Genomic DNA, 288,358 nt, shown 5'->3' with positions numbered 1-288,358 from the left:
GAAAGGCCGCTCAGCAAGGAAGAAGCCACTGCTCCAAAACCACCATAAAAAAGCCAGACTACGGTTTGCAACTGCACATGTGGACAAAGATCGTACTTTTTGGAGAAATGTCCTCTGGTCTGATGAAACTATTTGGCCATAATGACCATCGTTATGTTTGGATGAGAAAGAGGGAGGCCTGCAAGCTGAAGAACACCATCCCAACCGTGAAGCACAGGGGTGGCAGCATCATTTTGTGGGGCTGCTTTGCTGCAGGAGGGGCTAGTGCACTTCACAAAATAGATGGCAGCATGAGGAAGTAAAATTAAGTGGATATATTGAAGCAACATCTCAAGACATCAGTCAGGAAGTTAAAGATTGTTCGCAAATGGGTCTTCCAAATGGACAGTGACCCCAAGCATACTTCCAAAATTGTGGTAAAATGGCTTAAGGACAACAACGTCAAGGTATTGGAGTGGCCATCACAAAGCCCTGACCTCAATCGCATAGAAAATTTGTGGGCAGAACTGAAAAAGTGTGCGAGCAAGGAGGCCTACAAACCTAACTCAGTTACACCAGCTCTGTCAGGAGGAATGGGCCAAAATTCACCCAACTTATTGTGGGAAGCTTGTGGACGGATACCTGAAACATTTGACCCAAGTTAAATCATTTAAAGGCAATGCCACCAAATACTAATTGAGTGTATGTAAACTTCTGACCCACTGGGAATGTGATGAAAGAAATAAAAGCTCAAATAAATCACTCTACTATTATTTTGACATTTCACATTATTAAAATAAAGTGGTGATCCTAACTGACCTAAAACAGGGAATTTGTACTACGATTAAATGTCAGAAATAGTGAAAAACTGAGTTTAAATGTAAACTTCCAACTTCAACAGTATATACACACACACACACACACAACATACATAACCAGTCAAAAGTTTGGACACCTACTCATTTCAGGGTTTCTTTAGTTTTACTATTTTCCACATTGTAGAATAATAGTGAAGACATCAAACTATTAAATAACCTATGAAATCATGTATTTTCTTCTTAAATGCATTAAGAATTAAAGAAATTCCACAAATGAACTTTAAAACAAGGCACACCGGTTAATTGAAATGCATTCCAGGTGACTACCTCATGAAGCCAGTTGAGAGAATGCCAAGAGTCTGCTAAGCTGTCATCAAGGAAAAGGGTGGCTACTTTGAGATTCTTTAAACACTTTTGTTTACTACATGATTCCATATGTGTAATTTCATAGTTGATGTCTACACTATTATTATACAATGTGCAAAATAGTCAAAAGAAAAGAAAAACCCTTGAATGAGTAGGTGTGTCCAAACTTGACTGGTACTGTATTTTGATATTAAGCACAATTATTAAAATCAGCAAGGGATTCCTGCATAGCTATAAAATCTGACTGAAGTTTTGACAGCCAGATTAACAGTCAGGGTAATAGCATACGTAATATTATCATCCACATATAGATGAAGTTTACAATTTAACACCAATATGTTTATATAAATAGTGAAGAGAACATGTCCCAAAATCTACCTTTATGTATGTCAAGACATTCTGACTTAACCCCATCAATCACAATGGCCTGAGTTCTGTCACTAAGATGATTATGAAATCAAGAAGGGCCTCCAGAGCTCAGGCTTATCGAGGACAACTTATTCAATAAAATAGCATTATCAACAGTATCAAAAACTTTTGAAAGGCCCACAAACATTTTATTTTAGTGTCTAATGCATTGACAAGATCATTAACCACTAAAGTGGTTGCTCTAATAGTGCTATGCCCAGGCCGAAACCCTGATGGAATGCCCAGGCCGAAACCCTGATGGAATACCCAGGCCGAAACCCTGATGGGGAATACCCAGGCCGAAACCCTGATGGGGAATACCCAGGCCGAAACCCTGATGGGGAATACCCAGGCCGAAACCCTGATGGGGAATACCCAGGCCGAAACCCTGATGGGGAATACCCAGGCCGAAGCCCTGATGGGGAATACCCAGGCCGAAGCCCTGATGGGGAATACCCAGGCCGAAACCCTGATGGGGAATACCCAGGCCGAAACCCTGATGGGGAATACCCAGGCCGAAACCCTGATGGGGAATACCCAGGCCGAAACCCTGATGGGGAATACCCAGGCCGAAACCCTGATGGGGAATACCCAGGCCGAAACCCTGATGGGGAATACCCAGGCCGAAGCCCTGATGGGGAATACCCAGGCCGAAGCCCTGATGGGAATACCCAGGTCGAAACTCTGACTGTTGAACATTCAACATACATCTCAGATTTTTTTTAAAAGAACAAAGTTGTACATTTACCAAGAATCTTAACTAGAAAAGAAAGCCCGGAAATAACATCACTTCTATCCCACCCTTATGGAGGCAGCACATACTTTTGAAATATTTACTGATAAAGTTAAATAAAATAAAAAATGGTGGGTTTTTTGAGCCAACAATGATGGGCACTGCACACTTAGACTAGGAGCCAATTGGCCAATCCTTGTGGATTTCTTGTTGTCAACCTCTTCCCTTTCTCTGTAAATATCTATACTTTCATCCTTCAGCAAGTTTTCCCCTGTCAGCATCCAGCCCAATTTCATTGTAAATAGAATTAGTTCTTTCAAAGAGATAAATAAAATGGTAATTAAACTCATCAACGATGCATTTTTTCCCATAATGAGGCCAGTGTTTGAATTAATTTGTTGTTGCAGATAGTAGGAAGTAGAACCATTCAGGGATTTGACAGTTTTCCAGAATTTAGCCAGGTTTCCATTGCAAGCAGTTACATAATCAGATTCAGGCCTTTCTGATTTGTCTTACACAATGTTTTTGATATCACCTTTATTTAAGCAGGTAGGCCAGTTGAGAATAAGTTCTCATTTACAACTGCAACCTAGCCAAGATAAAGCAAAGCTGTGTGACAAACAACCACAGAGTTACACATGGAATAAACAAACAGTCAATAACACAAAATAAAAATCTATATACAGTGTGTGCAAATGTAGTAAGATTAGGGAGGTGGCAATAGTGCTGAAATAATTACAATTTAGCATTAACACTGGGGTGATAGACGTGCAGAAGATGAATGTGCAAGTAGAGATACTGGTGTGCAAAGGAGCAAGAGGAGAGTTTACAGTCTAACCAGACACCTAGGTATTTGTAGTTGTCCACATATTCTAAGTCAGAACCGTCCAGAGTAGTGACGCAAGACGGGCAGGCGGGCAGCGACCGGTTGAAGAGCATGCATTTAGTTTTACTTCCATTCAAGAGCAGTTGGAGGCCACAGAAGGAGTGTTGTATGGCATTGAAACTCATTTGGAGGCTTGTTAGCACAGTCTCCAAAGAAGGGCCAGACGTATACAGAATGGTGTCGTCTGCGTAGAGGTGGATCAGAGAATTAGCAGCAGCAAGAGCGACACCATTGATGTTTACAGAGAAAATAGTCGGCCCGAGGATTGAACCCTGTGGCACCCCATAGAGACTGCCAGAGGTCCGGACAACAGGCCCTCCGATTTGATACACTGAACTCTATTTGAGAAGTAGTTAGTGAACCAGCGAGGCAGTCATTTGAGAAACCAAGGCTGTTGAGTCTGCCGATAAGAATGCGGTGATTGACAGAGTCGAAAGCCTTGGCCAGGTCGATGAAGACGGCTGCACAGTATTGTCTTTTATCGATGGTGGTTATGATGTCTTTTAGGACCTTGAGCGTGGCTGAGGTGCACCCATGACCAGCTCGGAAACCAGATTGCATAGCAGAGATGGTAAGGTGGGATTCGAAATGGCTTTCGAAGACTTTAGAAAGGCAGGGTAGGATAGATTTAGGTCTGTAGTAGTTTGGGTCTAGAGTGTCTCCCCCTTTGAAGAGGGGGATGACCGCGGCAGCTTCCCAATCTTTAGGGATCTCAGACGATACGAAAGAGAGGTTGAACAGGCTGGTAATAGGGGTTGCAACAATTGGGGCGGATAATTTTAGAGAGGGTCCAGATTGTCTGGCGCAGCTGATTTGTAGGGGTCCAGATTAGAGGTCGACCGATTATGATTTTTCAACACCAATACCGATTATTAGAGGACCAAAAAAAACGATACCGATTAAAATCGGCTGATTTTTTTTTATTTGTAATAATGACAATTACAACAATACTGAATTAACACTTACTTTAACTTAATATAATACATCAATAAAATCAATTTAGCCTCAAATAAATAATGAAACATGTTCAATTTGGTTTAAATAATGCAAAAACAAAGTGTTGGAGAAGAAAGTAATATGTGCCATGTAAAATATGCGCCATGTAAGAAAGCTAATGTTTCAGCTCCTTGCTCAGAACATATGAAAGTTGGTGGTTCCTTTTAACATGAGACTTCAATATTCCAAGGTAAGAGGTTTTAGGTTGTAGTTAATATAGTATTTATAGGTATATTTCTGTCTATACCATTTGTATTTCATTAACCTTTGACTATTGGATGTTCTTATAGGCACTTTAGTATTGCCAGTGTAACAGTATAGCTTCCATCCCCCTCCTTGCCCCTACCTGGGCTCGAACCAGGAACACATAGACAACAGCCACACTCGAAGCATCGTTACCCATCGCTCCACAAAAGCCGTGGCCCTTGCAGCGCAAGGGGAATAACTACTCCAAATCTAAAAGCGAGTGACGTTTGAAACAGTATTAGCGCACACCCAGCTAACTAGCTAGCCATTTCACATTGGTTACACCAGCCATTAGGCTGATAGGCTTGAAGTCATAAACAGCGCTGTGCTTGCGAAGAGCTGCTGGCAAAACGCACTAAAGTGCTGTTTGAATGAATGATTACGGGCCTGCTGCTGCTCAGTCAAATCAGCTCTATCAAATCAGACTTAATTATAACATAACAACACACAGAAATACGAGCCTTTGGTCATTAACATTATCAAATCCGGAAACTATCATTTCGAAAACGTTTATTATTTCAGTGAAATGCGGAACCGTTCTGTATTTTATCTAATGGGTGGCATCCCTAAGTCTAACTATTCTTGTTACATTGCAACCTTCAATGTATGTCATAATTACGTAAAATTCTGGCAAATTCGTCCGCAATGAGCCAGGCAGCCCAAACCGTTGCATATACCCTGACTCTGCGTGCAATGAACGCAAGAGAAATGACACAATTTCACCTGGTTAATATTGCCTGCTTAACTGGATTAGTAGTTATAACTAGTGATTATGATTGATTGTTTTTTGTAAGATAAGTTTAATGCTAGCTAGCAATTTAACATGGCTTCTACTGCATTCGCGTAACAGGCAGGCTACTCGTGGAGTGCAATGGTTAGAGCGTTGGACTAGTTAACTGTGCGCTTGCAAGATTGGAACCCCTGAGCTGACAAGGTGAAAATCCGTCGTTCTGCCCCTGAACAAGGCAGTTAACCGACAGTTCCTAGGCAGTCATTGAAAATAAGAGTGTGTTCTTAACTGACTTGCCTAGTTAAATAAAAGGTATACAATTATTATTATTTTAAATAATCAGAGGCCAAAAATGTAATCGGCCATTCTGATTAATCGGTCGACCTCTAGTCCAGATTTTGCAGCTCTTTCAGAACATCAGCTATCTGGATTTGGGTGAAGGAGAAATGGGGAGGCTTGGGCAAGTTGCTGTGGGGTTTGCAGAGCTGTTCACCGGGTTAGGGGTAGCCAGGTGGAAAGAATGGCCAGCAGTAGAAAAATGCTTATTGAAATCTCCGATTATCGTAGATTTATTGGTGGCGAGTGTTTCCTAGCCTCAGTGCAGTGGGCAGCTGGGAGGAGGTGCTCTTATTCTCCATGGACTTTACAGTGTCCCAGAACTTTTTGAAGTTTGTGCTACAGGATGCCAATTTCTGTTTGAAAAAGCTAGCCTTTGCTTTCTTAACTGCCTGTGTATATTGGTTACTAACTTCACTAAAAAGTTGCATATCGCGGGGTCTATTCGATGCTAATGCAGTATGCCACAGGATTTTTTTGTGCTGGTCAAAGGCAGTCAAGTCTGGAGTGAACCAAGGGTTATATCTGTTCTTAGTTCTACATTTTTTGAATGGGGTATACTTATTTAAGATGGTGAGGAAAGCACTTGCTTTTTAAAATCAATGATTCCTTTTTTTTTTTTTTTATTCCTCAGTTGCTTAAAAAGCTTGACAGTCCGGGCCTAAGCCTGTGTTCCTGGCTTTGACCCAAGCATCATATTTTTTATGAAAGAGTTCTTATAATTCCAGAGTATACCAGACATTCAATCTACCCTTAACCCTTAGTTTTTTGAAGGGAGCATGATTATTCACAATAGTATTGAAGATGTCTGCAGAGGCTGAAAGCTAAATCAGCTTCAGGGATAGCTGAAATGCAATCAAGAGCACTAAAATAAAGATCATGTAAAAAAAAAAAAAAAGCCTGCTCACTGAAGTTTTTAAAGGTCCTCTTAGTGACAACACAAGATGTATTCTCACTTCTCTTACACAAGCAACTGGGCAAGGGTCACTAATGTTTTGGGCAAAGACATCAGTAGAAACATTTCTGTGTTGTGTTCGTTAAAATAAGATCAGAGTTTAGTTTGAAGAATCTCTAGAGTTGGGCCGTGTAGGCTTAGTCACCAGCTGGGTTAGGGTTAGATCATTACACATTTTTTCGAGTGGCTTCATATAGGCTTCAGACAATCATAATGTAGGTCACCCAGGATAATAACTTTTGATTTAGTAAAAGAAAAACAACTAGTTAATTCCTTGAGTTAGCCGAAGGGACGACGGTAGACCCCTCTAACAGTTAGGGATACATTGCTCCCCAGACAAATGCTTAAAGATAGCAACTCAAATGTGGATTTCAGTAAAGATAAATCTTTTTTTTTTTTAAATGGCCACTCCACTACCCTGTCTGTCAGGTCTGAACACATTATAACCCTCAATATTAAATATCTGAGTCCAGAATGTCCCGAGATCCAAGTTTCAGTCAATACCAGATTCGTCTGCATAGCCCAGACCTTGATGTAATCAAGTTTAGGAAGTAAGCTCCTAATGTTCAGATGAATCAAGTCCTTTACGAAATCACATGGTGAGTCACATGGCGTCTCCAACTCAAACAAGCTATGTTCAATAAGCGGTTGCAGGCCCTGTCTGATGGTTGATATTGATATAGCTGGTATGTCTATAAGATTGCATAGAACTGCACCATTTGGTCTGTCCCTATTAGTAAAAGAAGGAGTAGAAATTGGAATTACTTTTCCAAGCTTAGCACCATAGGGTCTGAGGGTGCTGCCGATGTCAATATGGGAAACTCAGAGTAAACAGTGCTGGAATGTTATAAACTGACTTATATGAGCTTTGGTTGCCATCGTGCAACAGCCCTCAATGCGTTTTGAAAACCGAGGGGGTATTTAAGTTTATGGAATTCAAATTTGAACTAATAGTATTGGGTGAGCAGACCACAGAGGCTTTCCCTTTTGAGCTAACAATAGCAGATCTAAGAGTGGAGTTCAAACGAATGGGTAGAAGATCACAACTGACAACAACCCCGGTAGTATAGACAACAGTACGACAATAACGCAGCCTTGAAATGTGAAGAGAAGGTCCAGGCTCCTAGATGGTTTGGGTGGACTCCATCATCTCTGTAGAGCACTGCACTCTGCATACTGATCTGAGAGCTGTTACCCTGAGTGGAGCAGTGTAATATTCCATTATCCTACCCGTCAACGACCAGGTAAACAACGTAGATATACAGAACATCAACAACACCAAGAAAGATTTAACAATATATATATTTTTCTCCCCAATTTTTTTTAGATCCAATTGGTAGTTACAGTCTTGTCCCAACTCCCATACAGACTCGGGAGAGGCGAAGATCGAGAGCCATGCGTCCTCCAAAACACGACCCTGCCAAACCACACTGCTTCTTGACACTGCTCGCTTAACCCGGAAGCCAGCCGCACTAACGTGTCATAGGAAACACTGTACAACTGGCGACCCAAGTCAGCCTGGCCCTCCAAAAAGGAGTCGCTAGAGCGCGATGGGACAAGAACATCTCGGCCGGCCAAACCCTCCCCTAACTCGGACGACGCTGGGCCAATTGTGCGCTGCCTCATGGGTCTCCTGGTTGCGGCCAGCTGCGACAGCCTGGGATCGAACCCGGGTCTGTAGTGATGCCTCACCTTAGACTGCTGTAGTGTTGCAGTACCTTACTCTGCTGTGCTACTAGGGAGGCCCGAATGCACAGAGATACAATGATGAGGTCCTGAGGCCCATTGTCATGGTTTTCACTTGCGACATCACATGTTTCAGCATGATAATGCATGGCCCCATGTCACAAGGATCTGCACACAATTCCTGGAAGCTGAAAATGTCACAGTTATCGCCAACTTCACACAGCCATCGAAGATGAGTGGGACAACATTCCACAGGCCACAATCAACAGCCTGATCAACTCTACTGTCACACCCTGATCTGTTTCACTCATCCTCGTTATTGTCTCCACCCCCTCCAGGTGTCGCTTGTTTTCCCCAGTGTATTTATCCCTGTGTTTCCTGTCTCTCTGTGCCAGTGTGTCTTGTATGTTCCAAGTCAACCAGCTCCTGCCTTTTTCGATTCTCTTTTACTAGTCCTCTCGGTTTTGACTGTTTTCTGGACACTGGTTAGGCAGGCGGGTACATTCTGCCTGCCCTGACCTTGAGCCTGCCTGCCACTCTGTACCTCCTGGACTTTTGCCTGTCAACGACCATTCTCTTGCCTACCCCTTTTGAATGTAATAAATATCAAAGACTCAAACCATCTTCCTCCCATGTCTGCATCTGGGTCTCGCCATGTGCCTTATACTCTACAGTTTGTGAAGGAGATGTGCCGCACTGCATGAGGCAAATGGTGGTCACAACAGATACCGACTGGTTTTCTGATCCACACCACTATACATTTTTTTAAGGTATCTGTGACCAACAGATGCATATCTGTATTCCCAGTAATGTGAAATCCATAGATGACGGCCTAATGAATTTATTCAAATGGACTGATTCCTTATATGAACTACAACTCAGTTAAATCTTTGAAGTTGTTGCATGTTGCGTTTATATTTTTGGCCAGTCTAGGTACTCCACAATAACAACCTAATTGACAGAGTGAAAAGGAAGCCTGTATAGAATAAAATTGTGGCAAAGCAATTACATTTTTGTCCTGTGTCGTGTTTGGGGCAAATCCAATACATCACATTACTGAGTACCGCTACATATCTTCAAGCATAGTGGTCGCTGCATCATGTTATGGGTATGCTTGTCATCGGCAAGGGCTAGGGAGTGTTTTTAGGATAAAAATAAATGGAAGAGAGATAAGCACAGGCAATATCCTAGAGGAAAACCTGGTTCAGTCTGCTTTCCACCAAATACTGGGAGATGAAGTCACCCTTCAATAGGACAATAACTTAAAACATAAGGCCAAATATACACAAGTTGCTTACCAAGATGACATTGAATGCTCCTGAGAGGCGTAGTCACAGTTTTATTTTTTACCCCTTTTTTCTCCCCAATTTCATGGTATCCAATTGTTAATAGCTACTATCTTGTCTCATCGCTACAACTCCCATACGGGCTCGGGAGACACAAAGGTTGAAAGTCACCAATTTGACAGAGCTTGAAGAGTTTCAAGAATAAATGGGTAAATATGATACAATCCAGGTTTGCAAAGCTCTTAGAGACTTTCTTAGAAAGACTGTAATCGCTGCCAAAAGTGATTATAACATGTATTGACCTAGGGGTGTGAATATTTATGTACGTTTTTCAATAAAATGTGCAAATTTTCTGAAACCGTGTTTATACTGTCATGAAGGGGTATTGTGTGTAGAAATTAAACCCATTTTGAATTCAGGCTGTAACAACAGAATAAGTCCAGGGGTCTGAATACTGTCTGAAGGCTCTGTATATTTACCTCTCATCTAAATGATGCCTAGAAAGACTGGATGATAGGACTCTGCATGCCTTACAAAACTATCCCAGATTAATACTCTATCTCTGCACTTAATCTCCTTAAAAGCCTTTATCCACCAAGGCAATTGATACATCCCAAATGGCAGGATATTCCCTATGTAGAGCACTACATTAGACCAGAGGTATATTGGACTATATAGGGACTAGGGTGCCAGAGCTCTATGGGACTATATAGGGAATAGGGTGCTATTTGAGAAACAAACAATGCTATGAACCCAGCCTAATACAATCAGAGGATAACTAACGTTGGGTATTAGAGCAACATCTGGATGGCATTGCATGTCAGGTAGTAGAACGATGTCCTGTTGGCATTGCATGTTAGGTAGTAGAGAAACATCTGGATGGCATTGCATGTCAGGTAGTAGAACGATGTCCTGTTGGCATTGCATGTCAGGTAGTAGAGAAACATCCGGTTGGCATTGCATGTCAGATAGTAGAGAAACATCCGGTTGGCATTGCATGTCAGATAGTAGAGAAACATCCGGTTGGCATTGCATGTCAGGTAGTAGAACAATGTCCTGTTGGCATTGCATTTCAGGTAGTAGAACGATGTCCTGTTGGCATTGCATGTCAGGTAGTAGAGAAACATCCGGTTGGCATTGCATGTCAGGTAGTAGAGAAACATCCGGTTGGCATTGCATGTCAGGTAGTAGAGAAACATCTGGTTGGCATTGCATGTCAGGTAGTAGAACGATGTCCTGTTGGCATTGCATGTCAGGTAGTAGAACGATGTCCTGTTGGCATTGCATTTCAGGTAGTAGAGAAACATCCGGTTGGCATTGCATGTCAGGTAGTAGAACGATGTTGTGTTGGCATTGCATTTCAGGTAGTAGAACAATGTCCTGTTGGCATTGCATGTCAGGTAGTAGAGAAACATCCGGTTGGCATTGCATGTCAGGTAGTAGAGAAACATCCGGTTGGCATTGCATGTCAGGTAGTAGAGAAACATCTGGTTGGCATTGCATGTCAGGTAGTAGAACGATGTCCTGTTGGCATTGCATGTCAGGTAGTAGAACGATGTCCTGTTGGCATTGCATTTCAGGTAGTAGAGAAACATCCGGTTGGCATTGCATGTCAGGTAGTAGAACGATGTCCTGTTGGCATTGCATTTCAGGTAGTAGAACAATGTCCTGTTGGCATTGCATGTCAGGTAGTAGGGAAACATCCGGTTGGCATTGCATGTCAGGTAGTAGAACGATGTCCTGTTGGCATTGCATTTCAGGTAGTAGAGAAACATCCGGTTGGCATTGCATGTCAGGTAGTAGAACGATGTCCTGTTGGCATTGCATGTCAGGTAGTAGAACAATGTCCTGTTGGCATTACATGTCAGGTAGTAGAGAAACATCCGGTTGGCATTGCATGTCAGGTAGTAGAACGATGTCCTGTTGGCATTGCATGTCAGGTAGTAGAGAAACATCCGGTTGGCATTGCATGTCAGGTAGTAGAACGATGTCCTGTTGGCATTGCATGTCAGGTAGTAGAGAAACATCTGGTTGGCATTGCATGTCAGGTAGTAGAGAAACATCCGGTTGGCATTGCATGTCAGGTAGTAGAACAATGTCCTGTTGGCATTGCATTTCAGGTAGTAGAACGATGTCAGGTAGTAGAGAAACATCCGGTTGGCATTGCATGTCAGGTAGTAGAGAAACATCCGGTTGGCATTGCATGTCAGGTAGTAGAGAAACATCTGGTTGGCATTGCATGTCAGGTAGTAGAACGATGTCCTGTTGGCATTGCATGTCAGGTAGTAGAACGATGTCCTGTTGGCATTGCATTTCAGGTAGTAGAGAAACATCCGGTTGGCATTGCATGTCAGGTAGTAGAACGATGTCCTGTTGGCATTGCATGTCAGGTAGTAGAGAAACATCCGGTTGGCATTGCATGTCAGGTAGTAGAACGATGTCCTGTTGGCATTGCATGTCAGGTAGTAGAACGATGTCCTGTTGGCATTGCATTTCAGGTAGTAGAGAAACATCCGGTTGGCATTGCATGTCAGGTAGTAGAACGATGTCCTGTTGGCATTGCATGTCAGGTAGTAGAACAATGTCCTGTTGGCATTACATGTCAGGTAGTAGAGAAACATCCGGTTGGCATTGCATGTCAGGTAGTAGAACGATGTCCTGTTGGCATTGCATGTCAGGTAGTAGAGAAACATCCGGTTGGCATTGCATGTCAGGTAGTAGAACGATGTCCTGTTGGCATTGCATGTCAGGTAGTAGAGAAACATCCGGTTGGCATTGCATGTCAGGTAGTAGAACGATGTCCTGTTGGCATTCTATGCACCATTAACAACTTCAACTAAATCAAAACAGATTAAATGTATTTAGAATTAGCAGGTCAAATGCTGAGCTTTGCCATCTAACCTAGTCATTTGTGAATGTGGTTGTGAACAGGATTCAGGAACTACAGTTATTCCAGAGGAACAGGGTAATAGAGACTGTGTGCAAGATGTCCGACCGTTGTTTAAGGTACTCTACTCACGTTGCCCTATTCGTCTAGAGCCGTGTTGCAGCTGGTTTATACGGACCAACGTCACATGCACACTAGCAGTCACAACGTTATCAGGTCATACAAAAACACGTCAGACAGTGGATTCATATAAAATTGTAATATCTTTGGCTCTGAGTGCAAAAGAATATATATATAATTTGCCTCAACTATTTGAATATTTCTATGGATGTTTTGTGCTCAAAGGTGATGACTAAAGTGTTTTATTAGGAATTTTCAAATCTGACATCTATATGGCCATCATGGAAAACATATTTATTTGCCAATGGTTACTTAAACTGCATTACCGAAGCAAAACTGCAGGAGCAGTGAAAACCGTGCTTCTAGACCAGAACCCTGGCCCTCTGGGTTTAATAGCTGGAATACAGTTAAAAACCATCTAAGGTTTGTGGAGGAACATTTCTGATCTGGTTGTCATGATCTGATGTTTAATATACTATGAATAATACAAATAAACAAGGCAAGTCAGTTAAGAACAAATTCTTATTTACAAAGACGGCCTACACCGGTCAAACTCGGACGACGCTGGGCCAATTGTGCGCCACCCTATGGCCTCCCAATCACGGCCGGATGTGATACAGCCTGGGTGCATTAATTCAGGGGTTTTAAAACTGGGGTAGGCGGACCACTAGAAAACCCCTGAATTAATGCACCTAATTTCACGAGGTACTGCAGGGGGTCCAGAATGTTGAGGGTGAAAAAGTATTATGAAAATAGCTAGCTGCAACAGCATACCATAATGCTTACCATTTGTATGTCTCCTCGTCCAGTATGAAGGAAGTTGAGGTAGTTTCATGAGCCAATGCTAACTAGCATTAGAGCAATGACTGGAAGTCTACAGGAATAGTAGGCTTGCCAGCTGTTCCTGTTCATCTAACTCTAGGGAAGTAGATGAATGGCTTCAATGCCAACATCTCAAACTATTCCTTTAATACGGAGGAAATTCATCATCGGCACTAATTACAGTTTTTTTCCTGTATAGAAAACTGTTCAGCAGCTGTCTAAGTGGTAATTTTCAGATGAAAAACTAACAATCAAATAGAACGCTAGACAGTCAGGGAGAATCAAATAGAACGCTAGACAGTCAGGGAGAATCAAATAGAACGCTAGACAGTCAGGGAGAATCAAATAGAACGCTAGACAGTCAGGGAGAATCAAATAGAACGCTAGACAGTCAGGGAGAATCAAATAGAACGCTAGACAGTCAGGGAGAATCAAATAGAATCAAATAGATATATATATAAATATATAAATATATTCACACAGTCAACAGATATTTGCCGAAAGCCATTTAAAATTGCAAAAATCAATAACTAATTCATTGATTGTCAAAGAAACATAAAAATAGATATGATTTGTTCTATAAATGTCTAGCATACTTTTACAACCTTTGTTTTGAACAAAAATTCCAGTTCTGAAAACATGGAAATACATAAAATCTTTAAAATGCTATTTAAATCTGTACAAATCAATAACTAATTCACTGTTTGTCACAGAAACAGCAAACTAGATATGGTTTATTCTATAAATGTCTAGCATACTTTAAAACTTTTGTTTTGAGTAAAAATTCCAGTGTTGATTTGATAGAGGGCATGTAGTCCGTCTAGAGGGTGTGTGGTCAAAGTTCAAACGAGTCTGTTATACCCTATTAGAAGGCATACAATTCTGCATCTTCAGTCATATTAAATTAGTCAGGCCTGACTAACAAAGCACCCCGGAGTCGCCTCTTCACGGTTGACGTTGAGACTGGTGTTTTGCATGGTACTATTTAATGAAGCTGCCAGTTGAGGACAGTTGAGGACTCAAACTAGACACTCAAATGTACTTGTCCTCTTGCTCAGTTGTGGAACGGGGCCTCCCACTCCTCTTTCTATTCTGGTTAGAGCCAGTTTGCTCTGTTCTGTGAAGGGAGAAGTACACTGCGTTATACGAGATCTTCAGTTTCTTGGAAATTTCTAACATGGAATAGCCTTCATTTCTCAGAACAAGGATAGACTGACGAGTTTCAGAAGAAATGTCTTTGTTTCGGGCCATTTTGAGTCTGTAAATCGAACCCACAAATGCTGATGCTCCAGATACTCAACTAGTCTAAAGAAGGCAGATTTTATTGCTTCTTTAAAATCAGCACAACAGTTTTCAGCTGTGCTAATATAATTGCCAAAGGGTTTTCTAATGATCCATTAGCCTTTTAAAATGCTAAACTTGGATTAGTTTACACAACGTGCCATTGGAACACAGGAGTGATGGTTGCTGATAATGGGCCTCTGTATGCCTATGTAGATATTCCATTTAAAAAATCTGCCGCTTCCAGCTACAATAGTCATTTACAACATTAACAATGTCTACACTGTATTTCTGATCAATTTGATGTTATTTTAAATGGACAAAAAATGTATATACACATTTCAAAAACATGAACATTTCTAAGTGACCCCAAACTTTTGAATATATTATATTAGCATGGAAAGATCCAGAGGGGGGATAAAAAAAAAAATCACTAATATAAAGAAGTGGACGGTACATGTTTGGTTTTGGGCTGAATGTTTACATTATGATTTGCCTCTGAACTGTATGTGAACCCCTCAGGAATTAAGTTGTTTTATTTAACTAGGCAAGTCAGTTAAGAACAAATTCGTATTCACAATGACGGCCTAGGAACAGTGCCTTGTTCATGGGCAGAACGACCTTGTCAGCTCTGAGATTCGATCTAGAAACCTTTCGGTTACCACGCTCGAACCACTAGGCTGCCTGCCGCCGCAATCTACTGGCACTAACCATTAAAACTAGGACTTCAACCAGGCTGTCCCTATGCTATTTACCCTCTTTCACTCTTAAACTGCTAGCACAAAGCATAGATGAAAATGTGGTTATTCACAAAAGACCATGAAAAAAATAATAAACTGGCCCAAATCAGCTCTACATAATTCAGCAAGGAGGTGTGCAACTATCACACATTATACCCATTATATCAGTGGAGAAAATATGTCACCTACATAGGAATTACCATATCCCTTTCAATTCACAATCTTTCCAGAAAGAACTATTCGCAAACCTTTTAAAACATCCAGAAAGACAGTGGTCTTAGAAGGGTATTTATACTTTAAGACATATTTTATGTGAATGGATGTGGATGAAATAATTCTGCCAGTGTTTTAATGTCCTAGTTCCATATTTTCTCCTTTACCTCCAACTCTATATATCCAAGTGAGCCTATGAGGACCTCGGGGATCAGATTTACCATTATACCCATTGAGCAAACGCATAACAGACACAGCTCAAAATGAGTTGTTTGTCATATCTACACTGTCAGTTGCCACTTTATGTCCTCAACTAACTGGTGCCCCCCCACACATTGACTCTATACCGGCACCCCCCTGTATATATTGTTATTTTACTGCTCCTCTTTAAAATTACTTGTTACTTTTATTTTTTATTCTTATCCATATATTTTTTTAACTGCATGGTTGGATAGGGGCTCATAAGTAAGCATTTCACTGTAAGGTCTACTACACCTGTTGTATTCAGCATTTCACTGTAAGGTCTACTACACCTGTTGTATTAAGCATTTCACTGTAAGGTCTACTACACCTGTTGTATTCAGCATTTCACTGTGAGGTCTACTACACCTGTTGTATTCAGCATTTCACTGTAAGGTCTACTACACCTGTTGTATTCAGCATTTCACTGTAAGGTCTACTACACCTGTTGTATTCAGCATTTCACTGTAAGGTCTACTACACCTGTTGTATTCAGCATTTCACTGTAAGGTCTACTACAACTGTTGTATTCAGCATTTCACTGTGAGGTCTACTACACCTGTTGTATTCAGCATTTCACTGTGAGGTCTACTACACCTGTTGTATTCAGCATTTCACTGTAAGGTCTACTACACCTGTTGTATTAAGCATTTCACTGTAAGGTCTACTACACCTGTTGTATTCAGCATTTCACTGTGAGGTCTACTACACCTGTTGTATTCAGCATTTCACTGTAAGGTCTACTACACCTGTTGTATTCAGCATTTCACTGTAAGGTCTACTACACCTGTTGTATTCAGCATTTCACTGTAAGGTCTACTACACCTGTTGTATTCAGCATTACACTGTAAGGTCTACTACACCTGTTGTATTCAGCATTTCACTGTAAGGTCTACTACACCTGTTGTATTCAGCATTTCACTGTAAGGTCTACTACACCTGTTGTATTCAGCATTTCACTGTGAGGTCTACTACACCTGTTGTATTCAGCATTTCACTGGAAGGTCTACTACACCTGTTGTATTCAGCATTTCACTGGAAGGTCTACTACACCTGTTGTATTCAGCATTTCACTGTAAGGTCTACTACACCTGTTGTATTCAGCATTTCACTGTGAGGTCTACTACACCTGTTGTATTCAGCATGTCACTGTGAGGTCTACTACACCTGTTGTATTCAGCATTTCACTGGAAGGTCTACTACACCTGTTGTATTCAGCATTTCACTGGAAGGTCTACTACACCTGTTGTATTCAGCATTTCACTGTGAAGTCTACTACACCTGTTGTATTCAGCATTTCACTGTAAGGTCTACTACACCTGTTGTATTCAGCATTTCACTGTAAGGTCTACTACACCTGTTGTATTCAGCATTTCACTGTAAGGTCTACTACACCTGTTGTATTCAGCATTTCACTGTAAGGTCTACTACACCTGTTGTATTCAGCATTTCACTGTAAGGTCTACTACACCTGTTGTATTCAGCATTTCACTGTGAGATCTACTACACCTGTTGTATTCAACATTTCACTGTAAGGTCTACTACACCTGTTGTATTCAGCATTTCACTGTGAGGTCTACTACACCTGTTGTATTCAGCATTTCACTGTGAGGTCTACTACACCTGTTGTATTCAGCATTTCACTGTAAGGTCTACTACACCTGTTGTATTCAGCATTTCACTGTAAGGTCTACTACACCTGTTCTATTCAGCGCATGTGACTAAGAAGATTTGATTCGGTTCACCACCCTATTCTTGAAAATAAATTGCTCCTACATACACCAAGTCCATAGAGGGTATGTATTTTATCAAATCAGACATTACTTTTTGTTTTTGCTAACATAAATGAGGGTCCCTGGATCGGGGTCCCTGTGCATGAAGTTTGAAAACCCCTGCATTCATTTACTACAACGACCTTATGCCCAATCACCATTACCCAAACAATGGATAGAAGAATGTATGAACATTGGTTCTAAAAAAAAAAAGCAACAGGGATTAAATTCAATAATCTAACAGATGGACACTGAGCAAGATATGGCCGAAGGCTCTTTCATGTTTCCTCGGAAAGTATATTTGCTTCATCAACTGAAACTGGATTTGGCGCGCGCCAGGGGTCCTTCTGTCATTACGCAAAGCGGTATATCCAAATCCACACCATTTCTAAATGTGAAACTGTCTTAACAAATACTATGTGAAACTATCCATACAAATCCTTAATAAGGATTGGATGGGGGTATAGACTCGCTATATTCAAACCGACCCGGCAGCGGATTATGACGGAGTTTCCATCTGGGGTTTATTCCCCCACAGCCCTGTGAGAAAATAACACGGTTAGGCGCTACACTTTCCCATGTCTAACACGGCGACTGTCTTGTTGTGTAGCCTACATGCAGAAATATTCTCTAGATACAAACTTTAACCCAAAGTGGTAGAATGGTCCTTACCACCAATTACATTATTTCACCGCCTAAATCAGCATACAACTATACAGTGCTATGACTGGAAAGGAAACGCAGAACTTACTTCTCTTGTATGACATTCTCCTTGATGGCCCCATACGTAAGCGCCGGGAGGCCGTTGCACTGTTGGAGGCGGCAGGTGGCCCGGTTCCCTTTGCGTTGGTCTTTCAAACAGGCGTTCTCAGAACATAAATCCGTTACTTGCTGTTCCAAGTCCTCGATACGAACCCTCTGCATCTCCAGCAGCTCCTGTTGGGTGTCTATGATCTTGTTGAGTTCCGTAAGGTACTCCGTCGCCTTGCTGGGGTTCTCCGTTACTGGGTTCGGCTGCTCCATCTCCCCGTAGCGCTGCTTCTCTCCTCACGCGTCAAATGGTAGATCGAGCGCTGTCACACTCATGTTCAGTGTAAGGTTATCCCGTGGCTCCGCCATTGTTTGTTACCGGGTGACTGGAGAAGTTGAGTGATTGTCGGTTGTAGCGAGACGTCGTCGTAGTACACCAGCTCTGCGCTACGAGATCTATCCACCGATTACCGCTACCGCTCTGAGGACAGAAAGCCATTTAACCCTTTGCGGGATGTGACGAGCAGTACCCACGTTTACAATGTAGCAACGTCCTCCTCCCTGTATCAATCTCTGACATCGGCTACATAACGGATTGGAGTGTTGAAAAGGCTCGAACTGTGTGGTCTATTTTCTCTCATTTGTTTTCTATCATGAGCTGAGGACATTCTTCCACAGGTGATTTGCCCAAATGCCAACCCTGAAGCAGGCTGTACCAGTTAATTAATGAACAAGTAAACCACATGTGACATTCACGTGCATCTATGACCAATATAATTGAGCACATTCATATTCAGCCACATGGTAGAAGCTTACGTGCTCTTTCCATCTTTAAAAGACATGTAAAACAGGCCACACCCATAATGACCATATAATGGCACAGGCCACACCCATCATGACCATAGAAGGGAACAGGCCACACCCATACTGACCAGAGAGGGAACAGGCCACACCCATACTGACCAGAGAGGGAACAGGCCACACCCTACTGACCAGAGAAGGGAACAGGTCACACCCTACTGACCAGAGAAGGGGGTGGCAGAGAGGGGGAGAAGAGAGTGTTGGACTAGTTGCGAGTTCAAACCCCCGAGGTGACAAGGTACAAATCTGTCGTTCTGCTCCTGAACAGGCAGTTAGTTAACCCACTGTTCCTAGGCCGTCATTGAAAATAAGAATTTGTTCTTATAGGCCACACCCATACTGACCAGAGAGGGAACAGGCCACACCCATACTGACCAAAGAAGGAAACAGGCCACACCCATACTGACCAAAGAAGGAAACAGGCCAGCCACACTCTACTGACCAGAGAAGGGAACAGGCCACACCCATACTGACCAAAGAAGGAAACAGGCCACACTCTACTGACCAGAGAAGGGAACAGACCACACCCATACTGACCAGAGAAGGAAACAGGCCACACCCATACTGACCAAAGAAGGAAACAGGCCACACTCTACTGACCAGAGAAGGGAACAGGCCACACCCATACTGACCAGAGAAGGAAACAGGCCACACCCATAAGTAGGCCTTGAAATACATCCACAGGTACACCCCTAATTTACTCAAATGATGTCAATTAGCCTATCAGAAGCTTCTAAAGCTGTTTAAATTCAGTCACCTTAGTGTATGTAAACTTCTGACCCACTGGAATTGTGATACAGTGAATTATAAGTGAAATAATCTGTCTGTTAACAGTTGTTGGAAAAATTACTTGTGTCATGCACAAAGTAGATTGCCAAACCAACTTGCCAAAACTATAGTTTGTTAACAAGAAATTTGTGGAGTGGTTGAAAAACTAGTTTTAATGACCTCTGAAGTGAACCAGGTGCTCATCCACTGTTACTTCAGGCCCAGGGTTTTAGAGGTATGGCAGACGCTCCACCCACTTCCCCCAGACCTCTCCTATAGCTCCACCCACTTCTCCCAGACCTCTCCTATGGCCACCAGTTTGTCTCTCACACGTCTTGCAGGCCTTGACTCACGGTTAGCAAATCGTAGCGTTCTTGAGAAAGTGTGAAAGACTTCCAGTGGCATCATGGCACGGAAAACACCCTTCCACTCTCTGTGTCCCAGAGACTACATGTAGCCTCGCCTCGGGACCTATACACACCCGCTAAGATTAGCAGCCCTATGTAGGCACACAGGTCAATCTCATCCATCCTTTTCCAGTTGTCTCCATGTATACGGAAACCCTCCAAATTTGTAATCTCCAGGGTGATTTTTTCGATGGCTGGTGTGATGAACATGTAGAATGTTGAGGCGATGTCCTGGGTAACGGCATGTCTGGTGGGCCCTGGGGTTTTCCTTTTGACATTTTGTGCTGCCATCCTGCCCTGCTTGTCATATGGTGAGAAGGACCATGTTATTTATCTCTCTTTCAGCTTGGGGGATTTCTTCTTCTTCTGAAGATGATGCATCGTGCTCTCGGTTGTATTCTTCCCCATCTTCTTCTTCAGATACCTCCTCCTCTTCTAAATCATTGTTCTCTTGTTCTTCCTGGACATCTGATAAAATCAGATCTACGACTTGTTGGGCACTGAAACGTGCCCTCATGACTTCAGAAAAGAGAGAACTGGGGGACTGTCATCTGCAGCATCTTTATAGCCTCTGACTGCATTCAAGAAATGCTTTCAAGAAATGTTTATTTTGTCTGAAATTGTTTTAATTTTGTCTGTGAACTTGAGTCATGTGTGGGGGGGAGATGCTGCACATGCACAAGAACGTTTTAGTTTTGTCTGAGATCAATCAATAGCAAAAATAATCTGTTTCACATTGTGTGTGTGTGTGTGCGTGTGCGTGTGCGTGTGCGTGTGCGTGTGTCTTAGTGTTTTTTTGTGGTGTGTAAATCATTTTATAATTGCCGGGTCTAGAATGACCCTAAAACAATCTTTGTACCATGATGGTGTACAGCTTTCATGGAAATATGAACAAAGGCGTTGTTTCACTTTTTATAATGTTGTGGTAACTCTGGGAAAAGTCATCAAATTTCAAGTTGAAAAAATATCATTTAGGGGGTTTTCTCTGCTGTTAAACATAGTGGTGGATCATTTTAGACCCTTAAGACAACACAAGGGTTAAATTAAATGTTTGCTCCCCTAAATAGAGGACCTTGATACAGTATACATGTTTTACTAAATGTTTTCTAAAATGAGAATGGTAGCCCTTACCCGTGAACAAAGAGTGTCTTTTGAAAGCTGGGGATCTTGGCTTTCCAGCCATATCATAAAATATTTAGTGTTACTTAGTACCATATATGGGCATACGGCCAAAAAAGGTCAAGCCACACCCATAAGCTTATTCCAAGATCCGATAACAGATAGTTATACAGAGTACGTGAATAGAGCTATATTTACTCCCTATTCTACATGACAGATAGTTATTCAGAGTACATTAATAGAGCTATATTTACTCCCTATTCTACATGACAGCTCTTTTCATGTACTCTGTATACGTATCTGTCATTTAGAATAGGGAGTAAATATAGCTCTATTCATGACATTTAAATCGGCAATGTTCTGAATGTTTCATCTCCCTAAACACCTTAATGAGGACCACCAGCAAATGAGCAGGTGGATCCAGTATTACATCATCAGAGGACCCCTAGCCAATGAATAGGCAGATTCAGATTTACATCATCAATGCAAATAGTCCGGGTAGCCATTTGATTAGCTGTTCAGGATTCTTATTGCTTGGTGGTAGAAGCTGTTAAGAAGCCTTTTTGACCTAGACTTGGTGCTCTGGTACCGCTTGCCGTGCGGTAGCAGAGAGAACAGTCTATGACTAGACTTGACGCTCCGGTACCGCTTGCCGTGCGGTAGCAGAGAGAACAGTCTATGACTAGACTTGGCGCTCCGGTACCGCTTGCCGTGCGGTAGCAGAGAGAACAGTCTATGACTAGACTTGAAGCTCCGGTACTGCTTGCCGTGCGGTAGCAGAGAGAACAGTCTATGACTAGACTTGGCGCTCCGGTACCGCTTGCCGTGCGGTAGCAGAGAGAACAGTCTATGACTAGACTTGAAGCTCCGGTACTGCTTGCCGTGCGGTAGCAGAGAGAACAGTCTATGACTAGACTTGGTGCTCTGGTACCGCTTGCCGTGCGGTAGCAGAGAGAACAGTCTATGACTAGACTTGAAGCTCCGGTACCGCTTGCCGTGCGGTAGCAGAGAGAACAGTCTATGACTAGACTTGGTGCTCTGGTACCGCTTGCCGTGCGGTAGCAGAGAGAACAGTCTATGACTAGACTTGAAGCTCCGGTACCGCTTGCCGTGCGGTAGCAGAGAGAACAGTCTATGACTAGACTTGGTGCTCTGGTACCGCTTGCCGTGCGGTAGCAGAGAGAACAGTCTATGACTAGACTTGGTGCTCTGGTACCGCTTGCCGTGCGGTAGCAGAGAGAACAGTCTATGACTAGGGTGGCTGGCTTTGTATTATTCAATCTTAGTCCTGTTTCAACGCTTTGCCTGTTTGATGGTTCATCGTAGGGCATAGAGGGATTTCTTATAATCTTCCGGGTTAGAGTCTAGCCTTTAGCCCAGTGGGGATTGTGCCTGTAATCCATGGCTTCTGGTTGGGGTATGTACGTACGGTCACTGTGGGGACGACATCATCAATGCACTTATTGATGAAGCCTGTGACTGATGTGGTGTACTCTTCAATGCCATCGGGAAGAATCCCGGATCATAATCCAGTCTGTGCTAGCAAAACAGGCCTGTAGTTTAGCATCTGCGTCATCTGACCACTTCTTTATTGACGGAGTCATTGGTGCTTCCTGCTTTAGATTTGGCTTTTAAACAGGAATCAGGAGGATAGAATTATGGTCAGATTTGCCAAATGGAGGGCGAGGGAGAACTTTGTACACATCTCTGTGTGTGGAGTACAGGTGGTTCAGAGTTAGTTTTTTTTCCCTCTAGGTGCACATGTAACATTATAATTTAGGTTAAACTGATTTAAGTTTCCCTGCATTAAAGTCCCCGGCCAATAGGAGTGCCGCCTCTGGATGAACTTCTTCCTGTTTGCTTATGGCCGTGTACAGCTCACTGAGTGCGGTCTTAGTGCCAGCATCGGTTAGGTAGTAAATAGACAGCTACGAATAATATAAATGAAAACTCTCTTGGTAAATAGTGTGGTCTAAAGCTTATCATGAGATACTCTACCTCAGGCGCGCAAAACCTTGAGACTTCCTTACTATTCTATTTTGTGCACCAGCTGTTGTTTACAAATATACACAGACTGCCACCCCTTGTCTTAACAGAGGCAGCTGTTCTATCTTGCCGATGCAGCGTAAACCCAGCCAGTTGTATGTTATTCATGTAGTTGTTCAGCCACCACTCAGTGAAACATACAACATATAAACATATAAAACATATAAAATATTTTAATGTCCCGTTGGTAGAATATTCATGATCATAGTTTGTCTATTTTGTTATACAATGATTGTACATTGGCTAATAGGACAGATGGTAGAGGCAGATTACCCACTTGCCGCAGGATCCTTACAAGGCACCCCGACCTACATTCCCGATATCTCCTTCTCTTTCTCATGCGAATCACGGCAATTTGTGTCTTGTTGGGCACTGAAGTAAAATCCTTTGTGTCCGACTCATTAAAGAAAAAAAACGTTGTCCAGTATGAGGTGAGTAATCACTGTTCTGATATCCAGAATCTCTTTTTGGTCATAAGAGACTGTGTCAGAAGCATTATGTACAAAACAAGTTACAAGTAATGCGAAAAAACACACAATAGCACATTTGGTTAGGAGGCCGTAAAATGGCCACCTCCTCCAGTGTCATTATCAGAGAGGAAGAGGTGCAATTACTAGATCTATAAACCTCTGGAGTCATGCAGATGGTCTTGTTTGTTTGGCTGGGAGGAGGGTGGAGCCATGCAGCTGGTCTTGTGTGTTTGGCTGGGAGGAGGGTGGAGCCATGCAGCTGGCCTAGTGTGATTGGCTGGGAGGAGGCTGGAGCCATGCAGCTGGCCTAGTGTGATTGGCTGGGAGGAGGGTGGAGCCATGCAGCTGGCCTAGTGTGATTGGCTGGGAGGTGGGTAGAGCCATGCAGCTGGCCTAGTGTGTTTGGCTGGGAGGAGGGTGGAGCCATGCAGCTGGCCTAGTGTGTTTGGCTGGGAGGAGGGTGGAGGGGTAGAAGGTAGAACATCTCCTGATTAATTACCACAGATACCAGATCACTCTCTGTTGTCACTGGAAGCATGGTATTTGCATATTGATAGATGATGCTTTTCAATCTGCACACTGCACACTAGCCCAGGGAGCAATAGCCCCAACCTGGGACTGGATTTCATTACATTTTGACAATGTCACAGGTTTGAGGCTATGGGAGCCAAAGGATCTGTTGACTCCTCACGTAGCCCACCCACTGGGCACAGACTGGTTGAATCAACATTGTTTCAACATCATTTTTCAATGTATTGTGACTTGTTTTGAGGGTGAAATTTAAACCACAGGATTATGTCTTCATGGTGACCAATTTTCAACATAGACAAACCTTGTATAAAGTATGTTGAATTTGTACCTTTGAAATAATGTCAGATGTTCAACGTTACATCCAGTATCAACAAATTAACAATAGTCTGGGCAGCACCTCCTACTGGAGAGCTGATCTACCTACAGCTATTGATGTGTTCTGTCATCCAGGGTTTTTGCCAAGCCCAGATTTCAGATTTGTCACTGAATGCTACCAATGTTCTATCCTGGGAATGATTATGATGATTGATTATTGAGATAAATATATTCAGTGTTGCTATAGAAGCCATTTAAAAAGATTTATAACAGAGTAAATGAAATGGAACCATACTTTATAAGTCATATATCCTCAATGATGCTATTTAGGCCTATACAGCATTAGGGAAGTGATCAACAGCTATTGTTTCAATTCAACCCAGGGTTCAACTGAACATAGACAGTACATATAGGCCCAGGGGGTTTCTAGCTCTGGTTGATTTCAAATGGAATCTACAGGTGAATCATTACTATGTTGGATTCAGGTCTCCATCTCAACCAAAAATACAAGTTAAAGAATATGATCAAATCAAACTTCATTTAAACTTTGATTTGATTTAGTCCTATTCTTTATCAAATTGTAGACAAACTGGATATTGAATTGTGTGTTTGCTTGTCAACGCAACCAAATATCAACATTTGAAGGAGTTGTATCTTCTGCTTGGATAGTTCCATCTGTGCCGCTGACTTAGTCTGGCTTTTATTCGTTTGTCTAGAAAGAAATCATTTACATGTTGGATTCACATCTCCATCACAACCAAAAATCATAGTTAAAGAATAGGATTAAGCCGATGGCTCAGATGAAACTATCCAAGCACGGCCCTATTCACATCAACGGGAAAGCAGTGGAGGAGGGGGAAAGTACCTCAGTGACGATCTGAAATGGCTCGGGTGGTTGATGTCCTTGATCTTCTTTTTGGCCTGAAATGGTCCACCCACACAGACAGTTTGGTGAAGTAGGCGCAACTACACCTCTTCAACCTCAGGAGGCTGAAGAAATTCTGACTTGTCACCTAAAACCCTCACAAACTTTTACAGATGCACAATTGAGCGCATCCTGTTGGGCTGTATCACCACCTGGTACAGCACAGAAACGGCCAATTGCGTTCTTCTGGAAAATGTGAAGTTCAAGATGGACAAAGGGGGCGTTGTCGGGGCTGTGTTTCTGGACCTAAGGAAGGCTTTTGATAATGTTTACTATGAGATTCTCATCACAAAATTGTCCAAGTTCAACTTTTCCCCCGATGCCTTGAGATGGATGAAATCATACCTTGAAGGCAGAACTCAGTGTGACAGAGTGAGCAATGAGCTGTCACCCACTCTTAGCTATGATGTGGGCGTGCCCCAAGGGTCAATACTGGGGCCCCTCCTGTTCAGCCTGTACATTAATGATCTGCCTTCTGTCTGTACTGGGTCTGAAGTTCAAATGTATGCAGATGATACAGTGATATATGTGCATGCAAAGAGCAAACTACAAGCTGCACAAGAACTCACTACTGTAATGGTCCAGGTTACAAAGTGGCTCAGTGACACGTGTTTGCATCTCAATGTGAAAAAAACAGTTTGCATGTTCTTCACAAAGAGGGCAACAGATGCTACTGAACCAGATGTCTATGAGCCAGGGGAGAAGCTCCAGGTGGTATCTGATTTTAAGTACCTTGGCATCATACTTGATTCCAACCTCTCTTTTAAAAAGCATGTGAAAAAGGTCATTCAGATAACCAAATTCAACCTAGCTAATTTCCGATTTATGCGAAATTGTTTGACTACAGAGGTAGCAAAACTGTACTTCAAATCTATGATACTTCCCCACTTAACATACTGCTTGACTAGTTGGGCCCAAGCTTGCTGTACAACATTAAAACCCATTCAGTCTGTCTACAAACAGGCTCTCAAAGTGCTTGATAGAGAGCCCAATAGCCATCATCACTGTTACATCCTCAGAAAGCATGAGCTCCTGAGATGGGAAAATATTGTGCAATACACCGACGCATGTCTTGTATTCAAGATCCTAAATGGCCTGGCTCCCCCTCCACTCACTATGTTTGTTAAACAGAAAACCCAAACATATGGCAGCAGATCCACAAGGTCTGCCATGAGAGGTGACTGTATAGTTCCCTTAAAAGGAAAAGCACCTTTAGTAAATCTGTTTTCTCTGTGAGAGCTTCCCATATCTGGAATACACTGCCATCAGACACACAACTGCACCACATATCACACTTTCACAAGATGCATGAAGACATGGCTAAAGGTCAATCAGATTTGTGATCATAATCCCTAACTGTGTATGGCCGCTTTCCATGTTGTCTGTTGTCTGTAGCTTGTGAGGTGTGGAAACACTTTGTTGCTTTTATGAATTTTGTCTTGCTGCTTTTTGTTCAATGTTGCTCTGTCTGTATGCTACGTCTTGCTTATCCTATGTTGCTCTGTCTGTATGCTACGTCTGTCTTATCCTATGTTGCTCTGTCTGTATGCTACGTCTGTCTTGTCCTATGTTGCTCTGTCTGTATGCTACGTCTGTCTTGTCCTATGTTGCTCTGTCTGTATGCTACGTCTGTCTTGTCCTATGTTGCTCTGTCTGTATGCTACGTCTGTCTTGTCCTATGTTGCTCTGTCTCTATGCTACGGCTGTCTTGTCCTATGTTGCTCTGTCTGTTTGCTACGTCTGTCTTGTCCTATGTTGCTCTGTCTGTATGCTACGTCTGTCTTGTTCTATGTTGCTCTGTCTGTATGCCATGTCTTGCTTGTCCTATGTTGCTCTCCGTGTGCTCACTGCTCAATGATTGTCTATATTGTAATTGTTTTTAATAACCTGCCCAGGGACTGCGGTTGAAAATTAGCCAGCTGGCTAAAACCGGCACTTTTACTGAAACGTTGATTAATGTGCACTGTCCCTGTAAAAATAAAATAAACTCAAACTGCACCGCCCACAACTGCAGGGTTCTCCAGAGGGTTGGTCACAGTGGGCAAGCTACCTGTCATCCAGGACACCTACAGCACCCGATGTCACAGGAAGGCCGAAAAGATCATCAAGAACTTCAACCACCCGAGCCATGGCTTGTTCACCCCGCTATCATCCAGAAGGCGAGGTCAGTACAGGTGCATCAAAGCTGGGACCGAGAGACTGAAAAACAGCTTCTATTACAAGGCCATCAGACTGTTAAACAGTCATCACTAGCCAGGTACCACCCGGTTACTCAACCCTGCACCGTAGAGGCTGCTGCCCTATATACATAGACATGGAATCACTGGGGACTTTAATAATGTCTAAATAATGTTGACAAACTGATTTACTCATCTCATATGTAAACCACATACACTAACGATACTAAACCCAGCAAAAAAAGAAACATCCCTTTTTCAGGACCCTGTCTTTCAAAGATCATTTGTAAAAATCCAAATAACTTCACAGATCTTTATTGTAAAGGGTTTAAACACTGTTTCCCATGCTTGTTCAATGAACCATAAACAATTAATGAACATGCACCTGTGGACCGGTCGTTAAGACACTAACAGCTTACAGATGGTAGGCAATTAAGGTCACAGTTATGAAAACTTAGGACACTAAAGAGGCCTTTCTACTGACTCTGAAAAACACCAAAAGAAAGATGCCTAGGGTCCCTGCTCATCTGTGTGAACATGCCTTAGGCATGCTGCAAGGAGGCATGAGGACTGCAGATGTGGCCAGGGGAAAAAATTGCAATGTCCGTACTGTGAGATGCCTAAGACAGTGCTACAGGGAGACAGGATGGACAGCTGATCATCCTCACAGTGGCAGACCACGTGTAACAACACCTGCACAGGATTGGTAAATCTGAACATCACACCTGAAGGACAGGTACACTCTTCACTGACGAGTTGTGGTTTTGTTTCACCAGGGGTGATTGTCGGATTCTCATTTATCGTCGAAGGAATGAGCGTTACACCGAGGCCTGTACTCTGAGGCAGGATTGATTTGGAGGTGGAGGGTCCGTCATGGTCTGGGGCGGTGTGTCACAGCATCATCGGACTGAGCTTGTTGTCATTGCAGGCAATCTCAACGCTGTTCGTTACAGGGAAGACATCCTCCTTCCTCATGTGGTACCCTTCCTGCAGGCTCATCCTGACATGAACATCCAGCATGACAATGCCACCAGCCATACTGCTGGTTCTGTTTGTGATTTCCTACAAGACAGGAATGTCAGTGTTCTGCCATGGCCAGCGAAGAGCCCGGATCTCAATCCCATTGAGCATGTCTGGGACCTGTTGGATTAGAGGGTGAGGGCTAAGGCCATTCCCGCCAGAAATGTCAGGGAACTTGCATGTGCCTTGGTGGAAGAGTGAGGTAACATCTCACAGCAAGAACTGGCAAATCTGGTGCAGTCCATGAGGAGGATATGCACTGCAGTACTTAATGCAGCTGGTGGCCACACCAGATACTGACTGTTGCATTTGATTTAACCCCCCCCCCCCCCCTCCTCCTCTTTGTTCAGGGACACATTATTCCATTTCTGTTAGTCACATGTCTGTGGAACGTGTTCAGTTTATGTCTCACTTGTTGAATCTTGTTATGTTCATACAAATATTTACACATGTTTATTTTGCTGAAAATAAACACAGTTGACAGTGAGAGGACGTTTCTTTTTTTGCTGAGTATATATTGTATTCTATTCTTCTGTATTTTAGTCAACGCCACTCTGACATTGCGTATTGATATTTATATATTTCTTAATTCCTTTCTTTTACTTTTAGATGTGTGTATTGTTGTAAATTGTTAAAATACTACTGCACTGTTGGAGCTCTGAACACAAGCATTTCGCAACACCAGCAACAGCATCTGCTAAATATGTGTATGTGACCGGTAAATAGCCTAAAGTTACGTTTCTCATTGTAAGGTTGAATAAATACTGTTACATTAGTTTGTAAGATATGTTATACAACTGAATGCATTCAACTGAAATGTGTCTTCCGCATTAAAGGTGTGGGGGGGCTGCTTTAATCGACATCCACGTCTTCAGTGCCCAGGGGAACAGTGGGTTACTGCCTTGCTCAGGGGAACAGTGGGTTAACTGCCTTGTTCAGGGGAACAGTGGGTTACTGCCTTGCTCAGGGGAACAGTGGGTTAACTGCCTTGTTATGGGGAACAGTGGGTTACTGCCTTGCTCAGGGGAACAGTGGGTTAACTGCCTTGTTCAGGGGAACAGTGGGTTAACTGCCTTGTTCAGGGGAACAGTGGGTTAACTGCCTTGCTCAGGGGAACAGTGGGTTAACTGCCTTGCTCAGGGGAACAGTGGGTTAACTGCCTTGCTCAGGGGAACAGTGGGTTAACTGCCGTGTTCAGGGGAACAGTGGATTAACTGCCTTGCTCAGGGGAACAGTGGGTTACTGCCTTGCTCAGGGGAACAGTGGGTTAACTGCCTTGTTCAGGGGAACAGTGGGTTACTGCCTTGCTCAGGGGAACAGTGGGTTAACTGCCTTGTTATGGGGAACAGTGGGTTACTGCCTTGCTCAGGGGAACAGTCGGTTAACTGCCTTGTTCAGGGGAACAGTGGGTTAACCTTTTTGCTCAGGGGAACAGTGGGTTACTGCCTTGCTCAGGGGAACAGTGGGTTACTGCCTTGCTCAGGGGAACAGTGGGTTAACTGCCTTGTTCAGGGGAACAGTGGGTTACTGCCTTGCTCAGGGGAACAGTGGGTTAACTGCCTTGTTATGGGGAACAGTGGGTTACTGCCTTGCTCAGGGGAACAGTCGGTTAACTGCCTTGTTCAGGGGAACAGTGGGTTAACCTTTTTGCTCAGGGGAACAGTGGGTTACTGCCTTGCTCAGGGGAACAGTGGGTTAACTGCCTTGTTCAGGGGAACAGTGGGTTACTGACTTGCTCAGGGGAACAGTGGGTTAACTGCCTTGTTCAGGGAAACAGTGGGTTAACTGCCTTGTTCAGGGGAACAGTGGGTTACTGCCTTGCTCAGGGCAACAGTGGGTTAACTGCCTTGTTCAGGGGAACAGTGGGTTACTGCCTTGCTCAGGGGAACAGTGGGTTAACTGCCTTGTTCAGGGGAACAGTGGGTTACTGCCTTGCTCAGGGGAACAGTGGGTTAACTGCCTTGCTCAGGGGAACAGTGGGTTAACTGCCTTGCTCAGGGGAACAGTGGGTTAACTGCCTTGTTCAGGGTAACAGTGGGTTAACTGCCTTGCTCAGGGGAACAGTGGGTTAACTGCCTTGCTCAGGGGAACAGTGGGTTAACTGCCTTGCTGAGGGGAACAGTGGGTTAACTGCCGTGTTCAGGGGAACAGTGGATTAACTGCCTTGCTCAGGGGAACAGTGGGTTACTGCCTTGCTCAGGGGAACAGTGGGTTAACTGCCTTGTTCAGGGGAACAGTGGGTTACTGCCTTGCTCAGGGGAACAGTGGGTTAACTGCCTTGCTCAGGGGAACAGTGGGTTAACCTTTTTGCTCAGGGGAACAGTGGATTACTGCCTTGCTCAGGGGAACAGTGGGTTACTGCCTTGCTCAGGGGAACAGTGGGTTACTGACTTGCTCAGGGGAACAGTGGGTTAACTGCCTTGTTCAGGGAAACAGTGGGTTAACTGCCTTGTTCAGGGGAACAGTGGGTTACTGCCTTGCTCAGGGCAACAGTGGGTTAACTGCCTTGTTCAGGGGAACAGTGGGTTACTGCCTTGCTCAGGGGAACAGTGGGTTAACTGCCTTGTTCAGGGGAACAGTGGGTTACTGCCTTGCTCAGGGGAACAGTGGGTTAACTGCCTTGCTCAGGGGAACAGTGGGTTAACTGCCTTGCTCAGGGGAACAGTGGGTTAACTGCCTTGTTCAGGGTAACAGTGGGTTAACTGCCTTGCTCAGGGGAACAGTGGGTTAACTGCCTTGCTCAGGGGAACAGTGGGTTAACTGCCTTGCTCAGGGGAACAGTGGGTTAACTGCCTTGCTGAGGGGAACAGTGGGTTAACTGCCGTGTTCAGGGGAACAGTGGATTAACTGCCTTGCTCAGGGGAACAGTGGGTTACTGCCTTGCTCAGGGGAACAGTGGGTTAACTGCCTTGTTCAGGGGAACAGTGGGTTACTGCCTTGCTCAGGGGAACAGTGGGTTAACTGCCTTGCTCAGGGGAACAGTGGGTTAACTGCCTTGCTCAGGGGAACAGTGGGTTAACTGCCTTGCTCAGGGGAACAGTGGGTTAACTGCCTTGCTCAGGGGAACAGTGGATTACTGCCTTGCTCAGGGGAACAGTGGGTTACTGCCTTGCTCAGGGGAACAGTGGGTTAACTGCCTTGCTCAGGGGAACAGTGGGTTAACTGCCTTGTTCAGGGGAACAGTGGGTTAACTGCCTTGTTCAGGGGAACAGTGGGTTACTGGCTTGCTCAGGGAAGCAGTGGGTTAACTGCCTTGCTCAGGGGCAGAACGACAGATTTGTACCTTATCAGCTCGAGGGTTAATGGCCCAACGCTCCTACCAGCCAGCTCCCATCATTCAGATGACAACTAAAACCAAAAATCAACATTGTTTTTCCTTTGGAATTTGTTTGTACTTTTAGATGGTTGAAAGTCTAGTTGGGAATTCAACAAACTTCTGGCTGTCTTTTTCAGTGGGTGAATAAAGGTTGAAATCTCATTGATCAAATCGCAACCAAATATTACCCAAATGTTCATGTTGAAATGAGGTGGCTTGCCCAGTGGACATTGTAAATAAGGAGCATGAAAACGAATGCACACATTCCTTACATTTTATATAGTCTCCATGCACCTCTATTATAAAAAAAGTTAAATAAAATGTAAATGTTAGATACTGAAAATAAAAAAGTTTAATCACAACTAATGCGCGGCGAAAGTAGACTACGGTAAAATGACGTAGTGGTCGAATGTTGTGAGTGCGTATTCGACGTGCGCATGGAAGGAAGCGTTGTGGGCTGCATTACAATGATCTGATCTCTTTCTGTTCTGCTAGCTGTTGGATATATGACTAACAGAATGATATCGGACAACCACAATCTAACGTTGCATTTGTGAAGATATCAAAGCATTCGAATAAAATATTTTAGCGTCAACTAATAGACCAAAGAGCGGTTATGATGTGTAACAGGTGAGTCAAGCTGATTTCACAGTTGCGTTGCAGAGCCAATGACTGCTCATTTTCTCGCTGTCACAACATTCTTCTAAATTGGTTCCAAAAGTTGTTATAATTATGTTGAATAACAATGACCACTGATACAGCCAGGGATTGGAAAACGAGACGAGAGAAATATTTCCTTATTATGCCGTTTCGTCTTTGGAAATTATGTTGCGCATGTGCAACCGGTGGGGGAAATGTGGTTCTTGTAGTTTTTCTCTTTCCGGCCTGTATTGTACTTCAGACTTTATCACGGTCACTTAGGCCTACAGCACATTTCTGAAATCTTTCATTGTTTCTGACTAACCTAGTTCTGTTTGAAAAGACTCGTTTAGCTGTTACCATTCATTTAATAATATGGGCACTGAAACCATGTAATAAATCAAACCATTTAAATAACAAATTCATGAAGTAAAATAACACAATATGTTATTTTCTAGTGAAAATAAAATCAGTATGAACCTCTTTCTGATTGATGCATAGTATTACAATACACATGTTTCTAACCACTACCCACTGGGCACAAACCTGTTGAATCAACATCGTTTGTAAATGTAACTTGGAATCTGTTGTTTTGAGGGTGACATTTTAAAGACGGGATCATGTTATAATTGTAACCAATTTTCAACATAGACAAACCTTGTATGAAATATGTTGAATTTGTACCTTTGAAACAACGTCAGGTCTTCAACATTATATCCAGTATCAGAAAAAAAAAAAAAAAAAAACGACAGTCTGGGCAGCACTTCCTGTCTACAGCTGTCCATTTGGTTTTCCATCCAGGGTTTTAACCACTTCCTGTCTACAGCTGTTCATGTGGTCTCACATCCAGGGTTATAACCACTTCCCGTCTACAGTTGTTCATGTGGTCTTCCATCCAGGGTTTTAACCACTTCCTGTCTACAGCTGTTCATGTGGTCTCCCATCCAGGGTTTTAACCACTTCCTGTCTACAGCTGTTCATGTGGTCTCCCATCCAGGGTTTTAACCAATCCCAGTTTAGCCTTGATACTGTATTTATCACTGACTGCCACCAATGTGCTCTGGTGAGAATGATAGCTACATATATTTACTATTGCTATCAGTCATTCCAAAGGATAGGTTTAACAGAGTAAATGAAATGTGACCATACTTTATAAGTCATATATCCTCTATGATGCTATTTAGGCCTATATATCATTAGGGAAGTCATCAACAAGTATTGTTTCAATTTAACCCAGGGTTCAACTGAACATACATAATATATATATATAGGCCCAGGGAGTTTCAAGCTTAAACATGTAGGCCACATACCATCTGTGCCACTGACGTAGTCTGGTTTTAATTCCAATTAATAAGTGATATGTTGGATTCATGTCTCCATCTCAACATACATTCAAAGTTAAAGAATGTAATCGAATCAAACTTTAAATGTACTTGAAATAGATTTTTATTTTATTTAGTCATATTCTTTTACATCCAATTTTGGTTGAGATGGAGATGTGAATCCAACATATAAATGTTTAATTTGTAGACAAACTGGAATTAAACTCCTTTAAATGTTGATATTTGGTTGCGTTGACAACCAAACACAATTCAAAAATACTTTTTCAACACCGTAAAGAGCCTAGTAACTTGTCGACAACTTAACAAATGATATTTTCGATCAAAGTTTCCAACTAAACTAAAAGTTAAAGAACTGGATTAAACCAGTGGCTCATATGAAACTATCCAAGCATTAGATATCCTCTAAATGTTGATATTTGGTTGCTTTGTCAACCAAACAATTCAACAATACTTTTGTAATACAGTAGATAACGTTTAGGCTATCTCACAAACTAATGTAACAGTATTTATTCAACCTTACAATGAGTAACACATCCATGGCCTCATTTTGAGATTAGCCTACTGGAACTATACATGTCTTCTTATGTAATCATAAAAAGCATGATCAAGGTAGCTTGCAAATGTCTCAGGTCTGTGAGATCATTATTTCTATAATAATCTGTGCAGAATCTTCAACAGCGTTGATATCCTATCGGCAGACTCAACAGCCTTGGTTTCTCTAATGACTGCCTCGCCTGCTTCACCAACTACTTCTCAGACAGAGTTCAGTGTGTCAAATCGGAGGGCATGTTGTCCGGACCTCTGGCAGTCTCTATGGGGGTGCCACGGGGTTCAATTCTCGGGCCGACTCTTTTCTCTGTGTACATCAATGATGTCGCTCTTGCTGCTGGTGATTCTCTGATCCACCTCTACGCTGACGAAACCATTCTGTATACTTCTGGCCCTTCTTTGGACACTGGGAGGAGGTGAGGGCCCTCGGAGTGTGGGGTCAGGAAAATAACCTCACACTCAACGTCAACAAAACTAAGGAGATGATTGTGGACTTCAGGAAACAGCAGAGGGAGCACCCCCCTATCCACATCGATGGGACAGTAGTGGAGAGGGTAGTACGTTTTAAGTTCCTCGGCGTACACATCACAGACAATCTGAATTGGTCCACCCACACAGACAGCATCGTGAAGAAGGCACAGCAGCGCCTCTTCAACCTCAGGAGGCTGAAGAAATTTGGCTTGTCACCCAAAGCACTCACAAACTTCTACAGATGCACAATCGAGAGCATCCTGTCGGGCTGTATCACCGCCTGGTACGGCAACTGCTCCACCCACAACCGTAAGGCTCTCCAGAGGGTAGTGAGGTCTGCACAACGCATCACCGGGGGAAAACTACCTGGCCTCCAGGACACCTACACCACCCGATGTCACAGGAAGGCCATAAAGATCATCAAGGACAACAACCACCTGAGCCACTGCCTGTTCATCCCGCTATCATCCAGAAGGCAAGGTCAGTACAGGTGCATCAAAGCAGGGACCGAGAGACTGAAAAACAGCTTCTATCTCAAGGCCATCAGACTGTTAAACAGCCACCACTAACATTGAGTGGCTGCTGCCAACACACTGACTCAACTCCAGCCACTTTAATAATGGGAATTGATGGAAATGTATGTAAAATATATCACTAGCCACTTTAAACAATGCTACTTAATATAATGTTTACATACCCTACATTACTCATCTCATATGTATATACTGTACTCGATACCATCTACTGCATCTTGCCTATGCCGCTCTGTACCATCATTCATTCATATATCTTTATGTACATATTCTTTATCCCTTTACACGTGTGTGTGTATAAGGTAGTAGTTTTGGAATTGTTATGTTAGATTACTCGTTGGTTATTACTGCATTGTCGGAACTAGAAGCACAAGCATTTCGCTACACTCGCATTAACATCTGCTAACCATGTGTATGTCACAAATACATTTGATTTGATTTGTTAACTAACCTCCAGACGCGCTTCAATGCCATACAACTCTCCTTCCGTGGCCTCCAACTGCTCTTAAATGCAAGTAAAACTAAATGCATGCTCTTCAACCGATCGCTGCCTGCACCTGCCCGCCCGTTCAGCATCACTACTCTGGACGGTTCTGACTTAGAATATGTGGACAACTATAAATACCTAGGTGTCTGGCTAGACTGTAAACTCTCCTTACAAACTCACATCAAGCATCTCCAATCCAAAATTAAATATAGAATAGGCTTCCTATTTCACAGCAAAGCATCCTTCACTCATGCTCCTAAACATATCCTCGTAAAACTGACCATCCTACTGATCCTTGACTTCGGCGATGTCATTTACAAAATAGCCTCAAACACTCTACTCAGCAAACTGGATGTAGTCTATCACAGTGCCATCTGTTTTGTCACCAAAGCCCCATATACTACCCACTACTGCGACCTGTATGCTCTTGTTGGTTGGCCCTCGCTTCATACTCGTCGCCAAATCCACTGGCTACAGGTTATCTACAAGTCTTTGCTAGGTAAAGCACCACCTTATCTCAGCTCACTGGTCACCAAAGCAGCACCCACCCATAGCACGTGCTCCAGCAGGTATATTTCAACGGTCATCTCCAAAGCCAATTCCTCCTTTGCTCGACTTTCCTTCCAGTTCTCTGCTGCCAATGACTGGAACGAACTGCAAAAATCATTGAAGCTGGAGGCTCATATCTCCCTCACTAGCTTTAAGCACCAGCTGTCAGAGCAGCTCACAGATCACTGCACCCGTACATAGCCCATCTGTAAATAGCCCATCCAACTACCTCATCCCCATACTGTTTTTATTTTATATTTTATATTTTTGCTCCTTTGCACCCCAGTATCTCTACTTGCACATTCATTTTCTGCACATCTATCACTCCAGTGTTTGATTGCTAAATTTTGCCACCATGGCCTATTTACTACCTTACCTCCCTTAACTTTCCTCATTTGCACACACTGTTTATATACTTTTCTTCTGTATTATTGACTGTGTATTTGTTTATTCCATGTGTAACTCTGTGTTGTTTGTGTCACACTGCTTTGCTTTATCTTGGCCAGGGTCACAGTTGTAAATGAGAACTTGTTCTCAACTGGCCTACCTGGTGAAATAAAGGTGATCTGGTCTACCTGGTTAAATAAAGGTGTTCTCAACTGGCCTACCTGGTGAAATAAAAAAATAAAGAATAAAAAACGTTTAATGTAATCTCAACTGTAGTGGTTCTGCTATTAGATGAAGTACAGTGGTCACACATTTAGTAGTTGTATAAATGCAGAATATCTGTATTTCCATTTGAACTTTGTCATGATTTTAAATGGTTGAAAGTGTAGTGATAATTCAACAAACTTCTGGCTGTCTGAGTGGGTGAATAAAGGTTGAAATCTTTTTCATCAACGTCTCAACCAAATATGACCTAAATGTCCACATTGCAGTGGTGTGTCCAGTGTTTGTGTTGAATTCCAGATGAAAACAGTGATGCCAGGGGTCTATTCATTACGGAAACCATCGTTTAAGATCCAAATGGAAGCAATCAGCGCAAATTGAACTAAACGGGGAGAGATCTACCTGAATTTGTCCAATAGAAACTCTCGTTTGTGTTTTCCATTTGGAGTAAACAGTTTCTGTTGAACAGTTTTGCAAATGGTGACACAGTTTGCTACAGAATTGTAATAATGTTGACTCCCCTGAACAACATGTCTCACACAGAAGATAAGGGGAAAGTAGGTAGTTGCCAAATAACTGATATTGAGGCTGATAAACTGCACCAAAGTTGGGGGTTGGCTGCATCTTCCCCATGTCATAAGAGGTGGTTTAGTATTGAATATTTTTTTTGTTTACCTTTATTTAACAAGTCAGTTAAGAACACATTCTTATTTTCAATGACGGCCTAGGAACAGTGGGTTAACTGCCTTGTTCAGGGGCAGAACGACAGATTTTTACCTTGTCAGCTCGGGGATTCTATCTTGCAACCTTTCGGTTACTAGTCCAACGCTCTAACCACTAGGCTACGCTGCCTCTAACCACTAGGCTACGCTGCCTCTAACCACTAGGCTACGCTGCCTCTAACCACTAGGCTACGCTGCCTCTAACCACTAGGCTACGCTGCCTCCACATGGTAGTTGCATCATACGTTTACAGTGTAATGACCGTGCCAAATGAAACAACGGATAAGTTATTAATAAATAGGAGAGTTTAGAGTTGGATGCATCTATTCCACCTTAGTTACAGTGTAATGACAGTGCACATTTTATTAAGAAAGTTTACAGGTGACCATAAAGTTTGTATTATATCTGTTGTTTGTTATTCCCAGTAGTCACGGCACCCAGCTATACCTGGAGGTGCCGTCGTCATGTCTGCCTATCGTCTACTCTCCAGTATACAACATCACCTTCATGGGCCTTGAGAAACTACACCCCTTCGACAGTGGGAAGTGGGGGAAAGTCATCCACTTCCTAAAAGGTACATGGGTAATCAATCAATCACATTTAGAATGTTTTACATGAGCACTTAGGGTCAGGGAGTGTAGCCTGGTTGTATGCTGAACAGGAAGGAGGCAAAGGGAGTGTAGCCTGGTGGTATACTGAACAGGAAGGAGGAAACGGTAGTGTAGCCTGGTAGTATACTGAACAGGAAGGAGGAAAAGGTAGTGTAGCCTGGTTGTATGCTGAACAGGAAGGAGGAAAAGGTTTTATTCACCACTTGTATGGTTTGTAGGGTGTACACTGAGTCCTCCTCCTTACTAACCTAGCAGGTCTAACCTGTTGTTTCTCTCTCACGCTCTCACTATTTCCCTCTATCTCTCTCGCTCTCTCTCTCTCTCTCTCGTCTCTATCTCTCTATCGATCTCTCTTGCTCCTCTGTCTTACCTCTGTCTTTCTCAGAGGAGAAGTTGATCAGTGATGGGAGCATCGTTGAGGCACGGGAGGCTACAGAGGAAGACCTGCTGGTGGTTCACACAAAACGCTACCTCAACAGACTCAAGGTGGGTTGACATTAAACCTTACCTCAACAGACTCAAGGTGAATTGACACCAAACGCTACCTCATGACTCGAGGTGGGTTGACACCAAATGCTACCTCATGACTCGAGATGGTTGACACCAAACGCTACCTCATGACTCGAGATGGTTGACACCAAACGCTACCTCATGACTCGAGGTGGTTGACACCAAACGCTACCTCATGACTCGAGGTGGGTTGACACCAAACGCTACCTCATGACTCGGGTGGGTAGACACCAAACGCTACCTCATGACTCGAGGTGGTTGACACCAAACGCTACCTCATGACTCGGTGGGTTGATATCAAACGCTACCTCATGACTCGGTGGGTTGACACCAAACGCTACCTCATGACTCGAGATGGTTGACACCAAACGCTACCTCATGACTCGAGGTGGGGAAATCAAAAGAAATCAGCCAAGACCTCAGAAAAAAAATTGTAGACCTCCACAAGTCTGGTTCATCCTTGGGAGCAATTTCCAAACGCCTGAAGGTACCACGTTCAGCTGTACAAACAATAGTACTCAAGTCTAAACACCCTGGGACCACGCAGCCGTCATACCTCTCAGGAAGGAGACGCATTTTGTCTCCTAGAGATGAACCTACTTTGGTGTGAAAAGTAAATCAATCCCAGAACAACAGCAAAGAACCTTGTGAAGATGCTGGTGGAAATACTGGTGGAAATGACTTTTTTTGCCCGCTTTGAGGACAATACAGTGCCACTGACACGGCCCGCAACCAAAACCTGCGGACTCTCCTTCACTGCAGCCGACGTGAGTAAAACATTTAAACGTGTTAACCCTCGCAAGGCTGCAGGCCCCGACGGCAGGCCCAGACGGCATCCCCAGCCGCGTCCTCAGAGCATGCGCAGACCAGCTGGCTGGTGTGTTTACGGACATATTCAATCAATCCTTATCACAGTCTGCTGTTTCCACATGCTTCAAGAGCGCCACCATTGTCCCTGTTACCAAGAAAGCTAAGGTAACTGAGCTAAACGACTACCGCCACGTAGCACTCACTTCCGTCATCGTGAAGTGCTTTGAGAGACTAATCAAGGACCATATCACCTCCACCCTACCTGACACCCTAGACCCACTCCAATTTGCTTACGGCCCAAATAGGTCCACAGACAACGCAATCGCAACCACACTGCACACTGCCCTAACCCATCTGGACAAGAGGAATACCTATGTGAGAATGCTGTTCATCGACTACAGCTCTGCATTTAACACCATAGTACCCTCCAAACTCGTCATCAAGCTCGAGACCCTGGGTCTCGACCCCGTCCTGTGCAACTGGGTACTGGACTTCCTGACGGGCCGCCCCCAAGTGGTGAGGGTAGGTAACAACATCTCCACCCTGCTGATCCTCAACACTGGGGCCCCACAAGGGTGTGTTCTGAGCCCTCTCCTGTACTCCCTGTTCACCCACAACTGCGTGGCCATGCACGCCTCCAACTCAATCATCAAGTTTGCGGATGACACTACAGTGGTAGGCTTGATTACCAACAACAATGAGACGGCCAACAGGGAGGAGGTGAGGGCCCTTGGAGTGTGGTGTCAGGAAAATAACCTCCCACTCAATGCCAAAAAACAAAGGAGATGATTGTGGACTTCAGGAAACAGCAGATGGTGTTAGAGTATCATAAGTGAAGAGGGAGTACAGGAGGGGACTGAGCACACACCCCTGAGGAGCCCCTGTGTTGAGGATCAGCGTGGAGGATGTGTTGGGCACAGGGACTATGGTGGTCTGCTTGAAACATGTTGGTGATACAGACTCAGACAGGGAAGGTTGAAAATGTCAGTGAAGACACATGCCAATTAGTCAGTGCATGCTCGCAGTACACATACTGGTAATCTGTCATACTGGTAATCTGCCCTGCGGCCTTGTGAATGTTTACCTGTTTAAAGGTCTTACTTACATCAGGTTTGGAGAGCATGATCACACAGTCTTCCAGAAGAGCTGGTGCTCTCATGCATGTTTCGGTCTTATTTGCTTCGAGCATAGAATTACTTTAGCTCGTCTGGTAGGCTTGTGTCACTGGGCAGCTCTCGTCTGTGCTTCCCTTTGTAGTCAGTAATGGTTTGCTAGCCCTGCCACTTCCGATGAGCATCAGAACCATTGTAGTAGAATTCGATCTTAGTCCTGTATTGACGCTTTGCCTGTTTGATGGTTCGTTGGAGGGCATAGCGGGATTTCTTATAAGCTTCCGTGTTAGAGTCCCGGTCCTTGAAAGCTGCAGCTCTAGCCTTTAGCTCAGTGCGGATGTTGCCTGTAATCCATGGCTTCTGGTTGGGGTATGTACGTACGGTCACTGTAGGGATGACATCATCGATGCACTTATTGATGAATCCAATGACTGATGTGGTGTATGCCATCGGAGGAATCCCGGAACATATTCCATTCTGTGCTAGAAAAACAGTTCTGTAGCTTAGCATCTGCTTCCTCTGACCACTTTTTTTTATTGATCAAGTCACTGGTGCTTTATAGCAGGGATCAGGAGGATGGAATTATGGTAATTTGCCAAATGTAGGGCAAGGGAGAGCTTTGTATGCGTCCCTGTGTGGAGTAAAGGTGGTCCATAGTTTTTTTTCCCCTCTCTGGTTGCACATTTAACATGCTGATAGAAATTTGGTTCAAATGATTTAAGTTTCCCTGCATTAAAGTCCCCGGCCACTAGGAGCGCCGCCTCTGGGGAGCGTTTTCCTGTTTGCATATGGTGGAACACAGTTCATTGAGTGTGGTTCTAGTGCCAGCATCAGTCTGTGGTGGTATGTAGACAGCTATGAAAAATACAGATGAAAACTCTAGGTAGATAGTGTGGTCTTCAGCTTATCATGAGATACTCTTCCTCAGGTGAGCAAATCCTTGAGACTTCCTTAGATATCGTGTACCAGCTGTTATTTACAAAAATACACAGTCCACCGTCGCTTACCAGACGCTGCTGTTCTATCCTGCTGATACAGCGTATAACCAGCCAACTATATGTTGATAATGTGGTCGTTCAGACACTACTCGGTGAAGCATAAGATAATACAGTCTTCAGTGTCCTGTTGGTAGTTTAATCTTCCGCGTAGGTCATCTATTTTATTTTCCAAAGATTGCACGTTTGCTAGCAGAATGGAAGGCAGTGGGGGTTTATTCGATCGCCTACGAATTCTCAGAAGGATTCCCGCCGTCCAGCTTTGTCTTCGCCCTCTCTTCACACAAATGACGGGGATCTGGGCCTGTTCCCGGGAAAGCAGTATTTCCTTCACATCGGACTCGTTAAAGAAAAAAAAGGATTCTGCCAGTGATTGTAGAGAGTGCAACAGGTCAGCTCCTCAGGAGTAAATGTCAATTGGTTTTTCATAGCCAAGCATTCATTGGTCGGGACAAGCATTTCAGGGTCCATAGGCACAGGCAGAACAGCAGAAACTAGATCAGCAGCAATACCAGGTAGACCGGGGACAGCCAGGAGTCATCAGGCCAGATAGTCCTGAAGCATGGTCCTAGGGCTCAGGTCCTCCAGCAGGGGAGAGATGAGAGAATTAAAGGGAGCATACTTAAGTTCACACAGGACACCAGATCGGACAGACAGCCCTACGGCACATATTGCAGCATAGATACTGGAGGCTGAGACAGTGGGGGTAAGGGGACACTGTAGCCCCATCAGACAATAACTCCAGATAGGGCCAACCATGCAGCCAACCACGCAGGAGATAACCCCATCCACTTTGCCAAAGCACCCCCCCCACACCAAGATGGCTCCGACAGACATGGCAGCTGTGCTTCTAGCTTCTCAGCAACTTTGCAGTAATCATTTTTTTAAACTTTTGGATATCAGAGCGGCGGTAACTCACCAGCATTACGATCAGGAATATGACTTTCCCGAATTGGATCCTTTGTTTGTACCCCCCAGGGCAATTACACTTGTCCCAGAAGCTGCTCCAAGAGGTATTCAGAGTGGACTTCTAGTCCGACACCATCCACTGCTTCCGAGTATATTACTCGCTAATGTTCAATCTCTGGACAATGAAGTAGATGAGCTCAGGGCGAGGATCTTCTTCTAGAGAGACATTAGGGACTGTAACATACTCTGTTTCATGGAATCATGGTTTTCTCTGGATATACTGTCCCCGTCCATACAGCCAGCTGGGTTCTCAGTACATCTCGTAGACAGGAATAAACAACTCTCCATCCAGGAAGAAGAATGGCGGGGATGTATGTTTCATGATTAACTACTCATGGTGTGATTGTGATAACATACAGAAACTCAAGTCCTTTTGTCCCCTGACCGTATGCTGAGCGTATTACCAAGATAATTCTCTCCGGTTATAGTCACAGCCGTGTATATTCCCCCTTAAGCCGATACCACGACGGCCATCAAGGAACTACACTAGACTTTATGCAAACTGGAAACCACATATCCCTCAGAGCTGTTTGGTGGAGGGCTGTAGATAGGTACCGTACCTACCTCAGTATTCTGTTGCATTCACTTAATGATTTATTTTATGACATATGTATGTGTATATGTATTATAATATGTATTATATTCCAGTGTAAGTTAGTTGAGACTGTTGTTAATAACGCCATGCCATTTTGCCAGCAGTAATCAATCCCATTCAGAAATCACCTTCCTAAACCTAGATGTACATCGGAATTTCCCATAGTGTGTGTTCTGCGTGTGTGTGAGGATGATGTGTTGTTTTCTTCGTCCAATCCAGTGGTCCCTGGTTGTAGCGACCATCACAGAGATCCCTCCCCTCCTATGCCTACCTAACTTCCTGGTTCAGAGACGGGTCCTGAGACCACTCAGAACGCAGACCGGAGGCACCATCATGGTAGGTTGGATGATGTCTGCCATAGTGTAAGCTTGTCAGCTTTGTTCTCATCAGCCTCTGCATTAGCAACTACTGTAACGTGAGGAATCTGTTGTCATAGTACAGTCTGGAGTTTTGTGTTCAGGAAATAGATTCACAGGGTGCTATTGAATGTTTTATTCAAAACCAGTTCTATTTGGTTGTTTTTGGTGTATCCTGGGAGAGACAGGCTTCTTAGAGTTCGAACAGCTGTGATGGAGATCCTTGTCCTAGGGCCTTCACAGGTATCAGAGCCTCTGAGGGGAAAGACTCTTCTCAAATTAGTATTGGAATAAATTCATTTCTTTTTTTCTTCTTTACGGATAGAGAAGAATGCTTTTCTTTTTCTGTCCTACTAACCTTCCCTGAGACCCATGAACTCAGAGAGCAGCCTTACTATGTTCTGATGACCTTTGTTGAAACCCAGTCAGTCTCACTAATGTGCTTGTTTTATTTGGTTCAAGGCCATGAGGCAGGGTTCGTTTGCTGCAGTATCAAACCCTTGGTTGGGGTCATCCCTCTTAGCGTTGGATACTGCCTATTCAGCAAAACATGAGCTCTCTCTGTGTCTCTCTGTGTTTCTGTCTGTGGCACATTATGTAAAATACCCTTTTATATAAATATTGAGTCAGCAGCTTCAACGTCTGTGTGTCGCCAAGTGAGAACTGAGTGGTTCACTCCACAGCTGTGTGTCGCCAAGGGAGAACTTAGTGGTTCACTCCACAGCTGTGTGTCTGTGTGTCACCAAGGGAGAACTGAGTGGTTCACTCCACAGCTGTGTGTCACCAAGGGAGAACTGAGTGGTTCACTCCACAGCTGTGTGTCGCCAAGGGAGAACTGAGTGGTTCACTCCACAGCTGTGTGTCTGTGTGTCGCCAAGGGAGAACTGAGTGGTTCACTCCACAGCTGTGTGTCGCCAAGGGAGAACTGAGTGGTTCACTCCACAGCTGTGTGTCGCCAAGGGAGAACTGAGTGGTTCACTCCACAGCTGTGTGTCACCAAGGGAGAACTGAGTGGTTCACTCCACAGCTGTGTGTCACCAAGGGAGAACTGAGTGGTTCACTCCACAGCTGTGTGTCGCCAAGGGAGAACTGAGTGGTTCACTCCACAGCTGTGTGTCGCCAAGGGAGAACTGAGTGGTTCACTCCACAGCTGTGTGTCGCCAAGGGAGAACTGAGTGGTTCACTCCACAGCTGTGTGTCGCCAAGGGAGAACTGAGTGGTTCACTCCACAGCTGTGTGTCGCCAAGGGAGAACTGAGTGGTTCACTCCACAGCTGTGTGTCGCCAAGGGAGAACTGAGTGGTTCACTCCACAGCTGTGTGTCGCCAAGGGAGAACTGAGTGGTTCACTCCACAGCTGTGTGTCGCCAAGGGAGAACTGAGTGGTTCACTCCACAGCTGTGTGTCGCCAAGGGAGAACTGAGTGGTTCACTCCACAGCTGTGTGTCGCCAAGGGAGAACTGAGTGGTTCACTCCACAGCTGTGTGTCTGTGTGTCACCAAGGGAGAACTGAGTGGTTCACTCCACAGCTGTGTGTCGCCAAGGGAGAACTGAGTGGTTCACTCCACAGCTGTGTGTCGCCAAGGGAGAACTGAGTGGTTCACTCCACAGCTGTGTGTCTGTGTGTCGCCAAGGGAGAACTTAGTGGTTCACTCCACAGCTGTGTGTCGCCAAGGGAGAACTGAGTGGTTCACTCCACAGCTGTGTGTCGCCAAGGGAGAACTGAGTGGTTCACTCCACAGCTGTGTGTCTGTGTGTCACCAAGGGAGAACTGAGTGGTTCACTCCACAGCTGTGTGTCGCCAAGGGAGAACTGAGTGGTTCACTCCACAGCTGTGTGTCGCCAAGGGAGAACTGAGTGGTTCACTCCACAGCTGTGTGTCGCCAAGGGAGAACTGAGTGGTTCACTCCACAGCTGTGTGTCGCCAAGGGAGAACTGAGTGGTTCACTCCACAGCTGTGTGTCGCCAAGGGAGAACTGAGTGGTTCACTCCACAGCTGTGTGTCGCCAAGGGAGAACTGAGTGGTTCACTCCACAGCTGTGTGTCGCCAAGGGAGAACTGAGTGGTTCACTCCACAGCTGTGTGTCGCCAAGGGAGAACTGAGTGGTTCACTCCACAGCTGTGTGTCGCCAAGGGAGAACTGAGTGGTTCACTCCACAGCTGTGTGTCGCCAAGGGAGAACTGAGTGGTTCACTCCACAGCTGTGTGTCGCCAAGGGAGAACTGAGTGGTTCACTCCACAGCTGTGTGTCTGTGTGTCGCCAAGGGAGAACTTAGTGGTTCACTCCACAGCTGTGTGTCGCCAAGGGAGAACTGAGTGGTTCACTCCACAGCTGTGTGTCGCCAAGGGAGAACTGAGTGGTTCACTCCACAGCTGTGTGTCTGTGTGTCACCAAGGGAGAACTGAGTGGTTCACTCCACAGCTGTGTGTCGCCAAGGGAGAACTGAGTGGTTCACTCCACAGCTGTGTGTCGCCAAGGGAGAACTGAGTGGTTCACTCCACAGCTGTGTGTCGCCAAGGGAGAACTGAGTGGTTCACTCCACAGCTGTGTGTCGCCAAGGGAGAACTGAGTGGTTCACTCCACAGCTGTGTGTCGCCAAGGGAGAACTGAGTGGTTCACTCCACAGCTGTGTGTCTGTGTAAATGCTAATACGTGTTATTACTATACCATCAGTTGTCTGGCTGGCTGGCTGACTGGCTGGTTAACTGGCTGACTGGCTGGTTAACTGGCTGGTTAACTGACTGGTTGGCTGACTGGCTGGCTGGTTAACTTGCTGGCTGGTTAACTAACTAACTGGCTGGCTGGCTGACTGGCTGGCATCTGGCTGGCTGACTGGCATATGGCTGGCTGACTGACATCTGGCTGACTGGCTGGCTGACTAGCTGGTTAACTGGCTGACTGGCTGGCTGACTGGCTGACTGGCTGGCTGACTGGCTGGCTGACTGGCATCTGGCTGGCTGACTGGCATCTGGCTGGCTGACTGGCATCTGGCTGGCTGGCTGACTGGCCAGAAGACTGGCTGGCTGGTTGACAGGCTGTCTAGCTTGCTGGCTGGTTGAGTGGCTGGCTGAATGGCTGGCTAGCGAGCTGGCTGACTGGTCTGGTTGACTGGCTGGCTGACTGTCTAGCTGAATGGTTGGCTGGGTGGCTGGCTTTTTAGCTTGCTGGCTGTTTGGCTGACTGGCTGGCTAGATTGCTGGTTGATTTCATAGCATTGCTGGCCGGCCCGCTGGGCCGCACAACTGGATCCATGTACACTGTCAACACAGTGTATAGTCTTAGCTCCTCTGTATAGTCCTTGCTCCTTCACTAGGTCTGAAGTAGAGGTCGACCGATTATGATTTTTCAACGCCGATACCGATTATTGGAGGACCAATTATTTTTATTTTAAATTGTTTTAATATATAAAATGTTTTATACATATTTGTAATAATGACAATTACAACAATACTGATGAACACTTATTTTAATTTAAGATAATACATCAATAAAATCAATTTAGCCTCAAATAAATAATGAAATATGTTCAATTTGGTTTAAATAATGCAAAAACAAAGTGTTGGAGAAGAAAGTAAAAGTGCAATATGTTCCATGTAAGAAAGCTAACTTTTCAGTTCCTTGCTCAGAACATGAGAACATATGAAAGCTGGTGGTTCCTTTTAACATGAGTCTTCAATATTCCCAGTTACGAAGTTTTAGGTTGTAGTTATTATAGGAATTATAGGACTATTTCTCTCTATACGATTTTGTATTTCATATACCTATGACTATTGGATGTTCTTATAGGCACTATAGTAATGCCAGCCTAATCTCGGGAGTTGATAGGCTTGAAGTCATAAACAGCGCTGTGCTTCAAGCATTGCGAAGAACTGCTGGCAAATGCAGGAAAATGCTGTTTGAATGAATGCTTACGAGCCTGCTGCTGCCTACCACCGCTCAGTCAGACTGCTTTATCAAATATCAAATCATAGACTTCATTATATTATAAGAAACACACATTAATATGGTCAAATCCGGAAATGATCATTTCGAAAAACAAAATGTTTATTCTTTCCAAAATACGGAACCGTTCCGTATTTTATCTAACGGGTGGCATCCATAAGTCTAAATATTGCTGTTACATTGCACAACCTTCAATGTTATGTTATAATTATGTAAAATTCTGGCAAATTAATTACGGTCTTTGTCTGGAAGAAATGGTCTTCACACAGTTCGCAACGAGCCAGGTGGCCCAAACTGCTGCATATACCCTGACGAAAATGCGCTTTTGTTAAATTTTGTTAAAGCCATACCAGTCAGAAGGAAGCCATACAAGTCTGATAGAAAGGTAGAGAGAGAGGGAAGCCATACCAGTCTGCTAGAAAGGTAGAGAGAGAGGGAAGCCATACCAGTCAGAAGGAAGCCATACCAGTCTGATGGAAGGGTAGAGAGAGAGGGAAGTCATACCAGTCTGGTAGAAAGGTAGAGAGAGAGGAAGGCCATACCAGTCAGAAGGAAGCCATACCAGTCTGATGGAAAGATAGAGAGAGAGGGAAGCCATACCAGTCTGATGGAAGGGTAGAGAGAGAGGGAAGCCATACCAGTCTGATGGAAGGGTAGAGAGAGAGGGAAGCCATACCAGTCTGATGGAAGGGTAGAGAGAGAGGGAAGCCATACCAGTCTGATGGAAGGGTAGAGAGAGAGGGAAGCCATACCAGTCTGATGGAAGGGTAGAGAGAGAGGGAAGCCATACCAGTCTGGTAGAAAGGTAGAGAGAGAGGGAAGCCATACCAGTCTGGTTGAAAGGTAGAGAGAGAGGGAAGCCATACCAATCTGATAGAAAGGTAGAGAGAGAGGGAAGCATCTGGCTGGCTGACTGGCATCTGGCTGGCTGGCTGACTGGCCAGAAGACTGGCTGGCTGGTTGACAGGCTGTCTAGCTTGTTGAGTGGCTGGCTGAATGGCTGGCTAGCGAGCTGGCTGACTGGTCTGGTTGACTGGCTGGCTGACTGTCTAGCTGAATGGGTGGCTGGGTGGCTGGGTGGCTGGGGGATATTATTTGTATAATTTTTATGGATACATTTATAGATTCATGTTTATTCATCTCAAGGACTCAGCCTCTGTAGTGTTATATTGTAATGTGTTGTGTTGTTTCTAATCTAATGTATTGTGTTGTTTCTAATATAATGTGTTTTGTCTAATCTATTGTATTTTTTCTAATCTGGTGTGTTTCTATTCTAGTGTGGTGTTTTTAATCTAATGTATTGTGTTGTTTCTAATCTAATTTATTGTGTTGTTTCTAATCTAATGTACTGTGTTTCTAATCTAATGTATTGTGTTGTTTCTAATCTAATTTATTGTGTTGTTTCTAATCTAATGTATTGTGTTGTTTCTAATCTAATGTATTGTTTTTGTTTCTAATGTGTTGTTTCTAATCTATTGTGTTGTTTCTAATCTAGTGTGTTGTTTCTAATCTAGTGTGTTGTTTCTAATCTAGTGTATTGTGTTGTTTCTAATCTAGTGTATTGTGTTGTTTCTAATCTAGTGTATTGTGTTGTTTCTAATCTAATGTATTGTGTTGTTTCTAATCTAATGTATTGTTTTTGTTTCTAATTTGTTGTTTCTAATCTAATGTAATGTGTTGTTTCTAATCTAATGTAATGTGTTGTTTCTAATGTGTTGTTTCTAATCTAATGTATTGCGTTTCTAATGTGTTGTTTCTAATCTAATGTAATGTGTTGTTTCTAATGTGTTGTTTCTAACGTATTGTGTTGTTTCTAATCTAATGTAATGTGTTGCTTCTAATGTGTTGCTTCTAATGTGTTGCTTCTAATGTGTTGTTTCTAATGTATTGTGTTGTTTCTAATGTGTTGTTTCTAATCTAATGTAATGTGTTGTTTCTAATGTGTTGTTTCTAATCTAATGTAATGTGTTGTTTCTAATGTGTTGTTTCTAATCTAATGTAATGTGTTGTTTCTAATGTGTTGTTTCTAATGTATTGTGTTGTTTCTAATGTGTTGTTTCTAATCTAATGTATTATGTTGTTTCTAATCTAATATATTGTGTTTCTAATCTAAAATATTGTGTTGTTTCTAATCTATTGTATTGTGTTGTTTCTAATCTAATGTGTTTTTCTAATATATTGTATTGTTTCTAATGTGTTGTTTCTAATGTATTGTGTTGTTTCTAATGTATTGTGTTGTTTCTAATCTAATGTATTGTGTTGTTTCTAATCTAATGTATTTAATGTTTATAATCTGTTGTTTCTAATCTAATGTGTTTTTCTAATATATTGTATTGTTTCTAATCTGTTGTTTCTAATCTAATATGTTTTTCTAATATATTGTATTGTTTCGTTTCTAATCTAATGTGTTGTGTTGTTTCTATTCTAATGTATTGTTTCTGATTGTGTTGTTTGTAATCTAATGTGTGGTTTCTAATCTAATGTGTTTTTCATGTGTTGTTTCTAATGTATTGTGTTGTTTCTAATCTGATCTATTGTGTTGTTTCTAGTCTAGTGTGTTGTTTCTAGTCTAGTGTGTTGTTTCTAATCTGATCTATTGTGTTGTTTCTAGTCTAGTGTGTTGTTTCTAGTCTAGTGTGTTGTTTCTAATCTGATCTATTGTGTTGTTTCTAGTCTAGTGTGTTGTTTCTAGTCTAGTGTGTTGTTTCTAATCTGATCTATTGTGTTGTTTCTAGTCTAGTGTGTTGTTTCTAGTCTAGTGTGTTGTTTCTAGTCTAGTGTGTTGTTTCTAATCTGATCTATTGTGTTGTTTCTAGTCTAGTGTGTTGTTTCTAGTCTAGTGTGTTTCTAGTCTAGTGTGTTGTTTCTAGTCTAGTGTGTTGTTTCTAATCTGATCTATTGTGTTGTTTCTAGTCTAGTGTGTTGTTTCTAGTCTAGTGTGTTGTTTCTAATCTGATCTATTGTGTTGTTTCTAATCTAGTGTGTTGTTTCTAATCTAGTGTGTTGTTTCTAATCTAATGTGTTGTTTCTAATCTAATGTGTTTTTCATGTGTTGTTTCTAATCTAATGTATTGTTGTTACGGTTTTCTTCTGGTGAAAGAGAGGAGGACCAAAATGCAGCGTGGTTATTCATAAACATCTTTAATGAAAGATGAAAATACGAACAATATACAAAAACAAGAAACGTGAAAAACCGAAACAGCCCTATCTGGTACAACAAACACAGAGACAGGAACAAACACCCACCAAATACCCAAGAAATATGGCTGCCTAAATATGGTTCCCAATCAGAGACAACGATAAACACCTGCCTCTGAGAACCACTCTAGGCAACCATAGACTTTCCTAGACTACTATACTAAACACAACCCCATCAATCTACAAAACCCCTAGACAAGACAAACACATAATCACCCATGTCACACCCTGGCCTAACCACAATAATAAAGAAAACACAAAATATTAAGGCCAGGGCGTGACAATTGTGTTGTTTTTAGTCTATTGTGTTGTTTATAATCTCACATGTTATTTCTAATCTAATCCTTTTATTTACAATGACTGGGTAGTCCGTCATTGTAAGTAAGAATTTGTTCTTAACTGACTTGCCTAGTTATATAAAGGTTAAATAAAGTTAAAAAATGATTGTGTTGTTTTTAATCTAATGTATTGTGTGTCGTCTGTAGGCAGGGAAACTGGCTGTAGACCGAGGCTGGGCCATCAATGTAGGTGAGTTCTGTCTCCTCTTTCTCATGACTTCTCAGTTTCACTGCCAATTCAACTCTTATGAATTGACTCAGACAGTGAGTTGGAGGTTGGACAGAGAGAGAGAGTGTGTTGTAGAATCAACTATTAAAGACTAATAGAACCCACTGGATTCTCCAATTACATTGAGTGAACTACAGGACAAAATTCAATCCCTCCAACCCACAGAGGCCTGTGGTGTTGATGGTATCCTAAATGAAATGATAAAATATACAATATATACAGTGCCTTGCGAAAGTATTCGGCCCCCTTGAACTTTGCGACCTTTTGCCACATTTCAGGCTTCAAACATATTGATATAAAACTGTATTTTTTTGTGAAGAATCAACAACAAGTGGGACACAATCATGAAGTGGAACGACATTTATTGGATATTTCAAACTTTTTTAACAAATCAAAAACTGAAAAATTGGGCGTGCAAAATTATTCAGCCCCCTTAAGTTAATACTTTGTAGCGCCACCTTTTGCTGCGATTACAGCTGTAAGTCGCTTGGGGTATGTCTCTATCAGTTTTGCACATCGAGAGACTGAATTTTTTTTCCCATTCCTCCTTGCAAAACAGCTCGAGCTCAGTGAGGTTGGATGGAGAGCATTTGTGAACAGCAGTTTTCAGTTCTTTCCACAGATTCTCGATTGGATTCAGGTCTGGACTTTGACTTGGCCATTCTAACACCTGGATATGTTTATTTTTTGAACCATTCCATTGTAGATTTTGCTTTATGTTTTGGATCATTGTCTTGTTGGAAGACAAATCTCCGTCCCAGTCTCAGGTCTTTTGCAGACTCCATCAGGTTTTCTTCCAGAATGGTCCTGTATTTGGCTCCATCCATCTTCCCATCAATTTTAACCATCTTCCCGGTCTCTGCTGAAGAAAAGCAGGCCCAAACCATGATGCTGCCACCACCATGTTTGACAGTGGGGATGGTGTGTTCAAGGTGATGAGCTGTGTTGCTTTTACGCCAAACATAACGTTTTGCATTGTTGCCAAAAAGTTCCATTTTGGTTTCATCTGACCAGAGCACCTTCTTCCACATGTTTGTTGTGTCTCCCAGGTGGCTTGTGGCAAACTTTAAACGACACTTTTTATGGATATCTTTAAGAAATGGCTTTCTTCTTGCCACTCTTCCATAAAGGCCAGATTTGTGCAATATACGACTGATTGTTGTCCTATGGACAGAGTCTCCCACCTCAGCTGTAGATCTCTGCAGTTCATCCAGAGTGATCATGGGCCTCTTGGCTGCATCACTGATCAGTCTTCTCCTTGTATGAGCTGAAAGTTTAGAGGGACGGCCAGGTCTTGGTAGATTTGCAGAGGTCTGATACTCCTTCCATTTCAATATTATCGCTTGCACAGTGCTCTTTGGGATGTTTAAAGCTTGGGAAATCTTTTTGTATCCAAATCCGGCTTTAAACTTCTTCACAACAGTATCTCGGACCTGCCTGGTGTGTTCCTTGTTCTTCATGATGCTCTCTGCGCTTTTAACGGACCTCTGAGACTATCACAGTGCAGGTGCATTTATACGGAGACTTGATTACACACAGGTGGATTGTATTTATCATCATTAGTCATTTAGGTCAACATTGGATCATTCAGAGATCCTCACTGAACTTCTGGAGAGAGTTTGCTGCACTGAAAGTAAAGGGGCTGAATAATTTTGCACGCCCAATTTTTCAGTTTTTGATTTGTTAAAAAAGTTTGACATATCCAATAAATGTCGTTCCACTTCATGATTGTGTCCCACTTGTTGTTGATTCTTCACAAAAAAATACAGTTTTATATCTTTATGTTTGAAGCCTGAACTGTGGCAAAAGGTCGCAAAGTTCAAGGGGGCCGAATACTTTCGCAAGGCACTGTAAATATATATATATTCCAATTGGCTATACTTAAACTCTTTAACATCATCCTCAATTCTGGCATCTTCCCCAATATTTGAAACCAAGGACTGATCACCCCAATCCACAAAAGTGGAGACAAACTTGACCATAATAACTAACGTGGGATATGCGTCAACAGCAACCTTGGGAAAATCCTCTGCATTATCATTAACAGTAGACTTGTGCTTTTCCTCAGTAGAAACAATGTACTGAGCAAATGTCAAATTTTTTTACCAAATTAACATACGACAGAACACGTATTCACCCTGCACACGGTGTGAGGTATCACAATCTCTTTCAATAATGACAGGAATGGAGGAGGTTGTTATTCTCCAGCTAGGATGGAGTCCGTCACTCCTCAGCAGGTCAGGCTTGGTCCTGTTTGTGGGTGAGTCCCAGAAAGAGGGCCAATTATCTACAAATTATATATTTTGGGAGGGGTAGAAAACAGTTTTCAACTATCGATTGAGTTGTGAGACTCTGCTGTAGAGCTCATCACTCCCCGTAACTGGGAGGGGGCCAGAGACAATTACTCGATGCTGACACATCTTTCTAGCTGATTTACACGCTGAAGCTATGTTACACTTGGTGACCTCTGACTGTTTCATCCTAACATTGTTGGTGCTGACGTGGATAACAATATCCCTATACTCTCTATACACTCGCCAGTTTTAGCCTTAGCCAGCACCATCTTTAGATTAGCCTTAACGTTGGTAGCCCTGCTTCCTGGTAAACAGTGTATGATCGCTGGATGATTCGTTTTATGTCTAATACTGCAGGTAATGTAGTCGCCAATGACCATAGTTTTCAGTTTGTCAGAGCTAATGGTGGGAAGCTTCGGCGTCTCAGACCCCGTAACGGGAGGAGTAGAGACCAGAGAAGGCTCAGCCTCTGACTCCGACCCGCTGCTTAATGGGGAAAACCGGTTGAAAGTTCTGTCGGCTGAATGAGCGACACCGGTTGAGCGTTCCTACAGCATTTCCTTCCAGAAACCGTGAGAAAGTTGTCCGGCTGCGGGGACTGTGCCAGGGGATTTATACTACTATCTGTACTTACTGGTGGCACAGACGCTGTTTCATCCTTTCCTACACTGAAATTACCCTTGCCTAACGATTGCGTCTGAAGCTGGGCTTGTAGCACAGCTATCCTCGCCGTAAGGCGATCGTTCTCCTGTATATTATGAGTACAGCGACTGCAATTAGAAGGCATCATGTTAATGTTACTACTTAGCTTCGGCTGTTGGAGGTCCTGACGAACCATGGCCAGATAAAGTGAAACCGTAAAGTTGTCAGGTAGCAAAGTAAGATTAGCAACAAAATGCACAGCAGCACTTAAACAAGTCTACAAGTTGTGACCGGAAATGACTTGATTTGATCAGACTCACTCAGGATGGGGGAGTCGTCGCAGAGAGAGAGCTTTTCCTACTGTGCTCTCTCTTTGATCCCATAAAAGTCCTGCTGGAACTGCATGAGGATGCCCTGCACCATCACTGTCCCAGACTTGTACACGTTGACAGAGGTTGTTTCAATTTCCTCAATGTCTAGTATTCTGAGTTTCCATCCTGGGCCAATACCCTCTCTCTTGACATAGGGGTAGTGTACTCTTATAACACTGTGCCATGCCAGGGATGGTCTGTGTGGAAAATTAAGTTGCTTGTGTTCCCCTCTTTGTGGCAGTCAGCAAATAGTGTCTCTGGATTGTCCTTGAGGAGCTTAGTTGTTGTTGTACTTATTCCTTGCAGTGTTATTTTTTATATCCATGGGGTGTATTGTAATGACCCCTGGACAGGGATAAGCCATTGGGGCTTCAAAGGCCTCTGCATTTGGGTGGGGGGCTATGAAAATATGCTGCCATTGTTGTTCTCAAAAGTGTGTGTCTCTCTGTCTCTCTCTGTCTCTCTCTGTCTCTCTCTGTCTCTCTCTGTCTCTCTTTCTCTCTCTCTCTCTCTCTCTCTCTCTCTCTCTCTCTCTCTCTGTCTCTCTGTCTGTCTCTCTGTCTCTCTCTTTCTCTTTCTCTGTCTCTCTTTCTCTGTCTCTCTTTCTTTCTCTCTCTCTCTCTCTCTCTCTCTCTCGTCGGAGTGCATGCTGGGAGTGAGTCGTCAAGCAGAGTGTTTGCGAGAGCGAATGGAATTTCTTTTCACTCTATTGGGTTTTGGTATGTACATATATATATATATTGATTAGTTTAGTTGTTTTAAGGGTATATTGTTTAACTATCACTAAGCACGTATAGGGGTGGTGGGATCTTTGAGGTTGGTTTTTCGCGAGGGCACAACCAGCGGGTGGGGCTGGTTGCAATGGCCACTCGCGGAAATGTAGAGTTTGAAAAACTTAGTCGGAGGCATGGAGTAAAAATTCCTGCTGCGGCTGGGTGTTCAGTGGAAGAATGTAGCTTGGCTGTGGGTGCTATCATTGGGTATGATAGCATCAAATCAGCCTCAAGGATGAATAGCGCTGTAGTGATATTCTTAGATTCAATTGAAAAGGTGAATAAGATAGTTGAGAGGGGTGTTGTGTTGCGGGAAACACAGACGCCGGTATTTCCGCTTATGAATCCTGCGAAGAAAGTTATGCTTTCTAACGTGCCACCATTTGTTAGAGATGAAGTGTTAGAGCGAGAGTTATCTCGCCATGGTCAAATCGTATCTACAATAAAGAAGGTTATTTTTGGATGCAAATCTCCGTTGTTGAAACATGTCGTGTCTCATAGGAGACAAGTGCATATGATTTTAAAAAAGGAAGGAGATGAACTGAATTTAGCGTTTAGTTTTAAGATTGATGGATTTGATTATGTCTTCTATGCATCTACTGAATCAATGAAATGTTTTGGATGTGGAAGAGAGGGGCATTTGGTGCGTAATTGTTCCGAGAATGAGCGCGCTGAGCCTGGTAGTAGCTTTAGTGCGGGTGCAACTGACGTACCACAGCGAAGGGATGAAAATACTACAGGTGTAGGGGAAGAGAGAAGGTGGGCAGATGTGGTTGGAAAAGTAGGAGAGGAAGGCATTGTGGATACGGGGGCAATTGTGGTAGATCAGAACAAAGAGGGAGGGGAAACAGTAGGTGAGATTGCGACTGCCGTCGCTGAGGTGGTGCTGGAAAATGAAATTGAAGGTCAAGAGGAGATTGAAATAACGGAAAAGGAAGCGGATGTTTTCAAAATACCGAGGAGTAAAAGGAAGAATTTAAGGGGTGGTGAAGGGTCTAATTCTAAGAGAAAGGTAGAGATGGATAAATCAGGTGAAGATGAACAGGTTGTAGAGATGGGGTTTTCTTCTGGGGAGGATAGCGAGAGTGAGTCATCTGACGCATCACAACAATATAGTGAGATAGATGGGGTGGAAGGGAGGTATGGGATCGAGAAGATACGTCAATTTCTGAAGTTGACAAAAGGGAAGAAATATATGCAGGATTACAATGTAACTGATTTTTTCCCTGAACGTGAATTGTTTATTGAATCAGCAAAGTTTCTGATGTCAAAAATTACAGGGGGAGGTTTGAAAAGCCCTGAAATTGCTAGACTCAAGAAAGTGGTCACGAGAGTAATAAGTGATGTAAATTCTAAAGAAAATGAAAGAGTTCAGTTGCAGTTTTAACTCTGTAAAGAGATGTGGTGGCTGTATCTTCCTCTGTTTTTTTTTCTTATCCATGAGCAGTTTTAAGATCTCTTCTTTAAACGTAAATGGGGCAAGAGATGTTAAAAAAAGAGCCATGGTGTATGAGTTAATGAGGGGAAAGGGAAGTGACATAATTTTTCTGCAAGAAACGCATAGTAATTTGGAAAATGAAGTTATGTGGCAACAGGAGTGGGGGGGGACAGTGGTGTGTAGTCATAAAAACTCAAAAAGTGGGGGTGTGGTTATCTTGTTCTCAAAAGGGTTTTTGCCTTTGTTATACGAGGTTGAAGAGGTAGTTGAGGGGAGGTTATTAAAAGTTAGAGCAAGGTATGAAAATATCAATATGTGTCTGATAAATGTATATGCCCCAGTGGTGACAGTTGAGAGGGTATGTTTTTTAGAGACATTATCAAATACCATTGAGAAATGTAACAAAGAAGATTATTTGTTTATTGCTGGGGATTTTAACTGCACAGTTAGCGATTTAGATAGAAATCACCAAGAACCTCATATAGCCTCAAGGACGTTTTTAAAACGCCTTATTGTAACAAATGAACTGTGTGATATTTGGCGGAGTCAACATGAAGGAACAAGGCAGTACACCTGGGCGCATGTGAGAGAGAACATCATCTCTATGGCCAGGTTAGATAGGTTTTATGTTTTTGAGCATCAATCTTAGGTCTGTAAATCAAGTGTGATAACTCCAGTGGGATTTTCTGATCATTGTTTAATAACAGAGGTGGTGTTCATTAACGATGTAAAACCTAAAAGCGCATATTGGCATTTTAATATAACTTTATTGAGTGATGCTCACTTCAGGAAATGTTTCAGTATTTTTTGGGAGAGGTGGAGGGCTCAAAAGGCCAGTTTTGTATCCCTTCAACAATGGTGGGATATAGGGAAAATACAGATTCAACAATTTTGTAATCAATACACGAGGAATGTCACCAAGGATATCACCAGATCAATGAAAGCCCTAGAGATTGAAATAGTGGAACTCATGACGTTGGTTGAGACCACAGGAGATCGAGGCCATACTCAGGCCCTCAAGAGGAGAAAAGCTGCATTGGCAGATCTGCTGGGTATCAGAGCACAGGGGGCACTGGTGAGAAGTAAATTTCAGGGCATATCTGAAATGGATGCCTCATCCAAATTTTTCTTTGGTTTAGAGAAAAAGAATGGACAAAGAAAAATTATTCATTGTCTCAAATCAGCTGTTGGACAAGAGCTCACTAGCCCTAGTGAAATCAGAAAGAGGGCAGTAGAGTTCTATGCTGAGCTCTACAAGTGTGAGTACAAAGAGGACAAAACAGTGACACAGCAGTTCTTTGATGGGCTCCCAAAGGTGCCTGCAGAAGCTCAGGTTGAGCTTGAGCAACCATTGTCTTTGCAGGATTTATACACTGCATTAAAAGGCATGGAAAATGGAAGGGCACCAGGCATTGATGGGCTTCCCGTTGACTTTTTTAAGTCTTTTTGGGCTATGTTGGGAGAGGATTGGTTAGAAGTAGCTAATGATAGTTTAACCGGAGGGTTACTACCAATAAGCTGCAGAAGGGCTGTCCTCACCCTACTGCCCAAAAAGGGTGACCCGAGGGAGGTGAAGAACTGGAGGCCGGTGGCTTTATTGTGTACTGATTATAAGATATTGTCAAAGGCTTTGTCCAACAGGCTGAGGGAGGTGATGGGGCAAATCATACATACGGATCAGTCCTACTGTGTTCCTGGCAGGCAGATAGGGGATAACATTTCTCTGATTCGTGATTTTTTGGACGTCTCTAGGGCTATTGGGTTGGATGCTGGTCTAATTTCAATTGATCAGGAAAAGGCATTTGACCGAGTTGAACATCAATATTTATGGCACACGTTTGAGGCGTTTGGGTTCAGCTCTGGTTTTATTGCCATGATAAAGGTGATATATGGTGACATTGAAAGTGTATTGAAAGTTAACGGTGGTTTGAGTGCTCCTTTTAAAGTGTGTAGAGGTATTAGGCAGGGATGTTCTATGTCTGGGATGTTATATGCTATTGCTATAGAGCCACTACTAAATAGCATTAGAAGTCGCATTGCAGGGGTGTGCCTTTCAGAGGATATTCCTCCTATTCGTCTTTCAGCCTATGCTGATGATGTAGTTGTGCTAGTGAAAAATCAAGCGGAGGTGGATAGCTTGAGTCTAATGGTTGATCGTTTTAGGGGAATATCCTCTGCAAAGGTAAATTGGGAAAAGAGTTGTGCTTTACAGATTGGAGAATGGTCTGGAGGGATCATGGCTTTGCCAGGGGGGCTAGAATGGTGTAAGGGAGGTTTTAAGTATCTTGGAGTGTATCTAGGAGATGAGGGGACTATGGAAAAAAATTGGAGTGGGGTGGTTGAAATGGTGGAAGGGAGGATGAGGAGATGGCGTTGGTTACTATCTCGTATGTCATATAGAGGGCGCACTATTATAGTTAACAATGTGATTGCCTCTGCACTGTGGCATCGGTTGTCAGTTTTAGAACCACCATCTGGCCTTCTGGCTAAGATACAGGCAATTATTGTGGATTTCTTTTGGGATAAATATCACTGGGTTCCACAAAGTGTTTTGTATTTGTCAAAAGAGGAGGGGGGACAAGGTCTTGTACATCTTGCTAGTAGGGCTGCTGCTTTCCGGTTTCAGTTTATTCAAAGGCTGCTTTATGGACCGGAAAATGTGGTGTGGAGAGGGGTGGCAGGTCTTATATTACAGAGGGTTGGAGGATTAGGTTTAAAGAAGGCTTTATTTCTGGTTGATAGTAGCCAGATTTCTAGGGAGGGAGTACCTCCGTTTTATAGAGGCCTTCTCAGAGTGTGGAGCATAATGAAGGTGTCCAGAAGAACTTCAGCGGAGTCAGTGCATTGGCTGTTGGAGGAACCTCTGGTGTATGGGGCGAGACTGGACTGTACAACTGCAGCTGTTCCACATTTCTCCAAGATTCTGGTGAAGGGGAAAATCATCACCTTAAGACAGTTAATGGCCATGGCTGGGCCCGCCTTAATGGATGGAAGAAGGGTGGCAGAACATTTGGGGATGAGGTCGGAAAGGATTGTCGGACAAATGCTGGGGAGCTGTAGGAAGGCTCTGTCAGCGGAAGAATGGGATATGCTTAGTAGCCACAAGAAGAAGGTGCAAGATGAAGACGTCTCATTTCCGAAACTAGGGATTACACCAAATATCCCAGAGTCAGAAAGAAAGGCGTTATTGCTGGATTTGAGAGGGTTGGAGGAGGTGGGTTTGGATGAGGTGAATGGGAAGGAATTGTATAGGGGGTGTGTCAAGGTGTTGAATAAAGATAAATTGAAAAATAGAAAAGATACTCCATGGAGGGTAAAATTGGGCATTGATGACAAGGTAAAGCCAGCATGGAGAGCACTGTACAAACCACCGTTACAAAAGGGTACTGGTGATATGCAATGGAGGGTTTTACATGGCATCATTGCAGTTAATGCTTTTGTATCTGTTATTAACTCAGATGTTAGAGATGGATGTCCTTTTTGTAATATAAGAGAAACCATTTTTCACTGTTTTATGGAGTGTGAGAGGATAAAACCGCTATTGGAAATGTTGGAATCTTTGTTTAAAGCTGTAGGGGAGTTTTTCAATAACACTGTTTTTATTTTGGGGTTTCAATATAGTAAACAACAGAAAAGAAAATGTCAAATGTTAAATTTTATTTTGGGACAAGCTAAGATGTCAATTTTTCTGAGTAGGAAACATAAGATAGAAACGGGATATGGGCAGGATGTAAGATGTGTTTTTAAAGGTTTAGTGAAAGCAAGAATAAAAGTAGATTTTGAGTTCTTTTCAGCTGTAAAAGATCTCCTATTATTTGAGGAGAAGTGGGCTTACGAAGGAGCACTTTGTTTTGTAGAGGAGGGGAAATTATTTTTTGCTGCTGAAATAAGTTGAATGTATATGTTATGTATTTATTTTTGTTTAGGAATTACATTTTGTTATTTCATTTCTGAAAAAGCAGTGTGTCATTATTTATGTTAACACTTGAGTAAAAAATAAAGGTTTTATAAAAACTCAAAAACTCAAACTCTCTCTGTCTCTCTCTGTCTCTCTTTCTCTCTCTCTCTCTCTCTCTCTCTCTGTCTCTCTTTCTTTCTCTCTCTCTCTCTCTCTCTCTCTCTCTCTCTCTGTCTCTCTCTCGCTCTGTCTCTCTCTGTCTCTCTTTCTTTCTCTCTCTCTCTCTGTCTCTCTCTCTCTCTCTCTCTGTGTCTCTCTCTCTCTGTCCCTCTCTCTCTGTCCCTCTCTCTCTGTCCCTCTCTCTCTGTCTGTCTCTCTGTCTGTCTCTCACTTTCTCACTCACTCACTCACTCACTCTCAGGTGGAGGTTTCCATCATTGCTCCAGTGACAAAGGAGGAGGATTCTGTGCCTATGCCGACATCACCTTAGCTATCAAGGTAAGAACATTACAACTATACTGACCAAAATATAAACACAACCTGTGAAGTGTTTGTCCCCTGTCTCTTGAGCTGAAATAAAAGATCACTGAAATGTTCCATAAGTACAAAAAGCTTATTTTTCTCAAATTTAAATGGACTGATTTCCTTATATGAACTGTAACTCAGAAAAACCATTAACATTTTTGCATGTTGCGTTTATATTTTTGTTCAGCATAGATTTGTCTACTGTTCCACAATAATGTGAATAATGGGGCGGCAGGGTAGCCTAGTGGCTAGAGCGTTGGACAAGTAACCGGAAGGTTGCAAGTTCAAATCCCCGAGCTGACAAGGTACAAATCTGTCGTTCTGCCCCTGAACAGGCAGTTAACCCACTGTTCCTAGGCCGTCATTGAAAATAAGAATTTGTTCTTAACTGACTTGCCTAGTTAAATAAAGGTTAAATAAAATACATGACAGGTAAATGACAGGTAAGGTAAAGTAAAGGTAAGGTAAAGAGTAATATGTCTCTTCTCCTGTCTCTGTCTGTTTGTTTTTGTTTGGTTTGTTTGTTCACCTCCTGCCGGTCTGTCTGTTTGTCTGTCCTAGTTTCTGTTTGAGAGGGTGGAGGGAATCTCCAGAGCCACCATCATAGATCTGGATGCACACCAGGTGAGTTGTCACTGTAACTGAGATGGTCACTGTAGCTGTCTCAACATCCCAAATAGCATCTTGTTCACTGGGCCCACTCACCAGCGTCACTGTAACTGTCTCAGCCTCCCAAATAGCATCTTGTTCACTGGACCCACTCACCAGCGTCACTGTAAATGTCCCAGCATCCCAAATAGCATCTTGTTCACTGGGCCCACTCACCAGCGTCACTGTAAATGTCTCAGCCTCCCAAGTAGCATCTTGTTCACTGGGCCCACTCACCAGCGTCACTGTAAATGTCTCAGCATCCCAAATAGCATCTTGTTCACTGGGCCCACTCACCAGCATCACTGTAACTGTCTCAGCCTCCCAAGTAGCATCTTGTTCACTGGGCCCACTCACCAGCGTCACTGTAAATGTCTCAGCCTCCCAAATAGCATCTTGTTCACTGGGCCCACTCACCAGCGTCATTGTAAATGTCTCAGCCTCCCAAATAGCATCTTGTTCACTGGGCCCACTCACCAGCGCCATTGTAAATGTCTCAGCCTCCCAAATAGCATATTGTTCACTGGGCCCACTCACCACTGTATAAGTTGTCCCTCAGTAAAGATAAGTCAGTCCAGTTGATATTGAGATGTACAGTCCTCTCATCTCTCTCTGAGGTGGATAATATAACATTCCAGTTGACTCTGATCGCACTTTTTTAGGAAGCCTACTAATTAGCATATTTAGTTTGTGTTCAGATGAACCACATCCTCCCAAAACCACATCCTCCCAATTACCCCAGTAAGGTTTGTTAAGTCAAGGTTCCAGCTGTCCAGAATACATACGGCTCTATGATATTCATTCTCTGACTGTCCCAAATGGCACGCACTCATTTTGACCAGAGCCATATGGACACTATACAGGGAATAGTGGCCCGGATGCTAGAATGGCATTCCATCAGTATATTGACCGAAGTAAAGTTGGGTATCAGAACAGATCTATACAGATGCTGCTAAGTTAATGATTAATGAAAAGAACAATAGACTGAATCCTAATGAAGGAATACAAATTATTCTTAAAACAGCCTGATCAGCACAGACCAGGGTGGGGAGGAGAGGAAGCTGATGGGGTGGGGGGAGGAGGTGGGAAAAGAGAGCACTGTGGTCTTGTTCTGAATGTAGATTACGAACTAATGAATGTGATGCTTCCATAATGATGACAGCACAACAGACTGATGAGTAGTGATGCTTCCATAGTGATGACAGCACAACAGACTGATGAGTAGTGATGCTTCCATAGTGATGACAGCACAACAGACTGATGAGTAGTGATGCTTCCATAGTGATGACAGCACAACAGACTGATGAGTAGAGATGCTTCCATAGTGATGACAGCACAACAGACTGAGTAGTGATGCATCCATAGTGATGACAGCACAACAGACTGATGAGTAGTGATGCTTCCATAGTGATGACAGCACAACAGACTGATGAGTAGTGATGCTTCCATAGTGATGACAGCACAACAGACTGATGAGTAGAGATGCTTCCATAGTGATGACAGCACAACAGACTGAGTAGTGATGCATCCATAGTGATGACAGCACAACAGACTGATGAGTAGTGATGCTTCCCTAGGGATGACAGCACAACAGACTGAGTAGTGATGCTTCCATGGTGATGACAGCACAACAGACTGATGAGTAGTGATGCTTCCCTAGGGATGACAGCACAACAGACTGATGAGTAGTGATGCTTCCCTAGGGATGACAGCACAACAGACTGAGTAGTGATGCTTCCATGACAGCTTCCAGACACTAGTGGACAGATCGAGAAACAGAAGGATATGAAGAGTGATGGAGATGCGTTGACTTTTGGATGAGTGTCATTTTAACCGGAACGTCTTTGGACGGACAGCAACATTATTTAGCCCTCATCTCACCCTGTCACTCTGTCAGAAGGTAACATCATAATATCAGGGATGCTAAAGGGTCTCTGTGTAGAATGGCTCTGACATCACTTCCTCTTTCTGCCTAGGGGAACGGTCATGAGCGTGACTTCCTGGATGACAGACGTGTTTTCATCATGGATGTCTACAACCGATACATCTACCCTGGAGACGGATACGCAAAGAGTAAGATACCTCTAACCCTCTACAACCGATACATCTACCCTAGAGACGGATACGCAAAGAGTAAGATACCCCTAACCCTCTATAACCGATACATCTACCCTAGAGACGGATACGCAAAGAGTAAGATACCCCTAACCCTCTACAACCGATACATCTACCCTAGAGACGGATACGCAAAGAGTAAGATACCACTAACCTATGACACCTAACCCTCTATAACCGATACATCTACCTTAGAGACGGATACGCAAAGAGTAAGATACCACTAACCTATGACCCCTAACCCTCTATAACCGATACATCTACCCTAGAGACGGATATGCAAAGAGTAAGATACCACTAACCTATGACCCCTAACCCTCTATAACCGATACATCTACCCTAGAGACGGATATGCAAAGAGTAAGATACCACTAACCTATGACCCCTAACCCTCTACAACCGATACATCTACCCTAGAGACGGATACGCAAAGAGTAAGATACCCCTAACCCTCTACAACCGATACATCTACCCTAGAGACGGATACGCAAAGAGTAAGATACCACTAACCTATGACCCCTAACCCTCTACAACCGATACATCTACCCTAGAGACGGATACGCAAAGAGTAAGATACCACTAACCTATGACCCCTAACCCTCTACAACCGATACATCTACCCTAGAGACGGATACGCAAAGAGTAAGATACCTCTAACCATCTACAACCGATACATCTACCCTAGAGACGGATACGCAAAGAGTAAGATACCACTAACCTATGACCCCTAACCCTCTACAACCGATCCATCTACCCTGGAGACGGATACGCAAAGAGTAAGATACCACTAACCTATGACCCCTAACCCTCTACAACCGATACATCTACCTTAGAGACGGATACGCAAAGAGTAAGATACCCCTAACCCTCTATAACCGATACATCTACCCTAGAGACGGATACGCAAAGAGTAAGATACCACTAACCTATGACCCCTAACCCTCTATAACCGATACATCTACCCTGGAGACGGATACGCAAAGAGTAAGATACCCCTAACCCTCTACAACCAATACATCTACCCTAGAGACGGATACGCAAAGAGTAAGATACCCCTAACCCTCTACAACCGATACATCTACCCTAGAGACGGATACGCAAAGAGTAAGATACCCCTAACCCTCTACAACCGATACATCTACCCTAGAGACGGATACGCAAAGAGTAAGATACCACTAACCTATGACCCCTAACCCTCTACAACCGATACATCTACCCTAGAGACGGATACGCAAAGAGTAAGATACCTCTAACCCTCTACAACCGATACATCTACCCTAGAGACGGATACGCAAAGAGTAAGATACCACTAACCTATGACCCCTAACCCTCTACAACCGATACATCTACCCTAGAGACGGATACGCAAAGAGTAAGATACCACTAACCTATGACCCCCTAACCCTCTACAACCGATACATCTACCCTAGAGACGGATACGCAAAGAGTAAGATACCTCTAACCCTCTACAACCGATACATCTACCCTAGAGACGGATACGCAAAGAGTAAGATACCTCTAACCCTCTACAACCGATACATCTACCCTAGAGACGGATACGCAAAGAGTAAGATACCACTAACCTATGACCCCTAACCCTCTACAACCGATACATCTACCCTAGAGACGGATATGCAAAGAGTAAGATACAACTAACCTATGACCCCTAACCCTCTACAACCGATACATCTACCCTAGAGACGGATACGCAAAGAGTAAGATACCCCTAACCCTCTATAACCGATACATCTACCCTAGAGACGGATACGCAAAGAGTAAGATACCACTAACCTATGAACCCTAACCCTCTACAACCGATACATCTACCCTAGAGACAGATACGCAAAGAGTAAGATACCCCTAACCCTCTATAACCGATACATCTACCCTAGAGACGGATACGCAAAGAGTAAGATACCACTAACCTATAACCCCTAACCCTCTATAACCGATACATCTACCCTGGAGACGGATACGCAAAGAGTAAGATACCCCTAACCCTCTACAACCAATACATCTACCCTAGAGAAGGATACGCAAAGAGTAAGATACCCCTAACCCTCTACAACCGATACATCTACCCTAGAGACGGATACGCAAAGAGTAAGATACCCCTAACCCTCTACAACCGATACATCTACCCTAGAGACGGATACGCAAAGAGTAAGATACCACTAACCTATGACCCCTAACCCTCTACAACCGATACATCTACCCTAGAGACGGATACGCAAAGAGTAAGATACCCCTAACCCTCTACAACCGATACATCTACCCTAGAGACGGATACGCAAAGAGTAAGATACCCCTAACCCTCTACAACCGATACATCTACCCTAGAGACGGATACGCAAAGAGTAAGATACCACTAACCTATGACCCCTAACCCTCTACAACCGATACATCTACCCTAGAGACGGATACGCAAAGAGTAAGATACCACTAACCTATGACCCCTAATCCTCTACAATCGATACATCTACCCTAGAGACGGATACGCAAAGAGTAAGATACCACTAACCTATGACCCCCTAACCCTCTACAACCGATACATCTACCCTAGAGACGGATACGCAAAGAGTAAGATACCTCTAACCTATGACCCCTAACCCTCTACAACCAATACATCTACCCTGGAGACGGATACGCAAAGAGTAAGATACCTCTAACCCTCTACAACCGATACATCTACCCTAGAGACGGATACGCAAAGAGTAAGATACCTCTAACCCTCTACAACCGATACATCTACCCTAGAGACGGATACGCAAAGAGTAAGATACCACTAACCTATGACCCCTAACCCTCTACAACCGATACATCTACCCTAGAGACGGATATGCAAAGAGTAAGATACCACTAACCTATGACCCCTAACCCTCTACAACCGATACATCTACCCTAGAGACGGATACGCAAAGAGTAAGATACCTCTAACCCTCTACAACCGATACATCTACCCTAGAGACGGATACGCAAAGAGTAAGATACCCCTAACCCTCTATAACCGATACATCTACCCTAGAGACGGATACGCAAAGAGTAAGATACCACTAACCTATGAACCCTAACCCTCTACAACCGATACATCTACCCTAGAGACAGATACGCAAAGAGTAGGATACCCCTAACCCTCTATAACCGATACATCTACCCTAGAGACGGATACGCAAAGAGTAAGATACCACTAACCTATGACCCCTAACCCTCTATAACCGATACATCTACCCTGGAGACGGATACGCAAAGAGTAAGATACCCCTAACCCTCTACAACCAATACATCTACCCTAGAGACGGATACGCAAAGAGTAAGATACCCCTAACCCTCTACAACCGATACATCTACCCTAGAGACGGATACGCAAAGAGTAAGATACCCCTAACCCTCTATAACCGATACATCTACCCTAGAGACGGATACGCAAAGAGTAAGATACCTCTAACCTATGACCCCTAACCCTCTACAACCGATACATCTACCCTAGAGACGGATACGCAAAGAGTAAGATACCACTAACCTATGACCCCCTAACCCTCTACAACCGATACATCTACCCTAGAGACGGATACGCAAAGAGTAAGATACCTCTAACCCTCTACAACCGATACATCTACCCTAGAGACGGATACGCAAAGAGTAAGATACCTCTAACCCTCTACAACCGATACATCTACCCTAGAGACGGATACGCAAAGAGTAAGATACCTCTAACCCTCTACAACCGATACATCTACCCTAGAGACGGATACGCAAAGAGTAAGATACCACTAACCTATGACCCCTAACCCTCTACAACCGATACATCTACCCTAGAGACGGATACGCAAAGAGTAAGATACCACTAACCTATGACCCCTAACCCTCTACAACCGATCCATCTACCCTGGAGACGGATACGCAAAGAGTAAGATACCACTAACCTATGACCCCTAACCCTCTACAACCGATACATCTACCTTAGAGACGGATACGCAAAGAGTAAGATACCCCTAACCCTCTATAACCGATACATCTACCCTAGAGACGGATACGCAAAGAGTAAGATACCTCTAACCTATGACCCCTAACCCTCTACAACCGATACATCTACCCTAGAGACGGATACGCAAAGAGTAAGATACCACTAACCTATGACCCCCTAACCCTCTACAACCAATACATCTACCCTAGAGACGGATACGCAAAGAGTAAGATACCTCTAACCCTCTACAACCGATACATCTACCCTAGAGACGGATACGCAAAGAGTAAGATACCTCTAACCCTCTACAACCGATACATCTACCCTAGAGACGGATACGCAAAGAGTAAGATACCTCTAACCCTCTACAACCGATACATCTACCCTAGAGACGGATACGCAAAGAGTAAGATACCACTAACCTATGACCCCTAACCCTCTACAACCGATACATCTACCCTAGAGACGGATACGCAAAGAGTAAGATACCACTAACCTATGACCCCTAACCCTCTACAACCGATCCATCTACCCTGGAGACGGATACGCAAAGAGTAAGATACCACTAACCTATGACCCCTAACCCTCTACAACCGATACATCTACCTTAGAGACGGATACGCAAAGAGTAAGATACCCCTAACCCTCTATAACCGATACATCTACCCTAGAGACGGATACGCAAAGAGTAAGATACCACTAACCTATGACCCCTAACCCTCTATAACCGATACATCTACCCTGGAGACGGATACGCAAAGAGTAAGATACCCCTAACCCTCTACAACCAATACATCTACCCTAGAGACGGATACGCAAAGAGTAAGATACCCCTAACCCTCTACAACCGATACATCTACCCTAGAGACGGATACGCAAAGAGTAAGATACCACTAACCTATGACCCCTAACCCTCTACAACCGATACATCTACCCTAGAGACGGATACGCAAAGAGTAAGATACCTCTAACCCTCTACAACCGATACATCTACCCTAGAGACGGATACGCAAAGAGTAAGATACCACTAACCTATGACCCCTAACCCTCTACAACCGATACATCTACCCTAGAGACGGATACGCAAAGAGTAAGATACCACTAACCTATGACCCCCTAACCCTCTACAACCGAAACATCTACCCTAGAGACGGATACGCAAAGAGTAAGATACCTCTAACCCTCTACAACCGATACATCTACCCTAGAGACGGATACGCAAAGAGTAAGATACCACTAACCTATGACCCCTAACCCTCTACAACCGATACATCTACCCTAGAGACGGATATGCAAAGAGTAAGATACCACTAACCTATGACCCCTAACCCTCTACAACCGATACATCTACCCTAGAGACGGATACGCAAAGAGTAAGATACCTCTAACCATCTACAACCGATACATCTACCCTAGAGACGGATACGCAAAGAGTAAGATACCACTAACCTATGAACCCTAACCCTCTACAACCGATACATCTACCCTAGAGACAGATACGCAAAGAGTAAGATACCCCTAACCCTCTATAACCGATACATCTACCCTAGAGACGGATACGCAAAGAGTAAGATACCACTAACCTATAACCCCTAACCCTCTATAACCGATACATCTACCCTGGAGACGGATACGCAAAGAGTAAGATACCCCTAACCCTCTACAACCAATACATCTACCCTAGAGACGGATACGCAAAGAGTAAGATACCCCTAACCCTCTACAACCGATACATCTACCCTAGAGACGGATACGCAAAGAGTAAGATACCACTAACCTATGACCCCTAACCCTCTATAACCGATACATCTACCCTGGAGACGGATACGCAAAGAGTAAGATACCCCTAACCCTCTACAACCAATACATCTACCCTAGAGACGGATACGCAAAGAGTAAGATACCCCTAACCCTCTACAACCGATACATCTACCCTAGAGACGGATACGCAAAGAGTAAGATACCACTAACCTATGACCCCTAACCCTCTACAACCGATACATCTACCCTAGAGACGGATACGCAAAGAGTAAGATACCTCTAACCCTCTACAACCGATACATCTACCCTAGAGACGGATACGCAAAGAGTAAGATACCACTAACCTATGACCCCTAACCCTCTACAACCGATACATCTACCCTAGAGACGGATACGCAAAGAGTAAGATACCACTAACCTATGACCCCCTAACCCTCTACAACCGAAACATCTACCCTAGAGACGGATACGCAAAGAGTAAGATACCTCTAACCCTCTACAACCGATACATCTACCCTAGAGACGGATACGCAAAGAGTAAGATACCACTAACCTATGACCCCTAACCCTCTACAACCGATACATCTACCCTAGAGACGGATATGCAAAGAGTAAGATACCACTAACCTATGACCCCTAACCCTCTACAACCGATACATCTACCCTAGAGACGGATACGCAAAGAGTAAGATACCTCTAACCATCTACAACCGATACATCTACCCTAGAGACGGATACGCAAAGAGTAAGATACCACTAACCTATGAACCCTAACCCTCTACAACCGATACATCTACCCTAGAGACAGATACGCAAAGAGTAAGATACCCCTAACCCTCTATAACCGATACATCTACCCTAGAGACGGATACGCAAAGAGTAAGATACCACTAACCTATAACCCCTAACCCTCTATAACCGATACATCTACCCTGGAGACGGATACGCAAAGAGTAAGATACCCCTAACCCTCTACAACCAATACATCTACCCTAGAGACGGATACGCAAAGAGTAAGATACCCCTAACCCTCTACAACCGATACATCTACCCTAGAGACGGATACGCAAAGAGTAAGATACCACTAACCTATGACCCCTAACCCTCTACAACCGATACATCTACCCTAGAGACGGATACGCAAAGAGTAAGATACCCCTAACCCTCTACAACCGATACATCTACCCTAGAGACGGATACGCAAAGAGTAAGATACCACTAACCTATGACCCCTAACCCTCTACAACCGATACATCTACCCTAGAGACGGATACGCAAAGAGTAAGATACCACTAACCTATGACCCCTAACCCTCTACAACCGATACATCTACCCTAGAGACGGATACGCAAAGAGTAAGATACCCCTAACCCTCTACAACCGATACATCTACCCTAGAGACGGATACGCAAAGAGTAAGATACCCCTAACCCTCTACAACCGATACATCTACCCTAGAGACGGATACGCAAAGAGTAAGATACCACTAACCTATGACCCCTAACCCTCTACAACCGATACATCTACCCTAGAGACGGATACGCAAAGAGTAAGATACCACTAACCTATGACCCCTAATCCTCTACAATCGATACATCTACCCTAGAGACGGATACGCAAAGAGTAAGATACCACTAACCTATGACCCCCTAACCCTCTACAACCGATACATCTACCCTAGAGACGGATACGCAAAGAGTAAGATACCTCTAACCTATGACCCCTAACCCTCTACAACCAATACATCTACCCTGGAGACGGATACGCAAAGAGTAAGATACCTCTAACCCTCTACAACCGATACATCTACCCTAGAGACGGATACGCAAAGAGTAAGATACCTCTAACCCTCTACAACCGATACATCTACCCTAGAGACGGATACGCAAAAAGTAAGATACCACTAACCTATGACCCCTAACCCTCTACAACCGATACATCTACCCTAGAGACGGATATGCAAAGAGTAAGATACCACTAACCTATGACCCCTAACCCTCTACAACCGATACATCTACCCTAGAGACGGATACGCAAAGAGTAAGATACCTCTAACCCTCTACAACCGATACATCTACCCTAGAGACGGATACGCAAAGAGTAAGATACCCCTAACCCTCTATAACCGATACATCTACCCTAGAGACGGATACGCAAAGAGTAAGATACCACTAACCTATGAACCCTAACCCTCTACAACCGATACATCTACCCTAGAGACAGATACGCAAAGAGTAGGATACCCCTAACCCTCTATAACCGATACATCTACCCTAGAGACGGATACGCAAAGAGTAAGATACCACTAACCTATGACCCCTAACCCTCTATAACCGATACATCTACCCTGGAGACGGATACGCAAAGAGTAAGATACCCCTAACCCTCTACAACCAATACATCTACCCTAGAGACGGATACGCAAAGAGTAAGATACCCCTAACCCTCTACAACCGATACATCTACCCTAGAGACGGATACGCAAAGAGTAAGATACCCCTAACCCTCTATAACCGATACATCTACCCTAGAGACGGATACGCAAAGAGTAAGATACCTCTAACCTATGACCCCTAACCCTCTACAACCGATACATCTACCCTAGAGACGGATACGCAAAGAGTAAGATACCACTAACCTATGACCCCCTAACCCTCTACAACCGATACATCTACCCTAGAGACGGATACGCAAAGAGTAAGATACCTCTAACCCTCTACAACCGATACATCTACCCTAGAGACGGATACGCAAAGAGTAAGATACCTCTAAACCTCTACAACCGATACATCTACCCTAGAGACGGATACGCAAAGAGTAAGATACCTCTAACCCTCTACAACCGATACATCTACCCTAGAGACGGATACGCAAAGAGTAAGATACCACTAACCTATGACCCCTAACCCTCTACAACCGATACATCTACCCTAGAGACGGATACGCAAAGAGTAAGATACCACTAACCTATGACCCCTAACCCTCTACAACCGATCCATCTACCCTGGAGACGGATACGCAAAGAGTAAGATACCACTAACCTATGACCCCTAACCCTCTACAACCGATACATCTACCTTAGAGACGGATACGCAAAGAGTAAGATACCCCTAACCCTCTATAACCGATACATCTACCCTAGAGACGGATACGCAAAGAGTAAGATACCACTAACCTATGACCCCTAACCCTCTATAACCGATACATCTACCCTGGAGACGGATACGCAAAGAGTAAGATACCCCTAACCCTCTACAACCAATACATCTACCCTAGAGACGGATACGCAAAGAGTAAGATACCCCTAACCCTCTACAACCGATACATCTACCCTAGAGACGGATACGCAAAGAGTAAGATACCACTAACCTATGACCCCTAACCCTCTACAACCGATACATCTACCCTAGAGACGGATACGCAAAGAGTAAGATACCTCTAACCCTCTACAACCGATACATCTACCCTAGAGACGGATACGCAAAGAGTAAGATACCACTAACCTATGACCCCTAACCCTCTACAACCGATACATCTACCCTAGAGACGGATACGCAAAGAGTAAGATACCACTAACCTATGACCCCCTAACCCTCTACAACCGAAACATCTACCCTAGAGACGGATACGCAAAGAGTAAGATACCTCTAACCCTCTACAACCGATACATCTACCCTAGAGACGGATACGCAAAGAGTAAGATACCACTAACCTATGAACCCTAACCCTCTACAACCGATACATCTACCATAGAGACAGATACGCAAAGAGTAAGATACCCCTAACCCTCTATAACCGATACATCTACCCTAGAGACGGATACGCAAAGAGTAAGATACCACTAACCTATAACCCCTAAACCTCTATAACCGATACATCTACCCTGGAGACGGATACGCAAAGAGTAAGATACCCCTAACCCTCTACAACCAATACATCTACCCTAGAGACGGATACGCAAAGAGTAAGATACCCCTAACCCTCTACAACCGATACATCTACCCTAGAGACGGATACGCAAAGAGTAAGATACCCCTAACCCTCTACAACCGATACATCTACCCTAGAGACGGATACGCAAAGAGTAAGATACCACTAACCTATGACCCCTAACCCTCTACAACCGATACATCTACCCTAGAGACGGATACGCAAAGAGTAAGATACCCCTAACCCTCTACAACCGATACATCTACCCTAGAGACGGATACGCAAAGAGTAAGATACCCCTAACCCTCTACAACCGATACATCTACCCTAGAGACGGATACGCAAAGAGTAAGATACCACTAACCTATGACCCCTAACCCTCTACAACCGATACATCTACCCTAGAGACGGATACGCAAAGAGTAAGATACCACTAACCTATGACCCCTAATCCTCTACAACCGATACATCTACCCTAGAGACGGATACGCAAAGAGTAAGATACCACTAACCTATGACCCCCTAACCCTCTACAACCGATACATCTACCCTAGAGACGGATACGCAAAGAGTAAGATACCTCTAACCTATGACCCCTAACCCTCTACAACCAATACATCTACCCTGGAGACGGATACGCAAAGAGTAAGATACCTCTAACCCTCTACAACCGATACATCTACCCTAGAGACGGATACGCAAAGAGTAAGATACCACTAACCTATGACCCCTAACCCTCTACAACCGATACATCTACCCTAGAGACGGATATGCAAAGAGTAAGATACCACTAACCTATGACCCCTAACCCTCTACAACCGATACATCTACCCTAGAGACGGATACGCAAAGAGTAAGATACCTCTAACCCTCTACAACCGATACATCTACCCTAGAGACGGATACGCAAAGAGTAAGATACCCCTAACCCTCTATAACCGATACATCTACCCTAGAGACGGATACGCAAAGAGTAAGATACCACTAACCTATGAACCCTAACCCTCTACAACCGATACATCTACCCTAGAGACAGATACGCAAAGAGTAGGATACCCCTAACCCTCTATAACCGATACATCTACCCTAGAGACGGATACGCAAAGAGTAAGATACCACTAACCTATGACCCCTAACCCTCTATAACCGATACATCTACCCTGGAGACGGATACGCAAAGAGTAAGATACCCCTAACCCTCTACAACCAATACATCTACCCTAGAGACGGATACGCAAAGAGTAAGATACCCCTAACCCTCTACAACCGATACATCTACCCTAGAGACGGATACGCAAAGAGTAAGATACCCCTAACCCTCTACAACCGATACATCTACCCTAGAGACGGATACGCAAAGAGTAAGATACCACTAACCTATGACCCCTAACCCTCTACAACCGATACATCTACCCTAGAGACGGATACGCAAAGAGTAAGATACCTCTAACCCTATACAACCGATACATCTACCCTAGAGACGGATACGCAAAGAGTAAGATACCACTAACCTATGACCCCCTAACCCTCTACAACCGATACATCTACCCTAGAGACGGATACGCAAAGAGTAAGATACCTCTAACCCTCTACAACCGATACATCTACCCTAGAGACGGATACGCAAAGAGTAAGATACCTCTAACCCTCTACAACCGATACATCTACCCTAGAGACGGATACGCAAAGAGTAAGATACCTCTAACCCTCTACAACCGATACATCTACCCTAGAGACGGATACGCAAAGAGTAAGATACCACTAACCTATGACCCCTAACCCTCTACAACCGATACATCTACCCTAGAGACGGATATGCAAAGAGTAAGATACCACTAACCTATGACCCCTAACCCTCTACAACCGATACATCTACCCTAGAGACGGATACGCAAAGAGTAAGATACCTCTAACCCTCTACAACCAATACATCTACCCTAGAGACGGATACGCAAAGAGTAAGATACCCCTAACCCTCTACAACCGATACATCTACCCTAGAGACGGATACGCAAAGAGTAAGATACCCCTAACCCTCTACAACCGATACATCTACCCTAGAGACGGATACGCAAAGAGTAAGATACCACTAACCTATGACCCCTAACCCTCTACAACCGATACATCTACCCTAGAGACGGATACGCAAAGAGTAAGATACCCCTAACCCTCTACAACCGATACATCTACCCTAGAGACGGATACGCAAAGAGTAAGATACCCCTAACCCTCTACAACCGATACATCTACCCTAGAGACGGATACGCAAAGAGTAAGATACCACTAACCTATGACCCCTAACCCTCTACAACCGATACATCTACCCTAGAGACGGATACGCAAAGAGTAAGATACCACTAACCTATGACCCCTAATCCTCTACAACCGATACATCTACCCTAGAGACGGATACGCAAAGAGTAAGATACCACTAACCTATGACCCCCTAACCCTCTACAACCGATACATCTACCCTAGAGACGGATACGCAAAGAGTAAGATACCTCTAACCTATGACCCCTAACCCTCTACAACCGATACATCTACCCTAGAGACGGATACGCAAAGAGTAAGATACCCCTAACCCTCTACAACCGATACATCTACCCTAGAGACGGATACGCAAAGAGTAAGATACCCCTAACCCTCTACAACCGATACATCTACCCTAGAGACGGATACGCAAAGAGTAAGATACCACTAACCTATGACCCCTAACCCTCTACAACCGATACATCTACCCTAGAGACGGATACGCAAAGAGTAAGATACCACTAACCTATGACCCCTAATCCTCTACAACCGATACATCTACCCTAGAGACGGATACGCAAAGAGTAAGATACCACTAACCTATGACCCCCTAACCCTCTACAACCGATACATCTACCCTAGAGACGGATACGCAAAGAGTAAGATACCTCTAACCTATGACCCCTAACCCTCTACAACCAATACATCTACCCTGGAGACGGATACGCAAAGAGTAAGATACCTCTAACCCTCTACAACCGATACATCTACCCTAGAGACGGATACGCAAAGAGTAAGATACCACTAACCTATGACCCCTAACCCTCTACAACCGATACATCTACCCTAGAGACGGATATGCAAAGAGTAAGATACCACTAACCTATGACCCCTAACCCTCTACAACCGATACATCTACCCTAGAGACGGATACGCAAAGAGTAAGATACCTCTAACCCTCTACAACCGATACATCTACCCTAGAGACGGATACGCAAAGAGTAAGATACCCCTAACCCTCTATAACCGATACATCTACCCTAGAGACGGATACGCAAAGAGTAAGATACCACTAACCTATGAACCCTAACCCTCTACAACCGATACATCTACCCTAGAGACAGATACGCAAAGAGTAGGATACCCCTAACCCTCTATAACCGATACATCTACCCTAGAGACGGATACGCAAAGAGTAAGATACCACTAACCTATGACCCCTAACCCTCTATAACCGATACATCTACCCTGGAGACGGATACGCAAAGAGTAAGATACCCCTAACCCTCTACAACCAATACATCTACCCTAGAGACGGATACGCAAAGAGTAAGATACCCCTAACCCTCTACAACCGATACATCTACCCTAGAGACGGATACGCAAAGAGTAAGATACCCCTAACCCTCTACAACCGATACATCTACCCTAGAGACGGATACGCAAAGAGTAAGATACCACTAACCTATGACCCCTAACCCTCTACAACCGATACATCTACCCTAGAGACGGATACGCAAAGAGTAAGATACCTCTAACCCTATACAACCGATACATCTACCCTAGAGACGGATACGCAAAGAGTAAGATACCACTAACCTATGACCCCCTAACCCTCTACAACCGATACATCTACCCTAGAGACGGATACGCAAAGAGTAAGATACCTCTAACCCTCTACAACCGATACATCTACCCTAGAGACGGATACGCAAAGAGTAAGATACCTCTAACCCTCTACAACCGATACATCTACCCTAGAGACGGATACGCAAAGAGTAAGATACCTCTAACCCTCTACAACCGATACATCTACCCTAGAGACGGATACGCAAAGAGTAAGATACCACTAACCTATGACCCCTAACCCTCTACAACCGATACATCTACCCTAGAGACGGATATGCAAAGAGTAAGATACCACTAACCTATGACCCCTAACCCTCTACAACCGATACATCTACCCTAGAGACGGATACGCAAAGAGTAAGATACCTCTAACCCTCTACAACCGATACATCTACCCTAGAGACGGATACGCAAAGAGTAAGATACCCCTAACCCTCTATAACCGATACATCTACCCTAGAGACGGATACGCAAAGAGTAAGATACCACTAACCTATGAACCCTAACCCTCTACAACCGATACATCTACCCTAGAGACAGATACGCAAAGAGTAAGATACCCCTAACCCTCTATAACCGATACATCTACCCTAGAGACGGATACGCAAAGAGTAAGATACCACTAACCTATGACCCCTAACCCTCTATAACCGATACATCTACCCTGGAGACGGATACGCAAAGAGTAAGATACCCCTAACCCTCTACAACCAATACATCTACCCTAGAGACGGATACGCAAAGAGTAAGATACCCCTAACCCTCTACAACCGATACATCTACCCTAGAGACGGATACGCAAAGAGTAAGATACCACTAACCTATGACCCCTAACCCTCTACAACCGATACATCTACCCTAGAGACGGATACGCAAAGAGTAAGATACCTCTAACCCTCTACAACCGATACATCTACCCTAGAGACGGATACGCAAAGAGTAAGATACCACTAACCTATGACCCCCTAACCCTCTACAACCGATACATCTACCCTAGAGACGGATACGCAAAGAGTAAGATACCTCTAACCCTCTACAACCGATACATCTACCCTAGAGACGGATACGCAAAGAGTAAGATACCACTAACCTATGACCCCTAACCCTCTACAACCGATACATCTACCCTAGAGACGGATACGCAAAGAGTAAGATACCACTAACCTATGAACCCTAACCCTCTACAACCGATACATCTACCCTAAAGACGGATACGCAAAGAGTAAGATACCTCTAACCCTCTACAACCGATACATCTACCCTAGAGACGGATACGCAAAGAGTAAGATACCCCTAACCCTCTACAACCGATACATCTACCCTAGAGACGGATACGCAAAGTGTAAGATACCACTAACCTATGACCCCTAACCCTCTATAACCGATACATCTACCCTGGAGACGGATACGCAAAGAGTAAGATACCCCTAACCCTCTACAACCAATACATCTACCCTAGAGACGGATACGCAAAGAGTAAGATACCCCTAACCCTCTACAACCGATACATCTACCCTAGAGACGAATACGCAAAGAGTAAGATACCCCTAACCCTCTACAACCGATACATCTACCCTAGAGACGGATACGCAAAGAGTAAGATACCACTAACCTATGACCCCTAACCCTCTACAACCGATACATCTACCCTAGAGACGGATACGCAAAGAGTAAGATACCTCTAACCCTCTACAACCGATACATCTACCCTAGAGACGGATACGCAAAGAGTAAGATACCCCTAACCCTCTATAACCGATACATCTACCCTAGAGACGGATACGCAAAGAGTAAGATACCTCTAACCTATGACCCCTAACCCTCTACAACCGATACATCTACCCTAGAGACGGATACGCAAAGAGTAAGATACCACTAACCTATGACCCCCTAACCCTCTACAACCGATACATCTACCCTAGAGACGGATACGCAAAGAGTAAGATACCTCTAACCCTCTACAACCGATACATCTACCCTAGAGACGGATACGCAAAGAGTAAGATACCACTAACCTATGACCCCTAACCCTCTACAACCAATACATCTACCCTAGAGACGGATACGCAAAGAGTAAGATACCACTAACCTATGACCCCTTACCCTCTACAACCAATACATCTACCCTAGAGACGGATACGCAAAGAGTAAGATACCACTAACCTATGACCCCTAACCCTCTACAACCAATACATCTACCCTAGAGACGGGTACGCAAAATGATCTCCATATTGTTTTTTTGGGGTACTAAATTGGATATTGTGTTTTGATATGTGTACGAGGCCACTGGACCATGAAATCAATAGTGGTTCGATAATATTCTTATAGTTTGTTGCTGTATAGAGAAGTGGTTTTATTTTTGTGTCCCACAGGGGGCAGACTCTGACCTGTCCCACTCTGCTGCCTAAAGAGATTTCTCTGCTCTGACTCTCTACCCCTCTACATGAAGACTATTCTCATTCTGTCCCTCTCAAACAAACCCTCTCCATACCTGCTGGAAAAGTGTGTGTGTGTATGTGTGTGTGTCGGTGCAAAAAGTGTGTGTGTGTTGGACCTGTACAGTTGATTTATTTCAGGAGGTTAAATCAGTGTCTCATTATTCTGCTGTACTTTCAAAACAAATGTAAAATAGTTTAATTCATAACACATTTAAAGTAGTCTAATTCATAACACATTTAAAATATAAATAAGTATAACAGGCATGAAATGACTTGGGTTCTTGGGCACTATGGGTTCTATAAGCACTATGGGCTCTATCAATGGAAACAGGATGCACCTGAGCTCAATTTCGAATCTCATAGCAAGGGGTCTGAATACAATACTTTCCGAATGCACTGTACATTGTTGTGTTTCCCGGGGCGATTAAATGTAAGGTACTAGGGGACGGAGGACCTGTCTGTCTACCTGTCTGTCTACCTGTCTGTCTATGTCTCTCTCAGGAGCCATAAAGCGTAAGGTGGAGCTGGACTGGGGGACAGAGGATGATGAGTACCTCCAGAAGGTAGAGCTCCACTCGGAGGGTGCTCTCAATGAGGTCCGGCCTGACATCATAGTATACAACGCCGGGACAGACATCCTAGACGGAGACCCCCTGGGAGGGCTGGCTATCTCACCACAGGTAGGGTTGGTAGGGGACTGGCTATTTCACCACATGTAGGGTTGGTAGGGGACTGGCTATTTCACCACATGTAGTGTTGGTAGGGGACTGGCTATCTCACCACTGGTAGTGTTGGTAGGGGACTGGCTATCTCACCACTGGTAGGGTTGGTAGGGGACTGGCTATCTCACCACTGGTAGGGTTGGTAGGGGACTGGCTATCTCAACACTGGTAGGGTTGGTAGGGGACTGGCTATCTCACCACTGGTAGGGGACTGGCTATCTCAACACTGGTAGGGTTGGTAGGGGACTGGCTATCTCACCACTGGTAGTGTTGGTAGGGGACTGGCTATCTCACCACTGGTAGGGTTGGTAGGGGACTGGCTATCTCACCACATGTAGGGTTGGTAGGGGACTGTCTATCTCACCACTGGTAGGGTTGGTAGGGGACTGGCTATCTCACCACTGGTAGGGTTGGTAGGGGACTGGCTATCTCACCACTGGTAGGGGACTGGCTATCTCACCACTGGTAGTGTTGGTAGGGGACTGGCTATCTCACCACTGGTAGGGTTGGTAGGGGACTGGCTATCTCACCACATGTAGGGTTGGTAGGGGACTGTCTATCTCACCACTGGTAGGGTTGGTAGGGGACTGGCTATCTCACCACTGGTAGGGTTGGTAGGGGACTGGCTATCTCACCACTGGTAGTGTTGGTAGGGGACTGGCTATCTCACCACTGGTAGGGTTGGTAGGGGACTGGCTATCTCAACACTGGTAGGGTTGGTAGGGGACTGGCTATCTCACCACATGTAGGGTTGGTAGGGGACTGTCTATCTCACCACTGGTAGGGTTGGTAGGGGACTGGCTATCTCACCACTGGTAGGGTTGGTAGGGGACTGGCTATCTCACCACTGGTAGGGGACTGGCTATCTCACCACTGGTAGTGTTGGTAGGGGACTGGCTATCTCACCACTGGTAGGGTTGGTAGGGGACTGGCTATCTCACCACAGGTAGGGTTGGTAGGGGACTGGCTATCTCACCACTGGTAGTGTTGGTAGGGGACTGGCTATCTCACCACTGGTAGTGTTGGTAGGGGACTGGCTATCTCACCACTGGTAGTGTTGGTAGGGGACTGGCTATCTCACCACATGTAGGGTTGGTAGGGGACTGTCTATCTCACCACTGGTAGTGTTGGTAGGGGACTGGCTATCTCACCACTGGTAGTGTTGGTAGGGGACTGGCTATCTCACCACATGTAGGGTTGGTAGGGGACTGGCTATCTCACCACATGTAGGGTTGGTAGGGGACTGTCTATCTCACCACTGGTAGTGTTGGTAGGGGACTGGCTATCTCACCACAGGTAGGGTTGGTAGGGGACTGGCTATCTCACCACTGGTAGTGTTGGTAGGGGACTGGCTATCTCACCACTGGTAGTGTTGGTAGGGGACTGGCTATCTCACCACTGGTAGTGTTGGTAGGGGACTGGCTATCTCACCACATGTAGGGTTGGTAGGGGACTGTCTATCTCACCACTGGTAGTGTTGGTAGGGGACTGGCTATCTCACCACTGGTAGGGGACTGGCTATCTCAACACTGGTAGTGTTGGTAGGGGACTGTCTATCTCACCACTGGTAGGGGACTGTCTATCTCACCACTGGTAGGGTTGGTAGGGGACTGGCTATCTCACCACTGGTAGGGGACTGGCTATCTCACCACTGGTAGGGGACTGGCTATCTCACCACTGGTAGTGTTGGTAGGGGACTGTCTATCTCACCACTGGTAGGGTTGGTAGGGGACTGGCTATCCCACCACTGGTAGGGGACTGGCTATCTCACCACTGGTAGGGTTGGTAGGGGACTGTCTATCTCACCACTGGTAGGGTTGGTAGGGGACTGGCTATCTCACCACAGGTAGGGTTGGTAGGGGACTGGCTATCTCACCACTGGTAGGGTTGGTAGGGGACTGGCTATCTCACCACTGGTAGGGTTGGTAGGGGACTGGCTATCTCACCACTGGTAGGGTTGGTAGGGGACTGGCTATCTCACCACAGGTAGGGTTGGTAGGGGACTGGCTATGTCACCATGTAGTGTTGGTAGGGGACTGTCTATCTCACCACTGGTAGGGTTGGTAGGGGACTGGCTATGTCACCACTGGTAGTGTTGGTAGGGGACTGGCTATCTCACCACTGGTAGGGGACTGGCTATCTCACCACTGGTAGTGTTGGTAGGGGACTGGCTATCTCACCACTGGTAGGGTTGGTAGGGGACTGGCTATCTCACCACTGGTAGTGTTGGTAGGGGACTGGCTATCTCACCACTGGTAGTGTTGGTAGGGGACTGGCTATCTCACCACTGGTAGGGGACTGGCTATCTCACCACTGGTAGTGTTGGTAGGGGACTGGCTATCTCACCACTGGTAGGGGACTGGCTATCTCACCACTGGTAGGGTTGGTAGGGGACTGGCTATCTCACCACTGGTAGGGTTGGTAGGGGACTGGCTATCTCACCACTGGTAGTGTTGGTAGGGGACTGGCTATCTCACCACTGGTAGTGTTGGTAGGGGACTGGCTATCTCACCACTGGTAGGGGACTGGCTATCTCACCACTGGTAGTGTTGGTAGGGGACTGGCTATCTCACCACTGGTAGGGTTGGTAGGGGACTGGCTATCTCACCACTGGTAGGGGACTGGCTATCTCACCACTGGTAGTGTTGGTAGGGGACTGGCTATCTCACCACTGGTAGGGTTGGTAGGGGACTGGCTATCTCACCACTGGTAGTGTTGGTAGGGGACTGGCTATCTCACCACTGGTAGGGGACTGGCTATCTCACCACATGTAGGGTTGGTAGGGGACTGTCTATCTCACCACAGGTAGTGTTGGTAGGGGACTGGCTATCTCACCACTGGTAGGGTTGGTAGGGGACTGGCTATCTCACCACTGGTAGGGGACTGGCTATCTCACCACTGGTAGTGTTGGTAGGGGACTGGCTATCTCACCACTGGTAGGGTTGGTAGGGGACTGGCTATCTCACCACTGGTAGGGTTGGTAGGGGACTGGCTATCTCAACACTGGTAGGGTTGGTAGTGGACTGGCTATCTCACCACTGGTAGGGTTGGTAGGGGACTGGCTATCTCACCACTGGTAGGGTTGGTAGGGGACTGGCTATCTCACCACATGTAGGGTTGGTAGGGGACTGGCTATCTCACCACTGGTAGGGTTGGTAGGGGACTGGCTATCTCACCACTGGTAGGGGACTGGCTATCTCACCACTGGTAGTGTTGGTAGGGGACTGTCTATCTCACCACTGGTAGGGTTGGTAGGGGACTGGCTATCTCACCACTGGTAGTGTTGGTAGGGGACTGGCTATTTCACCACTGGTAGGGTTGGTAGGGGACTGGCTATCTCACCACTGGTAGGGTTGGTAGGGGACTGGCTATCTCACCACTGGTAGTAATGGTAGGGGACTGGCTATTTCACCACTGGTAGTGTTGGTAGGGGACTGGCTATCTCACCACTGGTAGGGTTGGTAGGGGACTGGCTATCTCACCACTGGTAGTGTTGGTAGGGGACTGGCTATTTCACCACTGGTAGGGTTGGTAGGGGACTGGCTATCTCACCACTGGTAGGGGACTGGCTATCTCAACACTGGTAGGGTTGGTAGGGGACTGTCTATCTCACCACTGGTAGGGTTGGTAGGGGACTGGCTATCTCACCACATGTAGGGTTGGTAGGGGACTGTCTATCTCAACACTGGTAGGGTTGGTAGGGGCTGTCTATCTCACCACTGGTAGTGTTGGTAGGGGACTGGCTATCTCAACACTGGTAGGGTTGGTAGGGGACTGGCTATCTCACCACATAGGTTTGGTAGGGGAGTCAGTCTTTCCATTCCCTGAGATGGTAATCACTTGTTCTTTAAACCCTCCAGTCCAGCTGTCCTCATTGTCATGTCTCCACCTCTCCCCCCTGAGGGGGGGTGTGTATTTGGGGGGACTGTCCAGATGTCTCCTTCCACCTGGCAACGCTGGGGTTAATGTCTGTGAATAGAGGGGAAAGGGAAGCATGGGGGCAGAGAGGAGTAGAAACACAGAGCTCCAGTCCCTCAGGGGAAAGGGTGTGGAATGATTCTACCATAATATGACGTCATGGAGCGTTTCCTCATCCTCATAGCTTTGGGTTGTTATTGTGCACTAAGATTAAATGTCAAAGACAAAATGATGAAACCGTTTTCTAGAGGCTGTCTAGACTCAAACTGAGGCTTAAATGCTCCTCTCTTCTAGGGCATCATAAAGAGGGATGAAATAGTGTTCCGGGCAGCACGAAGGAGAGGGATTCCCATCCTGATGGTGACATCTGGTGGATACCAGAAGAAGACTGCTCGCATCATCGCTGACTCCATCATCAACTTGCGACGCCAGGGCCTGATTGGAGGGAATGAGGATGGGGAGGTGGCAGAGGAGTGTGTGGGCGGAGTCCCCCTCGTGATGAGCAGCTCTGACTCCTCCCCTTCCTCTGTGTCAACAGGACCAGCCCCCAACACCATCTGACTGGAACTGAACATGAGTTGGATCTTAGGGTCCAGAGATTCTCCTGGAACCGTAGGACACTAGAGGAAAAATATTATGCTCGGGAATAGAGTGCCTTTTCAGACTTCCCCACAATCTTACTGATGCCCAAGGTGACTGTGGCAGGGGTCGGTAAGGGTACAAGGTTGGTCGGGTAGCCTAGTGGTTAAGAGTGTTTGGCCAGTAATTTGAATCCCTGAGCCGGCTAGGTGAAAAATCTACCGATGTGCCCTCGAGCAAAGCACTTAACACTAGTTGCTCCTGTAAGTCTATGGATAACAGTGTCTGTTAAATTACTAAAATGTAAATGTCTGAGACATTCTGTAGTGATACGGGTTGTTTTGAGACATTCTGTAGTGGTACAGGGTTGGACTGAGACATTCTGTAGTGGTACAGGGTTGGACTGAGACATTCTGTAGTGGTTCGGGGTTGGACTGAGACATTCTGTAGTGGTACGGGGTTGGACTGAGACATTCTGTAGTGGTTCGGGGTTGGACTGAGACATTCTGTAGTGGTACAGGGTTGGACTGAGACTATCTGTAGTGGTACGGGGTTGGACTGAGACATTCTGTAGTGGTTCGGGGTTGGACTGAGACATTCTGTAGTGGTACAGGGTTGGACTGAGACATTCTGTAGTGGTTCGGGGTTGGACTGAGACATTCTGTAGTGGTACGGGGTTGGTCTGAGACATTCTGTTGTGCTATGGGGTTGGTCTGAGACATTCTGTAGTGGTACGGGGTTGGTCTGAGACATTCGGTAGTGGTTCGGGGTTGGTCTGAGACATTCTTTAGTGGTACAGGGTTGGTCTGAGACATTCTGTAGTGCTACGGGGTTGGTCTGAGACATTCTGTTGTGGTTCGGGGTTGGTCTGAGACATTCTGTAGTGGTTCGGGGTTGGTCTGAGACATTCTGTAGTGGTTCGGGGTTGGTCTGAGACATTCTGTAGTGGTACGGGGTTGGTCTGAGACATTCTGTAGTGGTACGGGGTTGGTCTGAGACATTCTGTAGTGGTTCGGGGTTGGTCTCAGACATTCTGTAGTGGTACGGGGTTGGTCTCAGACATTCTGTAGTGGTACGGGGTTGGTCTGAGACATTCTGTAGTGGTACGAGGTTGGTCTGAGACATTCTGTAGTGGTTTGGGGTTGGTCTCAGACATTCTGTAGTGGTTCGGGTTGGTCTGAGACATTCTGTAGTGGTTCGGGGTTGGTCTGAGACATTCTGTAGTGGTTCGGGGTTGGTCTGAGACATTCTGTAGTTCTACGGGGTTGGTCTGAGACATTCGGTAGTGGTTCGGGGTTGGTCTGAGACATTCTGTAGTGGTTCGGGGTTGGTCTGAGACATTCTGTAGTGGTTCGGGGTTGGTCTGAGACATTCTGTAGTGGTACAGGGTTGGACTGAGACATTCTGTAGTGGTTCGGGGTTGGACTGAGACATTCTGTAGTGGTACGGGGTTGGTCTGAGACATTCTGTTGTGCTATGGGGTTGGTCTGAGACATTCTGTAGTGGTACGGGGTTGGTCTGAGACATTCGGTAGTGGTTCGGGGTTGGTCTGAGACATTCTTTAGTGGTACAGGGTTGGTCTGAGACATTCTGTAGTGCTACGGGGTTGGTCTGAGACATTCTGTTGTGGTTCGGGGTTGGTCTGAGACATTCTGTAGTGGTTCGGGGTTGGTCTGAGACATTCTGTAGTGGTTCGGGGTTGGTCTGAGACATTCTGTAGTGGTACGGGGTTGGTCTGAGACATTCTGTAGTGGTACGGGGTTGGTCTGAGACATTCTGTAGTGGTTCGGGGTTGGTCTCAGACATTCTGTAGTGGTACGGGGTTGGTCTCAGACATTCTGTAGTGGTACGGGGTTGGTCTGAGACATTCTGTAGTGGTACGAGGTTGGTCTGAGACATTCTGTAGTGGTTTGGGGTTGGTCTCAGACATTCTGTATTGGTTCGGGTTGGTCTGAGACATTCTGTAGTGGTTCGGGGTTGGTCTGAGACATTCTGTAGTGGTTCGGGGTTGGTCTGAGACATTCTGTAGTTCTACGGGGTTGGTCTGAGACATTCGGTAGTGGTTCGGGGTTGGTCTGAGACATTCTGTAGTGGTTCGGGGTTGGTCTGAGACATTCTGTAGTGGTTCGGGGTTGGTCTGAGACATTCTGTAGTGGTACGGGGTTGGTCTGAGACATTCTGTAGTGGTACGGGGTTGGTCTGAGACATTCTGTAGTGGTACGGGGTTGGTCTGAGACATTCTGTAGTGGTTCGGGGTTGGACTGAGACATTCTGTAGTGGTACAGGGTTGGACTGAGACATTCTGTAGTGGTTCGGGGTTGGACTGAGACATTCTGTAGTGGTACGGGGTTGGTCTGAGACATTCTGTTGTGCTATGGGGTTGGTCTGAGACATTCTGTAGTGGTACGGGGTTGGTCTGAGACATTCGGTAGTGGTTCGGGGTTGGTCTGAGACATTCTTTAGTGGTACAGGGTTGGTCTGAGACATTCTGTAGTGCTACGGGGTTGGTCTGAGACATTCTGTTGTGGTTCGGGGTTGGTCTGAGACATTCTGTAGTGGTTCGGGGTTGGTCTGAGACATTCTGTAGTGGTTCGGGGTTGGTCTGAGACATTCTGTAGTGGTACGGGGTTGGTCTGAGACATTCTGTAGTGGTACGGGGTTGGTCTGAGACATTCTGTAGTGGTTCGGGGTTGGTCTCAGACATTCTGTAGTGGTACGGGGTTGGTCTCAGACATTCTGTAGTGGTACGGGGTTGGTCTGAGACATTCTGTAGTGGTACGGGGTTGGTCTGAGACATTCTGTAGTGGTTTGGGGTTGGTCTCAGACATTCTGTAGTGGTTCGGGTTGGTCTGAGACATTCTGTAGTGGTTCGGGGTTGGTCTGAGACATTCTGTAGTTCTACGGGGTTGGTCTGAGACATTCGGTAGTGGTTCGGGGTTGGTCTGAGACATTCTGTAGTGGTTCGGGTTGGTCTGAGACATTCTGTAGTGGTTCGGGGTTGGTCTGAGACATTCTGTAGTGGTACGGGGTTGGTTTGAGACATTCTGTAGTGGTACGGGGTTGGTCTGAGACATTCTGTAGTGGTTCGGGGTTGGTCTCAGACATTCTGTAGTGGTACGGGGTTGGTCTCAGACATTCTGTAGTGGTACGGGGTTGGTCTGAGACATTCTGTAGTGGTACGGGGTTGGTCTGAGACATTCTGTAGTGGTTCGGGGTTGGTCTCAGACATTCTGTAGTAGTTCGGGTTGGTCTGAGACATTCTGTAGTGGTTCGGGGTTGGTCTCAGACATTCTGTAGTTGTATGGGGTTGGTCTCAGACATTCTGTAGTGGTACGGGGTTGGTCTGAGACATTCTGTAGTGGTACGGGGTTGGTCTGAGACATTCTGTAGTGGTTCGGGGTTGGTCTCAGACATTCTGTAGTGGTTCGGGTTGGTCTGAGACATTCTGTAGTGGTTCGGGGTTGGTCTGAGACATTCTGTAGTGGTTCGGGGTAGACATTCTGTAGTGGTTCGGGGTTGGTCTGAGACATTCTGTAGTTCTACGGGGTTGGTCTGAGACATTCGGTAGTGGTTCGGGGTTGGTCTGAGACATTCTTTAGTGGAACGGGGTTGGTCTGAGACATTCTGTAGTGGTTCGGGGTTGGACTGAGACATTCTGTAGTGGTTCGGGGTTGGTCTCAGACATTCTGTAGTGGTACGGGGTTGGTCTGAGACATTCTGTATTGGTTCGGGGTTGGACTGAGACATTCTGTAGTGGTTTGGGGTTGGTCTGAGACATTCTGTAGTGCTACGGGGTTGGTCTGAGACATTCTGTAGTGGTACGGGGTTGGTCTGAGACATTCTGTAGTGGTTCGGGGTTGGTCTCAGACATTCTTTAGTGGTTCGGGGTTGGTCTCAGACATTCTGTAGTGGTTCGGGGTTGGTCTGAGACATTCTGTAGTGGTTCGGGGTTGGTCTGAGACATTCTGTAGTGCTACGGGGTTGGTCTGAGACATTCTGTAGTTCTACGGGGTTGGTCTGAGACATTCTGTAGTGGTTCTGGGTTGGTCTTAGACATTCTGTAGTGGTTCGGGGTTGGTCTGAGACATTCTGTAGTGGTTCGGGGTTGGTCTGAGACATTCTGTAGTGGTTCGGGGTTGGTCTGATACATTCTGTAGTGGTTTGGGGTTGGTCTGAGACATTCTGTATTGGTACGGGATTGGTCTGAGACACTCTTTAGTGGTACAGGTTTGGTCTGAGACATTCTTTAGTTGTACAGGTTTGGTCTGAGACATTCTTTAGTGGTACGGAGTTGGTCTGAGACATTCTGTAGTGCTACAGGGTTGGACTAAGACAGATACAGTGCCTTGCGAAAGTATTCGGCCCCCTTGAACTTTGCGACCTTTTGCCACATTTCAGGCTTCAAACATAAAGATATAAAACTGTATTTTTTTGTGAAGAATCAACAACAAGTGGGACACAATCATGAAGTGGAACGACATTTATTGGATATTTCAAACTTTTTTAACAAATCAAAAACTGAAAAATTGGGCGTGCAAAATTATTCAGCCCCCTTAAGTTAATACTTTGTAGCGCCACCTTTTGCTGCGATTACAGCTGTAAGTCGCTTGGGGTATGTCTCTATCAGTTTTGCACATTGAGAGACTGAAATTTTTTCCCATTCCTCCTTGCAAAACAGCTCGAGCTCAGTGAGGTTGGATGGAGAGCATTTGTGAACAGCAGTTTTCAGTTCTTTCCACAGATTCTCGATTGGATTCAGGTCTGGACTTTGACTTGGCCATTCTAACACCTGGATATGTTTATTTTTGAACCATTCCATTGTAGATTTTGCTTTATGTTTTGGATCATTGTCTTGTTGGAAGACAAAATCTCCGTCCCAGTCTCAGGTCTTTTGCAGACTCCATCAGGTTTTCTTCCAGAATGGTCCTGTATTTGGCTCCATCCATCTTCCCATCAATTTTAACCATCTTCCCTGTCCCTGCTGAAGAAAAGCAGGCCCAAACCATGATGCTTCCACCACCATGTTTGACAGTGGGGATGGTGTGTTCAGCTGTGTTGCTTTTACGCCAAACATAACGTTTTGCATTGTTGCCAAAAAGTTCAATTTTGGTTTAATCTGACCAGAGCACCTTCTTCCACATGTTTGGTGTGTCTCCCAGGTGGCTTGTGGCAAACTTTAAACAACACTTTTTATGGATATCTTTAAGAAATGGCTTTCTTCTTGCCACTCTTCCATAAAGGCCAGATTTGTGCAATATACGACTGATTGTTGTCCTATGGACAGAGTCTCCCACCTCAGCTGTAGATCTCTGCAGTTCATCCAGAGTGATCATGGGCCTCTTGGCTGCATCTCTGATCAGTCTTGTCCTTGTATGAGCTGAAAGTTTAGAGGGACGGCCAGGTCTTGGTAGATTTGCAGAGGTCTGATACTCCTTCCATTTCAATATTATCGCTTGCACAGTGCTCCTTGGGATGTTTAAAGCTTGGGAAATCTTTTTGTATCCAAATCCGGCTTTAAACTTCTTCACAACAGTATCTCGGACCTGCCTGGTGTGCTCCTTGTTCTTCATGATGCTCTCTGCACTTTTAACGGACCTCTGAGACTATCACAGTGCAGGTGCATTTATACGGAGACTTGATTACACACAGGTGGATTGTATTTATCATCATTAGTCATTTAGGTCAACATTGGATCATTCAGAGATCCTCACTGAACTTCTGGAGAGAGTTTGCTGCACTGAAAGTAAAGGGGCTAAATAATTTTGCACGCCCAATTTTTCAGTTTTTGATTTGTTAAAAAAGTTTGAAATATCCAAGAAATGTCGTTCCACTTCATGATTGTGTCCCACTTGTTGTTGATTCTTCACAAAAAAATACAGTTTCATATCTTTATGTTTGAAGCCTGAAATGTGGCAAAAGGTCGCAAAGTTCAAGGGGGCCGAATACTTTCGCAAGGCACTGTATATAGTTTTCTGTGGACAGTAGTGTTTAATACTAACACTAAACATGGTGACTTCAGACATTGGACTTTAAGATTGACTTAAGTTTTCTGGTTCATGTATTAGTTTCTGATTCAAAGCAATCTAGGGAGAAAGAGGGCCTTTTAAACCCTAATATTGATGACGGTTAGGAACTGGGTTAGGTCTGACTGGCCCAGAGTTTCACCTGGGCTCCTGGGCTAGACCCAAATGGCACCTAATTCCTTATATAGTGCACTACGTTGGGCCAAGGGGCCTGTATGGTTTGATACTGCCACTGACTTTAATTCGCTAGTTCATATTGACTTGAAGGACCAATCTATGAAAAAAGGGCCTTTACCTGGTCTAATCACATGGGTTGGTCAGGGAAAACTCATGGGCCGTGTCCTAACACCCTATTATTTAGGGCACTACTTTGTCCAAAGGGGCTGTAAGGTAACTTAGTAGGACTTAGTAGGACTTTACAGAAGGACTTTACAGTAGGACTTAGTAGGACTTTACAGAAGGACTTTACAGTAGGACTTGGTAGGACTTTACAGAAGGACTTTACAGAACGACTTTACAGTAGGACTTAGTATAACTTTACAGACATTTGCTTCATTGGATGTTGATAATATTGGAAGAGTTTTACATCTTGTATGAGTGTTTGGCAGATGGTTTAAAGGGCATTATAACAATGTGATTTAAAAATGTTTTAAAAAGTAATTAATGAGAGTAATCTAATATGATTGGTATTGGTTAATTAATTAATGAGAGAATAATACAATATGATTGGTATTGGTTAATTAATTAATGAGAGTAATATAATATGATTGGTATTGGTTAATTAATTAATGAGAGAATAATACAATATGATTGGTATTGGTTAATTAATTAATGAGAGAATAATACAATATGATTGGTATTGGTTAATGAATAAATGAAAATGAATAGCAACATTCCAAAACGTAGTTCTTCTTCATCCCAAATGGCATCCTATTTCCTGTATTGTCCACTACTTTTGACCAGAGCTCCAACGTGCCCAGGTTAAAAGTAGTGCACTAAATAAGGAATTGGGCGCCATTTGGAACATATCTCTGATGTGATCTGCTACGCTCCGCACCACATCTAAAAGACATTTAGAATCCTCCTGACCCAAGACTTTTGTTGAAATATTTGGTTTAAGGTACCTGCACTTGTTAGAAAGCAGTGATACTTCATTCTATTGTCTGTCCATGTTAAAGTACCCCTATGTACGGGGTATGCACGGTATACACTACGTTGTCCAAACAAATGCTTACTTGCAGGTTCCTTCACGACGATGCAACAACAACAAATACTAAAAGATAATAATATGTACGTAAAGTAAATGGCTCAGTAAAATGTAATAAATATTTTTGCATAAGTGTATATATACTGTATATAAAAAATATATAATTGTATAATAAACTAAGAGGAATATGATTATGGGAGAAGCTTTAGGGCATGTTGTATCAAGGATGATTCTGATGGTTAAACTTTGTAATATATGAACTTAATAATGCCATTTAGCAGACACCATTCATAACCTTATTGTATTCAGCCATTCATGACCTTATTGTATTCAGCCATTCATGACCTTATTGTATTCAGCCATTCATAACCTTACTGTATTCAGCCATTCATAACCTTACTGTATTCAACCATTCATGACCTTATTGTATTCAGCCATTCATAACCTTATTGTATTCAGCCATTCATGACCTTATTGTATTCAGCCATTCATAACCTTACTGTATTCAACCATTCATGACCTTATTGTATTCAGCCATTCATAACCTTATTGTATTCAGCCATTCATGACCTTATTGTATTCAGCCATTCATAACCTTATTGTATTCAGCCATTCATGACCTTATTGTATTCAGCCATTCATGACCTTATTGTATTCAGCCATTCATAACCTTATTGTATTCAGCCATTCATGACCTTATTGTATTCAGCCATTCATGACCTTATTATATTCAGCCATTCATAACCTTATTGTATTCAGCCATTCATGACCTTATTGTATTCAGCCATTCATGACCTTATTGTATTCAACCATTCATGACCTTATTGTATTCAGCCATTCATAACCTTATTGTATTCAGCCATTCATGACCTTATTGTATTCAGCCATTCATAACCTTATTGTATTCAGCCATTCATGACCTTATTGTATTCAGCCATTCATAACCTTATTGTATTCAGCCATTCATAACCTTATTGTATTCAGCCATTCATGACCTTATTGTATTCAGCCATTCATAACCTTATTGTATTCAGCCATTCATGACCTTATTGTATTCAGCCATTCATAACCTTATTATATTCAGCCATTCATGACCTTATTGTATTCAGCCATTCATGACCTTATTGTATTCAACCATTCATGACCTTATTGTATTCAGCCATTCATAACCTTATTGTATTCAGCCATTCATGCATGACCTTATTGTATTCAACCATTCATAACCTTATTGTATTCAGCCATTCATGACCTTATTGTATTCAGCCATTCATAACCTTATTGTATTCAGCCATTCATGACCTTATTGTATTCAGCCATTCATGACCTTATTGTATTCAGCCATTCATAACCTTATTGTATTCAGCCATTCATGCATGACCTTATTGTATTCAGCCATTCATAACCTTATTGTATTCAGCCATTCATAACCTTATTGTATTCAGCCATTCATGACATTATTGTATTCAGCCATTCATAACCTTATTGTATTCAGCCATTCATGACATTATTGTATTCAGCCATTCATGACATTATTGTATTCAGCCATTCATAACCTTATTATATTCAGCCATTCATAACCGTATTATATTCAGCCATTCATAACCTTTTTGTTTCATATACATTCTGTTGTATTCCCCATATTTATATTACATTCTGTATTCCCCATATATACTAATGTTCAAAAGTTTGGGTTCACTTAGTAATGTCCTTGTTTTTGAAAGAAAAGCAAATGTTTTGTTAATTAAAATAACATCAAATTGATTAGAAATAGAGTGTAGATATTGTTCATATTGTAAATGACTATTGTATCTGGAAACGGCAGATTTTTTTATGGAGTATCTACATAGGCCCATTATCAGCAACCATCACTCCTGTGTTCCAATGGCACGTTGTGTTAGCTAATCCAAGTTTATCATTTTAAAATGATAATTGATCATTAGAAAACCCTTTTGCAATTATGTTAGCACAGCTGAAAACTGTTTGTCTGATTAGAGGCAATGAGACTAGTTTAGTATCTGGAGCATCAACATTTGTTGGTTCGATTACAGGTTCAAAATGGCCAGAAACAAATAACTTTCTTCTGAAACTCGTCAGTCTATTCTTGTTCTGAGAAATGAAGGCTATTCCATGCGAGAAATTGCCAAGAAACTGAAGATCTCGTACAAAGCTGTGTCTTACTCCCTTCACAGAACAGCGCAAACTGGCTCTAACCAGAATAGAAAGAGGAGTGGGAGGCCCCGGTGCACAGCTGAGCAAGAGGACAAGTACATTAGTGTCTAGTTTGAGAAACAGATGCCTCACAAGTCCTCAACTGGCAGCTCCATTAAATAGTACCTGCAAAACACCAGTCTCAACGTCAACAGTGAAGAGGCGACTCCAGGATGCTGGCCTTCTAGGCAGAGTTGCAAAGAAAAAGACATATCTCAGACTGGCCTATAGAAAAGATTCAGATGGGCAAAAGAACAGACGAAGGTTGGAAAAAAGTGTTGGAAGAAAGGTTGGAAAAAAGGGAAAAAAAGTGCCAATTTTCTCCTACAACAGGACAATGACCCAAAGCACAGCTCCAAACTACAGTGCCTTGCAAATGTATTTATCCACCTTGGCGCTTTTCCTATCATTACAACCTGTAATTTAAATGGATTTCTGTCATTTATTTGGATTTCATGTAATGTACATACACAAAATAGTCCAAGTTGGTGAAGTGAAATTTAAAAAATAACTTGTTTCAAAAAATTCTAATAAATAACTAATTGAAAAGTGGTGCATGCATATGTATTCACCCCCTTTGCTATGAAGCCCCTAAATAAGATCTGGTGCAACCAATTACCTTCAGAAGTCACATAATTAGTTAGATTGCACACAGGTGGATTTTATTTAAGTCTCACATGATCTGTTATAGGATCTCAGTATATATAAACCTGTTCTGAAAGGCCCCAGAGTCTACAACACCACTAAGCAAGGGTCACCACCAAGCAAGCGGCACCATGAAGACTAAGGAGCTCTCCAATCAGGTCAGGGACAAAGTTGTGGAGAAGTACAGATCAGGGTTGGGTTCTAAAAAAGATATCTGGAACTTTGAACATCCCAAAAGGGGACCATTAAATCCATTATTAAAAAATTGAAAGAATATGGCACCACAACAAACCTGCCAAGAGAGGGCTGCCCACTAAAACTCACAGACCAGGCAAGGAGGGCATTTGTAGAGGCGGCAGGGTAGCCTAGTGGTTAGAGCGTTGGACTAATAACTGGAAGGTTGCATGTTCAAACCCTCGAGCTGACAAGGTACAAATCTCTCGTTCTGCCCCTGAAGGGGCAGTTAACCCACTGTTCCTAGGCCGTCATTGAAAATAAGAATTTGTTCTCAACTGACTTGCATAGTTAAAATTAAAAATGTTAAATACCCAGAGAGGCAACAAAGAGACCAAAGATAACCTTGAAGGAGCTGCAAAGCTCCACAGCGGAGATTGGAGTATCTGTCCATAGGACCACTTTAAGCCGTACACTTGACAGAGCTGGGCTCTACCGAAGAGTGACCAGAAAAACATGTTTGGTGTTCGCCAAAAGGGATGTGAGAGACTCTCCAAACATATGAAAGAAGGTACTCAGGTCAGATGAGACTAAAATTGAGCTTTTTGGCCATCAAGATAAACGCTTTGTCTGGAGCAAACCCAACACCTCTCATCACCCCGAGAACATCATCCTGCACGGTGGTGGCAGCATCATGCTGTGGGGATGTTTTTCATCGGCAATGACTGGGAAACTGGTCAGAATTGAAGGAATGATGGATGGCGCTAAATACAGGGACATTCTTGAGGGAAACCTGTTTGTCTTCCAGAGATTTGAGACTGGGATGGAGGTTCACCTTCCAGAAGGACAATGACCCTAAGCATACTGCTAAAGCAACACTTGAGTGGTTTAAGGGGAAACATTTTAATGTCTTGGAATATCCTAGTCAAAGCCCAGACCTCAATCCAGGTGAGAATCTGTGGTATGACCTAAAGATTGCTGTACACCAGCGGAACCCATCCAACTTGAAGGAGCTGGAGCAGTTTTGCCTTGAAGAATGAGCAAAAATCCCAGGGGCTAGATGTGCCAACCTTATAGAGACATACCCCAAGAGACTTGCAGCTGTAATTGCTGCTAAAAGTGCCTCTACAAAGTATTGACTTTGGGGGTGAATAGTTATGTACGCTCAATTTTTTAGTTTTTTTGGTCTTATTTCTTCTTTGTTTCACCAAAAAAAATATTTTGCATCTTCTAAGTGGTAGCCATGTTGTGTAAATCAAATGATACAACCCCCCCCAAAATCTATTTTAATTCCAGGTTGTAAGGCAACAAAGTCGGAAAAATGCCAAGGGGGTGAATACTTTTGCAAGCCACTGTGTGCAAGAAGTATTTAGGGAAGAAGCAGTCAGCTGGTATTCTGTCTATAATGGAGTGGCCAGCACAGTCACTGGATCTCATCCCTATTGTGCTATTGTGGGAGCAGCTTGACCGTATGGTACATAAGAAGTGCCCATCAAGCCAATCCAACTTGTGGGAGGTGCTTCAGGAAGCATGGGGTGAAATCTCTTCAGATTACCTCAACAAATTGACAACTAGAACGCCAAAGGTCTGCAAGGCTGTAATTGCTGCAATTGGAAGATTCTTTGATGAAAGCAAAGTTTGGAGGACAATTATTATTTCAATTAAAAATAATTATTTATAACCTTGTCAACGTCTTGACTATATTTGCTATTCATTTTGCAGCTCATCTCATGTAAGTTTTCATGGAAAACAAGCTCATCTCATGTAAGTTTTCATGGAAAACAAGCTCATCTCATGTAAGTTTTCATGGAAAACAAGCTCATCTCATGTAAGTTTTCATGGAAAACAAGCTCATCTCATGTAAGTTTTCATGGAAAACAAGCTCATCTCATGTAAGTTTTCATGGAAAACAAGCTCATCTCATGTAAGTTTTCATGGAAAACAAGCTCATCTCATGTAAGTTTTCATGGAAAACAAGCTCATCTCATGTAAGTTTTCATGGAAAACAAGCTCATCTCATGTAAGTTTTCATGGAAAACAAGCTCATCTCATGTAAGTTTTCATGGAAAACAAGCTCATCTCATGTAAGTTTTCATGGAAAACAAGCTCATCTCATGTAAGTTTTCATGGAAAACAAGCTCATCTCATGTAAGTTTTCATGGAAAACAAGCTCATCTCATGTAAGTTTTCATGGAAAACAAGCTCATCTCATGTAAGTTTTCATGGAAAACAAGCTCATCTCATGTAAGTTTTCATGGAAAACAAGCTCATCTCATGTAAGTTTTCATGGAAAACAAGCTCATCTCATGTAAGTTTTCATGGAAAACAAGCTCATCTCATGTAAGTTTTCATGGAAAACAAGCTCATCTCATGTAAGTTTTCATGGAAAACAAGCTCATCTCATGTAAGTTTTCATGGAAAACAAGCTCATCTCATGTAAGTTTTCATGGAAAACAAGCTCATCTCATGTAAGTTTTCATGGAAAACAAGCTCATCTCATGTAAGTTTTCATGGAAAACAAGCTCATCTCATGTAAGTTTTCATGGAAAACAAGCTCATCTCATGTAAGTTTTCATGGAAAACAAGCTCATCTCATGTAAGTTTTCATGGAAAACAAGCTCATCTCATGTAAGTTTTCATGGAAAACAAGCTCATCTCATGTAAGTTTTCATGGAAAACAAGCTCATCTCATGTAAGTTTTCATGGAAAACAAGCTCATCTCATGTAAGTTTTCATGGAAAACAAGCTCATCTCATGTAAGTTTTCATGGAAAACAAGCTCATCTCATGTAAGTTTTCATGGAAAACAAGCTCATCTCATGTAAGTTTTCATGGAAAACAAGCTCATCTCATGTAAGTTTTCATGGAAAACAAGCTCATCTCATGTAAGTTTTCATGGAAAACAAGCTCATCTCATGTAAGTTTTCATGGAAAACAAGCTCATCTCATGTAAGTTTTCATGGAAAACAAGCTCATCTCATGTAAGTTTTCATGGAAAACAAGCTCATCTCATGTAAGTTTTCATGGAAAACAAGCTCATCTCATGTAAGTTTTCATGGAAAACAAGCTCATCTCATGTAAGTTTTCATGGAAAACAAGCTCATCTCATGTAAGTTTTCATGGAAAACAAGCTCATCTCATGTAAGTTTTCATGGAAAACAAGCTCATCTCATGTAAGTTTTCATGGAAAACAAGCTCATCTCATGTAAGTTTTCATGGAAAACAAGCTCATCTCATGTAAGTTTTCATGGAAAACAAGCTCATCTCATGTAAGTTTTCATGGAAAACAAGCTCATCTCATGTAAGTTTTCATGGAAAACAAGCTCATCTCATGTAAGTTTTCATGGAAAACAAGCTCATCTCATGTAAGTTTTCATGGAAAACAAGCTCATCTCATGTAAGTTTTCATGGAAAACAAGCTCATCTCATGTAAGTTTTCATGGAAAACAAGCTCATCTCATGTAAGTTTTCATGGAAAACAAGCTCATCTCATGTAAGTTTTCATGGAAAACAAGCTCATCTCATGTAAGTTTTCATGGAAAACAAGCTCATCTCATGTAAGTTTTCATGGAAAACAAGCTCATCTCATGTAAGTTTTCATGGAAAACAAGCTCATCTCATGTAAGTTTTCATGGAAAACAAGCTCATCTCATGTAAGTTTTCATGGAAAACAAGCTCATCTCATGTAAGTTTTCATGGAAAACAAGCTCATCTCATGTAAGTTTTCATGGAAAACAAGCTCATCTCATGTAAGTTTTCATGGAAAACAAGCTCATCTCATGTAAGTTTTCATGGAAAACAAGCTCATCTCATGTAAGTTTTCATGGAAAACAAGCTCATCTCATGTAAGTTTTCATGGAAAACAAGCTCATCTCATGTAAGTTTTCATGGAAAACAAGCTCATCTCATGTAAGTTTTCATGGAAAACAAGCTCATCTCATGTAAGTTTTCATGGAAAACAAGCTCATCTCATGTAAGTTTTCATGGAAAACAAGCTCATCTCATGTAAGTTTTCATGGAAAACAAGCTCATCTCATGTAAGTTTTCATGGAAAACAAGCTCATCTCATGTAAGTTTTCATGGAAAACAAGCTCATCTCATGTAAGTTTTCATGGAAAACAAGCTCATCTCATGTAAGTTTTCATGGAAAACAAGCTCATCTCATGTAAGTTTTCATGGAAAACAAGCTCATCTCATGTAAGTTTTCATGGAAAACAAGCTCATCTCATGTAAGTTTTCATGGAAAACAAGCTCATCTCATGTAAGTTTTCATGGAAAACAAGCTCATCTCATGTAAGTTTTCATGGAAAACAAGCTCATCTCATGTAAGTTTTCATGGAAAACAAGCTCATCTCATGTAAGTTTTCATGGAAAACAAGCTCATCTCATGTAAGTTTTCATGGAAAACAAGCTCATCTCATGTAAGTTTTCATGGAAAACAAGCTCATCTCATGTAAGTTTTCATGGAAAACAAGCTCATCTCATGTAAGTTTTCATGGAAAACAAGCTCATCTCATGTAAGTTTTCATGGAAAACAAGCTCATCTCATGTAAGTTTTCATGGAAAACAAGCTCATCTCATGTAAGTTTTCATGGAAAACAAGCTCATCTCATGTAAGTTTTCATGGAAAACAAGCTCATCTCATGTAAGTTTTCATGGAAAACAAGCTCATCTCATGTAAGTTTTCATGGAAAACAAGCTCATCTCATGTAAGTTTTCATGGAAAACAAGCTCATCTCATGTAAGTTTTCATGGAAAACAAGCTCATCTCATGTAAGTTTTCATGGAAAACAAGCTCATCTCATGTAAGTTTTCATGGAAAACAAGCTCATCTCATGTAAGTTTTCATGGAAAACAAGCTCATCTCATGTAAGTTTTCATGGAAAACAAGCTCATCTCATGTAAGTTTTCATGGAAAACAAGCTCATCTCATGTAAGTTTTCATGGAAAACAAGCTCATCTCATGTAAGTTTTCATGGAAAACAAGCTCATCTCATGTAAGTTTTCATGGAAAACAAGCTCATCTCATGTAAGTTTTCATGGAAAACAAGCTCATCTCATGTAAGTTTTCATGGAAAACAAGCTCATCTCATGTAAGTTTTCATGGAAAACAAGCTCATCTCATGTAAGTTTTCATGGAAAACAAGCTCATCTCATGTAAGTTTTCATGGAAAACAAGCTCATCTCATGTAAGTTTTCATGGAAAACAAGCTCATCTCATGTAAGTTTTCATGGAAAACAAGCTCATCTCATGTAAGTTTTCATGGAAAACAAGCTCATCTCATGTAAGTTTTCATGGAAAACAAGCTCATCTCATGTAAGTTTTCATGGAAAACAAGCTCATCTCATGTAAGTTTTCATGGAAAACAAGCTCATCTCATGTAAGTTTTCATGGAAAACAAGCTCATCTCATGTAAGTTTTCATGGAAAACAAGCTCATCTCATGTAAGTTTTCATGGAAAACAAGCTCATCTCATGTAAGTTTTCATGGAAAACAAGCTCATCTCATGTAAGTTTTCATGGAAAACAAGCTCATCTCATGTAAGTTTTCATGGAAAACAAGCTCATCTCATGTAAGTTTTCATGGAAAACAAGCTCATCTCATGTAAGTTTTCATGGAAAACAAGCTCATCTCATGTAAGTTTTCATGGAAAACAAGCTCATCTCATGTAAGTTTTCATGGAAAACAAGCTCATCTCATGTAAGTTTTCATGGAAAACAAGCTCATCTCATGTAAGTTTTCATGGAAAACAAGCTCATCTCATGTAAGTTTTCATGGAAAACAAGCTCATCTCATGTAAGTTTTCATGGAAAACAAGCTCATCTCATGTAAGTTTTCATGGAAAACAAGCTCATCTCATGTAAGTTTTCATGGAAAACAAGCTCATCTCATGTAAGTTTTCATGGAAAACAAGCTCATCTCATGTAAGTTTTCATGGAAAACAAGCTCATCTCATGTAAGTTTTCATGGAAAACAAGCTCATCTCATGTAAGTTTTCATGGAAAACAAGCTCATCTCATGTAAGTTTTCATGGAAAACAAGCTCATCTCATGTAAGTTTTCATGGAAAACAAGCTCATCTCATGTAAGTTTTCATGGAAAACAAGCTCATCTCATGTAAGTTTTCATGGAAAACAAGCTCATCTCATGTAAGTTTTCATGGAAAACAAGCTCATCTCATGTAAGTTTTCATGGAAAACAAGCTCATCTCATGTAAGTTTTCATGGAAAACAAGCTCATCTCATGTAAGTTTTCATGGAAAACAAGCTCATCTCATGTAAGTTTTCATGGAAAACAAGCTCATCTCATGTAAGTTTTCATGGAAAACAAGCTCATCTCATGTAAGTTTTCATGGAAAACAAGCTCATCTCATGTAAGTTTTCATGGAAAACAAGCTCATCTCATGTAAGTTTTCATGGAAAACAAGCTCATCTCATGTAAGTTTTCATGGAAAACAAGCTCATCTCATGTAAGTTTTCATGGAAAACAAGCTCATCTCATGTAAGTTTTCATGGAAAACAAGCTCATCTCATGTAAGTTTTCATGGAAAACAAGCTCATCTCATGTAAGTTTTCATGGAAAACAAGCTCATCTCATGTAAGTTTTCATGGAAAACAAGCTCATCTCATGTAAGTTTTCATGGAAAACAAGCTCATCTCATGTAAGTTTTCATGGAAAACAAGCTCATCTCATGTAAGTTTTCATGGAAAACAAGCTCATCTCATGTAAGTTTTCATGGAAAACAAGCTCATCTCATGTAAGTTTTCATGGAAAACAAGCTCATCTCATGTAAGTTTTCATGGAAAACAAGCTCATCTCATGTAAGTTTTCATGGAAAACAAGCTCATCTCATGTAAGTTTTCATGGAAAACAAGCTCATCTCATGTAAGTTTTCATGGAAAACAAGCTCATCTCATGTAAGTTTTCATGGAAAACAAGCTCATCTCATGTAAGTTTTCATGGAAAACAAGCTCATCTCATGTAAGTTTTCATGGAAAACAAGCTCATCTCATGTAAGTTTTCATGGAAAACAAGCTCATCTCATGTAAGTTTTCATGGAAAACAAGCTCATCTCATGTAAGTTTTCATGGAAAACAAGCTCATCTCATGTAAGTTTTCATGGAAAACAAGCTCATCTCATGTAAGTTTTCATGGAAAACAAGCTCATCTCATGTAAGTTTTCATGGAAAACAAGCTCATCTCATGTAAGTTTTCATGGAAAACAAGCTCATCTCATGTAAGTTTTCATGGAAAACAAGCTCATCTCATGTAAGTTTTCATGGAAAACAAGCTCATCTCATGTAAGTTTTCATGGAAAACAAGCTCATCTCATGTAAGTTTTCATGGAAAACAAGCTCATCTCATGTAAGTTTTCATGGAAAACAAGCTCATCTCATGTAAGTTTTCATGGAAAACAAGCTCATCTCATGTAAGTTTTCATGGAAAACAAGCTCATCTCATGTAAGTTTTCATGGAAAACAAGCTCATCTCATGTAAGTTTTCATGGAAAACAAGCTCATCTCATGTAAGTTTTCATGGAAAACAAGCTCATCTCATGTAAGTTTTCATGGAAAACAAGCTCATCTCATGTAAGTTTTCATGGAAAACAAGCTCATCTCATGTAAGTTTTCATGGAAAACAAGCTCATCTCATGTAAGTTTTCATGGAAAACAAGCTCATCTCATGTAAGTTTTCATGGAAAACAAGCTCATCTCATGTAAGTTTTCATGGAAAACAAGCTCATCTCATGTAAGTTTTCATGGAAAACAAGCTCATCTCATGTAAGTTTTCATGGAAAACAAGCTCATCTCATGTAAGTTTTCATGGAAAACAAGCTCATCTCATGTAAGTTTTCATGGAAAACAAGCTCATCTCATGTAAGTTTTCATGGAAAACAAGCTCATCTCATGTAAGTTTTCATGGAAAACAAGCTCATCTCATGTAAGTTTTCATGGAAAACAAGCTCATCTCATGTAAGTTTTCATGGAAAACAAGCTCATCTCATGTAAGTTTTCATGGAAAACAAGCTCATCTCATGTAAGTTTTCATGGAAAACAAGCTCATCTCATGTAAGTTTTCATGGAAAACAAGCTCATCTCATGTAAGTTTTCATGGAAAACAAGCTCATCTCATGTAAGTTTTCATGGAAAACAAGCTCATCTCATGTAAGTTTTCATGGAAAACAAGCTCATCTCATGTAAGTTTTCATGGAAAACAAGCTCATCTCATGTAAGTTTTCATGGAAAACAAGCTCATCTCATGTAAGTTTTCATGGAAAACAAGCTCATCTCATGTAAGTTTTCATGGAAAACAAGCTCATCTCATGTAAGTTTTCATGGAAAACAAGCTCATCTCATGTAAGTTTTCATGGAAAACAAGCTCATCTCATGTAAGTTTTCATGGAAAACAAGCTCATCTCATGTAAGTTTTCATGGAAAACAAGCTCATCTCATGTAAGTTTTCATGGAAAACAAGCTCATCTCATGTAAGTTTTCATGGAAAACAAGCTCATCTCATGTAAGTTTTCATGGAAAACAAGCTCATCTCATGTAAGTTTTCATGGAAAACAAGCTCATCTCATGTAAGTTTTCATGGAAAACAAGCTCATCTCATGTAAGTTTTCATGGAAAACAAGCTCATCTCATGTAAGTTTTCATGGAAAACAAGCTCATCTCATGTAAGTTTTCATGGAAAACAAGCTCATCTCATGTAAGTTTTCATGGAAAACAAGCTCATCTCATGTAAGTTTTCATGGAAAACAAGCTCATCTCATGTAAGTTTTCATGGAAAACAAGCTCATCTCATGTAAGTTTTCATGGAAAACAAGCTCATCTCATGTAAGTTTTCATGGAAAACAAGCTCATCTCATGTAAGTTTTCATGGAAAACAAGCTCATCTCATGTAAGTTTTCATGGAAAACAAGCTCATCTCATGTAAGTTTTCATGGAAAACAAGCTCATCTCATGTAAGTTTTCATGGAAAACAAGCTCATCTCATGTAAGTTTTCATGGAAAACAAGCTCATCTCATGTAAGTTTTCATGGAAAACAAGCTCATCTCATGTAAGTTTTCATGGAAAACAAGCTCATCTCATGTAAGTTTTCATGGAAAACAAGCTCATCTCATGTAAGTTTTCATGGAAAACAAGCTCATCTCATGTAAGTTTTCATGGAAAACAAGCTCATCTCATGTAAGTTTTCATGGAAAACAAGCTCATCTCATGTAAGTTTTCATGGAAAACAAGCTCATCTCATGTAAGTTTTCATGGAAAACAAGCTCATCTCATGTAAGTTTTCATGGAAAACAAGCTCATCTCATGTAAGTTTTCATGGAAAACAAGCTCATCTCATGTAAGTTTTCATGGAAAACAAGCTCATCTCATGTAAGTTTTCATGGAAAACAAGCTCATCTCATGTAAGTTTTCATGGAAAACAAGCTCATCTCATGTAAGTTTTCATGGAAAACAAGCTCATCTCATGTAAGTTTTCATGGAAAACAAGCTCATCTCATGTAAGTTTTCATGGAAAACAAGCTCATCTCATGTAAGTTTTCATGGAAAACAAGCTCATCTCATGTAAGTTTTCATGGAAAACAAGCTCATCTCATGTAAGTTTTCATGGAAAACAAGCTCATCTCATGTAAGTTTTCATGGAAAACAAGCTCATCTCATGTAAGTTTTCATGGAAAACAAGCTCATCTCATGTAAGTTTTCATGGAAAACAAGCTCATCTCATGTAAGTTTTCATGGAAAACAAGCTCATCTCATGTAAGTTTTCATGGAAAACAAGCTCATCTCATGTAAGTTTTCATGGAAAACAAGCTCATCTCATGTAAGTTTTCATGGAAAACAAGCTCATCTCATGTAAGTTTTCATGGAAAACAAGCTCATCTCATGTAAGTTTTCATGGAAAACAAGCTCATCTCATGTAAGTTTTCATGGAAAACAAGCTCATCTCATGTAAGTTTTCATGGAAAACAAGCTCATCTCATGTAAGTTTTCATGGAAAACAAGCTCATCTCATGTAAGTTTTCATGGAAAACAAGCTCATCTCATGTAAGTTTTCATGGAAAACAAGCTCATCTCATGTAAGTTTTCATGGAAAACAAGCTCATCTCATGTAAGTTTTCATGGAAAACAAGCTCATCTCATGTAAGTTTTCATGGAAAACAAGCTCATCTCATGTAAGTTTTCATGGAAAACAAGCTCATCTCATGTAAGTTTTCATGGAAAACAAGCTCATCTCATGTAAGTTTTCATGGAAAACAAGCTCATCTCATGTAAGTTTTCATGGAAAACAAGCTCATCTCATGTAAGTTTTCATGGAAAACAAGCTCATCTCATGTAAGTTTTCATGGAAAACAAGCTCATCTCATGTAAGTTTTCATGGAAAACAAGCTCATCTCATGTAAGTTTTCATGGAAAACAAGCTCATCTCATGTAAGTTTTCATGGAAAACAAGCTCATCTCATGTAAGTTTTCATGGAAAACAAGCTCATCTCATGTAAGTTTTCATGGAAAACAAGCTCATCTCATGTAAGTTTTCATGGAAAACAAGCTCATCTCATGTAAGTTTTCATGGAAAACAAGCTCATCTCATGTAAGTTTTCATGGAAAACAAGCTCATCTCATGTAAGTTTTCATGGAAAACAAGCTCATCTCATGTAAGTTTTCATGGAAAACAAGCTCATCTCATGTAAGTTTTCATGGAAAACAAGCTCATCTCATGTAAGTTTTCATGGAAAACAAGCTCATCTCATGTAAGTTTTCATGGAAAACAAGCTCATCTCATGTAAGTTTTCATGGAAAACAAGCTCATCTCATGTAAGTTTTCATGGAAAACAAGCTCATCTCATGTAAGTTTTCATGGAAAACAAGCTCATCTCATGTAAGTTTTCATGGAAAACAAGCTCATCTCATGTAAGTTTTCATGGAAAACAAGCTCATCTCATGTAAGTTTTCATGGAAAACAAGCTCATCTCATGTAAGTTTTCATGGAAAACAAGCTCATCTCATGTAAGTTTTCATGGAAAACAAGCTCATCTCATGTAAGTTTTCATGGAAAACAAGCTCATCTCATGTAAGTTTTCATGGAAAACAAGCTCATCTCATGTAAGTTTTCATGGAAAACAAGCTCATCTCATGTAAGTTTTCATGGAAAACAAGCTCATCTCATGTAAGTTTTCATGGAAAACAAGCTCATCTCATGTAAGTTTTCATGGAAAACAAGCTCATCTCATGTAAGTTTTCATGGAAAACAAGCTCATCTCATGTAAGTTTTCATGGAAAACAAGCTCATCTCATGTAAGTTTTCATGGAAAACAAGCTCATCTCATGTAAGTTTTCATGGAAAACAAGCTCATCTCATGTAAGTTTTCATGGAAAACAAGCTCATCTCATGTAAGTTTTCATGGAAAACAAGCTCATCTCATGTAAGTTTTCATGGAAAACAAGCTCATCTCATGTAAGTTTTCATGGAAAACAAGCTCATCTCATGTAAGTTTTCATGGAAAACAAGCTCATCTCATGTAAGTTTTCATGGAAAACAAGCTCATCTCATGTAAGTTTTCATGGAAAACAAGCTCATCTCATGTAAGTTTTCATGGAAAACAAGCTCATCTCATGTAAGTTTTCATGGAAAACAAGCTCATCTCATGTAAGTTTTCATGGAAAACAAGCTCATCTCATGTAAGTTTTCATGGAAAACAAGCTCATCTCATGTAAGTTTTCATGGAAAACAAGCTCATCTCATGTAAGTTTTCATGGAAAACAAGCTCATCTCATGTAAGTTTTCATGGAAAACAAGCTCATCTCATGTAAGTTTTCATGGAAAACAAGCTCATCTCATGTAAGTTTTCATGGAAAACAAGCTCATCTCATGTAAGTTTTCATGGAAAACAAGCTCATCTCATGTAAGTTTTCATGGAAAACAAGCTCATCTCATGTAAGTTTTCATGGAAAACAAGCTCATCTCATGTAAGTTTTCATGGAAAACAAGCTCATCTCATGTAAGTTTTCATGGAAAACAAGCTCATCTCATGTAAGTTTTCATGGAAAACAAGCTCATCTCATGTAAGTTTTCATGGAAAACAAGCTCATCTCATGTAAGTTTTCATGGAAAACAAGCTCATCTCATGTAAGTTTTCATGGAAAACAAGCTCATCTCATGTAAGTTTTCATGGAAAACAAGCTCATCTCATGTAAGTTTTCATGGAAAACAAGCTCATCTCATGTAAGTTTTCATGGAAAACAAGCTCATCTCATGTAAGTTTTCATGGAAAACAAGCTCATCTCATGTAAGTTTTCATGGAAAACAAGCTCATCTCATGTAAGTTTTCATGGAAAACAAGCTCATCTCATGTAAGTTTTCATGGAAAACAAGCTCATCTCATGTAAGTTTTCATGGAAAACAAGCTCATCTCATGTAAGTTTTCATGGAAAACAAGCTCATCTCATGTAAGTTTTCATGGAAAACAAGCTCATCTCATGTAAGTTTTCATGGAAAACAAGCTCATCTCATGTAAGTTTTCATGGAAAACAAGCTCATCTCATGTAAGTTTTCATGGAAAACAAGCTCATCTCATGTAAGTTTTCATGGAAAACAAGCTCATCTCATGTAAGTTTTCATGGAAAACAAGCTCATCTCATGTAAGTTTTCATGGAAAACAAGCTCATCTCATGTAAGTTTTCATGGAAAACAAGCTCATCTCATGTAAGTTTTCATGGAAAACAAGCTCATCTCATGTAAGTTTTCATGGAAAACAAGCTCATCTCATGTAAGTTTTCATGGAAAACAAGCTCATCTCATGTAAGTTTTCATGGAAAACAAGCTCATCTCATGTAAGTTTTCATGGAAAACAAGCTCATCTCATGTAAGTTTTCATGGAAAACAAGCTCATCTCATGTAAGTTTTCATGGAAAACAAGCTCATCTCATGTAAGTTTTCATGGAAAACAAGCTCATCTCATGTAAGTTTTCATGGAAAACAAGCTCATCTCATGTAAGTTTTCATGGAAAACAAGCTCATCTCATGTAAGTTTTCATGGAAAACAAGCTCATCTCATGTAAGTTTTCATGGAAAACAAGCTCATCTCATGTAAGTTTTCATGGAAAACAAGCTCATCTCATGTAAGTTTTCATGGAAAACAAGCTCATCTCATGTAAGTTTTCATGGAAAACAAGCTCATCTCATGTAAGTTTTCATGGAAAACAAGCTCATCTCATGTAAGTTTTCATGGAAAACAAGCTCATCTCATGTAAGTTTTCATGGAAAACAAGCTCATCTCATGTAAGTTTTCATGGAAAACAAGCTCATCTCATGTAAGTTTTCATGGAAAACAAGCTCATCTCATGTAAGTTTTCATGGAAAACAAGCTCATCTCATGTAAGTTTTCATGGAAAACAAGCTCATCTCATGTAAGTTTTCATGGAAAACAAGCTCATCTCATGTAAGTTTTCATGGAAAACAAGCTCATCTCATGTAAGTTTTCATGGAAAACAAGCTCATCTCATGTAAGTTTTCATGGAAAACAAGCTCATCTCATGTAAGTTTTCATGGAAAACAAGCTCATCTCATGTAAGTTTTCATGGAAAACAAGCTCATCTCATGTAAGTTTTCATGGAAAACAAGCTCATCTCATGTAAGTTTTCATGGAAAACAAGCTCATCTCATGTAAGTTTTCATGGAAAACAAGCTCATCTCATGTAAGTTTTCATGGAAAACAAGCTCATCTCATGTAAGTTTTCATGGAAAACAAGCTCATCTCATGTAAGTTTTCATGGAAAACAAGCTCATCTCATGTAAGTTTTCATGGAAAACAAGCTCATCTCATGTAAGTTTTCATGGAAAACAAGCTCATCTCATGTAAGTTTTCATGGAAAACAAGCTCATCTCATGTAAGTTTTCATGGAAAACAAGCTCATCTCATGTAAGTTTTCATGGAAAACAAGCTCATCTCATGTAAGTTTTCATGGAAAACAAGCTCATCTCATGTAAGTTTTCATGGAAAACAAGCTCATCTCATGTAAGTTTTCATGGAAAACAAGCTCATCTCATGTAAGTTTTCATGGAAAACAAGCTCATCTCATGTAAGTTTTCATGGAAAACAAGCTCATCTCATGTAAGTTTTCATGGAAAACAAGCTCATCTCATGTAAGTTTTCATGGAAAACAAGCTCATCTCATGTAAGTTTTCATGGAAAACAAGCTCATCTCATGTAAGTTTTCATGGAAAACAAGCTCATCTCATGTAAGTTTTCATGGAAAACAAGCTCATCTCATGTAAGTTTTCATGGAAAACAAGCTCATCTCATGTAAGTTTTCATGGAAAACAAGCTCATCTCATGTAAGTTTTCATGGAAAACAAGCTCATCTCATGTAAGTTTTCATGGAAAACAAGCTCATCTCATGTAAGTTTTCATGGAAAACAAGCTCATCTCATGTAAGTTTTCATGGAAAACAAGCTCATCTCATGTAAGTTTTCATGGAAAACAAGCTCATCTCATGTAAGTTTTCATGGAAAACAAGCTCATCTCATGTAAGTTTTCATGGAAAACAAGCTCATCTCATGTAAGTTTTCATGGAAAACAAGCTCATCTCATGTAAGTTTTCATGGAAAACAAGCTCATCTCATGTAAGTTTTCATGGAAAACAAGCTCATCTCATGTAAGTTTTCATGGAAAACAAGCTCATCTCATGTAAGTTTTCATGGAAAACAAGCTCATCTCATGTAAGTTTTCATGGAAAACAAGCTCATCTCATGTAAGTTTTCATGGAAAACAAGCTCATCTCATGTAAGTTTTCATGGAAAACAAGCTCATCTCATGTAAGTTTTCATGGAAAACAAGCTCATCTCATGTAAGTTTTCATGGAAAACAAGCTCATCTCATGTAAGTTTTCATGGAAAACAAGCTCATCTCATGTAAGTTTTCATGGAAAACAAGCTCATCTCATGTAAGTTTTCATGGAAAACAAGCTCATCTCATGTAAGTTTTCATGGAAAACAAGCTCATCTCATGTAAGTTTTCATGGAAAACAAGCTCATCTCATGTAAGTTTTCATGGAAAACAAGCTCATCTCATGTAAGTTTTCATGGAAAACAAGCTCATCTCATGTAAGTTTTCATGGAAAACAAGCTCATCTCATGTAAGTTTTCATGGAAAACAAGCTCATCTCATGTAAGTTTTCATGGAAAACAAGCTCATCTCATGTAAGTTTTCATGGAAAACAAGCTCATCTCATGTAAGTTTTCATGGAAAACAAGCTCATCTCATGTAAGTTTTCATGGAAAACAAGCTCATCTCATGTAAGTTTTCATGGAAAACAAGCTCATCTCATGTAAGTTTTCATGGAAAACAAGCTCATCTCATGTAAGTTTTCATGGAAAACAAGCTCATCTCATGTAAGTTTTCATGGAAAACAAGCTCATCTCATGTAAGTTTTCATGGAAAACAAGCTCATCTCATGTAAGTTTTCATGGAAAACAAGCTCATCTCATGTAAGTTTTCATGGAAAACAAGCTCATCTCATGTAAGTTTTCATGGAAAACAAGCTCATCTCATGTAAGTTTTCATGGAAAACAAGCTCATCTCATGTAAGTTTTCATGGAAAACAAGCTCATCTCATGTAAGTTTTCATGGAAAACAAGCTCATCTCATGTAAGTTTTCATGGAAAACAAGCTCATCTCATGTAAGTTTTCATGGAAAACAAGCTCATCTCATGTAAGTTTTCATGGAAAACAAGCTCATCTCATGTAAGTTTTCATGGAAAACAAGCTCATCTCATGTAAGTTTTCATGGAAAACAAGCTCATCTCATGTAAGTTTTCATGGAAAACAAGCTCATCTCATGTAAGTTTTCATGGAAAACAAGCTCATCTCATGTAAGTTTTCATGGAAAACAAGCTCATCTCATGTAAGTTTTCATGGAAAACAAGCTCATCTCATGTAAGTTTTCATGGAAAACAAGCTCATCTCATGTAAGTTTTCATGGAAAACAAGCTCATCTCATGTAAGTTTTCATGGAAAACAAGCTCATCTCATGTAAGTTTTCATGGAAAACAAGCTCATCTCATGTAAGTTTTCATGGAAAACAAGCTCATCTCATGTAAGTTTTCATGGAAAACAAGCTCATCTCATGTAAGTTTTCATGGAAAACAAGCTCATCTCATGTAAGTTTTCATGGAAAACAAGCTCATCTCATGTAAGTTTTCATGGAAAACAAGCTCATCTCATGTAAGTTTTCATGGAAAACAAGCTCATCTCATGTAAGTTTTCATGGAAAACAAGCTCATCTCATGTAAGTTTTCATGGAAAACAAGCTCATCTCATGTAAGTTTTCATGGAAAACAAGCTCATCTCATGTAAGTTTTCATGGAAAACAAGCTCATCTCATGTAAGTTTTCATGGAAAACAAGCTCATCTCATGTAAGTTTTCATGGAAAACAAGCTCATCTCATGTAAGTTTTCATGGAAAACAAGCTCATCTCATGTAAGTTTTCATGGAAAACAAGCTCATCTCATGTAAGTTTTCATGGAAAACAAGCTCATCTCATGTAAGTTTTCATGGAAAACAAGCTCATCTCATGTAAGTTTTCATGGAAAACAAGCTCATCTCATGTAAGTTTTCATGGAAAACAAGCTCATCTCATGTAAGTTTTCATGGAAAACAAGCTCATCTCATGTAAGTTTTCATGGAAAACAAGCTCATCTCATGTAAGTTTTCATGGAAAACAAGCTCATCTCATGTAAGTTTTCATGGAAAACAAGCTCATCTCATGTAAGTTTTCATGGAAAACAAGCTCATCTCATGTAAGTTTTCATGGAAAACAAGCTCATCTCATGTAAGTTTTCATGGAAAACAAGCTCATCTCATGTAAGTTTTCATGGAAAACAAGCTCATCTCATGTAAGTTTTCATGGAAAACAAGCTCATCTCATGTAAGTTTTCATGGAAAACAAGCTCATCTCATGTAAGTTTTCATGGAAAACAAGCTCATCTCATGTAAGTTTTCATGGAAAACAAGCTCATCTCATGTAAGTTTTCATGGAAAACAAGCTCATCTCATGTAAGTTTTCATGGAAAACAAGCTCATCTCATGTAAGTTTTCATGGAAAACAAGCTCATCTCATGTAAGTTTTCATGGAAAACAAGCTCATCTCATGTAAGTTTTCATGGAAAACAAGCTCATCTCATGTAAGTTTTCATGGAAAACAAGCTCATCTCATGTAAGTTTTCATGGAAAACAAGCTCATCTCATGTAAGTTTTCATGGAAAACAAGCTCATCTCATGTAAGTTTTCATGGAAAACAAGCTCATCTCATGTAAGTTTTCATGGAAAACAAGCTCATCTCATGTAAGTTTTCATGGAAAACAAGCTCATCTCATGTAAGTTTTCATGGAAAACAAGCTCATCTCATGTAAGTTTTCATGGAAAACAAGCTCATCTCATGTAAGTTTTCATGGAAAACAAGCTCATCTCATGTAAGTTTTCATGGAAAACAAGCTCATCTCATGTAAGTTTTCATGGAAAACAAGCTCATCTCATGTAAGTTTTCATGGAAAACAAGCTCATCTCATGTAAGTTTTCATGGAAAACAAGCTCATCTCATGTAAGTTTTCATGGAAAACAAGCTCATCTCATGTAAGTTTTCATGGAAAACAAGCTCATCTCATGTAAGTTTTCATGGAAAACAAGCTCATCTCATGTAAGTTTTCATGGAAAACAAGCTCATCTCATGTAAGTTTTCATGGAAAACAAGCTCATCTCATGTAAGTTTTCATGGAAAACAAGCTCATCTCATGTAAGTTTTCATGGAAAACAAGCTCATCTCATGTAAGTTTTCATGGAAAACAAGCTCATCTCATGTAAGTTTTCATGGAAAACAAGCTCATCTCATGTAAGTTTTCATGGAAAACAAGCTCATCTCATGTAAGTTTTCATGGAAAACAAGCTCATCTCATGTAAGTTTTCATGGAAAACAAGCTCATCTCATGTAAGTTTTCATGGAAAACAAGCTCATCTCATGTAAGTTTTCATGGAAAACAAGCTCATCTCATGTAAGTTTTCATGGAAAACAAGCTCATCTCATGTAAGTTTTCATGGAAAACAAGCTCATCTCATGTAAGTTTTCATGGAAAACAAGCTCATCTCATGTAAGTTTTCATGGAAAACAAGCTCATCTCATGTAAGTTTTCATGGAAAACAAGCTCATCTCATGTAAGTTTTCATGGAAAACAAGCTCATCTCATGTAAGTTTTCATGGAAAACAAGCTCATCTCATGTAAGTTTTCATGGAAAACAAGCTCATCTCATGTAAGTTTTCATGGAAAACAAGCTCATCTCATGTAAGTTTTCATGGAAAACAAGCTCATCTCATGTAAGTTTTCATGGAAAACAAGCTCATCTCATGTAAGTTTTCATGGAAAACAAGCTCATCTCATGTAAGTTTTCATGGAAAACAAGCTCATCTCATGTAAGTTTTCATGGAAAACAAGCTCATCTCATGTAAGTTTTCATGGAAAACAAGCTCATCTCATGTAAGTTTTCATGGAAAACAAGCTCATCTCATGTAAGTTTTCATGGAAAACAAGCTCATCTCATGTAAGTTTTCATGGAAAACAAGCTCATCTCATGTAAGTTTTCATGGAAAACAAGCTCATCTCATGTAAGTTTTCATGGAAAACAAGCTCATCTCATGTAAGTTTTCATGGAAAACAAGCTCATCTCATGTAAGTTTTCATGGAAAACAAGCTCATCTCATGTAAGTTTTCATGGAAAACAAGCTCATCTCATGTAAGTTTTCATGGAAAACAAGCTCATCTCATGTAAGTTTTCATGGAAAACAAGCTCATCTCATGTAAGTTTTCATGGAAAACAAGCTCATCTCATGTAAGTTTTCATGGAAAACAAGCTCATCTCATGTAAGTTTTCATGGAAAACAAGCTCATCTCATGTAAGTTTTCATGGAAAACAAGCTCATCTCATGTAAGTTTTCATGGAAAACAAGCTCATCTCATGTAAGTTTTCATGGAAAACAAGCTCATCTCATGTAAGTTTTCATGGAAAACAAGCTCATCTCATGTAAGTTTTCATGGAAAACAAGCTCATCTCATGTAAGTTTTCATGGAAAACAAGCTCATCTCATGTAAGTTTTCATGGAAAACAAGCTCATCTCATGTAAGTTTTCATGGAAAACAAGCTCATCTCATGTAAGTTTTCATGGAAAACAAGCTCATCTCATGTAAGTTTTCATGGAAAACAAGCTCATCTCATGTAAGTTTTCATGGAAAACAAGCTCATCTCATGTAAGTTTTCATGGAAAACAAGCTCATCTCATGTAAGTTTTCATGGAAAACAAGCTCATCTCATGTAAGTTTTCATGGAAAACAAGCTCATCTCATGTAAGTTTTCATGGAAAACAAGCTCATCTCATGTAAGTTTTCATGGAAAACAAGCTCATCTCATGTAAGTTTTCATGGAAAACAAGCTCATCTCATGTAAGTTTTCATGGAAAACAAGCTCATCTCATGTAAGTTTTCATGGAAAACAAGCTCATCTCATGTAAGTTTTCATGGAAAACAAGCTCATCTCATGTAAGTTTTCATGGAAAACAAGCTCATCTCATGTAAGTTTTCATGGAAAACAAGCTCATCTCATGTAAGTTTTCATGGAAAACAAGCTCATCTCATGTAAGTTTTCATGGAAAACAAGCTCATCTCATGTAAGTTTTCATGGAAAACAAGCTCATCTCATGTAAGTTTTCATGGAAAACAAGCTCATCTCATGTAAGTTTTCATGGAAAACAAGCTCATCTCATGTAAGTTTTCATGGAAAACAAGCTCATCTCATGTAAGTTTTCATGGAAAACAAGCTCATCTCATGTAAGTTTTCATGGAAAACAAGCTCATCTCATGTAAGTTTTCATGGAAAACAAGCTCATCTCATGTAAGTTTTCATGGAAAACAAGCTCATCTCATGTAAGTTTTCATGGAAAACAAGCTCATCTCATGTAAGTTTTCATGGAAAACAAGCTCATCTCATGTAAGTTTTCATGGAAAACAAGCTCATCTCATGTAAGTTTTCATGGAAAACAAGCTCATCTCATGTAAGTTTTCATGGAAAACAAGCTCATCTCATGTAAGTTTTCATGGAAAACAAGCTCATCTCATGTAAGTTTTCATGGAAAACAAGCTCATCTCATGTAAGTTTTCATGGAAAACAAGCTCATCTCATGTAAGTTTTCATGGAAAACAAGCTCATCTCATGTAAGTTTTCATGGAAAACAAGCTCATCTCATGTAAGTTTTCATGGAAAACAAGCTCATCTCATGTAAGTTTTCATGGAAAACAAGCTCATCTCATGTAAGTTTTCATGGAAAACAAGCTCATCTCATGTAAGTTTTCATGGAAAACAAGCTCATCTCATGTAAGTTTTCATGGAAAACAAGCTCATCTCATGTAAGTTTTCATGGAAAACAAGCTCATCTCATGTAAGTTTTCATGGAAAACAAGCTCATCTCATGTAAGTTTTCATGGAAAACAAGCTCATCTCATGTAAGTTTTCATGGAAAACAAGCTCATCTCATGTAAGTTTTCATGGAAAACAAGCTCATCCCATGTAAGTTTTCATGGAAAACAAGCTCATCTCATGTAAGTTTTCATGGAAAACAAGCTCATCTCATGTAAGTTTTCATGGAAAACAAGCTCATCTCATGTAAGTTTTCATGGAAAACAAGCTCATCTCATGTAAGTTTTCATGGAAAACAAGCTCATCCCATGTAAGTTTTCATGGAAAACAAGCTCATCTCATGTAAGTTTTCATGGAAAACAAGCTCATCTCATGTAAGTTTTCATGGAAAACAAGCTCATCTCATGTAAGTTTTCATGGAAAACAAGCTCATCTCATGTAAGTTTTCATGGAAAACAAGCTCATCTCATGTAAGTTTTCATGGAAAACAAGCTCATCTCATGTAAGTTTTCATGGAAAACAAGCTCATCTCATGTAAGTTTTCATGGAAAACAAGCTCATCTCATGTAAGTTTTCATGGAAAACAAGCTCATCTCATGTAAGTTTTCATGGAAAACAAGCTCATCTCATGTAAGTTTTCATGGAAAACAAGCTCATCTCATGTAAGTTTTCATGGAAAACAAGCTCATCTCATGTAAGTTTTCATGGAAAACAAGCTCATCTCATGTAAGTTTTCATGGAAAACAAGCTCATCTCATGTAAGTTTTCATGGAAAACAAGCTCATCTCATGTAAGTTTTCATGGAAAACAAGCTCATCTCATGTAAGTTTTCATGGAAAACAAGCTCATCTCATGTAAGTTTTCATGGAAAACAAGCTCATCTCATGTAAGTTTTCATGGAAAACAAGCTCATCTCATGTAAGTTTTCATGGAAAACAAGCTCATCTCATGTAAGTTTTCATGGAAAACAAGCTCATCTCATGTAAGTTTTCATGGAAAACAAGCTCATCTCATGTAAGTTTTCATGGAAAACAAGCTCATCTCATGTAAGTTTTCATGGAAAACAAGCTCATCTCATGTAAGTTTTCATGGAAAACAAGCTCATCTCATGTAAGTTTTCATGGAAAACAAGCTCATCTCATGTAAGTTTTCATGGAAAACAAGCTCATCTCATGTAAGTTTTCATGGAAAACAAGCTCATCTCATGTAAGTTTTCATGGAAAACAAGCTCATCTCATGTAAGTTTTCATGGAAAACAAGCTCATCTCATGTAAGTTTTCATGGAAAACAAGCTCATCTCATGTAAGTTTTCATGGAAAACAAGCTCATCTCATGTAAGTTTTCATGGAAAACAAGCTCATCTCATGTAAGTTTTCATGGAAAACAAGCTCATCTCATGTAAGTTTTCATGGAAAACAAGCTCATCTCATGTAAGTTTTCATGGAAAACAAGCTCATCTCATGTAAGTTTTCATGGAAAACAAGCTCATCTCATGTAAGTTTTCATGGAAAACAAGCTCATCTCATGTAAGTTTTCATGGAAAACAAGCTCATCTCATGTAAGTTTTCATGGAAAACAAGCTCATCTCATGTAAGTTTTCATGGAAAACAAGCTCATCTCATGTACGTTTTCATGGAAAACAAGCTCATCTCATGTACGTTTTCATGGAAAACAAGCTCATCTCATGTACGTTTTCATGGAAAACAAGCTCATCTCATGTACGTTTTCATGGAAAACAAGCTCATCTCATGTACGTTTTCATGGAAAACAAGCTCATCTCATGTACGTTTTCATGGAAAACAAGCTCATCTCATGTACGTTTTCATGGAAAACAAGCTCATCTCATGTACGTTTTCATGGAAAACAAGCTCATCTCATGTACGTTTTCATGGAAAACAAGCTCATCTCATGTACGTTTTCATGGAAAACAAGCTCATCTCATGTACGTTTTCATGGAAAACAAGCTCATCTCATGTAAGTTTTCATGGAAAACAAGCTCATCTCATGTAAGTTTTCATGGAAAACAAGCTCATCTCATGTAAGTTTTCATGGAAAACAAGCTCATCTCATGTAAGTTTTCATGGAAAACAAGCTCATCTCATGTAAGTTTTCATGGAAAACAAGCTCATCTCATGTAAGTTTTCATGGAAAACAAGCTCATCTCATGTAAGTTTTCATGGAAAACAAGCTCATCTCATGTAAGTTTTCATGGAAAACAAGCTCATCTCATGTAAGTTTTCATGGAAAACAAGCTCATCTCATGTAAGTTTTCATGGAAAACAAGCTCATCTCATGTAAGTTTTCATGGAAAACAAGCTCATCTCATGTAAGTTTTCATGGAAAACAAGCTCATCTCATGTAAGTTTTCATGGAAAACAAGCTCATCTCATGTAAGTTTTCATGGAAAACAAGCTCATCTCATGTAAGTTTTCATGGAAAACAAGCTCATCTCATGTAAGTTTTCATGGAAAACAAGCTCATCTCATGTAAGTTTTCATGGAAAACAAGCTCATCTCATGTAAGTTTTCATGGAAAACAAGCTCATCTCATGTAAGTTTTCATGGAAAACAAGCTCATCTCATGTAAGTTTTCATGGAAAACAAGCTCATCTCATGTAAGTTTTCATGGAAAACAAGCTCATCTCATGTAAGTTTTCATGGAAAACAAGCTCATCTCATGTAAGTTTTCATGGAAAACAAGCTCATCTCATGTAAGTTTTCATGGAAAACAAGCTCATCTCATGTAAGTTTTCATGGAAAACAAGCTCATCTCATGTAAGTTTTCATGGAAAACAAGCTCATCTCATGTAAGTTTTCATGGAAAACAAGCTCATCTCATGTAAGTTTTCATGGAAAACAAGCTCATCTCATGTAAGTTTTCATGGAAAACAAGCTCATCTCATGTAAGTTTTCATGGAAAACAAGCTCATCTCATGTAAGTTTTCATGGAAAACAAGCTCATCTCATGTAAGTTTTCATGGAAAACAAGCTCATCTCATGTAAGTTTTCATGGAAAACAAGCTCATCTCATGTAAGTTTTCATGGAAAACAAGCTCATCTCATGTAAGTTTTCATGGAAAACAAGCTCATCTCATGTAAGTTTTCATGGAAAACAAGCTCATCTCATGTAAGTTTTCATGGAAAACAAGCTCATCTCATGTAAGTTTTCATGGAAAACAAGCTCATCTCATGTAAGTTTTCATGGAAAACAAGCTCATCTCATGTAAGTTTTCATGGAAAACAAGCTCATCTCATGTAAGTTTTCATGGAAAACAAGCTCATCTCATGTAAGTTTTCATGGAAAACAAGCTCATCTCATGTAAGTTTTCATGGAAAACAAGCTCATCTCATGTAAGTTTTCATGGAAAACAAGCTCATCTCATGTAAGTTTTCATGGAAAACAAGCTCATCTCATGTAAGTTTTCATGGAAAACAAGCTCATCTCATGTAAGTTTTCATGGAAAACAAGCTCATCTCATGTAAGTTTTCATGGAAAACAAGCTCATCTCATGTAAGTTTTCATGGAAAACAAGCTCATCTCATGTAAGTTTTCATGGAAAACAAGCTCATCTCATGTAAGTTTTCATGGAAAACAAGCTCATCTCATGTAAGTTTTCATGGAAAACAAGCTCATCTCATGTAAGTTTTCATGGAAAACAAGCTCATCTCATGTAAGTTTTCATGGAAAACAAGCTCATCTCATGTAAGTTTTCATGGAAAACAAGCTCATCTCATGTAAGTTTTCATGGAAAACAAGCTCATCTCATGTAAGTTTTCATGGAAAACAAGCTCATCTCATGTAAGTTTTCATGGAAAACAAGCTCATCTCATGTAAGTTTTCATGGAAAACAAGCTCATCTCATGTAAGTTTTCATGGAAAACAAGCTCATCTCATGTAAGTTTTCATGGAAAACAAGCTCATCTCATGTAAGTTTTCATGGAAAACAAGCTCATCTCATGTAAGTTTTCATGGAAAACAAGCTCATCTCATGTAAGTTTTCATGGAAAACAAGCTCATCTCATGTAAGTTTTCATGGAAAACAAGCTCATCTCATGTAAGTTTTCATGGAAAACAAGCTCATCTCATGTAAGTTTTCATGGAAAACAAGCTCATCTCATGTAAGTTTTCATGGAAAACAAGCTCATCTCATGTAAGTTTTCATGGAAAACAAGCTCATCTCATGTAAGTTTTCATGGAAAACAAGCTCATCTCATGTAAGTTTTCATGGAAAACAAGCTCATCTCATGTAAGTTTTCATGGAAAACAAGCTCATCTCATGTAAGTTTTCATGGAAAACAAGCTCATCTCATGTAAGTTTTCATGGAAAACAAGCTCATCTCATGTAAGTTTTCATGGAAAACAAGCTCATCTCATGTAAGTTTTCATGGAAAACAAGCTCATCTCATGTAAGTTTTCATGGAAAACAAGCTCATCTCATGTAAGTTTTCATGGAAAACAAGCTCATCTCATGTAAGTTTTCATGGAAAACAAGCTCATCTCATGTAAGTTTTCATGGAAAACAAGCTCATCTCATGTAAGTTTTCATGGAAAACAAGCTCATCTCATGTAAGTTTTCATGGAAAACAAGCTCATCTCATGTAAGTTTTCATGGAAAACAAGCTCATCTCATGTAAGTTTTCATGGAAAACAAGCTCATCTCATGTAAGTTTTCATGGAAAACAAGCTCATCTCATGTAAGTTTTCATGGAAAACAAGCTCATCTCATGTAAGTTTTCATGGAAAACAAGCTCATCTCATGTAAGTTTTCATGGAAAACAAGCTCATCTCATGTAAGTTTTCATGGAAAACAAGCTCATCTCATGTAAGTTTTCATGGAAAACAAGCTCATCTCATGTAAGTTTTCATGGAAAACAAGCTCATCTCATGTAAGTTTTCATGGAAAACAAGCTCATCTCATGTAAGTTTTCATGGAAAACAAGCTCATCTCATGTAAGTTTTCATGGAAAACAAGCTCATCTCATGTAAGTTTTCATGGAAAACAAGCTCATCTCATGTAAGTTTTCATGGAAAACAAGCTCATCTCATGTAAGTTTTCATGGAAAACAAGCTCATCTCATGTAAGTTTTCATGGAAAACAAGCTCATCTCATGTAAGTTTTCATGGAAAACAAGCTCATCTCATGTAAGTTTTCATGGAAAACAAGCTCATCTCATGTAAGTTTTCATGGAAAACAAGCTCATCTCATGTAAGTTTTCATGGAAAACAAGCTCATCTCATGTAAGTTTTCATGGAAAACAAGCTCATCTCATGTAAGTTTTCATGGAAAACAAGCTCATCTCATGTAAGTTTTCATGGAAAACAAGCTCATCTCATGTAAGTTTTCATGGAAAACAAGCTCATCTCATGTAAGTTTTCATGGAAAACAAGCTCATCTCATGTAAGTTTTCATGGAAAACAAGCTCATCTCATGTAAGTTTTCATGGAAAACAAGCTCATCTCATGTAAGTTTTCATGGAAAACAAGCTCATCTCATGTAAGTTTTCATGGAAAACAAGCTCATCTCATGTAAGTTTTCATGGAAAACAAGCTCATCTCATGTAAGTTTTCATGGAAAACAAGCTCATCTCATGTAAGTTTTCATGGAAAACAAGCTCATCTCATGTAAGTTTTCATGGAAAACAAGCTCATCTCTAAGTGGCCCTAAACTTTTGAACGGTAGTGTATTTAGTTTTTTCTTGTTCATTTTGCTATTTGCCTCATGACTCCTGCATACTTCGTTGACTACAAAAGACTACTCTCCTGAATGTTATCCTCACAAATAATCCTGATAGGTATCAGTCTGGTGTTTTCTGTAATGACCTGTTTGATGATGTAATGATCACTGTTTTACAGCCTGTGTTCGTAATCGCTGCTCAGTGAAATTACCTGCCCTGATTTGTCATAGACGCTTGATAAAAAACTTTAATGAGCAAGCCTTCCTTCATGAACTGGCCTCTGTTAAATGGTATAGAATCAGCTTGATCTGTTGAAGACACTTGGACCTCTTTATTGATATTTTCAGTGGTGTTGTTAACAAACACGCCCCCATAAAGAAGAGAATGAGAATTAAAAACAGGGTCAGCCCCTAGTTCAACTTTAAGGAGTGGGTCTCTCTCTGTAGGTCTAACCCCAAGAAGTTCTGGAAAACAGTTAGAGAGAATAAACCCGTCTCCTCACAGCTGCCCTTGTCCCTTAATGTTGATGATGTGGTTGTTACTGACAACAAGCACATGGCTGAGCTCACCACTTCATTAAGTCAGGATTCCTATTTGACTCAGCCATGCATCTTTGCCCGTCCAACATTTCCTCATCTCCCACCCCTTCTAATGCGACTATCCCCGATGCTTCTCCCTCTTTTCCCCTTGCCTCGTACAAAGTTTCTCCCTGCAGTCAGTCACTGAGTCCGAGGTGCTAAAGGAGCTCCTGAAACTTGAACCCCCAAAAACTATATGGGTCAGATGGTTTAGACCCTTTATCTTTAAGGTTGCTGCTCATATCCTCGCCAAGCCTATCTCCAACCTTTTTAAACTGTCTCTCATTTCTGGGGAGGTTCCCATTGCTTGGAAGGCAGCCACGGTTCATCCTTTATTTAAAGGGGGATATCAAGCTGATCCTAACTGATATAGCCCTATTTCTATTTTGCCGTGTGTATCAAAAGTGTTGGAAAAACTTGTCAATAATCAACTGACTAGCTTTCTTGATGTCTATAGTATTCTCTCGGGTATGCAATTTGGCTCAGGTTATGGATGTGTCACTGCAACCCTAAAGGTCCTCAATGATGTCACCATTGACCCTGATTCTAAGCAATATTGTGCTGCTCTTTTTATTGACTTGGCCAAAGCTTTTGATACGGTAGACCATTCCATTCTTGTGGGCCGGCTAAGGAGTATTGGTGTCTCTCTGAGGGGTCTTTGGGCTGGTTTGCTAACTACCTCTCTCAAAGAGTGCAGTGTATAAAGTCAGAAAATCTGCTGTCTCAGCCACTACCTGTAACCAAGGGAGTACCCCAAGGCTCAATCTTCTCAATTTACATCAACAACGTAGTTCAGGCAGTAGGATGCTCTCTCATCCATTTATATGCGGATGATAGAGTCGTATATTCACATGGCCCCTCCCTGGATTTTGTGTTAAACTCTCTACAACAAAGATTTCTTAGTGTCCAACAAGCTTTCAGTGCCCTAAACCTTGTTCTGAACAGCTCCAAAACAAATGTTATGTGGTTTGGTAAGAAGAATGCCCCTCTTCCCACAGGTGTTATTACTACCTTTGAGGGTTTAGAGCTTTATTTAGTTACCTCATACAAGTTCTTGGGAATATGGCTAGAAGGTCACTCCTTCTCTCAGCACAAATCAAAACCGCAGGCTAAAGTTAAATCTAGACTTGGCTTCCTCTATCATAATCGTTGTCTTACACCCCAGCTGCCAAACTAACCCTGATTCAGATGACCATCGGCAGATAAGGGTGCTGTCAATCGTCAAGATGTTCTTTACCATGCGGCCATCAGATTTGCCACCAATGCTCTTATAGGACACGTCACTGCACTCTATACTTCTCTGTAAACTGGTCATCTCTGTATACCTGTCGCAAGACCCACTGGTTGATGCTTATATTTAAAACCCTCTTAGGCCTCACTCCCCCCTATCTGAGATATCTACTGCAGCCCTCATCCTCCACATACAACACCCGTTCTGCCAGTCACATTCTGTTAAAGGTCCCCAAAGAACACACATCCCTGGTTCGCTCATTTTTTCAGTTCGAGCTGCAACAAACACTCAAACACTCAAACGGGACAGTTTTATCTCCATCTCTTCATTCAAAGACTCAGTCATGGACACTCTTACTGACAGTTGTGGCTGCTTTGTGTGATGTATTGTTGTCTCTATCTTCTTACCCTTTGTGCTGTTGTCTGTGCCCAATAATGTTCGTACCATGTTTTGTGCTGCTACCATGTTGTTGTCATGTTGTGTTGCTACCATGCTGTGTTGCTGCCTTGCTACGTTGTTGTCTTAGGTCACTATTTGTGTAGTGTTGTGTTGTCTCTCTTGTCGTGATGTGTGTTTTGTCCTATATTTATAATATTGTTTTATTTTTAATCCCAGTCCCCCATCCCCGCAGGAGGCCTTTTGCCTTTTGGTAGGCCATCATTGTAAATAAGAATTTGTTCTTAACTGACTTGCCTAGTTAAATAAAGGTTGTATAAAATAAATAAATGAAAATATCAACAGAAGTATTTTTAATGGGTGATTTAAATATTTATAGGATATAGTGCTCACAATGTAATAGCCATAGCTAGGAAATCCAAAGCTCCAAAGGCTGAGCCTAATATAGGGAGTAATGAGGAGCAACCAGACGCTGCACTTGGCACATTTATGAAATTGCTTATTCCAGTTACTAATAAGCACACACCCATTATGAAAATGACTATACAAATGTTTAAATCCCCTTGGATTGATGAGGAATTGAAACATTGTATGGTTGAGAGGCATGAGGCAAAAGGTATGGTAAATAAGTCTGGCTGCACAACCGATTGGCAAACGTACTGCAAATTGAGAAATCATTTGACTAAAATAAATAAAAAATAAATGATACTATAAAACAAAAATAAATGATATAAAGAATAGTAGTAAAAATCTTTGGGGCACCTTAAATGAAATTCTGGGGGAAAAAAGCCAACTCGGCTCCATCATTCATTGAATCAGATGGTTCATTCATCACAAAACCCACTGATAATGCCAAATAATTTAATGACTTTTTAATTGGCAAGATAAGCAAACTTAGGGATGACATGCCAACAACAAACACTGACACTACACATCCAAGCATATCTGACCACATTATGAAAGACAAGAATTGTACTTTTGAATTCCGTAAAGTCAGTGTGGAAGAGGTGAAAAATGTACAGCATATTGTTGTCTATCAACAATGACAAGCCACCGGAGTCTGACAATCTGGATGGAAAATTACTGAGGATAATAGCGGATGATATTGACACATCTTTAAAACCTCTTAAGGATCCGCCCCTTTTTTCAATTTTCGCCTAGAATTACATACCCAAATCTAACTGCCTGTAGTTCAGGCCCTGAAGCAGGAATATGCACATTCTTGGTACCATTTGAAAGGAAACACTTGGAAGTTTGTGTTAATGTGAAAGGAATGTAGGAGAATATAACACAACAGCGAGGACTATGAAGAGTCACACACAGAAACAGACACTAAGACACATAGTAAAATGCATGGATTTTGTATTGGTGATATGTCATTGTAGAGTAGTGGTCTGAGGGAACAATTAATGTGTTGTGAAAAGTGTTATGAAATGTAATGTCATGTAATATTTTAAATTGTATATAAGTACATTAGTGTAGCTGGACCCCAGGAAGAGTAGCTGCTGCCTTGGCAGGAACTAATGGGGATCCATAATAAACGCCAGGAAGAGTAGCTGCTGCCTTGACAGGAACTAATGGGGATCCATAATAAACCCCAGGAAGAGTAGCTGCTGCCTTGACAGGAACTAATAGGGATGCATAATAAACCCCAGAAAGAGTAGCTGCTGCCTTGGCAGAAACTAATGGGCATCCATAATAAACCCCAAGAAGAGGATCTGCTGCCTTGGCAGGAACTAATGGGGATCTATAATAAACCCCAGGAAGAGTAGCTGCTGTCTTGACAGGAACTAATGGGGATCCATAATAAACCCCAGGAAGAGTAGCTGCTGCCTTTGCAGGAACTAATGGGGATCCTTAATAAACACCAGAAAGAGTAGCTGCTGCCTTTGCAGGAACTAATGGGGATCCTTAATAAACACCAGAAAGAGTAGCTGCTGCCTTGACAGGAACTAATGGGGATCCATAATAAACCCCAGGAAGAGTAGCTGCTCCCTTGACAGGAACTAATGGGGATCCATAATAAACCCCAGGAAGAGTAGCTGCTGCCTTGACAGGAACTAATGGGGATCCTTAATAAACCCCAGAAAGAGTAGCTGCTGCCTTGACAGGAACTAATGGGGATCCATAATAAACCCCAGGAAGAGTAGCTGCTGCCTTGGCAGGAACTAATGGGGATCCATAATAAACCCCAGGAAGAGTAGCTGCTGCCTTGGCAGGAACTAATGGGATCCATAATAAACCCCAGGAAGAGTAGCTGCTGCCTTGGCAGGAACTAATGGGGATCCATAATAAACCCCAGGAAGAGTAGCTGCTGCCTTGGCAGGAACTAATGGAGATCCATAATAAACCCCAGGAAGAGTAGCTGCTGCCTTGTTAGGAACTAATGGGGATCCTTAATAAACATCAGGAAGAGTAGCTGCTGCCTTGGCAGGAACTAATGGGGATCCTTAATAAACATCAGGAAGATTAGCTGCTGCCTTGGCAGGAACTAATGGGGATCCATAATAAACCCCAGGAAGAGTAGCTGCTGCCTTGGCAGGAACTAATGGGATCCATAATAAACCCCAGGAAGAGTAGCTGCTGCCTTGACAGGAACTAATGGGGATCCATAATATACTCCAGGAAGAGTAGCTGCTGTCTTGACAGGAACTAATGGGGATCCATAATAAACCCCAGGAAGAGTAGCTGCTGCCTCGACAGGAACTAATGGGAACCATAATAAACCCCAGGAAGAGTATCTGCTGCCTTGACAGGAACTAATGGGATCCATAATAAACCCCAGGAAGAGTATCTGCTGCCTCGACAGGAACTAATGGGGATCCTTAATAAACCCCAGGAAGAGTAGCTGCTGCCTCGACAGGAACTAATGGGGATCCTTAATAAACCCCAGGAAGAGTAGCTGCTGCCTTGGCAGGAACTAATGGGGATCCATAATAAACCCCATGAAGAGTAGCTGCTGCCTTGACAGGAACTAATGGGATCCATAATAAACCCCAGGAAGAGTAGCTGCTGCCTTGGCAGGAACTAATGGGGATCCATAATAAACCCCAGGAAGAGTATCTGCTGCCTCGACAGGAACTAATGGGGATCCTTAATAAACCCCAGGAAGAGTAGCTGCTGCCTCGACAGGAACTAATGGGGATCCTTAATAAACCCCAGGAAGAGTAGCTGCTGCCTTGGCAGGAACTAATGGGGATCCATAATAAACCCCATGAAGAGTAGCTGCTGCCTTGACAGGAACTAATGGGATCCATAATAAACCCCAGGAAGAGTAGCTGCTGCCTTGGCAGGAACTAATGGGGATCCATAATAAACACCAGGAAGAGTAGCTGCTGACTTGGCAGGAACTAATGGGGATCCTTAATAAACCCCAGGAAGAGTATCTGCTGCCTCGACAGGAACTAATGGGGATCCTTAATAAACCCCAGGAAGAGTAGCTGCTGCCTCGACAGGAACTAATGGGGATCCTTAATAAACCCCAGGAAGAGTAGCTGCTGCCTTGGCAGGAACTAATGGGGATCCATAATAAACCCCATGAAGAGTAGCTGCTGCCTTGGCAGGAACTAATGGGGATCCATAATAAACCCCAGGAAGAGTAGCTGCTGCCTTGGCAGGAACTAAAGGGATCCATAATAAACCCCAGGAAGAGTAGCTGCTGCCTTGGCAGGAACTAATGGGATCCATAATAAACCCCAGGAAGAGTAGCTGCTGCCTCGACAGGAACTAATGGGGATCCATAATAAACCCCAGGAAGAGTAGCTGCTGCCTTGACAGGAACTAATGGGGATCCATAATAAACCCCAGGAAGAGTATCTGCTGCCTTGACAGGAACTAATGGGGATCCATAATAAACCCCAGGAAGAGTAGCTGCTGCCTCGACAGGAACTAATGGGGATCCTTAATAAACCCCAGGAAGAGTAGCTGCTGCCTCGACAGGAACTAATGGGGATCCCTAATAAACCCCAGGAAGAGTAGCTGCTGCCTTGGCAGGAACTAATGGGGATCCATAATAAACCCCATGAAGAGTAGCTGCTGCCTTGACAGGAACTAATGGGATCCATAATAAACCCCAGGAAGAGTAGCTGCTGCCTTGGCAGGAACTAATGGGGATCCATAATAAACCCCAGGAAGAGTAGCTGCTGCCTTGGCAGGAACTAATGGGGATCCATAATAAACCCCAGGAAGAGTAGCTGCTGGCTTGGCAGGAACTAATGGGGATCCATAATAAACCCCAGGAAGAGTAGCTGCTGCCTTGGCAGGAACTAATGGGATCCATAATAAACCCCAGGAAGAGTAGCTGCTGCCTTGGCAGGAACTAATGGGGATCCATAATAAATACAAATACTCCAAGACACTAACCACAGCATACTACAGTTGAAGTCTGAAGTTTACATACACCTTAGCCAAATACATTTAAACTCAGTTTTTCACAATTCCTGACATTTAATCCTAGTAAAAATTCCCTGTCTTAGGTCAGTTAGGATCACCACTTTTTTTTAAGAATGTGACATGTCAGAATGATTTATTTCAGCTTTTATTTCTTTCATCACATTCCCAGTGGGTCAGAAGATTACTTAAACTCAATTAGTATTTGGTAGCATTGCCTTTAAGTTGTTTAACTTGGGTCAAACGTTTTGGGTAGCCTTCCACAAGCTTCCTACAAAAAATTGGGTGAATTTTGTCCCATTCCTCCTGACAGAGCTGGTGGAACTGAGTCAGGTTTGTAGGCCTCCTTGCTCGCACATGCTTTTTCAGTTCTGCCCACAAATGTTCTCTGTGATTGAGGTCAGGGCTTTCATGGCCACTCCAATACCTTGACTTTGTTGTCCTTAAGCCGTTTTGCCACAACTTTGGAAGTATGCTTGGGGTCATTGTCCATTTGGAAGACCCATTTGCGACCAAGCTTTAACTTCCTGATTGATTTCTTGGTACATTTTGTGAAGTGCACCAGAACCTCCTGCAGCAAAGCACCCCACAACATGATGCTGCCACCCCCGTGCTTCACAGTTGGGATGGTGTTTTTCGGCTTGCATGCCTCCACCTTTTTCCTCCAAACATAACGATGGTCATTATGGCCAAACAGTTCTATTTTTGTTTCATCAGACCAGAGGACATTTCTCCAAAAAGTACGATCTTTGTCCCCATGTGCAGTTGCAAACCGTAATCTGGCTTTTTTATGGTGGTTTTGGAGCAGTGGTTTCTTCCTTGCTGAGCGGCCTTTCAGGTTATGTTGATATAGGACTCGTTTTACTGTGGATATAGATAGTTTTTAACCTGTTTCCTCCAGCATCTTCACAAGGTCCTTTGCTGTTGTTCTGGGATTGATTTGCACTTTTCACATCAAAGTACGTTCATCTCTAGGAGACAGAATGCGTCTCCTTTCTGATGGATGACGGCTGTGTGGTCCCGTGGTGTTTATATTGTTTGTACAGATGAATGTGGTACCTTCAGGCGTTTGGAAATTGCTCCTAAGGATGAACCAGACTTCTGGAGATCTACAATACTACAGATATCATACCCTACTCTAACCACAGCATACTGCAGATATTACACCCTACTCTAACCACATCATACTACATATATCACACCCTACTCTAACCACAGCATACTACAGATATCACACCCTACTTTAACCACAGCATACTAAAATCAAATCAAATCAAATCAAATTTTTATTTGTCACATACACATGGTTAGCAGATGTTAATGCGAGTGTAGCGAAATGCTTGTGCTTCTAGTTCCGACAATGCAGTAATAACCAACAAGTAATCTAACTAACAATTCCAAAACTACTGTCTTGTACACAGTGTAAGGGGATATCACACAGATATCACACCCTACTCTAAGACACTCTTGCAACCACTGGAGTACACTTCCAAAGTTTCTGACTCATGATCCAACTCATAATTTGATATTTCTATTTTGTAAAGTCCTGTCAGAGTCACTCTACTTTAATCTGTATCTCTACATTTACGGTTTATCTGTCTGTCTATCTGTCTGACTGTCTGTCTGTCTTCATGTGTTCATTTGGGACACCTCATGTTTTGGCACATAAAAGTAAACGTGAACATAGGATGTTTTTCTGCAGAGGTTTTGATGTGATGTTAGAACATCAAGGACTGAGACAAACACATCCAGATGCTTCTCTCTCACTCTACCCCCGCATCTCTCTCGCTCTACCCCTCCTCTCTCTCACTCTACCCCCGCATCTCTCTCGCTCTACCCCTCCTCTCTCTCGCTCTACCCCCTACTCTCTCTCGCTCTACCCCCTCCTCTCTCTCACTCTACCCCCTACTCTTTCTCACTCTACCCCCTCCTCTCTCTCACTCTACCCCCTCCTCTCTCTCGCTCTACCCCTCCTCTCTGACGCTCTACCCCTCCTCTCTCTTGCTCTACCCCCCCTCTCTCGCTCTACCCCCTCCTCTCTCTCACTCTACCCCCTCCTCTCTCTCGCTCTACCCCTCCTCTCTGACGCTCTACCCCTCCTCTCTCTCGCTCTACCCCCTCATCTCTCTCGCTCTACCCCCTCCTCTCTCTCGCTCTACCCCCCCTCTCTTGCTCTACCCCTCCTCTCTCTCGCTCTACCCCCTCCTCTCTCTCACTCTACCCCCTCCTCTCTCTCGCTCTACCCCTCCTCTCTCTCACTCTACACCCCTCTCTCTCGCTCTACCCCCTCCTCTCTCTCTAACCCCTCCTCCCCCCCCTCTCTCTCTCTCTCTTGCTCTCTACCCCCTCATCTCTCTCTCCACCCCCTACTCCCTCTCCCTCTCGCTCTCTACCCCTCTCATCTCTCTATCTACCCCCTCATCTCTCTCTCCCGCTCTCTCTCTACCCCCTCATCTCTCTCTTCTCTCCCTCTCACTCTCTCTCTACCCCCTCATCTCTTTCTCTCTCTCTCCCTCTCACTCTCTCTCTACCCCCTTCTCTCTCTCTCTTTCTTTCCCTCTTTCTCTCTCTCTCTAACCCCTCATCTCTTCTCTCGTCTCTCTCTCTCGCTCTCTCTCCACCCCCTCATCTCTCTCTCTTCTCTCCCTCTCTCTCTAACCCCTCATCTCTTTCTCTCTCTCTCTCCCTCTCACTCTCTCTCTACCCCCCTTCTTTCTCTTCTCTTTCTTTCCCTCTTTCTCTCTCTCTCCTCTCTCTCGCTCTCTCTCCACCCCCTATTCTCTTCTCTCGTCTCTCTCTTCTCTCCCTCTCGCTCTCTCTCCACCCCCCCTCATCTCTCTCTCTTCTCTCCCTCTCGCTCTCTCTCCACCCCCCTCATCTCTCTCTCTTCTCTCCCTCTCGCTCTCTCTCCACCCCCCCTCATCTCTCTCTCCCTCTCGCTCTCTCTCCACTCCCTTCATCACTATCTCTCTCTCTCATCTCTCTCTCCACCCCATCATCTCTCTCTCTCTCCACCCCATCATCTCTCTCTCTCTCCACTCCCTTCATCACTATCTCTCTCTCTCATCTCTCTCTCCACCCCATCATCTCTCTCTCTCTCTCTCTCTCTCTCTCTCTCTTTTCTTCTCATGGCATCTTAGGGTTCATCCAAGCATCAAGTCTCCTCTCTCTCCTCTCTCTCTCGCTCTCTCTCCACCCCCTCTCCTCTCTCTCTCGCTCTCTCTCCACCCCCTCTCCTCTCTCTCTCTGTCTGATGTTCTCACAGACTTAGGAGGAATTCTTGGCAGAACAATACAGAAACCTCAAACCCAGCCTGATAAATTGGAGGTATGTCAAGAATGATAAATGACTTGGAACAGAGCTCTGTGTGTACTGAACTGCACCAGATTGGTTCATGGTTACTATGATTTTTGGGAAATTAATATATGCACAATGATCACATGTTCCCAATACAGTGATGTACAGTGATGTATCCATTTCTCAGGGTTTCAGACAAGAAAGATCCCTTTTATTGTTCCTTAGAGTTAGCCCTTATACTCCCTACATAGTCAGAATCTGACTGTACCTGTACCTGAACCTTTTCATACCACCTGAAATGCCCAGAGCTGGTTACCCAGACACAGATCAAGCCTGGTCCTGGACTAAACTTAACATAGCCAGTTCTTGACCGGTTCCGACCAACATTTCTGTGTATAGCATCAATTCCTGTACACTCCGTGAATGGTCTGGTTGTCACCTACTCTCCAATGTGATGCAGTTTGGGCCAGATTTACGATCCGAGTTAAGCGCGTAAATGGAACGTGAGGTCCGTGGGGCGACGCACAATTGGCCTAGCGTCATCCCCCTTTAATGCACTTTTCTCCCGGTCAATATCTGACCTTGAACTTAAGGATGAGAATACTATTTGTGGAGCTTGAATAAATTAAGGTGACGGAGGTGTGTCTACAGACTCGCCTTATTCTTTTTTTTACATTTTATTATTTTTTAATTTTTTAATTTTACCCCTTTTTCTCCCCAATTTCATGGTATCCAATTGTTTTAGTAGCTACTATCTTGTCTCATCACTACAACTCCCGTACGGGCTGAGGAGAGATGAAGGTTGAAAGTCATGCGTCCTCCAATACACAACCCAACCAAGCCGCACTGCTTCTTAACACAGCGTGCCTCCAACCCGGAAGCCAGCCGTGTCGGAGGAAACACCGTGCACCTGGCAACCTTGGTTAGCGCGCACTGCGCCCAGCCCGCAACAGGAGTCGTTGGTGCGCAATGAGACAAGGACATCCATACCTGCCAAACCGTCCCTAACCCGGACGACACTAGGCCAATTGTGCGTCGTCCCACGGACCTCCCGGTCGCGGCCGGTTAAGACAGAGCCTGGGTGCGAACCCAGAGTCTCTGATGGCACAGCTGGCGCTGCAGTACAGCTGCAGCGCCCTTAACCACTGCGCCACCCGGGAGGCCCCAGACTCGCCTGACCTTGCTTTAATTCCCTCATAATTCCACAACCTTTACGTGTAATCAAACCATGAATAAGGTTGAGCTGAAAAAGCATCTATTTTTTACGATATAAATAACACCAATCTCCATGTACTGTAATTTACAACTTGATAACATTTATTGATAAGAGCTAGGTAAATGAGTAATCCGTTTGGAGAAGGGGATTGTAAATATAAATTACAATTGGTTTAGATCTATTTGACCTTATAATCGCTGGAGGCAAATGTGAATCCAGTCCTATGGAAGCACACTGAGGCATATCAACATATCAACATATCAACTTCATGTAGAATTGAAATTGTATGGCCTTGCAAGGATGGGCACTCTTAGATAATTATAGGTGACCCTATTCCATTGAATTACTTTGTTGTGTTTACCGTCATTTCCTTTGTCTGTAAACGCTGTCACGGTCGTATGGTTGTTGTTACTGAGGATCATTAGTAACAGTTGATAATATATATTTTTTAAATACACACATGCTAATTAAGTCTTTATGGAGCAGAGGCCAGACAGTTTGAACCTGACACATGGCCCAATACTTGGCTGTGTCATCACACAGTTCCATGGTTAGTGCAGGCACCAGATGAGGGTACTGTTGTACACTACTGTTGTACACTACTGTTGTACACTACTGTTGTACACTACTGTTGTACACGTCATTGTAAATAAGAATATCTTCTTAACTGACTTACCTAGTTAAATAAAGGTTAAATAAAACATGTCTTAAGTATTACCATGGGTTAAACAACTGAATGTGGCAATTTTCAGAATTAAACCTCAGTTTTCTTTATTTTGTGCGTAAAGCAAACCTGCTTTTTTATGATTCATAAATACTTTGCTAATCCTAATAGTATTTTTTTTATCTACCAATTGGTGCTGAAATGGAGATTAATATGCATATATTCATTATATTTACCGTTCTCTCCATATATTCATTATATTTACTGTTCTCTCCATATATTCATTATATTTACCGTTCTCTCCATATATTCATTATATTTACCGTTCTCTCCATATATTCATTATATTTACCGTTCTCTCCATATATTCATTATATTTACCGTTCTCTCCATATATTCATTATATTTACCGTTCTCTCCATATATTCATTATATTTACCGTTCTCTCTATATATTCATTATATTTATCGTTCTCTCCATATATTTTCCGGTGAGTTTGTTGCCAAAATTCTAAATAAAAGGTACACAGTGTTTAATGGGCCTAAAATAAATGTGCTGAAAACCCCATTGAATGAAAACTCTGTTGGCCAGCAAGTGGGAGCGTTTTGAGCGGTTGAATTGCATCATAGGTCCTCTCCTGTTTGGGTGCAAGCTGTCCCTTTTTAAGAACTGAGGACGTTCCCAAAATAAGTTGAAATTGTAAAAAAAATCCAATGCTCTTTCAGGGCAGAGTTTCGACTTCATCCAAGAGTCCAACAATAATAGCTGGGAGAAACTATCAACTCCACTCGTGTGTAGGGCCAGAAAAGATCATCTGTTTGCCAGTATTTACTAGCTTGTCTCTAAGGAATTCAAATTCTCCGCTCCAAACCACAGCCTGATGTTGTTAGTACAGTAAGCTCCCGGGTAATGCAACGCTCCCTTCGCCAGGAAAGCAGTACATTAAGCTCCCGGGTAATGCAACGCTCCCTTCGCCAGGAAAGCAGTACAGTAAGCTTCCAGGTAATGCCATGCTCCCTTCGCCAGGAAAGCAGTACAGTAAGCTCCCGGGTAATGCAACGTTCCCTTCGCCAGGAAAGCAGTACAGTAAGCTCCCGGGAAATCATACGCTCCCTTGTTCAAGGAAAGCAGTACCGTATGCATCCGGGTAATTCCACACTCCAGGAAAGCAGTACCGTATGCATCCGGGTAGTTCCACACTCCAGGAAAGCAGTACCGTATGCATCCGGGTAATTCCACACTCCAGGAAAGCAGTACCGTATGCATCCGGGTAATGCCACACTCCAGGAAAGCAGTACCGTATGCATCCGGGTAATTCCACACTCCAGGAAAGCAGTACCGTATGCATCCGGGTAATTCCACACTCCAGGAAAGCAGTACCGTATGCATCCGGGTAATGCCACACTCCAGGAAAGCAGTACCATATAAGTTCCAGGGTAATGCCATGATCCCTTGCTCCAGGAAAGCAGTACCGTAAGCTCCCGGGTAATGCCACGCTCCCTTGCTCCAGGAAAAGCAGTACCGTAAGCTCCCGTGTAATGCCATGCTCCCTTGCTCCAGGAAATCAGTACCGTAAGCTCCCGAGTAATGCCACGCTCCCTTGCTCCAGGAAAGCAGTACTGTAAGCTCCCGGGTAATGCCACTCTCCCTTGCTCCAGGAAAGCAGTACCGTAAGCTCCTGGGTAATGCCACGCTCCCTTGCTCCAGGAAATCAGTACCGTAAGCTCCCGGGTAATTCTACGCTCCCTTGCTACAGGAAAGCAGTACCGTAAGCTCCCGGGTAATGCCACACTCCCTTGCTCCAGGAAAGCAGTACCGTATGCATCCGGGTAATGCCACACTCCAGGAAAGCAGTACCATGTCAGTTCCAGGGTAATGCCAAGCTCCCTTGCTCCAGGAAAGCAGTACCGTAAGCTCCCGGGTAATGCCACGCTCCCTTGCTCCAGGAAAGCAGTACCGTAAGCTCCCGGGTAATGCCACCCTCCCTTAATCCAGGAAAGCAGTACCGTAAGCCCCCGGGTAATGCCATGCTCCCTTGTTCCAGGAAAGTAGTACCGTAAGCTCCCGGGTAATACCACACTCCCTTGCTCCAGGAAAGCAGTACCGTAAGCTCCCAGGTAATGCCACGCTCCCTTGCTCCAGGAAAGCAGTAAAATAAGCTCCCGGGTAATGCCACACTCCAGGAAAGCAGTACCATAAGCTCCCGGGTAATGCCATGTTCCCTTGCTCCAGGCAATCAGTACCATAAGCTCCCGGGTAATGCCATGCTCCCTTTCTCCATGAAATCAGTACCATAACCTCCCGGGTAATGCCACGCTCCCTTGCTCCTGGAAAGCAGTACCATAAGCTCCCGGTAATTCCACTCTCCAGGAAAACAGTACTGTAAACTCCCGGGTAATTCCACGCTCCAGGAAAGCAGTACTATAAGAACCTGGGTAATACCACACTCCAGGAAACCAGTACTGTAAACTCTCAGGTAATGCCATGCTCCAGGAAAGCAGTATTATAAGCTGGCACTGCCAGGTAATGCCATGCTCCAAGAAAGCAGTACCGTAAGCTCCCGGGTAATGCCATGCTCCAAGAAAGCAGTACCGTAAGCTCCCGGGTAATGCCATGATCCAGGAAAGAAGTACCGTAAGCTCCCGGGTAATGCCACGCTCCAGGAAAGCAGAAAGTATTTGCCTCTAACACATCACAGACAATGGCCACCCTGGGAGGAGGATGTCATGGATTCCCAGGTTTCTCAGAGCCAGTGACCCTGGATGGTGGTGGGCCTGTGGGGCATTGGTCTGTGGGGCATTGGTCTTTGGGGCATTGGTCTGTGGGGCATTGGTCTGTGGGGCTTGGTCTGTGGGGCTTGGTCTGTGGTTCGTGGTGGTGGGTCTGCGGTGCTTGACCTGTGGGACTCTTCAGAGGTTGAGTTGGAAGCACTGGGGGGTGGAGTAAATCCTCATCGGAGGGCCCCGGTAAAGTCATGCGGCTCAGAGAAGAAAAACAGTTAGACAGTCACAAGTCCAGATGAGAGGGGAGAGGGAGGATGCATTAGAAATAGGTGAGGAGGATTATTCCAACTCCACTTTACTTTCGATGGAGTAGAGCGAAACGTAGTAGATTATCGTCGGTGGGATATGTTAATATGGGAAAGTGGACCAAGGTAGTATCCTCCGTATCTACTGCAGATGAGCCCAGTCTCATAGAGCACCCTGGATTTCCCCCTCAGTCATTTAGAATTGTTGAATCAAAAACAGCATGCAATCTTGAAGTTTCCTTAGCCAGATGTTTTCTTAGGACCTTCTCCTTTGAGGCATGGAGCTGTCAGTTCCTCTTCCACTTTGACTATAATGAACATATCACAGGTCTCACATGGATCTGTTTATCACAAGTATGTAGGTCAGTATATGCTTCCTCTCACAGGTCTGACATTTTATGGCTTTGCTGTCCATCTCAGAATCCGACTCCAAAACAGAGGAGTCTGACATGTTTATGCTCAGGTCAGAAACTGTGGTCCCGGCTACAAAAGACAATCGTGACGTGAGCCAAGCTTTGCCTGTTACAGCCAGGTAATCTAGATAGTCGAAGCTAGCCTGCTAATGCTAGCTCCAGGGGATGGCAAGAAATCCAGCCGAACACTGCGTCTTAAAAACAGCACTAACACAGTGATCTCGGAAACAATGGTTTTTAAAGTATCAAAGGTGTCTTAAAGTATAAAACACAGAAGCATTGAACCGTCATCCAAAAAGTTGTACTTTTGACTCATCTGTCCATAGAACATTCTTCCAGTCTTGATGATCATCCAGGTACTTTTTGGCAAACTTGAGTCAACTTTTGGGACGAGATGGGTCCCATTATATCTGGTGAAAACCAACCACTGCATTCCATAGTAAGAACATACCAATGGTCAAGCATGGTGGTGGTAGTGTGATGGTTTGGGAATGCTTTGCTGCCTCAGGACCTGGACGACTTGCCTTAATAGAAGGAACCATGAATTCTGCTCTGTATCAGAGAATTCTACAGGAGAATGTAGATGTAGTCTCGTCAGGGAGCCCCCTCGTTTGCCTCTCTTGCACAGTCTCTTAGTCTTTCGAGTCCAGGGGATTAGGGCCTGGTCCGGAATGACCAGTACATCCACAACTGCCAACTCGATGACGTAGAACTCTTCATCCAAATCGAGGTCAGTGATTGCTGTTCTGATGTCCAGAAGCTGTTTTCGGTCATAGTGGCGGAAATATTATATACAAAAAAAAACAGCATTCTCACATAGGTGTTCCTTTTGTCCAGGTGGGAAAGGGCAATGTGGAGTGCAATAGAGATTGCATCATCTGTGAATCGGCGTTATGCAAATTGGAGTGGGTCTAGGGTTTATGGGATGACGGTGTGGATGTGAGTCATGACCAGTGTCATGACGTTGGCCTGGGAGTAGGTTTATGACAGTCATAAATACCTCCCCCCCTGTTTCCCCTCTCTACCCTACGGATGTGACATTTGAAATATGATCTTCTGGATTTTTTTTTCTAATTTTGGCTGTCATCGTTGAAGTGTACCTATGATGACAATTACAGGCCTCTCTCATCTTTTTAAGTGGGAGAACTTGCACAATTGGTGGCTGACTAAATAATTTATTGCCCCACTGTATGTTTCACTTCCCAAGGCTTCCACTAGATGTCAACAGTATTTAGAACCTGCTTTGAGGATTCTACTCTGGAGGGGCTCATAAGGGCTCTTTGAGTGAGTGGTCTGGCAGAGTGCCACAGCCTCGGTCTGGCACGCTCACGTGAAAGGTAGCTACGTTCCACTTCATTTGTACAGACAAAGGAATTGTCCGGTTGTAACATTAATGAAGTTTTATGTTAAAAACATCCTAATGATTGATTCCATACTTAGGTTGGCATGTTTCTACGGGCTGTAACCAAACTTTTTAAACTTTTCGTCCGGCGTTCGACGCGACCTGAACGCGCTTTTGGATTTGTTTACCAAACACTTTAAAAAAAGAAGATATTTGGACTTCACTGATGGACATTATCGGACAAATCAAATAATTTATGGTGGAACTGGGATTCCTGGCAGTGCATTCTGATGAAGATCATCAAAGTTAAGTGATTATTTAAAATGCTATTTCTCAGTAATGTTGACTATCCAGTATCTTTTAGGCTGCTTTGTTGTCTAAAGGGTGTACTCAGATTATTGCATGGTTTGCTTTTTCCGTAAAGTTTTTTAAAAATCTGACACAGTGCTTGCATTAAGGAGAAGTTTATCTAAAGTCCCATGTATAATAGTCGTATCTTTATCAATGTTTATTATGAGTATTTCTGTAAATTGATGTGGCTCTCTGCAATATCACCGGATGTTTTAGAACTACCGAATTTAACGCGCCAATGTAATCTCAGATTACATACATGTATTGTGTAACATTAAGTCCTATGAGTGTCATCTGATGAAGATCATCAAAGGTTAGTGATTAATTTTATCTCTATTTCTGCTTTTTGTGACTCCTCTCTTTGGCTGGAAAAAATGGCTGCGTTTTTCTGTGGCTTGGTGGTAACCTAACATAATCGTTTGTGGTGCTTTCGCTGTAAATCCTTTTTGAAATCAGATACTGTGGCTTGATTAACGAAAATGTTGTCTTTAAAATGGTGTAAAATATTTGTATGCTTGAGGAATTTTAAATATGAGATTTTAGTTGTTTTGAATTTGGCTGCGGCGGAACCCCAGTCCTAGACAGGTTAACCCACTGTTTCTAGGCCGTCATTGAAAATATAATTTGTTCTTAACTGACTTGCCTAGTTAAAGAAAGGTAAAATAAATAAACAAAACTCAGTCAGGGAGATGTTGAAAATGTCAGTGAAGACAGTTGCCAGTTGGTCAGTGCATGCTCTGAGTACACGTCCTGGTAATTGATCTGGCCCTGCGTTCTTGTGAGCGGTGAGGTAGGTTTCAATCTTAGTCCTGTATTGATGCTTTGCCTGTTTGATGGTTCTTGTTTGAGGTCGTGGTGGGATTTTTTAGAAGCATTCGGATTAGTGTCCGACTCCTTGAAAGCGGCAGCTCTATCCTTTAGCTCATTGAGGTTGTTGCCTGTAATCCATGGCTTCTGGTTGGGATATGTACGTATGGTCCCTGTGGGGACAACTTCATCGATGCACGTATTGATGAAGCCAGTGACTGAGGTGGTGTACTCCTCAATGCCATCAGATGAATCCCTTAACATATTCCAGTCTGTGCTAGCAAAACAGCCCTGTAGTTTAGCATCTGTGTCATCCGACCACTTCTCTGTTTAGTGAGTAACTGGTGCTTCCTGCTTTAGTTTTTGCTTGTAAGAAGGAATCAGGAGGATAGAATTGTGGTCAGATTTTCCAAATGGAGAGCGTGTGAGATTTTTGTACTTGTGTGTGGAATACCGGTGGTCTAGTTTATTTTCCTCTGGTTGCACATGTGACATGCTGGTAAAACAAATAGGTGAAGTGGTCTTAGTGGAGCATCAGTTTGTGGTGGTAAACAGAATAATATACGGTAGATGGTAAATAGACAACTACAAAAAAATATATTGTAGATGAAAACTCTCTTGGTAAATAGTGGTCTACATCTTATCATGAGGTACTCTACCTCAGTAGTATGGTCTACATCGTATCATGGGTTACTCAGTAGTATGGTCTACATCTTATCATGAGTTACTCTACCTCAGTAGTATGGTCTACATCTTATCATGAGTTACTCTACCTTGTGGTGAACACTGTCGGTTCCATTGCAGACACTGATGTTGTTTTCTGAACTGGTGAAAGGTGAGGTTGTTGAGGGTATCGACGTTTTCCTTGGGAATGGTGAGCATGTATGGCATGTCGGGATTCAATCTCTAGTGGTTTCTGCTAAGCCATCGTTTGTAGGGATTCCTGATGAGAGAGTGCAGAGTTTCCCTGAGGTGTTCGCTACGTGCGCAGTAATGCATTCCATGAGCTGTGGCGACTGAGTCCCTGAGACGGCTAATGATGATGTTACAATGAAATCTGTCACTACTTTTCCTGTGATCTGGTTATCTGTGCCCCGCTCCGATCTAATCAAGGTGCGATGGGTTGACCCCACATTAGAAGAGTTGCGAGACCATATTGTGCCTGTGGACAATTGTCCATGACTATTTTCTCCAGGATGATGTGCTGATGAGAAAGTGAGTGCCTCATAGTAGTTGTTTTGTGGGGGAGGCTATTAGTCTCCCTATTAATAGGCTATTAATAGGAAACAGTTGAATACGATCCAATAGGAGACAGTTGAATATGATCCAATGGGGTTCAGTTGAATAGGATCCAATATTAAACAGTTGAATAGGATCCAATAGGGGCCATTTGAATATGATCTATTTGGGACCAGTTGAATAAAATCCAAAATTGGTCAGTTGAATAGGATCCAATACGGATGAGTTGAATAGGATCCAATAGTGGCCAGTTGAATCCAACTGGGTTCAGTTAAATAGTATCCAATTGGAGCCAGTTGAATAGGATCCAATAGTAGGCCAGTTGAATAGGATCCAATAGTGTGTGATTTAAATAGGATCATAGTGGGCCTGTTGAATAGGATCCAACAGAGGCCAGTTGAATTGAAACCAACAGGGTTTCAGTTGAATAGGATCCAACGGGGCTCAGTTGATTAGGATCCAATTAGAGCCAGTTGAATATGGTCCAATAGGGGAAAGTTGAATCGGATCCAATAAGAGACTGTTGAACGTGATCCAATATGATAGAGTTGAATATTATTCAAAGGGAGATAGTTGAATAGGATCCAATAGGAGACAGTTGAATGGGATCCAATAGGAGACAATTGAATAGGATCCTATGGGGTCCAGTTGAATAGGATCAATTTGGACAAGTTGAATTTGATCAAAAGGGGGCCAGTTGAATGGGATCCAATAGGAGACAGTTGAATAGGATCCAATAGGTGCCAGTTAAATAGGATCCAATGGAGGCCAGTTAATCATGATCCAAACGTGACCAGTTGAATAGGATCCAATGGGGTTTAGTTGAATAGTATAAAATGGGTGCAAGTTGAATGGGATCCAATTGGGGCCTGTTGAATAGGATTAAATTGGGCCAGTTGAATAGAATCCAAAGGGGTTCAGTTGAATAGGATCCAATAGGAGACAGTTTAATGGTAATCAATAGCCAACAGTTGAATGGGATTCAATAAGAGATAGTTGAATAGGATCTAATAGGATACAGTTGAATAGGATCCAGTGGGAGACAGTTGAATAGGATTAAAAGGGGTCAGTTGAATTGAATCCAACAGGGACCAGTTGAATGGTTTCCAATAGGACATAGTCAAATAGGATCCAATAGGAAATAGTCAAATAGGATCCAATAGGGGCCAGATGAATAGGATCCAAAAGGGCCTAGTTGAATAGGTTCCAATGGGTTTCAGTTGAATAGGATCTAATGGATGCCAGTTGAATGGGATCCAACAGGAGACAGTTGAATGGGATCCAATAGGAGACAGTTGAATGGGATCCAATAGGAGATAGTTGAATAGGATCCAAAAGAAGACAGTTTAATGGGATCCAATAGGAAATAGTTGAATAGGATCCAGTTGGAGTCTTTGAATAGGATCCAAAGGGTGTTCCAGTTGAATAGGATCCAATGGAGGTCAGATGAATAGGATGCAAAATGGGACAGTTGAATGGGATCCAATGGAGGTCAGATGAATAGGATGCAAAATGGGCCAGTTGAATAGGTTACAATAGGAGAAAGTTGATTTGGATCCAAAAGGAGACAGTAGAATAGGATTCTACTGGGGCCAGTCGAATAAGATCCAATTGGGGCCAGTTGAATAGGATCCAATAGGGGCCATTTTAATAGGATCCAATGGAGTTCAGTTGAATAGGATCCAATAGGAGACAGGCTAATGGGATCCAATAGGAGGCAGTTGAATAGGATCCAGTTGGAGACATTTGAATAGGATCCAATGGAGGACAGTTGAATAGAATCCAGTAGAGGCCAGATGTATAGGATCCAATGGAGGCCAGTTGAATAGGATCTACTAGTGGCCAGTTGAATAGGATCTTAAGCCCTTGACTGTCAGACCAGAGGGTTTCTGTCCACCCCTGACTGTCAGCCAACCCTCAGTCAGACCAGAGGGTTTCTGTCCACCCCTGACTGTCAGCCAACCCTCAGTCAGACCAGAGGGTTTCTGTCCACCCCTGACTGTCAGCCAACCCTCCGTCAGACCAGAGGGTTTCTGTCCCCCCCTGACTGTCAGCCAACCCTCAGTGAGACCAGAGGGTTTCTCTCCACCCCTGACTGTCAGCCAACCCTCAGTGAGACCAGAGGGTTTCTCTCCGCCGTTTCAGTATGCACAGACCTGATCTGAGTCCCAAATGGCACCCTATTCCTTATATAGTGAACTAGTTTTGACCAGGGGCCTCAGGGTACACCTCACCAAAAGTATTGCACTATAAAGGGAATAGGGTGCCATTTTGGACAAAGCCCAGCTATCTTCGCTGGTTCTCCTTTGACACTGAAGAATGCATGTTTCCATACTTTTGGCAGTGATGTGCAAAAAATTATATTTCTCACATTGCTATTATTATTTTGACTAAGTTTGAGTCCTTTAAACTCACGTGAAATGTGCCTTTCCCTTTCATAGTGCACCACTTCTGACCAGAGCCCTATTGGTCAAGAGTACGACATAGGGAATAGGGTGCAATTTGGGACTCATTCTGTGGGACCTGGGAGCTGAGTTGTTTTGAACCCTGTGATATTTGGAGGCTGTAGTATTTTACTGACCTGTAGTCTGTTCTGCTGCACTTATCAGAATCGACACAGCCTGATTAGAAACAGGTGGTCAGGAAAAGACAGTCAGGGGGACAGGCATCACAAATCAAATCACCCAGTCCACAGACAGACATATGTCGCATTCATCAACAAGAAAGCTTGTTCTCATTTCATAACACCGTCCACTATAGGTTAATTGAATGAAATATGTAAGGGAGCGCCTATGGATGGAGCACATGAGGAGTGAGTAGCTGTACTGACAAAACTGTGGTTATATGTAGGAACCAGACATCATAGTTTAAATTAAGCCTCTAAAATCGATAGATCTGTATCCCCAAGCAACTGGGAGGGAGTGAATGGTCTGCTATGTACAACAGCGAACCACTCAGTTGGTAAAGCGCTACGGCGATACGAATCTAACAAGCCATGGCTTCCCTCAGATGAACAGACAAGGAACAACATGGAGACATAAATGAGAGTAAAGCACAGCTGAATGATATTCAGGAAAACACAGCTAAAATGCTGTCAATGCTCACCAAAACAAACACATTGCTACAATCTGTCATTACAAAAGTAGATTTGCTTGAAAACAAAGGAGAGGCTATTGTGTCAGACACGAACCAATAAGGCATGCACATGAATGAACAAGACAACAAAATGTTGTCTTGCTTTGGAAACAATGAATGGGACCAGATGAATGGGACCAGCAAGAAAACATAACGGGCACAGGGGGGAAAGGAGATCAAAATCCACGGCCGGTCCATTTGATTCGTGAAGGACCTGTCTGCTAAGCTGAGAGAGAGACGTAAGGAACACATTCTGATCAGACAGTCACTGGAGAAAAAGGGATCAAGTCTCAACTCCGCTTCCCGGCAGTGCTGTGGGTATAGAAGGGAACGCAAAGGATGGAATTCACAAGCGCCGATGACGCTCTAATCAAGCTACAAGAAACCTTCCCAGTTTAAGGAGGAGAGCCCCCTGCTCTGAGAAGAGGACGAAGTAGGAAACCTTCCCAGTTGAAGGAGGAGAGCCCACTGCTCTGAGAAGAGGACGAAGTAGGAAACCTTCCCAGTTGAAGGAGAGGAGCCCCCTGCTCTGAGAAGAGGACGAAGTAGGAAACCTTCCCAGTTGAAGGAGGAGAGCCCCCTGCTCTGAGAAGAGGACGAAGTAGAAAACCTTCCCAGTTGAAGGAGGAGAGCCCCCTGCTCTGAGAAGAGGACGAAGTAGGAAACCTTCCCAGTTGAAGGAGGAGAGCCCCCTGCTCTGAGAAGAGGACGAAGTAGGAAACCTTCCCAGTTGAAGGAGGAGAACCCCCTGCTCTGAGAAGAGGACGAAGTAGGAAACCTTGACCCGTCAGGAAGTCCAGTACCCAGTTGCACAGGGCGGGGTCGAGACCCAGGGTCTCGAGCTTGATGACGAGCTTGGAGGGTACTATGGTGTTGAATGCCGAGCTGTAGTCAATGAACAGCATTCTCACATAGGTATTCCTCTTGTCCAGATGGGTTAGGGCGGTGTGCAGTGTGGTTGAGATTGCATCGTCTGTGGACCTATTTGGGCGGTAAGCAAATTGGAGTGGGTCTAGGGTGTCAGGTAGGGTGGAGGTGATATGGTCCTTGACTAGTCTCTCAAAGCACTTCATGATGACGGAAGTGAGTGCTACGGGGCGGTAGTCGTCTACTAACATAGAGAGGCTGCTGCCTACAGTTGAAGTCAGAGTTTACATACTCCTTAGCCAAACACATTTAAACTCAGTTTTTCACAATTCCTGACATTTAATCCTAGTAAAGATTCCCTGTCTTAGATCAGTTATGATCACCACTTTATTTTAAGAATGTGAAATGTCAGAATAATAGTAGAGATAATTATTTATTTCAGCTTTTATTTATTTCATTGTGTTCCCAGTGGGTCAGAAGTTTACATACACTCAATTAGTATTTGGTAGAATTGCCTTTACATTGTTTAACTTGGGTCAAATGTTTCGGGTAGCCTTCCACAAGATTCCCACAATAAGTTGGGTGAATTTTGGCCCAAATTACACAAATGACAAGACACGATTCAGTACTTCCTAGTTCCACGTATCAAACAGTTATTGCAGTTATATTAAAACCAGGAACATCTGGAGTCCCACTGAAGTCGGTTACGACACCAAACTGCAGTCAGATCAAAGCCCTGATGAGGATGACGAGCATGCAGATGAGCTTCCCTGAGACAGTTTCTAACAGTTTGTGTCTAAATTCTTTAGAAACCCACAGTTTCATCAGCTGTCCGGGTGACTGGTCTCAGACCTTCCTGCAGGTGAAGAAGCCAGACGTGGAGGTCCTGGGCTGGCGTGGTTACACGTGGTCTGCGGTTGTGAGGCCGGTTGGACGTACTGAAAAATTCTCTAAAACGACATTGGAGGCGGTTTATGGTAGAGAAAATAACAATCAATTAAATTATCTGGCAACAGCTCTGGTGGACATTCCTACAGTCAGCATGCCAATTGCTCACTCCTTGAGACATCTGTGGCATTGTGCTGTGTGACAAAACGGCACATTTTAGAGTGGCCTTTTATTGTCCCCAGCACAAGGTGCATGTGTGTAATGATCATGCTGTTTAATCAGCTTCTTGATATGCCACACCTGTCAGGTGGATGGATTATCTTGGCAAAGGAGAAATGATCACTAACAGGGATGTAAACAAACTTGTGCACAAAATTTGTAAATGGAAAATGTCTGGGATCTTTTATTTCAGCTCATGAAACATGGAACCAACACTTTACATGTTGGGTTTATATTTTTGTTCGATATAACAATGACTCAATAATCCATGGCTTCTGGGAATGCTATGAAGTCAAAGAGTTATGGACGGAGTTAGAAAGTTGGACAGGGTGGTCTGGTCAGGGTGGTCTGGGCAGGGTGGTGTGGACAGGGTAGGGTGGTCTGGGCAGGGTGGTGTGGGCAGGGTGTTGTGAGCAGGGTGGTGTGGGCAGGGTGGTCTGGGCAGGGTGGTGTGGGCAGGGTGTTGTGAGCAGGGTGATCTGGGCAGGGTGGTGTGAGCAGGGTGGTCTGGGCAGGGTGGTGTGGGCAGGGTGGTGTGAGCAGGGTGGTCTGGGCAGGGTGGTGTGGGCAGGGTGGTCTGGGCAGGGTGGTGTGAGCAGGGTGGTCTGGGCAGGGTGGTGTGGGCAGGGTGGTGTGAGCAGGTGGGTCTAGGCAGGGTGGTGTGAGCAGGGTGGTCTGGGCAGGGTGGTGTCAGCAGGTGGGTCTGGGCAGGGTGGTCTGGGCAGGGTGGTGTGAGCAGGGTGGTCTGGGCAGGGTGGTGTGGGCAGGGTTGTCTGGGCAGGGTGGTGTGGGCAGGGTGTTGTGAGCAGGGTGGTCTGGGCAGGGTGGTGTGAGCAGGGTGGTCTGGGCAGGGTGGTGTGGGCAGGGTGTTGTGAGCAGGGTGGTGTGAGCAGGGTGGTCTGGGCAGGGTGGTGTGGGCAGGGTGGTGTGAGCAGGGTGGTCAGGGCAGGGTGGTGTTAGCAGGGTGGTGTGAGCAGGGTGGTCTGGGCAGGGTGGTGTGAGCAGGGTGGTCTGGGCAGGGTGGTGTGGGCAGGGTGGTGTGAGCAGGGTGGTCTGGGCAGGGTGGTGTGGGCAGGGTGGTCTGGGCAGGGTGGTGTGAGCAGGGTGGTCTGGGCAGGGTGGTCTGGACAGGGTAGGGTGGTCTGGGCAGGGTGGTGTGGGCAGGGTGTCGTGAGCAGGGTGGTGTGGGCAGGGTGGTCTGGGCAGGGTGGTGTGGGCAGGGTGTTGTGAGCAGGGTGATCTGGGCAGGGTGGTGTGAGCAGGGTGGTCTGGGCAGGGTGGTGTGGGCAGGGTGGTGTGAGCAGGGTGGTCTGGGCAGGGTGGTGTGGGCAGGGTGGTCTGGGCAGGGTGGTGTGAGCAGGGTGGTCTGGGCAGGGTGGTGTGGGCAGGGTGTTGTGAGCAGGGTGGTCTGGGCAGGGTGGTGTCAGCAGGTGGGTCTGGGCAGGGTGGTCTGGGCAGGGTGGTGTGAGCAGGGTGGTCTGGGCAGGGTGGTGTGGGCAGGGTTGTCTGGGCAGGGTGGTGTGGGCAGGGTGTTGTGAGCAGGGTGGTCTGGGCAGGGTGGTGTGAGCAGGGTGGTCTGGGCAGGGTGGTGTGGGCAGGGTGTTGTGAGCAGGGTGGTCTGGGCAGGGTGGTGTGGGCAGGGTGGTCTGGGCAGGGTGGTGTGGGCAGGGTGGTGTGAGCAGGGTGGTCTGGGCAGGGTGGTGTGAGCAGGGTGGTCAGGGCAGGGTGGTGTTAGCAGGGTGGTGTGAGCAGGGTGGTCTGGGCAGGGTGGTGTGAGCAGGGTTGTCTGGCCAGGGTGGTAGGAGCAGGTTGTGTTGTTGTCATGTGTTGTTGCTACCATGTTGTGTCCTTGTCAAGCTGTGTTGTTGTGATGTTCTCATGTTGCCTTGGGGTCATGTTGTGGTGTAGTTGTGCTACCATCTTGTGTTTTTGTAATGTTGTGCTGCTACCATGTTGTGGTGTTGTCAAAAAACTAAATATTTATATGTTAGCAAAGGCCTGATGGTTCTCCAGTCTTTGATCAAGTGTACTATAGCGTCCTTCATTACTGTAACAGCATTATAGATTATTGTTTATTTATCCAGATTTGAAATTAATTCCAGTGTTCTTTTTGTATCGTTTTTCAGAATATCACATTGTGGAATACTCATTGTTCCCCCGAACGCCAGTTTGTTACAACACAAAACATACTTTATTTATTTAAACAGGGATATGCCATTTATTTTATTTGATAAAAAATTATTAAAGACATTACAATAGGCTTTCGATAAAAGCGGGACGGGCCGTTGTTTAGGTTTGCCTGTGAATAGGACAGTCAATGGAGAGGTAGAGGGTATGCCTGTGAGGACTCAAAGGTTTGTACCTCCCCCTTCAATGAATAAAGTAGCAGAGGTCCAGCCAGAGATAATTAGTCAGAGAGCAGCGGTGTTCGGGCGGTATGTACTGTACTAACCAGAGCTTTTCTGCAGCCTAGTTTCTTCCATCCCATGGATTGAATCATCCCTTGCGTGGAGGCCAAGGTAATGCTTTAACAGTTTAACCGTTATTTTTAAAGGATTGTGAAAAGTCTGACGCGCTTTTGTGAACATTTGTTGCACTTTCAAATGTCATGGTTTGTGTGTCATAAACTGCGCCTGTCACAGAAATGCATCAACAGTTGAATTGACCTGCTTTAGCGACTCTATGAATGAAAGTGTTTCATCGAATTAGAAAACGGCTTTGCTTAGAGCTAAACTTTTGATTTCTGAATTCAAATAAGGCGAATTACTTTTCCAGCCCGACAGGTCGTTGGCAGCCATGTATAGGTATTTCATCTACGGAGAACAATTACTTTATGAAACTTTATGAAACTTTATGAAACTGTACAATAGATTAAGACAAAATCAATGCTGTGAAAGCTGTTGCACAACAACAATAGGTTACAATGCGGACTACTGTGTAACGTTGTTGCAAAATATGAAACTGATTGCCAACAATTAATATCAAAGAGCTTTGACCAGGATATGAATTGTTGGTTATGATGTATTTTAGGCCATAAGAGGTGCGCAGGTCAGCTGTTTGTTTCTGCACGCAATTGCTAGTAACCCATCAGCAACCGTCCGACTTTATGTGATAAAGTGGAACTCTGAGGCCCGCACCCGAGTCTATCCCGCTAATATAGAAAATGTGCTCTAGGCTACAGTCAGATGACAGAACGATTTTTTTGACGGGGTGCAGTTTTTTTTGTCTGATTTAGATGTTTCTGCCTCTAATTTCCGACATTTTGGCGGGCAATTTGTTGCTCAACTTGTCTGTAATTAGATACATTCAGCTTCTCTTCTGTAATTATACACTGAACAAAAATATAAATGCAACATGTAAAGTGTTGGTCACATGTTTCATGAGCTGAAATAAAAGATCCCAGAAATGTTCCATACCCACAAAAAGCTTTTTTCTCTCAAATGTTGTCAACATATTTGTTTACATCCCAGTTAGTGATAATTTCTCCTTTGCCAAGACAATCCATCCACCTATCAAGTGTTGCATATCAAGAAGTCTTTTGAGGGAGTGTGCAATTGGCATGCTGACTGCAGGAATGTCCACCAGAGCTGTTGCCAGAGAATTGAATGTTCATTTCTCTACCATAAGCCGCCTCCAAGGTCATTTTAGAGAATTTGGCCATGTGTCCAACTGGCCTCACAACCACAGACCACGTGTATGGTGTTGTGTGGGTGAGCGGTTTGCTGATGTCAACATTGTGAAACGAGTGCCCCGTGGTGGTGGTGGTGGGGTTATGGTATGGGGCAGGCATAAACTACAGGCAATGAACACAATTGCATTTTATCAATGGCAATTTAAATCCACATAATCCATGTTGCAAGAATCTGTACACAATTCTTAGAAGTTGAAAATATCCTATTCTTCTGTGGCTTGCATACTCACCAGACATGATTCCCGCTGAGCATGTTTGGGATGCTCTGGATCGATATGTACTACAGCTTGTTCCAGTTCCTGCCAAAATCCAGCAACTTTGCACAGTCATTGAAGTGGAGTGGGACAACATTCAACAGGCCACTGTGGTCAAATGGAAATGGTTCTAATCATTTTTCCACCATTCATTTTTCTGATAATGGATTTTTAAAAACACTTAAAGTAAGGTCTGTGTTTCATGTAGACTTACCCTGGCATGACATTTTGATAACCATGTAAATCTCTCTTGGACAAGGTGATTTTTATCAATATATTCGGCTCTATTTACTCTCCGATTCAAAAAATTTAATTAGCATCATCATTCAAAACTACAAATCCCTGCAAACTTCCATCACTAACTGACACCTTTGCAAACAGTGATTTATGAAAGCCACATTAGCAGCTAATTAGCAAAGTCACCTTGTCCTAGAGATTTAACATTTTAGATTTTTTTTTTTACCCTGTTTTCTCCACAATTTTGTAGTATTCAATTGGTAGTTACAGTCTTGTCTCATCACTGCAACTCCCCTACGGACTCGGGAGAGCCGTGCGTCCTCCGAAACACAACCCAATACTTGCAGGGATTTATGAAAGCCACATTAGCAGCTAATTAGCAAAGTTACCTTGTCCTAGAGATTTAACATTTTAGAATTTTTTACCCTGCCCATTCAACCAGGAAGCCAGCCGCACCAATGTGTTGGAGGAAATACCGTATACCTGGCAACGTGCACTGCGCCTGGCCAGCCACAGGAGTCGCTAGTGCGTGATGGGACAAGGACATCCCTGCCGACCAAACCCTCCCCTAACCCAGACGACGCTGGGCCAATTGTGTGCCGCCCTATGGGTCTCCCTGTCGTGGCCGGCTGCGACAGACCCTGGACTTGAACCCTGAATCTCTAGTGGCACAGCTAGCTCTGCGAAACAGTGCCTTAGACCACTGCGCCACTCGGGAGGCCCTTTCTAGAGAGATTTATATGGTCATCAAAACGTCAGGGTAAGCCGACATGAAACAGCCCTTATTTTAAGTGTTCCTATGGGAGAAATGAATGGTGGAAAAACGATTAGAACCATTTACCTATTTGACTGCTAGGTTTTATGGGTATTATGACTCATACTGTGGTACTATGTCTATATAGTTAACGTCGGTAAAGTTTCCTCTGTCATCTCTGCTTCCTTCGTGGAGCAAAGACGTTTAGGGACGGGGGAGACAATGCAATGACTCTTAACTGGAAGAAGAAAAAAATTGGGCAGAATTTCCAAATGACGTCAGTGTGACCGGTTGTAAGGAAATGGAAAGCTGTGAAAACAACCCAACATGTTTCTGATAAGATTTCAGTTCGGCTTGCATGCATATTTTATTTGGTTTTAAATACTATCAGCTTTTATGATGCTGATAAAGACAACAGCTCTACTGACATTATCTAACTGAGCAATGGCATGTTAACTTGGGAACAGGAGTAGAGAAATGTGATTTCTTTCTTTCAGCATCTGGAGAGAATGCCAATGCTCAGTTAGATAGCGTCAGTAGAGCTGATAGTTTTACCGGAAGAAGTGCTTAACTCTGCACTATATATGAAGGGGTTAAATGGAAACTGAAATCTGGACACTGACTGTAGGTCTATAACCTCTCACATAGCATCTGAACAGTAGTCTACAGTTCTCTTGATGTCCCCGTCTTGTGACTGGAATTTGTAGTACTTCACAATCATCACACATGATGTAGCCTTTTATCCTCTTAGCAATTCTTTCCCAAACGTTACTTTTCTGGCCCTCCCTTCTCTTCATTTTCAACTCTCCCTTTCACAACTTTTCTCTTATTGAATTAAACTCCGACATTGTCCTTTTTGCCTCCTGTGGATTGTTAACTTTTTCTGCCGTTCCCAAAAGCATTTTGGGATTGGCTGTTTGGCTCAGGTACAGCAAGAACCTGAAGTTCAGGCCGATGCACTAATGCCAGATTAAAATAATGACAAACCTCCATGTAGCCTATAGATATAAATTACACAATAATGATACATTTTTTTAAAGGTATTGTTTTCTCTTTATTCAACCCGCCCGCTCTTCATCCACACAATATTTAATGCCTCTATCCGCGGGGACTGCGAGTTATGAGTCAACCCATGCATCACTAGTTGGCCTATCCTGAAGACAAATGCACCATTCATCTCCAGGTCATTAACACAAAGACATTATGTGTCTAGAACCAGATAGAAGGCATGTCCCTTCCCTTGGTTCAGACTGGCTGAATCAGGTTGACATGAGGGAGTAATCAGAAATCAGAACCATATAGAAGGCATGTCCCTTCCCTTGGCTCAGACTGGCTGAATCAGGTTGACATGAGGGAGTAATCAGAAATCAGCTGGACGGGGAGGGGAAAGAAGAGATGGATGGAGGGGAGAGGAAAGAAGAGATGGATGGAGGGGAGAGGAAAGAAGAGATGGATGGAGGGGAGAGGAAAGAAGAGATGGAGGGAGGGGAGAGGAAAGAAGAGATGGAGGGAGGGGAGAGGGGAGAGGAAAGAAGAGATGGAGGGAGGGGAGGGAGGGGGAGGAAAGAAGAGATGGAGGGAGGGGAGAGGAAAGAAGAGATGGAGGGAGGGGAGAGGGGAGAGGAAAGAAGAGATGGAGGGATGGAGAGGAAAGAAGAGATGGAGGGAGGGGAGGGAGGGAGAGGAAAGAAGAGATGGAGGGAGGGGAGAGGAAAGAAGAGATGGAGGGAGGGGAGAGGGGAGAGGAAAGAAGGGATGGAGGGAGGGAGAGGAAAGAAGAGATGGAGGGAGGGGAGAGGAAAGAAGAGATGGAGGGAGGGAGAGGAAAGAAGAGATGGAGGGAGGGGAGAGGAAAGAAGAGATGGAGGGAGGGGAGAGGGGAGAGGAAAGAAGAGATGGAGGGAGGGGAGGAAGGGAGAGGAAAGAAGAGATGGAGGGAGGGGAGGGAGGGAGAGGAAAGAAGAGATGGAGGGAGGGGAGGGAGGGAGAGGAAAGAAGAGATGGAGGGAGGGGAGAGGAAAGAAGAGATGGGGAGAGGAAAGAAGAGATGGAGGGAGGGAGAGGAAAGAAGAGAAAGGAGGGAGGGGAGGGAGGGAGAGGAAAGAAGAGATGGAGGGAGGGGAGAGGAAAGAAGAGATGGAGGGAGGGAGAGGAAATAAGAGATGGAGGGAGGGGAGAGGGGGGAGGAAAGAAGAGATGGAGGGAGGGGAGAGGGGAGAGGAAAGAAGAGATGGAGGGAGGGAGGGAGGGAGAGGAAAGAAGAGATGGAGGGAGGGGAGAGGAAAGAAGAGATGGAGGGAGGGAAGGAGAGGAAAGAAGAGATGGAGGGTGGGGAGAGGAAAGAAGAGATGGAGGGAGGGAGAGAAAAGAAGAGATGGAGGGAGGGGAGAGGAAAGAAGAGATGGAGGGAGGGAGAGGAAAGATGAGATGGAGGGAGGGGAGAGGAAAGAAGAGATGGAGGGAGGGGAGATGGGAGAGGAAAGAAGAGATGGAGGGAGGGAGGGAGAGGAAAGAAGAGATGGAGGGAGGGGAGAGGAAAGAAGAGATGGAGGGAGGAAGGGAGAGGAAAGAAGAGATGGAGGGTGGGGAGAGGAAAGAAGAGATGGAGGGAGGGAGAGAAAAGAAGAGATGGAGGGAGGGGAGAGGGAAGAAGAGATGGAGGGAGGGGAGAGAGAGGAAGAGATGGAGGGAGGGGAGAGAGAGGAAAGAAGAATTAGAGGGAGGGAGAGGAAAGAAGAATTAGAGGGAGGGAGAGGAAAGAAGAGATGGAGGGAGGGGAGAGGAAAGAAGAGATGGAGGGAGGGGAGAGAGAGGAAAGAAGAGATGGAGGGAGGGGAGAGAGAGGAAAGAAGAGATGGAGGGAGAGGGGAGAGGAAAGAAGAGATGGAGGGAGAGGGGAGAGGAAAGAAGAGATGGAGGGAGGGGAGAGGAAAGAAGATATGGAGGGAGGGGAGAGGAAAGAAGAGATGGAGGGAGGGGAGAGGAAAGAAGAGATGGAGGGAGGGAGAGGAAAGAAGAGATGGAGGGAGGGAGAGGAAAGAAGAGATGGAGGGAGGGAGAGGAAAGAAGAGATGGAGGGAGGGGAGTGGAAAGAAGAGATGGAGGGAGGGAGAGGAAAGAAGAGATGGAGGGAGGGAGAGGAAAGAAGAGATGGAGGGAGGGAGAGGAAAGAAGAGATGGAGGGAGGGGAGAGGAACGAAGAGATGGAGGGAGGGGAGAGGAACGAAGAGCTTGAGGGAGGGGAGAGGAAAGAAGAGATGGAGGGAGGGGAGAGGAAAGAAGAGATGGAGGGAGGGGAGAGGGAAGAAGAGATGGAGGGAGGGGAGAGGGGAGAAGAGATGGAGGGAGGGGAGAGGGGAGAAGAGATGGAGGGAGGGGAGAGGGAAGAAGAGATGGAGGGAGGGGAGAGGAAAGAAGAGATGGAGGGAGGGAGTGGAAAGGAATCCCTGATGTCCTGTGTGTGCCAAGGAATTGCCTGTGACTTTCACTGGGGCTGCAAGTCAAATTTTATTTGTATGCTAAACAATATAGAGGGACAAATACAGATGAAACCCTGCAGACATGGTTACTGAGTTTTTCATGAAATCAGGATTCTAATGTCAGCTGTCTCCTTGGTGATGATATACTATTAGAACTCAGAATTTCTTCTGTCTGGAGGGGGTCTGCAGTATGGGCCTTGAGAATGGTCTGGAGTGTAAATGGGTATAGAGCAAGTTTCTATATGTTCAGAGTAGAAGAGAGCAGTAGGCTTGGGCAATATACCATTTACGATGTATACCGTGGTATTTCAAAATACAGACAGAATGAATTTCAATACTGTTTAAAAAATTATATTTTTTGGGGGGGTTAGGGGCACCCCCGCTTAGCGGAGTCTGCATGCTACGCCACTGCGTATAATTAAGTTAAGTATAACTATAAGAAATATAAGATGTGTTAAATACATTATGTCCAGCACAGGGTCCAGCTGTGCATCTGGTTTGCTAACTTGCTAGCTAAGTGGCTAGATGTCAAGGTCAGACTTCTTGGTTACAGCAGAGACATTCTAACCTGAGTACCAGTCTTCTGCTTACATTCCACTCCTTGCCACTCCTTGGGTGTTTCTCAATATGCATACTACCGTGCTCTACACACTCGTGCTCCGAGTGTGTTCTCTTGAGTATGTCCTTGTGAGGACGAAAGTTGAGAACACATAAAACAATACATTTGAGCAGCACTCCCCCTACTGTATTACCTCACGCTAAGTAGCACTCCCGCTACTGTATTACCTCACGCTAAGCAGCACTCCCCCTACTGTATTACCTCACGCTGCTCCTCCCCCTACTGTATTACCTCACGCTGAGCAGCACTCCCCCTACTGTATTACCTCACACTGAGCAGCACTCCCCCTACTGTATTACCTCACGCTGAGCAGCACTCCCCCTACTGTATTACCTCACGCTGAGCAGCACTCCCCCTACTGTATTACCTCACGCTGAGCAGCACTCCCCTTACTGTATTACCTCACGCTGAGCAGCACTCCCCCTACTGTATTACCTCACACTGAGCAGCACTCCCCCTACTGTATTACCTCACGCTGAACAGCACTCCCCCTACTGTACTACCTCACGCTGAGCAGCACTACCCCTACTGTATGTATTACCTCACGCTGAGCAGCACTCCCCCCTACTGTATTACCTCACGCTGCACCTCCCCCTACTGTATTACCTCACGCTGAGCAGCACTCCCCCTACTGTATTACCTAACGCTGAGCAGCACTCCCCCTACTCTATTACCTCACGCTGAGCAGCACTCCCCCCTACTGTATTACCTTACGCTGAGCAGCACTCCCCGCTACTGTATTACCTCACGCTGAGCAGCACTCATCCTACTGTATTACCTGACGCTGAGCAGCACCCCCTAGTGTATTACCTCACGCTGAGCAGCACTCCCCCTACTGTATGTATTACCTCACGCTGAGCAGCACTCCCCCTACTGTATTACCTCACGCTGAGCAGCACTCCCCCCTACTGTATTACCTCACGCTGCACCTCCCCCTACTGTAGTACCTCACGCTGAGCAGCACTCACCCTACTGTATTACCTCACGCTGAGCAGCACTCCCCCTACTGTATTACCTCACGCTGAGCAGCACTCCTCCCTACTGTATTACCTTACGCTGAGCAGCACTCCCCGCTACTGTATTACCTCACGCTGAGCAGCACTCCCCCTACTGTATTACCTCACGCTGAGCAGCACTCCCCCTACTGTATTACCTCACGCTGAGCAGCACTCCCCCTACTGTATTACCTCACGCTGCGCAGCAGTCCCCCTACTGTATTAACTCTCACTCCCCCTACTGTATTACCTCACGCTGTTCCTCCCCCTACTGTATTACCTCTCACTCCCCCTACTGTATTACCTCACGCTGAGCAGCACTCTCCCTACTTTATTACCTCACGCTGAGCAGCACTCCCCCTACTGTATTACCTTACGCTGAGCAGCACTCCCCTACTGTATTACCTCACGCTGAGCAGCACTCCCCCTACTGTATTACCTCACGCTGAGCAGCACTCCCCTACTGTATTACCTCACACTGAGCAGTACTCCCCCGACTGTATTACCTCACGCTGAACAGCACTCCCCCTACTGTACTACCTCACGCTGAGCAGCACTACCCCTACTGTATTACCTCACGCTTCACCTCCCCCTACTGTATTACCTCACGCTGAGCAGCACTCCCCCTACTGTATTACCTAACGCTGAGCAGCACTCCCCCTACTCTATTACCTCACGCTGAGCAGCACTCCCCCCTACTGTATTACCTTACGCTGAGCAGCACTCCCCCCTACTGTATTACCTCACGCTGCACCTCCCCCTACTGTATTACCTAACGCTGAGCAGCACTCCCCTACTGTATTACCTCACGCTGAGCAGCACTCCCCCTACTGTATTACCTCACGCTGAGCAGCACTCCCCTACTGTATTACCTCACACTGAGCAGTACTCCCCCTACTGTATTACCTCACGCTGAACAGCACTCCCCCTACTGTACTACCTCACGCTGAGCAGCACTACCCCTACTGTATTACCTCACGCTTCACCTCCCCCTACTGTATTACCTCACGCTGAGCAGCACTCCCCCTACTGTATTACCTAACGCTGAGCAGCACTCCCCCTACTCTATTACCTCACGCTGAGCAGCACTCCCCCCTACTGTATTACCTTACGCTGAGCAGCACTCCCCCCTACTGTATTACCTCACGCTGCACCTCCCCCTACTGTATTACCTAACGCTGAGCAGCACTCCCCGCTACTGTATTACCTCAAGCTGAGCAGCACTCCCCCTACTGTATTACCTGACGCTGAGCAGCACCCCCTACTGTATTACCTCACGCTGAGCAGCACTCCCCCTACTGTATGTATTACCTCACGCTGAGCAGCACTCCCCCCTACTGTATTACCTCACGCTGCACCTCCCCCTACTGTAGTACCTCACGCTGAGCAGCACTCCCCCTACTGTATTACCTCACGCTGAGCAGCACTCCCCCTACTGTATTACCTCACACTGAGCAGCACTCCTCCCTACTGTATTACCTTACGCTGAGCAGCACTCCCCGCTACTGTATTACCTCACGCTGAGCAGCACTCCCCCTACTGTATTACCTCACGCTGCGCAGCAGTCCCCCTACTGTATTAACTCTCACTCCCCCTACTGTATTACCTCACGCTGTTCCTCCCCCTACTGTATTACCTCTCACTCCCCCTACTGTATTTCCTCACGCTGCTCCTCCCCTTACTCTATTACCTCACGCTGAGCAGCACTCCCCCTACTGTTTTACCTCACGCTGAGCAGCACTCCCCCTACTGTATTACCTCATGCTGAGCAGCACTCCCCCTACTGTAATACCTCACGCTGAGCAGCACTCCCCCTACTGTATTACCTCATGCTGAGCAGCACTCCCCCTACTGTATTACCTCATGCTGAGCAGCACTCCCCCTACTGTATTGCCTCACGCTGAGCAGCACTCCCCCTACTGTATTACCTCACGCTGAGCAGCACTCCCCCTACTGTATTACCTCACGCTGAGCAGCACTCCCCCTACTGTTTTACCTCATGCTGAGCAGCACTCCCCCTACTGTATTACCTTACGCTGAGCAGCACTCCCCCTACTGTTTTACCTCATGCTGAGCAGCACTCCCCCTACTGTAATACCTCACGCTGAGCAGCACTCCCCCTACTGTATTACCTCACGCTGAGCAGCACTCCCCCTACTGTATTACCTCATGCTGAGCAGCACTCCCCCTACTGTATTACCTCATGCTGAGCAGCACTCTCCCTACTGTATTACCTCACGCTGAGCAGCACTCCCCCTACTGTATTACCTCACGCTGAGCAGCACTCCCCCTACTGTATTATCTCACGCTGAGCATCACACCCCCGTACTGTATTACCTCACGCTGAGCAGCACCTCCCCCTACTGTATTACCTCACGCTGAGCAGCACTCCCCCTACTGTATTACCTCACGCTGAGCAGCACTCCCAATACTGTATTACCTCACGCTGATCAGCACTCCCCCTACTGTATTACCTCTCACTCCCCCTACTGTATTACCTCACGCTGCTCCTCCCCCTACTGTATTACCTCACGCTGAGCAGCACTCCCCCGTACTGTATTTCCTCACTCTACACCTCCCCCTACTGTATTACCTCACGCTGAGCAGCACTCTCCCTACTGTATTACCTCACGCTGAGCAGCACTCCCCCTACTGTATTACCTCACGCTGAGCAGCACACCCCCCTACTGTATTACCTCACGCTGAGCAGCACCTCCCCCTACTGTATTACCTCACGCTGAGCAGCACTCCCCCTACTGTATTACCTCACGCTGAGCAGCACTCCCAATACTGTATTACCTCACGCTGAGCAGCACTCCCCCTACTGTATTACCTCTCACTCCCCCTACTGTATTACCTCACGCTGCTCCTCCCCCTACTGTATTACCTCACGCTGAGCAGCACTCCCCCCTATTGTATTACCTCACTCTACACCTCCCCCTACTGTATTACCTCACGCTGAGCAGCACTCCCTCTACTGTATTACCTCACTCTACACCTCCCCCTACTGTATTACCTCACGCTGAGCAGCACTCCCCCCTACTGTATTACCTCACTCTACACCTCCCCCTACTGTATTACCTCACGCTGAGCAGCACTCTCCCTACTGTATTACCTCACGCTGAGCAGCACTCCCCCTACTGTATTACCTCACGCTGAGCAGCACTCCCCCTACTGTATTACCTCACGCTGAGCAGCATTCCACCTACTGTATTACCTCACGCTGAGCAGCACTCCTCCCTAATGTATTACCTCTCACTCCCCCTACTGTATTACCTCAGGCCGAGTAGCGCTCCCCCTACTGTTTTACCTAACGCTGAGCAGCACTACCCCTACTGTATTACCTCACGCTGCTCCTCTCACTACTGTATTACCTCACGCTGCGCAGCAGTCCCCCTACTGTATTAACTCTCACTACCCCTACTGTATTACCTCACGCTGTTCCTCCCCCTACTGTATTACCTCACGCTGAGCAGCACTCCCCCCTACTGTATTACCTCACTCTACACCTCCCCCTACTGTATTACCTCACGCTGAGCAGCACTCTCCCTACTGTATTACCTCACGCTGAGCAGCACTCCCCCTACTGTATTACCTCACGCTGAGCAGCACTCCCCCTACTGTATTACCTCACACTGAGCAGCATTCCCCCTACTGTATTACCTCACGCTGAGCAGCACTCCCCCCTACTGTATTAACTCATGCTGAGCAGCACTCCCCCTACTGTATTAATTCACGCTGAGCAGCACTCCCCCTACTGTATTACCTCACGCTGAGCAGCACTCCCCCTACTGTATTACCTCACGCTGAGCAGCACTCCCCCTACTGTATTACCTCATGCTGCACCTCCCCCTACTGTATTACCTCACGCTGCACCTCCCCCTACTGTATTACGTCACGCTGAGCAGCACTCCCCCCTACTGTATTACCTCATGCTGAGCAGCACTCCCCCTACTGTATTACCTCACGCTGAGCAGCACTCCCCCCTACTGTATTACCTCACGCTGCACCTCCCCCTACAGTTTTCATAACTGTGACCTTAATTGCCTACCGTCTGTAAGCTGTTAGTGTCTTAACGACCGTTCCACAGGTGCATGTTCATTAATTGTATATGTTTCATTGAACAATCATTGGAAACAGTGTTTAAACCCTTTGCAATGAAGATCTGTGAAGCTATTTAGATTTTTATGAGTTATCTTTGAAAGACAGGGCCCTGGTAAGGGGACATTTCTTTTTTTGCTGAAAAAATGTACCTAAAAGTAATGCAAGGTAGATGCAAAGTCTTCGTGTGTAGCTAGCTAGCTAAAAATGATGTGTGGCTAGCTAGCCAGTTAGCCCTATTGACTTACTATGTATGGGCTTGCTATGTACGCACTCTACAGTGTGTATTGTAGGCAGGTAAACATGCCAAAATGAACAAAGCATGTATTTATTAACATGTCAAAATAAAATATTGACTTATACCTTCCCAAAGAAACACAACATGCTTTTACTCACAGTAAGACCTTGAAGGTCTGAGTTACTATGGGGTTACTATGAAGTTATTGATGTGCTTCCCAAATGGCAACCTCTTCCCAAGTAAGGGCACATAGTGCTATGCTCTAAAGTAGCGCACTAGATTGGGAAGAGGTTGCCATTTGGGACAAAGCTTATGTTCCCTACAGTGAGCACAGTAGAAAACAAATTTATGAGACCGAATGTTGTTTACTCTCTCGCTCTCTTTCGGTCTCTCTCTCCCCTCTCTCTCTTCTATTCCACTGACCACAGCTATAGAATAATATAATTTTTGTAATCAACTACAAACAAATTGAGAAAGCAATCATGACAGACAGAGTGCATTTTGAATGAACATTTCAAGGCTACAGGGCATCTTTGACCAAATATCCATGGTGATGTGGCCCTCACAGATATGAATATATATATATATATATATATATATATATATATATGCAGTTGTAGTCGGAAGTTTACATACATTTAGGTTGAAGTCATTAAAACTCGTATTTCAACCACTCCACAAATTTCTTGTGGTTAAACTATAGTTTTGGCAAGTCGGTGTTGTGTCTTTGGCGATGCCGGATTAAGTGATATGACATACTATTCTATAAAATCCTTTCTCCGTAAATAATATTACCTGATTGAGCTAATCATGTAAATGTAATTAACTAGAGAGTCGGGGCACCACAAAATAATATTTATAGAGCTGTAATCTTCCGACCTAGTAATATTTTACATCAATAGCAGTCAATATTAATCGTCACCTTAATTCAGTCTCAACCAAGAATGTACAACTTTCAGATATCTTCAGGAACCCTGGCTAACAAGTTGAATCAGCAATACAAAATTGGGTTTAATTATTTATTTACTAAATACCTAACTAATCACACAGAATTACATATACACAGAATGAATCATACCTTGATTACAAATTACGTCATAAAGGAAAACGTCCCTGGCGGGTGGAACAGATATGACAGCTGGTTACACAAAAGAAAAGGGGCTGGGTTTCAGTGAAAGAGCGGGAAGACTGAGGGACAAAGGGAGAAGCTGTGCTATCGTAAATACAGTATCTTATGCATTCTAAATTACCGCCCATTTGGAAAAGGAAAATGCAATAAATATTTACTCTGTGCTTCGGTAGGTTGGTGGTAGATGGAAGGCCGTGTTGCCAAACCGAGTCCTTTGTCCTTTGAAGAATGTCTCTGGTGGTCAATTGAATACATTGTAGTAACGTTGCTGTGTGGTAGACGGGATACTCTGTCTGTTCTTTCCTAGACCACGTTTGCAGCTGCTGCTGCTAACTCAACTGCTAGGAGGTATCACTTCTGTAGTGAATAAGAGTTCAAAGTTCATACCATTCACAACCAAAGCTCATGCTGAGGTTGGCTTAGTTCTGTAGTTGACATGTTAGTCCTTGTAACGCAGAGGCTGCAGACCTCACGTACTTGGAACATATTGTCGTCAAGGCTTTATATAGGAAGGGAGAGGAGGGCGTGTTTGAAAAGTTGTATAACCCATGTCCCTTCACAGGGGCGGGCCACTGATTGATCTCTCATTTGGAAGCTAAAATTACATTTAATCTCTTCACCAATAATTTTATGTTCACACATTTAAATTGAACAACAATTCCATGTGAATCTGATAACTACAATGTGCAGACTTTCCACTGTATAGTTTGTCATCTTATCATTGATGAGAATGTCTCAGATGGCAACCGAACTGACATCATATTCATTAAGTACCACCGCATATGTTCAATTGGTCGGATTACCAGAATATAGTTAATTTCCCCCCACCTTCTGATGTTCCCAGAATCTCTATGTTAACCAAGAGGTTTTCAAATTTCACATCAGTAGGCTAGAGAGAGGAAAAAGCGAGGAAGAGGTATTTATGACTCATAAACCTACTCCCAGGCCAATGTCATGACATCGGTTAGGACATCTACTTTGTGCATGACACAAGTCATTTTTCCAACAATTGTTTACAGACAGATTCTTTCAATTATAATTCACTGTATCACAATTCCAGTGGGTCAGAAGTTCACATACACTAAGTTGACTGTGCCTTTAAACAGCTTGGAAAATAAATTCAAAAAAATGATGTCATGGCTTTAGAAGCTTCTGATAGGCTAATTGACATACTTTGAGTCAATTGGAGGTGTACCTGTGGATGTATTTCAAGACCTACCTTCAAACTCAGTGCCTCTTTACTTGACATCATGGTTAAATCAAAAGAAATCAGCCAAGACCTCAGAGAAATCATTTTAGACCTCCAGAAGTCTGGTTCATCCTTGGGAGCAATTTACAAATGCCTGAAGGTACCATGTTCATCTGTATAAACAATAATACGCAAGTATAAACACCATGGGACCACGCAGCCATCATACCGCTCAGGAAGGAGATGCGTTATGTCTCCTAAAGATTAATGTACTTTGGTACGAAAAGTGCAAACCAATCCCAAAGATACAAAGATTGTACTTTTTGGGGAAATGTCCTCTAGTGTGATGAAACAAAAATAGAATTGTTTGGCCATAATGACCGTCGTTATGTTTGGAGGTAAAAGTGGGATGCTTGCAAGCCGCAGAACACCATCCAAACCGTGAAGCACGATGTGGATATATTGAAGCAACATCTCAAGACATCAGTCAGGAAGTTAAAGATGGTTGCAAATGGGTCTTCCAAATGGACATTGACCCAAACATGCTTCCAAAGTTGTGGCAAAATGGCATAAGGGCAATTAAGTCCAGGTATTGGTGTGGCCATCACAAAGCCCTGACCTCATTACCATAGAAAATTTGTGGGCATAACTGAAAAAGTTTGTGCGAGCAAGGAGGCCTACAAACCTGACTCAGTTACACCAGCTCTGTCAGGAGGAATGGGCCAAAATTCACCCAACTTATTGTGGGAAGCTTGTGGAAGGCTACCTGAAACGTTTGACCCAAGTTACACAATTTAAAGGCAATGCTACCAAATACTAATTGAGTGTATGTAAACTTCTGACCCACTGAGAATGTGATGAATGAAATACAAGCTGAAATAAATAATTCTCTCTACTATTATTCTGACGTTTCATATTCTTAAAATAAAGTGGTGATCCTAACTGACCTAAAACAGGTCATTTTTACTAGGATTAAATGTCAGGAATTGTGAAATAACTGAGTTTAAGTGTATTTGGCTAAGGTGTATGTAAACTTCTGACTTCAACTGTATATATTTCATAAATAAAACATCACATGGAAATATGTTTAACCATTTATCAAGCAACGAACAATGCAAGTCTTGGTGATATTGGCTCTGCTCCTTCAGGGTAGCTCACTGCCCAAGCAAAGCATCGATATAAAATAGTGAGCACGGTAAACTATACCAATCCCCCAAAACAACACAATCTTACCCAAGGTACGCTAGGTACGGCACAGCACCGTTTAGACATCAATAGACCAGCTAAAGAATGCATACTATGTGGGAATGTTAATCATAAGCTGAGCCCCGTATGAGGCAAGATGAGCGTCATCGTGGCACGTGTGAACTATCTTTCCAACATAGCGGTGTGAACCCAGCTGCCCTAGAGATGCACCGCCGGGTACTCTCACTGAACAACATGAGTAGCTTAATCATATGTGGCCAACATGAAATATCTAAGTATCTAACAAGCAACCAAACAATCTGCACCCAGCCAACCACTTGTAGCTAATATGCACTGTACTTTATTAGGACAACCACCAAAGCAATGCTATTGACTGGTCTGAACGCAGACATAGTCAACTAGATAAGGCATGGAACTCATATGAACTCATCACTTTAAGGCATCTAAAATCTCCTTAGTGTTTAATCTAATACAGCATTCGTAGGAAGCAGAGGACCATGACATACAGTGTGGATGCAGGGACGGAGAGAAGCCGTTGAAGCAGCGACGATGTGAAATGAATGGGCTGCATACAGCTCAAGCGATAGTCCACAGCGTTGGCAGAGGGGACGGAGCACTGATTAAAAACCAGCATCTCTTCATTGGTTCGCCTGGCGTGGCTAGTGGTCACCATTGCAGGTAGCGTAACATGGAAGAGATGACAGAAAACTAGTTTGAGCAGTGATACCTGGCGTACCTTCACCCTTCCTATTAGTTTGAGCAGTGATACCTGGCGTACCTTCACCCTTCCTATTAGTTTGAGCAGTGATACCTGGGGTACCTTCACCCTTCCTATTAGTTTGAGCAGTGATACCTAGAGTACATTCACCCTTCCTAATAGTTTGAGCAGTGATACCTGGCGTACCTTCACCCATCCTATTAGTTTGAGCAGTGATACCTGGCGTACCTTCACCCTTCCTATTAGTTTGAGCAGTGATACCTGGCATACCTTCACCCTTCCTATTAGTTTGAGCAGTGATACCTGGGGTACCTTCACCCTTCCTATTAGTTTGAGCAGTGATACCTAGAGTACATTCACCCTTCCTAATAGTTTGAGCAGTGATACCTGGCGTACCTTCACCCATCCTATTAGTTTGAGCAGTGATACCTGGCGTACCTTCACCCTTCCTGTAACGGCGTTCTTCGTTTGTTGAGAGAGAGGACCGAAATGCAGCGTGGTGATTACTCATGTTCTTTAATCAATAATTGACGATACATGAAATAACTAAACGAATACGAAAACAACAAACGGAACGTGAAACCTAATACAGCCTATCTGGTGAACACTACACAAAGACAGGAACAATCACCCACAAACACACAGTGAAACCCAGGCTACCTAAATATGGTTCCCAATCAGAGACAATGACGAACACCTGCCTCTGATTGAGAACCATATCAGGCCGAACATAGAACTAGACCAAAACATAGAAAAACAAACATAGACTGCCCACCCAACTCACGCCCTGACCATACTAAATAAAAGCAAAACAAAGGAAATAGAGGTCAGAACGTGACAGTACCCCCCCCCAAAGGTGCGGACTCCGGCCGCAAAACCTTGACCTATAGGGGAGGGTCTGGGTGGGCGTCTGTCCGCGGTGGCGGTTCTGGCGCGGGACGCGGACCCCACTTCGCCATTGTCTTAGTCCGCCTTATTGTCCGCCTCCGTGGCTTACTCACCATGCCCACCCCTCTCAATGACCCCACTGGACAGAGGGGCTGCTTGGGACAGAGGGGCAGCTCGGGACAGAGGTGAAGCAGCTGCTCGGGACAGAGGGGCGGCAGCTGCTCGGGACAGAGGGGCGGCAGCAGCTCGGGACAGAGGGGCGGCAGCTGCTCGGGACAGAGGGGCGGCAGCAGCTCGGGACAGAAGGGCGGCAGCAGCTCGGGACAGAGGTGAAGCAGCTGCTCGGGACAGAGGGACAGCTGCTCGGGACAGAGGGACAGCTGCTCCGGGCGGAGGGGCTCTAGCGGCCCCTGGCTGACTGGCGGCACTGGCGACCCCTGGCTGACTGGCGGCCCCTGGCTGACTGGCGGCACTGGCGGCCCCTGGTTGACTGGCGGCGCTGGCGCTGGGCTGACTGGCGGCACTGGTGGCCCCTGGTTGACTGGCGGCACTGGCGGCCCCTGGCTGACTGGCGGCACTGGCGGCCCCTGGCTGACTGGCGGCACTGGCGGCCCCTGGCTGACGGGCGGCATTGGCGGCTCCTGGCAGACGGGCGGCACTGGCGGCGCTGGGCAGACGGGCGGCACTGGCGGCGCTGGGCAGACGGGCGGCACTGGCGGCGCTGGGCAGACGGGCGGCACTGGCGGCGCTGGGCAGACGGGCGGCACTGGCGGCGCTGGGCAGACGGGCGGCACTGGCGGCGCTGGGCAGACGGGAAGCTCCGATGGCGCCGGGCAGACGCGAAGCTCTGGCAGAGGCGCCGGGCAGACGGGAAGCTCCGGCGGAGGCGCCGGACAGGCGGGAGGCTCCGGCAGAGGCGCCGGACAGGCGGGAGGCTCCGGCAGAGGCGCCGGACAGGCGGGAGGCTCCGGCAGAGGCGCCGGACAGGCGGGAGGCTCCGGAAGCGGCGCCGGACAGGCGGGAGGCTCCGGCAGAGGCGCCAGACAGGCGGGAGGCTCCGGCAGAGGCGCCGGACAGGCGGGAGGCTCCGGCAGAGGCGCCGGACAGGCGGGAGGCTCCGGCAGAGGCGCCGGACAGGCGGGAGGCTCCGGCAGCGCTGGAGAGGAGGAAGGCTCTGGACGGATGGGCCGGAGAGACAGCCTGGTACGGGGAGCTGCCACCGGAGGGCTGGGGTGTGGAGGTGGTGACGGATAGACCGGGCCGTGCAGGCGCACTGGAGCTCTTGAGCACCGAGCCTGCCCAACCTTACCCGGTTGAATGGTCCCGGTCGCCCTGCCAGTGCGGCGAGGTGGAATAGCCCGCACTGGGCTATGCAGGCGAACCGGGGACACCGTGCGCAAGGCTGGTGCCATGTAAGCCGGCCCAAGGAGACGCACTGGAGACCAGATGCGTAGAGCCGGCTTCATGGCACTTGGCTCGATGCCCACTCTAGCCCGGCCGATACGCGGAGCTGGAATGTACCGCACCGGGCTGTGCACCCGCACTGGGGACACCGTGCGCTCCACAGCATAACACGGTGCCTGCCCGGTCTCTCTAGCCCCCCGGTAACCACAGGAAGTTGGCTCAGGTCTCCTACCTGGCGTAGCCATACTCCCTGTTAGCCCCCCCCCAAGAAATTTTTGGGGCTGACTCCCGGGCTTCCTTGCCAACCGTGTTCCCTCATATCGCCGGCTCCTCTCTCCGGCTGCCTCTGCTCTCCTCGCTGCCTCCACCTGTTCCCATGGAAGGCGATCCTTTCCCGCCAGGATCTCCTCCCATGTGTAGCAACCCTTGCCGTCCAACACATCATCCCAAGTCCATTCCTCCTTGTGCCGCTGTTGCCCGTTACCACGCCGCTTGGTCCTGTCGCGGTGGGTGATTCTGTAACGGCGTTCTTCGTTTGTTGAGAGAGAGGACCGAAATGCAGCGTGGTGATTACTCATGTTCTTTAATCAATAATTGACGATACATGAAATAACTAAACGAATACGAAAACAACAAACGGAACGTGAAACCTAATACAGCCTATCTGGTGAACACTACACAAAGACAGGAACAATCACCCACAAACACACAGTGAAACCCAGGCTACCTAAATATGGTTCCCAATCAGAGACAATGACGAACACCTGCCTCTGATTGAGAACCATATCAGGCCGAACATAGAACTAGACCAAAACATAGAAAAACAAACATAGACTGCCCACCCAACTCACGCCCTGACCATACTAAATAAAAGCAAAACAAAGGAAATAGAGGTCAGAACGTGACACTTCCTATTAGTTTGAGCAGTGATACCTGGCATACCTTCACCCTTCCTATTAGTTTGAGCAGTGATACCTGGCGTACCTTCACCCTTCCTATTAGTTTGAGCAGTGATACCTGGCGTACCTTCACCCTTCCTATTAGTTTGAGCAGTGATACCTGGCGTACCTTCACCCTTCCTAATAGTTTGAGCAGTGATACCTGGGGTACCTTCACCCTTCCTGTTAGTTTGAGCAGTGATACCTGGGGTACCTTCACCCTTCCTGTTAGTTTGAGCAGTGATACCTGGGGTACCTTCACCCTTCCTATTAGTTTGAGCAGTGATACCTAGAATACCTTCACCCTTCCTATTAGTTTGAGCAGTGATACCTGGGGTACCTTCACCCTTCACCGTGAGATGAGAACAACATGCTCTCGTGTTTGTCTTTAAAGCACTTCTGAATAAGCTACTGTACCTTCTTATTTATCATCACTCATCAATATTAGAAGTATAATTCCTAAAACCAGGTCTCAAGCATGGATTACACTTGAGGCCCATGTGATTTCCACAGAGTTGGGTATGGCTGCCTTTTCCTGTTACACTCCTCATCTCTGGAATAGCCTGCAGACTAAACTTAAACTTGAAACTCTTGTCCCCCTGTCGCCCATTTTAAATATTTATTGGAAGATGTTTATTTTTGAATTGCTTGTAACTGTTTCGGGTAATGTAAGTTCTTGTGCTGTTAGTAGAATAACCTGTTAGGGGAATAACCTGTTAGGGGAATAACCTGTGTAAATGAAATCTGTTGCTGTATTTGTTTGTGATTTACAGTTGAAAGCCTTGGCCAGGTCGATGAATATAGCTGCACAGTATTGTCTCTTATCGATGGCGGTTATGATATCGTTTAGGACCTTGAGCGTGGCTGAGGTGCACCCATGACCAGCTCGGAAGCCAGATTGCATAGCGGAGAAGGTACGGTGGGATTCGAAATGGTCGGTGATCTGTTTGTTAACTTGGCTTTCAAAGACCTTAGAAAGGCAGGGTAGGATAGATATGGGTCTGTAGCAGTTTGGGTTTGAAGAGGGGGATGATCGCAGCAGCTTTCAAATTTTGGGGGATCTCAGACAATATGAAAGAGAGGTTGAACAAGCTAGTAATAGGGGTTGCAAAAATTTTGACGGATAATTTTAGAAAGAGTGTGTCCAGATTGTCTAGCCCGGCTGATTTGTAGGGGTCCAGATTTTGCAGTTCTTTCAGAACATCAGCTATCTGGATTTGGGTGAAGGAGTAATGGGGGAGGCTTAGGCAAGTTGCTGTAGGTGGTGCAGGGCTGTTGACTGGTGTAGGGGTAGCCAGGTGAAAAGCATGGCCAGCCGTAGCAAAATGATTCTTGAAGCCTGAAATGTGGCAAAAGGTCGCAAAGTTCAAGGGGGCCGAATACTTTCGCAAGGCACTGTAAGAAACACATATAGTATTACTATCAATCCCCCCAAAACCAAAACTTAACGTTAGTTAATTTAGCTATCTAAAGGCCTAATGTCCTACTGATACTGCTCAGCAGTAACATCTGCTGCATCTTCAGTGTGCACAGTGAGAATGACCTGGTAATCACCCTACGATATAGTCTACCTGAGCTTAAGGCTAATGTCTAACCACAATTAATGTCTAACCACAACATGCAATTGGCATGCTGACTGCAGGAATGTCCACCGGAGCTGTTGCCAGAGAATGTAATGCTAATTTCTCTACCATAAGCCACCTCCGTCGTTTTAGAGAATTTCGCAGTACGTCCAACCAGCCTCAAAACCGCAGACCACATGTAACAACGCCAGAGCAGGACCTCCACATCGTCAGAGACCAGCCACCCGGACAGCTGTGGGTTTGTACAATGGAATAATTTCTGGAAGAACTGTCAGAAACCATCTAAGGGAAGCTCATGCTCGTTGTCCTCATCAGGGTCTTGACCTGAATGTAGTTTGGCATCGTAACCAACTTAATTTGGCAAATGCTCACCTTCGATGGCCACTGGTACGCTGGAGTAGTGTGCTCTTCACGGATGAATCTCGGTTTCAACTGTACCGGGCAGATGGCAGACTGCGTGTATGGCATTGTGTGAGCGAGCGGCTTGCTGATGTCAACGTTGTGAACAGAGTGCCTCATGGTGGTGGTGGGGTTATGGTATGGGCAGGCATAAACTACGAACAAGGAACACAATTGCATTTTATTGATGGCAATTTGAATGCACAGAGATACTGTCACGAGATCCTGAGGCCCATTGTCTTGCCATTCATCCACCTCCATCACCTCATGTTTCAGCATGATAATGGACAGCCCCATGTTCCAAGGATCTGTACACAATTCCTAGAAGCTGAACATGTCCCAGTTTTTCCATGGACTTTATACTCACCAGACGTGTCACCCTTGGAGCATGTTTGGGATGCTCTGGATCGATGTGTACCACATCATGTTCCTGTTAGCACCAATATCTAGAAACTTCTCACAGCCATTGAAGAGTAATGGGACAATATTCCACAGGCCACAATCAACAGCCTGATCAACTCTATGCGTAGGAGATGTGTCATGCTGCATGAGGCAAATGGTAATCACACCAGATACTGACTGGTTTTCTGATCCACACCCCTACCTTTTTAAAAAAGGTATCTGTGACCAACCGATGCATATCTGTATTCCCAGTCATGTGAAATCCATATATAGTGCCTAAATAAATGTATTTCAATTGACTGATTTCCTTATTTATATTTAAACTTTATTTAACTAGGCAAGTCAGTTAAGAAAACAAAATCTTATTTACAATGACAGCCGACCCCGGCCAAACCCTAACCTGAACGACGCTGGGCCAATTGTGCACCGCCCTCTGTGACTCCCAATCACGGCCGGTTGTGATACAGCTTGGAATTGAAACAGGGTCTGTAGTGACACCTCTAGCACTGAGATGCAGTGCCTCAGACCGCTGCGACACTCGGGAGCCTTATATGAACTGTAACTCAGTAAAATCTTTGAATTTGTTACATGTTGCATAGAAACTTTTGTTCATTGTAGATGGCATCTTTGACCAAATCGCCATGGTGATGTGGGCCTTGCAGATGAATGTCACTCTGATATGTCAGACCTCCTCCTGATAACTATAGAGCTGCAGTGATGTAGGGAGCCTGTATGTCTGTATGCATGTCATGCTACTGGCATACTGGGTGAAGCATACCTGGTTTCAAATACTATTTGACATCACTTTAAACAGTATTCTCAAGCTGTGCTTGATCAAGTTTACCTGGCTTGATGAACCAATAGAAAAGTCCTGAAACTGTAAACCCCACCCACATCTGGCACACCAGGCAGTCTAGAGGAAACGCTCAAAGAAATATGTTGAATAGTATTTGAAAGCAAGCCTGGTGAACTAATAAACTGGACAGATGTTGAATAGTATTTGAACCCAGGCCTGGTGAACTAATAAACTAGACAGATGTTGAATAGTATTTGAACCCAGGCCTGGTGAACTAATAAACTGGACAGATGTTGAATAGTATTTGAACCCAGGCCTGGTGAACTAATAAACTAGACAGATGTTGAATAGTATTTGAACCCAGGCCTGGTGAACTAATAAACTAGACAGATGATGAATAGTATTTGAAAACAGGCCTGGTTAACTAATAAACTAGACAGATGTTGAATAGTATTTGAACCCAGGCCTGGTGAACTAATAAACTAGACAGATGTTGAATAGTATTTGAACCCAGGCCTGGTGAACTAATAAACTGGACAGATGTTGAATAGTATTTGAACCCAGGCCTGGTGAACTAATAAACTAGACAGATGTTGAATAGTATTTGAACCCAGGCCTGGTGAACTAATAAACTAGACAGATGTTGAATAGTATTTGAACCCAGGCCTGGTGAACTAATAAACTAGACAGATGTTGAATAGTATTTGAACCCAGGCCTGGTGAACTAATAAACTGGACAGATGTTGAATAGTATTTGAACCCAGGCCTGGTGAACTAATTAACTAGACAGATGTGTAAAAGTATTTGAACCCAGGCCTGTTGAACTAATAAACTAGACAGATGTTGAATAGTATTTGAAAGCAGGACTGGTTAACTAACAAACTAGACAGATGTTGAATAGTATTTGAACCCAGGCCTGGTGAACTAATAAACTGGACAGATGTTGAATAGTATTTGAACCCAGGCCTGGTTAACTAATAAACTAGACAGATGTTGAATAGTATTTGAAAGCAGGCCTGGTTAACTAATAAACTAGACAGATGTTGAATAGTATTTGAACCCAGGCCTGGTGAACTAATAAACTAGACAGATGTTGAATAGTATTTGAACCAGGCCTGGTGAACTAATAAACTAGACAGATGTTGAATAGTATTTGAACCCAGGCCTGGTGAACTAATAAACTAGACAGATGTTGAATAGTATTTGAACCCAGGCCTGGTTAACTAATAAACTAGACAGATGTTGAATAGTATTTGAACCCAGGCCTGGTTAACTAATAAACTAGACAGATGTTGAATAGTATTTGAAAGCAGGCCTGATTAACTAATAAACTAGACAGATGTTGAATAGTATTTGAAAGCAGGCCTGATTAACTAATAAACTAGACAGATGTTGAATAGTATTTGAAAGCAGGCCTGGTGAACTAATAAACTAGACAGATGTTGAATAGTATTTGAACCCAGGCCTGGTGAACTAATAAACTAGACAGATGTTGAATAGTATTTGAACCCAGGCCTGGTGAACTAATAAACTAGACAGATGTTGAATAGTATTTGAACCCAGGCCTGGTGAACTAATAAACTAGACAGATGTTGAATAGAATTTGAAAGCAGGCCTGGGGGAAAGAAGGGTGTAGTCATAATAATATCAGGTCTCTGGACCAGTCACCCAGCAGTAGTGAAAGTAATGGGACAGACCAGAACCTGAGAGTTCAACTATGAATCCAGATGTTGGTGTGTGTGTGTAAATGTATCTATCTCTCTTTCTCTCTCTCTTTCTCTCTCTCAATTCAAGGGGCTTTATTGGCATGGGAAACGTGTTAACATTGCCAAAGCAAGTGAGGTAGATAATATATAAATGTGAAATAAACAATAAAAATAAACACTAAACATTACATATCTCTCTCTCTAAACCCCTCTCTTCCCCTCCCTCCCTCTACCCCCCCTCTCTGTCTCCCTCTCTTTCCCTCCCACCCCCCCCTGTATCCCTCTCTTTCCTTCCCTCCCTCCCTCCACCCCCCCTCTGTCTCCCTCTCTTCCCCCCCTCCCTCCACCCCCCCTCCCTCCCTCCACCCCCCCCCCCCTCTGACTCCCTCTCTTTCCCTCCCTCCCTCCACCCCCCCCCCCTGTCTCCCTCTCTTTTTCTCTGTAGAGTGGTAGTGATCCCTGAGAACAGAGAGAGTGTGTCTGAATCCTTGAGGAGGACTTCAAAGCTAAACCTCAAAACACTGTGAAAAACATCTTCACTCTCATTGCTTTCAATCCATCTGGTGTCATCATGGCTGGTCCCCCACCAGTTGAACAGACATTACGTCACAGTGCCCTTGTCCTCCTCCTGCTGAGTGTGAGTGGTAGCCTGGGCCAGAAGGACTGTACAGGTGTAGACTGCCCTGATCTGAGTAACTGTATTGAGGAGCGGCTGGAATCTGGGGCTTGCTGTACTACCTGCGTTCAGACTGGGTGTACCTGTGAGGGCTACCAGTACTACGACTGTGTCCATGCCGGCTTTAAGAATGGTCATGTTCCCGAGGGGCAGTCCTACTTCGTGGACTTCGGGAGTACGGAGTGTTCGTGCCCGGAGGGTGGCGGACGGATTGGCTGTCACTTCATGCCCTGTCCTGACGTCCCTGCTAACTGCATCGAGGTGTCTGAGCCGGCTGACGGCTGTGTCACCTGCGAACGTATCGGCTGTGTCCATGACAACCAGAAGTACGAGGCCGGACACTCCTTTCACCTTGTTGCCTGTGAGGTCAGTTTGTTCTCTTTACCTTTACCTGTGAAGTCTGTCTGTTATCTACCTTTACCTGTGAAGTCTGTCTGCTACCTGTCTATCTACCTTTACCTGTGAAGTCTGTTATCTACCTTTACCTGTGAAGTCTGTCTGCTACCTGTCTATCTACCTTTACCTGTGAGGTCAGTCTGTTCTCTCTACCTTTCCTGTGAAGTCTGTCTGTTATCTACCTTTACCTGTGAGGTCAGTCTGTTCTCTCTACCTTTACCTGTGAAGTCTGTTATCTACCTTTACCTGAAGTATTTATGTTATCTACCTTTACCTGTGAGGTCAGTCTGTTATCTACTTTTACCTGTGAGGTCAGTTTGTTCTCTCTATCTTTACCTGTGAAGTCTGTCTGCTACCTGTCTATCTACCTTTACCTGTGAGGTCAGTCTGTTCTCTCTACATTTACCTGTGAGGTCAGTTTGTTCTCTCTACCTTTACCTGTGAAGTCTGTGGGTTATCTACCTTTACCTGTGAAGTCTGTGGGTTATCTACCTTTACCTGTGAAGTATGTCTGTTATCTACCTTTGCCTGTGAAGTCTGTATGTTATCTACCTTTACCTGTGAGGTCAGTTTGTTCTCTCTACCTTTACCTGTGAAGCCTGTCTGTTATCTACCTTTACCTGTACCCTTGTCCCTTTTACCAGTGAAGTCTGTCTGTTATCTACCTTTACCTGTGAAATCTGCCGGTTATCTACATTTACCTGTACCCTTGTCCCTCTTACCTGTGAAGCCTGTCTGTTATCTACCTTTACCTGTACACCTTGTTCCTTTTACATGTGAAGCCTGTCTGTTATCTACCTTTACCTGTACCCTTGTCCCTTTTACCTGTGAAGCCTGTCTGTTATCTACCTTTACCTGTACCCTTGTCCCTTTTACCTGTGAAGCCTGTCTGTTATCTACCTTTACCTGTACACCTTGTTCCTTTTACATGTGAAGCCTGTCTGTTATCTACCTTTACCTGTACCCTTGTCCCTTTTACCTGTGAAGCCTGTCTGTTATCTACCTTTACCTGTATCATTGTCCCTTTTACCTGTGAAGTCTGTCTGTTATCTACCTTTACCTGTACCCTTGTCCCTTTTACCTGTGAAGCCTGTCTGTTATCCACCTTTACCTGTGAAGCCTGTCTGTTATCTACCTTTACCTGTACCCTTGTCCCTTTTACCTGTGAAGCCTGTCTGTTATCTACCTTTACATGTACCCTTGTCCCTTTTACCTGTGAAGCCTGTCTGTTATCTACCTTTACCTGTACCCTTGTCCCTTTTACCTGTGAAGCCTGTCTGTTATCCACCTTTACCTGTGAAGCCTGTCTGTTATCTACCTTTACCTGTACCCTTGTCCCTTTTACCTGTGAAGCCTGTCTGTTATCTACCTTTACATGTACCCTTGTCCCTTTTACCTGTGAAGCCTGTCTGTTATCTACCTTTACCTGTACCCTTGTCCCTTTTACCTGTGAAGTCTGTCTGTTATCTACCTTTACCTGTGAAGCCTGTCTGTTATCTACCTTTACCTGTACACCTTGTTCCTTTTACATGTGAAGCCTGTCTGTTATCTACCTTTACCTGTACCCTTGTCCCTTTTACCTGTGAAGCCTGTCTGTTATCTACCTTTACCTGTACCCTTGTCCCTTTTACCTGTGAAGCCTGTCTGTTATCTACCTTTACCTGTACACCTTGTTCCTTTTACATGTGAAGTCTGTCTGTTATCTACCTTTACCTGTACCCTTGTCCCTTTTACCTGTGAAGCCTGTCTGTTATCCACCTTTACCTGTGAAGCCTGTCTGTTATCTACCTTTACCTGTACCCTTGTCCCTTTTACCTGTGAAGCCTGTCTGTTATCTACCTTTACATGTACCCTTGTCCCTTTTACCTGTGAAGCCTGTCTGTTATCTACCTTTACCTGTACCCTTGTCCCTTTTACCTGTGAAGTCTGTCTGTTATCTACCTTTACCTGTGAAGCCTGTCTGTTATCTACCTTTACCTGTGAAGTCTGCCGGTTATCTACCTTTACCTGTGAAGTCTGCCGGTGGTCTACCTTTACCTGTACACCTTGTTCCTTTTACATGTGAAGCCTGTCTGTTATCTACCTTTACCTGTACCCTTGTCCCTTTTACCTGTGAAGCCTGTCTGTTATCTACCTTTACCTGTACCCTTGTCCCTTTTACCTGTGAAGCCTGTCTGTTATCTACCTTTACCTGTATCATTGTCCCTTTTACCTGTGAAGTCTGTCTGTTATCTACCTTTACCTGTACCCTTGTCCCTTTTACCTGTGAAGCCTGTCTGTTATCCAACTTTACCTGTGAAGCCTGTCTGTTATCTACCTTTACCTGTACCCTTGTCCCTTTTACCTGTGAAGCCTGTCTGTTATCTACCTTTACCTGTACCCTTGTCCCTTTTACCTGTGAAGCCTGTCTGTTATCTACCTTTACATGTAACCTTGTCCCTTTTACCTGTGAAGCCTGTCTGTTATCTACCTTTACCTGTACCCTTGTCCCTTTTACCTGTGAAGTCTGTCTGTTATCTACCTTTACCTGTGAAGCCTGTCTGTTATCTACCTTTACCTGTGAAGTCTGCCGGTTATCTACCTTTACTTGTGAAGTCTGCCGGTGGTCTACCTTTACCTGTACACCTTGTTCCTTTTACCTGTGAAGCCTGTCTGTTATCTACCTTTACCTGTACCCTTGTCCCTTTTACCTGTGAAGCCTGTCTGTTATCTACCTTTACCTGTACCCTTGTCCCTTTTACCTGTGAAGCCTGTCTGTTATCTACCTTTACCTGTACCCTTGTCCCTTTTACCTGTGAAGCCTGTCTGTTATCTACCTTTACCTGTACCCTTGTCCCTTTTACCTGTGATGCCTGTCTGTTGTCTACCTTTACCTGTACCCTTGTCCCTTTTACCTGTGAAGCCTGTCTGTTATCTACCTTTACCTGTACCCTTGTCCCTTTTACCTGTGAAGCCTGTCTGTTATCTACCTTTACATGTACCCTTGTCCCTTTTACCTGTGAAGCCTGTCTGTTATCTACCTTTACCTGTACCCTTGTCCCTTTTACCTGTGAAGCCTGTCTGTTATCTACCTTTACCTGTACCCTTGTCCCTTTTACCTGTGAAGTCTGTCTGTTATCTACCTTTACCTGTACCCTTATCCCTTTTACCTGTGAAGCCTGTCTGCTTCCTGCGTCCTGTCTGCTACCTGCGTCCTGTCTGCTACCTGTGTCCTGTCTGCTACCTTCGTCCTGTCTGCTACCTGCTTCCTCACTGCTACCTGTCTGTTACCTGCTTCCTGTCTGCTACCTGCCTCCTGTCTGCTATCTTCTACCCGTGCTATTCTAGCACATTGCCTGTCTATCTACCTTTACCTGTGAAGTCTGCCTGTCTACCTGTCTGCTTCCTGTCTTCTACCTGCTTCCTGTCTTCTACTTGCTTCCTGTCTGCTACCTGCTTCCTTGTCTGCGTCCTGTCTGCTACCTGCTTCCTTTCTGCTATCTTCTACCTGTGCAATTCTAGCACATTGCCTGTCTATCTACCTTAACCTGTGAAGTCTGCCCGTCTACCTGTCTTCTACCTGCTTCCTACTTCCTGTCTGCTACCTGCTTCCTGTCTGCTATCTTCTACCTGTGCTATTCTAGCACATTGCCTGTCTATCTACCTTTACCTGTGAAGTCTTTCTGTCTACCTGTCTGCTTCCTGTCTGCTACCTGCTTCCTGTCTGCTATCTGCTACCTGTTCTATTCTAGCACATTGCCTGTTTATCTACCTTTACCTGTGAAGTCTGCCTGTCTGCTACCTGCTTCCTGTCTGCTACCTGCTTCCTGCTTCTTGACTGCTACTTGCTTCCTGTCTGTTACCTGCTTCCTGTCTGCTATCTTCTACCTGTGCTATTCTAGCACATTGCCTTTCTATCTACCTTTACCTGTGAAGTCTGCCTGTCTACCTGTCTGCTACCTGCTTCCTGTCTTCTACCTGATTTCTGCTTCCTGACTTCTACTTGCTTCCTGTCTGCTACCTGCTTCCTGTCTGCTACCTGCTTCCTGCTTCATGTCAACTACCTGCTTCCTGCTTCCTGTCTGCTACCTGCTTCCTGTCTTCTACCTGCTTACTGCTCCCTGTCTGCTACCTGCTTACTGTCTGCTACCTGTTACCTGCTTCCTGTCTGCTACCTGCTTCCTGTCTTCTACCTGCTTCCTGTCTGCTACCTGCTTCCTGTCTGCTACCTGCTTCCTGTCTGCTACCTGCTTCCTGTCTGCTACCTGTTTCCTGTCTGCTACCTGCTTCCTGTCTTCTACCTGCCTCCTGTCTGCTATTCTAGCACATTGCCTTTCTATCTGCCTTTACCTGTGAAGTCTGCCTGTCTACCTGTCTGCTACCTGCTTCCTGTCTGCTATTCTAGGACTTTGCATGTCTTTAGGTGCCGTTCCAGAGATGGTGTGGTGAACTATAGTTTAGATCTCAAACCAACTTTTTGGTCAATAGATTCTTAATGTGTTCCCAGCTAACAAAAAATGGGTTCTGTGAAAGTTCCCAGTCGTGCTGATGATTATAGAATGTTTGTATAAATCATTCGCCTGATGTTGCAAGAACGTTCCTAGAACACATTTAAGCTATAGGTTCCGAAAACACTGTCCAGTTGTGATAACTTAAACATTGTATGAACGTCATGTGGCAACAGGACATTCCCTTAATGTTATAAGAAGTTCTTTAAAGGTGCCCTGAACATTTCATTAACTTATGGGAGTTGTCTGGGGTTTTGCAAGAACATTCTTGTGATATTCACATAAGTTGCACAGAACATTCGGACAATGTTACACAATAAGTGAGTCCGTTTTTATGTGTGCCATCACAGCAGCAAGATTTGTGACCTGTTCCCACAAGAAAAGGGCAACCAATGAAGAACAAACACCATTGTAAATACAACCCATATTTATGTTTATTTATTTTCCCTTTGGTACTTTAACTATTTGCACATCATTACAACACTGTATATAGACAATGTGACATTTGAAATGACTTTATTATTTTGGAACTTTTGTGAGTGTAATGTTTACAGTTATTTTTAAAAATGGTTTACTTCACTTTTGTTTATCTATTTCACTTGCTTTGGCAATGTAAACATATGTTCCCCATGACAATAATGCCTTGAGAGAGAGAATTACACACAGACTGCAGGAATGTCCACTGAAGATTTTGCCAGAGAGCCACCTCCAATTGCAGTACGTCCCACAGGCCTCACAACCGCAGACCACGTGTAGCCAGGACCTCCACATCCCGTTTCTTCACCTGCGGGATCGTCTAAGACCAGCCACCCGGACAGCTGATGAAACTGTGGCTTTGCACAACTGAAGAATTTCTGCACAAACTGCCAGAAACTGTCTCAGGGAAGCATGTTGTCCTTACCAGGGTCTTGACCTGACTGCAGTTTGGCATTGTAACTGACTTTGGAGAAATGTGCTCTTCACGGATTAATCCCGGTTTCAACTTTACCAAGCATACGGCGACAGCTGTTTAGCCGAGCTGTTTGCTGATGTCAATGTTAAGAACAGAGTGCCCCATGGTGGCGGACAATGAACCTAATTTCATTTTATTGATGGCAATTTGAATGCACAGAGATATTGTGACGATATCCTGAGGCCCATTATTGTGTCATTCATCCGTCGGCATCACCTCATGTTTCAGTATGACAATATACAGCCCCATGTCTCAAGGATCTGTACACAATTCCTGGATGCTGAAATGTCCCAGGCCTGTATACTCACCAGACATGTCACCCATGGAGCATGTTTGGGATGCTCTGGATCGACGTGTACGACAGCGTGGTCCAGTATCCAGAAACACAGCCATTGAGGAATGGGGCAGCATTCCGCAGGCCACAATCAACAGCCTGATCAACTCTATGTGAAGGAGATGTGTCACGCGGCATGAGGCAAATGGTGGTCACACCAGATACTGACTGTTTTTCTGACCCACTCACCTACATTTAGTTTTTAATGGTATCTGTGACCAACAGATGCATATCTGTATTCCCAGTCATGTGAAATCCATAGATTAGGGCCGAATTGAATGTATTTATTTTGACTGATTTCTTCATATGAAATTGTTGCATATTGCGTTAATATTTTTGTTCAGTGCCTTCAGAAAGGATTCAGACCCCTTGACTGTTTCCACATTTTGTTACGTTACAGCCTTATTCTAAAATGTATTTAATCATCTCCCCCCTTATCAATCTACACGCAATACCCAGTAATGACAAAGCAAAAATTGTTAGAATTTTTACATTTTATTTACATAGGTATTCAGACCTTTTACTCAGTACTTTGTGGAAGCATCTTTGGTAGTGATTACAGCCTGGAGTCTTCTTGGGTATGACGTTACAAGCTTGGCACACCTGTATTTTGGGAGTGTCTCTCAATTTTCTCTGCAGATCCTCTCAAGCTCTGTCAGGTTGGATGTGGAGCGTCGCTGTACAGCTATTTTCAGGTCTCTCCAGAGATGTTCGATCGGGTTCAAGTCCGGGCTCTGTCTGGGACACTCAATGACATTCAGAGACTTGTCCCAAAGCCATTCCTGTATTGTCTTGGCTGTGTGCTTAGGGTTGTTGTCCTGTTGGAAGGTGAACCTTCGCCAAAGTCTGAGGTCCTTAGAGCTCTGGTGCAAGTTTTTTTTCACAAAATAAGGCTCTGTAATTTGCTTCATTCATCTTTCCCTCGATCCTGACTAGTCTCCCAGTCTCTTCCACTGAAAAACATCCCCACAGCATGATGCTACCACCACCATGCTTCACTGTAGAGAAGTTCCCAGGTTTCCTCCAGACATGATGGTTGGCATTCATGCCAAAGAGTTCAATCTTGGTTTCTTTAGACCAGAGAATCTTGTTTCTCTTGGTCTGCAAGTCTTTAGGAGCCTTTTGACAAAATCCAAGCGGGATTTGCCTTTTACTGAGGACTGGAAAAGGGGGATACCTAGTCAGTTGTTCAACTGAATGCCTTCAACTGAAATGTGTCTTACACATTTAACCCAACCCCACTTTTTTTATTTAATTTATTTAATTTTTTACCTTTATTTAACTAGGCAAGTCAGTTAAGAACAAATTATTATTTGCAATGACGGTTTAGGAACAGTGGGTTAATTGTCTTGTTCAGGGGTAGAACCCCGGATTTTTTCATTGTCAGCTCAGGGATTCGATCTAGCAACCTTTCAGTTACTGGCCCAATGTTCTAACCACTAGACTACCTGCGCCCACTTCTTCCATCTGGCCACTACCATAAAGGCCTGATTGGTGGAGTGCTGCAGAGCTGGTTGTCCTTCTGCAAGGTTCTTCCATCTTCACACAGGAACTCTGGAGCTCTGTCAGTGTGACCTCCCTGACCAAGGCCCTCCTCCCCTGATTACTCAGTTTGACCGGGCGACCAGCTCTAGTCTTGGTGGTTCCAAACTTCCATTTATGAATGATGGAGGCCACAGTAGCCACAGTAGCTGGAGACTTACAGTGGGGAGAACAACTATATGATACACTGCCAAGTTTGCAGGTTTTCCTACTTACAAAGCATGTAGAGGTCTGTAATTGTTATCATAGGTACACTTCAACTGTGAGAGACAGAATCTAAAACAAAAATCCAGAAAATCACATTGTATGATTTTTAAATAATTAATTTGCATTTTATTGCATGACATAAGTATTTGGCTGGAAGACCCAGCCATGACCCATCTTCAATGCTCTTACTGAGGGAAGGAGGTTGTTGGCCAAGATCTCGCAATACATGGCCCCATCCATCCTCCCCTCAATATGGTGCAGTCGTCCTGTCCCCTTTGCAGAAAAGCATCCCCAAAGAATGATGTTTCCACCTCCATGCTTCACAGTTGGGATGGTGTTCTTGGGGTTGTACTCATCCTTCTTCTTCCTCCAAACACGGTGAGTGGAGTTTAGACCAACAAGCTCTATTTTTGTCTCATCAGACCAGATGACCTTCTCCCATTCCTCCTCTGGATCATCCAGATGGTCATTGACAAACTTCAGACGGGCCTGGACATGTGCTGGCTTGAGCAGGGGGACCTTGCGTGTGCTGCAGGATTTTAATCCATGAAGGCGTAGTGTGTTACTAATGGTTTTCTTTGAGACTGTGGTCCCAGCTCTCTTCAGGTCATTGACCAGGTCCTGCCGTGTAGTTCTGGGCTGATCCCTCACCTTCCTCATGATCATTGATGCCCCACGAGGTGAGATCTTGCATGGAGCCCCAGACCGAGGGTGATTGACCGTCATCTTGAAGTTCTTCCATTTTCTAAAAATTGCACCAACAGTTGTTGCCTTCTCACCGAGCTGCTTGCCTATTGTCCTGTAGCCCATCCCAGCCTTGTGCAGGTCTACCATTTTATCCCTGATGTCCTTACACAGCTCTCTGGTCTTGGCCATTGTGGAGAGGTTGGAGTCTGTTTGATTGAGTGTGTGGACAGGTTTCTTTTATACAGGTAACGAGTTCAAACAGGTGCAGTTAATACAGGTAATGAGTGGAGAACAGGAGGGCTTCTTAAAGAAAAACTAACAGGTCTGTGAGAGCCGGAATTCTTACTGGCTGGTAGGTGATCAAATACTTATGTCATGCAATAAAATGCTAATTAATTACTTAAAAATCAAACGATGTGATTTTCTGGATTTTTGTTTTATATTCCGTCTCTCACAGTTGAAGTGTACCTATGATAAAAAATTACAGACCTCTACATGCTTTGTAAGTAGGAAACACTGCCGATTTAGCAGGTTATCAAATACTTGTTCTCCCCACTGTATATCTCCCTCACTAACTTTAAGCACCTGTTCATAGCCCATTGCACCTGTACAGAGCCCATCTGTAAATAGTTACCTCATCCCCATATTGTAATTAATTTGTTTGTACCTTTGCACCCCAGTATCTCTACTTGCACATTCATCTTCTGCACATCTACCACTCCAGTGTTTATTTGCTAAATTGTAATTATTTCGCCACTATGGCCTATTTATTGCCTTTCCTCCCTTACCTCATTTGCACACACTGTATATATATTTTTCTATTGTGTTATTGACTGTACGTTTGTTTACTCCATGTGTAACGCTGTGTTGTTGTTTGTGTCACACTGCTCTGCTTTATCTTGGCCAGGTCGCAGTTGTAAATGAGAACTTGTTCTCAACTGGCCTACCTGGTTAAATAAAGGTAATAAAGGTAAATAAAAAAATAAAAAACTGTGTTCTTGGACCTTGAATGCTGTAGACATGTTTTGGTACCCATCCCCAGATCTGTGCCTTGACACAATCCTGTCTCAGAGGAATTCCTTCGACCTCATGACTTGGTTTTTGCTCTGACATGCACTGTCAACTGTGGGACCATATATAGACAGGTGTGTGCCTTGCCAAAATCATGTCCAATCAATTGAATTTACCACAGGTGGACTCCAATCAAGTTTTTGAAACATCTCAAGGAAATTGTGGAACATTATGTAACCTATGAATATCACAAGACTATTCTTGCCACATGCCAGACTACTCCCATAACTTAATTTAAATGTTCTGGGAACCTTTTTAAAGAACTAAGACCAGGTGTTCTGCCAACATTCTTACAACATTAAGGGAATGTCCTGTGTAACCTAACTTAAACATTATATGAATGTCATCACAACGCTCTAATGATGTTTCACCAGATGTTCTAGTAATGTTGTAACAAGGTTCTAACGATGCTCCCTCCAGGCGTGCCACTGTCCGTCCGAAGGAGGTGAGCTGATGTGCTACCCTGTCCCAGGCTGTGATCCCAGCAACCCCGGTGACCCCCACAAACCTATGCTGGCCACCATACAGGAGGGTCACCCTACATATCCCCCTATCCATCCCTACCTCACACAGGACAAACTGAGAGAGACGGAGAGAGACCGACATGCTAAACCCCCCTTTAACACACAGGAGACACAGGCTATAGGATTACCCCCCTACAACCGTCCTCCATACCCTTTCAACGGGCCAAAACTACCACCATCCAACAGCCCACACCTCCCCCCGTTCCCGATTGATGCCCCTATTCCCTCGGACCACCTGCCCCTGTTCAAACCAGACCACATGACTGAGGATGGGGACTATGACTACCCTACTACAGACGCATCAGAACCACCTGTGAATGATCTGGCCTACCCTACACCGTCCTCCTCTATCATCTCTGTCTCCTACCCTGGGACAGGGGCTACACAGCCGCGCCACGACAGGGGTAATAGTAAGAGCTACGATAAGCCTTATGATTGGACTGATAACGGCTATGGTAACAAGGAATATGATAGTAGAGATAGGCAGGAGCTGAGGGAGATCTATGGAGTCCATGAGCCAACCACAGACAGTATGGTTACAGACAGAGTAGGACTGAGAGACAGGCTAGGGCAGACAGACAGATCTACAGAGACAGACAGATCTCAGCATATAGGTAGGGTGAAGCAGACAGACAAGCTAAAGAAAACAGACAGGTTGATGACATTTGGACTTTACAAGGCCACCACAGATGGGTTCGGAGAGACAGGCAGCCCCGTTACTGACAGCCCAGTGACAGTAGAACAGACCACTTCTAGCCAGCTTGAAGACACCACAGTAGAGACCACCTCCCGCAGTACCAGCTCCAGCCACCAGGACACCACCTCGAACTGGAACAGACTCTCAGAGAGCCAGATTTACCCTCACTCTCAAGGGGCCAGTGCTGGGGACGCACTGGAGATATGGGATAGAGGGATGGGGGAGCAGGAGGAAGAGGAGGAGAGAGTAGATTCATTGGAGAATACCACAGGACCTGGGTGGAGAGACGTGTCTTATGATGGAGATTTGGATAAACAGGGGAGGAGAGGAGGAGAGGAGGAGAGAGAGAAGAGTACCCCTAGCAACCATGTGAAGGATGCAGGTGTCAGAGAACCTGGAAGTCACCAGGACAACACTACAGTAGAACACAGTACTACATCCCCCAGAAGGAATCGGGACCACATCACCCACAGGAAGCCTCACCACCACACCCTGACCCAGAAGCCTAAGCCTCACAATACTACCCCTAGGGAGTATGAGGTCGTCACAGACAGAACTACATCTCCCAGACTGCTTGACCACAACACAGATAGTACTACATTTCCTAGATTGCCTGACCACCACACCTTGACCAGGAAGCCTGACCACTACACAACCCCCAAGGAGTATGAGGTCCACACAGACAGACCTATATATCCCAGACTGCCTGAACACCACACTGTCAAAACTTCAACTCCAAGAGAGCTTGATGTCAACACCGACAGAACTACAATCCCAAGACAAGCTGAGCACCACAGCCTCAACAGACAGCCTGATCACCATACCCTGACCAGGAAGCCTGACCCCTATGCAGTCAGAACTACAACTCCCAGAGAGCTGAACCACCACACAACCCACAGACAGCCTGATCACTATACCCTGACCAGACAGCCTGATCCCGATCACCCAGCTCCCAAGGACCCAGAGCAAGAACATACTCCTCCCAGGGTGAGATTCAGCCCAACCAGCCAGCCTTCTCTCAGGGTATCAGTTGATCTAGGTCACCATGGAAGTGAGCCTCTCCATAAGCAGTCCCAGACACTATTCAAACTGGAGAACAATGATGCGGAGGAGCATGAGAAGGAGGAGGAGGAGAGGGGATATGTCTTTCTCCCAAAAACTCAGGAGGGTGAGTAAAACACTTGACTGAAACTGGAAGTTCTTGACTGAACCTGGACGTTCTTTATTGTTTAGTATCTGGAAGCTGAGTGGGTTGAAAGCGCCATAGTTTTAAAGTTAGATGAGTGGCCGGGTTCATCATGTGGACAAAGAGCCAGGTGTTTCTGTTGAGGCAGCTGTGTGTCTGGTCCAGGTGTTTCCGTTGGCAGCTGTGTGTCTGGTCCAGGTGTTTCTGTTGAGGCAGCTGTGTGTCTGGTCCAGGTGTTTCTGTTGAGGCAGCTGTATGTCTGGTCCAGGTGTTTCTGTTGAGGCAGCTGTGTGTCTGGTCCAGGTGTTTCTGTTGAGGCAGCTGTGTGTCTCGTCCAGGTGTTTCCGTTGGCAGCTGTGTGTCTGGTCCAGGTGTTTATGTTGAGGCAGCTGTGTGTCTGGTCCAGGTGTTTCTGTTGAGGCAGCTGTATGTCTGGTCCAGGTGTTTCTGTTGAGGCAGCTGTATGTCTGGTCCAGGTGTTTCTGTTGAGGCAGCTGTGTGTCTGGTCCAGGTGTTTCTGTTGAGGCAGCTGTGTGTCTGGTCCAGGTGTTTCTGTTGAGGCAGCTGTGTGTCTGGTCCAGGTGTTTCTGTTGAGGCAGCTGTGTGTCTGGTCCAGGTGTTTCTGTTGAGGCAGCTGTGTGTCTGGTCCAGGTGTTTCTGTTGAGGCAGCTGTATGTCTGGTCCAGCTGTTTCTGTTGAGGCAGCTGTGTGTCTGGTCCAGGTGTTTCTGTTGAGGCAGCTGTGTGTCTGGTCCAGCTGTTTCTGTTGAGGCAGCTGTATGTCTGGTCCAGGTGTTTCTGTTGAGGCAGCTGTGTGTCTGGTCCAGGTGTTTCTTTTGAGGCAGCTGTGTGTCTGGTCCAGGTGTTTCTGTTGAGGCAGCTGTATGTCTGGTCCAGATGTTTCTTTTGAGGCAGCTGTGTGTCTGGTCCAGGTGCTTCTGTTGAGGCAGCTGTATGTCTGGTCCAGATGTTTCTTTTGATGCAGCTGTGTGTCTGGTCCAGGTGTTTCTGTTGAGGCAGCTGTGTGTCTGGTCCAGGTGTTTCTGTTGGCAGCTGTGTGTCTGGTCCAAGTGTTTCTGTTGAGGCAGCTGTGTGTCTGGTCCAGATGTTTCTTTTGAGGCAGCTGTGTGTCTGGTCCAGGTGTTTCTGTTGAGGCAGCTGTATGTCTGGTCCAGATGTTTCTTTTGAGGCAGCTGTGTGTCTGGTCCAGGTGTTTCTGTTGAGACAGCTGTATGTCTGGTCCAGGTGTTTCTGTTGAGGCAGCTGTGTGTCTGGTCCAGGTGTTTCTGTTGAAGCAACTGTGTGTCTGGTCCAGGTGTTTCTGTTGAGGCAGCTGTGTGTCTGGTCCAGGTGTTTCTGTTGAGGCAGCTGTATATCTGGTCCAGGTGTTTCTGTTGAGGCAGCTGTGTGTCTGGTCCAGGTGTTTCTGTTGAGGCAGCTGTGTGTCTGGTCCAGGTGTTTCTGTTGAGGCAGCTGTGTGTCTGGTCCAGGTGTTTCTGTTGAGGCAGCTGTGTGTCTGGTCCAGGTGTTTCTGTTGGCAGCTGTGTGTCTGGTCCAAGTGTTTCTGTTGAGGCAGCTGTGTGTCTGGTCCAGGTGTTTCTGTTGAGGCAGCTGTATGTCTGGTCCAGATATTTCTGTTGAGGCAGCTGTGTGTCTGGTCCAGGTGTTTCTGTTAAGGCAGCTGTGTGTCTGGTCCAGGTGTTTCTGTTGGCAGCTGTGTGTCTGGTCCAGCTGTTTCTGTTGAGGCAGCTGTGTGTCTGGTCCAGGTGTTTCTGTCGAGGCAGCTGTGTGTCTGGTCCAGGTGTTTCTGTTGAGGCAGCTGTATGTCTGGTCCATGTGTTTCTGTTGAGGCAGCTGTATGTCTGGTCCAGGTGTTTCTGTTGAGGCAGCTGTGTGTCTGGTCCAGGTGTTTCTGTTGAGGCAGCTGTGTGTCTGGTCCAGGTGTTTCTGTTGAGGCAGCTGTGTGTCTGGTCCAGGTGTTTCTGTTGAGGCAGCTGTGTGTCTGGTCCAGGTGTTTCTGTTGAGGCAGCTGTATGTCTGGTCCATGTGTTTCTGTTGAGGCAGCTGTATGTCTGGTCCAGGTGTTTCTGTTAAGGCAGCTGTGTGTCTGTTCCAGGTGTTTCTGTTGAGGCAGCTGTATGTCTGTTCCAGGTGTTTCTGTTGAGGCAGCTGTGTGTCTGGTCCAGGTGTTTCTGTTGAGGCAGCTGTATGTCTGTTCCAGGTGTTTCTGTTGAGGCAGCTGTGTGTCTGTTCCAGGTGTTTCTGTTGAGGCAGCTGTATGTCTGTTCCAGGTGTTTCTGTTGAGGCAGCTGTGTGTCTGTTCCAGGTGTTTCTGTTGAGGCAGCTGTATGTCTGTTCCAGGTGTTTCTGTTGAGGCAGCTGTATGTCTGTTCCAGGTGTTTCTGTTGAGGCAGCTGTATGTCTGGTCCAGGTGTTTCTGTTAAGGCAGCTGTGTGTCTGTTCCAGGTGTTTCTGTTGAGGCAGCTGTATGTCTGTTCCAGGTGTTTCTGTTGAGGCAGCTGTGTGTCTGTTCCAGGTGTTTCTGTTGAGGCAGCTGTATGTCTGTTCCAGGTGTTTCTGTTGAGGCAGCTGTGTGTCTGGTCCAGGTGTTTCTGTTGAGGCAGCTGTGTGTCTGGTCCACGTGTTTCTGTTGAGGCAGCTGTGTGTCTGGTCCAGGTGTTTCTGTTGTGGCAGCTGTGTGTCTGGTCCAGGTGTTTCTGTTGAGGCAGCTGTATGTCTGGTCCATGTGTTTCTGTTGAGGCAGCTGTATGTCTGGTCCAGGTGTTTCTGTTGAGGCAGCTGTGTGTCTGTTCCAGGTCTTTCTGTTGAGGCAGCTGTATGTCTGGTCCAGCTGTTTCTGTTGAGGCAGCTGTGTGTCTGGTCCAGGTGTTTCTGTTGAGGCAGCTGTGTGTCTGGTCCAGGTGTTTCTGTTGAGGCAGCTGTGTGTCTGGTCCAGGTGTTTCTGTTGAGGCAGCTGTGTGTCTGGTCCAGGTGTTTCTGTTGAGGCAGCTGTGTGTCTGGTCCAGGTGTTTCTGTTGTGGCAGCTGTGTGTCTGGTCCAGGTGTTTCTGTTGAGGCAGCTGTGTGTCTGGTCCAGGTGTTTCTGTTGAGGCAGCTGTGTGTCTGGTCCAGGTGTTTCTGTTGAGGCAGCTGTATGTCTGGTCCAGGTGTTTCTGTTGAGGCAGCTGTGTGTCTGGTCCAGGTGTTTCTGTTGAGGCAGCTGTGTGTCTGGTCCAGGTGTTTCTGTTGAGGCAGCTGTGTGTCTGGTCCAGGTGTTTCTGTTGAGGCAGCTGCGTGTCTGGTCCAGGTGTTTCTGTTGTCTGCTCTGTGTCTGCTCTGTGTCTGCTCTATGTCTGCTCTATGTCAGCTCTATGTCTGCTCTGTGTCTGCTGCTCTATGTCTGCTCTGTGTCTGGTGGCAGCTGTGTGTCTGGTCCAGGTGTTTCTGTTGAGGCAGCTGTATGTCTGGTCCAGGTGTTTCTGTTGAGGCAGCTGTGTGTCTGGTCCAGGTGTTTCTGTTGAGGCAGCTGTGTGTCTGGTCCAGGTGTTTCTGTTGAGGCAGCTGTGTGTCTGGTCCAGGTGTTTCTGTTGAGGCAGCTGTGTGTCTGGTCCAGGTGTTTCTGTTGAGGCAGCTGTGTGTCTGGTCCAGGTGTTTCTGTTGAGGCAGCTGTGTGTCTGGTCCAGGTGTTTCTGTTGAGGCAGCTGTGTGTCTGGTCCAGGTGTTTCTGTTGAGGCAGCTGTATGTCTGGTCCAGGTGTTTCTGTTGAGGCAGCTGCGTGTCTGGTCCAGGTGTTTCTGTTGTCTGCTCTGTGTCTGCTCTGTGTCTGCTCTATGTCTGCTCTATGTCAGCTCTATGTCTGCTCTGTGTCTGCTGCTCTATGTCTGCTCTGTGTCTGGTGGCAGCTGTGTGTCTGGTCCACGTGTTTCTGTTGAGGCAGCTGTGTGTCTGGTCCAGGTGTTTCTGTTGAGGCAGCTGTGTGTCTGGTCCAGGTGTTTCTGTTGAGGCAGCTGTGTGTCTGGTCCAGGTGTTTCTGTTGAGGCAGCTGTGTGTCTGGTCCAGGTGTTTCTGTTGAGGCAGCTGTGTGTCTGGTCCAGGTGTTTCTGTTGAGGCAGCTGTGTGTCTGGTCCAGGTGTTTCTGTTGAGGCAGCTGTGTGTCTGGTCCAGGTGTTTCTGTTGAGGCAGCTGTGTGTCTGGTCCAGGTGTTTCTGTTGAGGCAGCTGTGTGTCTGGTCCAGGTGTTTCTGTTGAGGCAGCTGTATGTCTGGTCCAGGTGTTTCTGTTGAGGCAGCTGTATGTCTGGTCCAGGTGTTTCTGTTGAGGCAGCTGCGTGTCTGGTCCAGGTGTTTCTGTTGTCTGCTCTGTGTCTGCTCTGTGTCTGCTCTATGTCTGCTCTATGTCAGCTCTATGTCTGCTCTGTGTCTGCTCTGTATTTGTATTTTGCTGTGTTTGTCTTTTTGTGATGTGTAATGTATATCTTTCTAGCCGCAGTGGTCTAAGGCACTGCATCGCAGTGCTCGCTGTGCCACTAGAGATTCTGGGTTCGAGTCCAAGCTCTGTCGCAGCCGGCCGCGACCGGGAGGCCCATGGGGCGGTGCACAATTGGCCCAGCGTCATCCGGGTTAGGGAGGGTTTGGCCGGCAGGGATATCCTTGTCTCATCGCGCACTAGCGACTCCTGTGGCGGGCCGGGTGCAGTGCACGCTGACCAGGTCGCCAGGTGTACGGTGTTTCCTCCGACACATTGGTGCAGCTGGCTTCCGGGTTGGATGGGCATTGTGTCAAGAAGCAGTGCCGCTTGGTTGGGTTGTGTTTCGTTTCGGAGGACTCACAGCTCTCGACCTTCGTCTCTCCCGAGTCCGTACGGGAGTGCAAGACTGTAACTGCCAATTGAATATCACGAAACTGGGGAGAAAAAAAAGCGTATCTCTTTCTTTCTAAAGATGTGGTTGAGAGGTTGTGTGTGCATGCGTGTGTGAACTATATATCATGTGTACTATGTGTGTTATTGCCCCTGTATCTCCAGCTGGTCCTGGTCCGTCTTCTCTCTACGTGGTGGAGAGCTGCTGTGAGGTGGGCCAGAGATGGGCATCAGAGAACCAACACTGTAACAACATGCCGTTGTTGAAGGACGATAAACACTCTGTCTGCAGGTTAGTCTGCACCGCCAGGGCCTAGTGTAACATGATGTTAGTCTGCACCACCAGGGCCTAGCGTAATATGATGTTAGTCTGCACCACCAGGGTCTAGTGTAATATGTTGTTAGTCTGCACCGCCAGGGCCTAGTGTAACATGATGTTAGTCTGCACCACCAGGGTCTAGTGTAATATGATGTTAGTCTGCACCACCAGGGTCTAGTGTAACATGATGTTAGTCTGCACCACCAGGGTCTAGTGTAATATGATGTTAGTCTGCACCACCAGGGTCTAGTGTAATATGATGTTAGTCTGCACCGCCAGGGCCTAGTGTAATATGATGTTAGTCTGCACCACCAGGGCCTAGTGTAATATGATGTTAGTCTGCTCCAGGGCCTAGTGTAATATCATGTTAGTCTGCTCCAGGGCCTAGTGTAATGTGATGCTAGTCTGCACCAGGGCCTAGTGTAATACTGTATGATGTGTACTTCTCAGACCTGTTGGGTTTAGTATGGTTTCTTCTCGAGAACCTATCGTCCTTTCACTCTCTCATTCTTACCTTATTTTACTCTGTATCTGCTTCTAAATTTCAAGCTTCCACCTCTAACTCTAGGAAACTCTTTTCCACCATCTCCTCCCTCCTTAATCCTCCTTCCCTCCCCCTCCTTCCTCCCTCTCTGTGGACGACATTAACTACTTTGAAAAGAACGTTGAAGACATCCGTTCCTCATTCACTCAGCTTATTGAGTCCAATGGTCCCACTCGCACAGAACGACCCTAGCCTTGACCTCTTTCTCCCCTCTCTCTCCAAATGACATCCAGCGACTAGTGATGTCCGTCCTCCCAAAAACCTCTCCACCCGACCCCCTCCTCCCTTCTCCAGACCATCTCTGGAGATTTTATCCCATTCCTCACTTCCCTCATCATCTCATCCCTGACCACTGGCTGCGTCCTTTCTTACTTCAAAACGTCCAGAGTCGCTCCCCTCCTCAAGAAAACAATGCTTGACACATCTGATGTAAAAACTACAGACCTGTGTCCTTACTTGAGCGTGCTGTCTATGACCAACTCTCTGGCTGTCTCTCTCAGAACGATCTTCTTGACCCTAACCAATCAGGCTTCAAGACGGATCACTGAACTGAGACTGCTCTTCTCTGTGTCCCGGAGGCTCACCGCACTGCCAAAGCTGACTCTCTCCTCTGTTCTCATCCTCCTAGATCCATCTCCTGCCTTCGACAACGTGAACCATCAGATCCTCCTTTCCACCCTCTCAGGGCTAGGCGTCTCAGGCTCTCCACACTTTTGGATTGAATCCTACCTGGCAGGCCGCTCAGACCAGGTGATATGGAGAGGATCTGTGTCTGTACTCTCACTACTGGTGTCCCCCAGGGCTCGGTTCTAGGCCCTCTCCTCTTCTCTCTATACACCAAGTCTTATATCCTTACATGGTCTCTCCTATCATTGCTATGCGGTTGACACTAAACTACTTTTTTCTCCTTCCCCCCCTTCAGCCTGCCTTTTTGTTCAACTCTCCCAAATTCTCCCATGTCACCCCGCTCCTCTGCACACTCCACTGGTTTCCAGTCGAAGCTCACATCTACTATAAGACCATGGTAATTGCCATCGTAGCAGCAAGAGGAACTGCCCCTCCCTACTTTCAGGCTATGCTCAAACCCTACATCCCAACCCGAGCACTCCGTTCTGTCACCTCTGGTCTCTTGGCAATTCCCGCTCAGCCCAGTCCAAGCCCTTCTCTGTCCTGCCACCCCAATGTTGGAACCAGCTTTACCCTGAGGGTAGGACAGCAGAATTCCTGCCCATCTTCCGAAATCATCTGAAACCCTACCTCTTCAAAAAGTATTTTAAATAGTCCCACAGCACCCCTCCTTGCACACCCCCCCTCACAACTTTCGTGAATTAACACTCGCAATTCACTTTTTCTCCCCCTTACTAGCTCTGACTTCTGTAGTATACGGTTGGGTTTAGTGTGATATGGAAGTCTGTAGTATACGGTTGGGTTTAGTGTGATATGGAAGTCTGTAGTACACGGTGTGATATGGAAGTCTGTAGTACACGGTTGGGTTTAGTGTGATATGGAAGTCTGTAGTATACGGTGTGATATGGAAGTCTGTAGTATACGGTTGGGTTTAGTGTGATATGGAAGTCTGTAGTATACGGTTGGGTTTAGTGTGATATGGAAGTCTGTAGTATACGGTTGGGTTTAGTATGATATGGAAGTCTGTAGTATACGGTTGGGTTTAGTATGATATGGAAGTCTGTAGTATACGGTTGGGTTTAGTGTGATATGGAAGTCTGTAGTATACGGTTGGGTTTAGTGTGATATGGAAGTCTGTAGTACACGGTTGGATTTAGTGTGATATGGAAGTCTGTAGTATACGGTTGGGTTTAGTGTGATATGGAAGTCTGTAGTATACGGTTGGGTTTAGTGTGATATGGAAGTCTGTAGTATACGGTTGGGTTTAGTGTGCTATGGAAGTCTGTAGTATACGGTTGGGTTTAGTGTGATATGGAAGTCTGTAGTACACGGTTGGGTTTAGTGTGATATGGAAGTCTGTAGTATACGGTTGGGTTTAGTGTGATATGGAAGTCTGTAGTACACGGTTGGGTTTAGTGTGATATGGAAGTCTGTAGTATACGGTTGGGTTTAGTGTGATATGGAAGTCTGTAGTATACGGTTGGGTTTAGTGTGATATGGAAGTCTGTAGTATACGGTTGGGTTTAGTGTGATATGGAAGTCTGTAGTATACGGTTGGGTTTAGTGTGATATGGAAGTCTGTAGTATACGGTTGGGTTTAGTGTGATATGGAAGTCTGTAGTATACGGTGTGATATGGAAGTTTGTAGTATACGGTTGGGTTTAGTGTGATATGGAAGTCTGTAGTATACGGTTGGGTTTAGTGTGATATGGAAGTCTGTAGTATACGGTTGGGTTTAGTGTGATATGGAAGTCTGTAGTATACGGTTGGGTTTAGTGTGATATAGAAGTCTGTAGTATACGGTTGGGTTTAGTGTGATATGTAAGTCTGTAGTATACGGTTGGGTTTAGTGTGATATGGAAGTCTGTAGTATACGGTTGGGTTTAGTGTGATATGGAAGTCTGTAGTATACGGTTGGGCTTAGTGTGATATGGAAGTCTGTAGTATACGGTTGGGTTTAGTGTGATATGGAAGTCTGTAGTATACGGTGTGATATGGAAGTCTGTAGTATACGGTTGGGTTTAGTGTGATATAGAAGTCTGTAGTATACGGTGTGATATGGAAGTCTGTAGTATACGGTTGGGTTTAGTGTGATATGGAAGTCTGTAGTATACGGTGTGATATGGAAGTCTGTAGTATACGGTTGGGTTTAGTGTGATATGGAAGTCTGTAGTATACGGTTGGGTTTAGTGTGATATGGAAGTCTGTAGTATACGGTTGGGTTTAGTGTGATATGGAAGTCTGTAGTATATGGTTGGGTTTAGTGTGATATGGAAGTCTGTAGTATACGGTGTGATATGGAAGTCTGTAGTATACGGTTGGGTTTAGTGTGATATGGAAGTCTGTAGTATACGGTTGGGTTTAGTGTGATATGGAAGTCTGTAGTATACGGTTGGGTTTAGTGTGATATGGAAGTCTGTAGTATACGGTTGGGTTTAGTGTGATATGGAAGTCTGTAGTATACGGTTGGGTTTAGTGTGATATGGAAGTCTGTAGTATACGGTTGGGTTTAGTGTGATATGGAAGTCTGTAGTATACGGTTGGGTTTAGTGTGATATGGAAGTCTGTAGTATACGGTTGGGTTTAGTGTGATATGGAAGTCTGTAGTATACGGTTGGGTTTAGTATGATATGGAAGTCTGTAGTATACGGTTGGGTTTAGTGTGATATGGAAGTCTTTAGTATACGGTTGGGTTTAGTGTGATATGGAAGTCTGTAGTATACGGTTGGGTTTACTGTGATATGGAAGTCTGTAGTATACGGTTGGGTTTAGTGTGATATGGAAGTCTGTAGTATACGGTTGGGTTTAGTATGATATGGAAGTCTGTAGTATACGGTTGGGTTTAGTATGATATGGAAGTCTGTAGTATACGGTTGGGTTTAGTGTGATATGGAAGTCTGTAGTACACAGTTGGGTTTAGTGTGATATGGAAGTCTGTAGTATACTGTTGGGTTTAGTATGATATGGAAGTCTGTAGTATACGGTTGGGTTTAGTGTGATATGGAAGTCTGTAGTATACGGTGTGATATGGAAGTCTGTAGTATACGGTGTGATATGGAAGTCTGTAGTATACAGTGTGATATGGAAGTCTGTAGTATACGGTTGGGTTTAGTATGATATGGAAGTCTGTAGTATACGGTTGGGTTTAGTGTGATATGGAAGTCTGTAGTATACGGTTGGGTTTAGTGTGATATGGAAGTCTGTAGTATACGGTTGGGTTTAGTGTGATATGGAAGTCTGTAGTATACGGTTGGGTTTAGTGTGATATGGAAGTCTGTAGTATACGGTTGGGTTTAGTGTGATATGGAAGTCTGTAGTACACGGTTGGGTTTAGTGTGATATGGAAGTCTGTAGTATACGGTTGGGTTTAGTGTGATATGGAAGTCTGTAGTATACGGTGTGATATGGAAGTCTGTAGTATACGGTTGGGTTTAGTGTGATATGGAAGTCTGTAGTATACGGTTGGGTTTAGTGTGATATGGAAGTCTGTAGTATACGGTTGGGTTTAGTGTGATATGGAAGTCTGTAGTATACGGTTGGGTTTAGTATGATATGGAAGTCTGTAGTATACGGTTGGGTTTAGTGTGATATGGAAGTCTGTAGTACACGGTTGGGTTTAGTGTGATATGGAAGTCTGTAGTATACGGTTGGGTTTAGTGTGATATGGAAGTCTGTAGTATACGGTTGGGTTTAGTGTGATATGGAAGTCTGTAGTATACGGTTGGGTTTAGTGTGATATGGAAGTCTGTAGTATACGGTTGGGTTTAGTGTGATATGGAAGTCTGTAGTATACGGTTGGGTTTAGTGTGATATGGAAGTCTGTAGTATACGGTTGGGTTTAGTGTGATATGGAAGTCTGTAGTATACGGTTGGGTTTAGTGTGATATGGAAGTCTGTAGTATACGGTTGGGTTTAGTATGATATGGAAGTCTGTAGTATACAGTTGGGTTTAGTGTGATATGGAAGTCTGTAGTACACGGTTGGGTTTAGTGTGATATGGAAGTCTGTAGTATACGGTTGGGTTTAGTGTGATATGGAAGTCTGTAGTATACGGTTGGGTTTAGTGTGATATGGAAGTCTGTAGTATACGGTTGGGTTTAGTGTGATATGGAAGTCTGTAGTATACGGTTGGGTTTAGTGTGATATGGAAGTCTGTAGTATACGGTTGGGTTTAGTGTGATATGGAAGTCTGTAGTATATGGTTGGGTTTAGTGTGATATGGAAGTCTGTAGTATACGGTTGGGTTTAGTGTGATATGGAAGTCTGTAGTATACGGTGTGATATGGAAGTCTGTAGTATACGGTTGGGTTTAGTGTGATATGGAAGTCTGTAGTATACGGTTGGGTTTAGTGTGATATGGAAGTCTGTAGTATACGGTTGGGTTTAGTGTGATATGGAAGTCTGTAGTATACGGTGTGATATGGAAGTCTGTAGTATACGGTTGGGTTTAGTGTGATATGGAAGTCTGTAGTACACGGTTGGGTTTAGTGTGATATGGAAGTCTGTAGTATACGTTGTGATATGGAAGTCTGTAGTATACGGTTGGGTTTAGTGTGATATGGAAGTCTGTAGTACACGGTTGGGTTTAGTGTGATATGGAAGTCTGTAGTATACGGTGTGATATGGAAGTCTGTAGTATACGGTTGGGTTTAGTGTGATATGGAAGTCTGTAGTACACGGTTGGGTTTAGTGTGATATGGAAGTCTGTAGTATACGGTGTGATATGGAAGTCTGTAGTACACGGTTGGGTTTAGTGTGATATGGAAGTCTGTAGTATACGGTGTGATATGGAAGTCTGTAGTATACGTTTGGGTTTAGTGTGATATGGAAGTCTGTAGTATACGGTGTGATATGGAAGTCTGTAGTATACGGTTGGGTTTAGTATGATATGGAAGTCTGTAGTATACGGTTGGGTTTAGTGTGATATGGAAGTCTGTAGTATACGGTTGGGTTTAGTGTGATATGGAAGTCTGTAGTATACGGTTGGGTTTAGTGTGATATGGAAGTCTGTAGTACACGGTTGGGTTTAGTGTGATATGGAAGTCTGTAGTATACGGTTGGGTTTAGTATGATATGGAAGTCTGTAGTATACGGTTGGGTTTAGTGTGATATGGAAGTCTGTAGTATACGGTGTGATTTGGAAGTCTGTAGTATACGGTTGGGTTTAGTGTGATATGGAAGTCTGTAGTATACGGTTGGGTTTAGTGTGATATGGAAGTCTGTAGTATACGGTTGGGTTTAGTGTGATATGGAAGTCTGTAGTATACGGTTGGGTTTAGTGTGATATGGAAGTCTGTAGTATACGGTTGGGTTTAGTGTGATATGGAAGTCTGTAGTATACGGTTGGGTTTAGTGTGATATGGAAGTCTGTAGTATACGGTGTGATATGGAAGTCTGTAGTATACGGTTGGGTTTAGTGTGATATGGAAGTCTGTAGTATACGGTTGGGTTTAGTGTGATATGGAAGTCTGTAGTATACGGTTGGGTTTAGTGTGATATGGAAGTCTGTAGTATACGGTTGGGTTTAGTGTGATATGGAAGTCTGTAGTATACGGTTGGGTTTAGTGTGATATGGAAGTCTGTAGTATACGGTTGGGTTTAGTGTGATATGGAAGTCTGTAGTATACGGTTGGGTTTAGTGTGATATGGAAGTCTGTAGTATATGGTTGGGTTTAGTGTGATATGGAAGTCTGTAGTATACGGTTGGGTTTAGTGTGATATGGAAGTCTGTAGTATACGGTGTGATATGGAAGTCTGTAGTATACGGTTGGGTTTAGTGTGATATGGAAGTCTGTAGTATACGGTTGGGTTTAGTGTGATATGGAAGTCTGTAGTACACGGTTGGGTTTAGTGTGATATGGAAGTCTGTAGTATACGGTTGGGTTTAGTGTGATATGGAAGTCTGTAGTATACGGTTGGGTTTAGTGTAATATGGAAGTCTGTAGTACACGGTTGGGTTTAGTGTGATATGGAAGTCTGTAGTATACGGTTGGGTTTAGTGTGATATGGAAGTCCGTAGTATACGGTTGGGTTTAGTGTGATATGGAAGTCTGTAGTACACGGTTGGGTTTAGTATGATATGGAAGTCTGTAGTATACGGTGTGATATGGAAGTCTGTAGTATACGGTGTGATATGGAAGTCTGTAGTACACGGTTGGGTTTAGTGTGATATGGAAGTCTGTAGTATACGGTGTGATATGGAAGTCTGTAGTATACGGTTGGGTTTAGTGTGATATGGAAGTCTGTAGTATACGGTGTGATATGGAAGTCTGTAGTATACGGTTGGGTTTAGTGTGATATGGAAGTCTGTAGTACACGGTTGGGTTTAGTGTGATATGGAAGTCTGTAGTATACGTTGTGATATGGAAGTCTGTAGTATACGGTTGGGTTTAGTGTGATATGGAAGTCTGTAGTACACGGTTGGGTTTAGTGTGATATGGAAGTCTGTAGTATACGGTGTGATATGGAAGTCTGTAGTATACGGTTGGGTTTAGTGTGATATGGAAGTCTGTAGTACACGGTTGGGTTTAGTGTGATATGGAAGTCTGTAGTATACGGTGTGATATGGAAGTCTGTAGTACACGGTTGGGTTTAGTGTGATATGGAAGTCTGTAGTATACGGTGTGATATGGAAGTCTGTAGTATACGTTTGGGTTTAGTGTGATATGGAAGTCTGTAGTATACGGTGTGATATGGAAGTCTGTAGTATACGGTTGGGTTTAGTATGATATGGAAGTCTGTAGTATACGGTTGGGTTTAGTGTGATATGGAAGTCTGTAGTATACGGTTGGGTTTAGTGTGATATGGAAGTCTGTAGTATACGGTTGGGTTTAGTGTGATATGGAAGTCTGTAGTACACGGTTGGGTTTAGTGTGATATGGAAGTCTGTAGTATACGGTTGGGTTTAGTATGATATGGAAGTCTGTAGTATACGGTTGGGTTTAGTGTGATATGGAAGTCTGTAGTATACGGTGTGATATGGAAGTCTGTAGTATACGGTTGGGTTTAGTGTGATATGGAAGTCTGTAGTATACGGTTGGGTTTAGTGTGATATGGAAGTCTGTAGTATACGGTTGGGTTTAGTGTGATATGGAAGTCTGTAGTATACGGTTGGGTTTAGTGTGATATGGAAGTCTGTAGTATACGGTTGGGTTTAGTGTGATATGTAAGTCTGTAGTATACGGTTGGGTTTAGTGTGATATGGAAGTCTGTAGTATACGGTGTGATATGGAAGTCTGTAGTATACGGTTGGGTTTAGTGTGATATGGAAGTCTGTAGTATACGGTTGGGTTTAGTGTGATATGGAAGTCTGTAGTATACGGTTGGGTTTAGTGTGATATGGAAGTCTGTAGTATACGGTTGGGTTTAGTGTGATATGGAAGTCTGTAGTATACGGTTGGGTTTAGTGTGATATGGAAGTCTGTAGTATACGGTTGGGTTTAGTGTGATATGGAAGTCTGTAGTATACGGTTGGGTTTAGTGTGATATGGAAGTCTGTAGTATACGGTTGGGTTTAGTGTGATATGGAAGTCTGTAGTATACGGTTGGGTTTAGTGTGATATAGAAGTCTGTAGTATACGGTTGGGTTTAGTGTGATATGGAAGTCTGTAGTATACGGTTGGGTTTAGTGTGATATGGAAGTCTGTAGTACACGGTTGGGTTTAGTGTGATATGGAAGTCTGTAGTATACGGTTGGGTTTAGTGTGATATGGAAGTCTGTAGTATACGGTTGGGTTTAGTGTGATATGGAAGTCTGTAGTATACGGTTGGGTTTAGTGTGATATGGAAGTCTGTAGTATACGGTTGGGTTTAGTGTGATATGGAAGTCTGTAGTATACGGTTGGGTTTAGTGTGATATAGAAGTCTGTAGTATACGGTTGGGTTTAGTGTGATATGGAAGTCTGTAGTATACGGTTGGGTTTAGTGTGATATGGAAGTCTGTAGTACACGGTTGGGTTTAGTGTGATATGGAAGTCTGTAGTATACGGTTGGGTTTAGTGTGATATGGAAGTCTGTAGTATACGGTTGGGTTTAGTGTGATATGGAAGTCTGTAGTATACGGTTGGGTTTAGTGTGATATGGAAGTCTGTAGTATACGGTTGGGTTTAGTGTGATATGGAAGTCTGTAGTATACGGTTGGGTTTAGTGTGATATGGAAGTCTGTAGTATACGGTGTGATATGGAAGTCTGTAGTTCTTCAATCACTCCATTTAAAGCAGAATATAATTTCTAATTCTACTTTTCCTTTTGGCAATATACAACATGTTTTTTCTCTCTCTCTCCTCCAGTATATCCCAGCAGCAGTGTTGTCAGAATGTTCTAATGGAGACCAGGTGTCTGGCAGGTATCACTGCTGCTAAAGGAGGAGACAGGTGTGAGGTCAACCAGGAGAGCCAGTGTGCTGCAGACTCTTACCAGGCAAGACACACACACACACACACACACACACACTCAGAGACAGGCATGCACACACACTCAATCGCCCATTCTCAACTGGTTCTGTGTGTGTGTCAGAACCACTGTATCAATGAAGGATAGATTGTCCTAATGGTATTGCTATAGACTTAATACTACAATACTGTACGCATGTTAAACAGTCTGTTATACAGACAAATCAAACAGTACGGGACATTCTCTGGATCACAGTGGATCAGCAATTTCCTATAGAACCTGAATGAGAATGTCTTCGTCTGCGTCCCATGGTACCCTATTCCACTAGGGCCCTGTAGTGCACTATAAAGAGAATAGGGTCATTTGGGACTTCAAACAACCTGAGGTATGCAGTAGTGTTTTGGAGGTCATATTTCAGTAGTTGGCACCCTGCCATTTGACGGTCATGTTCCAGTTTTAGACCCATATGCCAACTCAGGGATTTTGTGGAATTCAGATGAAGGTCGGTGAGTTTATTGGATTTGGTCCAAATCCCAATCTGTGATAATCTAGCATCAAGCAAATGCCGAATGTAATATTGGACGTCGGAGCATCCTCCAGAACCTCAGAATGGTTCCATATGGAGATAGGAAGATGTGTTCTGCCTTCGTGTGCATTCCAATGGAGCCCTCTTCTCTACATAGTCCTCTCCTTTACAGTGTTTAACGTGTTTAAAGAACGACTGCCCTAAAAAACAACTCATCCCTTTAAAAATGGTCTATGTGGCATCGATGTATGAGTCAAACATTTATTCTAGTGTCAAATTTGACTACAAAGTGTAAATAGGATCATTTTGGTCATGAAGTCAATCTCATCTAAAACGGAGTTTGGAACCTCTGTGTGTCACAACGAGTAAATTAAGTTTGGATCACAATTATGTCAACAATTAATGCCCCCTTTTACCAAGCTCAGCGTGCAAATCAGCCCTCTGGCCGCTTCCCTTCATTGAATGGCGCTCAGTTTTTTTATCGCCCCCAACGCAACGCGTTAAGGATCACTTCCGTGCCAACAGGTGTTTGGAGTTGGTTGGTCCCCAGTGGTGGTGAGTATGCTGTTAGCTAGAGCGTAGATTGATGGTTATGTATCTGGTAATGTATATTTTGATGATCACTATCATCTAGCTACCTATACTGAACAAAAATATAAATGCAACATGCAACAATTTATAAGATTTTACTGAGTTAAAGTTCAAATAAGGAAATCAGTCAATTTAAATAAATAAATTAGGCCCTAATCTATGGATTTTCCATGACTGGGCAGGGGCGCAGCAATGGGTGGGCCTGGGAGAACATAGGTCCACCCACTTTGGAGCCAGTCCCACCCACTGGGGAGCCAGGTCCAGCCAATCAGAATATGTTTTTCCCCACAAAAGGGCTTTATTACAGACAGAAATGCTCCTCAGTTTCATCAGCTGTCCGGGTGGCTGGTCTCAGACGATCCCGCAGGTGAAGCCGGATGTGGAGGTCTTGGGCTGGCGTGATTACACGTGGTCTGCGGTTGTGAGGCCGGTTGGACGTACTGCCTTATTCTCTAAAACAACATTGGAGGCAACTTATGGTAAAGAAACATTCTACATTCTATTCTCTGGCAACAGCTCTGGTGGACATTCCTGAAGTCAGGATGCCAATTGCAATCTCCCACAAAACATGAGACATGTGTAGCATTGTGTTGTGTCAAAACTGCACATTTTAGAGTGGCCTTTTATTGTCCCCAGCACAAGGTGCACCTGTGTAATGATCATGCTGTTTAATCAGCTTTTTGATATGCCACACCTGTCAGGTGGATGGATTATCTTGGCAAAGGAGAAATGCTCACAAATTTGGAGAGAAATAAGCTTTTTGTGCATATGGAAAAATTACAAGGTCTTTTATTTCAGCTCATGAAACATGGGACCAGCACTTTACATGTTGCATTTTATATTTTTGTTCTGTAAAATTAGTTAGCTAACTAGTTGGCTAACGTTAGCCTACCTCAACACACCTCGGATTTGGCTTGAAAACATGCTAAAATTTCAAAAGAAAGCAAAGAATTAATAGGAAAAAGTCTGTCGCCAGATTGACTATAGGTGCAGTATAACTTTAGTCAGTATTTTAATACATACGGGACCACCATATTTTAGCTAGCTAATATTAGCATTGCTAGTCATCGTATATCCTTGCCACTATAAATCAAATCACAGTTTATTTGTCACGTGCGCTGAATACAACAGGTGCAGACCTTACAGTGAAATGCTTACTTACAGGCTCTAACCAATAGTGAAAAAAAAGGTATTAGGTAAACAATCAGTAAGTAAAGAAATAAAACAACAGTAAAAAGACAGGCTATAAACAGTAGAGAGACTATAAAAGTAGCGAGGCTACATACAGACACAGGTAGTATGTACATGTAGATATGGTTAAAGTTAAAGTGACTATGGATATATGATGAACAGAGAGTAGCAGTAGCATAAAATAGGTGTTGGTGGGTGGGACACAATGCAGATAGCCCGGTTAGCCACTGTGCGGGAGCACTGGTTAGTGTAAGGGCTCAAATAAATATTGGATACAGCAATGTTGGTACTAACTAACTCATGTCTGACTACAACAGTATACTAACTAGCAGCAACAAACCCAACCCATCCAAGGACCAAAACATTTGGTTGTGCAGCGTAACGGTGTCAACGGGCTGAATATAATCCAATCTGGAGCCAGCCAGTCTGCATCTGTAAAGCATAGACTTAGTTTCCAAAAGATATTACATTATTTCTCAAGCTACAGTATGGTTATAATTAAGGGATGACGACAATCGTTGACCTGTTTTTTTCTGTTAGACAAATTGCACAGTTGGGTGCCAGACTAATCGTCATACACTGATGCTGGGACTTACCAGAAGGAGCAAAGGTGGGTATCATAACATGTCCAGCAACGTGACTGCAATGGTTCAGCCACCTCCAAAAATTATGTCATTCACTGCTCAGTTAATATTTCACAGCTTGTCAGGCAAGAACTCATAATAAAGGTGTCATGTGACACAAGTACCCTTGTGACACATTTTCTGTTGTTGCCAGAGTCTCTCTGAACTCCTATGAAAAGGATATGTGATCGAGGCCTCTGATATTGACCTGGGTTACTGCCTTGATGACACAGTCAGAATCATCAACCACTACAGGTAATGTGTGTTATATGTGAAAAGTTGTATGAAAAAAATACCAAGCCTGATAAACTAGCAGGCTAATTCCCCAGCCAAGTACACAGTACCAGTCAAAAGTTTGGACATGCGTACTCATTCAAGGGTTTTTCTTTATTCTTACTATTTTCTACATTGTAGAAAAATAGTGAACACATCAAAACTATTAAATAACACATATGGAATCATGTAGTAACCAAAAAAGTGTTAAACAAATCTAAATATATTTTATATTTTGAGATTCTTCAAAGATGACAGCTTTGCACACTCTTGGCATTCTCTCAACAAGCTTCTTGAAGGTAGTCACCTGGAATGCTTTTACAGTCTTGAAGGTGTTTCCACATATGCTGAGCACTTGTTGGATGCTTTCCCTTCACTCTGCAGTCCAATTCATCCCAAAACATCTCACTTGGGTTGGGGTCAGGTGATTGTGGAGGCCAGGTCATCTGATGCAGCACTCCATCACTCTCCTTCTTGGTGAAACAGCCCTTACACAGCCTGGACGTGTGTTGGGTTAAATCAAATCAAACTTTATTCGTAACATGCGTCGAATACAACAACTGTAGACCTTACCATGAAACACTTACTTACAAGCCCTTAACCAACAGTGCAGTTCAAAGAGTGATTGTCCTGTTGAAAAACAAATGATAGCCCCACTAAGCGCAAACCAGATGGGATGGCGTATCGCTACAGAGTGCTGTGGTAGCCCTGCTGGTTAAGTGTGCCTTGAATTCTAAATAGATCACTGACAGTGTCACCAGCTAAGCACCATCACACCTCCTCCTCCATGCTTCACGGTGGGAACCACAAATGCGGAGATCATCCGTTCACCTACCCTTTTTCTCACAAAGACACAGAGGTTGGAACCAAAAAATCTCAAATTTGGACTCTTCAGACCAAAGGACAGATTTCCACCAGTGTAATGTCCATTGTTCATGTTTCTTTGCCCAAGCAAGTCTATTCTTCTTATTAGTGTCTTTTAGTAGTGGTTTCTTTGCCGCAATTCGACCATCAAGGCCTGATTCACGCAGTCTCCTCTGAACAGATGATGTTGAGATGTTTCTGTTACTTGAACTCACTGAAGCATTTATTTGGGCTGAAATTTCTGAGGCTGGTAACTCTACCTCTGCAGCAGAGGTAAGTCTGGGTCTTGCTTTCATGTGGCGGTCCTCTTGAGAGCCAGTTTCATCATAATGCTTGATGTTTTTTCAGATCAAATCAAACTTTATTTGTCATGTGCCTAGTACAACAAGTTTAGACCTTACCGTGAAATGCTTACTTACAAGTTCTTAACCAACAGTGCAGTTCAAGAAGAGTTAAGAAAATATTTACCTAATAAACTAAAGTAAAAATAGTATAAAGCAATAACTGTCAGCGTCAGTGGTGTATAGGTGAGGACGGAGTCAAGCGCAGGAAACAGAGTAAAAATAACTTACTTTACTCGGGAAAAATAAACATTACAAAATATCCACATAGGGAAAACCCTAACAGACAAGACTATCACATAACAGGAACAATCACGCACAACACATAATGGGAACCAGAGGGTTAAATAGGGAAATAATAATAATGTAATGGGAACCAGGTGTGTACAATCAAGACATAACAAATGGAAAACAGAAACATGGATCGGTGGCAGTTAGAAAGCCGGTGACGACGAGTGCCGAACAATGAGAGGTACCAACTTCGGTGGAAGTCGTGAGAATAACAACAATAACGAGGCTATATATACAGGTGGTACCGGTACCGAGTCAGTGTGCAGGGGTACAGGTTTGTTGAGATAATTTGTACATGCAGGTAGGGGTGAATGGACTATCCATAGATAATAATCAACTTGATAATATACAGTGCCTTGCGAAAGTATTCGGCCCCCTTGAACTTTGCGACATTTATTGGACAGTTTTAGAAACTTCAGAGTGTTTTCTATCCACACATACTAATCATATGCATATACTATATTCCTGGCATGAGTAGCAGGACGCTGAAATGTTGCGCGATTTTTAACAGAATGTTTGAAAAAGGAGGGGGTAGGATAAAGAGGTTTTAAGGGGGCTGAATAATTTTGCAAGCCCAATTTTTCTGTTTTTGATTTGTTAAAAAAGTTTGAAATATCCAATAAATGTCGTTCCACTTCATGATTGTGTCCCACTTGTTGTTGATTCTTCACAAAAAAATACAGTTGTATATCTTTATGTTTGAAGCCTGAAATGTGGCAAAAGGTCGCAAAGTTCAAGGGGGCCAAATACTTTCGCAAGGCACTGTATAATGATATTTTGGAGGTTATTCCGTTTAAAAAAACGAAAGTTAGCGATTGTAATCCGGCCAAAACATTTCTTTCTGTTTTTAGAGGGAGAGAAACATTGGGCCAGTTGTGCGCCGCCCTGTGGGACTCCCAATCACGGTCGGATGTGATACATAATAATACTTTTTGTTATTTTATTTGTTCTGTCTTTTCTGGAGCATTAATCTGAAATTGCAACCAATCACGGCCGGTTGTGATACAGCCAACCTAATTTAGGAATACATTTGACAATAGCATTCTCCCCCTACCCTCCTTCTAGGCAAGTCTATTTTCCAGCTACCTGCTAATAGCCATAATGGCGCTGTACAACGTGACCGTGTGTGTTTGAAAGAGTATTTTCCATTAAGCAACAATTTGTTTACCTTCATTGGACAACTCTGTTCCAATATTTCTGTAATTCAGTGATATTTATTCCCATAGTAATTCGTTATGGATCCATAACTAAATCAACATCTGCATTTTGAAAGAGTATTTTTATCATCATTTTAATAACAAGGCATTAGATGCCATTATTAGTTACATTGTTTTAGTTTGAATGTGCAGACTGGCACTAAAAACAGCAGGAACGTTTCCCTAGTCAGCGCCATTATTAGTGTAATTCCCATTAAAGTGTTGCTCTGTGCTACCCAGTGTGGTAGGGTGGGGGTCCACTCCCCCTTCCTCATCCTCTATTCCCCATGGGCTAGGTCCGTCTTCTGTGCGCGGCTCTGCGGCCCATCCCGTGTCCCCTGCCCTCGTGCCTTGAACTTTGCGTGCTTTCAGTGGATACAGCTGTAGAACTTCAAGGCAATCCCATTGTGCGCCACTCGGGAGCCATGAACAATATGACCAATATACATTGCTCAAAAAAATAAAGGGGACACTAAAATAACACATCCTAGATCTGAATGAATGAAATATTCTTCTTAGTACTTTTTTCTTTACATAGTTGAATGTGCTGACAACAAAATCACACAAATTATCAATGGAAATCAAATTTATCAACCCATGGAGGTCTGGATTTGGAGTCACACTCAAAATTAAAGTGGAAAACCACACAACAGGCTGATCCAACTTTGATGAAATGTCCTTAAAACAAGTCAAAATGAGGCTCAGTAGTGTGTGTGGCCTCCACGTGCCTGTATGACCTCCCTACAACGCCTGGGCATGCTCCTGATGAGGTGGCGGATGGTCTCCTGAGGGATCTCCTCCCAGACCTGGACTAAAGCATCCGTCAACTCCTGGACAGTCTGTGGTGCAACGTGACGTTGGTGGATGGAGTGAGACAAGATGTTCCAGATGTGCTCAATTGGATTCAGGTCTGGGGAACGGGCGGGCCAGTACATAGCATCAATGCCTTCCTCTTGCAGGAACTGCTGACACACTCCAGCCACATGAGGTCTAGCATTGTCTTGCATTAGGAGGAACCCAGGGCTAACCGCACGAGCATATGGTCTCACAAGGGGTCTGAGGATCTCATCTCTGTACCTAATGGCAGTCAGGCTACCTCTGGCGAGCACATGGAGGGCTGTGCGGCCCACCAAAGAAATGCCACCCCACACCGTGACTGACCCACCGCCAAACCGGTCATGCTGGAGGATGTTGCAGGCAGCAGAACGTTCTCCACGGCGTCTCCAGACTGTCACGTCTGTCACATGTGCTCAGTGTGAACCTGCTTTCATCTGTGAAGAGCACAGTGCGCCAGTTGCGAATTTTCCAATCTTGGTGTTCTCTGGCAAATGCCAAACGTCCTGCACGGTGTTGGGTTGTAAGCACAACCCCCACCTGTGGATGTCGGGCCCTCATACCAGCCTCATGCAGTCTGTTTCTGACCGTTTGAGCAGACACATGCACATTTGTGGCCTACTGGAGGTCATTTTGCAGGTCTCAGGCAGTGCTCCTCCTGCTCCTCCTTAGACAAAAGCGGAGGTAGCGGTCCTGCTGCTGGGTTGTTGCCCTCCTACGGCCTCCTCCACATCTCGTGATGTACTGGCCTGTCTCCTGGTAGCGCCTCCATGCTCTGGACACTACGCTGACAGACACAGCAAACCTTCTTGCCACAGCTCACATTGATGTGCCATCCTGGATGAGCTGCACAACCTGAGCCACTTGTGTGGGTTGTAGACTCCGTCTCATGCTACCACTAGAGTGAAAGCACCGCCAGCATTCAAGTTACCAAAACATCAGCCAGGAAGCATAGGAACTGAGAAGTGGTCTGTGGTTATCACCTGCAGAATCACTCCTTTATTGGGGGTGTCTTGCTAATTGCCTATAATTTCCACCTGTTGTCTATTCCATTTGCACAACAGCATGTGAAATTTATTGTCAATCAGTGTTGCTTCCTAAGTGGACAGTTTGATTTCACAGAAGTGTGATTGACCTGGAGTTACATTGTGTTGTTTAAGTGTTCCCTTTATTTTTTGAGCAGTGTATATTGTCCTGCTAATAACAGGGTTGATAATATATCTGTGAGAATATCCAAGGGGCTTTTATATCATTCTAAATTAATTATAATAATCGCTTTGTTTAAAAAATAACAATATTTTGGAGATTATTTTGTTTTCAAATAACGTAAAATGAGGGACACAAAGGCAATTCTTGAACATGAGATAAGACATTGTTACTAATTTGTAAATAAAGCCAGTTTGTTATTTAGAATGATTTATTTTTGTTTTTAGAGTGAGAGAAACCCAAAAACCTACAGTCATCTCATGGGTCTCCCAGTTGAAGCCGGCACGGGAATGGAACCAGCATCTGTAGCAACGCAGCTTGCCCTGCTATGCAATGTCTTAGACCATTGCGCCACTCAGGCGCTGTACAGTACAACGTGCCTGTCGGGAGTGTCCTACAGTATTACAGTAAGAGAAAAATAATCCTAAAAGAATATACACCTTAGTGTAACAACAGTTTAAGTAAGTAATACTGAAGTTGTGCACAATTATTACTTTCTATTTAGGTTTATGTTGCCCATTCATTGTCAGTTAGAGACACAGTAGGACCCAAAAGCATGATCAGTGCTCTAACTCCCCCTTGTGGTGGTCTGGAGCAATGACGTGGTGACACAGGGTACTGTACTAAACCACAAATTACCTCTTAAGTCCCGCAGCATAATCACAAAACCTTTAGTGGAGCAACCACTGTAGACTTGGCGCTCTAGTACCATTTGCTTTGCGGTAGCAGAGGATCCAGTCTATGACTTGGGTGACTGGAGTCTGACAATTTTATGGGCTTTCCTCTGACACCACCTATTATATAGGTCCTGGATGGTAGGAAGCTTGACCCCAGTTATGTACTGGGACGTACACACTACCCTCTGTAGCGCCTTATGGTCAGATGCCGAGCAGTTGCCATACCAGGCGGTGATGTAACTGGTCAGGATGCTCTCGATGGTGCAGCTGTAGATCTGGGAACCCATGCCAAATCTTTTCATTCTGCTGATGGTAAAAAGGTTTTGTTGTGCTCTCTTCACGACTGTCTTGGTGTGTTTGGACCATGATAATTTGTTGGTGATGTGGACACCAAGGAACTTGAAACTCTCGACCCGCTCCACTACAGCCCGGCCGATGTTAATAGGGGCTTGTTTGGCCCGCCTTTTCCTGTAGTCCACGATCAGCTCCTTTGTCTTGCTCACATTGAGGGAGAGGTTGTTGTCCTGTCACCACTCTGCCAGTTCTCTGACCAAGTGCGACTGCACTTGAAGAAACTTTCAAAGTTCTTGACATTTTCTGTATTGACTGACCTTCATGGCTTGAAGTAATGATGGACTGTCATTTCTCTTCGCTTATTTGAGCTGTTCTTGCCCTTTTTTGGGGGGGTCTTTTACCAAATAGAGCTATAGTCTGTATACTCTATTAGGAAGGAAAGAAATTCCACAAATGTACTTTTAACAAGGCACACCTGTTAATTGAAATGCATTCCAGGTGACTACCTCATGAAGCTGTTGAGAGAATGCCAAAAGTGTGCAAAGCTGTCATCAAGGCAAAGAGTGGCAACTTTGAAGAATCTCAAATATAAAATATATTTTGATTTGTTTAACACTTTTTTGGTTACTTCATGATTCCATATAAGTTATTTCATAGTTTTGATGTCTTCACTATTATTCTACAAATAAAGAAAAACTCTCGAATGAGTAGGCGTGTCCAAACTTTTGACTGGTACTGTAAATGACAAATGTGTGTTTTGTGGCCCAGAGACTCTTGGGACTGCGCTCATGTCAGAAGATAACCTACTGTTTATTTGGAAGACTGATATTGTTTTATTTTGACCCAACTGTTATGTACCCCGGTTTAATTTTCTTTGATAATTTTTCTCTTTATTCATAAAATGAAGTGGGGAGAGAACAAACCCCTGTTTAAATTGTTTAAGATAGAACTCAAAGATCATTTAGAAGTAAACACCAAAAAGCATCAAACCTTTTGACATGTAATACGTTGATGTTGTCTGTATATTTCTGATTTTGTGTCATTGTTCAATAAAATATAAAATACTAAGGTTGCTTTGTTTTCAGGGAAAAAAGACTGATTGCCATTTGTCTCATTTGTCTCTCAATCTCTGATTGGCAGATATAGTACCATGGATAGAACACACATTTTGATTGGTTTACAGTTTAGGTACTTTTATGTCTAGCTAGTGAACATAAAAGTATGTATTTAGAACAAATTTACTCAACCCAACACCGATGGGAGCTAGTGTAGCCCAACACCGATGGGAGCCAGCATAGCCCAACACCGATGGGAGCCAGCATAGCCCAACACCTATGATTTCCAGTATAGCCCAACACCGATGGTTGCCAGTATAGAGCTTGCGAGCTCTGTACTGGGCAGATTAACATGCGCAACCAACAGACAGGGTGGGGGGGTTACGAACTTGACGACGACTCATATTTCCTGCAACTTTCTGAAGAGGCAGCAAGAATGCGTGTGTGTGTGAGCGGTGCACGTCTACCACTTTGATAAGGAGATACATACAGTGGGGCAAAAAAGTATTTAGTCAGCCACCAATTGTGCAAGTTCTCCCACCTAAAAAGATGAGAGAGGCCTGTCATTTTCATCATGGGTACATTTCAACTATGACAGATAAAATGAGAAAAAAATCCAGAAAATCACAATGTAGGATTTTTAATGAATTTATTTGCAAATTATGGTGGAAAATAAGTATTTGGTCACCTACAAACAAGCACGATTTCTGGCTCTGACAGACCTGTAACTTCTTCTTTAAGAGGCTCCTCTGTCCTCTACTCGTTACCTGTATGAATGGCACCTGTTTGAACTTGTTATCAGTATAAAAACCACCACAACCTCAACAGTCACACTCCAAACTCCACTATGGCCAAGACCAAAGAGCTGTCAAAGGACACCAGAAACAAAATTGTAGACCTGCACCAGGCTGGGAAGACTGAATCTGCAATAGGTAAGCAGCTTGGTTTGAAGAAATCAACTGTGGGAGCAATTATTAGGAAATGGATGACATACAAGACCACTGATAATATCCCTCGATCTGGGGCTCCACGCAAGATCTCAAAATGATCACAAGAACGGTGAGCAAAAATCCCAGAACCACACGGGGGGACCTAGTGAATGACCTGCAGAGAGCTGGGACCAAAGTAACAAAGCCTACCATCAGTAACACACTACGCCGCCAGGGACTCAAATCCTGCAGTGCCAGATATGTCCCCCTGCTTAAGCCAGTACATGTCCAGCCCCGTCTGAAGTTTGCTAGAGAGCATTTGGATGATCCAGAAGAAGATTGGGAGAATGTCATATGGTCAGATGAAACCAAAAAATAACTTTTTGGTAAAAACTCAACTCGTCGTGTTTGGAGGACAAAGAATGCTGAGTTGCATCCAAAGAACACCATACCTACTGTGAAGCATGGGGGTGGAAACATCATGCTTTGGGGCTGTTTTTCTGCAAAGGGACCAGGACGACTGATCCGTGTAAAGGAAAGAATGAATGGGGCCATGTATCGTGAGATTTTGAGTGAAAACCTCCTTCCATCAGCAAGGACATTGAAGATGAAACGTGGCTGGCTCTTTCAGCATGATAATAATCCCAAACACACCGCCCGGGCAACGAAGGAGTGGCTTCGTAAGAAGCATTTCAAGGTCCTGGAGTGGCCTAGCCAGTCTCCAGATCTCAACCCCATAGAAAATCTTTGGAGGGAGTTGAAAGTCCGTGTTGCCCAGCAACAGCCCAAAACATCACTGATCTAGAGGAGATCTGCATGGAGGAATGGGCCAAAATACCAGCAACAGTGTGTGAAAACCTTGTGAAGACTTACAGAAAACGTTTGACCTCTGTCATTGCCAACAAAGGGTATAAAACAAAGTATTGAGATAAACTTTTGTTATTGACCAAATACTTATTTTCCATCATAATTTGCAAATACATTTATTAAAAAATAAATCTACAATGTGATTTTCTGGATTTTTTTTTCTCATTTTGTTTGTCATAGTTGAAGTGTACCTATGATGAAAATTACAGGCCTCTTTCATCTTTTTAAGTGGGAGAACTTGCACAATTGGTGGCTGACTAAATACTTTTTTGCCCCACTGCACCTAGTTAAATAAAGGTTTTTAAAAAGGTACCCTACAATATGTAGTGATATTAGTTATTTGTCTCCCGAGAAAGATCTAACAGCAGATATTAGACAAGCCAGTTATAGAGGTTGTAGGCCAACTGAGCTGACTGAAGACCGCGGCATAGATGTGGTAAAGAGGTCTACGGAACTCGACCAAAACAATGGAAGTGTCATGGAAACGCGTGGGGTAAAGATCCTGAGTCTCCTCATTGCCCTACAGCAAAATGTGCCTAGATTTAGGCTATTGTTTTAAATGTGTATTTCACACTATGTTGAGGTAAAAAAAAATCTGAGTATAACGCTTGTATGGATGACAACCCCAATACATGTTTATGTCACCATTACCAATCAACTGCATTACAGTGAAAAAGGACTTTGACTACCACAACTGATTTATGTATGCTAACTATGTTAACCAGCTTATACGAACTGGCATTAGCTACTTCTAAACCTGAAAAGGGACAACTTCTACATGTTATGCAGCTAAAACTGCCAAATATGTCCAAATCGGACTTAAGTAACCACATTGTTGGCCTGTTACAATACATAAATCATGGCGGATGAGACGAATATCCACTTTGTTAAATCAGATTTGTTGAATGGGCCAATCTGGTCAATGGAGCATGTTCGTGTATTTACATGATGTGATGAAACGTTGAAACTAAGTGTTTGTTTGTACATCCCCTACATCCCCTCTACTCCGATTTCTATCTATCCCATCCCCTACATCCCCTACATCCCCTCTACTCCGATTTCTATCTATCTATCCCATCCCCTCTACTCTGATTTCTATCTATCCCATCCCTACATCCCCTCTACTCCGATTTCTATCTATCCCATCCCCTACATCCCCTACATCCCCTCTACTCCGATTTCTATCTATCCCATCCCCTACATCCCCTACATCCCCTCTACTCCGATTTATATCTATCCCATCCCCTACATCCCCTCTACTCCGATTTATATCTATCCCATCCCTACATCCCCTCTACTCCGATTTCTATCTATCCCATCCCCTACATCCCCTCTACTCCGATTTCTATCTATCCCATCCCCTACATCCCCTCTACTCCGATTTCTATCTATCCCATCCTCTACATCCCCTCTACTCTGATTTCTATCTATCCCATCCCTACATCCCCTCTACTCTGATTTCTATCTATCCCATCCCTACATCCCCTCTACTCCGATTTCTATCTATCCCATCCCCTACATCCCCTACATCCCCTCTACTCCGATTTCTATCTATCTCATCCCCTACATCCCCTACATCCCCTCTACTCCGAGTTCTATCTATCCCATCCCTTACATCCCCTCTACTCCGATTTCTATCTATCCCATCCTCTACATCCCCTACATCCCCTCGACTCCGATTTCTATCTATCCCATCCCCTACATCCCCCCTACTACGATTTCTATCTATCCCATCCCCTACATCCCCTACATCCCCTCTACCCCGATTTCTATCTATCCCATCCCCTACATCCCCTACATCCCCTCGACTCCGATTTCTATCCATCCCATCCCCTACATCCCCTACATCCCCTCTACTCCGATTTCTATCTATCCCTCTATCCCATCCCCTACATCCCCTCTACTGTGATTTCTATCTATCCCATCCCCTACATCCCCTCGACTCCGATTTCTATCTATCCCTCTATCTCATCCCCTACATCCCCTCTACTGTGATTTCTATCTATCCCTCTATCCCATCCCCTACATCCCCTCTACTCTGATTTCTATCTATCCCTCTATCCCATCCCCTACATCCCCTCTACTGTGATTTCTATCTATCCCTCTATCCCATCCCCTACATCCCCTCTACTCCGATTTCTATCTATCCCTCTATCCCATCCCCTATATCCCCTCTACTCCGATTTCTATCTATCCCTCTATCCCATCCTCTACATCCCCTCTACTGTGATTTCTATCTATCCCTCTATCCCATCCCCTACATCCCCTCTACTGTGATTTCTATCTATCCCTCTATCCCATCCCCTACATCCCCTCTACTCCAATTTCAGAGCACTCTTGTCTGAGTCCCAGAACGCAGAATAACTGATTCATTTACGAACGTGCAATACCCATTCAATATGATCATGTCGGCAAAAAAACGTAATTAAATTGTTGCCAGCAGCACTGTTACAGTCACCAACACGATGTATAACATGAAACAGCCTAACAAGCTCTGCGAAGGGGAGTAAAACGGTCAGAGTGAGGTGTTCTCTCATTTGTGTCTGGAAGTGGCTAGCAAGACTTCAGCCAGTGTGATTGACTGCTGTTGTGAGGTCAGAATGCTCGGATCAACCCTACTCCTCTGCCAGAGCGTCTAGTGTGCGCTCTGAACGCTCCGAAAGCGAAACACTCTGAATTTATGAATGGACAATCTAACAACGCTCTGAATTTATTAACGTCCAGAGTGCACTCTGAGCACACTGGTACTCCAGATTGAATTTACAAACACATCCTAAATTGCAAGGTACTTTCGTAGCAAGGCGTTGTGGAAGTGTCTTCTGAAACACAAACACACATGGTTCTTGCTATCTAAATGACACATGACACAAGTAATTTTTCCAAATATTGTTTACAGACTGATTATTTCACTTATAATTCACTGTATCACAATTCCAGTGGGTCAGAAGTTTACATACACCAAGTTGACTGTGCCTCTAAACAGCTTGGAAAATTATGTCATGGCTTTAGAAACTTCTGACAGGCTAACTGACATCATTTGAGTCAATTGGAGGTGTTACCGTGGATGTATTTCAAGGCCTACCTTAAAACTCAGTGCCTCTTTGCTTGACATCATGGAAAAAGAAATCAGCCAAGACTTCAGAAAAAAATTGTAGACCTCCACAATCTGGTCCATCCTTGGGAGAAATTTCCAAACGCCTGAAGGTACCACGTTCATCTGTACAAAACAATAGTATGCAAGTATATACACCATGGGACCACGCAGCCGTCATACCGCTCAGGAAGGAGACGCGTTCTGTCTCCTAGAGATGAACGTACTTTGGTGTGAACGTGTAAATCTATCCCAGAAAAACAGCAAAGGACCTTGTGAAGATGCTGGAGGAAACGGGTACAAAAGTATCTATATCCACAGTAAAACGAGTCCTATATCGACATAACCTGAAAGGCTGCTCAACAAGGAAGAAGCCACTGCTCCAAAACAGGGGTTGGCAGCATCATGTTGTGAGGGTGCTTTGCTGCAGGAGGGACTGGTGCACTTCACAAAATAGATGGCTTCATGAGGAAGGAGAATTATGTGGATATATTGAAGCAACATCTCATGACATCAAATCGCAAATGGGTCTCCCAAATGGACAATGACCCCAAGCATACTTCCAAAGTTGTGGCAAAATGGCTTCAGGACAACAAAGTCAAGGTATTGGAGTGACCATCACAAAGCCATTTCACATTCTTAAAATAAAGTTGTGATCCTAACTGACCTAAGACAGTGAATTTTTACTAGGATTAAATGTCAGGAATCGTGAAACCTGAGTTTAAATGTATTTGGCTAAGGTGTATGTAAACTTCTGACCTCACCTGTATATTAGCTGTATATTGGCTAAACACAAGGTCAGTAGGCTTTAGCCTACACATAGAACTGAATTAGCTTTCCTCCACCTCAACAAATTAAATGTATTTTTTTTTGAGTTTTTAAATTGCTTAGAAATCAAGCAAATGACCTTCAGGTTATACAAATAAAAAGTCTAAATAAAAGTTCATTGAAATGGCTAGTTGCGGGATGAAGCTAGGACAATCCTTGTCCTGCAAAGATTTTTTTTTTTTTATATATACAAAATGATCAATATCTTACATCCCTACATCAATATATATATCTTTGTCTATATCTATATCTATCTATATATATGTATCTTTATCTATATGTAGTATATATATATCTTTATCTATATGTAGTATATATATATCTTTATCTATATGTAGTATATATATATCTTTATCTATATGTAGTATATATATATCTTTATCTATATATAGTATATATATATATATATATATATAGATATAGATAAAGATTTATATATATAAAGATATATATATATATATATATATATATATATATATATCTTTATATATATAAATCTTTATCTATATCTATATATATATATATATATCTTTATCTATATCTATATATATATCTTTATCTATATCTATATCTATATATCTTTATCTATATATAGTATATATATATCTTTATATATATAAATCTTTATCTATATATATATATATATATTTATGTATATCTATATCTTACTATCTTTACTGTCCATTATTCATATACAGAACCAGTCAAAGGTTTGGACACACCTACTCATTCAAGGGTTTTTCTTTATTTTTACTATTTTCTACATTGTAGAATAATTGTGAAGACATCAATACTATAAAATAACACACATGGAATCATGTAGAAACACGCTCTTGGCATTCTCTCAACCAGCTTCTTGAGGTAGTAACCTGGAATGCATTTCAATGTAGAAAATTGTAAAAATAAAGAAAAACCCTGGAATGTTCAAACTTTTGACTGGAATTATAAAAAATAAAATATTAAATAGGACGATTCTAGTGCAATTATATTCACTCAGAAAAAAATCTCATAATTTGTGAGGAAGATGTTATTCTTTTTGATATACACTGTGGATAATGTCTTGACAAGATGATTAAACATAAAAACATTTTGTCATAATTTTGTCATACCTTCAAAAAACTATTAGGCAATCATAATTTAATCAAAAGACACTATTTCCAGAAAGAAAGTTAGACAACAAAAAAAATCCTCCCTGACAAACTGATGAAAAGGTTGTCCATCTTTAGAACAGGTCTCCTGTTTCTGATGTTTCCATTTTACTTTTTTGTACAACATTGGTTTCGTCTAATAAACCTGGTTCAATGGAAACATCCCCACTTATAGTGCATTCGTAAAAGTATTCAGACCCCTTGACTTTTTCCACATTTTGTTAATCTAAAATTGATACAATAATTTTTTTTCCCCTCATCAATCTACACATAATTCCCCATAATGACAAAGCAAAAACAGGGTTTTAGAATTTTTTGGAAATGTATTAAAAAAAACAACAGATACCTTATTTCCATAAGTACTCAAACCCTTTGCTATGAGACTCGAAATTGAGCTCAGGTGCATCCTGTTTCCATTGATCAGCCTTGAGATGTTTCTACAACTTGATTGGAGTCCACCTGTAGCAAATTCAATTGATTGGACATGATTTGGAAAGGCACACACCTGTCTATATAAGGTCCCCCACAGTTGACAGTGCATGTCAGAGCAAAAACCAAGCCATGAAGTTGAAGGAATTGTCCATGAAGCTCAGAGACAGGATTGTGTCGAGGCACCGATCTTGGGAAGTGTACCAAAACATTTCTGCAGCATTGAAGGTCTCCAAGAACACAGTGGCCTCCATTAAATGGAAGAAGTTTGGACCTGGAAGACTAGTCAGGATCGAGAGATAGAAGAACGGCGTAAAGTATAGCGAGATCCTTGATGAAAACCTGCTCCAGAGTACCCAGGACCTCAAACTGGGGAGAAGGTTCACCTTCTGACAGAACAACGACCCTAAGCACAAAGTCAAGACAATGTAGAAGTGGCTTCGGGACAAGTCTCTGAATGTCCTTTAGTGGCCCAGCCAGATCCCGGACTTGGAGAGACCTCAAAATAGCTGTGTAGCAACGCTCCCCATCCAACCTGACAGAGCTTGAGAGGATCTGCAGAGAAGAATGGGAGAAACTCCCCAAATACAGGTGTGCCGAGCTTGTTGCGTCATACCCAAGAAGACTCCAGGCTGTAATTGCTTTATTTGTATTTTTTTATTTGTGATACATTTTCAAAAACTTCTACAAATCTGTATTTTCTTTGTCATTATGTGGTTTTGTGTGTAGATTGATGAGGGAAAAAACGATTTAATCAATTTTATAATAACGCTGTAATGTAACAAAATCTGGAAAAAGTCAATACTTTCCAACATAATCTTGGCTGATACTGCTCTATAAACAGAGACCTGAACAGACAGGTTTATATCTTGGCTGATACTGCTCTATAAACAGAGACCTGAACAGACAGGTTTATATCTTGGCTGATACTGCTCTATAAACAGAGACCTGAACAGACAGGTTTATATCTTGGCTGATACTGCTCTATAAACAGAGACCTGAACAGACAGGTTTATATCTTGGCTGATACTGCTCTATAAACAGAGACCTGAACAGACAGGTTTATATCTTGGCTGATACTGCTCTATAAACAGAGACCTGAACAGACAGGTTTATATCTTGGCTGATACTGCTCTATAAACAGAGACCTGAACAGACAGGTTTATATCTTGGCTGATACTGCTCTATAAACAGAGACCTGAACAGACAGGTTTATATCTTGGCTGATACTGCTCTGTAAACAGAGACCTGAACAGACAGGTTTATATCTTGGCTGATACTGCTCTGTAAACAGAGACCTGAACAGACAGGTTTATATCTTGGCTGATAATGCTCTGTAAACAGAGACCTGAACAGACAGGTTTATATCTTGGCTGATACTGCTCTGTAAACAGAGACCTGAACAGACAGGTTTATATCTTGGCTGATACTGCTCTGTAAACAGAGACCTGAACAGACAGGTTTATATCTTGGCTGATACTGCTCTATAAACAGAGACCTGAACAGACAGGTTTATATCTTGGCTGATACTGCTCTGTAAACAGAGACCTGAACAGACAGGTTTATATCTTGGCTGATACTGCTCTGTAAACAGAGACCTGAACAGACAGGTTTATATCTTGGCTGATACTGCTCTGTAAACAGAGACCTGAACAGACAGGTTTATATCTTGGCTGATACTGCTCTGTAAACAGAGACCTGAACAGACAGGTTTATATCTTGGCTGATACTGCTCTGTAAACAGAGACCTGAACAGACAGGTTTATATCTTGGCTGATACTGCTCTGTAAACAGAGACCTGAACAGACAGGTTTATATCTTGGCTGATACTGCTCTGTAAACAGAGACCTGAACAGACAGGTTTATATCTTGGCTGATACTGCTCTGTAAACAGAGACCTGAACAGACAGGTTTATATCTTGGCTGATACTGCTCTGTAAACAGAGACCTGAACAGACAGGTTTATATCTTGGCTGATACTGCTCTGTAAACAGAGACCTGAACAGACAGGTTTATATCTTGGCTGATACTGCTCTATAAACAGAGACCTGAACAGACAGGTTTATATCTTGGCTGATACTGCTCTGTAAACAGAGACCTGAACAGACAGGTTTATATCTTGGCTGATACTGCTCTGTAAACAGAGACCTGAACAGACAGGTTTATATCTTGGCTGATCCTGCTCTATAAACAGAGACCTGAACAGACAGGTTTATATCTTGGCTGATACTGCTCTATAAACAGAGACCTGAACAGACAGGTTTATATCTTGGCTGATACTGCTCTGTAAACAGAGACCTGAACAGACAGGTTTATATCTTGGCTGATACTGCTCTGTAAACAGAGACCTGAACAGACAGGTTTATATCTTGGCTGATACTGCTCTGTAAACAGAGACCTGAACAGACAGGTTTATATCTTGGCTGATACTGCTCTATAAACAGAGACCTGAACAGACAGGTTTATATCTTGGCTGATACTGCTCTATAAACAGAGACCTGAACAGACAGGTTTATATCTTGGCTGATACTGCTCTATAAACAGAGACCTGAACAGACAGGTTTATATCTTGGCTGATACTGCTCTATAAACAGAGACCTGAACAGACAGGTTTATATCTTGGCTGATACTGCTCTATAAACAGAGACCTGAACAGACAGGTTTATATCTTGGCTGATACTGCTCTGTAAACAGAGACCTGAACAGACAGGTTTATATCTTGGCTGATACTGCTCTGTAAACAGAGACCTGAACAGACAGGTTTATATCTTGGCTGATAATGCTCTGTAAACAGAGACCTGAACAGACAGGTTTATATCTTGGCTGATACTGCTCTGTAAACAGAGACCTGAACAGACAGGTTTATATCTTGGCTGATACTGCTCTGTAAACAGAGACCTGAACAGACAGGTTTATATCTTGGCTGATACTGCTCTATAAACAGAGACCTGAACAGACAGGTTTATATCTTGGCTGATACTGCTCTGTAAACAGAGACCTGAACAGACAGGTTTATATCTTGGCTGATACTGCTCTGTAAACAGAGACCTGAACAGACAGGTTTATATCTTGGCTGATACTGCTCTGTAAACAGAGACCTGAACAGACAGGTTTATATCTTGGCTGATACTGCTCTGTAAACAGAGACCTGAACAGACAGGTTTATATCTTGGCTGATACTGCTCTGTAAACAGAGACCTGAACAGACAGGTTTATATCTTGGCTGATACTGCTCTGTAAACAGAGACCTGAACAGACAGGTTTATATCTTGGCTGATACTGCTCTGTAAACAGAGACCTGAACAGACAGGTTTATATCTTGGCTGATACTGCTCTGTAAACAGAGACCTGAACAGACAGGTTTATATCTTGGCTGATACTGCTCTGTAAACAGAGACCTGAACAGACAGGTTTATATCTTGGCTGATACTGCTCTGTAAACAGAGACCTGAACAGACAGGTTTATATCTTGGCTGATACTGCTCTATAAACAGAGACCTGAACAGACAGGTTTATATCTTGGCTGATACTGCTCTGTAAACAGAGACCTGAACAGACAGGTTTATATCTTGGCTGATACTGCTCTGTAAACAGAGACCTGAACAGACAGGTTTATATCTTGGCTGATCCTGCTCTATAAACAGAGACCTGAACAGACAGGTTTATATCTTGGCTGATACTGCTCTATAAACAGAGACCTGAACAGACAGGTTTATATCTTGGCTGATACTGCTCTGTAAACAGAGACCTGAACAGACAGGTTTATATCTTGGCTGATACTGCTCTGTAAACAGAGACCTGAACAGACAGGTTTATATCTTGGCTGATACTGCTCTATAAACAGAGACCTGAACAGACAGGTTTATATCTTGGCTGATACTGCTCTATAAACAGAGACCTGAACAGACAGGTTTATATCTTGGCTGATACTGCTCTATAAACAGAGACCTGAACAGACAGGTTTATATCTTGGCTGATAATGCTCTGTAAACAGAGACCTGAACAGACAGGTTTATATCTTGGCTGATACTGCTCTGTAAACAGAGACCTGAACAGACAGGTTTATATCTTGGCTGATACTGCTCTATAAACAGAGACCTGAACAGACAGGTTTATATCTTGGCTGATACTGCTCTGTAAACAGAGACCTGAACAGACAGGTTTATATCTTGGCTGATACTGCTCTGTAAACAGAGACCTGAACAGACAGGTTTATATCTTGGCTGATACTGCTCTGTAAACAGAGACCTGAACAGACAGGTTTATATCTTGGCTGATACTGCTCTATAAACAGAGACCTGAACAGACAGGTTTATATCTTGGCTGATACTGCTCTATAAACAGAGACCTGAACAGACAGGTTTATATCTTGGCTGATACTGCTCTGTAAACAGAGACCTGAACAGACAGGTTTATATCTTGGCTGATACTGCTCTGTAAACAGAGACCTGAACAGACAGGTTTATATCTTGGCTGATACTGCTCTATAAACAGAGACCTGAACAGACAGGTTTATATCTTGGCTGATACTGCTCTGTAAACAGAGACCTGAACAGACAGGTTTATATCTTGGCTGATACTGCTCTGTAAACAGAGACCTGAACAGACAGGTTTATATCTTGGCTGATACTGCTCTATAAACAGAGACCTGAACAGACAGGTTTATATCTTGGCTGATACTGCTCTGTAAACAGAGACCTGAACAGACAGGTTTATATCTTGGCTGATACTGCTCTATAAACAGAGACCTGAACAGACAGGTTTATATCTTGGCTGATACTGCTCTGTAAACAGAGACCTGAACAGACAGGTTTATATCTTGGCTGATACTGCTCTGTAAACAGAGACCTGAACAGACAGGTTTATATCTTGGCTGATACTGCTCTATAAACAGAGACCTGAACAGACAGGTTTATATCTTGGCTGATACTGCTCTGTAAACAGAGACCTGAACAGACAGGTTTATATCTTGGCTGATACTGCTCTATAAACAGAGACCTGAACAGACAGGTTTATATCTTGGCTGATACTGCTCTGTAAACAGAGACCTGAACAGACAGGTTTATATCTTGGCTGATACTGCTCTGTAAACAGAGACCTGAACAGACAGGTTTATATCTTGGCTGATACTGCTCTGTAAACAGAGACCTGAACAGACAGGTTTATATCTTGGCTGATACTGCTCTGTAACAGAGACCTGAACAGACAGGTTTATATCTTGGCTGATACTGCTCTGTAAACAGAGACCTGAACAGACAGGTTTATATCTTGGCTGATACTGCTCTGTAAACAGAGACCTGAACAGACAGGTTTATATCTTGGCTGATACTGCTCTGTAAACAGAGACCTGAACAGACAGGTTTATATCTTGGCTGATACTGCTCTGTAAACAGAGACCTGAACAGACAGGTTTATATCTTGGCTGATACTGCTCTGCAAACAGAGACCTGAACAGACAGGTTTATATCTTGGCTGATACTGCTCTATAAACAGAGACCTGAACAGACAGGTTTATATCTTGGCTGATACTGCTCTATAAACAGAGACCTGAACAGACAGGTTTATATCTTGGCTGATACTGCTCTGTAAACAGAGACCTGAACAGACAGGTTTATATCTTGGCTGATACTGCTCTGTAAACAGAGACCTGAACAGACAGGTTTATATCTTGGCTGATACTGCTCTATAAACAGAGACCTGAACAGACAGGTTTATATCTTGGCTGATACTGCTCTGTAAACAGAGACCTGAACAGACAGGTTTATATCTTGGCTGATACTGCTCTGTAAACAGAGACCTGAACAGACAGGTTTATATCTTGGCTGATACTGCTCTGTAAACAGAGACCTGAACAGACAGGTTTATATCTTGGCTGATACTGCTCTATAAACAGAGACCTGAACAGACAGGTTTATATCTTGGCTGATACTGCTCTATAAACAGAGACCTGAACAGACAGGTTTATATCTTGGCTGATACTGCTCTGTAAACAGAGACCTGAACAGACAGGTTTATATCTTGGCTGATACTGCTCTGTAAACAGAGACCTGAACAGACATGTTTATATCTTGGCTGATACTGCTCTATAAACAGAGACCTGAACAGACAGGTTTATATCTTGGCTGATACTGCTCTATAAACAGAGACCTGAACAGACAGGTTTATATCTTGGCTGATACTGCTCTGTAAACAGAGACCTGAACAGACAGGTTTATATCTTGGCTGATACTGCTCTATAAACAGAGACCTGAACAGACAGGTTTATATCTTGGCTGATACTGCTCTGTAAACAGAGACCTGAACAGACAGGTTTATATCTTGGCTGATACTGCTCTGTAAACAGAGACCTGAACAGACAGGTTTATATCTTGGCTGATACTGCTCTATAAACAGAGACCTGAACAGACAGGTTTATATCTTGGCTGATACTGCTCTGTAAACAGAGACCTGAACAGACAGGTTTATATCTTGGCTGATACTGCTCTGTAAACAGAGACCTGAACAGACAGGTTTATATCTTGGCTGATACTGCTCTGTAAACAGAGACCTGAACAGACAGGTTTATATCTTGGCTGATACTGCTCTGTAAACAGAGACCTGAACAGACAGGTTTATATCTTGGCTGATACTGCTCTGTAACAGAGACCTGAACAGACAGGTTTATATCTTGGCTGATACTGCTCTGTAAACAGAGACCTGAACAGACAGGTTTATATCTTGGCTGATACTGCTCTGTAAACAGAGACCTGAACAGACAGGTTTATATCTTGGCTGATACTGCTCTGTAAACAGAGACCTGAACAGACAGGTTTATATCTTGGCTGATACTGCTCTGTAAACAGAGACCTGAACAGACAGGTTTATATCTTGGCTGATACTGCTCTGCAAACAGAGACCTGAACAGACAGGTTTATATCTTGGCTGATACTGCTCTATAAACAGAGACCTGAACAGACAGGTTTATATCTTGGCTGATACTGCTCTATAAACAGAGACCTGAACAGACAGGTTTATATCTTGGCTGATACTGCTCTGTAAACAGAGACCTGAACAGACAGGTTTATATCTTGGCTGATACTGCTCTGTAAACAGAGACCTGAACAGACAGGTTTATATCTTGGCTGATACTGCTCTATAAACAGAGACCTGAACAGACAGGTTTATATCTTGGCTGATACTGCTCTGTAAACAGAGACCTGAACAGACAGGTTTATATCTTGGCTGATACTGCTCTGTAAACAGAGACCTGAACAGACAGGTTTATATCTTGGCTGATACTGCTCTGTAAACAGAGACCTGAACAGACAGGTTTATATCTTGGCTGATACTGCTCTATAAACAGAGACCTGAACAGACAGGTTTATATCTTGGCTGATACTGCTCTATAAACAGAGACCTGAACAGACAGGTTTATATCTTGGCTGATACTGCTCTGTAAACAGAGACCTGAACAGACAGGTTTATATCTTGGCTGATACTGCTCTGTAAACAGAGACCTGAACAGACATGTTTATATCTTGGCTGATACTGCTCTATAAACAGAGACCTGAACAGACAGGTTTATATCTTGGCTGATACTGCTCTATAAACAGAGACCTGAACAGACAGGTTTATATCTTGGCTGATACTGCTCTGTAAACAGAGACCTGAACAGACAGGTTTATATCTTGGCTGATACTGCTCTATAAACAGAGACCTGAACAGACAGGTTTATATCTTGGCTGATACTGCTCTATAAACAGAGACCTGAACAGACAGGTTTATATCTTGGCTGATACTGCTCTATAAACAGAGACCTGAACAGACAGGTTTATATCTTGGCTGATACTGCTCTGTAAACAGAGACCTGAACAGACAGGTTTATATCTTGGCTGATACTGCTCTGTAAACAGAGACCTGAACAGACAGGTTTATATCTTGGCTGATACTGCTCTATAAACAGAGACCTGAACAGACAGGTTTATATCTTGGCTGATACTGCTCTATAAACAGAGACCTGAACAGACAGGTTTATATCTTGGCTGATACTGCTCTGTAAACAGAGACCTGAACAGACAGGTTTATATCTTGGCTGATACTGCTCTATAAACAGAGACCTGAACAGACAGGTTTATATCTTGGCTGATACTGCTCTATAAACAGAGACCTGAACAGACAGGTTTATATCTTGGCTGATACTGCTCTGTAAACAGAGACCTGAACAGACAGGTTTATATCTTGGCTGATACTGCTCTATAAACAGAGACCTGAACAGACAGGTTTATATCTTGGCTGATACTGCTCTGTAAACAGAGACCTGAACAGACAGGTTTATATCTTGGCTGATACTGCTCTATAAACAGAGACCTGAACAGACAGGTTTATATCTTGGCTGATACTGCTCTGTAAACAGAGACCTGAACAGACAGGTTTATATCTTGGCTGATACTGCTCTGTAAACAGAGACCTGAACAGACAGGTTTATATCTTGGCTGATACTGCTCTGTAAACAGAGACCTGAACAGACAGGTTTATATCTTGGCTGATACTGCTCTGTAAACAGAGACCTGAACAGACAGGTTTATATCTTGGCTGATACTGCTCTGTAAACAGAGACCTGAACAGACAGGTTTATATCTTGGCTGATACTGCTCTGTAAACAGAGACCTGAACAGACAGGTTTATATCTTGGCTGATACTGCTCTGTAACAGAGACCTGAACAGACAGGTTTATATCTTGGCTGATACTGCTCTGTAAACAGAGACCTGAACAGACAGGTTTATATCTTGGCTGATACTGCTCTATAAACAGAGACCTGAACAGACAGGTTTATATCTTGGCTGATACTGCTCTATAAACAGAGACCTGAACAGACAGGTTTATATCTTGGCTGATACTGCTCTGTAAACAGAGACCTGAACAGACAGGTTTATATCTTGGCTGATACTGCTCTGTAAACAGAGACCTGAACAGACAGGTTTATATCTTGGCTGATACTGCTCTATAAACAGAGACCTGAACAGACAGGTTTAGTATTTTATTATCAGCTCTGACTCATGTTTAATAAGGCTGAGGGGCAGAGAGAGATGGCAGAGAGAGGTGGCAGGGGCAGAGAGAAATGGGAGGGGCAGAGAGAAATGGGAGGGGCAGAGAGAGATGGCAGGGCAGAGAGAGATGGCAGGCGCAGGGAGAGATGGCAGGGGCAGAGAGAGATGGCAGGGGCAGAGAGAGATGGCAGGAGCAGAGAGAGATGGCAGAGAGATGGCAGGGGCAGAGAAAAATAGCAGGGGCAGAGAGAGATGGCAGCGGCAGAGAGATGGCAGGGGCAGGGAGAGATGGCAGGGGCAGAGAGATGGCAGGGGCAGGGAGAGATGGCAGGGGCAGGGAGAGGAATGAGAGTGGTGTGTGAGGGATGAGTGTGGAGGAGAGGGGATGAGAGGTTAGGAGAGGAGAGATGAGGGAAGGAGAGGAATGAGAGGGAGAGGAGAGGAGATGAATGAGAGGGGAGGAAGGGAGAAGAGAGGAGAGGGGAGGAGGGAGAGGAGAGGAAGGAGAGAGAGAGGGAGGGAGGTGGGAGAGGGGAGGAGAGGAATGAAAGGGGAGGAGAGGGGATGAAGGAGAGGGGAGAGGGAGGGAGGGAGACAAGGAGGGAGGATGAGAAGGAAGTGAATGTACCACTGTGACGTGTGTGTGTGTGTGTGTGTGTGTGTGTCCTCTCCTCTCCAGGTGTGCTGCAGTTGTTGTGTGCTGGGTCTGGCTCTACATGCTGAAGGTAGAGGGTGTGATGCCCACCAGTACCTGGGGAACCCCTGTGGTCATGTCCTGCTCACCTGCTGTGAAGTGGAGGGGCTCAGCCCTAACCCTAACCAAACACAGAGGAGGAAGGAGAGGCCCAGACCTACTACCCTGTCTGAGAAAGGTACATCTCCTCACACCAGACCTACTGCCCTGTCTGAGACAGGTACATCTCCTCACACCAGAATTACTGCCCTGTCTGAGAAAGGTAAATCACCTCACACCAGACCTACTGCCCTGTCTGAGACAGGTAAATCTCCTCACACCAGAATTACTGCCCTGTCTGAGAAAGGTAAATCACCTCACACCAGAATTACTGCCCTGTCTGAGACAGGTAAATCTCCTCACACCAGAATTACAGCCCTGTCTGAGAAAGGTAAATCTCCTCACACCAGACCTACTGCCCTGTCTGAAAAAGGTAAATCACCTCACACCAGACCTACTGCCCTGTCTGAGACAGGTACATCTCCTCACTCCAGACCTACTGCCCTGTCTGAGACAGGTAAATCTCCTCACTCCAGACCTACTGCCCTGTCTGAGAAAGGTAAATCACCTCACACCAGAATTACTGCCCTGTCTGAGACAGGTAAATCTCCTCACACCAGAATTACAGCCCTGTCTGAGAAAGGTAAATCTCCTCACACCAGACCTACTGCCCTGTCTGAAAAAGGTAAATCACCTCACACCAGACCTACTGCCCTGTCTGAGACAGGTACATCTCCTCACTCCAGACCTACTGCCCTGTCTGAGACAGGTAAATCTCCTCACTCCAGACCTACTGCCCTGTCTGAGAAAGGTAAATCACCTCACACCAGACCTACTGCCCTGTCTGAGACAGGTAAATGTCCTCACTCCAGACCTACTGCCCTGTCTGGGACAGGTAAATCACCTCACACCAAACCTACTGCCCTGTCTGAGACAGTTAAATGTCCTCACTCCAGACCTACTGCCCTTTCTGAGAAAGGTAAATCACCTCACACTAGGCTTACTGGGGTTTATTATGGATCCCATAAGTTCCTGCCAAGGCAGCAGCTACTCTTCCTGGGGTTTATTATGGATCCCATTAGTTCCTGTCAAGGCAGCAGATACTCTTCCTGGGGTTTATTATGGATCCCATTAGTTCCTGCCAAGGCAGCAGATACTCTTCCTGGGGTTTATTATGGATCCCATTAGTTCCTGTCAAGGCAGCAGCTACTCTTCCTGGGGTTTATTATGGATCCCATTAGTTCCTGTCAAGGCAGCAGATACTCTTCCTGGGGTTTATTATGGATCCCCACTAGTTCCTGGGGTTTATTATGGATCCCATTAGTTCCTGTCAAGGCAGCAGCTACTCTTCCTGGGGTTTATTATGGATCCCATTAGTTCCTGTCAAGGCAGCAGCTACTCTTCCTGGGGTTTATTATGGATCCCATTAGTTCCTGTCAAGGCAGCAGCTACTCTTCCTGGGGTTTATTATGGATCCCCATTAGTTCCTGCCAAGGCAGCAGCTACTCTTCCTGGGGTTTATTATGGATCCCATTAGTTCCTGTCAAGGCAGCAGATACTCTTCCTGGGGTTTATTATGGATCCCATTAGTTCCTGTCAAGGCAGCAGATACTCTTCCTGGGGTTTATTATGGATCCCCATTAGTTCCTGTCAAGACAGCAGCTACTCTTCCTGGGGTTTATTATGGATCCCATTAGTTCCTGTCAAGGCAGCAGATACTCTTCCTGGGGTTTATTATGGATCCCCACTAGTTCCTGGGGTTTATTATGGATCCCATTAGTTCCTGTCAAGGCAGCAGCTACTCTTCCTGGGGTTTATTATGGATCCCATTAGTTCCTGTCAAGGCAGCAGCTACTCTTCCTGGGGTTTATTATGGATCCCATTAGTTCCTGTCAAGGCAGCAGATACTCTTCCTGGGGTTTATTATGGATCCCATTAGTTCCTGTCAAGGCAGCAGCTACTCTTCCTGGGGTTTATTATGGATCCCATTAGTTCCTGCCAAGACAGCAGCTACTCTTCCTGGGGTTTATTATGGATCCCATTAGTTCCTGTCAAGGCAGCAGATACTCTTCCTGGGGTTTATTATGGATCCCCATTAGTTCCTGCCAAGGCAGCAGATACTCTTCCTGGGGTTTATTATGGATCCCCATTAGTTCCTGTCATCGCAGCAGATACTCTTCCTGGGGTTTATTATGGATCCCCATTAGTTCCTGCCAAGGCAGCAGCTACTCTTCCTGGGGTTTATTATGGATCCCCATTAGTTCCTGCCAAGGCAGCAGCTACTCTTCCTGGGGTTTATTATGGATCCCCATTAGTTCCTGCCAAGGCAGCAGCTACTCTTCCTGGGGTTTATTATGGATCCCATTAGTTCCTGCCAAGGCAGCAGCTACTCTTCCTGGGGTTTATTATGGATCCCCATTAGTTCCTGCCAAGGCAGCAGCTACTCTTCCTGGGGTTTATTATGGATCCCCATTAGTTCCTGCCAAGGCAGCAGCTACTCTTCCTGGGGTTTATTATGGATCCCCATTAGTTCCTGCCAAGGCAGCAGCTACTCTTCCTGGGGTTTATTATGGATCCCATTAGTTCCTGTCAAGGCAGCAGATACTCTTCCTAGGGTTTATTATGGATCCCTATTAGTTCCTGTCAAGACAGCAGCTACTCTTCCTGGGGTTTATTATGGATCCCCATTAGTTCCTGCCAAGGCAGCAGCTACTCTTCCTGGGGTTTATTATGGATCCCCATTAGTTCCTGTCATCGCAGCAGATACTCTTCCTGGGGTTTATTATGGATCCCCATTAGTTCCTGTCAAGGCAGCAGCTACTCTTCCTGGGGTTTATTATGGATCCCCATTAGTTCCTGTCAAGGCAGCAGATACTCTTCCTGGGGCCCAAACACATTAAGGCAGTTACATTATATTACATATAAAACAAAATATTAAACAGTACATCATATAACATTATTACACCACTACATATCTACAATACAACATGTATAATACCACCATACAACAATATTACATTGTACGTGTGTGTGCTAGTGCCTGTTTGTGCATGTCTGTACCTGTGTGTGTGCTTGTGCTTGTTTGCGTATGTCTGTACCTGTGTGAGTGCTAGTGCTTGTTTGTGCATGTCTGTACCTGTGTGTGTGCTAGTGCCTGTTTGCGTATGTCTGTACCTGTGTGAGTGCTAGTGCCTGTTTGCGTATGTCTGTACCTGTGTGTGTGCTAGTGCCTGTTTGCGTATGTCTGTACCTGTGTGTGTGCTAGTGCTTGTTTGCGTATGTCTGTACCTGTGTGTGTGCTAGTGCCTGTTTGCGTATGTCTGTACCTGTGTGTGTGCTTGTGCCTGTGTGCGTATGTCTGTACCTGTGTGTGTGCTTGTGCTTCTTTGCGTATGTCTGTACCTGTGTGTGTGCTAGTGCTTGTTTGTGCATGTCTGTACCTGTGTGTGTGTGTGTGTGTGTGTCTCTTCACAGTCCCTGCTTCTACAGTGGGGCAAAAAAGTATTTAGTCAGCCACCAATTGTGTAAGTTCTCCCACTTAAAAAGATGAGAGAGGCCTATGTTGTACTGTGGAATAGAGTTCCATGTACTCATTGCTCTATGTAGTACTGTGGAATAGAGTTCCATGTAGTCATGGCTCTATGTAGTACTGTGGAATAGAGTTCCATGTAGTCATGGCTCTATGTGGTACTGTGGAATAGAGTTCCATGTAGTCATGGCTCTATGTAGTACTGTGGAATAGAGTTCCATGTAGTCATGGCTCTATGTAGTACTGTGGAATAGAGTTCCATGTAGTCATGGCTCTATGTGGTACTGTGGAATAGAGTTCCATGTAGTCATGGCTCTATGTAGTACTGTGGAATAGAGTTCCATGTACTCATTGCTCTATGTAGTACTGTGGAATAGAGTTCCATGTAGTCATGGCTCTATGTAGTACTGTGGAATAGAGTTCCATGTAGTCATGACTCTGTAGTACTGTGGAATAGAGTTCCATGTAGTCATGGCTCTATGTAGTACTGTGGAATAGAGTTCCATGTAGTCATGGCTCTATGTGGTACTGTGGAACAGAGTTCCATGTAGTCATGGCTCTATGTAGTACTGTGGAATAGAGTTCCATGTAGTCATGGCTCTATGTGGTACTGTGGAATAGAGTTCCATGTAGTCATGGCTCTATGTGGTACTGTGGAATAGAGTTCCATGTAGTCATGGCTCTATGTAGTACTGTGGAATAGAGTTCCATGTAGTCATGGCTCTATGTAGTACTGTGGAATAGAGTTCCATGTAGTCATGGCTCTATGTAGTACTGTGGAATAGAGTTCCATGTAGTCATGGCTCTATGTAGTACTGTGGAATAGAGTTCCATGTAGTCATGGCTCTATGTGGTACTGTGGAACAGAGTTCCATGTACTCATTGCTCTATGTAGTACTGTGGAATAGAGTTCCATGTAGTCATGGCTCTATGTGGTACTGTGGAACAGAGTTCCATGTAGTCATGGCTCTATGTAGTACTGTGGAATAGAGTTCCATGTAGTCATGGCTCTATGTGGTACTGTGGAACAGAGTTCCATGTACTCATTGCTCTATGTAGTACTGTGGAATAGAGTTCCATGTAGTCATGACTCTGTAGTACTGTGGAATAGAGTTCCATGTAGTCATGACTCTGTAGTACTGTGGAACAGAGTTCCATGTAGTCATGGCTCTATGTAGTACTGTGGAATAGAGTTCCATGTAGTCATGGCTCTATGTGGTACTGTGAAATAGAGTTCCATGTAGTCATGGCTCTATGTGGTACTGTGGAATAGAGTTCCATGTAGTCATGGCTCTATGTAGTACTGTGGAATAGAGTTCCATGTAGTCATGGCTCTATGTAGTACTGTGGAATAGAGTTCCATGTAGTCATGGCTCTATGTGGTACTGTGGAACAGAGTTCCATGTACTCATTGCTCTATGTAGTACTGTGGAATAGAGTTCCATGTAGTCATGGCTCTATGTGGTACTGTGGAACAGAGTTCCATGTAGTCATGGCTCTATGTAGTACTGTGGAATAGAGTTCCATGTAGTCATGGCTCTATGTGGTACTGTGGAACAGAGTTCCATGTACTCATGGCTCTATGTAGTACTGTGGAATAGAGTTCCATGTAGTCATGACTCTGTAGTACTGTGGAATAGAGTTCCATGTAGTCATGACTCTGTAGTACTGTGGAACAGAGTTCCATGTAGTCATGGCTCTATGTAGTACTGTGGAATAGAGTTCCATGTAGTCATGGCTCTATGTGGTACTGTGAAATAGAGTTCCATGTAGTCATGGCTCTATGTGGTACTGTGGAATAGAGTTCCATGTAGTCATGGCTCTATGTGGTACTGTGGAATAGAGTTCCATGTAGTCATGGCTCTATGTAGTACTGTGGAATAGAGTTCCATGTAGTCATGGCTCTATGTAGTACTGTGAGCCTCCCATAGTCTGTTCTGGACTTGAGCAGTTGTAATTTTCTGAAGTTCCTCTTTGTGGCACTGACCACACGACTGAAAAGTGGTCAAGGTGCGACAAAACTCGGTCTTGTAGGACCTGCCTTGTTGATAGTGTTGTTATTAAGAAGGCAGAGCATTGCTTTATTATAGACAGACTTCTCTCCATCTTAGCTACTACTGCATCAATATATTTTGACCATGACAGTTTACAATCTAGGGTTACTCCAAGAAGTTTAGTCACTCCACTTGCTCAATTTACACATTATTTATTACAAAATTTAGTTGAGGTTTAGGATTTAGTGAATGATTTGTCCCAAATACAATGCTTTTAGTTTTGGAAATATTTAGGACTAACTTATTCCTTGCCGCCCACTCTGAAACTAACTGCAGCTCTTTGTTGGGTGTTGCTGTAGTAGCTGACGGGTATAGTGGTGAGTCATCCACATAGTCTGCATCACTTCCAATCCCGGTTGTTCAAAAGTTTGGGGTCACTTAGAATTTCCTTGTTTTTGAAAGAAATGCACATTTCTGTCCATTAAAATAACATAAAATTGATCAGAAATACAGTGGAGACATTGTTAATGTTGTAAATGACTATTGTAGCTGGAATATCTACATGGGCGTACAGAGGCCCATTATCATCAACCATCACTCCTGTCTTCCAATGGCACATTGTGTTAGCTAATCCAAGTTTATAATTTTAAAAGGCTAATTGATCATTAGAAAACCATTTTGCAATTATGTTAGCACAGCTGAAAACTGTTGTCCCGATTAAAGAAGCAGTAAAACTGGCTTTCTTTAGACTAGCTGAGTATCTGAGTTTGTGTGTTGGAGGTTAACAGAAGATTAGGATTTGTAGAGAACCAAGGACATCATCAGAGAACAGAGGGCATCATCAGAGAACAGAGGGCATCATCAGAGAACAGAGGGCATCATCAGAGAACAGAGGGCATCATCAGAGAACAGAGGGCATCATCAGAGAACAGAGGGCATCATCAGAGAACAGAGGGCATCATCAGAGAACAGAGGGCATCATCAAAGAACCGAGGACATCATCAGACAACAGAGGACATCATCAGACAACAGAGGACATCATCAGACAACAGAGGACATCATCAGACAACAGAGGACATCATCAGACAACAGAGGACATCATCAGACAACAGAGGACATCATCAGACAACAGAGGACATCATCAGACAACAGAGGACATCATCCCACCCAGCTAGCTAACCACCCACCTGCCCAGCTAACCACCCAACCACGCAGCTAGCTAACCACCTGCCCAGCTAACCACCCAACCACTCACTCAAAAAGTGTGGTCTACATTATACCTTGTGACCATGTAGTAAGTGGCACACTATATCACTGAATTTGTTCAGGAAATGTGTCATTCTAATGCATGACACAGTATACACTGCTAGCTAACCACCCACCCACCCTCAAAGCTAGCTAACCACCCACCCACACTGCTAGCTAACCACCCACCCACCCTCAAAGCTAGCTAACCACCACCCAGCTAGCTAACCATCCACCCAGCTAGCTAACCACCCATCCACCTTGCTAACCACCCACCCACCCAGCTATCTAACCACCCACCCACCCAGCTAGCTAACCACCCACTCACCCACACTGCTAGCTAACCACTCACCCACACAGCTAGCTAACCACCCACCCACCCAGCTAGCTAACCACCCACCCACCCAGCTAGCTAACCACCCACCCACACTGCTAGCTAACCACCCACCCAGCTAGCTAACCACCCACCTACACTGCTAGCTAACCGCCCACCCACCCAGCTAGCTAACCGCCCACCAACACTGCTAGCTAACCACTCACCCAGCAAGCTAACCACCCACCCAGCTAGCTAAACACCCACCCAGCTAGCTAACCACCCACCCAGCTAGCAACCACCCACCCACCCACCCAGTTAGCTAACCACCCACCCAGCTAGCTAACCACCCACCCAACCAACTCCAGTGGATGAATGGCAGCATTGTGCTTTGTTCCCAGGCCTGGTGTGTCACTATGGATTTTCCTCTGCTGCTGACTGCTGCTGGCTCACAGTGCTTCATCATGGTGACAGAGTGTGTGTGTCAGGACATTTTTTACCACCATCACCACCTAACCCAGAGAATCACACACAATCTCTCTCCCTCCCCTCTCACTCCCTTCTCTCTCTCTCTCTCTCTCTCTCTCTCGCTCCCTTTCTCTCTCTCTCTGTCTCTCTCTCTCTCTCTCTCACTCTCTTTCTCTCTCACTTGCTCTCTCTCTCTCTCTCGTTCTCTCTTTCTCTCTTTCTCTCTCTCTCTCGCTCCCTTTCTCTCTCTCTCTCTCTCTCTCTCTCTCTCTCTCTCTCTCTCTCGTTCTCTCTTTCTCTCTTTCTCTCTCTCTCTCGCTCCCCTTCTCTCTCAATTCAATTGACTTTTGACAAGTTCATTATTACTTACATTGTCAAAGTATACATATCGAACAATAAAATAAAAATATATATTTAAATATAAAATATATATATATATATTTATATATGAATAAATGGTGGGACCAACAGGAATAATAATAGTAGTAGTGGACATGGGATTACCATTAACAACAACTTTAACAACAATATTAATCAGAACAACAATACATTAAAGCAATGGTAGTGGACCAGCGTCATCCTGACTGAGAAGACACATGACGTGGTAGTAGACCAGCGTCATCCTGACTGAGAAGACACATGACCTGGTAGTGGACCAGTGTCAACCTGACTGAGAAGACACATGACGTGGTAGTAGACCAGCGTCATCCTGACTGAGAAGACACATGACGTGGTAGTAGACCAGCGTCAACCTGACTGAGAAGACACATGACCTGGTAGTAGACCAGCGTCATCCTGACTGAGAAGACACATGACGTGGTAGTAGACCAGCGTCATCCTGACTGAGAAGACACATGACGTGGTAGTAGACCAGCGTCATCCTGACTGAGAAGACACATGACGTGGTAGTAGACCAGTGTCAACATGACTGAGAAGACACATGACCTGGTAGTGGACCAGCGTCATCCTGACTGAGAAGACACATGACGTGGTAGTAGACCAGCGTCATCCTGACTGAGAAGACACATGACGTGGTAGTAGACCAGCGTCAACCTGACTGAGAAGACACATGACCTGGTAGTAGACCAGCGTCATCCTGACTGAGAAGACACATGACGTGGTAGTAGACCAGCGTCATCCTGACTGAGAAGACACATGACGTGGTAGTAGACCAGCGTCATCCTGACTGAGAAGACACATGACCTGGTAGTGGACCAGCGTCATCCTGACTGAGAAGACACATGACGTGGTAGTAGACCAGCGTCATCCTGACTGAGAAGACACATGACGTGGTAGTAGACCAGCGTCATCCTGACTGAGAAGACACATGACGTGGTAGTAGACCAGCGTCATCCTGACTGAGAAGACACATGACGTGGTAGTAGACCAGCGTCATCCTGACTGAGAAGACACATGACGTGGTAGTAGACCAGCGTCATCCTGACTGAGAAGACACATGACGTGGTAGTAGACCAGCTTCATCCTGACTGAGAAGACACATGATGTGGTAGTAGACCAGCGTCATCCTGACTGAGAAGACACATGACGTGGTAGTAGACCAGCGTCATCCTGACTGAGAAGACACATGACGTGGTAGTAGACCAGCGTCATCCTGACTGAGAAGACACATGACGTGGTAGTAGACCAGCGTCATCCTGACTGAGAAGACACATGACGTGGTAGTAGACCAGTGTCAACATGACTGAGAAGACACATGACCTGGTTGTAGACCAGCGTCATCCTGACTGAGAAGACACATGACGTGGTAGTAGACCAGCGTCATCCTGACTGAGAAGACACATGACCTGGTAGTAGACCAGCGTCATCCTGACTGAGAAGACACATGACGTGGTAGTAGACCAGCGTCATCCTGACAGAGAAGACACATGACGTGGTAGTAGACCAGTGTCAACATGACTGAGAAGACACATGACCTGGTTGTAGACCAGCGTCATCCTGACTGAGAAGACACATGACGTGGTAGTAGACCAGCGTCATCCTGACTGAGAAGACACATGACCTGGTAGTAGACCAGCGTCATCCTGACTGAGAAGACACATGACGTGGTAGTAGACCAGCGTCATCCTGACTGAGAAGACACATGACGTGGTAGTAGACCAGCGTCATCCTGACTGAGAAGACACATGACGTGGTAGTAGACCAGCGTCATCCTGACTGAGAAGACACATGACGTGGTAGTAGACCAGCGTCATCCTGACAGAGAAGACACATGACGTGGTAGTAGACCAGCGTCATCCTGACTGAGAAGACACATGACCTGGTAGTAGACCAGCGTCATCCTGACTGAGAAGACACATGACGTGGTAGTAGACCAGCGTCATCCTGACTGAGAAGACACATGACCTGGTAGTGGACCAGTGTCAACCTGACTGAGAAGACACATGACCTGGTAGTGGACCAGTGTCAACATGACTGAGAAGACACATGACCTGGTAGTGGACCAGTGTCAACATGACTGAGAAGACACATGACCTGGTAGTGGACCAGCGTCAACATGACTGAGAAGACACATGACCTGGTAGTGGACCAGTGTCAACATGACTGAGAAGACACATGACCTGGTTGTAGACCAGTGTCAACGTGACTGAGAAGACACAAGACCTGGTAGTGGACCTGTGTCAACATGACTGAGACGACACATGACCTGGTAGTGGACCAGTGTCAACATGACTGAGAAGACACATGACCTGGTAGTGGACCAGTGTCAACATGACTGAGATGACACATGACCTGGTAGTGGACCAGTGTCAACATGACTGAGAAGACACAAGACTTGGTATTAGACCAGTGTCAACATGACTGAGAAGACACATGACCTGGTAGTAGACCAGTGTCAACATGACTGAGAAGACACATGACCTGGTTGTAGACCAGTGTCAACATGACTGAGAAGACACATGACCTGGTAGTAGACCAGTGTCAACATGACTGAGAAGACACATGACCTGGTAGTAGACCAGTGTCAACATCACTGAGAAGACACATGACCTGGTAGTGGACCAGTGTCAACCTGACTGAGAAGACACATGACCTGGTAGTGGACCAGTGTCAACATGACTGAGAAGACACATGACCTGGTAGTGGACCAGTGTCAACATGACTGAGAAGACACATGACCTGGTAGTGGACCAGCGTCAACATGACTGAGAAGACACATGACCTGGTAGTGGACCAGTGTCAACATGACTGAGAAGACACATGACCTGGTTGTAGACCAGTGTCAACGTGACTGAGAAGACACAAGACCTGGTAGTGGACCAGTGTCAACATGACTGAGAAGACACATGACCTGGTAGTAGACCAGTGTCAACATCACTGAGAAGACACATGACCTGGTAGTGGACCAGTGTCAACCTGACTGAGAAGACACATGACCTGGTAGTGGACCAGTGTCAACATGACTGAGAAGACACATGACCTGGTAGTGGACCAGTGTCAACATGACTGAGAAGACACATGACCTGGTAGTGGACCAGCGTCAACATGACTGAGAAGACACATGACCTGGTAGTGGACCAGTGTCAACATGACTGAGAAGACACATGACCTGGTTGTAGACCAGTGTCAACGTGACTGAGAAGACACAAGACCTGGTAGTGGACCAGTGTCAACATGACTGAGAAGACACAAGACTTGGTATTAGACCAGTGTCAACATGACTGAGAAGACACATGACCTGGTAGTAGACCAGTGTCAACATGACTGAGAAGACACATGACCTGGTTGTAGACCAGTGTCAACATGACTGAGAAGACACATGACCTGGTAGTAGACCAGTGTCAACATGACTGAGAAGACACATGACTTGGTAGTAGACCAGTGTCAACATGACTGAGAAGACACATGACCTGGTAGTAGACCAGTGTCAGCATGACTGAGGAGACACATGACCTGGTAGTAGACCAGTGTCAACATGACTGAGAAGACACATGACCTGGTAGTAGACCAGTGTCAACATGACTGAGAAGACACATGACCTGGTAGTAGACCAGTGTCAACATGACTGAGAAGACACATGACCTGGTAGTAGACCAGTGTCAACATGACTGAGAAGACACATGACCTGGTTGTAGACCAGTGTCAACGCGACTGAGAAGACACATGACGTGGTAGTAGACCAGTGTCAACATGACTGAGAAGACACATGACCTGGTAGTAGACCAGTGTCAACATGACTGAGAAGACACATGACGTGGTATGAAAGACAAAACAAGATGGGAAATATTATTGACATTACTTTGCACTTTTCACTGGCTGTCCCTCAGGTTGTGGCAGGAGGACACATATGTCACGGCTGCCAAAACTGCACATTTTGGCTTTTCACCCAATAAATATTAGATTTTTTTCTTCATCTTTTATAGTTTCAAATTCTTTGTATTGAATTATAATTTTGGGAAAGACATATTCTCTTAGGTCTGAGTATTTGTCACAGTAATAATAGGAAATGCAGCTCGGTCTCTTCCTCTCCCCTGGAGCAGAGTGAGCACAGCCTGTCTTCTCTGGGCAGCCAGGTTTGTCTGTGACGACCGGTCTCTATAGCCAGACTGTCCTCTCTGGGCAGCCAGGTTTGTCTGTGACGACCGGTCTCTATAGCCAGACTGTCCTCTCTGGGCAGCCAGGTTTGTCTGTGAAGACCGGTCTCTACAGCCAGACTGTCCTCTCTGGGCAGCCAGGTTTGTCTGTGACGACCGGTCTCTACAGCCAGACTGTCCTCTCTGGGCAGCCAGGTTTGTCTGTGACGACCGGTCTCTATAGCCAGACTGTCCTCTCTGGGCAGCCAGGTTTGTCTGTGACGACCGGTCTCTATAGTCAGACTGTGCTCTCTGGGCAGCCAGGTTGGTCTGTGACGACCGGTCTCTACAGCCAGACTGTCCTCTCTGGGCAGCCAGGTTTGTCTGTGACGACCGGTCTCTATAGCCAGACTGTCCTCTCTGGGCAGCCAGGTTTGTCTGTGAAGACCGGTCTCTACAGCCAGACTGTCCTCTCTGGGCAGCCAGGTTTGTCTGTGACGACCGGTCTCTACAGCCAGACTGTCCTCTCTGGGCAGCCAGGTTTGTCTGTGACGACCGGTCTCTATAGCCAGACTGTCCTCTCTGGGCAGCCAGGTTTGTCTGTGACGACCGGTCTCTATAGTCAGACTGTGCTCTCTGGGCAGCCAGGTTGGTCTGTGACGACCGGTCTCTATAGCCAGTCTGTGCTCACTGAGTCTGTACCTAGTCAATGTTTTCCTCAGTTTTCTATCAGTCACTGTGGTCAGATAGTCTCCCACCATGTACTGTCTGTTTAGAGACAAATAACATTGAAGTTTACTTTGATTTGTTGTGGTGTCTTTCCAATAGGTGATATATTTTTCTTTTTGTTTTGTGATGATTTGGTTGGGCCAGATTTTCTGAGTGCTGTCCTGAGGCTGTATGAGGTTGGTTTGGGTTGGTGAACTGAGTCTCAGAACCAGGTGGCTGAGTGTTGTCCTGAGGCTCTATGGGGTTGGTTTGGGTTGGTGAACTGAGCCTCAGAACCAGTTGGCTGAGTCCTGTCCTGAGGCTCTATGGGGTTGGTTTGGGTTAGTGAACTGAGCCTCAGAACCAGCTGGCTGAGTGCTGTCCTGAGGCTCTATGGGGTTGGTTTGGGTTGGTGAACTGAGCCTCAGAACCAGCTGGGTGAGGGGACTCTTCTCTTGTTTCATCTCTTGACATTGTAGAGCTGTGTGATGGAATGTTTTGGGATCACTTATTTTTAGATGGTTGTAAAATCTGATGTCTCTTTTTTCTATTAGAATGAGGAGGGTATTGGCCCCCTTCTGCTCTACATACGTTATTTGGAGTTTTTCTTTGCACATGCAATACAGTCTTGCAAACCTCTGCATGCAGTATTTCGATTGGATGTTTGTCCCATTTGGTAAATTCATTATTAGAGATTGGACCCCATACTTCACTGCCATATAGAGCAACTGGTTCTAGAACTGATTGGAACATTTTGAGCCAGATTCTAATTGGAATTTTGATTTTAATGTTCCTTTTAATGGCATAGAATGCTCTTCATGCGTTGTCTCTCAGCTCATTCACAGCCATGTGAAAGCTACCTGTGTTGCTGATATTTAGTCCTAGATACAGTATGTGTAGTTTTTGGTGTGTTCTAATAGAACTGTGTCCAATTATAATTTATATGTGTCATCCTGATTTTCTCTCTCGCTCCCATTCTCTCTCTTTCTCTCCCTTTCTCTCTTTCTACATTTTCTCTTATTTTCTCTCTCTCTCTCCCATACTCTCCCTGTCCCTCACCCTCTCTCTCTCTCCCTCTCTAACCCCTAACAGATGTGAATGAGTGTGTGACCAGCACGCACAGTTGCCAGGCCAGTGAGCGCTGTGTGAACACCGTGGGATCGTTTGTGTGTGAGAGGACCGTCACTTGTCCTGCTGGCTTCCAGCTCAGGAACCAAGTCTGTGAGGGTGAGTTGGTCAACATCATCATCATTATGATTATGAAGTAAAATTGGTTTATTTTACTTAAGCTAATAAGTTAAATATAGTTAAATAAAGGTTCAATAAAAAAAATATATATAGTCAAAGTTAAATTTAGTAAAATAATTGGTCTGATTTCTTTGCTAGACTACAGTATCAACATTAATACTTTGGATTGTGGGACGGTTAGATCACATATTTAATCACTAAAAACGCCCCTCAACGTCATACCCTTTAAGTTTGTGTCTAAAGTGCTGGGAAAGTGGGCAACATGGCAGTGTGAAATTGTAGATGACAAGTTGTTGATGTGGTTACTAAAACAGCTGGGTTGTAGATTTACACAATACATGTCCTATATATATATATATATATATATATATATATATATATACATACCCACTAAGTCAATACATGTCATATATATATATATATATACAGTGCCTTGCGAAAGTATTCGGCCCCCTTGAACTTTGCGACCTTTTGCCACATTTCAGGCTTCAAACATAAAGATATAAAACTGTATTTTTTTGTGAAGAATCAACAACAAGTGGGACACAATCATGAAGTGGAACAACATTTATTGGATATTTCAAACTTTTTTAACATATCAAAAACTGAAAAATTGGGCGTGGTGTTTCATAAGGACAGGAGGATTGGTGGTGGAACATGGGGTTTCATAAGGACAGGAGGATAGGTGGTGGAACATGGGGTTTCATAAGGACAGGAGGATTGGTGGTGGAACATGGGGTTTCATAAGGACAGGAGGATTGGTGGTGGAACATGGGGTTTCATAAAGTACACATTTTCCCTGTTCTTTAACTTTCTCAACATTAAATAACGGAGCTTATGCAGCTTGAATGGTGAATGTTTTAGGTACGAACGGTCTACGAGGGATATGAATGTTTTGCCCTTGTTGCATACAATGTATTTGGACGGGAAGATGAAAACAACTGGTGGCCTTTGGGCTATGTGTAGCTGTGATTAAGACCGCAGGCTAAACTCTCTTTCCACCCTCTCATCTCTCCTCTCTCTCTTTCTATCTCTCACTCCCTCACTGTCTCTTCTCCTTCCTCTCTTTTTCTCTCCTCCCTCTTTCTTCATGTCTCTCTCTCCTCTTTTCTTATCCTTTCTCTCATTCTTCTGGACTGTCCGCTGAGAGGAACAGCCCAGATGTATTCTGAGTCATGTCATCAGTTAGCCTGGGAGGTTTTAAAAGGTTCAGATTTGGAAGTTTTTAAATCACCCTAGAGTCCTCAAACTCCTCTCCCTTCTTCCTTCCCTCTAGCCCTGTTCTCTCCTCCCTCCCTGTTAACTCCCTCCTCTCCCTCGCTCCCTCCCTCCTAGGGCTGTGGCGGTAATGACATTGTGTGATTGTCAAGCAAGCAGTCTACACCATCACAATAAATCCATGTAATATAGTCTACCTACACCATCACAATACATCCATGTAATATAGCCTACACCATCACAATAAATCCATGTAATATAGTCTACCTACACCATCACAATAAATCCATGTAATAAGGTCTACACCATCACAATAAATCCATGTAATATAGCCTACCTACACCATCTCAATAAATCCATGTAATATAGTCTACCTACACCATCACAATAAATCCATGTAATATAGCCTACCTACACCATCACAATAAATCCATGTACTATAGTCTACACCATCACAATAAATCCATGTAATGTAGTCTACCTACACCATCACAATAAATCCATGTAATATAGCCTACACCATCACAATAAATCCATGTAATATAGTCTACCTACACCATCACAATAAATCCATGTAATAAGGTCTACACCATCACAATAAATCCATGTAATATAGCCTACCTACACCATCACAATAAATCCATGTAATGTAGTCTACCTACACCATCACAATAAATCCATGTAATATAGCCTACACCATCACAATAAATCCATGTAATATAGTCTACCTACACCATCACAATAAATCCATGTAATAAGGTCTACACCATCACAATAAATCCATGTAATATAGCCTACCTACACCATCACAATAAATCCATGTAATATAGTCTACCTACACCATCACAATAAATCCATGTAATATAGTCTACCTACACCGTCACAATAAATCCATGTAATATAGTCTACCTACACCATCACAATAAATCAATGTAATATAGTCTACCTGCAGTGGTGGGTGGTATAAGGTGCTTTAGTAACAAAACGGATGGCACTGTGATAAACTGCATCCAGTTTGCTGAGTAGAGTATTGGAAGCTATTTTGTAGATGACATCGTCGAAGTCAAGGATCGGTAGGATAGTCAGTTTTGCGGCGTGAGTGAAGGAGGCTTTGTTGCGAAATAGAAAGCCGACTCTAGATTTGATTTTAGATTGGAGATGTTTGATATGAGTCTGGAAGGAGAGTTTACAGTCTAGCCAGACACCTAGGTACTTATAGATGTCCACATATTCTAGGTCGGAACCATCCAGGGTGGTGATGCTAGTCGGGCGTGCGGGTGCAGGCAGTGAACGGTTGAAAAGCATGCATTTGGTTTTACTAGCGTTTAAGAGCAGTTGGGGGCCACGGAAGGAGTGTTGTATGGCATTGAAGCTCATTTGGAGGTTAGATAGCACAGTGTCCAAGGAAGGGCCAGAAGTATACAGAATGGTGTCGTCTGCGTAGAGGTGGATCAGCGAATGGCCCGCAGCAAGAGCAACATCATTGATATATACAGAGAAAAGAGTCGGCCCGAGAATTGAACCCTGTGGCACCCCCATAGAGACTGCCAGAGGACCGGACAACATGCCCTCCGATTTGACACACTGAACTCTGTCTGCAAAGTAGTTGGTGAACCAGGCAAGACAGTCATTAGAAAAACCGAGGCTACTTAGTCTGCCGATAAGAATATGGTGATTGACAGAGTCGAAAGCCTTGGCCAGGTCGATAAAGAAGGCTGCACAGTACTGTCTTTAATCAATGGCGGTTATGATATCGTTTAGTACCTTGAGCGTGGCTGAGGTGCACCCGTGACCGGCTCGGAAACCAGATTGCACAGCGGAGAAGGTACGGTGGGATTCGAGATGGTCAGTGATCTGTTTGTTGACTAGGCTTTCGAAGACCTTAGATAGGCAGGGCAGGATGGATATAGTTCTGTAACAGTTTGGGTCAAGGGTGTCTCCCCTTTGAAGAGGGGGATGACTGCGGCAGCTTTCCAATCCTTGGGGATCTCAGACGATATGAAAGAGAGGTTGAACAGGCTGGTAATAGGGGTTGCGACAATGGCGGCGGATAGTTTCAGAAAAAGATGGTCCAGATTGTCAAGACCAGCTGATTTATACGGGTCCAGGTTTTGCAGCTCTTTCAGAACATCTGCTATCTGGATTTGGGTAAAGGAGAAGCTGGGGAGGCTTGGGCGAGTAGCTGCGGGGGGGAGGCGGAGCTGTTGGCCGAGGTTGGAGTAGCCAGGAGGAAGCCATGGCTAGCCGTTGAGAAATGCTTGTTGAAGTTTTCGATTATCATCGATTTATCAGTGGTGACCGTGTTACCTAGCCTCAGTGCAGCGGGCAGCTGGGAGGAGGTGCTCTTGTTCTCCATGGATTTTACAGTGTCCCAGAACTTTTTGTAGTTAGAGCTACAGAATGCAAATTTCTGCTTGAAAAAGCTGGCCTTTCCTGACTGACGGCGTGTATTGGTTCCTGACTTCCCTGAACAGTTGCATATCGCGGGGACTATTCGATGCTATTGCAGTCCGCCACAGGATGTTTTTGTGCTGGTCGAGGGCAGTCAGGTCTGGAGTGAACCAAAGGCTATATCAGTTCTTAGTTCTGCATTTTTTGAACGGTGCATGCTTATCTAAGATGGTGAGGAAGTTACTTTTAAAGAATGACCAGGCATCCTCAACCGACGGGATGAGGTCAATATCCTTCCAGGATACCCGGGCCAGGTCGATTAGAAAGGCCTGCTCGCAGAAGTGTTTTAGGGAGCGTTTGACAGTGATGAGGGGTGGTCGTTTGACTGCGGGCCCGTAGCGGATACAGGCAATGAGGCAGTGATTGCTGAGATCCTGATTGAAGACAGCGGAGGTGTATTTGGAGGGCTGGTTGGTCAGGATAAAGTCTATGAGGGTGTCCTTGTTTACAGATTTAGGGTTGTACCTGGTGGGTTCCTTGATGATTTGTGTGAGATTGAGGGCATCTAGCTTAGATTGTAGGACTGCCGGGGTGTTAAGCATATCCCAGTTTAGGTCACCTAACAGAACAAACTCTGAAGCTAGATGGGGGACGATTAATTCACAAACGGTGTCCAGGGCACAGCTGGGAGCTGAGGGCGGTCGGTAGCAGGCGGCAACAGTGAGAGACTTATTTCTGGAGAAAGTAATTTTTAAAATTAGTAGTTCGAACTGTTTGGGTATGGACGTGGAAAGTATGACATTACTTTGCAGGCTATCTCTGCAGTGGACTGCAACTCCGCCCCCTTTGGCAGTTCTATCTTGATGGGAAATGTTATAGTTGGGTATGGACATCTCAGAATTTTTGGTGGCCTTCCTGAGCCAGGATTCAGACACGGCAAGGACATCAGGGTTGGCGGAGTGTGCTAAAGCAGTGAGTAAAACAAACTTAGGGAGGAGGCTTCTGATGTTGACATGCATGAAACCAAGGCTTTTTCAATCACAGAAGTCAACAAATGAGGGTGCCTGGGGACATGCAGGGCCTGGGTTTACCTCCACATCACCTGCGGAACAAAGGAAGGAGTAGTATGAGGGTGCCGCTAAAGGCTATCAAAACTGGTCGCCTAGAGCGTTGGGGACAAAGAATAAAAGGAGCAGATTTCTGGGCATGGTAGAATATATTCAGGGCACAATGCGCAGACAGGGGTATGGTGGGGTGTGGGTACAGCGGAGGTAAGCCCAGCCACTGGGTGATGATAAGAGAGGTTGTATCTCTGGACATGCTGGTTGTAATGGATGAGGTCACCACATGTGTGGGTGGTTGTACAAAGGAGGTATCAGAGGTATGAAGAGTGGAACTAGGGGCTCCATTGTAAACTAAAACAATGATAACTAACCTGAACAACAGTATACAAGGCATATTGACATTTGAGAGAGTCATACAGCGAGGCATAAAGTAATCGCAGGTGTTGATTGGGAGAGCTAGCTAAAACAACAGGTGAGACAACAACAGCTCATCAGCTAACACAACAACAGCAGGTAAAATGGCGATGACTAGGCAGCGAGGGTCGGATTAACTACACACAGAGCCTGAGTTCGCGGCTGGGGCCGACAGATAAAAAATAAATAAACAGAATGGAGTACCGTGATTAATGGACAGTCCAGCAGGCATCAGCTATGTAGCCAAGTGATCATAGTGTCCAGAGGGCAGCAGTAGATGGAACAGGGGACCGCCACTACACTAGCACTCGGGCGACACGACGTTTAAAGTTAGTAGCGTCTGCTCTGAAGGAGGTCGGATGAAGGCACAGCAGGTGGAGTATTCGTCGGCAGACCAGTCGTGGTGGTGTGGCGGGGGGTCGTGTCGACAGAGAATCCGAGCCAGATGGCGAAAGAGGTATTGTAGAATTTAGTTTGCTAGCCGGGAGATGCGCCTGGCTCACTGCTAACTGGTGCTAGCTTCATGGAAGTGGCGTTAGCCACTATAGCCAATCGGTAGCAGCGGTGAACCGGTGCCAAGGTCCAGAGTTTACAGCAAGGATCCGGTGGAGTATTGGGCTCTAACCGTGTATGAGTGGGGTTCGGGTGAACAGCTGAGTAGGCCGGGAGGTGGGCCTCAGGGATAGCTTCGGTACTAGATGCCACGGTGAGTGCAAGCTAGCTGTGAGGTAGCTAGCTGCAAGCTAGCTGTGAAGATCAAAAGTAGTGGTCCAGGGATTACGGCAGGAATCCAGTGTTGTTGTGGAGAGACAGTCCGATACTGGTAGACTGGCCAGTATTATCCAGGCTAAAAACAGGGCTGGTGTCTGTGCAGAAGGTTGGGTTGAGGTTGGGTGATTTTGGAGGCCAGGACATCTGATGCAGCACTCCATCACTCTCCTTCTTGGTCAAATAGCCCTTGCACAGGCTGGAGCTGTGTTGGGTCATTGTCCTGTTGAAAAACAAATGATAGTCCCAGTAAGCACAAACCAGGTGGGATGGCATATCGCTGCAGAATGCTGTGGTAGCCATGCTGGTTAAGTGTGCCTTGAATTCTAAATAAATCACAGACAGTGTCACCAGCAAAGCACCCCCACACCATCACACCTCCTCCTCCATGCTTCACGGTGGGAACCACACATGCGGACATCAACCGTTCACCTGTGTCTCACAAAGACATGGCGGTTGGAACCAAAATTCTGATATGTTCACTCATCAGACCAAAGGACAGATTTCCACCAATCTAATGTCCATTCATCATGTTTCTTGGCCCATGCAAGTCTCTTCTTCTTATAGGTGTCCTTTAGTAGTGTTTTTTTTTGCAGCAATTCAACCACGAAGGCCTGATTCACACAGTCTCCTCTGAACAGTTGATGTTGAGATGTGTCTGTTACTTAAACTTTGTGAAGCATTTATTTTGGCTACACATTTCTGAGGCTGGTAACTCTAATGAACTTATCCTCTGCAGCAGAGGTAACTCTGGGTCTTCCTTTCCTGCTGGGTTCCTCATGAGACCCAGTTTCATCAAAGCGCTTGATTGTTTTTGCGACCGCACTTAAAGAAACTTTCAAGGTTATTGGCGTGTTCTGCATTGACTGACCTTCATGTCTTAAAGAAATGATGGATTGTCGTTTCTCTTTGCTTATTTGAGTTGTTCTTGCCATAATATGGACTTGGTCTTTTGCCAAATACGGTTAGAGCCCAAATATCTTCTGTATACCACCCCTACCTTGTCACAACACAACTGATTGGCTCAAACGCATTAAGGAGAAAATAAATTCCACAAATGAACTTTAAACAAGGCACACCTTTTAATTGAAATGCTTTCCATGTGACTACCTCATGAAGGTGTCATCAAGGCAAAGGGTGGCTACTTTGAAGAATATATTACATTGGCATTGATGTCAGAGTGATTAGAGGGACAATAGAGTGCTGAGTAACAGGCAGATAACAAGTTTGGTAGGCTACTAATGACCATCAGCAGCATCAGAGCTTGGAGAAGACTAATTACTGTGACTAAATAGTCACGTGGAATTTGACTGCCTTCATGACTCGTGACCGCTGGTGTTGCAGTAATACGGTCACCGTAACAGCCCGACTGCCTCCCTATTAGCTCCGATGATTGCCACAAAAAGCCCCCCCATTATGTTCTCAGGGATGCATCCCATCAGACCCAATGACACAACCCTGTACATGCTGCTAATGCTAATGAACACCCCACCTAGTCAAACATCATCATACACTCACAAAGTCCAAAATGAATCACTTGTGAAGAGGGAATATATGTTATCCAAAGTTATGCAAAATTTAATATATTATATAAAGTAAGGGAGCTTTTTCAAAAGATACAAATTGACTGCTCTGAATGGTTACATGATTTCTAAGCTGGGTACTGCAACTCAGTCCTTTAAGGGCAGTCAAATGTTATTTTCCAGTCTTATCTATATACTCTCAGTGGTCAGTTTATTAGGTATAGTAGATATCTAGTATATATATATTGTGGAAGGAGGAAATAGTATGAATAACTTCATCAAAATAACGTTTTGAATTAAAATACGTCAATCATTATTAGGATATGTTGGTATCCCGTGGTATAATAGTGACAACGCCCTTGAAGACAGTGTTTGGAGGATGCATCGGCACGTTAGACTTCGTTTCGGGCCTAACAACACACCCGTGCCATTATATCGTCCAAACACAGTCTTCGAGGGCATTATCACTTCATCAAACCATAACATGTCTTATTCCTGTTGAGTATAGCTTATATAATGTACCATTTGATGTGTAGCACTAGAGAATCCCAGACAAGTTATGTTATTGTGTCATTTCTCTGTAAATGTCTGCCTAGTTCTGTATTGTGTACACTCAGTGGACAGTTTATTAGGTAGACCCATCTAGGACCGGACCCCCCTTTGCCTCTGGACCAGGCAATGTTTTTCCACTCCTCAATTATCAAGTGTTGGTGGAGCTGCTTCTTCTAGCTGGTAGAACCCGGTGTGGTTGAGGAGTGGAACCCGGTGTGGTTGTGGAGTGGAACCCGGTGTGGTTGAGGAGTGGAGCCCGGTGTGGTTGAGGAGTGGAACCCGGTGTGGTTGAGGAGTGGAACCCAGTGTGGTTGAGGAGTGGAACCCGGTGTGGTTGAGGAGTGGAACCCGGTGTGGTTGAGGAGTGGAACCCGGTGTGGTTGAGGAGTGGAACCCGGTGTGGTTGAGGAGTGGAACCCTGTGTGGTGCAGGAGTGGAACCCGGTGTGGTGCAGGAGTGGAACCCGGTGTGGTGCAGGAGTGGAACCCGGTGTGGTTTAGGAGTGGAACCCGGTGTGGTTTAGGAGTGGAACCCGGTGTGGTTTAGGAGTGGAACCCTGTGTGGTTGAGGAGTGGAACCCTGTGTGGTTGAGGAGTGGAACCCGGTGTGGTTTAGGAGTGGAACCCTGTGTGGTTGAGGAGTGGAACCCGGTGTGGTTTAGGAGTGGAACCCGGTGTGGTTTAGGAGTGGAACCCTGTGTGGTTGAGGAGTGGAACCCGGTGTGGTTTAGATGTGGAACCCTGTGTGGTTGAGGAGTGGAACCCTGTGTGGTTGAGGAGTGGAACCCGGTGTGGTTGAGGAGAGGAACCCGGTGTGGTTGAGGAGTGGAACCCGGTGTGGTTGAGGAGTGGAACCCGGTGTGGTTTAGGAGTGGAACCCGGTGTGGTTTAGGAGTGGAACCCTGTGTGGTTTAGGAGTGGAACCCTGTGTGGTTGAGGAGTGGAACCCGGTGTGGTTGAGGAGTGGAACCCTGTGTGGTGCAGGAGTGGAACCCGGTGTGGTGCAGGAGTGGAACCCGGTGTGGTGCAGGAGTGGAACCCGGTGTGGTGCAGGAGTGGAACCCGGTGTGGTTTAGGAGTGGAACCCGGTGTGGTTTAGGAGTGGAACCCGGTGTGGTTTAGGAGTGGAACCCTGTGTGGTTGAGGAGTGGAACCCTGTGTGGTTGAGGAGTGGAACCCGGTGTGGTTTAGGAGTGGAACCCTGTGTGGTTGAGGAGTGGAACCCGGTGTGGTTTAGGAGTGGAACCCGGTGTGGTTTAGGAGTGGAACCCTGTGTGGTTGAGGAGTGGAACCCTGTGTGGTTGAGGAGTGGAACCCGGTGTGGTTTAGATGTGGAACCCTGTGTGGTTGAGGAGTGGAACCCTGTGTGGTTGAGGAGTGGAACCCGGTGTGGTTGAGGAGAGGAACCCGGTGTGGTTGAGGAGTGGAACCCGGTGTGGTTGAGGAGTGGAACCCGGTGTGGTTTAGGAGTGGAACCCGGTGTGGTTTAGGAGTGGAACCCTGTGTGGTTTAGGAGTGGAACCCTGTGTGGTTGAGGAGTGGAACCCTGTGTGGTTGAGGAGTGGAACCCGGTGTGGTTGAGGAGTGGAACCCGGTGTGGTTTAGGAGTGGAACCCGGTGTGGTTTAGGAGTGGAACCCGGTGTGGTTTAGGAGTGGAACCCTGTGTGGTTGAGGAATGGAACCCTGTGTGGTTGAGGAGTGGAACCCGGTGTGGTTTAGGAGTGGAACCCTGTGTGGTTGAGAAGTGGAACCCGGTGTGGTTGAGGAGTGGAACCCGGTGTGGTTTAGGAGTGGAACCCTGTGTGGTTGAGAAGTGGAACCCGGTGTGGTTGAGGAGAGGAACCCGCTGTGGTTGAGGAGTGGAACCCGGTGTGGTTGAGGAGTGGAACCCGGTGTGGTTGAGGAGTGGAACCCGGTGTGGTTTAGGAGTGGAACCCTGTGTGGTTTAGGAGTGGAACCCTGTGTGGTTTAGGAGTGGAACCCTGTGTGGTTTAGGAGTGGAACCCGGTGTGGTTGAGGAGTGGAACCCGGTGTGGTTGAGGAGTGGAACCCGGTGTGGTTGAGGAGTGGAACTCGGTGTGGTTGAGGAGTGGAAACCTGTGTGGTTTAGGTATTGAACCCTGTGTGGTTTAGGTATTGAACCCGGTGTGGTTGAGGAGTGGAACCCGGTGTGGTTGAGGAGTGGAACCCTGTGTGGTGCAGGAGTGGAACCCAGTGTGGTGCAGGAGTGGAACCCGGTGTGGTGCAGGAGTGGAACCCGGTGTGGTTTAGGAGTGGAACCCGGTGTGGAGTGGAGTGGAGTGGAACCCGGTGTGGTTTAGGAGTGGAACCCGGTGTGGTTGAGGAGTGGAACCCTGTGTGGTTGAGGAGTGGAACCCTGTGTGGTTGAGGAGTGGAACCCTGTGTGGTTGAGGAGTGGAACCCTGTGTGGTTGAGGAGTGGAACCCGGTGTGGTTTAGGAGTGGAACTCGGTGTGGTTTAGGAGTGGAACCCTGTGTGGTTGAGGAGTGGAACCCTCTGTGGTTGAGGAGTGGAACCCGGTGTGGTTTAGGAGTGGAACCCTGTGTGGTTGAGGATTGGAACTCTGTGTGGTTGAGGAGTGGAACCCGGTGTGGTTGAGGAGAGGAACCCGGTGTGGTTGAGGGTTGGAACCCGGTGTGGTTGAGGAGTGGAACCCGGTGTGGTTTAGGAGTGGAACCCGGTGTGGTTGAGGAGAGGAACCCGGTGTGGTTGAGGAGTGGAACCCGGTGTGGTTGAGGAGTGGAACCCGGTGTTGTTTAGGAGTGGAACCCTGTGTGGTTTAGGAGTGGAACCCTGTGTGGTGTAGGAATGGAACCCTGTGTGGTTTAGGAGTGGAACCCTGTGTGGTTTAGGAGTGGAACCCTGTGTGGTTTAGGAGTGGAACCCGGTGTGGTTGAGGAGTGGAACCCGGTGTGGTTGAGGAGTGGAACCCGGTGTGGTTGAGGAGTGGAACCCGGTGTGGTTGAGGAGTGGAACCCGGCATGGTTGAACCCAGTGTGGTGCAGGAGTGGAACCCGGTGTGGTGCAGGAGTGGAACCCGGTGTGGTTTAGGAGTTGAACCCGGTGTGGTTTAGGAGTGGAACCCGGTGTGGTTGAACCCAGTGTGGTGCAGGAGTGGAACCCGGTGTGGTGCAGGAGTGGAACCCGGTGTGGTTTAGGAGTTGAACCCGGTGTGGTTTAGGAGTGGAACCCTGTGTGGTTGAGGAGTGGAACTCTGTGTGGTTGAGGAGTGGAACCCGGTGTGGTTGAGGAGAGGAACCCGGTGTGGTTGAGGAGTGGAACCCGGTGTGGTTGAGGAGTGGAACCCGATGTGGTTTAGGAGTGGAACCCGGTGTGGTTGAGGAGAGGAACCCGGTGTGGTTGAGGAGTGGAACCCGGTGTGGTTGAGGAGTGGAACCCGGTGTGGTTTAGGAGTGGAACCCTGTGTGGTTTAGGAGTGGAACCCTGTGTGGTGTAGGAATGGAACCCTGTGTGGTTTAGGAGTGGAACCCTGTGTGGTTTAGGAGTGGAACCCTGTGTGGTTTAGGAGTGGAACCCGGTGTGGTTGAGGAGTGGAACCCGGTGTGGTTGAGGAGTGGAACCCGGTGTGGTTGAGGAGTGGAACCCGGTGTGGTTGAGGAGTGGAACCCGGCGTGCTTGAACCCAGTGTGGTGCAGGAGTGGAACCCGGTGTGGTGCAGGAGTGGAACCCGGTGTGGTTTAGGAGTTGAACCCGGTGTGGTTTAGGAGTGGAACCCGGTGTGGTTTAGGAGTGGAACCCGGTGTGGTTTAGGAGTGGAACCCTGTGTGGTTGAGGAGTGGAACCCTGTGTGGTTGAGGAGTGGAACCCGGTGTGGTTTAGGAGTGGAACCCTGTGTGGTTGGGGAGTGGAACCCTGTGTGGTTGAGGAGTGGAACCCGGTGTGGTTGAGGAGAGGAACCCGGTGTGGTTGAGGAGTGGAACCCGGTGTGGTTGAGGAGTGGAACCCGGTGTGGTTGAGGAGTGGAACCCGGTGTGGTTGAGGAGTGGAACCCGGTGTGGTTTAGGAGTGGAACCCGGTGTGGTTGAGGAGAGGAACCCGGTGTGGTTGAGGAGTGGAACCCGGTGTGGTTGAGGAGTGGAACCCGGTGTGGTTTAGGTGTGGAACCCTGTGTGGTTTAGGAATGAAACCCTGTGTGGTGTAGGAGTGGAACCCTGTGTGGTTTAGGAGTGGAACCCTGTGTGGTTTAGGAGTGGAACCCTGTGTGGTTTAGGAGTGGAACCCGGTGTGGTTGAGGAGTGGAACCCGGTGTGGTTGAGGAGTGGAACCCGGTGTGGTTGAGGAGTGGAACCCGGTGTGGTTTAGGAGTGGAACCCGGTGTGGTTTAGGAGTGGAACCCTGTGTGGTTTAGGAGTGGAACCCTGTGTGGTTGAGGAGTGGAACCCTGTGTGGTTGAGGAGTGGAACCCTGTGTGGTTGAGGAGTGGAACCCGGTGTGGTTGAGGAGAGGAACCCGCTGTGGTTGAGGAGTGGAACCCGGTGTGGTTGAGGAGTGGAACCCGGTGTGGTTGAGGAGTGGAACCCGGTGTGGTTGAGGAGTGGAACCCTGTGTGGTTTAGGAGTGGAACCCTGTGTGGTTGAGGAGTGGAACCCGGTGTGGTTTAGGAGTGGAACCCTGTGTGGTTTAGGAGTGGAACCCTGTGTGGTTGTCTGCTGCAATAACACATCCATGACAAGGACAGAAGAGTTGTGCGTTCCAAGATGCCGTTCTGCACACCGCTGTTGTTCTGAGGCGTTATTTGCCTTTTTGTGGCCCGCCTGTTAGCTTGCATGATTCTTGCCAATCTTCTCTTTGACCTCTCTCATCAACGAGCTGTTTTCTCCCACAGGCCGCTGACTGGATGTTTTTTGTTGCTCATTTCTCTGTAAACCCGAGACGTAAAAATCCCAGGAGGCCGGACATTTCTGAGACACTGGAACCGGCAACCATGGAACAGTAACTGAATGCCTCGATGCCTGTCTGCCTGCTTTATATAGCAAGCCACGGCCACGTGACTCACTGTCTATAGGAGTAGTGTACCTAATAAACTGACAACCGAGTGTATATTTCCACACTGAAGTTGAAATTATACTGTGAAATTGTGAAAATTATGATAATGCCCTTTTAGTGTAAGAGCTGATTGAAAAGACCGCCAGAAATTTCAGCTTTTTTTGGTGGGATGAAGTTTTGGCCTGCCTGGTGACATCAGATGTTGAATTTGTAAATAGACCAATAAGAAAGAGTTCCAAACCTCTCTGCCAGAACAGCTAGTTTTCCCCTCCTAGCAAAATCATTGTTTGAGAAATTGCTCATAGGAAGGTACTTAATTGATATCCAGAAATGATTTGATCTGGAGATACAAATGGCTGCATTGGACCTTGGCTGCTGTGACATTTTAAGGCAGCCATGTCTCCTCAGAAGGGTTACATGCTGCTGAATTAACTAAGGGGAAAATCCTAACCTCCACTTGTAATTTTCACTTAGTCATGCATTGATGTCATTTGGAAACTTAATTTGAAATGGGGATTCAGCTCTAAATGATCTTGTCTCCTCTCCTCCAGATATTGATGAGTGTATGGTGTCTTCTCTCCTCCAGATATTAATGAGTGTATGGTGTCTCCTCTCCTCCAGATATTGATTAGTGTATGGTGTCTCCTCTCCTCCAGATATTGATTAGTGTATGGTGTATCCTCTCCTCCAGATATTGATTAGTGTATGGTGTCTTCTCTCCTCCAGATATTGATTAGTGTATGGTGTATCCTCTCCTCCAGATATTGATTAGTGTATGGTGTCTCCTCTCCTCCAGATATTGATGAGTGTATGGTGTCTTCTCTCCTCCAGATATTGATTAGTGTATGGTGTCTTCTCTCCTCCAGATATTGATGAGTGTATGGTGTCTCCTCTCCTCCAGATATTGATTAGTGTATGGTGTCTTCTCTCCTCCAGATATTGATTAGTGTATGGTGTCTTCTCTCCTCCAGATATTGATGAGTGTATGGTGTCCTCTCTCCTCCAGATATTGATTAGTGTATGGTGTCTTCTCTCCTCCAGATATTGATGAGTGTATGGTGTATCCTCTCCTCCAGATATTGATGAGTGTATGGTGTCTTCTCTCCTCCAGATATTGATGAGTGTATGGTGTCTCCTCTCCTCCAGATATTGATGAGTGTATGGTGTCTTCTCTCCTCCAGATATTGATTAGTGTATGGTGTCCCCTCTCCTCCAGATATTGATGAGTGTATGGTGTCTTCTCTCCTCCAGATATTGATGAGTGTATGGTGTCTTCTCTCCTCCAGATATTGATGAGTGTATGGTGTCTTCTCTCCTCCAGATATTGATGAGTGTATGGTGTCTTCTCTCCTCCAGATATTAATTAGTGTATGGTGTCTTCTCTCCTCCAGATATTGATGAGTGTATGGTGTCTTCTCTCCTCCAGACATTGATGAGTGTATGGTGTATCCTCTCCTCCAGATATTGATTAGTGTATGGTGTCTCCTCTCCTCCAGATATTGATGAGTGTATGGTGTCTCCTCTCCTCCATATATTGATGAGTGTATGGTGTCTTCTCTCCTCCAGATATTGATTAGTGTATGGTGTCTTCTCTTCTCCAGATATTGATGAGTGTATGGTGTCTTCTCTCCTCCAGATATTGATGAGTGTATGGTGTCTTCTCTCCTCCAGATATTGATGAGTGTATGGTGTCTTCTCTCCTCCAGATATTGATTAGTGTATGGTGTCTTCTCTCCTCCAGATATTGATGAGTGTATGGTGTATCCTCTCCTCCAGATATTGATTAGTGTATGGTGTCTTCTCTCCTCCAGATATTGATGAGTGTATGGTGCGCAGCCACAACTGTGGTCAAAGGTTTGAGTGTGAGAACACGGAGGGCTCCTTCCTGTGTAACCCTAAACAGAGATGTCTCACCGGCTTCACCCAGGACTCACATGGAAACTGCATTGGTAAGCCATCACATCTGATTCAGGGTCAGAAGCCTGCTATTCTCCTAATGGTTGAGATTATGTGTTGGTGCTTGTGGATTTGATCCTGGATGTGTGGTTAGGTGCAACAGAGATGTCTCACTGGATTCACTCAGGGTACGTGGAAACTGAATCGGTGAGAGAGACCTCTAATGACTCCAAGTGGACATACAGTGAACTACATTGTGTCTGTTGGATTGAACCCTCCCTCCCTCCCCACCCTCCCTCCCTCCCCACCCTCCCCTGTCTCTCCCCACCCTACCCCTCTCTCCCCACCCTACCCCTCTCTCCCCACCCTGCCTGTCTCTCCCCCTCTATCCCCACCCTCTCTCTCTCCCCACCCCTCGCCCTCTCTCTCCCCACCCTCCCTCTCTCTCTCTCCCCACCCTCCCTCTCTCTCTCTCCCCACCCACCCTCTCTCTCTCTCCCCACCCTCCCTCTCGCTCTCTCCCCACCCTCCTCTCTCTTCCCCCCTCCCCCCTCTTCCCACCCTCTCCCCTCTCCCCACCCTTCCCCCTCCCCCCTCCCCCTCTACCCCCACCCTGCCTCTCTCCCCACCCTCTCTCTCTCTCCCCACCCTCCCTCTCTCTCCCCACCCTCCCTCTCGCTCTCTCCCCACCCTCCCTCTCGCTCTCTCCCCACCCTCCCTCTCGCTCTCTCCCCACCCTCCTCTCGCTCTCCCCCCCTCTCCCCACCCTCCCTCTCCCCACCCTCTCTCTCTCTCCCCACCCTCCCCTCCCTCCCCTCCCTCCCTCCCTACCTCCCTCCCTCCCTCCCTCCTCTCTCTCTCTCCATCTCCCTCCAGATATGAATGAGTGCAGTAGTCTATCTGATCCGTGCAGTGCTGGTTTTCACTGTATCAACACTGTGGGCTCCTATACCTGTCAGAGGAAAGTTATCATGTGTAGTCAGGGATACCACTCCAGCCCTGATGGAACACGCTGCATTGGTAAGTTATGGTATGGTGAGTTGTGTGGTGTGGTGATGTGTGATTGGTTATGTGGTGTCACCAACCGGTCGATCTAGTCGATCACCAAAAATGTCTGTAAAAAACAATAAAGCCTTGCATTCCTATTTTTGTTATTTGTTTCGTGCTGTTGGCTGTAGGTGCACTTGATTCATCAGCCCTGGTGCTGTTGGCTGTAGGTGCACTTGATTCATCAGCCCTGGTGCTGTTGGCTGTAGGTGCACTTGATTCATCAGCCCTGGTGCTGTTGGCTGTAGGTGCACTTGATTCATCAGCCCTGGTGCTGTTGGCTGTAGGTGCACTTGATTCAACAGCCCTGGTGCTGTTGGCTGTAGGTGCACTTTTATTCAACAGCCCTGTTGTGGGAGGTGCACTTGATTCAACCGCCCTGTTGTGGGAGGTGCACTTGATTCAACAACCCTGTTGGTGGGAGGTGCACTTGATTCAACAGCCCTGTTGGTGGGAGGTGCACTTGATTCAACAGCCCTGTTGGTGGGAGGTGCACTTGATTCAACAGCCCTGTTGGTGGGAGGTGCACTTGATTCAACAGCCCTGTTGGTGGGAGGTGCACTTGATTCAGCAGCCCTGTTGGTGGGAGGTGCACTTGATTCAACAGCCCTGTTGGTGGGAGGTGCACTTGATTCAACAGCCCTGTTGGTGGGAGGTGCACTTGATTCAGCAGCCCTGTTGGTGGGAGGTGCACTTGATTCAGCAGCCCTGTTGGTGGGAGGTGCACTTGATTCAGCAGCCCTGTTGGTGGGAGGTGCACTTGATTCAGCAGCCCTGTTGTGGGAGGTGCACTTGATTCAGCAGCCCTGTTGGTGGGAGGTGCACTTGATTCAGCAGCCCTGTTGGTGGGAGGTGCACTTGATTCAACAGCCCTGTTGGTGGGAGGTGCACTTGATTCAGCAGCCCTGTTGGTGGGAGGTGCACTTGATTCAGCAGCCCTGTTGGTGGGAGGTGCACTTGATTCAACAGCCCTGTTGTGGGAGGTGCACTTGATTCAGCAGCCCTGTTGGTGGGAGGTGCACTTGATTCAGCAGCCCTGTTGGCGGTAGGTGCACTTTTATTCAACAGCCCTGTTGGTGGGAGGTGCACTTGATTCAGCAGCCCTGTTGGTGGGAGGTGCACTTGATTCAGCAGCCCTGTTGGCGGTAGGTGCACTTTTATTCAACAGCCCTGTTGGTGGGAGGTGCACTTGATTCATCAGCCCTGTTGGTGGGAGGTGCACTTGATTCAGCAGCCCTGTTGGTGGGAGGTGCACTTGATTCAGCAGCCCTGTTGGTGGGAGGTGCACTTGATTCAGCAGCCCTGTTGGTGGGAGGTGCACTTGATTCAGCAGCCCTGTTGTGGGAGGTGCACTTGATTCAGCAGCCCTGTTGGTGGGAGGTGCACTTGATTCAGCAGCCCTGTTGGTGGGAGGTGCACTTGATTCAACAGCCCTGTTGGTGGGAGGTGCACTTGATTCAGCAGCCCTGTTGGTGGGAGGTGCACTTGATTCAGCAGCCCTGTTGTGGGAGGTGCACTTGATTCAGCAGCCCTGTTGGTGCGAGGTGCACTTGATTCAACAGCCCTGTTGTGGGAGGTGCACTTGATTCAGCAGCCCTGTTGGTGGGAGGTGCACTTGATTCAGCAGCCCTGTTGTGGGAGGTGCACTTGATTCAGCAGCCCTGTTGGTGGGAGGTGCACTTGATTCAGCAGCCCTGTTGGTGGGAGGTGCACTTGATTCAACAGCCCTGTTGGTGGGAGGTGCACTTGATTCAGCAGCCCTGGCACCGGGAAGGAAAAGTGTTCCCATTTTGAATCATTTCATGTGTCTGAAGGTAGAATTCTGCCTACCCGGCAGGCCCAGAGAGCCAATCAGGTTCACCTACAGGCCTACAGCTGGCCAATTAGATATCTGATCACTGTGTCTGTACAGTTTCCTTGACCCATAGACTGTAAAAGAAGCATCGAACGCACAGCAAAGTTGATACTGTGAGATTTCAACATTTTTAAAGCCATGATGAGATATTCAAAAAATACTCATAAAAACAGCAGCTCTTTGCTGTAAGTTTATGTTCTAAGCCATAAACTGCCTTCTTCCTACTTCCACTCACACTACATCCAGCACTGCAGCTGTAATGAACGAGTCTAGTAAAGAGTTTTGATGAGTTTGCCTTTTTATTTTTAGAGTATAGTTAAATGTATCAGAGCCAGTCCTGACCTCCCTGGCTCCCTCTGCTAAGGGGCCCTCCTACCTCACCCACGAGCCATGTAAAACATTTGCCATTGCCCAACAGAGACGCCTGACATCCCAGTGCTCCCACTGCAATCCTCCCTCCTTTTAAAACAGTTTGCTCCATCTGTCTGTCTAAGAATAAGTAGACCTATACAGAACAGAATCAGGTATAAACAAACAACATTTATTGAATATAATATTTTCTATAAAATCTTAAGATAAGTGAATATTAACATGAACATAAATAAGAAATTGTAGAAAATATGAAATGTAGAAAATAATAAAATATGACACTGAGCTTTGGCTCTGCTGCCTGGTAATGAGTCCAGTCCTCACACTATTATACAATTATCTTTGGCTATACAATATAAACATCAGCCTATATGCTATGGCTGCAGCTATATGTCTCAAAATAGTCAGATAAAACCTATACTGTGAATAACTCTGGTTCCCTCTACAGACTGGGCATGTTCAGCATCTGCATGGACACCAGTCTGTCTGGACCGCAGTCTATCTGGACACCAGTCTGTCTGGACACCAGTCTGCCTGGTCACCAGTCTGCCTGGACACCAGTCTGCCTGGACACCAGTCTGCCTGGACACCAGTCTGCCTGGACACCAGTCTGTCTGGACACCAGTGTATATGGACACCAGTGTATCTGGACACCAGTGTATCTGGACACCAGTCTTTCTGGACCCCAGTCTTTCTGGACCCCAGTCTGTCTGGACACCAGTCTATCTGGAAGAAATGGATAAACTTTGTCGCATAGTTAAACATTAATTTACTCAAATGCACTTCTGCCATAGCATCTTAAATGTTACTAAGTGTGTAAACATTTCAATATTTGAATCAAAATATTCCTATTCTGCACTTTCTTGAGGCAAAAATCATCAATGATTATGTATTTGTATTTATTATGGATCCCTATTAGTTCCTGCCAAAGCAGCAGCTACACTTCCTGGGGTCCAGCAACATTAAGCCAATTTATACAATTTGAAAACATTACAATACATTCACAGATTTTCACAACACACTGTGTGCCCTCAGGCCCCTACTCCACCACTACAACATATCTACATGATTAAATCCATGTGAATTTATAGTGTGTGTGTGTGTGTGTGTGTGTGTGTGTGTGTGTGTGTGTGTGTGTGTGTGTGTGTGTGTGTGTGTGTGTGTGTGTGTGTGTGTGTGTGTGTGTGTGTGTGTGTGTGTGTGTGAAGGCTGTGGGTAACTTTTGAAAGGAGTCAGGCACAGGAGAGCTGAGATGCGTGGACAAGGTATTTCATTCAAGAAAACACCAGTATAAACACAATACTATGTTGCTGGCAAAATACCGGTACCACAAAATAAACGGCGTAAACAAAACCAGGTAACAATAATACCAGACATCAGATACAGTAAAACAAACATGGGGGAAAACAGAGGGTTAAATAATGAACATGTAATGGGGGAATTGAAACCAGGTGTGTAAAGAAACAATGACAAAACAAATGGAAAATGAAAAGTGGATCGGTGATGGCTAGAAGGCCGGTGACGTCGACCGCCGAACGCCGCTCGAACAAGGACCGACTCCGGTGGAAGTCGTGACAGTGTGAAGTGGAATAGAGTGTGTGCCAATGTTTGTTGCTCTACAGTCCCTGCTGTTCCATAAGGTATTTTTTTTATCTAATTTTACTGCTTGTGTCAGTTAATTGAAGTGGAATAGAGTTCCATGTAGTCATGGCTCTATGTGGTACTGTGGAATAGAGTTCCATGTAGTCATGGCTCTATGTAGTACTGTGGAATAGAGTTCCATGTAGTCATGGCTCTATGTAGTACTGTGGAATAGAGTTCCATGTAGTCATGGCTCTATGTAGTACTGTGGAATAGAGTTCCATGTAGTCATGGCTCTATGTAGTACTGTGGAATAGAGTTCCATGTAGTCATGGCTCTATGTAGTACTGTGGAATAGAGTTCCATGTAGTCATGGCTCTATGTAGTACTGTGGAATAGAGTTCCATGTAGTCATGGCTCTATGTAGTACTGTGGAATAGAGTTCCATGTAGTCATGGCTCTATGTAGTACTGTGGAATAGAGTTCCATGTAGTCATGGCTCTATGTAGTACTGTGGAATAGAGTTCCATGTAGTCATGGCTCTATGTAGTACTGTGGAATAGAGTTCCATGTAGTCATGGCTCTATGTAGTACTGTGGAATAGAGTTCCATGTAGTCATGGCTCTATGTAGTACTGTGCGCCTCCCACAGTCTGTTCTGGACTTGGGGACTGTGAAGAGACCTCTGGTGGCATGTCTTGCGGGGTGTGCATGGGTATCCGAGCTGTTTGCCAGTAGTTTCGACCGATTATGATTTTTCAACGCCGATACTGATACCGATTATTGGAGGACCAAAAAAGCCGATACCGATTAGCAATACTGAATGAACACCTATTTTACCTTAATATAAAACATCAATAAAATAAATTTAGCCTCAAATAAATAATGAAACATGTTCAATTTGGTTTAAATAATGCAAAAACAAAGTGTTGGAGAAGAAAGTAAAAGTGCAATATGTGCTATGTAAGAAAGCTAACGTTTCAGTTCCTTGCTCAGAACATGAGAACATATGAAAGCTGGTGGTTCCTTTTAACATGAATCTTCAATATTCCCAGTTAAGAAGTTTTAGGTTGTAGTTATTACAGGACTATTTCTCTCTATATCATTTGTATTTCATTAACCTTTGACTATTGGATGTCCTTATAGGCACTTTAGTATTGCCAGTGTAACAGTATAGCTTCCGTCCCTCTCCTCGCTCCTCCCTGGGCTCGAACCAGCAACACAACGACAACAGCCACCATCGAAGCAGTGTTACCCATGCAGAGCAAGGGGAACAACTACTAGAAGGCTCAGAGCGAGTGACGTTTGAAAAGCTATTAGTGCACGCTAACTAGCTAGCCATTTCACTCCGGTTACACCAGCCTCATCTCGGGAGTTGATAGGCTTGAAGTCATAAACAGCGCAATGCTTGACGCACAACGAAGAGCTGCTGGCAAAACGCACAAAAGTAGCCAATATGCAGGGATAATGTACTGGGTCTATAGCCTACTGAGCATAGCCAATATGCAGGGATAATGTACTGGGTCTATAGCCTACTGAGCATAGCCACTATGCAGGGATAATGTACTGGGTCTATAGCCTACTGAGCATAGCCAATATGCAGAGATAATGTATTGGGTCTATACCCTACTGAGCATAGCCAATATGCAGGGATAATGTACAGGGTCTATAGCCTACTGAGCATAGCCAATATGCAGGGATAATGTACTGGGTCTATAGCCTACTGAGCATAGCCAATATGCAGTGATAATGTATTGGGTCTATAGCCTACTGAGCATAGCCAATATGCAGTGATAATGTACTGGGTCTATAGCCTACTGAGCATAGCCAATATGCAGGGATAATGTACTGGGTCTATAGCCTACTGAGCATAGCCAATATGCAGGGATAATGTACTGGGTCTATAGCCTACTGAGCATAGCCAATATGCACGGATAATGTATTGGGTCTATAGCCTACTGAGCATAGCCAATATGCAGGGATAATGTACTGGGTCTATAGCCTACTGAGCATAGCCAATATGCAGGGATAATGTACTGGGACTATAGCCTACTGAGCATAGCCAATATGCAGGGATAATGTACTGGGACTATAGCCTACTGAGCATAGCCACTATGCAGGGATAATGTACTGGGTCTATAGACTACTGAGCATAGCCAATATGCAGGGATAATGTATTGGGTCTATAGCCTACTGAGCATAGCCACTATGCAGGGATAATGTACTGGGTCTATAGACTACTGAGCATAGCCAATATGCAGGGATAATGTATTGGGTCTATAGCCTACTGAGCATAGCCAATATGCAGGGTTAATGTACTGGGTTTATAGCCTACTGAGCATAGCCAATATGCAGTGATAATGTATTGGGCCTATAGCCTACTGAGTATAGCCAATATGCAGAGATAATGTATTGGGTCTATAGCCTACTACTGTACAAACATTGCTACAGAACTGTTTTTAATTGGTTAATGTTGCATAGGCTTATGTTATTTAAGTCATGTTAATAAAATATCAGAGTGGTAGATCTCGGCATGCATTTTGACTCAGAAAGAGATCTTGACTCAGAAAAGGTTGGTGATCACTGCCATAAACAGACCTGGCTCTCGAGAGAAAACAGGCTGTGTCCACTGCCCACAAAATGAGGTGGAAACTGAGCTGCGCTTCCTAACCTCCTTCCAAATGTATGACCATATTAGACACACATATTTCCCTCAGATTACACAGATCCACAAAGAATTTGAAAAAACAAATCCAATTTGGATAAACTTCCATATCTATTATGTGAAATACCAGTGTGCAATCACAGCAGCATGATGTGTGACCTGTTGCCAGGGCAACCAGAACAAACACCATTATAAACCTATATTCATCCTGTTTATTTATCTTCTCTTTTGTACTGCAACTTGTTGCACATTGTTACAGCACTGTACAAAGACAACAATACAGTATATCATTTGAAATGCCTCTCTTGTGAGAGAAATATTCTGTTTTCATTTGTTATTGTTGATTTCATTTTTGTTTATTGCTTATTTGACCTGCTTTGTAAACATATGTATGACATGCCAATAAATCCCTTCGAATTGAGAGACGAAGACAAATACAGAGAGAAAGAGAGAGCAGTGTCAGTTCCTGAAGTGTCGACTCTCTTCCCTGTGTAGATGTGGATGAATGTCAGACAGGTAACCATGGGTGTGGTGAGGGCCAGATCTGTCATAACCTCCCTGGTAGCTACCGCTGTGACTGTCAAACAGGCTACCTGTACGATGCACTACGCCAGGTCTGCAGCGGTAGGTAACACACACTCACACACACACACACACACACACACACACACACCTCTATACCTCTATACCTCTCTATTACGCTAACCTGACCTCTCCCCTCCTCCCCTCCTCTCTCTCGTCCTCTACTCTCCTCTCTCTCATCCTCTACTCTCCTCTCCTCTCCTCTCTCTCGTCCTCTCTCTCGTCCTCTCCTCTCCTCTCCTCTCCTCTCCTCTCCTCTCCTCTCCTCTCTCTTGGTCCTCTACTCTCCTCTCTCTCGTCCTCTACTCTCCTCTCCTCTCTCTCGTCCTCTACTCTCCTCTCTTCTCCCCCTCTCCTCTCCTCTCCTCTCCAGATGTGAATGAGTGTTGGAGCTACCCCGGCAGGCTATGTGCTCAGACGTGTGAGAACAGTCCAGGATCCTACCAGTGTTCCTGTACAGCAGGCTTCTCTCTGGCCTTCGACGGGAAGAACTGTGAAGGTAAGACAACTGTGACAGAACTAATACTGTGGAAGCACTTCAGAACTACTGTGAAGGTACTTCAGAAATACATGTAATACTGTGAAGGTACTTCAGAACTGCATGTTGTACTGTGAAGGTACTTCAGAACCTCATATAGTACTGTGAAGTGTCTTGTCTTTACTATCATTAAATTGAAGACTTAGTTTTATCAAAGATTCTCTGTAATTAGTATTACGCGATTAAACTGAATAATCATGTAACCGTAATTAACTAGGAAGTCGGGGCACGAAGGAAAAGATTCATATTACAAAGTTATAATTTCCCAATATAACCTTTCAGATGTTTTCATATCTGATCAATAGTCTTCTGATTAATTAATTATTTATTTTACCTCACATTAGTCTCATTCCAAACAGATATAGCCCTTGGTTCACCCCAGACCTGACTGCCCTTGACCAGGACAAAAATATCCTGTGGCGTTCTGCATTAGCATCGAATAGCCCCCGCGATATGCAACTTTTCAGGGAAGTCAGGAACCAATATACTCTGTCAGTTAGGAAAGCTAAGGCTAGCTTTTTCAAACAGAAATGTGCTTCCTGTAGCACTAATTCTAAAAAGTTTTGGGACACTGTAAAGTCCTTGGAGAATAAGAGCACCTCCTCCCAGCTGCCCACTGCACTGAGGAAAGGAAACATAAATCTATGAGAATCGATAATTTCAATAAGCATTTTTCCACAGCTGGCCATGCTTTCCTCCTGGCTACCCCTAACCTGGCCAACACCTCAGAATCCCCTGCAGCAACTTGCCCCGCCCCCCCGCTTCTCCTTCACCCAAATCCAGACAGCTGATGTTCTGAAAAAACTGCAAAATCTGTATCCCTGGATATCAGCTGGGCTAGACAATCTGGACCCTCTCTTTCTAAAATTATCCGCCAAAATTTTTGAGACCCCTATTACTAGCCTATTCAACCTCTCTTTCGTGTCGTCTGAGATCCCCAAAGATTAGTAAACTGCCGAGGTCATCCCCCTCTTCAAAGGCGGTGACACTCTAGACCCAAACTGTTACAGACCTATATCTATCCTGCCCTGCCCTGCCTCTAGACCCAAACTGTTACAGACCTATATCCACCCTGCCCTGCCCTGCCCTGCCCTGCCCTGCCCTGCCCTGCCCTGCCCTGCCCTGCCCTGCCCTGCCCTGCCCTGCCTCTAGACCCAAACTGTTACAGACCTATATCTATCCTGCCCTGCCCTGCCCTGCCCTGCCTCTAGACCCAAACTGTTACAGACCTATATCTATCCTGCCCTGCCCTGCCCTGCCCTGCCTCTAGACCCAAACTGTTACAGACCTATATCCATCCTGCCCTGCCCTGCCCTGCCTCTAGACCCAAACTGTTATATCCATCCTGCCCTGCCCTGCCTCTAGACCCAAACTGTTACAGACCTATATCCATCCTGCCCTGCCCTGCCCTGCCCTGCCTCTAGACCCAAACTGTTATATCCATCTTGCCCTGCCCTGCCTCTAGACCCAAACTGTTATAGACCTATACCTATCCTGCCCTGCCCTGCCCTGCCTCTAGACCCAAACTGTTATAGACCTATATCTATCCTGCCCTGCCCTGCCTCTAGACCCAAACTGTTACAGACCTATATCTATCCTGCCCTGCCAAGCCTCTAGACCCAAACTGTTACAGACCTATATCTATCCTGCCCTGCCCTGCCCTGCCCTGCCCTGCCCTGCCCTGCCCTGCCCTGCCCTGCCTCTAGACCCAAACTGTTATAGACCTATATCCACCCTGCCCTGCCCTGCCCTGCCTCTAGACCCAAACTGTTATAGACCTATATCCACCCTGCCCTGCCCTGCCCTGCCACTAGACCCAAACTGTTACAGACCTATATCTATCCTGCCCTGCCCTGCCCTGCCCTGCCTCTAGACCCAAACTGTTACAGACCTATATCTATCCTGCCCTGCCCTGCCCTGCCTCTAGACCCAAACTGTTACAGACCTATATCCATCCTGCCCTGCCCTGCCCTGCCCTGCCTCTAGACCCAAACTGTTATATCCATCCTGCCCTGCCCTGCCCTGCCTCTAGACCCAAACTGTTATAGACCTATATCTATCCTGCCCTGCCCTGCCCTGCCTCTAGACCCAAACTGTTATAGACCTATATATATCCTGTCCTGCCCTGCCTCTAGACCCAAACTGTTACAGACCTATATCTATCCTGCCCTGCCCCTAGACCCAAACTGTTACAGACCTATATCTATCCTGCCCTGCCCTGCCCTGCCCTGCCCTGCCCTGCCCTGCCCTGCCCTGCCCTGCCCTGCCCTGCCTCTAGACCCAAACTGTTACAGACCTATATCTATCCTGCCCTGCCCTGCCCTGCCCTGCCCTGCCCTGCCCTGCCTCTAGACCCAAACTGTTACAGACCTATATTCATCCTGCCCTGCCCTGCCCTGCCTCGCCTCTAGACCCAAACTGTTATAGACCTATATCCACCCTGCCCTGCCCTGCCTCTAGACCCAAACTGTTACAGACCTATATCTATCCTGCCATGCCCTGCCTCTAGACCCAAACTGTTACAGACCTATTTCCATCCTGCCCTGCCTTTCTAAAATCTTCGAAAGCCAAGTTAATAAACAGATCATTGACCATTTCGAATTTTACCGTACCTTCTCCAATATGCAATCTGGTTTCCGAGCTGATCATGGGTGCACCTCAGCCACGCTCAAGGTACTAAACAATATCATAACCGCCATCGATAAAAGTTAGTACTGAGCAGCCAAGGCTTTCGCCTTTGTCAATCACCGCACTCTTATCGGCAGACTCAACAGCCTTGGCTTCTCAAATGACTGCCTCGCCTGGTTCACCAACTACTTCTTAGATAGATAGAGTTCAGTGTGTCAAATCGGAGGGCCTGTTGTCCTGACCTCTGGCAGTCTCTATGGGGGTGCCACGGTGTTCAATTCTCGGGCCAACTCTTTCTCTGTATACATCTTTGATGTTGCTCTATCTGTTGGTGATTCTCTGATCCACCTCTACACAAACGCCATACAACGCCATACAACGCCATACAACGCTTCAACGCCATACAACACTCCTTCCGTGGCCCCTCTCCTTGTTCGGCGGCCGACATCACCGACTTTCTAGCCATCGCCACTCCATTTTTCATGTATCCATTTGTTTTGTCTTGTTCCCTGCACACCTGGTTTTTATTCCCCAATCAATCTACATGTATTTGTTCCCCCTCATGTCTTTGTGCAAGATTGTTTGTGTGATACGTGTTTTTGTATGCACTAGGTTTGAGTATGTTTTCTCTCGTGTTTCTCTCGTGTTTCACGAAGCCTGTTTGTATACATTTGATGGTTATGACTATCCTACCGATCCTTGACTTCGGCGATGTCATTTACAAAATAGCCCCCAACACTCTACTCAGCAAACTGGACGTAGTCTTTCACAGTGCCACCTGTTTAATCCAGAACAAATTAAAGAAAATGTACAGTATTATATAGAGCCCTTATTGCATGGAACTCCCTTCATCTCATATTGCTCAAATAAACAGCAAACCTGGTTTAATAAAACCAGATAAAGCAACACCTCACAGCACAACGCCTCTCCCCTATTTGAACTAGATAGTTTGTGTATATGCATTGATATAAAGGCTACAGCTAATGGGGATCCTAATAAAATACCAAAAATACCAACTGTTACCAAGGACAAGTCACCAAATCACCCAGCCAAACAAATCACCAAGCCACCCTGCCAACCAAATCACCAAGCCACCCTGCCAACCAAATCACCAAGCCACCCTGCCAACCAAATCACCAAGCCACCCTGCCACCCAAATCACCAAGCCACCCAAATCACCAAGCCACCCTGCCAACCAAGTCACCAAATCACCCAGCCAAACAAATCACCAAGCCACCCTGCCAACCAAGTCACCAAATCACCCAGCCAAACAAATCACCAAGCCACCCAAATCACCAAGCCACCCTGCCAACCAAGTCACCAAGCCACCCAGCCAACCAAATCACCATGCCACCCAGTCAACCAAATCACCAAGCCACCCAGGGCTAGCTAAGGCGTATTGAGCAGAGCTGGAGGCTCTACAGTGTACGATGCACAGTGAAATAAGGCAAACATTTCTAACCAAAACAGCAATAGACGAGGCATATTGACATTAGGGAGAGGCATGCGTAGCCGAGTGATCATAGGGTCCAGTGAGTAGCTAGGCGAGCTGGAGGCACAGCGATTCAGACAGCTATCAGGCCGGGGCTAGCAGATTGGCCTCAGGGGGACGTCTGTTGAAACCCCCTCGGGTGGTTGCATTGGCAGACCAGTCATGATGGATCGGCGGGGCTCTGTGTCGGCAGCAAAACCTGCCCCATAAGCATTCCCGTCTCTTCTATAGATGTTATACCCTTGTATTGCTCCTGCTGTATCATCAAATGAATTATCTAAGTGAGTCTCAGAAATGGCTAATATATGAATGTTATCTGATGCTAGCAAGTTATTGATTTCATGAACCTTATTTCTAAGTCTACATATATTAGTATTGGCTATTTTCAGCCCTTTCCTGTGTAGCTTATCAGAGATAGACATACTATTTAAAAGAGCAGACAAAGCAAGAGAAAAATATATACGTTCAGCAGTCCATTAATCAACTGGTGTGTGTGTGTGTGTGTGTGTGTGTGTGTGTGTGTGTGTGTGCTGCAGGGTTGAGGCTACGAACCCATAGGCTTGGCTCTCTCATCCCTTCCAGGCTTCTGGGAGGGAGGGTGGACAATGAGTCTGTCATAGCAGATGTAAGCAATGTCCCCACGCGCTCTGGCAGCTTTCATGGGGTCAGTTCTTTCCTCTTCTGGCACACAGCTTCAGGATAGTCCTCGTTGAGGAAGATATATGTTCGTCTCAAGTTCTTTTCTTGTTCCAGAACAGCTACCTTGTCTTTGAACCCCAGAAACTTGACAACTATCGGCCTGGGCCTATCACCAGGGCCGGTGGTGGGTTTTCCAATCCAAGTTGGCTGAGTGACTTGTCCTTGGTTGATGAACCTGTTCATTACCCAAGGTTTATAGATTTGATTTCAAGGACTTTGCTGTGTGACTTTGCCTTGGTGGCTGAGCCTGGGGAGCTCTGAGGAGAAATAGCATCCAGAGGACTCATGCACATTCGTACACATCATTACACAGCACAGCATTCCCTTGATCTGGGCAGATGTGTTGTTTATCTCTTTCTCTCTCTCGCTTTCTCAGATCTGAATGAGTGTGACTCTAGTCCGTGTGGTCAGGAGTGTGCTAACATCTATGGGTCCTACCAATGTTACTGCAGACAGGGCTTCTACCTGAAGGAAGACGGACACACCTGTGAAGGTATCACACCATGACAGCTCTACCACCATGTTACCAATAGCCTGTGTGTTTGTATTGACATGTTTCTCTATTGCAGATATTGATGAGTGTTCCCAGAATATTGGCAACCTGTGTGTGTTCCAGTGTGTGAACATCCCAGGTAGCTATCAGTGTGCCTGTCCCCCTAACGGATACACCATGTCAACCACAGGACACACCTGCAGAGGTACGGACCGACATCACCCAGCGTCTCACACAATTTCTATACAGGGCTGTTCTATATCCCTATTCATGTCCTTATGCGTTGAGCATTCACAGTGGTCACAGTGGTCAGTTCCGTCTGTCTGTCTGTCTGTCTGTCTGTCTGTCTGTCTGTCTGTCTGTCTGTCTGTCTGTCTGTCTGTCTGTCTGTCTGTCTGTCTGTCTGTCTGTCTGTCTGTCTTATATCCCTATTCATATCCTTATGGGTTGAGCATTCACAGTGGTCAGTACCATCTGATACATATTGATAAATTGTTGTAGATATTGATGAGTCTGTCTGTTGTAGATATTGATGAGTCTGTCTGTTGTAGATATTGATGAGTCTGTCTGTCTGTTGTAGATATTGATGAGTCTGTCTGTCTGTTGTAGATATTGATGAGTCTGTCTGTTGTAGATATTGATGAGTCTGTCTGTTGTAGATATTGATGAGTGCACAACAGGAGTTCATAACTGCTCTACAGAACAGACCTGCTTCAACGTCCAGGGAGGGTACAGGTGTCTCTCTTTCTCCTGCCCTCCATATTACAGAAAGGTTTCAGATACGTGAGTACAATACACACACACCACACACCACACACCACACACACACACACACTCTAACCCCCTCTGTCTCCCTCTCTCTCTCTAACCCTCTCTCTGTCTCTCTCTAACCCTCACTCTCTCTCTCTCTCTCACTCTAACCCTCACTCGCTCTATCTCTCTCTCTAACCCTCTCTCTCTCTCTCTCTCTCTCTAACCCTCTCTCTCTCTCTCTCTCTCTCTAATCCCCCCTCTTTCTCTCTCTCTCTCTCTCTCTCTCTCTCTCTCTCTCTCTCTCACTCTAACCCTCACTCGCTCTATCTCTCTCTAACCCTCTCTCTCTCTTTCTCTCTCTCTCTCTAACCCTCTCTCTCTCTCTCTCTCTCTAATCCCCCCTCTTTCTCTCTCTCTCTCTCTCTCTCTCTCTCTCTCTCTCTCTCGCTCTCTCTCTCTCTCTAACCCCCCCTCTCTCTCTCTAACCCTCTCTCTCTCTAACCCCTCTCTCTCTAACCCCCCCCTCTCTCTCTCTCTCTCTCTAACCCCCCCCCCCTCTCTCTCTCTCTCTCTCTACCCCCCCCCTCTCACCCTCTCTCTCTCTCTCTCTCTCTCTCCAGTCGTTGTGAGCGCAGTGGTTGTCCAGCTAACTCTGTAGACTGCCAGACCTCTCCTCTGAGAATCACCTACTACCAGCTGAGCTTCCAGATGAACATTGTCATCCCCACTCAGATCTTCAGGATTGGCCCCTCCCCCGCCTACAGGGGAGACAACATTGCTATCTCCATCACCCACGGTAACGAGGAGAACTACTTCTCCACGCGGAAGCTGAACAGTTTTACGGGGGCGGTGTACCTGCAGCGGCAGGTGAGACAGCCGAGAGACTTCCTGATCGATGTAGAGATGAAGCTGTTGAGACAGGGAGCCTTCACTACCTTCCTGGCCCGGATATATGTCTTCATCACCTCTAACACACTGTAGAGTCTGTTGAGACAGAGAGACTCCACTACCTTCCTGGCCCGGATATATGTCTTCATCACCTCTAACACACTGTAGAGTCTGTTGAGACAGAGAGCCTCCACTACCTTCCTGGCCCGGATATATGTCTTCATCACCTCTAACACTGTCTAAACACACACCATCCCAGAACAGACTGTCACCCACCACTTCTCTAATATTCATATGGTGATAAACTTTATACTTGTAACTTACATATATATATTTCATCATACGATCTTATCCAGAGCCACTTACAAAAGCAAGTGCATAGTTTTTCATACTGGTCCTCCGTGGGAATCGAACCCACAACCCAAGGACCGTGCTCTACCAACTAAGCCACGCATTTCAAAAACTGGATTGTTACTAAAGACTAAGTTAGTCTTCTGTTTTTATACAAAATCATTTTTCTGAGTCTTTTATAATGTAATCTCTTTTAATGCATGTGTCTTAAGCTGTGTGGTTTGACTCTGCCAAGGTGGTCCCCAGAGTGCTAGGCTCTGTCCTCCTGCTCCTTAACCTCTGGAACCGTCCAATCCCAACATGAACTTTCAGAGGTTTTGAAGCTACTGAATAGAATGGAGAACCCTGGAGCAGCTCTTAGACCAGAGCTTGTAGACACACTGAGGGTACCTCTGTATCCCTCTCTCTCCCCGCTCTCTTTCCTCGCTGTCTCTCCCCGCTCTCTCTCTCCGTTCTCTCTCTCCGCTCTCTCTCTCCGCTCTCGTTCTCCGCTCTCGCTCTCCGCTGTCTCTCTCCGCTGTCTCTCTCCCCTGTCTCTCTCCGCTATCTCTCTCCCCTGTCTCTCTCAGCTATCTCTCTCCCCTGTCTCTCTCCGCTATCTCTCTCCCATGTCTCTCTCCGCTGTCTCTCTCCGCTGTCTCTCTCCGCTATCTCTCTCTGCTGTCTCTCCCCGCTCTCTCTCTCCGCTGTCTCTCCCCACTCTCTCTCTCCGCTGTCTCTCCCCGCTCTCTCTCCGCTGTCTCTCTCCGCTGTCTCTTTCCGCTGTCTCTCTCCGCTGTCTCTCTCCGCTCTCTCTCTTCGCTGTCTCTCTCCGCTCTCTCTCCGCTGTCTCTCTCTCTGCTGTCTCTCTCTCTGCTGTCTCTCTCCGGTCTCTCTCTGCTCTCTCTCTCCGCTCTCTCTCTCTCTCTCTCCGCTCTCTCTCTCTCTCCGCTCTCTCTCTCTCTCAGCTCTCTCTCTCTCTCCGCTCTCTCTCTCTGCTCTCTCTCTCCGCTGTCTCTCTCCCTTGTCTCTCTCCGCTGTCTCTCTCCGTTGTCTCTCTCCGCTGTCTCTCTCCGCTCTCTCTCTCTCTCCGCTGTCTCTCTCCGCTCTCTCTCTCTCCGCTGTCTCTCTCCGGCTCTCTCTCTGCTGTCTCTCTCCGCTCGCTCTCTCCACTCGCTCTCTCCGCTCACTCTCTCCGCTGTCTCTCTCTGCTAGCTCTCTCCGATCTCTCTCTCTCCGCTCTTTCTCTCCACTGTTTCTCTCCGCTCGTTCTCTCCGCTCTTTCTCTCCGCTCTTTCTCTCCGCTCTTTCTCTCCGCTGTCTCTCTCTGCTGTCTCTCTCTGCTGTCTCTCTGCTCTCTCTCTCCGCTCTCTCTCTCCGCTCTCTCTCCACTGTCTCTCTCTGCTAGCTCTCTCTGCTCTCTCTCTCCCCTCTCTCTCCGCTGTCTCTCTCCCCTCTCTCTCCGCTGTCTCTCTCCCCTCTCTCTCCGCTGTCTCTCTCCCCTGTCTCTCCCCTGTCTCTCTCCGCCTCTCTCCGCTGTCTCTCTCCGCTCGCTCTCTCCGCTCACTCTCTCTGCTCTCTCTGAGCTCTGTTGCTCTCTCTCTCAATTCAAGGGCTTTATTGGCATGGAAAACATATGTTAACATTGCCAAAGAAAGTAAAGTAGATAACAAACAAACGTGAAATAAACAATAAAATGGAACAGTAAACATTACACTCACAAAAGTTCCAAAAGAATAAAGACATTTCAAGTGTCATATTATATATATATATACAGTATTGTAAGGATGTGCAAATGGTTAAGGTACAAAAGGGGAAATAAACAAACATAAATTTGGGATGTATTTACAATGGTGTTTGTTATTCACTGGTTGACCTTTTCTGTGGCAACAGGTCATGAATCTTGCTGCTGTGATGTCACACTGTGGTATTTCACCCAGTAGATATGGGAGTCTATCAAAATTGAGTTTGTTTTCAAATTTTTTGTGGATCTGTGTAATCTGAGGGAAATATGTGTCTCTAATATGGTCATACATTGGGCAGGAGGTTAGGAAGTGCAGCTCAGTTTCCACCTCATTTTGTGGGCCGTGTGCACATAGACTGTCTTCTCTTGAGAGCCAGGTCTGCCTATGGCGGCCTTTCTCAATAGCAAGGTTATGCTCACTGAGTCTGTACATAGTCAAAGCTTTTCTTCATTTTGGGTCAGTCACAGTGGTCAGGTATTCTGCCACTGTGTACTCTCTGTTTAGGGCCAAATAACATTCTAGATTGCTCTGTTTTTTTGTGAATTCTTTCCAATGTGGCAAGTAATTATCGCCTTGTTTTCTCATGATTTGGTTGGGTGTAATTATGTTGCTGTCCCGGGGCTCTGTGGGGTCTGTTTGTGTTTGTGAACACAGCCCCAGGACCAGCTTGCTTAGAGGACTCTTCTCCAGGTTCATCTCTCTGTAGGTGATGGCTTTGTTATGGAAGGTTTGGGAATCGCTTCCTTTTAGGTGGTTGTAGAATTTATCGGCTCTTTTCTGGATTTTGATAATTAGCGGGTATCGGCCTAATTCTGCTCTGCATGCATTATTTGGTGTTTTACGTTGTACACAGAGGATATTTTTGCAGAATTCTGCATGCAGAGTCTCAATTTGGTGTTAGTCCCATTTTGTGAATTCTTGGTTGGTGAGCGGACCCCAGACCTCACAACCGTAAAGGGCAATGGGTTCTATAACTGATTCAAGTATTTTTAGCCAGATCCTAATTTGTATGTTAAATTTTATGTTCCTATTGATGGCATAGAAGGCCCTTCTTGTCTTGTCTCTCAGGTCGTTTACAGCTTTGTGGAAGTTACCTGTGGCGCTGAGGTTTAGGCCGAGGTATGTATGTTTTTTTGTATGGTCTAGGGCAACGGTGTCTAGATGGAATTTGTATTTGTGGTCCTGCCTTTTTTGGAACACCATTATTTTGGTCTTACTGAGATTTACTGTCAGGGCCCAGGTCTGACAGAGTCTGTGCATAAGATCTAGGTGCTGCTGTAGGCCCTCCTTGGTAGGTGACAGAAGGACCAGATCATCAGGAAACAGTAGACATTTGACTTCAGATTCTAGTAGGGTGAGGCCGGGTGCTGCAGACTGTTCTAGTGCCAATTCGTCGATATATATGTTGAAGAGGGTGTGGCTGAAGCTGCATCCCTGTCTCAACCCACGGCCCTGTGGAAAGAAATGTGTTTTTTGCCAATTTTAACAGCAGACTTGTTGTTTGTGTACATGGATTTTATAATGTCGTATGTTTTTCCCCCAACACCACTTTCCATTAATTTGTATAGCAGACCCTCATGCCAAATTGAGTCAATGGCTTTTTTTGAAAACAACAAAACATGAGAAGACTTTGCCTTTATTTTGGTTTGTTTGGTTGTCAATTAGGGTGTGCAGGGTGAGTACGTGGTCTGTCATACAATAATTTGGTAAAAAGCCAATTTGACATTTGCTCAGTACATTGTTTTCACTGAGGAAATGAACGAGTCTGCTGTTAATGATAATGCAGAGGATTTTCCCAAGGTTGCTGTTGACGCAAATCCCACGATAGTTGTTGGTGTCAAATTTGTCTCCACTTTTGTGGATTGGGGTGATCAGCCCTTGGTTCCAAATATTGGGGAAGATGCCAGAGCTAAGGATGATGTTAAAGAGTTTTAGTATAGCCAATCAATTGGAATTTGTTGTCTGTATATTTGATAATTTAATTTAGGATACCATCAATACCACAGGCCTTTTTGGGTTGGAGGGTTTGTATTTTGTCCTGTAGTTCATTCAAGGTAATTGGAGAATCCAGTGGGTTCTGGTCGTCTTTAATAGTTGATTCTAAGATGTGTATTTGATCATGTATATTTTTTTGCTATTTGTGCTTTGTTATAGGGCCAAAAAGATTGGAGAAGTGGATTACCCATACATCTCCATTTTGGATAGATAACTCTTTATGTTTGTTTAGTGTTTTCCATTTTTCCCAGAAGTGGTTAGAGTCTATGAATTCTTCAATTACATTGAGCTGATTTCTGACGTGCTGTTCCTTCTTTTTCCGTAGTGTATTTCTGTATTGTTTTAGTGATTCACCATAGTGAAGGCATAGACTCTGGTTTTCCGGGTCTCTATGTTTTTCGTTGGACAGGTTTCTCAATGTGTTTCTTAGGTTCTTGCATTCTTCATCAAACCATTTGTCATTTTTGTTAATTGTCTTTGGTTTTCTGTTTGAAATGTTTAGATTTGATAGGGACAGATATGACAGCTCGTTACACAAAAGAAAAGGGGGCTGGGTTTCAGTGAAAGAGCGGGAAGACTGAGGAACAAAGGCCGAAGCTGTGCTATCGTAAATACAGTATCTTATGCATTCTAAATTACCGCCCATTTGGAAAAGGAAAATGCAATAAATATTTACTCTGAACTGCGCTTCGGTAGGTTGGTGGTAGATGGAAGGCCGTGTTGCCCAACCGAGTCCTTTGAAGAATGTCTCTGGTGGTCAATTGGATACGTTGGAGTAATGTTGTTGTGTGGTAGACGGATTACTCTGTCTGTTCCTTCCTAACCTGTGTTTGCAGCTGCTGTTGCTAACGCAACGGCTAGGAGGTATCCCTTCTGTGGTGAATAAGAGTTCAAAGTTCATACCATTCGCAACCAAAGCTCACGCTGATGTTGGCTTCGTTCTGTAGTTATTATCTGAACCATTCTGACATCGGACCGTCGTCCTACATCCTCGGAACAGGAGGTTATATTGTCATCAAGGGCTTATATAGGAAGGGAGAGGAGGGCATGTTTGAACAGTTTTATAGCCCATGTCCCTTCACAGGGGCGGGCCACTGATTGAGCAGAGACCTATCTTATGAAAACCCAAATCTCACATTTTAGAAGCTAAAATCACATTTCATCCCATCACAAATAATTTCATATTCAAACATTTAAATTGAACAACAATTCCATGTGAATCCGATAACTCTGATGTGTAGACTTTCCACTGTAGTTTGTCATCTTATCATTGATGAGAATGTCTCAGATGACAACCGAACTGACATCATATTCATTAAGTACCACCGCATATGTTCAATTGTTCGGATTACCAGAATATAGTGCATTTCCCCCCACCTTCTGATGTTCCCAGAATCACTATGTTAACCAAGGGTTTTGCAAATGCAACATCAGTAGGGTAGAGAGAGGAAAAAGGGGGGAAGAGGTATTTATGACTGTTATAACCCCCCCCCGTCCCGTCCCGTCCCGTCCCATCCCGTCCAACGTCATGACACTAGTCAGTGTTTTCCTCAGTTTTCTATCAGTCACAGTGGTCAGATCGTCGGCCAGCATGTACTGTCTGTTTAGAGACAAATAACATTGACGTTTACTTAGATTTTTTTGTGGTGTCTTGTGATGATTTGGTTGGGCCAGATTTTCTGAGTGCTGTCCTGAGGCTCTATGGGGTTGGTTTGGGTTGGTGAACTGAGCCTCAGAACCAGCTGGCTGAGGGGACTCTTCTCTTGTTTCATCTCTTGACATTGTAGAGCTGTGTGATGGAATGTTTTGGGATCACTTATTTTTAGATGGTTGTAAAAATTTGATTGCTCTTTTTTCTATTTGAAAAAGGAGGGGGTATTGGCCCCCTTCTGCTCTACATGCATTATTTTGAGTTTTTCTTTGCACTTGCAAAACTCTGCATGCAGTATTTCGATTGGATGTTTGTCCCATTTAGACAGTGGACAGTGGACCCCATACTTCACTTACATACAGAGCAATTGGTTCTATAACTTATTGGACATTTTGAGACAGATTCTAATTGTAATTTTGATTTTAATTTTCCTTTTAATTGCATAGAATGCTCTTCTTGCTTTGTCTCTCAGCTCATTCACAACCATGTGAAAGCTACCTGTGTTGCTGATATTTAGTCCTAGATACATGTCGTTTTTTGTGTGTTCTAATAGAACTGTGTCCAAATATAAATTTATATTTGTCACCCTGATTTCCAGAACTTTTGGGATATCTTTAGATCCATTTTTTTAGGATAACTGTCAGAGCCCAGATCTGACATAACCTGTGCAGATGAACTAGATGCTACTGTAACCCCTCCTTAGTGGGAGACAGCAGCACAAGGGTCATTTGTGTACAGCAGACACTTGATTTCAGTGTTGTGTAGGGTGAGACCAGGTGCTGCAGATTCTTCTAATGTTTTGGCCAATTCTTTAATGTCGATGTTAAATAGTGTTGGACTTATTGGGCAGCCCTGTTTCACTCCACGTCCCTGAGAGAAGTCTATTGGCTTGTTGTTAATTCATTAATGTTGATGTTAAATAGTGTTGGACTTATTGGGCAGCCCTGTTTCACTCCACGTCCCTGAGAGAAGTCTATTGGCTTGTTGTTAATTCATTAATGTAGATGTTAAATAGTGTTGGACTTATTGGACAGCCCTGTTTCACTCCACGTTCCTGAGAGACTGAGAAAAGAAGTCTGTTTGCTTGTTGCCAATTTCAACCGCACATTTGTTTTTAGTTGATTGATTTAATAACATCATATGTTTTCCCTCCAATACCACTTTCTATTAGTTTAGAAAATAACTTTGTGACTTAATTTAATCATTCTTTCTTGAAGAATACAAAACACGGGTAGATTGTGCCTTTGTTTTGGTTTACTTGTTTGTCAATTAGTGTGGAGCGTGGAAATGTGGTCTGTTGTACAGTAGTTTGTTAAGAATCTAATCTGTCTCCTTGTGTTCATCAAGGGAATTATGTAGTCTGCCAATTATGATTCTGATTTTCCCAAAGTTGCTATTAACGCAAATTCCTCTGTAGTTGGGTCAAATTTGTCTCCATTTTTATAGATTGCTGTGATCAATCCTTGGTTCCAAATATCGGGGAAAATGCCTGCAGGGAGGATAATGTTGAAGAGTTTGAGTATAGCCAATTTGAAATTGTGGTCTGTACATTTGATCATTTAATTTCAAATACCATCAGCACCACAGGCCTTTCGGGGTTGGAGAGATTTTCCAATAATTCTTCTTCTGTAATTGGGGTATCCACAGGATTCTGATAGTCTTTCGCTGATTCAAGGATTTGTCATTTATATCTTTATGTTCTGGGCTCTTTGTTACAGGATTGCAAAGTGATTTATCCACATATCCCCATTTAGGATAGCCAATTCCTCATGATGAGGTTTGTTTAATTTATTCCAATTCTCCCAGGAGTGGTTTGATTCTATGGATTCCTCAATTACATCCAGTTGATTTTTAATGTGCTGTTCCTTTTTTGTTCTTAGGGTGTGTTCGTATTTCATTAGTGTTTCCCCATATTGAAGGTGTATATTTTTGTTGTCCGTGTTTTTGATGAGATATATTTCTCAAAGATTTTCTTCGATTTTTGGGGGGTCAATGTCCTGTTGAATACAAATGATAGTCCCACTAAGCGCAAACCAGATGGAATGGCGCATCGCTGCAGAATGCTGTGGTAGCCATGCTGGTTAGGTGTACCTTGAATTCTAAATAAATAGCACGCCCACACCATCACACCTCCTTCTCCATGCTTCACGGTGGGAAATACACATCACCCGTTTCCCTACTCTGCGTCTCACAAAGACACAGCGGTTAGAACCAAAAGTCACAAATTTGGACTCATCAGACCAAAGGACAGATTTCCACAGGTCTAATGTCCATTGCTTGTTTCTTGGCCCAAGCAAGTTTCTTCTTATTGGTGTCCTTTAGTAGTGTTTTCTTTGCAGCAATTTAACCATGAAGACCTGATTCACACAGTCTCCTCTGAACAGTTGATGTTGAGATGTGTCTATTATTTATTTCAACTAGGCAAGTCAGTTAAGAACAAATTCTTATTTTCAATGACAGCCTAGGAACAACTGCCTTGTTCAGGGGCAGAATGACAGATTTTTACCTTGTCAGCTCGAGGATTTGATCTTGCAACCTTTCGGTTACTAGTCCAACGCTTTAACCACTAGGCTACCTGCTATTTGGGCTGCAATTTCTGAGGCTGGTAACTCTAATGAACTTATCCTCTGCAGCAGAGGTAACTCTGGGTCTTCAGTTCCTGTGGCGGTCCTCATGAGAGACAGTTTCAGCATAGCGCTTGATGGTTTTTGCGACTGCACTTGAAGAAACTTTCAACGTTCTTGACATTTTCCGGATTGACTGACCTTCGTATCTTAAAGTAATGATGGACTGTCGTTTCTCTTTGCTTATTTGACCTGTTCTTGCCATAATATGGACTTGGTCTTTTACCAAATAGGGCTATCTTCTGTATACCACCCCTACCTTGTCACAACACAACTGATCGGCTCAAACTCATTAAGAAGGAAAGAAATTCCACCAATGAACTTTTAACAAGGCACACCTGTTAATTGAAATGCATTCCAGGTGACTACCACATGAAGCTGGTTGAGAGAATGCCAAGAGTGTGCAAAGCTGTAATCGAGGCAAAGGGTGGCTACTTTGAAAAATATCAAATCAAATTCCTAGTCAATCACGATCCACTGGTCCATCTCCAAATCAAATTTATTTATATAGCCCTTTTACATAAACTGATATCTCAAAGTGCTTTACAGAAACCCAGCCTAAAACCCCAAACAGCAAGCAATGCAGGTATAGAAGCACGGTGGCTAGGAAAAACTCCCTAGAAAGGCCAAAACCGAGGAAGAAACCTAGAGGAACCAGGCTATGAGGGGTGGCCAGTCCTCTTCTGGCTGTGCCGGGTGGAGATTATAACAGAACATGGGCAAGATGTTCAATGGGCAAGATGTTAAATGACCAGCATGGTCAAATAATAATAATCACAGTAGTTGTCAAGGGTGCAGCAAGTCAGCAACTCAGGAGTAAATGTCAGTTGGCTTTTCATAGCCAATCATTAATAAGAGTATCTCTACCGCTCCTGCTGTCTCTAGAGAGCTGAAAACAGCAGGTCTGGGACAAGTAGCACGTCTGGTGAACAGGTCAGGGTTCCATAGCCACAGGCAGAACAGTTGAAACTGGAGCAGCAGCACGGCCAGGTGGACTGGGGACAGCAAGGAGTCATCCGGCCAGGTAGTCCAGAGTCATGGTCCGAGGGCTAAGATATAGTACTCTAGATATAACAAACTGACCCTAGCCCCCCGACACATAAACTACTGCAGCATAAGGAGGCTGAGACAGGAGGGGTCAGGAGACACTGTGGCCCCATCCGATGATACCCCCGGACAGGGCCAAACAGGAAGGATATAACCCCACCCACTTTGCCAAAGCTCAGCCACCACACCACTAGAGGGATATCTTCCACCAACTTAACATTCCGAGACAAGGCCGAGTATAGCCCACAAAGATCTCCGCCACGACACATCCCAAGGGGGGACGCCAACCCAGACAGGAAGATCACATCAGTGACTTAACCCACTCAAGTGACGCACCCCTCCTAGGGACGGCATGAAAGAGCACCAGTAAGCCAGTGACTCAGCCTCTGTAATAGGGTTAGAGGCAGATAATCTCAGTGGAGAGAGGGGAACCGGCCAGGCAGAGACAGCAAGGGCGGTTCGTTGCTCCAGAGCCTTTCCATTCACCTTCCCACTCCTGGGCCAGACTACACTCAATCATATGACCCACTGAAGAGATGAGTCTTTTAAAGGTTGAGACCGAGTTTCTCACATGGGTAGGCAGACCATTCCATAAAAATGGAGCTCTTTAGGAGAAAGCCCTGCCTCCAGCTGTTTGCTTAGAAATGTGACCGTAACATACGTGTAGGTATGTACGGCAGGACCACATCAGAAAGATAGGTAGGAGCAAGCCCATGTAATGCTTTGTAGTTTAGCAGTAAAAGCTTAATCATCCCTTGCCTTAACAGGAAGCCAGTGTAGGGAGGCTAGTACTGGAGTAGTGGGTTTGGCGACGAGTATGAAGCGAGGGCCAGCCAACGAGAGCGTACAGGTCGCAATGGTGGGTAGTATATGGGGCTTTGGTGACAAAACGGATTGCACTGTGATAGACTGCATCCAATTTGTTGAGTAGGGTATTGGAGGCTATTTTGTAAATGACATCGCCAAAGTCGAGGATTGGTAGGATGGTCAGTTTTACAAGGGTATGTTTGGCAGCATGAGTGAAGGATGCTTTGTTGCGAAATAGGAAGCCAATTCTAGATTTAACTTTGGATTGGAGATGTTTGATATGGGTCAGGAAGGAGAGTTTACAGTCTAACCAGACACCTAAGTATTTGTAGTTGTCCACGTATTCTAAGTCAGAGCCGTCCAGAGTAGTGATGTTGGACAGGCGGGTAGGTGCAGGTAGCGATCGGTTGAAGAGCATGCATTTAGTTTTACTTGTATTTAAGAGCAATTGGAGGCTACGGAAGGAGAGTTGTATGGCATTGAAGCTTGCCTGGAGGGTTGTTAACACAGTGTCCAAAGAAGGGCCGGAAGTATACAGAATGGTGTCGTCTGCGTAGAGGTGGATCAGAGACTCACCAGCAGCAAGAGCGACCTCATTGATGTATACAGAGAAGAGAGTCGGTCCAAGAATTGAACCCTGTGGCACCCCCATAGAGACTGCCAGAGGTCCGGACAACACACCCTCCGATTTGACACACTGAACTCTATCAGAGAAGTAGTTGGTTAACCAGGCGAGGCAATCATTTGAGAAACCAAGGCTTGAGAAACCAATGAAGGGAAAGCTTAACGCTACAGCACACAATGACAATCAAATCAAATCAAAACTCAAATCAAATCAAATGTATTTGTCACATACACATGGTTAGCAGATGTTAATGCGAGTGTAGCGAAATGCTTGTGCTTCTAGTTCCAACAATGCAGTATTAACCAACGAGTAATCTAACCTAACAATTTCAAAACTACTACCTTATACACACAGGTGTAAAGGGATAAAGAATATGTACATAAAGATCTATGAATGAGTGATGGTACAGAGCGGCATAGGCAAGATGCAGTAGATGGTATCGAGTACAGTATATACATATGAGATGAGTAATGTAGGGTATGTAAACAAAGTGGCAAAGTTTAAAGTGGTGGTTGTTGTCCTTGATGATCTTTATGGCCTTCCTGTGACATCGGGTGGTGTAGGTGTCCTGGAGGGCAGGTAGTTTTCCCCCGGTGATGCGTTGTGCAGACCTCACTACCCTCTGGAGAGCCTTACGGTTGTGGGTGGAGCAGTTGCCGTGATACAGCCCGACAGGATGCTGTCGATTGTGCATCTGTAGAAGTTTGTGAGTGCTTTTGGTGACAAGCCGAATTTCTTCCGCCTCCTGAGGTTGAAGAGGCGCTGCTGAGCCTTCTTCACAATGCTATCTGTGTGGTTGGACCAATTCAGTTTGTCCGCGATGTGTACGCCGAGGAACTTAAAACTTACTACCCTCTCCACTACTGTCCCATCGATGTGGATAGGGGGGTGCTCCCTCTGCTGTTTCCTGAAGTCCACAATCATCTCCTTAGTTTTGTTGACGTTGAGTGTGAGGTTATTTTCCTGACACCACACTCCGAGGGCCCTCGCCTCCTCCCTGTAGGCCGTCTCGTTGTTGTTGGTAATCAAGCCTACCACTGTAGTGTCGTCCGAAAAAAATAATCTAGACTTATCTGTGCTTCCAGCTTTGTGGTAACCATTTGGGGATGGCCCTCTCCTGTTTCAGCATGACAATGCCCCTTTGCTCAAAGTGGGGTCTATACAGAAATGGTTTGTCGACATCAGTGTTGAAGAACTTGACTGGCCTGCACTGAGCCCTGACCTCAACCCCTCAACCTCCATATTAATGTCATGATTTTGAAAAGAGATGTTCTATGAACAGTTGTCTACATACTGTTTGGTCATGTAGTTTAGATAGCAGACTGTCTACATACCGTTGGTCATGTAGTGTAGATAGCAGACTGTCTACATACCTTATATAGCAGACTGTCTACATACCGTTGGTCATGTAGTGTAGATAGCAGACTGTCTACATACCGTTGGTCATGTAGTGTAGATAGCAGACTGTCTACATACCGTTGGTAGTGTAGATAGCAGACTGTCTACATACTGTTTGGTCATGTAGTGTACATAGCAGACTGTCTACATACTGTTGGTCATGTAGTGTAGATAGCAGACAGTCTACATACCTTATATAGCAGACTGTCTACATACTGTTGGTCATGTAGTGTAGATAGCAGACAGTCTACATAACATTGGTCATGTAGTGTAGATAGCAGACTGTCTACATACCTTAGATAGCAGACTGTCTACATACTGTTGGTCATGTAGTGTAGATAGCAGACTGTCTACATACCGTTGGTCATGTAGTGTAGATAGCAGACTGTCTACATACTGTTGGTCATGTAGTGTAGATAGCAGACTGTCTACATACTGTTGGTCATGTAGTGTAGATAGCAGACTGTCTACATACCTTAGATAGCAGACTGTCTACATACTGTTGGTCATGTAGTGTAGATAGCAGACTGTCTACATACCGTTGGTAGTGTAGATAGCAGACTGTCTACATACCGTTGGCCATGTAGTGTAGATAGCAGACTGTCTACATACCGTTGGTCATGTAGTGTAGATAGCAGACTGTCTACATACCGTTGGTAGTGTAGATAGCAGACTGTCTACATACCGTTGGCCATGTAGTGTAGATAGCAGACTGTCTACATACCGTTGGCCATGTAGTGTAGATAGCAGACTGTCTACATACCGTTGGTCATGTAGTGTAGATAGCAGTCTGTCTACATACTGTTGGTCATGTAGTGTAGATAGCAGACTGTCTACATACTGTTGGTCATGTAGTGTAGATAGCAGACTGTCTACATACTGTTGGTCATGTAGTGTAGATAGCAGACTGTCTACATACCTTAGATAGCAGACTCTCTACATACCGTTGGTCATGTAGTGTAGATAACAGACTGTCTACATACCTTAGATAGCAGACTGTCTACATACCGTTGGTCATGTAGTGTAGATAGCAGACTGTCTACATACTGTTGGTCATGTAGTGTAGATAGCAGACTGTCTACATACTGTTGGTAATGTAGTGTAGATAGCAGACTGTCTACATACTGTTGGTCATGTAGTGTAGATAGCAGACTGTCTACATACTGTTGGTAATGTAGTGTAGATAGCAGACTGTCTACATACTGTTTGGTCATGTAGTGTAGATAGCAGACTGTCTACATACTGTTGGTCATGTAGTGTAGATAGCAGACTGTCTACATACTATTGGTAATGTAGTGTAGATAGCAGACTGTCTACATACTGTTGGTAATGTAGTGTAGATAGCAGACTGTCTACATACTGTTGGTAATGTAGTGTAGATAGCAGACTGTCTACATACTGTTGGTCATGTAGTGTAGATAGCAGGCTGTCTACATACTGTTGGTTATGTTATGTAGTGTAGATAGCAGACTGTCTACATACTGTTGGTCATGTAGTGTAGATAACAGACTGTCTACATACTGTTGGTTATGTTATGTAGTGTAGATAGCAGACTCTCTACATACCGTTGGTCATGTAGTGTAGATAGCAGACTGTCTACATTCCTTTAGATAGCAGACTCTACATACTGTTGGTCATGTAGTGTAGATAGCAGACTGTCTAAATACCGTTGGTCATGTAGTGTAGATAGCAGACTGTCTACATACCATTGGTCATGTAGTGTAGATAGCAGGCTGTCTACATACTGTTGGTTATGTAGTGTAGATAGCAGACTGTCTACATACCTTTAGATAGCAGACTCTCTACATACTGTTGGTCATGTAGTGTAGATAGCAGACTGTCTAAATACCGTTGGTCATGTAGTGTAGATAGCAGACTGTCTACATACCGTTGGTCATGTAGTGTAGATAGCAGACTGTCTACATACCGTTGGTCATGTAGCGTAGATAGCAGACTGTCTAAATACTGTTGGTCATGTAGTGTAGATAGCAGACTGTCTACATACCGTTGGTTATGTAGTGTAGATAGCAGACTGTCTACATACCGTTGATCATGTAGTGTAGCTAGCAGACTGTCTACATACCTTAGATAGCAGACTGTCTACATACTGTTGGTCATGTAGTGTAGATAGCAGACTGTCTACATAATGTTGGTCATGTAGTGTAGATAGCAGACTGTCTACATACCGTTGATCATGTAGTGTAGATAGCAGACTGTCTACATACCTTAGATAGCAGACTGTCTACATACTGTTGGTCATATAGTGTAGATAGCAGACTGTCTACATACCTTAGATAGCAGACTGTCTACATACCGTTGATCATGTAGTGTAGATAGCATACTGTCTACATACCTTAGATAGCAGACTGTCTACATACTGTTGGTCATGTAGTGTAGATAGCAGACTGTCTACATACCGTTGATCATGTAGGGTAGATAGCAGACTGTCTACATACCTTAGATAGCAGACTGTCTACATACTGTTGGTCATATAGTTTAGATAGCAGACTGTCTACATACCTTAGATAGCAGACTGTCTACATACCGTTGATCATGTAGTGTAGATAGCAGACTGTCTACATACCTTAGATAGCAGACTGTCTACATACTGTTGGTCATATAGTGTACATAGCAGACTCTCTACATACTGTTGGTCATGTAGTGTAGATAGCAGACTGTCTAAATACCGTTGGTCATGTAGTGTAGATAGCAGACTGTCTACATACCGTTGGTCATGTAGTGTAGATAGCAGACTGTCTACATACCGTTGGTCATGTAGTGTAGATAGCAGACTGTCTACATAATGTTGGTCATGTAGTGTAGATAGCAGACTGTCTACATAATGTTGGTCATGTAGTGTAGATAGCAGACTGTCTACATACCGTTGATCATGTAGTGTAGATAGCAGACTGTCTACATACCTTAGAAAGCAGACTGTCTACATACTGTTGGTCATGTAGTGTAGATAGCAGACTGTCTACATACTGTTGGTCATGTAGTGTAGATAGCACACTGTCTACATACCGTTGGTCATATAGTGTAGATAGCAGACTGTCTACATACTGTTTGGTCATGTAGTGTAGATAGCAGACTGTCTACATACCGTTGATCATGTAGTGTAGATAGCAGACTGTCTACATACCTTAGATAGCAGACTGTCTACATACTGTTGGTCATGTAGTGTAGATAGCAGACTGTCTACATACCTTTAGATAGCAGACTGTCTACATACTGTTGGTCATGTAGTGTAGATAGCAGGCTGTCTACATACTGTTTGGTAATGTAGTGTAGATAGCAGACTGTCTACATACCTTAGATAGCAGACTGTCTACATACTGTTGGTCATGTAGTGTAGATAGCAGACTGTCTACATACCGTTGGTTATGTAGTGTAGATAGCAGACTGTCTACATACCGTTGGTCATGTAGTGTAGATAGCAGACTGTCTACATACTGTTTGGTCATGTAGTGTAGATAGCAGACTGTCTACATACCGTTGATCATGTAGTGTAGATAGCAGACTGTCTACATACCGTTGGTCATGTAGTGTAGATAGCAGACTGTCTACATACTGTTTGGTCATGTAGTGTAGATAGCAGACTGTCTACATACCGTTGATCATGTAGTGTAGATAGCAGACTGTCTACATACCGTTGGTCATGTAGTGTAGATAGCAGACTGTCTACATACTGTTGGTTATGTAGTGTAGATAGCAGACTGTCTACATACCGTTGGTCATGTAGTGTAGATAGCAGACTGTCTACATACTGTTTGGTCATGTAGTGTAGATAGCAGACTGTCTACATACCGTTGATCATGTAGTGTAGATAGCAGACTGTCTACATACCTTAGATAGCAGACTGTCTACATACTGTTGGTCATGTAGTGTAGATAGCAGACTGTCTACATACCTTTAGATAGCAGACTGTCTACATACTGTTGGTCATGTAGTGTAGATAGCAGGCTGTCTACATACTGTTTGGTAATGTAGTGTAGATAGCAGACTGTCTACATACCTTAGATAGCAGACTGTCTACATACTGTTGGTCATGTAGTGTAGTTAGCAGACTGTCTACATGGCTTTAAAGTAATACCCCACGCTACATTCATTCACTCTGTCATGCAAACTTTGCAACAGGAACATGATCATTATAAACTTTGAATGCCATTTATTATATTAATTCTTCAAATCGATATTTTGTATCCAAAATGTAATCATTAGGAAGCACATGTCCATCTTCTTTTATACAAATGCGGTCAGTCACTGTTCCAGGGGATTCTAGCGAGTATCGGTGACTTT

The 288,358-nt window shown here is 44.1% G+C and overlaps 2 protein-coding genes across 7 annotated transcripts; both read left to right on the top strand.

Annotated features, from left to right (window-relative positions):
- The first annotated feature begins 32,612 nt into the window (after positions 1-32,612).
- hdac11 (histone deacetylase 11) lies at positions 32,613-87,645 on the top strand. Of its 6 annotated transcripts, none has more exons than XM_036984363.2 (10): positions 32,613-32,835; positions 38,536-38,681; positions 39,104-39,204; positions 43,929-44,045; positions 51,690-51,732; positions 61,609-61,685; positions 62,274-62,336; positions 64,337-64,433; positions 80,952-81,130; positions 85,385-87,645. In XM_036984363.2, exons 1-10 carry the CDS (start codon positions 32,822-32,824, stop codon positions 85,649-85,651), a joined length of 1,104 nt encoding a protein of 367 aa, XP_036840258.1. In that variant the 5' UTR covers positions 32,613-32,821; the 3' UTR covers positions 85,652-87,645. The 6 variants fall into 6 exon arrangements, with proteins under 6 accessions (XP_036840258.1, XP_036840256.1, XP_090098291.1 ...); XM_036984361.2 differs by having other exon boundaries at positions 38,533-38,681; XM_090242165.1 differs by lacking the exon at positions 43,929-44,045 and having other exon boundaries at positions 38,533-38,681.
- A 60,850-nt stretch (positions 87,646-148,495) lies between these two features.
- fbln2 (fibulin 2) lies at positions 148,496-274,018 on the top strand. Its single transcript, XM_036984360.2, has 15 exons — positions 148,496-148,642; positions 173,295-173,891; positions 183,622-185,590; positions 190,628-190,754; positions 200,241-200,370; positions 227,304-227,496; positions 241,239-241,373; positions 256,164-256,301; positions 257,125-257,268; positions 264,260-264,388; positions 264,720-264,845; positions 270,080-270,196; positions 270,273-270,401; positions 270,856-270,979; positions 271,570-274,018. Exons 2-15 carry the CDS (start codon positions 173,421-173,423, stop codon positions 271,928-271,930), a joined length of 4,293 nt encoding a protein of 1,430 aa, XP_036840255.2. The 5' UTR covers positions 148,496-148,642; positions 173,295-173,420; the 3' UTR covers positions 271,931-274,018.
- The last annotated feature ends 14,340 nt before the right edge of the window (positions 274,019-288,358 follow it).

Source organism: Oncorhynchus mykiss, chromosome 7, assembly GCF_057628025.1.
Source record: "Oncorhynchus mykiss isolate SJ-2025 chromosome 7, ASM5762802v1, whole genome shotgun sequence".
NCBI lineage: Eukaryota > Metazoa > Chordata > Actinopteri > Salmoniformes > Salmonidae > Oncorhynchus > Oncorhynchus mykiss.
The sequence above is the reverse complement of the archived record's forward strand: the minus strand, read 5'-3'. Positions and strand labels throughout refer to the sequence as shown.

Coding starts and splice junctions, on each gene's coding strand:
- fbln2 (XM_036984360.2), top strand. CDS start 173,421: ATGGCTGGTCCCCCACCAGTTGAACAGACATTACGTCACAGTGCCCTT. Junction 190,755..200,240: donor GATAAACACTCTGTCTGCAG/GTTAGTCTGCAC, acceptor TCTCTCCTCCAG/TATATCCCAGCAGCAGTGTT. Junction 264,846..270,079: donor CGACGGGAAGAACTGTGAAG/GTAAGACAACTG, acceptor TCGCTTTCTCAG/ATCTGAATGAGTGTGACTCT.
- hdac11 (XM_036984361.2), top strand. Junction 64,434..80,951: donor TGGAGACGGATACGCAAAGA/GTAAGATACCTC, acceptor TGTCTCTCTCAG/GAGCCATAAAGCGTAAGGTG. Junction 81,131..85,384: donor GGCTGGCTATCTCACCACAG/GTAGGGTTGGTA, acceptor CCTCTCTTCTAG/GGCATCATAAAGAGGGATGA.